At 34.8% G+C, this 288,358-nt stretch overlaps 1 protein-coding gene and 1 pseudogene across 3 annotated transcripts; both read left to right on the forward strand.

Moving 5' to 3' along the window:
- Positions 1-103,207: 103,207 nt before the first annotated feature.
- CDH10 (cadherin 10) lies at positions 103,208-226,781 on the forward strand. Of its 3 annotated transcripts, XM_042908194.1 has the most exons (12): positions 103,208-103,438; positions 163,843-164,137; positions 165,644-165,763; positions 166,187-166,354; positions 191,762-191,949; positions 193,675-193,928; positions 198,782-198,918; positions 211,240-211,371; positions 213,016-213,026; positions 217,566-217,665; positions 223,073-223,324; positions 226,291-226,781. In XM_042908194.1, the coding sequence occupies exons 1-12, from the start codon at positions 103,208-103,210 to the stop codon at positions 226,779-226,781; spliced, it is 2,379 nt and encodes a 792-aa protein (XP_042764128.1). The 3 variants fall into 3 exon arrangements, with proteins under 3 accessions (XP_042764128.1, XP_042764112.1, XP_042764121.1); XM_042908178.1 differs by lacking the exon at positions 213,016-213,026 and having other exon boundaries at positions 211,240-211,361; positions 217,557-217,665; XM_042908187.1 differs by lacking the exon at positions 213,016-213,026 and having other exon boundaries at positions 211,240-211,361; positions 217,557-217,665; positions 226,297-226,781.
- A 9,854-nt stretch (positions 226,782-236,635) lies between these two features.
- LOC122198648 lies at positions 236,636-254,661 on the forward strand (annotated as a pseudogene).
- The last annotated feature ends 33,697 nt before the right edge of the window (positions 254,662-288,358 follow it).

A 288,358-nucleotide genomic window follows, 5' to 3' on the forward strand; every position in this document is an offset into this window, starting at 1 on the left:
TCTATAGTTCATTTTCAATTCTTTTTTCCCCCTACTGTATACACGTTGACACCTCTTCCCCTGGAATACAAAAACCACTAGTCTTGTGAATGGGAAACTTAGAACATCTCACCCATTAGTTTCTCAGTATGAATCACGAGATTGTTTTTTAGGGGAAAAATGGCACATTTCAAGTACTGCTGTTACATAATTAGAGGTAATAGGGGAAAAACCCAAAGCATATACATATATAGGTATTTAAAATTCCATCCCTTGTGAATGCATGATTTATAAAAATAAGTGAGCATGCTATGTCTTGCAAACTTAAAAAAAAAGATAATCTGTCATCAGCTTACTCAAAAAAGAATCAAACTGTGGCAAAAATCAATTGCTCCCCAATATTTACTATGTGAAAACACATAGTTTAATAGCTCTTCATCCAATATGACAAATGTTATACTAAGATAAACTTTATAAAGAATAAACTTGAGAGGACTTAATTTAATAAATTTGTATAAATGCAGACACCCATGTAAGGATCAACACAATTAAGATGAAACACGTTTCCATCTCTCTACAAATTTCCTTTATGCTCACTTCAAACCAATCCCCATCCACTCATAACTAAATCCTATTCTTGTTTCTATCTCCACAGAATTAGTTTTTCTTATTCTTGAACTTCATATAAATTGAATCATAGAGTATGTATTATATTGTTTCTGACTTTTTATCATAATGTTTTGAGATTTGTCTGTATTTTGTGTTTTAAAGGTCCATTCCTTTCATTGCAAAATATTATTCCATTGTATAAATAAGGGATCATGAATGTATTCAATTAGTTCATCCATTACCCAGTTTAAGGATGTTTGAGCTGTCAGTTTTTGTCCCTTATTTTTCAAAAAGAAATTTAATATTTATTTATTTTTTAAGAGAGAGAGAGAGAGAGTATGAGCAGTGGAGGGGCAGATGGAAAGGGAGACACAGAATCTGAAGCAGGCTCCAGGTTCTGAGCTGTCAGTACAGAACCTGACACAGGGTTCGAACCCACAAACTGTGAGATCATGACCTGAGCCGAAGTTGGATGCTTAACTGACTAAGCCATCCAGGCGTCCCTGTCCATTTTTTTTTTTTTTTCAATATTGATTGAGAGAGAGAGAGAGAGAGAGAGAGAGAGAATTCCAAGGAGGCTCCACACTGTCAGTGCAGACCCTAATGTGGGGCTTATCTCTCAAACAGTGAGATCATGACCTGAGCCGAAATCAAGAGTCAGACGCTTAACCGACTGAGCCACCCAGGTGTACCAGTTCTTGTCCATTATTTTGTCCATTTATAGCACCTTAAGAAAGGTTTCTTAAGGCACTTTCTTAAGGCACTCATGAGAAAATTTTCTTTGGTGGGCCTAGGTGTTTATTTCACCTAGGTAAATGCCTAGGAGGACGCTTGCTGCATTATAAGGTAGGTGTATCTTTAGTAGGAGATATTGCCAAACCCTTTTCCACAGTACTTGTGCCATTTTACATTCTTGTCCACAGTGTTTGTGAGATTCAGTTGCTCCAATCCTTGTGAACATGTGGTGCATACAGTGTTTTTAATTTTACCCAGTTTATTAGGCATGAGGTAGTTTCATATGTATTTCTCTGATGACTCATGATGTTGAGTACTACTTACTCAGTTGCTTCTTTGCCTTTCATATAATTTCCTTTACAATTTTTAAGCAACTTTATGTTTTTATTATTGCTATTATTATTATTAATTTATAGGAAGTGTTTATAAATCCCAGATATAACTATCTGGCATACATATTCTTGTCTAACTTATTACTCATTTACTTAATTAAGTTTCAAGAAGCAGTGAAAATATTTTCTCAATAGGATTTTTATTTTAAAGTAATTTTAGATATACACAAAAATTGCAAAGACAGTACGAGAATCCCCATATACTCCACATCCAGTTTCCTTTATTAATAATATATGAGTGTAGTATATTTGTTATTGTTAATGGAACAATGTCAATACACTATTACTAACTGAAATTCATGCATTTTCAGATTTCCTTAGGTTTTCTCCCCCTAATATCCTTTCTCTGTTGCAGGATTCCATCCAGGATAACATATTACATGTAGTAGCTTTGTCTCCTCATGCTCCTCTTGCTTGTGACAGTTTCTTAAGTGTCTTTGGTGGCTTTAACTGTTTTAAGAAGTGCTGGGCAAGGATTTTGTGGAATGTCCCTCAAGTGGGATTTGTCCAGTATTTTTCTCATGATTACACTGAAGTTATGTATATTTGAGAGGAGGACCATGAAGAAAAAGTGCCATTTTCATCACATCCTTAGATATGTACTATCAACCTGACTTATTATTGAGGTTGACCTTGATGAATTGGTTGAGGAAATATTTGTCAGGTTTCTCCACTGTAAAAGTTATTCACACCCGTCCCCCAACTCATTCTTTAGTATATTATTTGGACGAGATTCATTAAACACAACCAAAACTTAAGGGGTGAAAAGTTAAGAGTGCCACTCTAAAGGCAATGTTTACATAAATGATTTGGAATTCTTTAGCACTGGAGATTTGGCTTCTCCCTCATTACTTATTGATTCAATAATTTATTTTTATCAATATGAACTCATGAACAAATGCTTAATACTTTGGGTTAAAATACAACAATACTAGGGTGCCTGGGTGGCTCAGGCTGTTAAGTGCCCGACTGGTGATTTTGGCTCAGGTTGTGATCTCACCATTGTGAGATCAAGTCCCGTGTTGGTTGTAGGTGGAGTTCTGCCCTGGGTGGGAAGCCTGCTTAATGATCTCTCTCTCCTTCTCCCTCTGCCCCTCCCACATGTCCTCTCTGTCTCTCTCAAATAATAATAATAATAATAATAATAATAATAATACAATAATACCTTTTGAATTTTTGTTGCTCAAAATGTTCTAGCTTTGGCTATTGGGAAATTTTTCATTTGGTCTCTGTATACTGTTAACATGGTATCTCTCTTTTTTTTTGATTGTATGTATATGTGTTTCTAATGTATTTATCTATAATTAATATAATTTATCTTTGGAATAGTTTTAGAGTTACAGAAAAATTGAGCAGAAAACAGACAGTTCTTATATTTCTCCTTTCCCCCTTACCAAGTTTCCCTTATCATTAACATTTTTCATTAGTGACATATATTGTTATAATTGATGAGTCAATCTTGATACGTTATTAACTAGAGCCCATAGCTTACAATACAGTTCATTTTCTGTGTTGTACATTCTATTGTTTTGACAATTGCATGATGTTATGTATCCACGATTACAGTTTCATACAGAAAGTTTTAATACCCTAAATATCCCCTGTGCTCCCACTATTTATCCCTCCCCCTGTTTTCTGAACCCCTGGCAAATTGTTCTCCTGTCTCTATAGTGTCATTTAGTTGATATGATACAGTATGTAGCCCTTTCAGATTGTCTTCAGTCAGCAACATGCATTTAATATTCTTCTATGTCTTTTGTGACTTGATAGCCCATTGCTTTTTATTATCAAATAACCTTCCATTGTATGGACATACCACAGTTTGTTTATCCATTCACTTATTAAAGATCATCCTGTTTTTTTTTCTAATTTGGGGCAATTATGTATAAACTTGTTACAAGATTTTATGCAGATTTTTGAATGGACATGTATTTTCAACTCATTTGGAAGATGAATAATTAGAAGAATGATTCCTGTGTCATATGTGAGGCATGTATTTAGCTTTGGAAGGAACTGCAAACTGCTTGTAAATAGCTGTTAACATTTTGCGTTCTGTCTGCAATGAATGAGAATTCCCGTTGCTCCATATTCATGACAGCATTTGGTGTTCAAAATGCTGAAGAAACCTGGTTCCCACAGTCTGTCAACAATATACTTATTTGCTCACTTACAGTATACTGTCCAGGTATCAGAATTATTTTTTGTTAATGTTTATTTTTGAGAGAGAGAGAGAGAGAGAGAGAGAGAACAGAAGGGGCAGAGAGAGGGAGACAGAGCATCCCAAGCAGCCAGACAGCAGAGAGCCCAATGTGGGGCTTGAACTCATGAACTGTGAGATCATGACCTGAGCCAAAGTCAGACACTTACCTGACTGAGCCATCTAGGTGTCCCAGGGTACCAGAATTATTAACCAATATCTCCATGTGAAACAACTTTATCAGCTAGAGTACAATCCTTATGTACAATCGTTTTTGCTTTTAGTCTTACAGAATCCACTAATTTCCAAAATTTTCAGTTCTTTTTTTCCTGACACCTTTGGGGAAGTGGTTTAATATATTTGTAATGCAACTGGTTGTTTGGTCACAGTCCAGATACAATTCTTAGATTCCCAGACCTCCTAAATGATGTTTTAAAATTTTCATACATGAGCATTTTACTTTTTGTGCTGCCATGTTCTTTGGGTTTTGATAAATGCATTATGCCCTGTACCTACCAGATCATACAGAATAGTTTCATTACTCTAAATTCCTTGTGTTTCACTTATTTAACTCAATTTCCTCTCCAAACTGCTAGAATCACCAATATTTTTACTATCTCTGTAATTTTCCTTGTTCAGAATGTCACATAAATGGAATCATAGAGGCTACAATGTAGTCTTTGAGCAGTGACTTCTTTACTTATCAATAGGCATTTAAGATTCATCCAAGTCTTTTTGTAGTTTAAAAGCTGAATTTTATTCACTAAATAATAGTCCATTCTAAGAAGGCACTACAGTGTGCTAGAAGAATGTGTATCCTGCTGTTGTCAGGTGGAATATTCTATAAATGTCAATTAAATCCAGTTGATAGATGGTGCTGTTGAGGTCAATTGTATCTTTACTGATGTTCTGTCTACTTTATCTATCAATTACCGGCAGAAAGCAGGTGAAGTCTGATTGTAAGAGTAGATTTCTTTATTTTTCTCTCAGTTCTATAAGTCTTGGCCATGTATATTTTGATGCTTTGTTGTTAGTTGTATATAGATGTTTAGGATTGTTCTATTATCTGGGAGAGTCACCCCTTTCTCAAACTATAATATCTAGTGTTACTTGAAATTAAAATAGCTATTCCAGGTATTTTTGTTTGTTTGTTTGTTTTGCTTGTTTTAGAGTTAACATGGTATATCTTTCTCTATCCCATTACTTTAACTTGTTTTTTATTTATTCATTTATTTATTTATTTATTTACTTATTTATATTTTTTTAACATTTATTTATTTTTGAGAGACAGAGTGAGACAGAGCACGAGTGGAGGAGGGGCAGAGAGAGAAGGAGACACAGAATCCAAAGCAGGCTCCAGGCTCTGAGCTGGAGCCCCACGAGGGGCTCCAACTCAGGGACCTCGAGATCATGACCTGAGCCAAAGTCAGTGAGCTTAACTGACTGAGCCACCCAGTCGTCCCACTTTTTTTTGTCTTTGTATTTGAAATAAGTTCCTTAAAGAAAACAAATTGTTGGTTCTTATTATTGTTTTACGCCCTTTCACAATCTGTCTTTTAATTGGTGTATTTAAATAATTCACAATTTATGTTTTTATTTTCTATGTATTTTTAGAGAGAGGGAGACCAGTGGAGGGATCAGAGACAGAGAGAGAGAGAGAGAGAGAATCCCAAGCAGGTTCCGGGCTGTCATTGTAGAGCCCAATGTGGGACTTGAACCCATAGACCATGAGACCATGACCTGAGCCAAACCAAGAGTCAGACGCTTAATTGACTGAGCCCCACAGGAGTCCCTAGATAATTCACATTTTAAATAATTATTGATATAATTGGTCTAAGATCTACCGTGTTGTAACTGTTTCCTATTCATTAGTTTTGTTCTTTGTCCCTCCTTCATTGTCTGTTTTCTCTGATTTTAGTTGGGACTGTTATGAAGTTTTATTATCTTCTCTTTTTGCACTAAGAAAAAAAAAGTGTTTGCCTTAAAGTTTCCAATATACATTTTTAATTAATCTAAGTCTACCTTCAACTAACACTATTCTGCTTTATATATAGTACAGGTACCTTATAACAGTGTTTTCTTAATTGCTTCCTCTAATCCCTTATGACATTGCTGCCATTAATTTCACACATTTTTGCTGTAACACCCAAAACTTTGTTACTATTATTCCTTTAAACAAACATTCATCTTTTACATGCAATGAAAATAAGAAAAATAAAAGATCTATTTTATCTTCATTTATTTCTTCCCTGACATTATCAAATTTACTGACTTACATTCTTGACTTGCCCCCTGAAGAACTTCTAACATTTCTTGCATGACTGTCTATACTCCATGAGTTCTACTGCATTTTGTTTGTCTGAGAAAATCTATTTCTCCTTCACTCTTGAATGGAAATTCTTGACATAGGATTCTAGGTTGGTATTTTTGTTTTTGTTTTTGCTTTTGTTTCCCTTGGTTTTTTGTTTAACGTTTATTTACTTTTGAGAGAAAGAGAGAGAGACAGAGGCGTGAGCAGAGGAGGGGCAGAGAGAGAGACACACACACACAGACTCCTAAGCAGGCTTCAGACTCTGAATGTCAGCACAGAGTCGGGCTGAAATTCACAGACCTCCAGATCATGACCTGAGCTGAGATCGGAAGCTTAACCCACTGAGCTACCCAGGTGCCCCTTGTTTGTTTTTCTAATAATTTAAGTATATTTGTTTTCTATCATGCTTGCATAGTTGCATAGTTTCTGATGAGAGGCCCATTGTAATTCTTACCTTTGTTCCTCTTTACCTATGGTTTTCTTTTTCTCTGACTTTCAAGATTTTCTCTTTGTCATTGGCTTTCTGCATTTTGAAAACCTAGGATATGTTTTTGTTTATGTTTCTGAATTTATTTTGGTTGATGTTCTCTGAGCTTCCTAAATCTGTACTTTGGTGTCTGTCTTTAATTTTAAAAAGTTGTTGACCATCAATACTTGGAATATTTCTTGTCATCCACTCTCTTTTTCCTCTTTTTAGTAAATCAATTACGCATTATACCTTTTAAAATTGTCGCACATATCTTGTATGCTCTCTAATATTCTTTTTTTTTCTCAATTTCTTTATCTTTTATTTCAGTTTAGGAAGTTTTGTTGACCTATCTCCAAGCTCACTGATTCTTTCATTGGCTATGTCTGGGCTACTGATGAGTCTGTCCCAAACATTCTTCAATCTGTTATAGTGTTTGTAATTTCGAGAATGTATGTCTGATTCTTTCTTAGTTTATATCTCTCAGCTGGTATTACCCATATTGAATGTTTCCTATTATTTCCATTAGAACCCTTAACATATTAATCATAGTTACTTTAAATTCCTTGTCTGCTAGGGGCGCCTGGGTGGCTCGGTCGGTTAAGCGTCCGACTTTGGCTCAGGTCATGATCTCATGGTCCGTGAGTTCGAGCCCCGCGTCGGGCTCTGTGCTGACAGCTCAGAGCCTGGAGCCTGTTTCAGATGCTGTGTCTCCCTCTCTCTCTGCTCCTCCCCTGTTCATGCTCTGTCTCTCTCTGTCTCAAAAATAAATAAACGTTAAAAACAAATTAAAAAAAAAATTCCTTGTCTGATAATTCCAACATCTGTGTCATATTCAAGTCTAGTTCTGATACTTGTTCTGTGTGTTCAGATTGTATTTTTTTTCTTGCCTTTTGGCATGCTTTCTAATATTTTTGGAAAGCCAGACATGTTCAAAGGGTTCTAGAACCTAAGGTAAATAGGCTTTTAGTGCAAGGATTTGTGGTATTCTGGCTAGGAGTTAGGCTGGGTTTAATGTTTGCTGAAGGTTTAGGTGCCAGAAGCTCCACATTCCTCTTGTGTTTTTGTTTGTTTGTTTATTTATTTGTTTTTGTGTGCCAGCTTCACATTGGGCTTCCCTCAGAGTGCTTGCTTTTGCTCTTATTTCCACTATGATGCATTATTGTTATGCTGGAGCCCTGCTGGTATCTGGGAAGAGAAGCGCTTTAAAATCTTATGACTATATTGCAGTCTTTTAGTGGGCCTCTGTCTCTGGGCTTTAATTTTCACAACTGTTTTTGTTTAAGTGGTATTGTCCCTTCCCCTTATCTGAAATAGGAAGCCTATGGGAGATGAAATTGGAGGAAATATCCTCTCCCTGGGATAAGGCTTTTGTGAAATATTGTTACCCTGGAGCGTAGGCCTTTGTAATGGAGAATGCTTTAGGTATATTTCACAATGATTCATCTTTTTCCACTGCCAGAGCCTTGAGGGCATCTTTGACTTTTTTGGAGATAAAGTTCACAAACTTGTGGAGCACCCCCACCCCCAAGGCCATACCTTCAAGAGTTTTTCGCTCTCAAGCGAGTCCACATTCAAACTCCAAAAAGTTTATCAAAATTACCTTTAAATGTTCTTCAAGTTTATGGTGCTTGTATCTATATTTTCCAGGTAAGCAAATCTCAGCTTTAAATCGCTGGATTCACCTTTCTTTCCAGATATCAGTGTGGATATGTTGCTTTGCAACCTCAGTTCTCTGATGGGGTCGAAAAAGTAATTTATTTTCAGTTTGTTAATTCAATTCTTGCTGTAAATACAGATATAATAACTTACAAGCTCTTTCCATATTGGGACTTAAACCCAAAGTCTGAATATTGTAAGTTTGATAAAATCAAATTTATAAATTTTTTTTCTAATATGCTTTGTTATTTTTTTTTCTGTCTCATATTTTCCCTTTTATTCTAAGAAATATTTATCCACCACAAGGTCAGGAAGATTCTTTCCTACATTTTCTTTGAGAAGTTTTATAGTTTTAACATTTATGTTTAGGATTGCCATCCATCTCAAATTAATCATTGTCTGTGGAATTAAGTAAGGATTTAGGAGCTTTTTCCCCTTACATTTATCTAGTTGATGCAGCACCATTTGTTGAAAAGACATTCACTGTGGCATAAGTCATGGAAATAAAATGTACAGCAGAGGGAATATAGTCAATGGTATTGTAATAGTGTTGTACGGTGACAGATGGTAGCTACACTTGTGAACACAGCACAACGTATAGACAAGTGGAATCACTATGTTGTACACCCGAAACTAATGTAGCAAATTGTGTTAACTATATTCAAATTATTTTTTTAAAGAAAAGACATTCATTCTGAATTTCTTGCACTTTGTTGAAAATCAATCGTCTATATAAATGCGAGCTATTTCTAGTCGCTTTCTTCTGTTTCATTGATCAAGTTTACGAAACTTGGGTCAATACTACAGTGTCTTATTACTGAATCTTTGTGTTTTAATGCTTGTATTAAAGAGTCATTTATTTTTAAAACAATTTAAAAGAAGCATAAGTATTATCATTTATATTTCCCCATATATTTACTTTTTGAGTGCCTTTCATTTCATTCTATAGATTCAAGTTCCTATTCCTATCTTGTGCAATTCCCCTTTTATTAGGAAGAATTTTCTTTAGCATTGCTTGTAGTGCAAGAATTTCTTCAATATTTCTTTTTTTTAATTGTTTTTATTTTGTGTTCTTTTCTGAATGATGTCTTCATTGGATATTGAATTCTGGAAGAACAGTTACTTTTTGTTTTGTTCTATCATGTACTGGTTTATTGATGATAAAATATATACTGTCTTTCCTATCATTGTTTACTGAATATAATGTGTTTTTAAGCTGATTTCAAGAATTTTTCTAGCTCTGATTTTCAGCAGTTTGCTCATATGGGCCTTTCTTCTTCCTATACATGTCTTTTGCTGATCTTAGATTTCTAATATAACATTTTGACCAAATTTGCAAGACTTTCAATAATTATTTTTTCAAATAAGTTTTTTCTTTCCCATTCTTTCTCTCTACTTATTATTTCAGTTAGGTATGTGCTAGTCTGGTTGATAATTCTCGCAACTCACTAAGGTTCTGTTTCTTTTTCTTTTATGTTTTTGGTTTGATTTTCTCTTTTTATTTCATACCGGATCTTCATTAAATTTTACATTCCTGAGTTGTGGGGCATATCCAGTCTGCTATTAAGTCCATGTAATTTTTTAATAAAATATCAGATATTATAGCTTTCATATAGAATTTTTATTTGATTCTTTAGTATAGTTTCTACTTCTTTTTGAGATAATCTGTTTGAATATTATGACCACATTTTTTGTTTAAGTTCATGTACTTAAGAATTTATAAACCTGCTAAGGGGCACCAGGCTGGCTTAGTTGAAAGAGCATGTGACTCTTGATCTTGGGTTTGTAAGTTTGAGCTTTGTATTTTTTTTTTTATTACTCCATAGCAAATTACCACACACGTAGCTGCTTAAAATAATAGCCATTCATTATTTCACAGTTTTCAAGGTCATTAATCTTGGTGCAGTCTGCTCATGTCTGCCAGATGTATAGGGTCCCACAAGGCCAAAATCAAGGTATCAGCTGGGCTGGGCGCTTATTCCATGGGTCTAGGAAATAATCAATTTCCAAGTTCATTCTTGTCTTTGGCAGATAAATTTATTTGTGGTTGGAGCACCAAACTAAGAACTGGCTTTCTAGCTTGTGGCCTAGGGCAACTTTCAGCTTGTAAAGAACTTCTTATATATTAGAAGCCATTTCAGGCTTTGCATTTGGCCTCCCCATCTTAAAAGGCAGCACTAGTGTTTCAAAATATTTTTTTGTTATCCAAATCAGCAGATAGAAGACTATATGTTTACTGATTTAAATGTTAATCCCATCCAAACATAGTTTCCAAGTTGTCAAGATTGTTCACCACAAGTAGTAACCTTAAATTTATCTGCTTAATCTCTTTTCCCATGTTGTCTGCATGATATGATCATTGTTATGATAGCTCATCATATTATAGTCCTAGGAATTAGGACATAGAATCTTGGTAGGCCATTTTAGAATTCTGCTTAACACATGTTCTAAAGTTCTTGTCTGTTCATTTTGACACCCATGTTAACTCAATTTCTATTTATGTTGACTGTTTTTTCTCTTTATCTTTGATCACATTTCCTGTTATTTCATGTCTAATCACTTTTTACCATAAACTGGATAGTGTATATTATGGTGTGTAGAGACTGAATTCTGTTATCTTCCTTGAAAATATATTTATCATTTTTTCTAGTATGAAATCTAATTATTGTCTGTCAACTTAAATTTATGGAAGTTTAGTGTCATGCTTTCTCTTCTCCAAGGACAACTTCTTTAGTCCTGCAATGTAGTCTAAATTTTAAGGTGTGGCAATTTTAAGTCTTAAATGATAAATCTGAAATGTTTGCTATGTCCCTGCCTATGTTTTGAGGCTCACACTTCATACTTTATTTCTTGTATAGCTCAGTAGCTTTAGTTTTCCAATAGTTATTTTCTGACAGGCTTCTTGAAGGCTGCCTTTCACATGTGCAAGTCAGGATTCATTCAAGGATTTAAAGGAACTTGTATGCGAATTGTAGAATTGCCTCTTTTGGGTGGCTCACTTCTTTACAGGGCTTCCTTCCTCAATGTCCAGCCAGTCTGGCAGCCAGAATTGTTCTAACAGCCTAAATAAATAAGACTGCATCTTTCTACTTGAATTCTAGTCAACTTATGCCCCACCAACTAAGGATTTCACTCAGATTAAAGCTTGAAAAGAATTTAACTTAGTATACTTCTTTAAAAGAAAAAAAAGTTTGCATACTTAAATTTCTACCTGATTTTCTTTCTTTGTGTTTGCCTTTTAGTGATTTTCTATTTCTTTTCTTCAAATAGTTAAGTTTTACTTGCTTATTCATTCAGTTAATTTTATATTTTGTCCATAGGTTATCATTCCTCTCTCTAAGGTGATTTGATTGATACCAGCTGATGCTGAGCTGTGTTGTTATTACTGAACTAGAATCTCCTATTGACATTTTACTGACAATGCTAGCACATATTTAGATGATTATGATAATAATAGTAATGATAACTCCTTAAATTGGTCCATAAATTTGGAAATTTATTTAATTTTATATGCAAACTATACATACACATAAACTTCCACATGTATTCATATGTACATACACAGACACACACACACATATATCTTTAGTAGAAATTGAATTTTATACAACTGCATTTGGAGGATGTATTCACATCATTATATGACATTTAATTTGCACTGTTCAAACTAAGCAGAGATGCTCCTTGCCTAATCATGTGTCCTATTCAAATTGTTTATTTCTCTAAGATCTAATTCAATTTCTATCTGCCAAATAAAGAATTCTTCAACAACCGTTAACACTCACTGATATTTAAAACATGATTTAGCACTACTTTTCATACTGACTTGGCTTTCTCACTTTTTGAGTCATATACATTACTCATGACACCTCAACTTGAAAGCAAAATTCTTCCAGATAAGTACAAAGTTACAGGCTATTTTTTAAGTGGTTCATAGTCGAATTGAAAGAACCTAAGATCTATATTCAAATAGAGGTAACTTGGAGCTCTGACCTAACACTTGGCTGTGTGACTTGACATATTTCTTAATTTTCTGGCCTCATCTTCTCCCTCGGAAAATTGTACTTGAGAGTGTTCTATAAATTGTTACATGGTCTATGTTATTCTTTTTCTAGAATCACATGTTAACATGTCAAATATACTTTGTTTTCTTCTTTTTGAATATAACTTATTGTCAAGTTAGCTAACATACAGGGTATACAGTGTGCTCTTGACTTCCAGGGTAGATTCCCGTGATTCATTGCCTACATACAACACCCAGTGCTCATCCCCACAAGTGCCCTCCTCAAGGCCCATCACCCAATTTACCCTCTCCCCTACCACCCCCATCAACCCTCAGTTTGTTCTCTGTATTTAAGAGTCTCTTATGGTTTGCCTCCTTCTCTGTTTGAAACTATTTTTCCCCTCCCCTTCCCCCTAGACATCTGTTAAGTTTCTCAATTTCCACATATGAGTGAAAACATATGATACCTGTCTTTCTCTGACTGACTTATTTCACTTAACATAATACCCTCCAGTTCCTTCCACATTATTGCGACATTGTGGCAGGATTTCATTCTTTCTCATTGCCAATATTTACCCAAATATACTTTGTTTTCAATAATCTTTGCTGATTGGATGATAATTGTAGACCCAGTGTGCTGCACACTAAAAACGAATTAGATCTGTGTGTTTCTGCCAATTGCAACAATTTCAACAAGCAAAACTGAACACTTTTTGATAAGAGTCCTGAATGATATATCCCTGATATAAACTATAAAGATTGCATAGCTATTTTGAATCATACAGAAGGTATCAAAGTGGATATACCATTATGGCTGAAAGTTTTCAATGTGAAATGAATAAGAGTGTGAGAAACAAAATTTCTAAAATTTAAAATTTGATTTGAAATAATACCGGGCTTTATCAGTTTTTGTGCTGTGCCTCAACTATTTGGATGAAATGTTTGTCTTTTAGTAAACAGATTAAGCACTGATAATTTTAGAAACTTTTTGGGGAGAATGGGGGAAGAAAACCAGGCCACTTTTATTTTCCCAAAAAATAATTATCACGCAAATCTTATTTTAAATTGTGAAATCTCTAATAACTATAATAATTAGATTGAAATAAGGGGAAAAAAATGAAATGGGTCTTTATTTAGGTTACCAAAATAAATAAGCTTATATATGATATGTTTTATCCCTAGATGCTGACTTACTCAACATCTGAAAAAGTGTGAAATAATTTGTACAAACACCATATTACAGTTAGCCTATGATTTAGATAAGAAGTTTAAGATAGTCAATTGATTTAGTTATGTTATTATAATATTCTTCTATATTTACCATAGCTCTCTATTCACTACAGCCATCTCATTGATGTATTTTTGATGAAAACAAATCTGTAAAAATTTGTAGGCTATGTCTTGGTAATTATGGAAAGATAAAACAGATTTTTCATAGTCATGTCTGTGCTTATTATAATGGGATAACGAAATTATGTTTTTTGGATTAGCGCATCTTTAATTCTGTGAGATTCTAATCAAACAGATTTATAAGCATTCAAAACAGAACTTCAGGTAGGTAAACTAGTTTTGATCAATGCAGTTTTAATTGCTGAAGAACTTGTAGGGGACAATTGAAAGGGTTACAACTAGTAATTTTAAGTTGTTAATATAGTAAGTTTTCTTTATTTTCTTTCTAAAGGAAAAGGTGTACTGAATATTAAAAATTGACTGGATGTTTTTAATTGTCTCTTTATCTTTTGTTCCCATTTTTTCTTTCCTCCAAGCTCAGAAACAGCTTAGTGGGTTTTGCTAAGGATGATGATGATGATAAACATGATTTTTAACAGGTAAGCTATTTGAAGAATGGTCTATTATGCTATATTATAGGTGGGGAGCTATATAAAGTTAAGGCCATTTTCCCTTTGCCATTGTTCACTGGGCAGTAGACTACTAAAGTTACATCTGAAAAAGAAAGAAGATAAAAAAATGTTGATGACATTATTAATAGAAAAAAAAGTTATAATTATTTAAACTTTATTATACATATGCTGACTTTTAACCTTTGGTTTTATAATACTGGTAATTTTCACCTTTTATGCATGATAAAAATGGCTTTACACATTTCCCTTCTATTTCCTTTAATTACCTCATTCTGAAGTATAAATTAACTTTTTTAATTCATAAAACAAAGCCAGTAAGTTGGCCTATTATGTTCCCCATTTTGCAGATGAGGAAGATGATTGCAGAAAAAATAAATGACTTTCCTAGCATCTCACAGCTAGTTGGTGGCAAAGCCAATATTTGGACTCTGGAATTTTGCATGCAGGATCCACATTTTAACCACTTCACTCTGATTTCTAAGAGCTAATGAGCCTTTCATAGAAAAGAGCTCCAAAAAGTGCAGACAGGAAGTTGAATGATGAAATGGCCAATATACAAGAACAAAAGCTGGTATATTTTAAAGCAGCAAAACGTAGTTTTGTATTGCATAGCACTTTATATACACTGTGCTCTTTTACATATTCTCTTCAGTCCCCTAAAAGTGTCATTGAGTTGGTGAACGATTGGCAGTTTTACATTTATAATTGACCAATAATGAAAATGTAAATGAGAGGAAAAATATAAGATGTTGTCAGATGGTGATCAATTTATAGTACAAATTTTCCCTGTAATGTTCTATAATTGAAACAATATTTGGAAGACATTATCTCAGATGAAATTTTTCCTGAAGGCACACATATGGAGCATTTTCCAAATTGCCTTTGTTAAAATTTTATTGAAAACAAATTATTTAAAATTTTTATTAATATTAACCCTTCCAAAAAATGAGTAGTACTTTTATGATGATAATAATATCGAGTACACAAGCAACTAGAAATAACACTATGCTTGAATATGGTCGGTTGTAAGAATGTGGTAGTGAACAAAAGTTTTACAAGAGTTTCTTTCATTCTTAACTCTGTGTGGGTTTTAAAAACTGAAACATAGGCAAAACAAACAAACAAACAAAAACAAACATTCCCAAGCCTATTGTTAGCTTGAGCTAACAATCTCCCACAGGTCTTCATTATAACTCCTTCCTTCATTCAGTACCAGAGATTAGAAACTTTTAGAACCAAGATTTAGATGAGGTTTCTCAGGAAAGCCGTGGAAATGAAGAAACTGGCATCAAAAATTCTTGGCTGCTTTCTAGTTTATACATGAAAAATAAAGGCCATTGGCCTCCTAAACTCTTCATTTGCTTTTGTTGTTTGTGTATTCGGTCTTGAAAAAAAAAAAAGATATTACCTTAAGCTAAAACTCAGTATTATTTTTGCTTCTTTATGGACTTATTATTCTGTGCTCTACTGTACTTTTTGTAGATAAGGAGATAAACATTTCTTTGGGGAGTTGAAACATACCCTGGACCAAAAGTAATAATATTTCAAAACTCTATTTCAGAGAAAATTATCATGATGAAAGCTTCTCTCTAGTCTACATTGACCCATGTGCCTTAACCTTTGTCAAATAAGTTACAGCCCACAGAGCTGCAGTAAGTCTACATAGGACATAAAAACTGGTTTTTCAATTGGTGAGGTCACAGTAAATCAAAACAAAACAGCTGAGGTCATTGGTTTGTTTTTCCCTGTCTCATTAATTCCATCCATCAGCCATAGGTTGGTACCCTAACCTTGGAGAGTGATCTTGAAAATGTGAATATTTATTTTCTTAAATTTGGGGAGAGGGGTAAGACAGTGTAAATGGAAATGTGCAAGTAGATCGTTAGTCTTTCATAAAAAAAAAAAAAAAAAAGATAAAACTATAAAGACTACAAAGGGGGTTGGTGAGCAGTATTACCCAAAGGACTCCACATGAAGGTGCATTATTTGCACAAACGGATGTTCTTCAATATTTAATCCTCTACTTCAAACATACAAGTCCAAGTTAACAAGTGCCTTTGTCCCCAAAGGACCTGTGATTCAGTGTGCTTCTAATTCTGTGACAGCATGCACAAGAATAAATAAATGCTTAAGTATTCATTTGTTTGACAGGTCTCAACTTTGCTAAAAATCAGCATGTTAATACTGAGCAAGGATTAATATTTTTTCTGACTCATTTTATTCAACTTTCAGACAATGATTTTGGAAAGGCTTACTTCCAAGGTTCCAACAAGACCTAAGATTTTATGATTTAGTGAGTTAATTAACAATCAACATGTTATAGAGGAGGTCACATTATGTCACCAACTAAACGTTAGAAGACAGGTAATCATGCAGGAATCAGAGAACACTGTTAAATATCACAATTTGATCTTTCTGAAATGTTTGTTAAAAGACATTAGAAAATTTGTCTTGAGTTAAAGTGATAGAGAAATACTAAGACATAAAGACTGGTTATTTAACTTAAAGCTAAACGATCTTGAACAAATGTATGGAATACATTAAAGTTAGTAACTTTGTGATTTAATTTGGTGAGAAAAAATAAGACATACAGAACAATCATTAATTAAATATCTGGAAAGCAAAACTGAGCATTTTTGTTTTGATATTAATAAATTTTATATGCCAGAAAGAAAATAACCCTGTTGATTAATGATGATTTTATTAACATGCATAAAGTTGTGGTTTCCCTTGCAAGCTATTGATCACACCTCACATTAATTTTTTTTAAAAACAATGAAGTTAACAGAAGCTATTCTGCATCAGTAATTTTTAGATGGTTTCAATAAATTAGGATAATTTAATACTATTATTTTCAAAATTCTGAATTTTGGAGAATGTACGTGTTTTATTGTGAAACAGAATGGGGCACTATTTTAACTTTAAATGATTTTTTTTTATATTTAGACATAAATTAGTGAGCAAATTTTATTATCATATGATCACTTCAGTATCTAGGCCATGGCTTAGTTGGTACTAATATTTATTATTAACTATTTACTATTTCATACAACATTCTGTTTTTTTAATCTATGTGGTGCTCTTTATACTATGTGCTTATAAGAGTTCACTCAGATGTGCATGCCTACGTGCCAGCATCAAAGGTCAATATTAACATAGTGGATCTTGTAGGAACACAAATTAACCTGCAGAGAGCTGAAATGGCCGAGCAGGAAAGAACATTTTTTTGTTTTAAGAATTTCAGATATTTGATGATAATCTACCAAATACATGATCAAATTATTTCATTACTTGCCATTAAACTTATTTTCTCAGTAGATGTTTTAATGGGGGTTTATGCTAATGCATAAATGTTTTAAAATACTCCTTTGCTAGAATGTAGTAAGAGATATACACATCTAAGTTGCATGAAACTAAATATTATTTTATGTGCAATTTTTAAATTTATGATAAATTAAATTCAATTTAAGTGTAGAGACTTCATATGAGTTTGGAAAGAGTTTATTATTGAGATCTACTTTCCAACAAGATGGCAGTTATTGTAAATGTATCAATTAAGTACAATTTATCTTTGACTTTATTCTGATTAATTCACTTTTCAGTTTAATTTTAAGCGTACAAACCTAGGCCTCCTCATTCCTAATACAATGTTCTTCTAAAATACAATGCTGTCATTTTTTAATTAATGAAAACAATAATAGTCATTTTTAATGTTTGAAACCTGTCACTTTAATAGGCCCAAAGTCCCCGTTCCCACTTAATATCACCTAGAAACCAATTGCCATTGCTAAGAAAATCAAAGAGCAGAACTTTATAATATTGAAATCTCATCTCAATGAATTTGTGTGTACCTTCAAAATATCATTCTTATTTAGATTCTCAAATTAGGTTTATCTAAAAAATCATTAACTCAAAATTGCTCAAGTGAAAAGTGTATAGTTTGCCAGATGGTTAGGAAGACAGGTAAGCAGAAATCACTGAAGATAGGAGCTACTCGTTGAGCAGCGCAGGAGGGGGGCATCAAGCATGAAAATGGTCTCTTCTAAACTATTATTCTGAAATTTTTCAGTCAACAAAAACAATAATAGTCATGCGTGATGCTAAAGGCAGGGTAAAAGATAAATTCAACATATGTTAAGTGTGGAAACGTAAGAAATGTTTAAAAGTCACAAATGGAATCCATTCTTTTGTGCCTTCTAGCTTTTAGAGACTGACCACATCCTTGGCTCATCCATCTTCAAAGTCAGTAATAGTGGGTCTTTCTCATGCCACCATCCCACTGGGTCTCTTCATTTGTTCCCATATCTCTCTTTGAGCTGAAAATGTTCTCTGCTTTTAAAGACTCATATGATTATGGGCTTGCCAGAATAATGCAGGATAAACTTTTCTTCTCAATATCCTTAACTTAAATATATTTGCAAAGTCTCTCTTACTGCGTAAGGCAATATATTCACAGGTTTCAAGGATTGGGGGGTGGATATCTTTGGGGGCCATTCTTCTACCAAAAACATACACTTCCTAAACTTGCTTTATTTTTACATATAGCACTTACCACCATCTGCAGTATTAAATGCTTGTTTATTTTCTTACTGGCTTTCTCTTAGTTGAATGCAAACTTTTTTGAGAACAAAGACTTTGTACATTTTCTTTACTAATGTATCCCCAAGTTCTAGAATAGTCCCTGGGATATGGGAGGCATTAAAGAAATATTTGTTAAATGAATAAATAAGTCAGGCGTATTTAATAACTAAAAGAGATATTTATGACCATGAATAGTAAACTTGATATTGAAATTAAGAAATATTGCTCAAGAAATTTGTGATTTCATTTGAATATAAGAATAGAATTTGCAGGTGTAATGAAATAATATATGTCATATGTTTTTATTATAGCAATCTGGTTGCAAATTAACACATCCCTGACGCCTATCCAAGGAGTGGTAGGTTAAGTAAATGAAAATGAAACAAATCCTATATTGAAAATTTATAACCAGATGACACTTTTATTCTTTAAGAAATACAAAGCACACAACAGCACATTGGCTGTTAAGCTAGATCACCTCCCAAAGATTCCAAAACGTATGCGACAGGGAGGGTCGCTGAAGCAAACAAATGAAGTCCAAACATTTGATACTGAGTAATGCATATCAATGTCTTCTAATGACATGATAATAACAATTGTTGTCAGACTTTAATTCCCTTAGGCTATGCTCATAAATCCATCCTGATTTTTATCATTTAATTTTTCATTATACTTTATTTTTGAGGAATTGCATATAAACAACATTTTATTTTTGAAAGATTGCATGCAATAAAAATCTACACATTCATTTTTATTGACTTCAAAAATGGGCATATGCCAAATTGCCTGCACTATGGACTATAAGCTAACAAGGCTGAAAGGCTAACAAGGCCCAGAGGCTAAAAGGTAATAATAACATGATAAGGATTTTCAAAAGTCTAATAATTCATATCTGCAATGTACTTCCCTTGATGATATCACACAAGCCATTTTTGTGTGAATGTATATTATGCTAAATTTAAATATACCTACCTATTGGGGCACCTGTGTGGCTCAGTCGGTTAAGTGTCTGACTCTTTGTTTCAGCTCAGGTTATGATCTCACAGTTCGTGAGTTCAAGAACCACATCAGGCTCTGTGTTGACAGTGCAGAGCCTGCTTGAGATTCTTTCTCTTCTCTCTCTGCCCTTCCCCGACTCATGCTGTCTCTGTTTCTTTTAAAACAAATAAACTATATATAGCCACCTATTACATGCAGTTCACAAAGCTGTATCAATACTGCTAATACACTAAGGATTTACATTTTCTGATCTGTATGTGCTTATCAATTGCATAAGCTTTTAGGTGGCTTTTATTCAGGTATAATTTTCTTCTTTAAGAAGAAAATAGAAAAGTTAATTAAATGACAAATTATACTGACCAGAGAGATAAAGACAGAGACCCTTAAGAATGTATGTAGAACTTTATTAGAATAGTGAATCATAAAGTCGTATATTAGCACAGTCCACTTTACCCTCCATCTGGCTTTTGGGTGGGGAAACAGCCCACTGTTGTGGTGACACCATCTATCCCAAGCCAGGTCCACAAGCCTCCAGTGGTGAGGCCAAACTTGGAGGCCTCCCTATCCTAGGGCTTTGATTTTAGTTCTCAGTTCTTTCCCACTTCTAAGTGCCTTCATATCCTCCTCAAGAGCCCTTCTCTCCCTGCTGCTGCCCTCCACCAACCCCAGTACAAGGTATAAGAAACTGAAAATATCTAAATTGATGAATATTGGAGTAAGCATGAATTTATTAAAAAAAATGTCACTCATGGAATTTAAGAAACAAAATGAATGAACATAGGGAAGGGAAGGACAAATCAAATAAGATAAAAATAGAGAGGGAGGCAAACCATAAGAGACTCAACTAACTGAGAACAAACTGTGGGTTGCTGGAGAGAGTTGTGGAGGGGATGGTCTAGATGGGTGATGGGCATCAGGGAGAGCACTTGTTGGAATGAACACTGGGTGTTCTACGTAAGTGATGAATCACCGAATTCTACTCCTGAAACCATTACTACACTCTGTGTTAACTAACTTGAATTTAAATAAAATCATGGAAGAAAAAAAACGTCAAATAGGACCGGAAGACTTACGATGGGAGACATGAGTGAGAGAGAAAGGCAGTTTAGGATTAAGATTGAAGAAGGAATTCTTTTTGATAAATAAAAATAATAATAATAATAATAAGGTTTAAACATACTTTTATGATTGCCATACTGTGAATATCATGTGTATATAAACAAATTTAAAAGTTTTAGGGTTATTATGTTAATTGATATAAGTGAACATTGAAAGTCACTGAGAGTTTTGCATCTTAAGTCTTTCCCACTGTTTAAAATTTTGTGTTTAGCACTTCTTATTTTGTTAAATGATGTTATATGGTTTTTCTTAAAAATTGATCATTTTCTTTTTACTTTGGAGGAAGTCTGTTTTACTGTACTAGAATGAAGGCCAATAACAAACATGAAGTTGATAAAGAACGCACTAAAAAATTTCCACTCCTGGAATAGTATTTACAGAACCAACTCAGGAATTTGATAAGTGATCATTCTTATGCTTTGATTTAATTTATTTCTTAAATTTAAATTTAATGTTTTAAATTAGGCAGTTATTAGTAATTTTAACAAATCATCTAAAGTTTGTGGATGATTGTGTATTTTTTTACAAAGACTTTTAATCCATTTGTATTAATTGAGTTAGGATAAGAAATGCAAAATGTTAAGCATTATATTATACATACCCTGAGACCTTGTATGTAGTTGAATATCTACTGTATCAATTAAATGATAAAATTTATGAAATGTAAATCTTTATCTAAAAATAACACTCCTCTAATCAAAGCAAATTTGTTTTGGCCTTTGGTTTAACCAAGCCTGAATGAGATATCTATATCTATATCTATATCTATATCTATATCTATATCTATATATCTATATCTATATCTATAGATATATATCTGAATCTCATTCAGGCCTTGGTTGAATCTCATTCAGGCCTCTCTCTCTCTCTCTCTCTCTCTCTCTCTCTCTATATATATATATATATATATATATATCTGAATCTCATTCAGGCCTTGGTTAAACCAAAGGCCAAAACAAATTTGCTTTGATTAGAGGAGTGTTATGTTTAGATAAAGATTTACATTTCATAAATTTCATCATATATATATATATATATATATATATATATACACACATACACACACACACACTCTCACTTAAAGGAGGATTCTCACGGAGGCTAGACAGACTTAACTTTTGGCTCATTGTAGTAGCTGAAGTATGTTTTGCTTCATGACCAGCAGCATGAGTAAGATAATGTTCTTAGGAAATTCCTCTGACCTCCTTACCAGCCCCTCATCCTACCCACCCCCTGAAGTTAGGTTAAGACCTTAAAAGCTACTATAGAATCAAGTGTGTTCCTTCAGTGCACTTACTGCAGTGAATAATAATATAATAATTTGTGAGATTAAATAATTATTCTTGTCTCCTGTTAGAGGGTGAGTTCTATGTGGTTAAGAACTAATTGAGCTGTTGATGACCATCACATCTCCAGGGCTAAGCAAAATGTGTGGTACATTGTGGCAGCTCAATCAGCAGCTGGAGAATGAAGAACTGAATACATGAATGAATGAAATTTTACCTACTGATTTCATTGAGGCTTTATGCCAATGCCTTGACACTAGAGATCAAATGTTACAGAGTCAAGCCCAGCTTAACATGAGTCAAGTACACTTTATTGTCCTTGTTTACTAATGACCGATTTATTGATGTGTTTGTCTGTTAAATGTCAACATTGATTACTGTTCAAACATTCATCTATGACAGGACCTTTTTAGTCCATGGGTGACATCATTCTGCATCAGCATTGTTAGCCGGTTACAAAGCAGATCAGCTACAAAATCAAGTGCCCCCATGCAAAATGAAACATGGAGCCCCTTGTTCAAAAATTGTAAGAAATTCAAGAATGTACCAGCAGTGCATTAAATCAAGAGCAGGCCCCTTCTTAAGCACAGAGTTGTGTGTGACCATGCAGGATTCATACCCATAAAGCAAGCACTGTCAGTAAGAAAAAAGATGTTTTTTGCTTTCCTGTAGGTTTGGAATCTGATTTTACGAAACTCTCCCCTTCCTGTTTCCTCTCATTTTTTTATTCCCCATTCCTCATCACTTCCAATAATGTCATCACATGAAGGATTACACAGGGAGGAGTGTAATCACAAGAGGCGCTGGGGTTAGGACAGACATTTGTATGCAGAGCAAGCTAGCACCACCATTAGAGATTGTAAGAAAGGAGTTCAGAACTCCTCCTCCTTCTGGTCTCTTGGCAACTGTGGTAGGACTTTGTTTAATCAACACACTGCTGGGATGAAGCATCATGGCCAGGAGTTTTCACTGCCATTCTTCTCCCAGCATGTTGACTGCAAAATGAAAACCCAAACTGACATTCATCAGAGTTGTAATATTATATTTTGAAATCTTGAGAGTAACTACTTCTGCATTCATAACACACGTGGCAAAAATCGCTTCTTTCTTCCCCTTCATTTACTTGCGTGTATACCTTGTCGTCATTTCTGTCTCTCTCATTAGATGGTTAAATCCTTATTTAGCCAGGACCGTGCCTATAGCTCTCCCCCTCAATTTCATAAATAGCATATGTTTTGCAGCGATTCTACATATTTAAGTGTGTGTGTTAAAAATAATGAGTGATTGCATAAACAATTCTCTTATTTGTAAACCATGAGTTTTAAGTCTGGGTTTCTTTCTTTTTCTAGATTATTTTAAAGCATCTGAAGCCCAGTGATCCTCAGACTTTTGCTCTCAGAATCACCTTAAGACATTTGAAAACACAGAATACTGACCACTCCCATAGTTTGGAACTGACCCTCTGATTCAGTACGTCTGAGAGCCTGCATTTGTAACAAAGTCCCTTGTGATGCTATCATTGTTGATTCAGAGACTGCATTTTGAGAACCATTGTTCCAGGCAGTAAAGAAAAAATTATTCAGTGGCATTTGCTAAAGCACAGTAAGGAAGACTTTGTTCAAGGAGGCCATTTTGATTGGTGCAGGGACCACTGCGTGGGAAAGAGGACTGGGTTCAACTCAGAACATAGCATTGGCAAGTGGGAATTTAGAGCCATGGAGCAGGTGGGGGTCAGTGCATGGAAAATTGCTAAGAAAACAACAGATGGGGGTGGGGGTTGGGGGGATTCCTGCTGAAGGCAGAAAACAGTGATCAGACATCATCAGGGATGGTGGAATATGAGGAACCTGATCAAAAATTGAGAATGATCAGATTTGTTCACAGCCCGTTATAGAAAAAGTGTGGTTCCTAAGCTTGGTGTCCTTCAGCTAGGATGTAGAGTCACCACATGTACTGCATCCACCTGAACTCATCTCAGACATTGTCCAAATGAGATGTGGGAGAAAAAGGAAATTGACATAAATATGACAGCCATGCTGTTTCCTATGCCTTTGGCTCTGACTTAGAAGTCTCATATTTTTTGCCAAGCATCCATGAAGCTGGCAAGCTAATCTGATAGCTTATAAGGAGGTTAAATAGCACAAAATTAAGTTATTGATAAATAATAAGGGAAAGAAAGGTGAAGGAGGAATGAAATGATATATATTTTTTTTAACATTTATTTATTTATTTTGAGAGAGAGGGAGAGGGAAAGAGAATCTGAGCAGGGGAGAGGTAGAGAGAGAGGGTGGGAGAGAATCCTAAGCAGGCTCCACGCTGTCAGCACAGAGCCCAACTTGAGGCTTGGTCCAAGAGATCCCCAAGACCATGACCTGAGTCGAAATCAAAAGTCAGATGCTTAACTGACTGAGCCCCCCAGCCCCCCCAGAAAGATATTTCAAAAACAAATAAAACAATATTTAACCTTTGTCTAATCTCTTTATAATAGATACTCAACTTATTTAAAAAATTGCCTTAGGGATGCCTGGGTGGCTCTGTCCGTTGAGCTTCCGACTTCAGCTCAGGTCATGATCTCGCGGTCTGTGAGTTCGAGCCCCGCGTCGGGATCTGCTGACAGTTCGGAGCCTGGAGCCTGTTTCAGATTCTGTGTCTCCCTCTCTCTGACCCTCCCCCGTTCATGCTCTGTTTCTCTCTGTCTCAAAAAGAAATAAACATTTTTAAACAAAATTAAAAAATTGCCTTAAAAAGATTCTTAAAAAGAATCCTTAGAAATGTTTTAGTGATGATATTAATTAAAATACTGCCTGTATCACTCAGACCTAGTCTTTCATTAACAATATAACTTAAAATAAAATATAAAATTAAAGACTATATTTTTGTTCATTAAGTGCAATTGCAGACAACATTAAACTTTTGATTTATTTTTGCCACTATTGTTTTTTTTTTTATTTGAAATACATTTCTTTCATTCACTTTCTTAGGCATAAACTGAAATCACAACCAGACAATGGAAAATTCAATCCTGATTACTTTCACTTCACCAATGTTTCAAAATTTAAAGTAGGCCACTAACCTTATTCGGGTATGGATACAGTCAGATTGAGTAAGAATTTACTTTTCAATCAAACATGAGAAGTATTCAATCTATTTTGTTTCTGTCTTGCTAAGAAGATGGGATTCAATTTATTTGTAAATCGTTTCATATGTAACCAAAAATTTTTATGTTAAAAATAGAAAGCAAAAAAAAAAAAAAAAAAAAAAAAATCAAGCAGTGTGATTCAGGTTTGATCTGATAAAATTAGGAGAAAACCAGCCCTGACTTTTACACCTAAAGTACACAGAACACCTGGCTCATAAAGGGAGGGGGCAGGAAGATCAAAATAAATTTAAGACCACATGTTCTTTCATTAACTCTTGATTGTTTTTCAAAATAATTACATTTTTTAAAAATATAACTGGCTATTTGATCCTTTAACTTTTCTCTGGTCAGTCTTCCCTCCCCTTGCTTCCAAGTAATGTGATCTAAGATATGCTGAAATACGATTAAAAAGTAACAGTAACAGAAGTTACTGTTATAAACAGGTTTCAGTGACAGTTTACTTGCAGATAACAGAAACCAGGTTAGGTGATGATGACGATGATGGCAGTGGTGGTGGTGATAATTGCATCTTGAATGTAGATGGGAGCCTACAACATGATCAGAAGGAGAAGGACTAGGTGATTGGCAAGTGTACTTCCTGCCCCAGAATCACACATCCCGGGCTGTGGTGCGAACAGCTGCCAACATGGCCTCAGGTGAGGGTGACTGCAAAACCATGCTTCCTCCATGGTGGCCAGATCAACGTCTCCCCCCCTTCCCTTTCTCCTTATTTGACTCAATTTCTAATTTAAGGATCATGAGGACATCTGAAAAACAGCATATGAATCACTCCCCACCCCCACCCTGAGCACTCACTGCCAGGGGAATGTAATTTTTAGTTTTCTAGACTCTACAGTCCATAAGGCAGACTGGAAGGAAATTAGGGAAAAAAAAAAAAGTGTCAAAATACTACGCAAAATTATTCTTCCTCCAATGTATTTGTGGAGAAGGAAGTGGTATAGACATTCTCTACATTCATCTCATAGCCATAGAGAGAGAATTAGGTTTGATTAATTTCCTGTTATAATGGAAACTCATATTATCTCTAATACTAGAGATTAAAAGGAACCCAGGGAAGGGTGGCTGAGAAGCTATTGATTTTAACAAGTATGTAGCTCTTTAGTAAGTGACACCTTAAAGATTGACACATTATTTAGCAACAGCATGACAACTTTTAGGCATATAATTCCACACGAAATAGAAGGTTATTTAATTGGTTTTAACCAAATTGAGTATTTTACATTTGCTGAAGGTGGTCAGCCTTCAGAAGATCCCATTATTATAATGACAGAATTCTCTTCAATTTTTTGAGTGTTTTATGATTATAGTAAGGCATCTTTTGTGCAACTTCTCATTTAGTTTTAAAAGTATAGAAATAGGGGTGCCTGGGTAGCTCAGTGGGTTTAAGCATCTGATTTCAGCTCAGGTCATGATCTCATGGTTTGTGAGTTCAAGTCCCACGTCAGGCTGTCAACACAGAGCCTGCTTCGAATCCTCTGTCCCCTTTCCTCTCTGCCCCTCCCTGGTTCATGCTCGCTCTCTCTCTCTCTCTCTCTCTCTCAAAAATAAACATTAAAAACCTTAAAAAATAAAAATAAAAAAACTAAAAGTATAGAAATAACTTGTTTCAAGTTTTTATCTGCTTTTATTTTCTTACAATGGACATGTGGCCTCTCCTTACAATGAGGGATACTTCTGAGGCACTAACTCATTGGTCCCATTCATACAGATTTTACTGTCTTTTCTTTTTCTTGGGCTTTTCATTGGGCTACCATTTCTTTAAATAATAATAATAATAATCATCTTTATTTATTTTTGAGAGAGACAAAGAGCAAGCGGGGGGTGGGGGAGGGGCAGAGAGACAGGGAGACACAGAATCCAAAGCAGGTTACAGGCTCCAGAGCTGTCAGCACAGAGCTCAAGGTGGGGCTCAACCCCACCAACCTTGAGATCATGACCTGGGCTGAAGCCGGATGCTTAACCAACTGAGCCACTCAGGTGCCCCTGTGGGTTACCATTTCTTAACGTTGGTGACTCTAAGGCAGTTTTACCTAACTCACACAACTAGTTTGCGTAATATTTCTACAGAAAACTCAAAAGAAATAGAAAGATTTGCAGAATCCTGTTAACCCATTTACAGAGTGAAAAAAAGAAGGAATTGAAAATTATATTGTTTAATAAAACAAAACTCCTTATTAGAGGTTTTAATTTTGAAGTAATGTTCTGTTTGTTCTGTATTTTAATTTTTATTACTAAAGCTTATGTTCAATAAGATAGCATATGAGTTGCTCTTTTAAAAGGAGGGTATCAAGGAAAATGGGATAAGTTTTAATACATTCATTTTTCAAATGCTCTCTCTCTTTCATATATCTGTATCTGTATTTCCTAAACTTTGGAATACATAGATGTTTATTATTTACTACACATATTGCCTGATCATAAAAGAAAATGCAGTAACAGGCAAGACCATTGTCTCATACTGTAAAGCTTTAAAATATTACAATCATTTTGCATGGGTGCCGTTCTCCAACACTACGATGAATTTCAATTTTAGACAAAAACAATTTTTTTCCTCTAAAAAGCTAGAAAACATATGCCAGCACTACTGCTATTTGTATCCAATTTTGTTATCTACTTCTCTAAAAGTATCAATGGCCTTGGCTGGGCAAATGGCTTTGCAGAATAAATACTATGTTCCCAAGTCTCTCTCACAACAAATTTGTGGTCAAGTATCTAGTTTCCAGCCAATGAAATCACAGAAGATTCTAAGGGAAGGGAGCATCCTTTTCTTCTTCATTTTATTTCTCTTTATAAAAAGCAGATGTGGGGGTGATCTCTCTTGGGTCATCTATATGAATTCAATTCCTTAATAACGGTTGAGCATGAAGACAATCTGAGTTTCTGATGACTACACAGAGCAGGGCAATGATACCAACTCAGAAATTTATGTAAGAGAAGAACAAACTTCTGTCTTGTTGAGAAACTATTATTTTAGGAATATATCGTCACATCATATATTTTCATGAATAAAATAGCATTTCACATCTGATTTCAGCCTTTGGTTATTTTTTAAATTGGACCCATTTAAATGTAATCCAAATAACTCATCACATATGCAGTCATTTATTCTAAAACTAACAACAAACAAGCATACAGAAAGAGGCCATCATGTGTGTGTTCATCATCCCTCCTGCACTTAACTAAAGACTGTATAACATACAAACAGTATGAGATTCTACAATTTCTCTTGACAACCAACTTTAATATGTCAATGGCAGTATTATATTGAAGACACACATGTATATTAATGTATATTAACAAATGCATTACAGGAAAAAAATTGGAGTACTTATTTTTACCTGACTGTAACGTTAAAGCATTCTGTTGAAAAAACTATGGGTAAGCAAGAGATCAGGTTGAGAATTCTAACTCGATTATCACACACATTACAATTTTCCAGAGTTTAGTGCCCTCGTATGTGACATCAAGATTCAAAAATCGTTTTCTGCTCTAAATATCATTTTGTTGAGCAGAAATATTTTCTATTTTTTTTAAAGCGTATCTGTGTATTTTGAGAGAGAGAGAGAGAGAGAGAGAGAGAGAGAGATGATGGGCAGGAGAGGGCAGAGAGAGAGAGAGAGGGAGAGAGAGAGAGAGAGAGAGAGAGAGAGAGAGAGAATCTCAAGCAGGCTCCAGTGCTGTCAGCTTGGAGGTCTAGGCTGGACTCAGACTCAAGAACCTTGAGATCATGACCTGATCTGAAATGAGAGTCAGACGCTTCACCGACTGAGCCACCTAGGTGCCCCAGAAATATTTGATATTTTAAAATAGAAAACTAGTTAGTAACATTGGTCATATAATAACATTTGGTATACTAAAACTTTTTTGCAATCTGAATTAACATCTCTTTCCCCCATTTTTCCTCCCAGATTAAATTTCTTTCCTTTCTCATTATGCTTACTGTATAAAGGACCTACTGATATTGCAATAATCAGATATGTGCCCAGGAGGTGGTATGACATTTCAGAAACAGTACTAAAGTGGAATTATAAATACATGTAATACATGTTATATACTTACATAAACATATTTATATAACTATTAAATATCAAGTCATTATAGTTTTAACTATATCACCACTTAGCTCTGTGACCTTAAGCAAGTCATTTAACATTTCTAAGAAGTATTGTCCAGTTTTATAAAAGTCATAGCTAGACAAGATTATCTCCACAATCCCTTCTCCAGCTGTAAAATCATTTTATAGTACATTATTATTTCATAGTATGTTTATAAAATTTATTTACTTTAAAAAGAAATCTATATGTAGCCAGAAAAATATAAAGGTGTCCATTATTTTATGGAGCTATACTGACATCCTTTGGTAAGGTTTTGGTCGAATACAAATTAATGTAGAGATAGATGAAAATAGAGAGATGGACAATCAGATGTTTGATAAATAAATAGAAACACCCAGATGTACTTACATCTGCCCCCACACACATTTGGGCATGAAATTCAAATTTCTAGGAAAAAAAGAAAAAAAAAAGATTGTGTTAAGTCCGAAGTCTAAACTTTTTAATAGTATTAACTGCATATTTGAATCATGAATAAAATATTTTATCTGTAAAATATAAAAAATGCAAAGCAGATATCAGATTAAGGAGACCAGACTGGCTCACGGACGTTCCAAAAACGATCAGCCAGGTTATGTTCTCCTATGACAAGAAGTAACAACAATAAGGTATTTGGAGAATCAAAGAAGAAAGTTCACTGCAAGCAAAATTAAATAAAAAGCATAAACCTCAACCCAAATCACTCTGGGAACGTATCAGATCTGGTTGCAACGTGATTTGGCACTCGGCTAAATACTTGTATTTCAGTAGTCTGGTGTAAGGGTGGTGCAGGAATATATATGTCAGAAGAAGTATCTATTCAAGAAGAATTGCAAGAAGCAGTCCTGTTCCTGAGATTGCGTGACGGACACAGCCGGATTAGATTGGGCTGATTACCTTAGCCTTGAAACAGAGAGTCTTTCTGCCCTGCGGGGGAGGGGAAGCCTTTCATCCACAGCTCTCGTCTTGGATGCGCCCTCCCCTCGCATTCACTTGCAAATCGCTGTGTGCTAGCAAAAGCCGGCACTTCCCCAGTCTCTAACCTTCCCATGGCGAGGACTGCCGCTCTATCAGCAGAACCTTTCTCTCCGCGTGAGGAAGGGCTTTTTTCCCCTCCTCTCCTTTTTCTCCCTTCCTCTTAATCAGAAGCACTGAATGAAAGCCAATCAGAGAGAGCTCGCCCCCGTTTTCTTCGGTTCCCTGCCGTCCAGAGTTGAAAGTAATGCTGAGAGAAAGCTTGAGTTAGATTGGAGTAGCATCAGTGATAGAAAATAACAGCCGAAAACAAACAAAAAGGAGACACAGTGACAATTTCTCCAGGGTTATTTTGGCTGGAACCAACTTCCGTTATCCAGAAGCTGCCAAAAAAAAAAAAAAAGGTAGGAAGACTTCATCTCTCCCACCTCCTCTTTTTTTTTTTCCCCCCTAACCCCCTTAAGGTCTTTTATTTTCTCTCCCTGGGGGTGGGGGTGGGGGTAATGTTTGTTTTTAAGTTGTATTTAGCAATTATTTCCAAATACTTATTTTAACACATGAAGAAATTAATAAGCATAAAACTCTATATATTAGATTCTAGAAACAACGGCTTTGAATATCTATGGAGGTAACGTAAAACTAGATTAAATTATATATTATGCTCAACAGTGGGTCATCATACTAGAGTTTGTGAATTCATTCACTCTGAACAAATGCTAAAAACAGATCACGGAGTGTAATTTGTCATGCTCATACTAGTTTGTCTTTATTTGAAAAATCAGTTGAAGAGATAACCTTGTTGCTGTGAACTCTCACATCATCTAACATTACTTTGCATTCCATACGAATGGATTCACTCTGCGCTTATTCGTAGTCATAGTTCATTGTACGTTCAGTATAAAGAGAAATGACAGGCAGTCGACAGATTCCTTGAAACTGTCAATGGTCACTAAGCATCTACATAAATAAAAGAGATTGGCATTCATCAGAAATAGAAGAGGCATAATTCCTACATGCACATTTCATATCTGAGTCAGAAGTGCAAGGGGAAAGATGAAGAAGGGAGACTAAATGCATGTAGTCAGCAGCATTTATTGTCTCTGCTGCAATAAAATCCATATTTTATGTGGTGTTAAATTAATGCAGCACGTTGCGAGTCTAAATGCATGGCCCCAACAAGTAACTATTGATAGCACTGTAAGTATGGGCAAAAGCAGTAGTCCGAAAGTGTTTTTATGTCACCACAATAGAAACCTACCATCTCCTCATGATTAAAAGGGGGTGGGGGGTACAGGTGCAATCAAAGACAAACATCATTTTGAAACTGCCCTATCATCTTTTGCTTCAAAAAAACAGAAATCTCTTTATAATAGTGGTTCTTCATCCCAGTAAAAGCTTCTGTTATCCAAAACTGCACATCCATTACTCTCAGCTGTTTGGAGATGCATTATTTCTTCTTCTTCTTCCTTCTTAAAGGCTCTATATTAAAAAATCATCTGTCCCTCTGATGCTGACAACAGTTATACTTCAATGCATATGTTGGTAGACTTTCTTCCTCCACACCATCCCCCTCCCTATCCTTCTTTAAAATGTAGCTACAAGAGCTTCTCTGTGGTGAATAACACTTGGCAAGAGTGTGCTCATTTTTTAGGTCTGGTATGGTGAGGATTTTTAATTAGTAGAACTTTCATGAAAACATTATGTCATTGACAAGAGCTCTAGGTTCATTTTTAGTTTAAGTGATGAAGAAAACAGGAAGAGGTTGTGTCAGAGAGAAATAGGTATATAAGTTGCATAGATCATGTACCTTGTCCCTAATGCTTGCAGTGTACGAAATGTGGCACAAATGTATTCAATGTGTAATGCATAAGTAGTTTATGGTGGGGGGAGATCGGGGAGTATACAAATATAAGCAGAATGTGTCTGTGTGTTTGGGACCCATCAAATACAAATCCATCCTGATGATAAAAACATAAAGAAATGCTTCCTTCGTTTCCTTTCACTTTTTTTTCTCCCCAGCTGTCTTTAAAGTATGAGTCGATGTCTGTTTTCAGGAAATCAGACACTTTTTTTTTTTTTTTTTTTTTTTGGTTTCAAATACTTGCTGCTAACAAATTGACTTTCCTGGTGAATGCATATGCCTTCCCTGACTCCAATCAAAGAATAGGATTCCATACAGTTATATGCTTTGGAAAAAACCAAGCAAGCAGGAAAATAAGAAAGCAACATATAATGTCTATGGCATCCACATATGTATGTATATGTAGGAGGCCAGTGGTTAAATCGCCTGGTACCTGATCAATACTTCAGATGTTATTCCTAGATGTTTATAAAAACTAGCTATTTGGTGATACCAGTACTGCACAGGTATTCGGTTTAATATCACACAGATTTTTACCACACTGAGATTTTCTTTAAAAAAGAAAAAGATGGAAAATTGATTTTCTATCTAGGGAGATGTACATTTCTGGCACATTATTAAGAAAGTAGTGTAATCTGAAAGGTGAATGGCTTTTTCTTGTTGAAAAAGAGTATATTTGAAACCGAAAGGTTAATTCCAAAATACGTGAACCCTGTCCAGACTCTAATATTCATTTCGTGATCTTCATATTTAATTTCCCATATAAACAAAAAAATCGAGGCAGATAATATATTATCTAGGGGATTTCTGGACATAGGACTTCTTTCCTATGTTTCTTAACCTACTTTGCAGCAAGTGATAACACTGTGTCCTCCTGGAATATGTCATTTTTATACCAAATCATTCCGCTAGGCTGCAGCACAGGAATATCATTAGCTCCAATGATGCTGATTCAGCAGCAAAGTGAGCCATATTTTTGTTAAGTGTTATTATCAGGAAGAGTGCTGCATAGTAAGCAATTAATACAAATCATGGATATAAACCCAACTGTCTCTAGTCTAGCCTTTGGGTTTGAAAACTATTAGCCACAGTATATTGTTATTTCTACTCCGCAAATTGCATTCTAATACTGTTACCACATTAGAAGTGCTTGTAAAATACTGAAATGAAGTAACAAAGTATAAGAAAAGAAATATAAACATTATTTGTACCAATCATAAGTAATTTTATGCAGATATTTGATCTCCAGATTTCAAGTCTATGTTTGAAAGCTCTACTTTTGATTAACCTAAAATATTATCTGATTAGGGTTTCAGGAAAGTCACTTTACTAACCATATTATATTTAGCAGTCCTGTTTGAAATAAACTGAAGTTAAAAGTCAAGTAGCAAGAATGGTGCCTTCATTCTTGTTAGGCTAATACTGAGAAATAGTGATATTGATAAGGCATTATACTAAGTATAATGGACCATACCCTGTTATGAATATTTTGAAAAAAAATCAGAGCCCAAAGAATATCATTATGAACACATATTTGAGAAATGAAAGTAAACATAGGGCAATATATTTTCCTTTTCTTGACACTTTATTCACATCAATGAGTTCACTGAAAAAAATTTATTTTGTCATAATTAAAATAATCTGAAATATACAGGTAGAAAGAAATGTCCCAAATTTAAACATTTTTAAATCTGCCCTCTCTCTCTCTCTCTCTTTTTTTTTTTTTTTTTTTCTGGTTAAAGCATTTGGATTATGTTCAGAGAGCACTAACATAACATTCCCTGCTTTTATCTCTAATAAGTTCAACACTCAAAATTACAGATTTTTTTTCACGCATGAAGAACGAGAAGATTTCAATCAACAAGGAGTGCCTGTTTTCTAAGATAACAATATCAGCTCACGGTCACCTCCCTTCTCTTCTTTGCTTTACAGCAGCTTCACTTCACTTGACATTTTAGTATGAGACTTGGAGCCCTTTCAAATCCAGTCATAGTGTCTTTCGTAAGGGTATCTAAAGCACGAGGCCATTTTTGCCTTTGCCATCACCTCCTTTGTCACTGCTCACTTCAACTAACTCAAGAGTCAAACCCTGTAAGAAAACATCTATCACATTAAGGTTGTAGATTGCTGGAAATGCATTATCCTTAATGTTATATGAACACTGATCAGTTAAATTATCTGACAGTTTTATAAAAACTGTTTCAAAAGAACTTTTGTTTAACTCTTTATTATCAATGCAACTTCTTGCAACAAAAAAGTAATTTGATTTTTTTTTAAAGAATAGAGATGCTTTATTTTCACAAATGTCTTTACATTTTTGTCCTATTTCTCTCTTGCAATGTATATGATGGTCTGTCCTCTGTATTGCTAAGAGATATTTGTTAAACATTACCACATGGGTGGTAGATTTAAAGAAAGCGGAAACTGGAAATTGAGTAAGAATGAATAAAATGAAATTACATGTCGCCTCATTTTAGGAAGTAAAATGTAGCATTCCTTAAAAATAGTGACTGCCTTTGGGAGTTGAAATACCTTCATATAACAATCCCTTGTAGTAGAGGAATGTAGTACAGAGTTTACCAGTAACATAAAGCACTTTACCAAACTATGTGATCTCAATATCCTCCCCACACCCCACCCCCTTCTTTTGGAAAGTGTCCTGGATTCTCCATACTCTACCTGATGCAAAAATATACAAAGTTAAATGACCTTTGACTTCAGGACAGAATTTAGCAATAGACTGTAAGGTATAATACAACATTCCTTCACAACAGGAAATTCATCATTAAATGACATGTCTAAACACTTCAGAGCCCTGATGATGCTCAGAAATTTTGTAGTGTGCACTCATTCTCTCTCTCTCATCGCACCTCCCTCCCTTTTTCCCTCTCTCTGTCCCTCTCTCTCCCTCCCTCCTTTGTCTCCTCCCTCACTTATGGCAGTTACAAAGGTCCTTGAATGAGTTTTCCATGTGCTTTTTAAAAATGTCACCCTATATGAAATAATATTTCTGTAAGTCTTGTGATTTTTATAGCCACTACCCTGTCATTTGCTATATTATACTTTTGATTTATTACATTGTACTTTGCATTATAGCATAAAGTCTATGACAGTTCAGTTGGCTGCTTCATGTCCCTTAAAATGAAAGCACTTCTTTTAGATATTATAACACCTAGGCTTTTAAGGAATTGAAATTGGCACCAATGTAGTTTACTGCACTAGCAAGGAAAGTATGGGAACTGCAGCATTTATTAACGAAATGACTTCTCCAAAGTATCAGAATGTAGAATGCATAGACATGAGTTATTATATTCAGTACATTGGTTTATTGATTGGGAATCTTTGTTGATTTACTGTAACAGAAAATATTGAAATAGTTGGGCAGTCCTGGTTTTAAAAATAAATTAAACATAAATTGCACTTTCCAGGAAGCGGTCTTTCATTAGACATGTTGATTCTTCTTTTTGCAAGACGCGAATATTACCAGTTTATAATATAAGGATGTAAACTGATATAAAATGAGCACATGTCTTTCATAGACACTGTAAAGAACTGTCATTGCTCCTTTTTGTTTTCAGTAGAAAATTTGGGAAACGTAAACCGTAATCATACTCAAGTTAAGCAGAATCTATGGAAATTAAAATTGTCAATAAACTCAATAAAGTAAATGTTTTAACTTGGATTATTCTGGTAATTCTCTGCAATGTTCATGTAGAATTTATACATAGAAGAATCAAAGTTGAAATTTTGCATAGTTATGTAAACGGACCAAAGGCAATCAATATGTTTGACTTGGCTATTGAGTACATTTTTTGCATAATGCTAATATAAGTTTTAAAAATGTGACTGGGCCTCCTTTTGTATATAACTTTGCTCCCAATAAAATCAAGTTATATCCACTCCATTTGAAAACCATGGTAACTTTTGGGATTTCTAAAAGTAAAGAATGTTTCCATAATTCTTGAATCAGACTTCACATTTAGATGAGGTTCCATAATATTTTCGGATAATTTGACTTACAAGCATCGGCTATAAATTAGTAGTCCTTTACTTAGGTAGATTTGAAAATATTTGTACTATCTGCAGGACTTTAATACTTTTGTGTCCACCATGTAAATCTTCTAAATGTGGAATATATTTATTATTTTATTTAAATTTTTGCTTAAAATAACTAAGATATTAATATTTTACTAGCTCTAACTCATTGGTTTAAATCTTCTGCTGATAAAATAAATAATAGGAATTACGTGTACTTTTAATACCAACAGCATAGTATTTTATTTGCTTTAGCAGATACGTAAAGGAAATAAACCATTGGAATAAAATAACATATATGTCAACTTATTCAATCAAATAAGCAAACATCAAGTACACAATGACTAACAATTAACCCTGGCAAGTATATATGTTTTTCCTTTCTTTCGTTTTTTTTCTTCTTTTGGGGCTTCTTCCTAAATCACGGTAAGTTGGGGTTTATTCCTGCTCTGTAGTCTCAAGCAGTATTTGGTTGCCAAAGTGACTTTTTGATGTTTACTCTCTAGGGTGTAAAACCCACCAACATGCACATTTATTCTGTCTACATCTAGCTACTTAAATTTGAGTACAGTAATCCCCCCTTATGTACAGTTTTGCTGTCAGTTACTCACAGCCAGGTGTTATTTGAAAACAGATGACCCTCCAGACATCACAAGGTCAGTCGTAGACTAACGCTATGTCACAGCGCCTATATCGTTCACTTCATTTCCTTTCATCATGTGGGCCTTTTATCACCTCATGTTATCATATGAAGAAGAATGAGTATGGATATTTTAAGAGGGAGAGAGAGACCACATTCATGTAACTTTTATTATAGTATTGTTATAATTGTCTCATTTTATTATTTGTTGTCAAATCTCTTAATGTGCCCATATAAATTAAAGTTTATCACAAAATGTATGTATAGGTAGAGTCATAGTTTGGTACTATCTGCAGTTCCCAGCATCCACTGGGGGTCTTGGAATGTATTCCCAGCAGATAAAGCGGGACTGGTATGAAAGCCTTTGCCTATGAATAAAAACCTATGGAAAGTCTTCATTTCTTGATCAACTCCTTCACCCAGGCTTCAGCTATTCTTTTGGAGATTTGTTCAACATTGCATCCTAAATACAGGCATGGACCTAGAGGCAATCTTCCATCTTTCTGCTTTTTCTTTATGTGTGTGTGTGTGTGTGTGTGTGTGTATGTGCGTGTCTCTGCGTGTATTCCTGCTGAATTGAAGAGTGGAGATTTTCTGTAGAATTTCTCTCCATGAAACAAAGGAGTTTTTTTTTTTTTTTCCTACTGGACATGATTTTTGGATGGATGAAAGTAAAAATATAATGAGAACTCTACATATTGTCTAAGAATCTCTTCTGTTCTAGCTACTATGCCTTTTAAAATACATGCCCTAATTTTTTTTAACATTTAATAACTAGATAGTTCTACATTTTAAAAATTAAATTTGTAAAACTTCACTATCTTGGGAATAGGCACAAATATTCTTTCCCATACTAAAAAAATAAATAAATGTTGGGAAATGAATAGCACTAAATTTAAGTTATAATAAATCATTTCTTTACTATTTTTTTTCTCAGAACTGGATTAGCCTCCATCATAGAATATGAAATCTGCACAAAGTGAGGGGACAACATGTTTTCTTTTTTAGGGCAAAGCCATGTGATTGTTACATGTACAATCTCTATTGAACATCCAACCCAGTGGAGAAACTAGAGAAATGATAACCATAATTTTGACTTCAGAGAAAAAAAACATTATTTCACTTCACTTGATATGTAGGGTCTAAATCAAACCCATTTCTGGGTAAGGCCAAGGTTAAAAAAAATGTGGAAAAGAAGAACCCTTACCTTTCTAGAAGCAAAGTGTGATGTCCCATATCAACCATTGTCCTCAAAAAACTCCTTATGGAAATTTTCAATTTTTAATAGTGGCAGCAGGCTAAGCACTATGATGATGCAAAATTCGCAATAATTAATTTAACCCCCTTTGGTTTTAGGTTATCATATTCTTTTACATGCGTTATATTTTTCACTTTTATTTTCCTTTATAAATTTAAATAATTTCCTGGAATGTAAACAATAACTCTTTCAATTTTCCCCCAGCTTCTAATTGATTTCATTTATTTTGGGGGAAGTTTCTATGAGCCAGTCCCTTCGTGCCTCATCTGGAGATATAAAGATGAATCCAAATATTGTAAACATTGTACTTGAGGAGAGGTGATTCTAATGTAAGATATTGACAACAAATACATTCACAGTAAATATTACATAAGTTATAATAGAAATCTTAGGTAGCTATGTTTTTTATTTTATTTTATTTTTTGAGAGAGAGCGAGCGAGCGCACAAGCAGGGGAGGGGTAGAGAGAGGGAGGCACAGAATCTGAAGCAGGCTCCAGGCTGGGAGCTGTCAGCATGGAGCCATATGCAGGGCTTGAACCCACCAATCTGAGCCAAAGTCGGACGCTTAACTGACTGAGCCACCTAGGCACCTCGGTAGTTATGTTTTCAATGTTTCAATTTTCATGGAAAAGCAGTGAATTAGATAACAGGATATCATTTAGTCAGTCACCTATTTCTCCACCTAACACAAAATCTTCAGTTTTGATTTTCTGTTATTTAAACTACTGAAGAAACCTTTCATATCTTGTTTCCTTCATTTATTCTTTCATTCCTCCATTTGGTATGTATTCTTAAAGTGCCTACTATAAGCCACATACTGCACGAGCATCCCAAGGTCCACACATGGAGAGAGAGAGAAAAACAAAACCAAACCTAACCTCTGCTACACCGAGGCATTAAATAAATAATCACATGATTTGTTATCATCACCCAGTTTGGGTAAGAAAGACGAGTACTAGGTACTTTTATAATGAATGACCTGGGGCTCTAATTCACATACTTTTTAAAAAAAATTATATTCTGGGGCACCTGGGTGGCTCAGTTGGTTAAGCATCTGATTTCGGCTCAGGTCATGATATTGTGGTTCGTGAGTTCGAGCCCTGCAAGGAGCTCTGTGATGACAGCTTGGAGCCTGGAGCCTACTTCTGATTCTCTCCTCCTCTCTCTGCCCCTCCTCTCTCTCTCTCTCTCTCTCAGAAATAAACAAACATTAACAAAATTAAAAATAAAATAAAATTTAAAAATATATTCAAAGCCACGTGACATCTTTCAGGAAATTGCCACAATGTGTTAGCAGATTAGTTCAAGATACATTTTCATGTAACCTCAGATTCATTCCGTGGCCTCCTGAAAGTGGGTTCTGAATTGGTGCTTCAGTTAGGGGCCACCATCTTGGTTGGAGTTCTATGTTATACTTCTCGTTTGCAATAGACAATTGTCACCTTATAGCATGGGCTTTAAATTTGAGACTAATATTCTCATCCCAGACATGAAGCCTAAATAACAAGTACGTATCTGAAGGCCACGTGGACCCCCAAATTCTATTGCTGAAAATTGTTGACAGAAGGTCTCACAAACCCATGAGTAATTAAAATATGCACTGGCATAGAAGCCATTGTGTTTGAAACTTGTTCACTCTGTGAAAAAGTTTCTCATACAATATTCTGTTCTTGTAAGGACACCCGATGAAGGTCATGTTTAATAGGGAGGCTACACAGTGATAAGTCTACATGCCAGAAGCACTGAGGTTCCTTTCTTGGAATGGTAAGATTGGCAAGGTTGCCTTTATTAGAATTTCTTTGATGGAGAAAAGTATGGACTGTGACACCAGGCTGTCTGGCTTCAAATCCTATGTCACTTACCATATATTTAATATTTAATATTCCTGATACTTTTTCATCTGTAAAATGAGGTTAATAATTACACTTACATAATAGTGCAATTATTATAATTTTTAAAACTTATAAATGTAAAATATAATACCTGAAAATAGCTGTTCTAGTGCTATATATTCTTGTTACCTTTTATTTTTATTGGTATTATTACTACTATATGTAAATTCATGTGATCTATGCTCTTTTTTTTAATAAATATTGAGTGTGCTTTATTTTAACCATAGCATACGAGTTGGACTACCACTTTAAAATTTTTGACAGTTTTAACTTGTATCCTATAATTGTAATTTTGTGCTTGAGTTGGAATGAAAAATCCTTGGTGTTTTAAGTCAGATTTTGTCACTAATTCTACTGATAACATCATATTTTTTTCCAATTATTTTTTGTTTGAAGTTTGAATCATATACTTTTCAAAGACACAGTTTATCTATTGCTGTAATTAGAAAGGGCTCATACAATCTACTATGGTATCTGGCAAGGGCTCAGTATATAACTGCTATAAATATATTCATTCCCTAATGATTGTGAAAATGTCAGTTGCATAAAGAGAGAATGTAACCTGAAAACTTAAATTACATTCTCAGAATCACACATAGTAATTGCATGATCTAGGGAATTGATGGACATGAATTTTGAAAATGATACAAGGACCCAAAAAGGGGACAGAGGAGGGAGAAAGCATTAGAAAGATAGAGACTTACTGTTGTGAGTTCCATAAGCCACATAAACTCACTCAGGTGAAACATGAACCATTTCTGAATACAGGCAGTAATGGTTCTTTTAACAGATTCTCCTTCTTGAGGTCAGAGTAATGAGAATTAGAACAAGAATGATGAACAGAGGCAGTGCATTACAGAAATAATCCCATTAAAGTTTGGATACCCATAAATCTCAAGAATAATTCTGCAGTCTGTATTACAAGCTGAAAGGTCAGTGGACTACTGCTTTCTTAGACTAGGTTCCAGAAACTGTCTGATGAAGACATAGGATCTGCTGCAAAATGTGAAAATTCTAACAGGTTTTATTTAGATAATTCTTTCTTTTCATCCTTCATATTTAAGGTGATATGAAGATCAATTTAAAATCGCTTTTTCTTCTTCTGGCTTGGGGCTGTATATGGTAATTTAAAAGGCATGTGGAATGAATTTTATGACTTACAAAAACAAACCAAAACATTGAGGTCATAAAACATACATTTCTGTGAGTCCATAAATATCTTTCTTTTTACAACTCCTTTTTTGAAATCCAGAATTATATCACAGTTTTCATATTTCAGTCTCATTTATAACCCAGGACTAATTAATGTACTTATTTTAGATGTTAACACATTGAAAGAATATACTTAGTAGTTTATTATCCATCCACATGGAAAGGTGAAATAAGTCATAATAGAGACCACTAAACCTAGCCAACAGATGTATTTTTGTGAACATAATAAAGATAATCCTCATTTTTGGTCATAGCTATATATTTATATGTATTATATATATATATTTACTATTTAATCAAATTCACTGTCTTCTTATGTCATCTTTACTAAATAAATGCTGTGATTATTTAATAACAGTCATTTCTCCTCCTGACTTCACTATAATATTTGGATAAATGTTTTCATCTTATGGATGATTAAGATGTCTGACTTAAAATATTCTCTTAATGTTATATGTTTTAGTTTAGTAGATATTCTCAAAGTGTGTACTTTTAGAAGGAAGCCTCTAAAGATTAAAAAAAAAAAAAAAACTAGGCATGCTTTCTCTTTAGTTTTGAAATTCTTTATGCTAGTGAGAAAGTTCATTAACTTGCAGGTATTTTCCTTTCATTTAGTTGGAAATCAATTGAGAATCAAATTGTGCAGAATTAGAGGAGAAATTAATTATCAAAACCTAAGCAAAAGAAATGTTGTTGAATAATTAATTATGCAGGCCAAGTAATCATTTCCCTTCAAAATCCTCCAAATTCTTTAAGGTTTTTAACCATTTGACATGTTGTTTTGAATATCTGCATTTTAAAATAATAGAAATTTTATTTCAAAACTTAATTTGAAGGTTAAAATGAGTTTATGTTTCTGAAGTATCTTCCCACTTAGTAAATTACTGCTAACATTCCTGGTAAAACTGTATTCACCTCTCAAGAAGTAAAATAACAACATACTGTGGTCTTTGGAGCCACCTTGTGGCCACATCATAGTACATTAAGGAATGCTCTCTGGTTTCAGATTCTTTTAAAAAAATCTTTTTTTAATGTTTATTTATTTTTGAGAGAGAGAGAGAAAGGTAGAATGAGTGGGGGAGGGGCAGAGAGAGAGATAGGGAGACACAGAATCTGAAACAGGCTCCAGGCTCTGAGCTGTCAGCACAGAGCCCGATGTGAGGCTCAAACACTGAATGGCAATATCATGATCTGAGCCAAAGTCTGAAGCTTCACAGACTGAGCCACCCAGGCGCCCCCAGATTATTTTCTAACTAATCATTACACCTGGAAGCATTGAAACCAATGAAAGAGGTCCCTGGCTAGTTTAGTAGGTAGAGCATGTGACTCTTGAATTCAGGGTTGTGGGTTCAAGCCCCTCCATTGGTTGTGGAGACTACTTTAAAAAAGTAAAATAGAAATATTTAAAAAAAATTTTTTTAACGTTTATTCATTTTTGAGAGACAGAGAGTGTGCAGGAGAGGGGCAGAGAGAGGGGGAGACACAGAATGTGAAGCAGGCTCCGGGCTCTGAGCTGTCAGCACAGAGCCTGACACAGGGCTCCAACTCATGGATGGTGAGATCATGACCTGAGCCGAAGTTGGACGTTTAACCGACTGAGCCACCCAGGCGCCCCTAAAATAGAAATATTAAAAGAAAAAAGAAACAAATATGAACATAAGGGCTATATAGTAGTACTAAAAATAGATCATTTTTACATTAATTCAATTTAATTTTTATATATCAGTGTGAGGTTGTAAAAATACCGTTTTGAAAAAATGTAAATAAAATATTTTAAACAACACTTTTGAGGAAATAAATAAGTTTTTAGATTTTTTTGAAGTTTCTTTATTTATTTTGAGAGAGAGAAAGAGAGAGAATCGCAACAGGCTATACACTGCCAGCACGTGGGGCTGGAACTCACGCACTGTGAGATCATGACCTAAACTGAAATCCCAAGTTGGTTGCTTAACCGAGGAGCCACGCAGATGCCCCAAAGTAAGATATAACTTCTAACTTAAACTGTATTTCACTGTGTCACTGCAAGTCAACTCTAATGACTCCTTAAATGTTTAACTTTCTCAAGCAACATTTCTTCCAGCATCCTCTGGTATATAGCACAAAGAAACCAGGGGCTGCATTATTGTTACTCTTGAGTTTTGTAAAACTTTAACATAACTATGTAGCCTGCATGAGAAAGCAAACAAATGATTGTGATTGTGTTTTTGAGCTGAGCTCATTGGAAGTTTAGGGCGACAATTTTTTTGCTTTCATTTCTCCATAAATATTAGAATAATTTATAGTTTGTGTGCAAACTTATAGGCATAAGATACCTATCCACAAAATGTGAATAGGTTTGTGTGCAAACCTTATAGGCATAAGGTACCTATCCACAAAATGTGAAACCTCTTTTACTAGGTTTTTTGTAACTTAACACACTTGCATGAGAGTACCCATAGTTACTGCTTCTCCTGTAATTTTAAAAGAAAATACCTGCACTTAAAAACAAAACAATACAATTATTTTCTAGAAGCCAGAAATAAGCACTTCTAGATTTTAAAATCTGGAACAGGCATTGATTGCTTATATGGTCTTACTCCTCATTGGTTACTTTATTCTCTACAGGTAAAAATGAAGCCGTTTGATTAAAAAACATTTTCTTCCCACATTGCCCGTAGCAAAAAATTTCTTTAATTCTTATTTCTATATCTAGAGCTGTATCTTTAGCTTTCTCTATTTCTATTTGCCTGTCTCTCTGGACACATTTATGTTATCATACTAAAGTAACACTGTTCATCATCATCATCATCTTCTTCATCAGCATCATCACCTGCATAAGACTTCAGTTCCAACATTGGACATGCGAAAGCTTAGTCACATTTACAGCCCACAATGTGAACAGGTCCTGAATTGTCTCTCTGGATCAATGAGATGATTAATTAAAAGAATAAAGCTCAAAGGGGACTGAAAACAAACGCATAAAATTACAAAATAATCTTATGAAGGTTTTCTCTGTTATGTGTTAAAGCCATAAGTTGTCCATATTTATTATTTTTTTAAACATGTTAATTTATTTTTGAGAGAGAGAGAGAGCACAAGCAGGGGAGGGGCAGAGAGAGGAAAAGAAGATCGGAAGCAGGCTCTGCACTGACAGCAGCAAGCCCGATGCTGGGCTCTAACTCATGAACCGTGAGATCATGGCGTGAGCCGAAGTCAAGTGCTCAACAGACTGAGCCACCCACGTGCCCCTAAGTTGTCCATCTTTATAAAGCAAATCATTTTCTGTCTCTATTTTGAACATGTCAGGTTGCCTCTTAATGTAAAACAAGTGGTCAGAGCATATCATTTCTCATGCACAGCCCAATAGTCTGACTGAAAACAAAGATTACTTTGCTTCCCATTAAGCTATGTTCCCTCTGTCAACGAAAGTGCTTCTATTCTAAGAGATATTACTATTGATTTGCTTTTATTCTTAAAAGACTGCTAGGTTTTTTTTTTTTTCTTTGCAGTGCTATACCCTGTATTATTTCAAATAAGCCTACAAAGCATTTATTATAATCCAAAATGGAGACATAAATTGAAATGTTGTGTTTAAGAGTTTAGAAATGTTTAAAATTTAGATAAAACCTTTGGATGATGTTATATTCACATTTTGTGCAATTGCTTTGGACAAAGTTTTTTTTTTTCAGAATGGATAGTAAATGGATAATCATAAATATAGAAAGAAAACATATAAAAACATCTCCCCTGGTGAGTAAAAACCAAGAAATACCCCAAACACTTTTAGCTAAAAATTTCTAGTTCCTTGTCAATTTTAGTCTAAAACATAGTATACCTACTTACCCAAGATAATTGGGTATTATCATTAATCATCATTCCTGAGACCATTTTTAAACTTTTTAAAATCATTTTTACTTAGGGCAAATGCATTGTTTGTAAATCTAACTCTCTCCACCCCAATATGATTATTTGATGAACCTTTTTAATTCTAACTCTATAAAAATTATAAAATTGATACTTTTCCTAATTCCCATGCAACAATACAGAAGAGGTTCTAATTGTATCTTTCCTTCTCAATTCAACCATATTTTTTAGAGTTTTATGAGGTTTGCTAGGAACCTGGGAAATAGTTATAGATAATTTAGTCCCTTCCTCAATGAGATGAAAATACGGTAGAAAAAAAGCAACATTTAAAGGTAAATACACTTATAGTTATTTAGTGTTTTGCTTGTAGGATGAATGAGGCTTTAGGGGAATGTGGATAAGGGAACATGGCAATTTAATCATAGAGGAGATGAAGGGGAATTTGAAAGATGTTATTTGATTATTGTTCATTACTTAATTTGTTATTGAAGGTGAAACTAATGAAACAAGAGACATGGCTATGTACACATCCAAAAATCCCCTAGGTGATCTTCTCTCTCCCTGCTCTAGTCCTTCCTAAAATATATTTTTCTTAATCCATTTTTCATGTAATTATTCATTTACTAATAGTCATTGATATTTCATTATGAAGAAGGCAGTAAATTAGATACCGAGATGTTATGGAAAATAAGTGATATTCAAACTTTCCAACCTTGAATGCCTTCTGGTATTTTCCAGGAGACAATCAAAACAAAAATTACAAATAATCTGATGCCTGCAAGGAACAGTATAAGCACAGGGTACTATGAAGTTAAAGATGAGGACATATGCCAATGTTAGAATCTAAGAAAGGCTTGCTTCAGAGATGAAACTAAAGCGAAACCCATAAAGCCATGTCGCTCATTAGCTTGCAAGTTTTCCTGCTTATCTCTGTTTTGACAGATGCTATCAAGTAGTGGTAAATTATTCTCACTCCAGAGTTGAGCGGGTGGATCAACATAGTTTTACTTCCCTCACCAAAGAGCTTGGAAATCTCTGCCAAGGATTTTAATCTAGCTAAGGCTGGGTTTCCTCATCTGGAAGATGGGATAATGATGGCTACTTCTTAAACCTGCTGAAAGGATTAAATGAAACTGTGCTTATAAAACACTTAGAGATTTGTTTTGCAATTATAAACTCCTAATAAATATTACCAGAGTTGTTACTGCTTGCTAGGTAAAATTCAAATTTTTTAACCTAATCTGATCTATTTCTTCTTTTAAATCATTGTAGCTCCTTCAGCATCCACCCACCCTGCCCACACCTAGTGATTTGCCTCAATACATACAAAGTGACCAGCTCTCAGTTCTAGGAGAATTCTCCTTGTTCTATGCATTATTTAATTATTATTATTTTGCATCTCCCCAGCTTTATTTATATTGGTCATTCTGCCTCCAGGTTCTGCTTACAAAACCTCTTACCATTCAGATAGGCTTCAAGTGTTGCTTTTACTTGAGATACTCTTTGATTCCCCTGCTAGACAGACTCCCTAGCTTTAGAAAGTCTTAACTCTTTATTTACACCTCTCTTTTACTATGGGTCATCATCTGTCTTGAATTATTTTTTTGTATATGCCTTGTTTCTTTTTTATATGTAATTACTTTCTTTTTCTTTTTTAATTTTTTGTGTGTTTATTTTTGAGGCACAGACCATGAACAGGGGAGGGCAGAGAGAGAGGAAGACACAGAATCTGAAGCAGGCTCTAGGCTCTGAGCTGTCAGCACAGAGCCCAACGCGGGGCTCAAACTCACAAACTCTGAGATCATGACCTGAGCCGAAGTCAGACGCTTAACCGACTGAGCCACCCAGGCCCCTGTAATTACTTTCTTAAATCCAGGATCGTTTTGATTTTTATCTACAACACCAATGCTTAGCTCCATAACTCCCACATAGTAGCAAATGTATGATAAGGAAACTCATGCATAAGTTGAACATATACTATGGATTATAATTTAAAGATAAACATACTACCATAGAGTAATTCAAAGATTAAGTCTTTGAGGACACAAACGGTGTTTCCTTTTCCAGTGGACGCTATTCACTATCTCTCCTTTAACAAAAGGCAATTTTCATTTTTAGAAGTATGAACCCTAAAGCAGTTTTTTTTTTCCCTCAAACTGATTAATTTATTATCTTATTCATTTAATATGCACAACTGACCCCACCCTAGACTTTTTGGAGCTATGGTATGGATTTACATATTTTAAATTTTTGTCAACATTTATTTATTTTTGAGAGACAGAGTGTGAGTGGGGGAGGGGCAGAGAGAGGGAGACACAGAATCTGAAGCAGGCTCCAGGCTCTGAATTGTCAGCACAGAGCCCTGCATGGGGCTCGAACTCATGGACCAAGAGATCATGACCTGAACTAAAGTCAGCACTTAACCTACTGAGCCACCCAGGTGCCCCTGGCCTTACATATTTTAAAATTCTTCCTGGATGATTTGAATATGCACACCAGAGAAATCATTATAACTAGAAAATACTGTGATGCGTTTATGTCTGGAGCCGTAAATTGATCACAAACCGGTTTTAAAAGGGAAAGTTTCATAAATACATTGAAAATAACTAGTATTTTTTCTTGAAAGTAACCACCATGAAGGAGACGTTACTTATTTTAAGATACACAAATTCTTATTTGATTCTTTTCTAATTGACTCTTGCTTTATAGTCATTTAACCACCTATTATGTACAGAGCTTTGTATTGTACACTGAGATAAGTATAATGGAAAAAGTAAGAGATGCAATATGTTACTGAGAAACAAAGTAGAACAGTCAGTACTTGGGGTATGATTAAGCACTCAAATGACTCTAAAGCAGTAGGTTTTAGGAATCATTAGTATAAGTTTAAAAGGTGAAATAATGGGGAAGATAGAATTGTTATTTTCCCTTTGCTTGGAGGATGTATACAATGTGTGCAAAGAGCAGCCAGTTCACCATTTTTATCACTAGGAGCAAAAACAGGAATGGACATGGAAGATTGGTTGGCCACTAAGGAACAAAGCTGTGTTTAATCTGAGAGTACTATATTTATGAAGAAACTTGCAAACAAATTACAGGGTTCAGACGTGATTAAAAAGTTCACAAGAGGTGTACTAATTTAAAGCTGTTAAAAAACATATATTCTTTGGGGCATCTGGGTGGCTCAATCAGTTGAGTGTCTGACTCTTGATATCAGCTCAGCTCATGATCCCAGGGTTGTAGGATTGAGCCCTGAGCTGGGCTCTGTGCCAAGTGTGGACCCTGCTTAATATTCTCTCTCTTTCTCCCTCTACCCCTCTTTCCTGCTCATGCACGTGTTCTTGCTCTTTCTCTCTCTAATATAAATAAGTAAGGAAATATTACTTTACCCTGAATTCATTGGAACAAATAAAATTAAAAAAAAATTAACCATGGGGTGTCTGGATGGCTCAGTTGGTTAAGCGGCCAGCTCTTGGTTTCTTCTCAGGTCATGAATTTACGGTTCCTGGGTGCAAGCCCTGTGTCAGGCTGTGTGCTGACAGCGCGAAGCCCGATCTGGATTCTCTGTCTCCTTCTCTGCCTGCCCCTCCTCCACTCGCGCTCTCTGTCTTTCTCGAAATAAACTTAAAAAAAATAATTGAGCATTATGCTTGACATTTTAAATGCCTCACATGGTGGTGGCACTAGAAAACCAAATGCTTCAAAGTGAACCAAAACTAATAGCCAGCCTGAAAGTGCTAATGGAATTATGCTAATAAATAGTATGCCTGCCTCTGCCCATTCTCTACCACCAGCAGTTTTCCTGTATGTGCCCTCAAACACTGGTGTGCCCTGAGTTACCATATCATGTCTGTGATTTTCCTCCACTCCATACGTCATTCCCAATGGCCTGGTTGCTCTCTGGTGTCTTCTACTACTGATGGAAGCATAGTTTTCTCTAGTCTGTGTTTGCTCATGGGATCTGGTGTTCCAAAGCTATTGAAACTACTGATGCCGACACTAGTGAGTTAGTACCTTTGATGTATCACACAGCCTTTCAAAACTTCTGCTTCAGTCGAGGCCCATTTGTGTGTGTGTATGTGTGTTTCTTAAGAAAACAACTTGTTCTTAATCTCATAGTCAGTTATTGGCAAAACACAAAGTAGAACTTATGTCTTAAAATTCCCATCCTTGTGTTGTTTCTACCATGCTATAAAAGTAGTAAAAGGTTTTCCTTGCTATAAAATGGAAAGTCGGGTAATACCAGTTGCATGAGTTTATTTTTTTATAATTAAATGAGGTAATACATGTAATATACTACTGTTGTATGATACACACTGCTTATTCTTTATATAATAATTAAAGCTGCCATAGTTCTTTCACTAATACTGATTATTTGTAGGAGATGCTAGATCTGTTATTAAAAAGTTTTAAAGCAAATGGCTAAATATTAATAAGCCTCATAATGGCAATAACTGTCATTTTTTGAGAATTTTCTAAGTGCCGGACACTGCTCAGAGTGATTTACATCTAGGGTTTTTCTTTATCATCATTAAAGAAGAATTTTTTTATGAATAATATTATTATCTCATTTTTGAAATGAGAGAACCAAGGCACAGAGAGGGTAGATAACTTTCACAAAGCACAAAGCGAGTACGTTTGAGAGCCAGAATGCAAACTCTAGTATGGCCCCTGCCCCTCTATTCTTACCATCTCCCCCCTGGTTACCTAAGCCATGTATGCGTTCCTGAAAGGAGAAAATACATGATCTACTTTTTTCTACTCCTGCTTTCCTTTTTGTAAAATTTCTATTTGCCAATGGCTATTTTTATTTGTTTCTTTTTCAGTGAGAACATTGGACTAAAAATAAGTGGGTTTTAGCATGTAATAGTACAGCAAATGTGCCATATTTTAAGCACTGTTTTATTAATATGTACAATTGAATTATCAAAATTTGTTCATAAATTGTGTCATGGCAAAGAGAAAACTTGCATTGTACATAGAACAAGTTTTACTAAAATATCTAACCTACAAAAGTAACCATAAATTCCTTATGGATATCATGTCATTCTCTTAACATTATATTGTAGTTTTTTTAATGCCTCCAGTTAGAGAAATAAGGCATATAATAATATTCTGAAGCATATGTAGGATATTTCTGTAGTAGACATAGAAAAATGGCCACAATGGTTGGCTCTGGGTATGAGGTAAGGGAATTGATGTGTTTACAGTTAGAAAACCATCTTCATTGTACCTTGTACATTAATCAATACATTGTACCTTATTAGAAAGTATTATGAATATGAACTAATTTTTCAAAACAATATTTAGTTTAAAAAGGCTTGTCAATCATCATAAAGCCTCCTGAGAATATGAGAAATGAAAGATTCCAAACTCTTAAATTGATCTTTAGAGCATAAATTAACTCATTCAATGTCTTTATATAAAGACAGGAAAAAAACTATTAAGTGAATGTACATATAAACATCATTTACTAAGCTTTAGTAAATTGAACAGATATTACCAAGAAAACTCTCAATAACGTTTTTTCCCATGTGGCTCTAACCTTAAGAGGAATTTTATATATTTTTTAAAATTAATTGTTAGCAAACCATGTTGAGATTATGATATAAACTAATGTTCTTCAAACTTGATTCAGGCTATATGAATTTTGAAAACTGTGAACTTTCATATGACAGTATGGATATATTTAATGTAATCATACACTTAAGGCAAAAAAAAAAAAAAAAAAACCCATCTTGTAACAAATTACTCTTGGGGCACCTGGGTGGCTCAGTCAGTTAAGCATCTGACTTCAGCTCAGGTCATGATCTTGCGGTCTGTGGGTTCGAGCCCCACATCAGGCTCTGTGCTGAAAGCTCAGAGCCTGGAACCTGCTTCAGATTCTGTGTCTCCCTCTCTCTGTTCCTCCCCTGCCTTCTCTCTCTCTCTGTCTCTCTGTCTCTCTGTCTCTCTCTCTCTGTCTCTCTCAAAAATAAATAAACATTAAAAAAATTACTCTTATGTTATTCCAGGACCCACTTTTCCATTGTGATCATTGTCACTGTTGAGCTTCTTTTAGGTTTCTAAAGAACAGAGGTAGAAATATTATATATCTAGTGGGTTTTTCCAAGTGAGCTTTAAATGATATTGTGATGAATTATCTGAATTAATTGAAAGTTTTGCCACATAGTGAAAAGTGAATCAAGAATTTACTTTGTTCTTTTTTTAATGTTGATTTATTTATTTTTGAGAAAGAGAGAAGACAGAGAGAGAACAAGAGAATACGAGTAGGGGAAACGCAGAGAGAAGGAGACAGAGAATTCCAAGCAGGCTCCATGCTGCCAGCACAGAATTCAGTGCCGGCCTGAATCCATGAACAATGAGATCATGACCTGAGCCAAAAATCAAGGGTCAGGTGACAAGAGAATACGAGTAGGGGAAGCGCAGAGAGAAGGAGACAGAGAATTCCAAGCAGGCTCCATGCTGCCAGCACAGAATTCAGTGCCGGCCTGAATCCATGAACAAGGAGATCATGACCTGAGCCAAAAATCAAGGGTCAGGTGCTTAGAGGCACCTGGGTTGCTCATTTGTTTAAGCATCCATCTTGGTTTTGGCTTAGGTCATGATCTCACCGTTCCTGAGATCAAGCTCCATGTCAGGCTCTGTGCTGACAGGACGGAGCCTGCTTGAGATTCTCTTTTGTGTTCTGTGTTCCTCCCACACTCAAATGTGCTCACATTTATGCTCTCTCTCTCCCTCTCTCAAAATAAACAAATAAACACTTAAAAAAGAGGTGGATGCTTAACCAACAAAGCCACCCAGGTGCCCCTACTTTGTTCTCTATGTATTAATCTCTAAATAATTTCCATTTTAATTCTCAGTGCCATATTCACACTCAACCAATTAGTTATTGTAAACCAAAATAATCCCTTGCATAGAATTAGTATGAATTTGAATACTATTAATTTTGTCAGTTTTGCTTGTAATTACTACTTTTGTGTTATAGTCTAAGTACAAATGTTTGTCATTTCACCAAAAAAATCTCATGCTTAATTTATACATGTTATAGTAACATTATTCTACAAGTTATTCACATCAATGTAGCAGTAGGAATTATGATAAGAGAACACAATTCAACCTAAAAGTTCACGAATAAATCTGAAATTATCTCTCAATATTTAGTTGTTGAGTGAGAGTAATATATCACGGTGATATTTTTTTTTTTTTTGCAGCTAAGATTAACATTTTAAAATGTGTTAGACCTCATGATATTAGAGATGTAACACCAAGAGACTAAGAGGCTTCAAAATAGAGCTTTCTGTGTCCCAAAACCTAGTGTGCATATCTGGTAGAAAAATAGCCTTTGGTATGTTTTCATATTTATGAATTTGTGAATATGTGTATTTGTATGCCTGTATATATATAAGTATATATTCCAGAATCAGACAGATCTTGCTGCTAAATGTAGAGATTTAATCCAAACATTCGGAGACGATGCAGCCTCAGAGAGAGTTCAGTATATCAAATCACATTTTCATAATGGTCCCATTTGGAAATTTTATCTTCACTGTGGGAAATTAATCCAGTCAACAGTAAACTATTGAGAATTAGTTAGGTGTAGAGCTCTGCTCCACATCAACTTTTACTGTTTAGCCCGTGTTGCCAAGACACGTGGTTCTTTAATTTTGGTGTGAAAATGTTCAAGCTCGATCACTTCAAGTATCACTAAAGACAAGAAGAGCCCTGTATGTACTTTGACAAAGATAAAAGCAGTTTTAATGGTATATTGGGCCACTTCCCTTAAATAGTCTAGAATTGATTTATTGTATGTTTTTTATCTAAACCTTTTATGAACCTATTATATTTTCAGTCCGTGTTACTTCCATAAGCACTCTATCTAATAAATAAAGTAGTTTGGCACTTCCCATTATTTGTCCTAAATTTATCTCTTTTAAACTTCAAAGGATGCCCTTAGACCTTGTGTAATTGAAGTTTGTGGATAGCTTGGCTTTCACACTACCAACCTTCTTCATGATTTAATAGATGTCAGAGTATCCAGATTGAAGATTCTAATCTTTAAGGTCTTCCTATACAAAGCTGCTCCATTTCTTTAACAATAGTTTAGTTGTCTCTCTGTGAGCATTTTCTAGCTTTGCTATATTTCTTTGAAGTAATGCAGTCAGCATTGTGTGAGAACCTTCAGGCAAGTGGATCATAGAAGTTCATAACACAAAGAGTGAGTATCTTAGAATAGGAGTTCCAGTCTCGCCCTTTCCACCAATCAAGGGATCTTTAACACATGCTTTTATACCTCTTGCGTTTATTTTGTTTCCACCAAAAATTGGGCATTTAGAAGCATTGACTTCTAAGTTCCTTTGTGATGTTAGAACCTCAGAAATGAAATTACCAAATTATTTTTAAAAAAGAAAAAAAATACTTTCGGATGTGGTTGACGAGGCCGGACTAACAATGAAATAATTTAGATTTCACCTTTGTGTAGTGATTGATACGGTAGCCACATAATTTGATATACTAACATGGAAACCTTCTCATACCCCCATGACCACTCTTTTCAGTCTCGTGTCACCTCATTATAGCTTTGTTTAAATGTCTCAGAAATGGTTATGTTTTCCTCCCTCTTCCTTTAGGTTGTTTACTCGCAATTCGATAAAATAATTTTCAGTAATAGTTGGTAACTTTATATTGATTCATTTATATATTGAATGAAGCAGCGGGACAAAAATCCATACATAAAAATCTATGACCTCATGGAATTTCAGGGTGGGGATCACACAATAAAAATCTAAATGACAAAAATATTTAATATGGCTGATGGTAATAAGTGCTATGGAGGAAACAATGCAGAGGAGGGTGTTACTGGTCTAAAAGTGGTTCCTTCCTCTCAACAGGATGCTGCTTCTTTGATGGCGGGGTTTTGGTCCCTCCTGTACCTTGGAGCACCTAGTGAGCTCTCTGAAAAACAGTTGTTGTGTGGGTATCTGGCGATGTCCTGTTTTTTTCCTTCAACCTGCTGTTCTACTGTGATCATGAAGAAATGTTATAGAAATGTATTTTGCAGGGAAAAAAAGAGAGAGAACTTTCATTTCTCACTAGATAAGGTACAGTTCAGAAAATGCAAAAAATAGTTTTGAGTGATACATTTTTCATTTTCATCACTGATACAGTTGACAGTTTTGTGAAGAGGGAAAAAAAGGCACATGCTGTGAGACAAATCCCTAAAAACATATATGCGGTTATTTAAAAGTACAGCTCACCCTTCACTTGCATTTGGAATTCAGCAATGCCTTCTGCTTACTTTGTTTTTGATAGCTTTCCTTTTCTGTAAGGTAAGAGATACTCTGACCAGAGGGTTGTTTGATTTCATAAATATTTTTGTTCACATGATGCTTAAATGCTATTGAAACAGCTCCTGCCAGATCTGTAAATCTCTCTGTTTGGGGTTTTCTTATTCTCTGTCGCTATCTTTGTATCAGTTTCCTTTCACGTAGCTTTGAGGTATTTGAAAGGAGAAGTTCTCTGATTGTTTAAATTATTTCTGATTTGAAAGAAATACTCTATTATAAGAATGCACGTTGCAGTGACATTCTCTTTTAAAATTTGTTATGCGATTTACAGGTTTTGGGCTGTCACTCACTACACATTTGTTCTCTTATATATTGTTATTACCTTTTATCCTTATCGCGTGTCATATTTTATATGCAGTCATTAGACACTTTCATGCTCAAGCGGTCATTAGCTGTGTGCTCTCCAGCTGTTCACGACTGTTAAATAAAACTAGTTCCCCCATCGGGAGCGTGCCTGACTGGCTTCCCTGCATCTGCAGGAACCGCTGGCATGGAGTTGGCTATGAATGAACATGAAGAGTCTGTCCTGATCCAGTAACTTCATTTCCCAATCCTGTATCTTCTTCCTGGGTGACACAGAGGAAAGGGGAAATAGTACTCATTTCTGGAAGAGCCATACCATTTTTCTTCTTCTTTTCCATATACTTGGCATTATGAGCACAGCACTCTTTGAAGCTACCTCACATTTTTATATGTCCTAGAAAGTGCCAGAACTAAGATCAAATATGCAAGTGCAAAGCTTTATTTAGTCTCAAAATCTTTTTTTTTTTTTTGAAATGGGAAGAATTGAATTGGTAGATTTCTATCTTTTTCATTTCTTTGAGTTTTACAAAATGGAATGATTCTAGGTAAAGCAATATTTAAAAAAATATGTGGATGTGGGTAAAATATAAATGTGACTTTAGAGGGTTCCCCGCCCCAACTACCTGCATTTTTATGTCTTTGTAATTACAATACATGAAGCAATGTTTGGTATCTCAGAAATATTGAGAGCTGCCATATTACCACCATGAATATATGCCTCCTCTGTCCTAGAAATTTTAAGTGCTGGGCGCCTGCAGAACAGTAAGACATCCTGTGTATCCAAAACTTTATATTAGCAGACTTAAAATACATCATGATCATCACTGTCAAAACTAACAGGGATTAAGAATGGTGATTCATTTTCTCATTAGAAGTAAGAGTGATTTGGCTAAACACATATCTGACTCTGCACACTCTCATCCATCCTAATGCATTCCAAATTTTCACAGCCTACCAGAATAGATCTTTTAATATCAACAGAGCTGAGTCTGTTATGGCTAGCTAGGAGAATGTCCCTTTTTCCCTCATGCTCCTATCTTCTTCTTCCTTGCAAATTCTCACAGCCCACACATGATGTATATGTGTGTGTGTGTGTGTGTGTGTGTGTGTATTATTCATCCACCAAGTGTACTCTTGCCTACAACATTCAAAAGCTGAAAAAAATTCACCACATTAAATGAATGTTTTGTTAAAAGTCAGCTGTGTCTTGTAGAATTGTACTGACGTTTTTTCTGGAGTCTTCATTCTAACTGAATTGAGTAGCCTTCACATGGATCTCCTTGTTTCCATGCTTGCTCCACCTCAAACTAATCTCAGCCCAGGTACGTGAGATCATGTCACTCTTGTGTGCAAATGCCTCATTTGGCCTAAAAGCCAAAGGCTTTGCAAGAACTGGCAAGGCCCCTCTATGGTCTGGTTCTCATTCTGTCTCCAAACACATCTCCTGCTTTCCCAGGGCTGACACACCACCTCTGCCCTTTTGGTTTCTAGCTGAGCATGTAACATTCTATTATGCCCCTGCATTGGGTGGAGCTTTTGAATTTTTATGTCCCTCTGGAAATGTTTTCATATATGCATATAAAATATGTATATATGCCACATACCTATTTTATACATGTCTATTTGATATATTTGATTTTTACACATGTGTATTTTACATACATATATCTATGTGTATATATATGAGGCCAGATTCACTCTTCTTTCCTTTGGGTCTTTACTCAAACACGACCCCTTCACAAACGCTTTCCCTGATATCCCTATTTAAAATAGAAATCCTAGGGGGTGCCTAGGTGGCTCCGTCGGTTAAGTGTCTATTATTTTCAGCTCAGGTCATGATTTCATGGTCATGAGATCGAGCCCCGCATCAGCTCCACATTGGGTGTAGAACCTGCTTAAGATTCTCTGTCTCTGTCTCTGTCTCTCTCAAAATGACTGACTGATGAAATAAATAAATAAAATGTAAAATAGAAATCCTTCAACACTTCCATTTTCCCAATTTTGGTGTTTCCTAAGAATTTCTCATATCCAACATACTATATATTTTACTTATTCCATTTGTTTATTGCTGGTATCCTCCCAATGAAATCAAGGTTCTTGATGACAGTGAATTTGCCTGTTTTGCTTCTGCTGTATGACTTATTTATTAGGTTTGTTGCTTTGTTTGAATACTTCCAATAAAAATGTAAGCTCAGTACTGGCCAAGAATATCATTTGATTTATTTAGCTGTGTCCTGTCAATTCATATGCATTGTTTGAATGTTTAAACAAGTGAATGAAATGGGGATTCTGTAGGGTTTCTAGATGGTGACCAATCCTGGAGATTGCAAGGAGACTTAGATCACTTCTTTGGTTTTCTTTCTCCCCACTGACGCTCTGACATCCTTCAGTATTGTGGGCAAGGGCAGTTGTGGACTCCCAGGTGTGGCTCCCCTGACCTGGCAGTTCTGTCTGTCCTTGAGTAGACAGCTGATGAAGGAGGTTTCTTCCTGAATTAAACTGCATCCCAGTATTTGCTGCATGTTGGCAGGTACACCCCAGTTTCAAACTTGAAAATATGAAGTTGGATGCTGAGAGGTCCAAATGTCTTGTATATTATGCTGACAGCTAGACCTTGATGATAAGATGAAACTAAAAAGAATTCTCCATAAACCTTCAAAAGTTAAAACAAACTGTCCAGAGCTAGTCAGTCAGCTAAATTGATTGCTGTTTTCTGGAATTTGTATATTTAGTCTGCACCTCTTCTGTCAACATTTTTTATGTCCAATATGAATACTGACTGGTACAGGCACGACTTACAAAACTGTGGCAATGAGAGGAGAAAAAAATCTGCTTCACCCCCTAAGTGTGGTCATATATAACTGGCCTATTCAGAGTTGATTCTCTAGAGTAATTTTAAACAATATATAAAGGTCAGGAAAGTACAACCTTGACAGGGATATGTTCTGTCCTTACCGCCCACCAAAAAAAATAGTTGGATTTATATGATTTTAAATCAAATGCAATGTTAATGTGCTGCTTCATTTTTAGAGAACTTCCTTTATTCAGAGGACAGATTTTGAGAACAAAAAGAACTCTATCACATTTTATATGTCTTATGCAAGTTTTTTTCTCATCTTAATTGATTCATAATGAAGCCTTGTTAATTTTAGACAAAATGAACAACTTTGCTTCTTAGTACTACTCTTTCTCAGTGTATTTGAGGTCTGATTGTTGAGGAAGGTTATTTACATCTTAAAAACAATATGGAGTCTTCTTTTAACTTATATAATTTTGTCAAAATGTCGTAAGTATAAACAATTAACTGCTTCATTTTGAGCTGTCTGACAAAGGAAACAAGGAAAAATCTATGTTCAGGAATATTAGAAAAACTTTTTTTTATGTTTACTGTGATAAAAAATGAATATGTTAACATCTGTGAGAGATTAGAGCTTTATGTCTGAGGTCGGTAAGGTAAAATTGAAAAGGAAGGAACTTACAGGTTTTTATTGAGAAGTGCTTAGGTTGATACATGTAAGTATACTGCGTTCATTTTAAGGCTAACAATGTTCCTTTTTTATGAACAAATCTCAATTATAACAAAAATCATTTTAAAAAAGCCCAGTATGGTACTATATAAGTAGAAACAATACAAAATTAAATTATATGTTAATTTTGGATATATAAATTTTGGCAAAAATAGAAAAAATATGCATGAAAGCACACACACTAATTTTATGGCAGTGTTATATTGGTAAAGGGAGAAGAAAGAGAAGAGCTGGGATGAAGCTTATTTTGATTTTTAAGAGAGACATCTGAAGCATATGCAATGCTTTTTGACATGTCTAAAGTCTGATTTTTGGTCATTTGATTTCTCTTGCAATATTTGTTATATTTTAAAATACAGGCATTAACATAAACATATTAAAATGTGTGGACAGGTAATATCAAATTGCATTTGTAGAACCTATTAACACTTTCTGCACTATTTTCAAACATTCCAGTTTGTATTTTACTTTCTTTTCATGCATACTGTTGAGAAGAAGAACAATGGCAGCCTCACCTTTTCCCAAAGCACTTATGGTTCCATATTCAAATACAGTAAAACCTTGAATTGCAAGTAACTTGTTCTGTGAGTGTTTTGCAAGATGAGCAAACATTGCTAATAAATTTTAACTTGATGAACAAGTGATGTCTTGCCATACAAGTAGTATGTGATGACGAACATCACATGATCAGAACTGAGCCAGTGGTTTTTCTCTTGCGCGCGCTTGCTGGGGGACTGTGGGGGGTTGTTTCCCATGTTCGGATGCTCGGTCTCAGGCCACGAGATGTGTGGCAGAAGTCAGTGGTCTTTTGGAACATTGGAAGGTGCCCGCAACTGGCACTAGTGTACTTTTTGTCACTTCAAAGCACCTGTGGACAGTCTTGCTTTTCCATAAAAGAGTGAATTTAGGAATGCTTTGCTTCATTCTAGGTCATTGGATAGGTTCCTTGTTAAAGTTGCACAAAAAGAAAAAGATTCCATTGAACCAGCAGGTAGCAGTGATTCGGTTAGTGATAGTACAAGTCCTGCTACGCAGTAACCCTCCCCTCTCCTGGCTCCCTCACACCAGCCACAAAGATTTTCAAAGGTAAGTGCAGGTTAATTTGTTTATTTTTCTTTATATGTTGTATTTTCTTTGTTATTTTGTATTATATTACCCTATTATAATCAGTTTTATATGAATATTTTTGGGTTGTGGAACAAATCATCTGAGTTCCCATTATTTCTTAGGGAAAAATTTGCCTCGATATACACGTGCTTTGGATTGTAAGCATCAAACATGTTTCCAGAACAAATTATGCTCGCAAACCAAGGTTTTACTGTATGTTATGTATATTATAAAATTTTATTTCAACATGAAGCATGACATAATTTGTTTCTATATGCCAATGAACATCCCATGTATCAATATACAATATTACCAATATGTAACCTTTATATTCTGAACGACTTTCTAATAAAATACTTTTTTTTTCCCTATTTAAAGACATAAAGGGAGAAATATTTATAATTTGTAAGGTCCTGGAAGATTTTCGTTTAGGAAGAATTTCTGATGCTTAAGAATATCAGTCTTTTTAGTGAATAGTTTTTGGGGGGATTAAGGGTTAAATTGGTAGTGGAAGATTATACCCTTTGTATTTAGTGAAATTTATTTCAATTTAACATTTTCAGTCTTTTTCTCTTTGGGTGTGGGAGGAAGGAAAGATCAAAATGGCTGTGAGTATATGTGAAAACTTCTCCAAGATGCTGTATGCTACACTCTTTTTTGTTTGTTTTTGTTTCTTTTTTTCTTAAGAAGGTAGTTTCTAATGTTCAGTGAGAAGGGTCAATCAATCCATAATCACTTATTGAGCTTATATTATGTCTTATATGTGTGAGGAGTGGTATGGAGGTAGATAAAAAGATAAATAAGAAACTATAATGAATTTATAAGCTAGATAGAAGTTTTAAAAGCATATATATATGTATATATACGTATATATACATATATATATGCTTTAGAAGCATATATATATGTATATATACGTATATATACATATATATATGCTTTAGAAGCATATATATATATATACATATATATATGTATGTGTGTGTATATACACACACATACATATATATATGCTCAGACCACAGCAGATTTAGAACTTTTTGAGGAGATTCATGAGGACATTATTTTATCATCATCAATATACCTACAAATCTAGTTAGGCACCTTTAAATTGGGATCTTGGTCATAGAGCCATATAGTTTTAGAATTGAGATCTGCTATAAGTTGCAGGCAGAGGTGATTAGATAAGGAAGGCATAGCCTTATGAAGAGTGTTAATGCCCTTGTAAGAGAGGTCCCAGGGAGCTCCCTTGACCTTTCACCAAGTTATGACAAAGCAAGAAAACAGCTACTTATGAATCAGGAGGCGGATTCCTTGCAGACATGGAATCTCCTGGCACCTTGATCTTGGACTTTCCAGCATCTAGAACTATGAAAAATAAATGTTTGTTATGTAAGCCACCCAGTCTATCACAATGGTAATTTTACACCATACCAGTCTATAGAGACCAAGGCAGGATCTTAGCAATCAGTGTGTCTCCATCCCCTATTTTATATACCATCATCAAAAATGTTATGTGATTTTTCTTATATCTCCTGCTACTGCTTCAACAGTAGGTCACAGCCCCCAATTCGTCAGTGTGCAATCTCAATGTTTGTTTGGTAGGAGTTTGTTCCCCTCCTCAACCATTTTATACAGATCATGAGGTGATTTATCGTATGTTCATTCAAGATCCCATCTCAGAAAAAAATGAACTATTATTATAAGCGTAATTTTGGATAATTTTGAGTTAAAATAATTTAACACGGGCATGGTGGCTATAATTTTCTGGTGTCTCGAAACTGCACTGTTTGGAATGTTACTGAAGGCTGATTAGTTATAAAGCAAAAGTTCAAACAGTTAAGGAGACAACTGTGGTGGAACATGCAAATTCTGTAAAGCTAGTTGCTGAGGGGTTTATTCCCGCTTACATTTTATATATTTTCAATATTTACTTCGTTTAAATGTCACACTGTTAAGATTCATATGATTATAATATTTTCTGCACAAATATTAAACGGGCAAGCATGAAACCCTTTTTCATTTCTGAACTTTATACTTTTATTGAAGTTCTAAATTTGTATTAACTATATCTTTTAAACACTGGCCTTAATTTTCTTCTGACATAGTGATTTCAAGGGAGTACTGGTTTCATCTAATGGAGAATGATTTAACTGTTTACACAAGTGATCCATTAACTGATGCTGACCACTTTATAAAATTATAGATGGAAAAAAAGTTATATGGTATAGCTATCTAAGTAATACTTAAGCACTATAACGCTTTAATCGAATGTTTATTCCTGAGCACGAAACTCAGTATCTATAGGAACATCTTCTTTAATTAGACTTCTTTCTCTTTTGTAGATGTTATTTTATATTGAAATCAAATGATATATTGAGAAGTATCTAGAGGCATTGCATAGTGTCAAAAATAAATTTCCTGTAGTCTTAATCATCCTCAATATGAATTTAAAAATGTTTTCTTGGCTTTTAAATTTTGAATTACTTGCAGACTTAAGAGCTTCTGTCAAAATATTACTTTTTATAATTGTTATTCTTGCTTGTTTTAGTATGTTCTATAGAATTGTTCAGTAATCTAGTAAAACAGTCAAGGTTGAAACTAACCCAAAACACGAGTTTATTTTTGAATTAGTAAGAGTACATACAATAGTGATATGAATTTCCTAATCCTTAAATATTTATGCAAGTGTTAACTTATGTCTTTAAATTTAAAGTGCATGAACACATAAAAGGTAACTCTAAGCACCCGTTTATACCTTTTAGCAAGATATAAATTAGGCCCTCTTTTATGAAATTGAATATAAATTATTTGTGAGCACCTCAATTTTAGAAAGAAAACATAGGCATAAATTATTTAACTTGAAGTACCCAGAATTGTATACTATCTCTATGAATGATATTAGTGAAGTTATAAACTATTCACTGGGTAAATTTGTGGTTTAGATTTAAGATTCGAATATTCAAAATTTCAAATTCTTATGCCTTTTTAAAAACTAATTTAAAACCTTCAAATAACAAATAAAATCTGTGATACAATATTAATAGGTAAGTGACTCCACTGATAAATTTTAAAACCCTCATGAAATGTCTTAGTGGTTCTAATGAATAAGATATTACCTGTAACAAAACTTGCCCTTAGAGAGTCAAGTTGTAAATTCTCAGGAAGTATAAACTGCACTGAAATGATCATTAAACATCTTTGCTGGAAATTTATTTAGAAATATCTCACATTTGCCAAGTGAGTATCATGATGTGTTTTTTTCACATTTTTTTCACATTTAATATGTTAAGATGGCCAGAATTCTTTTTCTTTAATAAAAAGTTGCTTTCTCATCAAGAAAAAATTAAACACCCATACTAGAAAAAATTTCATAAATAACATAATTATAACACATTATTCTGTCTAAAGCATTAACCTGACAAATACCATTTTATTTCCAGTTATACATCCACAGCTTGTCTCAGAAAGGGTGATTTTGTTTGCAAATTTTACTGAACTAACAGCCAGTGAATTTAGTTCTATCTCTAAAGTAATTTATTGGTTCAGTTAACTAGAAGACCACAGATATAGGAATTCTATGTTGTTTAAAAACTTGGGTCTTTCTGGCTCTATTTACTTTCATTCACAGTTTTGAATTCTTCCAGTAATAAGGCCCCTTATGGTTGCAAAAAAAATAGCCATAGGTGGTAAAGAGAGAACATGAGAGTGAGACAGATCTATCATAAAAATAACTGAAGAGAGCCTCTCAGAATTCTATCATTGGATCAGTCAGGAACAAGGGGCATGGGATTACTGGAACTTGTAAAGTTGGCTGTGGTTAAGTCTCTCCTTGAGGTACATGATGGGAGTGGAGTAAAAAAAAAAATCTGAATAAAAAATTAAATACTTAAGAAGAAGTAAAAACGAATGAAAGCTAGCTAGCTTTTGGAGATTTTCTTCTAGTTTCTGAGCATGTTCATTTCAATAATATGCCCAGAAACTGTGTACATTGATATTGGATAGGCTTGAGGTTTCACTGAGCTGATCATGAGATGAAATTAGATCAAAAGTCCATTTTAATACTTCATTTGTCCTCATTCTGGGTAGTGGATCAGAAAAATTTTTAGGTTCCTAAGTACTTTGATAAGCTTGAAAATTTTATCAACATTCTCAAAATGTCTAGCTATTTCTGTCTACCCAGTTCACAGTTAACCCAGAAAGTCTCATTTGGAAAATCTAGGTAGAAGCTATTTGTGCTGTTACCATGGTTATTATCTAGGTGTGGTCAAATAATCATTCTGAGTCTTTGAAGTGACTCAGTTCTGGAATTTGGCTGAAGAGACAAATCTCTGTTGTTGTTAGAGCATCCTTTTTCTGCCTCACCAACCGAAAGAATTCTCAGTTTCATAATTCTTGTAGACCTTGGAGTGCTATACATCTATTTCACTCCTAGAGACTGAATCATTTAGTCACTGAAAAATGCTCTCTTGTACCACTATTAATTACAGAAATTACATCTTGAATCTGATGGTCCATTGGCATTATTTACTCTCAACACTCAAGGGTCTCATCCATGCTGCCCATAGATATAGGGAGGCTTTTTTAACTGCAAAATCCGTTAATAGCATTTTTAGCTAACAGAGGACAATCTCTACAGGACTTTTGGAAGATGCTGATATGCTATAATCTATATTTCTTAATACCCACGTTAGAAAGCATTTTTCATTGTCTTTTAAGAGATGTAAGGAGTCAACTGAGTGAATTTCACATGATAAACCACTCTACCATTCTCATTTCCTTAATTAAATGAATCTTTTTTATATACAAAATAGCAAAGAGTTTTAGGCATCTCATAGTCTTCATTAAGTCCATATTTTAATTAGCTAATAAAGCAACAAAGCATACCCCATTATCATGTGCTGAGAATAACACAATAATTCTAAAGTTTATGGGAAGGGCAACCATGTTAGTAAATGTTGCATTATAAAATGTTCTGCAATCCTGGGTTTATTACTTTCAGAACTTAATCCTATATATATTTTCTAGATTTTTGCTAATACAAATCCAACAATTCTTGCAATGTTTTCATGATTAATCATGTCTTCTAAAATCTGAGTTTGTAATTATCTCTCTTGGGCACATTGGGTTCTGATTCTAAATTAGATTAGGAGGTAATTAAACGTGGTGGAAGATCAACATAATAAGAATAGTTTTGCCTTGTAAAGTGACTCTCTCAAAAGAGATCCTTACTGGATTTTAAGCAAAAGCAAAAAGGGCCTTATCGCACTTGGAAGGAAGGGTTGCTTTTGCTAACCATGATCAGGGATATTTGGGAGTTTGGGGCCACTGAGCCATCTGGATCCTATCACATTTCCCTACTCCAATATTCAGAATCTTACTTATTCTCAATTAATTCACTAGTTTTCATACTGTGGTAGTAATGAGACTGTGTAGACAACCAACTTACAATTTTATAATTGACAGGATCACATTTTTGAGTTTAGGGCTCTGCCTTAGGTCTACGGTTGTAGATGATAGAAGGTTATTTTATTAGTCATAAAATTCCCATGGTTTCTCTCTGTGCCTTGAGCCAAGATCAGAGCTTTGAGCTTGTTATTCTTCTTTAAGCTGTCAGTACAATTTGAAACAATCAACTCTTTTACAGTTCACACATTCCTCATGCTTTTTATATTGTTCTCTGGTAACAGCCACCTGATTCCTCAAAGCATTGTGCTCAGTGAGCACTTTACTCTAGGTTACCATAGGTCATGATTTAATTAGGTGTTTTGCTACTGCAGACCACGGGATGATAAAATTTCATCTGGAATTTTTTTAGAGCCATAAGCTATGCCAGGCCTGTTAACAGAGTCAACATTTCTTTTATTGCCCTGAGGTCCTGTTGGCTGTGACCACTTCTACCAATTTATGTATCATTTCAATTTGTGATGCATCAGGTTTGTGGAGTCAAACTCACATGTGGGTTTTCTAACTGCAAAAGGGGCTAAGAAATCTATTCTTTGGAATTCTTTCTTAGGATTCAGGAATTAAAAGGCAGGACATTCAATCAACATTGAAAAGGTATTTGAAATAGACTTGTCAGCAAAAATAGTGACAAATATATAATACAATGATTCTTATCTTTTGGGGAAGCATTACATATTCATTTTTTTACTCATTTTTTATGAGGGTCTCATTTTTTTAAATTAATTTGTCAAAGTACTTTGTCCCTTAGAGGTATTAAATCCTCTGTCCTATATATTGCATGTATTTTTCCAAATATTCACATTGTCCATCAAAATATATACATTTGTTATTATTATAGCTTTTACATTGACTGTATTTTTGCCTTATTTAATGTATTCAGTTTTTCTTTAAAGACTGTTTAAAAGGCCATGTCTATAATAGCAGTGTGATGTTTTTATAATTACCTTTCAATTCATTTTGATTTAGATTCCATCAGGAACCTAAGTTCTGTTTTGTTTTGGGGTTGTTGTTGTTTTGTTTTGTTTTGTTTTTGTTCTCAAAAAGTACCAAAAATATTTTTTCCTACTGATACGAAATTAATGTATATTTGAAACTATAGTCAAAGCTTATATTTGTCCACTATTTCTTTGATGTTATTATGTAAGCAAAACAAAGTGTTAGTAGTCCTCTTGCTCCTGGGGCTGCCTGTCAGCTGACCTAAACAAATTACATGGCCAAGATGGAGTGGGGATATAGGTGTCATTAACTCAACAAGGAGGCTCTCCTCTTTGGAGGTACATGGTAGAGACTACAGATACATTACCCTAACAGAAGGAGGAGATCAAGACTTAGAAGTGGTTGTTTAATTATTCCTTTGTAACATCTTGCATTAATTTGTGGCTGGATATCTCTCCAGTTTTTTGTTTCCTTCTGAGATTTGAAAAATATTAAATTATAACTTCGATTTTACATTTATACTTTAAGTCATTTGGAATTTATGTTGACATGCTATGAGTATCCAATTGTATTTTATTATTATTTTTTATTTTTTTTAACGTTTATTTATTTTTGAGACAGAGAGAGACAGAGCATGAACGGGGGAGGGGCAGAGAGAGAGGGAGACACAGAATCTGAAGCAGGCTCCAGGCTCTGAGCCATCAGCCCAGAGCCCGACGTGGGGCTCGAACTCACAGACCGCGAGATCTTGACCTGAGCTGAAGTCGGATGCCCAACCGACTGAGCCACCCAGGCGCCCCTCCAATTGTATTTTAAATAATCAATTAGTTTCATCGGTTAATTTAGCTGAATATATGTATTTTCATATTTTATTTTATTTATTTTTTTAGTGTTTATTTTTTTTTAATTTTTTAACATTTATTTATTCTTGAGACAGAGAGAGACAGAGCATGAATGGGGGAGGGTCAGAGAGAGAGGGAGACACAGAATCTGAAACAGGCTCCAGGCTCTGAAGTGTCAGCAGAGAGCCTGACGCAGGGCTCAAACTCAGGAACCATGAGATCATGACTTGAGTCAAAGTTGGACGCTTAACCCACTGAGCCACCCAGGCACCCCTTTTAGTGTTTATTTTTTGAGAGAGAGATAGAGTATGAGTGGAGGAGGGGCAGAGAGAGAGGGAGACACAGAATCTGAAAAAGGCTTTAGGCTCTGAGCTGTCCCCACAGAGCCCCACGCAGGGCTTGAACCCACAAACCGTGAGATCATGACCCGAGCCGATGTCGGACGCTTACCCAACTGAGCCACCCAGGCGCCCCATATTTTTCCATATTTTAAATTAGTACCAACTGTTCCTTTTCTAATGTGGGGCAGTAATGTACCTATTGAGAAATATCAAATAGCTAAGATCACTAAGTCATCGAAAATACCACGAATATTTTATTGTTATTATTGCCTCCAAACCAAAAATGAAGGTTTTCTTTCATAAACTGTTGAGTTAATGCATTCTACTGAAAACCAAGGTGAGGATAAAGATAGATGGTCAGACAGACTCTTAAGATAAAAACTCTAACAGATATATGCTGTATACTATTGCTTACAGAAAGCGACTTTTTGATCTTCTCTGAACCAATATTCTTGTCTCTACCATATCCCATAGTCCTCAATTGCCAATTTTTTCCAGCTTGTCTCTATGCCAATTATTACAGAATTTACTAAGCCATATCAATCACATACTTCAGTGTAAAGGAGCTTTTTTTTGATATTTTCCTGAGTTTTGGTTCAGTGTGACGCAGGAGAAAGCCTAAATGTATGCCTGAAGGTATATGTAATGTTTTAGGGAATTTGGTGTGACTGGGCTCTGGAGTTTTGGATTATTGGATTAGCTATGCTAGTATGAACCCTTGGAGAAATAATTTACCTGTCTGATGACATATGTAGATATTTTTTATAAATTACTGATTTGGATTAGATTAACTCTGAAGTCATTTTGCACTTCAAGCTTTTATGAAAATAGCTTAGAAAGGGGAAACAGAATGATATCCTGTAAAAAAAAAAAAAACAACTTGCATTCTATATTTGCATACAGATTAATTAGCAAACATATGCCCAACGCTTACCTCTTTTCAGGACTTCACTCAGCTCCTGATTTCAGTCTTCCTTTTCCTTTAAACTTGCACATTTTTTAGGGTTTGCTCTCAGTGCTTAATTAAGTTATTCATCTAAATATAAATATTAGAGGTGATGTTACAATTTTGTGGTTTTAACTGGGGACCCTTTTGCTGCTACTTCCCCGGGGAACATTTGGCAGTATCTGGAAACATTTTTGTCTGTCACCACTGAGCAGGGTGTCATTGCTACTGGTGTTGGGTGAATACAGGCCAGGGTTGCTGCTAATCATCCTACCTGGCACAAGATGGCCCCTCACAACAAAGAATTATCCAGTCCAAAATATCAGCAGTGCTTCTGTTCAAGAAAGTCTGATATAAATTCATCATAAATTCAACTTGATTTATTTGCAAGAGGCTGGATTTGCCATTCCTTTACAGTGCTAACCATGCAAAGATTTTTGACTAAAGGGATACGTGTTTTAAAGGGATGAGATAATTAAATTCGATGGAGTTATAATAATGAGAGATGTGTCTTTTTCTCAAATAACTATCTTGCTTGGATGTTCTTGAAAAAAAGAAGATATATTTATATAGATGGTAGAGGAAAAGTAACACATGCACTCTGAGGACCAGTATAATCTATGGTCATTCCAGAGCATGAACTTAGCTGACATGCAAACTGATAAACACAAGAATTTGGACTTAGTCCAGTGGTTTAATAGATATGAATTTGAGACTCCTACTTATCTAGAATCAATGAATGCATCTGAATGCCTACTAAAACATTCTGGAGAATAAATTTTATTTTGTTCCACATCTAAATTTTCACAGAACAGGAACAGTTGATTGTATGATACTTTTTTTTTAATATAGAGAGTATTAGTTATGTCCAGTTTCCAAAATAATTGCAATCTAGGAATAGCCCCTACTTTGTACTAACTTCATTCACATTTATCAATGCTACTATTTGTTTTATATCTACTTATTTAATACTTTCTTCCTTTTTGTTGTTTTTAGCTTTAAGAAATCCCAAAGTGTAGAAGCCATACTCAGTTATTTCCTAAAAATGTAAGAAATCTTGAAAAACACAATGCTAATTATAATCCAAATTTATTGCTTAAAAACCAATTCCTAATTCTCATTAACCTTGGGAAACACACACACACACACACACACACACGCACACACACACACACATGAATCCTTCTTTTAATGACTTACGTATGAACATTTAAGTATTACTTGGTCTTTGCCACAGAAAACTCAGATAACTGAAGTCTACTTTTTTCCCCACTAAACCTGGGTATCTCTTGAAAATTACTACACATAGACCTCTCTCTTCTTTTTAACCTGCTGAAAAGACTTAAACCCATGCAATGTCATGGAATATACATTTCCTTTCAAAAAAGCATAACAGATCAAATAATTTTGGATAACAGTGCATAAAAAGAGGATGATTCTTATTGAATAATTTAAAGCAACAGAAGGCATGCTAGCTTGAAAATGTGGAAAGATAAAATTACAAATGCTAGAGCCAAAATCATAACCTCTAATTGCCAACAGATTTGGGTAATAAACATATGCTATGGCTAATCATGGTAAGGACCACTTTATGCTTCAAGGCATAATTTCCAAAACACATGGCCTGCTCACCCTTCATCACTTTGTTGAATTACATATATGGATTACTTTATGGCATCATCAGAATAAAAAAAAAGTCAGTCTAATGGATAGGCTTGAAAATGAGAATCTGAACTGTACCTGGAAGTCAAGTGAAAGTTAGAGAGGTATGTTTTAAATTATTTGGAGCTTGATATTCGCTAGGAGATGCAAAATCCATGATAGGTACAGATTTTAGGTAAGCTCTCTAGTCTTAGAAAGACTTAAGTTATTCATTCATTCTTTGTTTCATTTGATTTGTGCTAACAGAATATTGACCTACAATGAGTTCAGTACTGCTCTGTGTTTGTGGCTGCAACAAAAAACAATAAATGCTAGTTTGCTGTACATGTAGAATATATTTTAGGAATAGATGACAGTTACACAATAGATAGAAATAGCAATAATATCACTGTGTGATACAATCTACAAAAGAAATGAGTGAGGTGAAGTGAATGAGAATGTCTTTGAGGCCAAATTTTGAGTAAGATTGTCAGAAATTTCTGAGGAGGTGATATTTGAGTTGAGACTTGAGAAATGTTAAAATGTGAAACATGCGGGATGTGAACAAAATGCTTTCCACACAGAAGGAGCAGCAGGTGTAAAGATCCTGATGCAGAAGCAGGCTTGAATGTGTTGGTGGAAATAAATGGAAGGAGAAGAAAACCAACCAAGAGAAATAGATGAGAGATGACTTAAGAAAATAGACAGGCACAGTATTATAATGCATTATGAGTAAAGGACAACCTGAGAAGATGTGGGGAAGAGGAATTTGGGAGTTTATATCAATGGATCTGAAGTTACAGTTATAGAAGATGAAAAAGTTTTAGAGATCTGTGCAGCATAGAGTTTATAGTTAACAATGCTGCATTACGCATTTACAAGTTTAAAAGGGTAAATCTCATGCTAAGTGTTTTTACCACCCCCCCCACACACACACACACAAAGACAAGGAATGCACAAAATCTTTTGGAGGTGGGAGACGTGCCTATTACCTTGTTTGCAGGGATGATATCACAGGTGTATGCATATATGCAAATTCATCAAAATGCATACATCAAATTGTGCATTTTTTGTATATAAAGTGTACCTCAATTTAATTTGAAAAGAAGAAAAAAGCATAGTCAAAAGTGTTTGTAAATGGACTGGTTCAGTGGCTACACTCGCTGGAGACATCAGAACACGTGAATGCCTCCAGGTGCTAAATTCCTGCAGTTGAAGATGGCATGATGGTTGAAGCCAAAGCCTGTATATCTTTGTCAGCTGCTATTCTAGGCAATAGAAAATAAGGGGACTACATTAAAAAAATAAGCCCTGTTCTCTTGGATGTGGCTGGTAAACAATGAGCAAGCAGGTGGCAAAATGAAGAATGAAAGCCGAGATAAATACGGATCTTGTGCTATGCCTCAGTTTAAATAGTGCCCGGAATTCATCCCCAAATATCAGTCTGGTTGGCACAGAGAATTACTGCAGACACCAGTAGCCTGATAGTTGTGCCTGGTTCTCTCTTTACTGTGTCTGAAAAACAAAACAAAACTAGCTTCATCAGATGGTGGCCTCAACAATGAGAAAGTTGTGAGAGGCAGTGGCAGAGAAAACATAGTGTGATGGATTCCTCACCCATTTCATTGGCTTCTGCAATGTCATGCTGGTTCCTTTACCAAATACTTAATTTATCAACCCTCTATTATTTATTTTTAAGTTCATTTATTTTGACAGAGAGAGGGAGAGAGCACAGGCGAGTGGGGGAGGGGCCGGAGAGAGAGGGAGATGGAGAATCTCAAGCAGGCTCTGAGCTGTCAGAGCAGAGCCCAATGCAGGGCTCAAACTCAAGAACCATGAGATCATGACCTGAGCCAAAGTTAAAAGTCGGATGCTTCACCAACTGAGCCACCCAGGCACCCCAACCCTCTGTCATTTAGAATTTTTAAAATTAGTGTGTACATCCTCAATTACACTGGGATCAGACACTATAGTTTCATGATCCTTATTTTTTCTGTTCCAAAGTTAAGTTGTCTAAATTCTATACCATATAATCAGGAGGAAGTGTGACTACCATTGAAAGGGTGCAAGCTAGAATTAATTTCTTGGAAGTAAAATATATTTTCCTATTTCTCTAAGGTTTTAGAAAGTGAATGTATTGCACATTGTATTATGCCAGATCGCATTATTCGAACATGCCTTGTATCTATACTTGTTTACATTTTCCTACTTCGTAAATTTCCATTGCTGTGATATGGCCTCTCCTTAGAACTCACAGTTTGTTCTATGAGTAGTGACTAATTATTTTGTTAATACTGTCAGATCCACTGTGTCTGTATTATAGCCACTTACTAATATCAACCACACAATAGAACCAGAAAATACCCTATCACAATTATAAGAATATGTTCCTTAGCTGTGTGATCTGACTTCAGCCATACTCTTCTAGAATGCATAGTTTCACGTCCAAGAGACCATCTGTTAGTTTTGGTGTTTAGGTATCCCTACAAATGAATAATTCCTCAGGTTTCAAGTTACATTTGTAATTTTTCTATTCATAAGCAAATGATTCACTCAACAAATATCTACTTAATGAGTAGTTGAGTCAAGGTGTTTTCAGTGGGGATGTGAGAGCAATTGACTCCCAGTTCAAAAAGGCCTTTCTGTAAAGTCTTTCTATTCAAAAAATAGCCTGAACCTTTCATATGTATTATGTATGGTATCTTTGTAAGGGACTGGTTCTTTAATTACCAATAAATTATGTGCCCCCAAATTAGTTTATGTAAAGCCTGAAACAATCGCCAGAATGTACTGTGTTGCAGCCCTGTCCCGATTCCTACTTACTGAGAATGTCTTCACAAGCTGCCTCAAATACTTCCAAGGACTTCCTTTCATTTTTATGCTAAACGAAAGCTGTATTTCATCTTATTTTTCAGTGAAGAGGATGCTTGCAAGCCAAAGAATACAGCAGAGAGTACAATGAAAACAATGAACAAAATTTTGAAAACTACTATATAGGAAAGTAAGAAGATACATAGAAAATAAAGATGATTTAATCTCTTTTTTTGCTAGGAAGGCTATAAAAGTGAATCGTACTGCTGTAAAAATGAGTCTTATCAACCACCTAGTTATTTACACCTGCTCATAGATATATTTACAGCAGAGAATACAAATGCATTGTTTTTCCTGAGTTTTTATTTTTAAGGTGATTTTACTCACCACAGCTATGGTCAAAATATGAAATAATGAACAGTTCAATGCTATACGCCTCTTTCCACACATTCTCTAGAGCTGATGAACACCTCAATTATTCATTTGCAATTTTAAGAACCAAATGCCTCCAGTTTAGATAGAATGACATAATGGAAAAATTACATTACACTCTTACATTTTTTTCTGTATGGAAGTGCTCTAGGATTATCTTAGATGATGACAATGATATCCAGTCAGTTCTTGCAGCCTGTCTCAAGAATAGTAGATGTGACCTACATCTCTAAGGGGTGTCTTCTCATGTCTACAAATAAGGTACTGCACGATCCTGATTCAATCACCCTTTTAGAAAGACTCAAAAATATAATGTAACGTTCCATCGGAAGTTGTCATAACCATATACATTTTTGATGACTAAGAAACTACCCTACATTTCCAAAGTTCAATTAGTGTCCTACCAATTTCGCTATATTGATTAAAAGGAATCACACCAGTAAATTTAAACAAATGAAAAAAAAATAACTTCTTAAACTACCATAAGAAACATGTGTACAAATTTGAGGCCCGTATATTTTCTTCAATGACTTCTGAATTTTTAAAAACCGTTGTATTTGTGAGCCTTGATTTTTGTTCCAATATTGCAGAACAATAACAAAAAAGTATTTAAAATGTATACCATTAACACATTTATAATTATTGTGGTTTATCAGTTGCATAAGCACTGTCATTTTATGTCAATAAGAGAATAAATCTCTTTTTAAATTTTTTTATGAATTTTTTAAATGTTTATTTTGAGAGAGAGAGTATAGGGAAGGGAAAGGCAGAGAGAGAGGGAGACACAGAATCCAAAGCAGGCTCTGGCTCTGAGCTGTTGGCCCAGGGCCTGATGCGGGGCTCAAAGTCACAAGCAGTGAGATCATGACCTGAACCTTAGGACACTAAACTAACATGCCATCCAGGCACCCCTAAACTTCTTTTAATTGAACTATGTCATTAACCGAAAGATGTTTTCTACATTCAAAGGTCGTACAATGTGAAAAAAAAATTCATCTTTGAATTGATGAGTTAAGGTCAGAGGAAATGGGGCATATAGAAAACAAATTATGCCTTTTGAAAGATTTTATTTTTGTGGTACCTTACTGCAATTGGAACCATATAAAATATGGCATTTATTGTGGTTCAGGAAACTATTCTTACTTCCAGTGGGCCTTTGGTCACTCTGTCCCTTTACTACATACATTTGTATGATCATAAGCACCTGATACTCTTTCTAGAAAATGTGATCCTTTTTAAAAATTAATTTGTTTGAATATAATATTAGTTATATATTAGCATGAAACAAATTGTCAGAAAATTTGGCTGCTTAGAACAAAATGCTTTTATTATATTACAGTGGTGGTGGGTCATGAATCCAGGCATGACTTAGCTGGATCCACTGCTTTAGGATCCTTCACAGGCTACAAAGATGCCACGAGAGGGACTGAATAGATGGTTGTTGGCAGAATTCAGTTCCTCACAGGTTGTGGGACAGAGGGCCTCAGTCCTTTGATGGCTCTTGGCCATGGGCCAGGCTCAGTTCCTCGTCACATCATCCTCTCCAACATGGCAGCTTTCTTGTGAGCACGTAAATAGAGAAGGCAATGGAGGGAGTCTGCTAGCAAGATGTAAGCCACAGTCTTTGGAATTAATATCTCTTCACCTTTCCTGTATCCTCTTGGTTAGAAGCAAGTGTCTAGGCCAGCTTGACATTCAAGAGAAAGGGATTACACATGATTGTGAATGCCAGGAGGAAGGAATCACTGGGGACCATCTTAGACGTTTGCCTACCACAATTAATGAAAACCTATGCTGAGAAATAGGAGACAGGAATTTTTAAATGTTTCTAGTGATTCTGTTTTATACTTTCTTCCATAACTATGTTTATTGCTATTTTACAAGGTATGAACAGTCTATTGTTAGAAAATCAGATAATAAAGAGGAAAGAAAGAGACTCTTCTAAAATCTTAGTCACTTACTAGCTATGTTGCCTGAGACATGTTATTCTTCAGACTTGTGTGATTTATCAATGAAGTGCGATTAATACTTTATATGATCTAGTTGTAGGTATCCTGTCAAGGAAAAATAATAGCTTACTTTTCAATAATTTATTGAGTGACTATATATACAAGGATCCACGTTAGGTCCTAGGGATTAAAAACAAAGTAGTTAGTCTGTTCCCAGAACAGTAAATAATCTGAAATGAGAAACAGTATTTAAACTATATAGAAACATGTCTGGCCCATAATAGTCACTCAGCCAATGCTGGCCCTTCAGAGGCTTTTTGTTCTTTTTAAATTTTCTCTTAATAAATGTTGGTTGTTGATCCTTCAGTGAGGGCAAAGGGGACAATTGCTAGAGTCTTAGGAAATCAGTAAAAGAGACAGCATCTCTATTTTCTTCAGCACACTTATCCGTTTACATTTCTACACCTCTTTATCATTTCCCACCTTTCTTCCCTACCCTAAATGCACAGAAGCCCAGGATCCCACAATCTTCTTGAGTACTTGGACTGAAGAAAATAAAATTAAGGATGACAAAATTGCCAGGAAGTATTTATTGATGCTAGTATGAAGATTTTACCAGAAATAAATCAATATATAATGTCTATATTCAGGGATCATAATTCCAGTTGGTAGAGCTATTTAACATTGCCATTCAGAGAAAATGTAATGTTTTATTCATAAGTTTTTTTTAAATAGAGGCCAAACATTCATATTTATAATATGAAAAAAATATTAATATTTAAATATCTACCTCTAAATTTAATCAACTGCAATTAGCATAGGGGAAGTAAAAATACAGATGACCCTAGTCAGCGCAATTTTTAAATGGACTATTTTTTAAATGTCTTGTATATTGAAATTAAGATTAAGGAATCCAATTTCTATTTAAGAAGTTATTTAATATGATGTTATTTTCTATAGCCCTACACAGGCATCTTAAGTATTTTTGCCTTATTTTTCCCATTTATATAATTAGAAATCTAATTCACAGCTTTTTAAGAATTAACAGCATTTGTGAAAGTACCTTGCTCAGTGGTTGGAATGTAATAATTGGTCATATATGAAATTTGATTTTCCAGAACTATCTCCAGATAAAATTAGATCCTACAAAGAAAGATCAGCTAGCTAAAAATGTCCAGTGTATGTGTATCAATATGGAATATTTCTGAGTCCAAGACCCCCTTAAAATATGCTAATGAATTTTTTTAGTGTTTATTTATTTTTGAGAGAGAGAGAGCAAGCAGGGGAGGAGCAGAGAGAGAAGGGGACAGAGGATCCAAAGCGGGCTCTGTATGAGTCACCCAGGCACCCTGATGCTGAGAACTTTTAATGGGTTCACTTCCCTGCTCTTCTGCTCCACACCACTGTCTTCCATTATAGTACCTACCAGATGTTATGGCCTGAATTCTGGACTGGTAGGGGAAGAGATGAACAGATATCTGACAGCTAGTGGTGTGATTAGTAATTCTGATGGGTACCTGATCATGGAGGCAAAGCCAGATGACCAGGGGAATTAGGAGATGGTCAGCAGTGGTGAGGATGACTGAAGCCAGCTGAGAAATGTGTGTATGGGGAAGAATCTAGTAGGGGAGATCAGAAAGCAGAACATTGTAGGGTTGCTCTCATAGTCTTGTGGTGGCAGTGCCTGATCTGGGATACCTGTTGGTCTCTGTTGCAAAATACCTAGTCCTTAGAAACTACACGGTAATTATTTGAAGGATGATCATTTTGGTAGATAACCCCAGAGTTGTGCTGGCGTCTGATGTAGTATGGTTGGCTTATGATTGTCTGGTAAGATCCTATCATAATCTTGGGGCTGAAATCTGTGGTCTCACTTCCTTGTCTTTTCTTAATCTCCCTTTTAATGTTTGTTCTGGTTCACGAATTACTTCCTCAGAACATGCTCGGTTGTATAGGGCTCTGTCAGGCTGCCTTCCCACTCACCCACCTAGGCACATTCATCAGCCATTTCTATCTACCACCCAGTCTGTGCCTCTAACTCTTCCTCCCCAGTCCTCAGCCACACCTTAAGGGTGTAGACTAGAGGCCTAGAAGAGGAAGAAATTATCAGGAGTCAGGAGCCTAACGTCTTTGACCACTTGCCATTCTGTTTGTTTTCCTGAGAGCGCTTCTTCAGAATTCGAAGTGATTTCCTCCTTTCCAGTGGAGTGAGAATTCTGCATTTTATCCTTAGTTCTCTCCATTCTGAGGTAAAGCTTTACAAGTTCAACAGTTACTGACTTTCAAGGCATTTATTCTACAGATATACTAAAGAAAATACAGTTGGAAACGCAGTGCTAAATAACACAACTTTATTCTATCCAAACCCTTGGAGCCTAACACCCAAAACTTCCAGCACAAAGAACGGTGTTAAAGTAATTGGGGTAGCATTTAGCAACATGTGTCATGAGGAATTCTTTAAATGCACAAACCTCAATAACTTTAAAAAAGCTGCATATTCAGTTCATATTGTTAATATCTCTTTTTTTCCTTTTGAACATTAGGCTTGTTTAAAAGAGTGTTGTACTTTAAATCCTGATTGTATTTTACAGTATCTGGTTTATACTAAGTGTTAAATAGCTGTTCATTGAATGAATTGATCAAGTGATGGGATAACAAAGATTTTAAATGTTTTTCACAAATATTGAGACCATGTGATGTGCACTAATACATTCTATTTTGAAATCTTTTGCTAAAATATTCAGATCATAAGTAAAAGAAGCCATTAAAGAACAACATATTGTGTTTACAGGTAGTAAGAAAAGTCAAGAAAGATGGCTCATTATGCTAACAGAATCCATTACTATTCTGTATCTTTTCTCATTACCACTGGTTTAAAATGGTATGATTTGCAATCTGTTTATTTGTAAGAATATGTCTATGTTATTAAAAAATACAAAATATTGTGTCACATACACTGTTTAGTGTACTTCCTCCTAATACTAACATTTCTTGTCAAGGATATTTCAGTAGCAAACTGAGGATTCCAAACATTGTCAGGGAGCTAAAATAGCCAGGTTGATGTTATCAAATAAAAACAAAATAAACCAAAAGAAGGCTTGTTTTAAATATAAAATCACCTTTACAAAAATATTGAGTTGATAATTTTTTATCGCAAGATAATCTTAATATTTAGGTCAGGCTGAGATATGCTGTTTAAAGTATTAATAAAACACTGTTATGAAAAGCATCATAGAGTATTTGCTTTTGCTTCAATATTAACAAAACTTCCATTTGTATGATCTCAGATGAAAAATTCTTCCTAGCTCTGTGAATGATTCATAATTCAATTCCTTTCAAGAAATTATTAATTTTATTTTTTTCGATATCATTTGGAAAGGTATAACTAATAGGCACCCCTAGAGAGCAAGATGTAAAATACAATATATGGAATTCTAACTCATAGCTCTTGAACTTCTCTGGGATTCACAAGAAAGTTTTAGAAAGCTTACATGTGAGTCATAAAAATATTATTCCTCATTTGTAATTTATGTTAGAAATTTGCATGTGAATAATGTGGGAACGGTAGAAGTCTGGTGGTATCTTTCATAACTTTCGTTCTTATTTATAATGCAACTCTGTCAAGTTTGTTTCCCTACTTGCCTTTCCCTAAAATGTGCCCTTCCCTATTTTTGTCCTGTTCCATCAAATACTTGTAAATCTAAATCCCTCTGAGCATAACTTCGCACCTTTGCATCTGTCTCTAAGGGAAAATGTAATCTTCCTTCCGTCATCTAATTAGCAGTGGGAGTCTCTGTGCTGTAGGCTCCATCATAGACACAAGTGTGATGTGCCAGTGCGCTGACATCAATGAACACTTTATTAAATTACACACCCCTCTACGCAGGAATGGGCTCAGAGCCCTAATATTTTATGCACTATTGCACTGGCTCCCTGTTTTCTGAAACTGTGAGTATAAGGCCAAGCTAGGGTTATAAAGTCTTGGTGAGATTATGTAGATATAAAAAAGATACATGGCACACTCTTATGTGTTAGGTTTAATGTTTATTTTTGAGAGAGAGAAACAGCGTAAGTGGGTGAGGGACAGAGAGAGCAGGAGACACAGAACTCAAAGCAAGCTACAGGCTCCAAGCTGTCAGCAGAGAGCCGGATGTGGAACTCGAACTCACGAACCGTGAGATCATGACCTGAGCTGAAGTCGGATGCTTAAGTGACTCAGCCACTCAGGCACCCCTTAGGTGTTAGGTTTAGTCTGTTTTAACAACTGATAACTAGCTAGAATTAAAGAATAACAGGAAGAAAGATGGGGCATATAATTTAGTGCCTCTTTTTCTTTGGACCACCGATGTCTCAGGAGAATAAAGCAGCCACTGATCTGAATAAAATTTCAAAATGATAAACCTTTCCTGGAATACTCCATCTTTAGATTTATAAATAGTATGTTGTAGTTAGTTTTCTGGAATGGATACTTATAAAAGTATACATTCTTAATGCTTTTAAAATTATTAAAATGTTTAATATATGATAAAGGTAAGTACAATGAAGCTAAATATCCTTTTTGAAAAATGAAATTTATCCTATTTAATAACCATCCTGACAGGTGCGAGGCGAAATCTCATTGTGGTTTTGATTTACATTTCCCTGATGATTAGTGATGTTGAACATCTTTTCATTACCTATTAGCCATCTGTACGAAGGTCTAATTTACATATAGTAAACTGATCCTTTTTAATGTAAAATTCTATGAATTTTGACAAATGTATACAGTTGTGTAAGTACCACCACAGAAAAGATAGAGAACATTTCCATCTCCCCAAAATGTTCCCTCATGTCACTTTGTGGTGATTAAGTCCCTGCAACCACTAATCTTTTGTGTTTTGAGTCTTTATACTTCTCTTTTTTCAAGAATGAAAAATTGAAAATATGACAAAAATGTCATATACATGGTTATGCACTATATATGATTTTAAGTCCACTCAGCATAATGCATTGGAAATTAATCCGTGTTGCTATATCAATAGTTCCTACTTTCCTAATGACAAGGAGCATGTCAGTGTATGGCTGCACCAAAATGTCTTTGTCCATCACACATTTGAGGACATTCAAGCTGTTTCCAGATTTTGATGATAAAGAATAATGAATAATCATTATTTAATCATTTACATATACTGTAGTTTTGTGTCAACAAGTATGTTTATTTCTCCTGAACAAATACCTAGAATGAGAATGTTAGATCAAATGATGAGTGCATGTGTAACATTTTAAGAAATCTCGTTTTTTTCTCTAAAGTGGCTATAGGCAGTCCCAGCCCCCAGCACAGGGCTCAGTAAGTGAATTATTGAATGAATGAATCTTTCCACAATGGTAAGGAGCCTGCAAGAAAGAGTGTTAGTGTAGAATTTGTATGTGGGCTCATCACACCCCACAGCTGTAATCTTGTCACTGGCACTGCTTGGGGTGTCTGAACTCTCCAGGGAAGTCCCTCTTTAAAGGTGGTATTGGGGGAGAGACTGGAAGGTGGCGGCGTAGGAGGACGCTGGGCTCACCTCGTCCTGCTGATCGCTTAGATTCCACCCACATCTGCCTAAATCACCCAGAAAACTGCCAGAAGACTAGCAGAATGGACTCTCTGGAGCCACGTGTAGACAAGAGGCCCACGGAAGAGGGTAGGAAGGGCGGAGAGGCAGTGCGCGCTACACAGACTGGCGGGAGGCAGCCAGGGCGGTGGAGGGGCAGCCTGCCCGGCAAGGCAGAGACCCCGAGTCTGGCTTGCAAAAACGGAGGGGCAGGACTACGTGAGTTCTGACAGCCAGCGGGACTCAACATCTGGAATGTTATAAGTCAACAGCTCTGCTCTCGGAGAGCGGAGAGCGGGAGGGTGAGAGGACACTGGGAGGGAGAGGTATTGAGCCCGGGAGGACAGAGCTCAGCTCGGTGGGGAACAAAGGTGCTGGGAAACACCATCTCCCTCCCCCATCCCCCAGCCGAAATCCCAAAGGGAGCCAGTTCCGGTCACCGTACTTGCTGCAAACATCCAACACTGTGCTTCTGTGGATCCATCCTTCCAACCGGTCTGCCTCCCTCCCAGTGCTGCAGGGCCCCTTCCACAGGGGAATACTGATGGCAAAGCAAGCAAAGCCTGCCCCTCAAGGCCCCTGTGCATCTTGTGGATCCACCCTGGCTAATTCACCCTTGGCCAGATCGCATCGAAGCAGCACCACAAGCCTGGCAGTATGCAAATAGCCCAGACAGGGGCTACACCACTTCACAGTGAGTCCTGCCTCTGGGAGAGGGGAAGATAGGTACACACCAGTCTGACTATGGCCCCAGCAGTGGGATGAGGGCAGACATAGGGCCTGACTGTGGCCCCGCCCACCAACACAAGTTACTCTGGACAGTATGGGGGAAGTGTCCTGCAGTTGGGAGCCACCCCAGGGACTACCCAAAATGACGAAATGGAAGAATTCTCCTCAAAATAAATTCCAGGAGGTAGCGAAAACTAACGAATTGATCAAAAACGATTTAAGCAATATAACAGAATAAGAATTTAGAATAATAGTCATAAAAGTAATTGCTGGGATTGAAAAAAGCATAGAGAACAGCAGAGAATCTATTGCTACAGAGATCAAGGGACTAAGAAATAGGAGCTAAAAAATGCTATAAATGAAGTGCACCATAAAATGGAGGCAGCCATAGCACGTATTGAAGAGTCAGAGGAGAGAATAGGTGAATTAGAAGATAAAATTATGGAAAAAGAGGAAGCTGAGAAAAAGAGATAAATCCAGGAGTATGAGGGAGAATTAGAGAACTAAGTGATGCAATCAAATGGAACAATATCCATATCATAGGAATTTCAGAAGAAGAATACAGAGAGAAAGGGGCTGAAGTTGTACTTGAACAAATCATACCTGAGAACTGCCCTGATCTGGGGAAGGAAAAAGGCATTGAAATCCAAGAGGCACAGAGAACTCCCTTCAGAAGTAACTTCAATAGATTTTCTGCATGACATATCATACTGAAATTGGCAAAATACAAGGATAAAGAGAAAATTCTGAAAGCAGCTAGGGATAAGCAGGCTCAAACTTATAAAGGGAGATGTATAAGACTAATGGCAGACCTATCTACTGAAACTTGGCAGGCCAGAAAGGAATGGCGGGAAATCTTCAATGTGATGAACAGAAAAAATATGCAGCTGAAATCCTTTATCCAGCAAGTCTGTCATTCAGAATAGAAGTAGAGATAAAGGTCTTCCCAAACAAAAACTGAAGGAATTCATCACCACTAAACCAGCCCTACAAGAAGTCCTAATGGGGATTCTGTGAGTGAAATGTTGCAAGGACCACAAAGCACCAAAGACATCACTACAAGTATGAAACCTACAGACATCACAGTGACTCTAAACCCATATCTTTCAATAATAACACTGAATGTAAATGGACTAAATGCTCCAAACAAAAGACATAGGGTATCAGAATGGATAAAGAAACAAGACCCATCAATTTGCTGTCTACAAGAGACTCATTTTAGACCTGAGGTCACCTTCGATTGAAAGTAAGGGGATGGAGAAGTATCTATCATGCTACTGGAAGTCAAAAGAAAGCTGGAGTAGCCATACTTATATCAGACAAACTAGACTTTAAATTAAAGACTGAAACAAGAGATGAAGAAGGGCATTATAAAAAAAATTACAGGGTCTATCCATCAGGAAGAGCTAACAATTATAAATGTCTATGCACTGAATACGGAGCCCCCAAATATATAAAACAATTACTCACAAACATAAGCAACCTTATTGACAAGAATGTGGTAATTGCAGGGGACTTTAATACCCCACTTAAAACAATGGATAGATCATCTAGACACAGGATCAAGAAAGAAACAAGGGCCCTGAATGATACATTGGATCAGATGGACTTGACAGATATATTTAGAACTCTGCATCCCAAAGCAACAGAATATACCTTCTTCTCGAGTGCACATGGAACATTCTTCAAGATAGATCACCTACTGGGTCACAAAACAGCCCTTCATAAGTATAAAATAATTGAGATCATACCATGCACACTTTCAGACCACAATGCTATGAAACTTGAAATCAACCACAGGAAAAAGTCTGGAAAACCTCCAAAAGCATGGAGGTTAAAGAAAACCCTACTAAAGAATGAATGGGCCAAACAGACAATTAGAGAAGAAATTTTAAAAAATATATGGAAACAAATGAAAATGAAAAGACAACAATCCAAACGCTTTGGGATGCAGCAAAGGCAGCCCTGAGAGGAAAATACATTGCAATCCAGGCATATCTCAAGAAACAAGCAAAATCCCAAATACAAAATGTAACAGCACACCTAAAGGAAATAGAAGCAGAACAGCAAAGACAGCCTAAATCCAGCAGAAGAAGAGAAATCATAAAGATCAGAGCAGAAATAAACAATATAGAATCTAAAAAAACTATAGAGCAGATCAATGAAACCAAAAGTTGTTATTTTGAAAAACAGAATTGATAAAAGTCTAGCCAGGCTTCTCAAAAAGAAAAGGGAGATGACCCAAATAGGTAAAATCATGAATGAAAAAGGAATTATTACAACCAATCCCTCAGAAGTACAAGCAATTATCAGGGAATATTATGAAAAATTATGTGCCAACAAACTGGACAACCTGGAAGAAATGGAAAAATTCCTAGGCACCCACACACTTTCAAAACTCAAACAGGAAGAAACAGAAAACTTGAACAGACCCCATAACCAGCAAAGAAATTAAATCAGTTATCAAAAATCTCCCAACAAATAAGAGTCCAAGACCAGATGGCTTCCCTGGGGAATGCTACCAGACATTTAAAGCAGAGATAATACCTATCCTTCTCAAGCTGTTCCAAAAAATAGAAAGGGAAGGAAAACTTCCAGACTCATTCTATGAAGCCAGCATTACTTTGATTCCTAAACCAGACAGAGACCCAGCAAAAAAAGAGAACTATAGGCCAATGTCCCTGATGAATATGGAAGCAAAAATTCTCAATAAGATACTAGCAAATCGAATTCAACAGCATATAAAAAGAATTATTCACCATGATCAAATGGGATTCATTCCTGGGCTGCAGGGCTGGTTCAACATTCGCAAGTCAATCAATGTGATACATCATATTAAAAAAATAGAAGATAAGAACCATATGATTTTGTCAATAGATGCAGAAAAAAACATTTGACAAAATTCAGCATGCTTTCTTAATAAAAACCCTCGAGAAAGTTGGGATAGAATGAACATACTTAAACATTATAAAAGCCATTTATGAAAAGCCCACAGGTAACATCATCCTCAATGGGGAAAAACTGAGAGCTTTTTCCTTGAGATCAGGAACACGACAGGGATGTCCACTCTCACCGCTGTTGTTTAACATAGAGTTGGAAGTTCCAGCATCAGCAATCAGACAACAAAAGGAAATCAAAGGCATCAAAATTGGCAAAGATGAAGTTAAGCTTTCACTTTTTGCAGATGACATGATATTATACATGGAAAATCCGATAGACTCCACCAGAAGTCTGCTAGTACTGATACATAAATTCAGCAAAGTCATAGGATACAAAATTAATGTACAGAAATCAGTTGCCTTCTTATACACTAATAATAAAGCAACAGAAAGACAAATAAAGAAACTGATCCCATTCACAATTACACCAAGAATCATAAAATTCCTAGGAATAAACCTAACCAAAGATGTAAGAGATCAGTATACTGAAAACTATAGAAAGCTTATGAAGGAAATTGAAGAAGATACAAAGAAATGGGAAAACATTCCCTGCTCATGGATTGGAAGAATAAATATTGTCAAAATGTCAATACTACCCAAAGCTATCTACACATTCAATGCAATCCCAATCAAAATTGCACCAGCATTCTTCTCGAAAGTAGAACAAGCAATCCTAAAATTCATATGGAACCACAAAAGGCCCCGAATAGCCAAAGTAATTTTGAAGAAGAAGACCAAAGCAGGAGGCATCACAATCCCAGACTTTAGCCTCTACTACAAAGCTGTCATCATCAAGACAGCATGGTATTGGCACAAAAACAGACACATAGCCAATGGAATAGAATAGAGACCCCAGAACTAGACCCACAAACGTATGGCCAACTCATCTTTGACAAAGCAGGAAAGAACATCTAATGGAAAAAAGACAGTCTCTTTAACAAATGGTGCTGGGAGAACTGGACAGCAACATGCAGAAGAATGAAACTAGACCACTTTCTTACACCATTCACAAAGATAAACTCAAAATGGATGAAGGACCTGAATGTGAGACAGGAAGCCATCAAAAACCTAGAGGAGAAAGCAGGAAGAAACCTCTCTGACCTCAGCCACAGCAATTTCTTACTCAACACATCTCCAAGGGCAAAGGAAATAAAAGCAAAAAATGAACTATTCGGACCTCATCAAGATAAAAAGCTTCCACACTGCAAAGGAAACAATCAACAAAACTAAAAGGAATGGGAAAAGATATTTGCAAATGACATATTGGACCAAGGGCTAGTATCCAAAATCTATAAAGAACTCACCAAACTCCACACTCGAAAAACAAATAACCCAGTGAAGAAATGGTCAGAAAACATGAATAGAAACTTCTCTAAAGAAGACATCCAGATGGCCACAGGCACATGAAAAGATGCTCAACGTCACTCCTCATCAGGGAAATACAAATCAAAACCATACTCAGATACGACCTCATGCCAGTCAGAGTGGCTAAAATGAACAAATCAGGAGACTATACATGCTGGAGAGGATGTGGAGAAATGGGAACCCTCTTGCACTGTTGGTGGGAATGCAAACTGGTGCAGCCACTCTGGAAAACAGTGTGGAGGTTCCTCAAAAAATTAAAAATAGATCTATCCTATGACCCAGTAATAGCTGCTAGGAATTTACGCAAGGGATACAGGAGTGCTGATGCATAGGGGCACTTGTACCCCAATATTTATGGCAGCACTTTCAACAATAGTCAAATTATGGAAAGAGCCTAAATGTCCATCAACTGATGTATGGATAAAGAAATTGTGGTTTATATACACAATGGAATACTACGTGGCAATGAGAAAGAATGAAATATTGCCTTTTGTAGCAACGTGGATGGAACTGGAGAGTGTTATGCTAAGTGAAATAAGTCTAACAGAGAAAGAAAGATACCATACGTTTTCACTCTTATGTGGATCCTGAGAAACTTAACAGAAGATCATGCGGGAGGGGAAGGAGGAAAAAAAAAAGTTAGAGATGAGGTGGGGAGCCAAACCATAAGAGACTCTTAAAAACTGAGAACAAACTGAGGGTTGATGGGGGGTGGATGGGGCAGGAGGGCGGGTGATGGGCTTTGAGGAGGGCACCTGCTGGGATGAGCACTGGGTGTTGTATGGAAACCAATTAGACAATAAATTTCATATTAAAAAATAAATAACGTGGCTATAATATGCAGCATTACCATCTGCAAAGTATAGAAGTTTGATTTACTTTGTATCCTTGCCAGCACCTGTTAATGTCTTTTGAAATTTTATTTTAGCTAGTTAATGTAGTGTAGTGGTCAACATTGTGGTTTTACTTTTCAAATTTTTATTAATGGTGACTGATGTTGAACATCTCTTTATGTCATTATTTGGCATATGTATGCTGTTGTAATTGTGGAGCCTGTGCACATTTTTAAGTGAGTTAATTATTGACTTTGGTATTTTTTAATGTATTATGGAAAATGTTTTATCACATATGTGTTTGCAATTATTTTCCCCAAGTTTATGAATTTTCTTTTCATTTTATGTTTCTTATAAAAGACATAATATATTTAATAAAATGTATCATTATCTATATTAAATATATAGTTATTACATATATATTTCTTTTGTCTCCATCATTTATGAAGAATTCTTCTTTTAAATGTCTTTTAAAAAAGCTTAATTGATTTGACATGTTTTTCCTTACTGAAATTGATATGTTATGCTTTAAATTTCCCTTTAAGCACTTTATTAGCGACATCCTACAAGTTTTGAAATATCCTGGCTTTTTAAATTTTATTAAGGTTAAAATCAACACAAGAAGAAACAACAGATGTTGGCAAGGGTGTGGAGAAAAGGGACCCCTCTTTCACTGTTGGTAGGAATGCAAACTGGTGCTGCCCATCTGGAAAAGAGTACGTAGGTTTTTAAAAGGTTAAAAATAGAACTACCCTATGATCCAGCAATTGCACACTAGATATTTAACCAAAGATTACAAAAGTACTAATTCAAGAGGATAACAAGTACCCTGGTGTTTGTAGTAACAGTGTCAACAATGCCCAAATTATGGAAATAGCTCGTGTCCATAGGCTGATAAATGGATTAGAAAGTGCAATGAAAAAGAATGAAGTCTTGCCATTCGTGATGATATGAATGGAGCTAGAGAGTATCACGCTAAGCAAAATAAGTCAGTCAGAAAAAGACAAATACTATATGATTTCACTCATAAATGGAATTTAAGAAACAAAACAAGCAAAGGGGAAACAAAAAAAGAGGGGCAAACCAGGAAACAGGTTCTTAACTATAGAGAACAAACTGATGGTTACTAGAGAGGAGATAGGTGGGAGGATGGGTGAAATGGGTGATGGGGAGTAAGGAGTGCATTTGTGATGAGCCCTGGGTGTTATATGGAATGTCGAATCACTAGAATGTTCACCTGAAACTAGTATTACACTGTATGTTAACTAACTGGAATTTAAATAAAAATTTAAAGTAAGATAAACTAAAATAAAAAATCTAATCTAATCCAATCTAATCTAATCTAATCTACTCTATTATGGTACTTCTTCTGTGACCCAGGTCTAAGAGTTTTTTAAATTTTTAAATATTTATGGATATTCAGGTTTTTCTCTCTCATTAGTTACTCATTTAAATCTGTTATAGTTAGAGAAATATGGTATAATTTGTCTTCTTAAATATACTATGACTCATGTTACTGCCCAGAATGTGGCCTTCTCACTGCATCTTATATGTGTGTTTGAAAAGAAAGTCTTTGCTGATATTATTGGGAGGGATGTTAAAGTTCACTGTTGTAATTGTGTAATTACTGATATTTTTTTATAAATCAGTTTATAAGCTTTTCAGTTTATCAGTTTATAAATTTTTGCGTAATCTATTTTGAAGTCTGTCTACACATTTATTATTGTTGCATTTTCTATGTGATTTGGCCCTTTTTCATTATATAGTTTCTTTTTCTCTGGTAATATTCCTTGTTCTGAAGTCTACGTTATCTGATGTTAATTTAGCCAGTCCATATTTTTTATAATTAGTGTTCTCATGGTAAATATTGTATATTCTTTTACATTCAACCTATCTCTATCTTACTATTCAAGATGAATTTATTTTATGTCACATGTAGTCAGTTCGTACTTTGTTACCATTCTGGTACAGGGCAAGTGAAGATACTAGGCTTCATAGTGTTTGGAAGTTTACTTATTTGATAATTAACTCTAAAAATATAATGAAATTTACTATAAGCTTACTATAGTTTTCATTATCAGTTTTAGTTATGGTGATAAATCTACCTAATCAAACTAAAAATCAAAATTAAAACTTTGTTCTTTACATTTATAGACTTTATTTATACTGACTTTAGCAAATGAAATACTATGTAAAGTCTACCAAAGCTATTTTTTTTAGTTTCCTGTATTGGTTTATTTCTTCCAATGGCACAATTTGTTTTCAATTGTGATTTTGCAATCACACTTTGCGGTTGCAAACTTAGAATGCACATTTGCACTACACAGCAGACATATACAATATTTGAGGGGATGGAATTGGAAAGGACCACTACGAGCCATATGATCTTAAATGATATTTTAGTTTTTGTGTATCTTGTCATATAGTTTTATCATCCTTTTCCCAATGCTGTGGAACTTTAAGATAAATTCAGTATTAGACGTATGAGTCCACTGCTGATATGTGTGTGCGTGTGTGTATATACCTGATATAAATGATATCTCTACTTATGCACAGTGCTGTGCTTCCCACCACTGTGTTCTCTGTTCGTATGGATATACCACAGGTGTTTTATCTCTTCCCTTGTAGTTGTCCTACTCCTATTTTAAGAATGGAAACCAGCTAGGTTTTAGAGTTTTAGCATCAAATGAAACTGCTATCATCCAAGATAAGTTATGGAAGCGATCAATGTGTTGTGCTTAAAAAGGTGAATATAAATGTTTACTAAAAGAAATCAGGAGAAATGTTGAATGAATACAGGAGTCTTCCATTTTAAGAAATTAGGACTGGAGGCATATGCCTTCTTTGTGACCCTTTATTCTCATTACATAACTGACCTACGAGAAAATAAAAGTGAGAAAACTCAATCTCCACTCAATTTCCTTTCTGTATGTCCCACTCACCTCCCCACCCCCAGGTATCTATGATTCTTTGTTGGTGGTGGTGGGAGGCAGGAAAATAAGGTAAAATGTCCTCAAATGGAAACGCAAGCTAGATAATACTTTCTTTGATTAACTCAGTCCATTAAAAACTATTCACACACAAGAATACAAACACACACACAAATGCACAAAGCAATAAAAACATGCCTTTTTCTAAGATGCAGAATGCATGTTTGGAGGAGTAATCAAAAAGTCAGGAAGTAACACCATGTAAAAAGAATGCCACGCAGAAAATCAGAAGGTGTCATGTACACAGGAAGGGGTTATATACAGAAGATATACCTAGTATCCAAGGGAGCTAGGAAATGCTGAACAGCATTCAGCTTGAAACAGTCGTTTGCAGTTAACTGAGGAGATGCCATTTTATAGATTATGTCTTAATGGTCCAGAATTTAGATGTACCACTTTGTTTCTGGCACTGATCTTGACTCACTTAATTCTTATTAAAATGATGCATCTTTGTGATTCTCATAGTGATTGTGACTGAATATGGGTCAAGTGTATAATTGTTTCAGGGACCAGTGAATAATCTCCTCTATTATCTGAAAGCTTATAAATTTCATTGCCTTCAGTAAGCGTAGATTTTTGTTATATGACTTTTTTTTTTTTTTTTTTTGGTATTACCCTGGATTTAAGCAGTAAATGATTCAGTAAAGCAGACTTATAAACTGTAATACTTTCTAATGGTTAAAAATAATTACAGATGTGTTTCTTCCATTGGTGTTTATACTACAAAAAAAGTCAGATATACATACATGAAAACCAAAACTTTTAAAAACAGGTGGTCATAGGGGCGCCTGGGTGGCTCAGTCGGTTAAGCGGCCGACTTCGGCTCAGGTCATGATCTCACGGTTCGTGAGTTCAAGCCCCGCGTCGGGCTCTGTGCTGACAGCTCAGAGCCTGGAGCCTGTTTCAGATTCTGTGTCTCTCTCTCTCTCTCTCTGACCCTCCCCCGTTCATGCTCTGTCTCTCTCTGTCTCAAAAATAAATAAACGTTAAAAAAAATTAAAAAAAAATAGGTGGTCATAAAACTTATCATGTGAAAGACTGAGAGCTGTATTTCTGTTGGAATTCCAAGAGGCATAGCAGGGAATTGAATGGTACTGATGAGGCCAGGAACAGGGTGTAAAGTTAGAGTAGGGGACAGAAACGACTAAATGTAGCCATACCTTTCAAGAAAAATTGTTAATTATTTGTATTAACTAATTTGCCATCAATTCCAACTTTCCTCCTAAAGGCATAATTCTTTAAAAAGAAGGATTGCTACTGAACCTTTGTTCTCAAAGGGACTCGAATAGCGACTTTATACTTAAAATTCAACATGACAATCATACGTTTTAAGTCCAAAGCATTCTGTGGACATTACATGTCCAAACACATTTTTGCTAACATTTTTAATAAATATTCTGTATCCGGAATGTGTATATGTCCACATGCTTTTGTGGTCTGTAATTCAGAACACTTCTGTGGTGTCAGATCTCCCCACTCCAGTGAGTTCATCTTTTCTGTGCTCAGCAAACTGGAAGCTAGCCAGGATGTCTTCTCGATAACAGTATTTCAGTGTAAGTTTTAATCATGATAACATCTATTCATTATTAAATTATGCAAGACATTTCAGAACGGTGCAAGGGAAATCGGATGACCTGAGTTGTATTTCTGGTTATGACATGAACTACTGGAGAGTGAGCACATCATATAACATTACTCTTGAAACTGTTTCCATCTCTGTCAGATTAAATTATGGGAGAAAAAATTTATTTCTGAAACTCAGTTCAAAAGTACTTGATACTGGGTGACTCAGTTGATTCACCGTCTGACTCTTTTTTTGTTTGAGGGGGTGCACAACTGGGGGAGGGGCAGCGAGGGGGACAGAGGATCTGAAGGCTATGTGCCGACAGGCTGACAGTAAGGAGCTGACGTGGGGCTCAGACTCATGAACCACGAGATCATGACCTGAGCCAAAGTCTGATGCTTAACCAACTGAGCCACTCAGGTACCCCAAGTGTCTGACTCTTGATTTCAGTTCAGGGCTCGTCTTGTGGCTCATGGGTTCGAGCCCCATGCTGGGGTCTGTGCTGACAGTAATACTATTTCTTTTTAAGTTTATTTATTTTATTTTGAGAGAGAGCATGCATGAGCAGGGGAGGGGCAGAGAGAGGGAGAGACAGAATCCCAAGAAGGCTCTGCACTGTCATTGCGGAGCCGGACATGGGGCTCTAACCCATATGTTCGTGCTAAGGCCAGGCACAATTTCTCCCTTAGGCACCATAGGCACAGAGCTTAGGGTCCCCCTTACTTTGGGGGAGGGGCCCATGGAAGTGTTTTTATTTCTTTTAAAATCAGAGACAAAAAGTAAACTTTTATATCAAAGACAATTCTTTAATATGTAATATTAATATATGTGTCCTTATATGAATGCCATTGTAAAATATGTTTGCTATTATGTTTTATCGAGGAAAAAGTCCTCAAGGGGCCCATGGAAGTCATAAGACCAACCTGGCTAAGATAGAGAAGGCTGTGGCTGAAGAATTAGATGGCTTGGACTCTGCATTATAACAGGCCTGGACCTAAGTTTAGGTTTGAGCTTAGACATCTTAAGAAATTATGTCATACAATCAAAATGAAATGATTCCATTTTATCATGCTCGTTTTTTTTTGTACATGAGCTTTGTACAGTTGTTTCCCTGTTTGTGACCCATTGCATATTCATGATCCGTCATTCCAATTCATGGAAAACAATTCCATCCCACTATGTTGCCAGAACTCAGTTTAACCACTGCACATGCTTGCATACAATATGCACAAGTGTTCACAAGATGACACTCTGTCTCCTCTTCCCTGTGTGTCATCTACGATATGATTTCCTGCAAAAAGATTTCTCAGAGCTTCCATGTTTGGATTCGGGGCTCTTTTCACCCATCAACACTGTTAATTCTTAGATAGTGAGAATCATTTCAGCTTTGTTCACATTTGACAGCCTCCACACAGTAGAATGTATGGCACACAGACAGTGCTCCATGAACGTTGCTGAGAGAACAATCCTGAACCTCAGTGACTGCATCGACGTAGTGAAAATTCTAAACACAGTCCATTGAAATGTGTGGGAAAAAAATACATCCACAAGCAAATATTGGTACACCTAGTGCATTGGGATGCTTATTATAATATAGCTTAATATTTTAAGTAGCTACAAAACTCACACTATGTCTTAGAGTGCATACTTAAGCATCGATACCTTTAAGACTTAAAAACATGAATAAATATTAGAAAATAAAGAAATAAACCTTTTATTGTCTTTTTGGTTCAGTTTGAAATATATGATGAAAATACTATTTAACATTGAGCCAAGCATTATGAAAAATAGAAAATAAATTACAATCTAGTCCCTTTCTGCCCCCAAGAAAATGAAATTTAACGCAACACTATTCCAATTTTATATTCCAGCTACAGATGCATAATTTAGGAGTTAATCCTTTTTTATGTAATGGGCCTCCATATAGAGATAAGATAGGCTATCTCCAAATGGGCTTTTTTAGTATTGTGCAAATATTGAAGCATAATTAGAATTAAAAGTTAGTGCTGATAAAAGTGTCTGCTTCTTTTATTTAAGCCTGACCATCTCATAAATGCATGCCAAAAAGATCTGTCTAATGATGACTGCGCTAATCCACATGTAATCCACTATATTTATAAATTAAGTATATCTTTATGACCGATAATATATTTCCACGTTTGTACCTTTGAATAATTTTACAAATTAATGTCATGTCTCTTTGTACTTTTAGGTTTACCAGCAAGAACACAGATTGCTGTATAGTAAATCCCGATTTAGTGCATATACTACACATTCACATAGTAGGACACTCTGAAGTGTGTTGTGATTGTTTGCACGCTATTTATTCGTACATGCACAGGTCTTCACATAAGTAACTTTGAAAGGAAATGATCTTTAAGGGGTTTTTCCTTCTAGCTATAGAAGTTTTTCCTTGATGTTCTTCCAAGAATGCATTAAATGAGGAATGACACCCTACCTTGGTAAGGAATTCCTAATAAAATTCTCAAGCTCTTTCTCCCCATCTCTTCATTCATTGCTTTTCAGAAGCAGTTTAAGCCCTGGATCAAAGACAATTGGGTACCAGATGGGTTTTATCCTAACATCTTTAAGTTACCCTGAGAGCATTCTTGCTACCAATTTCCACACAGTGAAATAAATCCTAGCTACAGTAGAATGAGACTTCCAGGAAGCAGCAGGTGTAATGTCACAGCTGTATTAGCACTGCTAACTTGATCGAGGATCACGTTACATCTGGGACTGTCACAGTCGCTACTGAAGTTACAAAGGCTGCTGAGAGTGAAGCAAAAACTCTTGGGTGCCATTCTTTAGCTTATTAATGGGAATCTTAGAGAAAATGGCCACACTAACTTATGTGTCTCACTCACCAATGCTTCTCTTTACTCCTGCCACATGCTTTATCGATCCACTGCACCCAGTTTTTGTGTGCTTTGTCTGTTTTTGCTAATTATCATGTTAAAATGTTAGCATGTGGCTTAGCTGGAGAAGTATATTACTGGTTTGCGTGCAGGTCACACTCTGGGGGAATAAAATTCATTTCAAAGGGCTTTGCTTAGAGGGAAATTTTAATCTGAGAAGAGTAACAAGGATTGGAGCTTCTTGGAATTCTGTCTGCATTTGTAACATTCCTAGCAATGTTTGATAACTTATCTGATACTTTGTGTTACGTATTTCATTTAAAAATCATATATTGATTTCCTATTTGACTGATGTTTTATGTGAGTTCTGTGATGTTGTATATAAACAGGATATGAGCATAAAACGGTACAAATGGTCGTTGATGCCATGTTGTACATTTTAGAAAAATAAATCGTTTCCTTTTCATTGAAATATTTTAGAATAATAATATTCAATTCCAAAAATATTTATTGAATATTTTGTGCAATCCATTTATGTGTAACTTTTGATTCAAGACATAAAACCATGCTTTAAACCTACAATCTAAACAGAGATACATATGCAAACACATACTTAAAATAGAGTGATAATGTTCAATTTAGAATTATATATTTCCTATGACATTAGAGCACAGTAGGTAATGTGTAATGAATGCTTGGAAAATAGGATTAAGCATATGGACTCATATTATTTGAGTCCTAAGTGTAGGGCTTTGATTCAGTTATTTCACATAGTGCTTTTTACCAGATGCATAAAATGGTATCAGATGCATAAAAAGGAAGTATTTAGTATGCGCTGGCTCACTTAAATTGTATAAACATACCTGAAAAATGTTCTTTTCTTTCTCAATGTTGAAATTTCATTAGGCTGTATTGGTGCTATAAACCTCTAAAGGATTAAAATTATTCATCCATAGAGCCTTGGATTGGGTCTTAATAATCTTCAGGATTTTCTATTGTTATAAATGGTAAAATTAAAGAAAATTTAGGAAAATGGTACATTAAAATCTCAACATAATCAGCTGACTGAAGAATGACTAATTCCTTTTATTAGCCAAGGATGGATTACAGCTCAATGGATCATCTGTGATGTGTAGAGACCTAATTAATTATTGAGATGAGTCAAAATGTCTATTATATTTTGTGATCTGCCATTCTTTGCTTACATATATAAATAAAATTAATATGTTTTAGAGAAAAATGGTTTTGATAAATATTTTAGAAGAATAATGAAACTCTGTGATTGTAAAAGTGAAATGAAATCCAAACATTTGAAAACGTAAATCTAAAGGAAAACAGAGTTTGTAGCATGATCAGAATAATTGCTGTAGTGTACTGACTTTAATCAAACAGATCTTTCAGATTAAAAAAAAAATTCTGGAATAAACTTGATTATTTGGAAATAATCATTATCTTCCCGCAATAATCACCTTATATTTTATTTTCCTGAAAGTGTAACAGGACACATACCTGAGCTGTGAGTCGTTAAACAAGGGAAAGTCATAAACACATTCTGAAGATGACTTAGGTTTAGAGAGTCCTTCGATTTTTCTATTCAAAGTGTGTAGGCCAGCCTCATTGGCCTTACAGGGGAGCTTGTTAGAAGTGAGGAGTATTGTGCCCCACCCAAACCCACTAAATGAGAACACTGACTTCTAACAGGAGCCCCAGGAGATGTAAATGTACATTAAGGTTTGCAAAACACTGGTCTAAAGGAATTACGGGAATGCAGAATGAATGCTCAGCGATGGTTCAATGATTCTTGTGATACTCATGTGAAATTATTTTTGAGATTAAAATACGTTACTGGGGTTTTGAAAGGGCTTCTTGAAAATAAATTTATTAACTGGAAATAAAATTATATAATTTCATTAATTTTTAGCATTTTCATGGCAAGAAATAGTTTAACTTTGGTCTCAGCCCATTTGAGTCCTTCTAATTATAGTTCCGTTTACAATGATATTTTCATATTCTAAACTTTAGCCTTTATTTTTCACCAGAAATAACCCAACCGATTCAGAAAGACTTTTTTAAAACATATTTTTTACTTAATAAAGAAATGTTGGAGTGCCTAGTTGGGCTCAATTGGTTAAGCATCTGACTTGATTTCAGCTCAGGTCATGATCTCATGGTTTTGGGGATCGGGCATCATGTCTCTCTCTCTCTCCCTCACTATCTGCCCCTCCCCCACTTGTATGTGAGTGCTCTCTCTCTCTCTCTCTCTCTCAAAAATGCATAAATAAACTTAAAAAAAAAGAAATGTTTACTCACACACCTATATATACACAGTAACAATTCACTAGTGAGGGAAATTCAATAAAGTATAAATACCTAGACAAGATTCAGAATTATGTATTAGTGAGGGAGTAGTTTATGTACATAAAAAGTTACATATCAGGCTTGAAACTAAATAACCAATCAGAAATAATGTAAAAAATATATATTTTTAAATATCACTTGGTTCCATGTTATTATCCTGGTAGTTAAATATATTTAAAATTTTTAATTGATTTGGGTCAGGGTGAAGTGGTTTTTGGAAAATTAATTTAGCTAATACCCCGCAGGATATATTTTAAGTAAAAAAAAATGAAGGTTAAGGAAACCTGTTAGTGTACATTTTTTGCATGAAATGATGACATAAAATAGTGTGTTGGTTCGCTTGCTCTCTGACTCTCTCAAAAAAAAAAAAACAAAAACATAAGGGTTCCTGGGTGGCTGAGTTGGTTAAGAGTCAACTCTTAATTTCGACTTAGGACTCGGGTCATGATCTCAAGGTTGTGAGACCCAGCCCTACATCAGGCTCCCTGCTGAGTGTGGAAACTGCTTAAGATTCTTTCTGTCCCTCTTCCCTTCCCCTGCTCACTTTCACTCTTTCTCTTTCTCTTTCATAAAAAAATAAATAAATAAATAAGTAAAATAGTGTGTTGTCACATACAATAGGAAGAAAAACAAAAAAAAGAGCTGACCACTATGAAGAAGAAAACAAAAACAAGGGTATATATTGACAGACTATGTTGGAGATGGGCTTGAATTAATGGAAGTGTCAAAGATGTTCCACATTTTGAGTTTAGTGAAAGAATATTTATTTGTGATATTTATAATGAAAGAGCAATATGTTGAAAAGTCTAAAACTGGGTTTCTAGCTGCATAGACCATACCCAGGAAGAATTTACATGGGACAAATTAACTGTTGGTTTGTTTCATACAATTCTCTATTTTTATTTTATGTGTGTGTTTATGAATTGTTTATTTTTTGCAGCATTTTTAGGTTTCCAAGAAATTTAAGAGGAAGGAACAGAGATTTCTAAAATACATAGCCTCTCCCATTAACATTGCTTACCAGAATGGTATATTTTCTTACCAAGGAATAACCTATATTGATGCATCACAATTGCTCAAAGTCCATAGTTTACCTTATGGTTCACTCTTGGTGTTATACATTCTATGGGTTTAGACAAATATATAAGGATGGATGTGTAAGGTTTTGGAGGATTCTACTGGTATATCTTCTTGATCAAAGACTCTTTTCTCAGCCATGTCCAGTCTACTAATGAGCCTAATCTTTTATGTGACAGTGTTCTTTATTTCTTGCATTTCTTTTTAGTTCTTTCTTAGGATTTCATCTCTTTACTTATGTTGCCCATCTGTTGTTAATATGCTATCTACCTAATTCATCAGAACACTTAATATATTGACCACAGTTACTTTAAATTCCAAGTCTGATCATTCCAACATTCCTGCCATGTCTGATTCTGATGCTTGCTGAGTCTCTCCAGTTTGTGTTGTTTTTTTTTTTTTTTTTTTTTTTTTTTTTGTCTTTTGGTATCCCTTGTAATTTTCTTCTTGATAGCTGGTTATATTGTACTGGAAATGGAACTGCTGTAAATGTTCCTGTAGTAATGGGATGTTTAAGTGTGGGGACGGGGGAAGTGTTCTATAGCCTCTGATTAGTAACTGTCTTTTAGTGAGCCTATGCCCCTATACTGTGAACTTCACAAGCATTCCTCATTTTTTTTTTCCCTCTGTAGGAGAAACCTGAAGGCTATATGGGATTGAATTCTGTATTTCCCTTCCCTCAGGTCAGTTAGGCTTTGATAATACTCCAAGTTAGGCTCTGGTTAACTAGTTTCCCTGAGGGCAGACCTTGTTAGGAACACAGTGTTCGGAGGCATTTCAAAATATTTCCTTCCCTGTTGAAAGCATATGGGGATTTTTATGACATTTTACTGTAGGAAACTGGTGAGTCCCCCATAGGTAAATCTCCAAGTATTGAGGAGCACCTCCCCAAACAGCATGGCTGGGTCTCCTGGAGTTTTTAATTTTGAGAGTTGTGTGCACTAAGCCTCCATTAATTTGTCAATTATAGTTCAGTTTTCCTCTACCATTACTGGTTCTAAGATGGTTTCTGCTCCTGAGTCTCTGCTGGTAAGTCTTGTTTCCTTCTATTCACATGTCTCTCTCTCCAATCTTGGGAACAGTAGTTTGCCCAGAGTCCTTCTGTCTCTTATGGATCCAAGAAGAATTGCTGGTTTTTTAATCTGTTCAAGTTTGTGTTGTGTTAGCTTGGAGTGGTAATTTCAAGCTCCTTACATGTGAAACCAAAAAATATCATTCTTTTTTATTGTTTAGTAACATAGCATTGTACAGATATACTCTAATTTGTTTATCCATTCACCTGTAACATTTGGCTTATTTCCAGGTTTTTTCTCTTATCCATAAACTTCTGTAAACATTCATATACAACGTTTAAATGAGCATATACTTTCATTCCTCTTTTATAAATACCTGGGAGCAGAAGACTGGATTATATTATAGATGTACTTTTACTGTTTTAAGCATCTACCAATCCTATTGCTACTGTAACAACTTACCACAAACCAAGTGACTTAAGACAACATAGATTTATGTTGCTGCATATCTAGAAGTCAAAGTCTAAAATCAAGGTGTCGAGGGGCCGTGTTCCATCTGGAAGCCACAGGGGAGAATCCACTGCTTTCCTTTTATAGTTTCTAAGCTTCCTGCATGCTGGCTGCTGCCCTCTTGCTCAGGGCACTCAGACCCCTTGCTTCTGTGATCTTATCTCTTACTATTGACTCTGATCCTCCTGCCTTCTTCCTACAAGGATCCTTATGATTACAATGATCCCACTTAAATAATCCAAAATACTCTCTTGAAATCTCTACAATCTTTCAATTAATAACATCTTCAAAGTCCCTTTTACATATTTACAGATTCCACAGGTACCAGGGATTAGAATGTGAATGTCTTTGAGGTGTCATTATTTCAGTCTACCACATTATCTTCCAAGGAGATTATATAATTTTACATTCCCATTAATAGTGTAGAATTGTTCTAGTTCCTCCACATTCTCACTAACACTCGTTAATAGTCACTTTATTTATTTATTTATTTATTTATTTATTTATTTATTTATTGAGAGAGTGTGTGAGCAAGCAGGGGAGGGGCAGTGGGAGAAAAAGAGAAAAAAGAGAGAGAGAATCTTAAGCAGCACTGAGATTCCACCTTAAGACATGAGATCATAACCTGAGCTGAAATCAAGAGTTGGACACTTAACCAAATAAGCCACCTATGTGCCCCAATAGTTAGTCATTTTAATTTGCGTATCTCAGATAACGAACAACGTTGGATACCTTTTCATGTACATTTTTGCTTTCTATAGGTAAAAATGTCGGTTCAAATACTTTCCCCATTTTTTATTGGACTTTATGCTTTTTGATTTTTGGATTTTGAGCATTCTTTGTATATTATAGATATGTCTATAACCAAATATAATATGATATTATATATTGTTGGCTTGTCTTTTTTTAAAATATATTTAAACATATTTTAATGATTTAAAATCATTATTAAGTAATGTATTTAACAGTGTTCAAGCTCATCAAGTTGTATAAATTAAACATGAACAGATTTTTGTATCTCAATCATATCTCAATAAAGTGGTTTAGAAATAAAAATAACAACAAAATATGAAAATATTAGGGTGATATTTGATAAAAAGTAAGCAAGATCTGTACACTGAAATCTCTAAAACATTACTGAGATGAACTCATTGATGTAGAGATATATAGGGTTTTTAGGTCAGAAGAGTCAATGTTGCTGTGATGGCCATTTTCCCCAAATTTATCTAAAGATTCAATGCAATCCCAGTCAAATCCTCACAGGCTTTTATATAGAAATTTCAAGGTAATTATAAAATTTAAATATAAAATGCAAATGTAGACATATATAGACACACATATGTAGACAAACTGATTTTTGACAAAAGCACAGAGGCAATACAGAGGAGAAAGAATGGACTTTTCAACAAATGGAGCTTGGGAAACTAGATATTCATATGCAAAACAAAGAACTTCAATTCATATCTCACACTATATACAAAACTTGATTCAAGTTGGATCATAGACCTAAGTGTTAGAACTAAGACAATAAACCTTTGAAAAGAAGACATGAGATGAATCTTCTTGATCTTAAGTTAGGCATAGATTTTAAGTTTATTTGAGAGAAAGAGAGAGAAAGAGAATGGGAGAAAGCACAAGGAGGCGAGAGACAGATGAAATATTGAACTAAGGTGAGATCAAGAGTCAGATGCTTAGCTGACTGAGCCACCCAGGTGTCCCCAAAGATTTTTAGATATGGGACCAAAAGCCCAATCAAATAAAGTAAAAAAAAATCATAAATCAAAATAATCAAAATTTAAAACTTTTGGGAGCACCTGGGTGGTTAAGCGTCAGACGTCAGCTCAGGTCATAATTTTGTGGTCTGTGAGTTTGAGCCCCACATCAGGCTCTGTGCTGACAGCTCAGAGCCTGGAGCCTGCTTGGGATTCTGTGTGTCCCTCTCTGCCCCTCCCCTGCTTGCTCTCTGACTCTTTCTCTCAAAAATAAATTAAAAAATCATTAAAAAAATTAAAACTTTTGCTTTTAAAAATTTTATTTAATCTTGTCATCATTTGAAATGGTTTATCAAATATTTAATTCATGTAAAATATATTTTTAACATATTTTAATTATTTTAAATCAGTATTAAATAATACATTGTACTATAGACCCTACAGGAAACTTATTAAATAATAGAAACCAGAAAAATGATGAAAAAAAAATTCCATGCGTATGTAGAGCTCCAATTATTTACTAGCAATTTTCACAGTTATCATCTCCACCTGCTTATTCCCCAAAATATTGATGCTTAAACTTTTAAAATTATAGATAGTTATAATTGCATTGAAAGTGATCGCCAATATATCTTATAGTTGCTGGAATATATTTTTAAAATGAAAAAAAGAGATGAAATGAGAATGTTGCTTCAGTAAGTGTTAAAGCTTTCACAGAAAGTAGATACAGTAAATTATACACACTGCCCTCTAATTTTTAGGAACAGTGAAAGTTTCTGGAAATATTATCTATTGTGCCCTGTTACATAAAAAGACAAACATTGGTTTGGTACATGTTCCTATTACTTAGAATCCAAACAATTTAAGTTTCTGTAATGTCAGTGCTTTGTAAGGTAAAATCATTGTATGTATCAGATAATTTCTATACTCCAAGTATAGCAATACATGATTTTTTAATACAGTTTACATCTGTCATTTTGAATGCTTCACATGCTGTAGAGAACTCCACTGTCATTTAATACACTCAAGGGAATACTGCTTCACCATTAATCTTATCTGTAAAACATGTTTGCATTAACTTTTAAATCTTCTTAATAAAAGAAAACCGAAAAGAATAAGCAGATTGCTAACAGATTATTGTGGATGAAAGCATAAATGTCAGTGTCAATGCTGCAGGACTTAGAATGCTTGCCATATTAGAGAAAAGGAACTCAATCCTTCGGTACCAAAACTACTTTTTTATAAGAAATGTTTTATCCTATTCTGAAATAAAATCCTTACCTAACAGGAAACAAACAAAGAACAATCTATAGAGAAGATTTTAAAATAAAAACAAGATTGTGAAGATTAACAGTAATATAAACAAAGAATAAAATAAAGTAATCATGATTTCAAAAGTGTATTTCCATACATAAGTGTTGGAGCATAACTACATAGAAAAAGGAATGGTACTCAGATTTTTTAATCAACTTACAATATATTCATTTATTCAATTAAAATGTTTATTGATCATCTGCTGTAAGAGTCTGTTATACAGTAGCAAAACAACCCATGGGATTACAGCAGGGAGACAGAATGCATCCCGAATAAAATAAAGCACTTATAGTATATGGGTATATATGGAATGTTAGGGGAGGATTCAAGAAAGACCTGAAGGAGGCAAGAAGTCTAACCAAGTGGACCTCTATGTGGAAAAACATTACAAATAGAAGGAAAAAGTAGAAAGTTCTAGTTTAGGAGAGGAGAATATGAAGTGTATTGCAAGGTGAAAGAAGAAGGACACTTTGGCTGGAAAGGAGTCAGTTTTAGGAGGTGACACGGGGGATTGGGGTAAAATATGAGGTCAGAGAAGTGACCAGTAGTCATGAAATCAAGTACAGAATTGTAGGTTTTTGTAAGGCATTGGGTTTTAATTAAAGTGAGAGGAGACTTCATGTGAGTTTTTTGTTCAGATAAGTGACATAATCTGATTTATATTTAATAGGGTTACCTGGGTTGAGGAAGCAAGCAGAGGGAGGGAGGTGGAGAGCAGCCTGGAATCTATGGCCCTCCCTAGTCAGGCTGGGGCAGTGTGGAGTTCTAGTCTCAGAACTTTTCTAGTGGGAGTACAGCTGACAATGTCATTCACTCCCTCTACACAGTAGTATGAATTATATTACAAATGGATCTACTTTAGTAGTGATTTTTTTCTACTTTAAGAGGGAAGAGAGAACCTTTCAGCCAAAGGCACTTCAAGTGTTTTATTTGTTCTTCTATTGCTTTTACCTTTGAGCAGAATTAAATTGGAAGAAACTGCTGCTGTTTAAAAACATTCAAATATCATTGCATCGCACAACAGATGCATGTTTTCTGTAGCTTTAAATAAATCAATATTTTGTTTTCAGTTTTTTAATTTATGTTGTTACTCTGAAAAAATTGATGTGCAAAATTAACTTCATCCCTACTCCATATAGGGATCATAATTCCTGAAAACTGTTATAATCACAAAAGAAAAAAGAAACAAAGCTTAATATGTCTCTTCCTTAAAATTTGTCTGAAAGACATTATTTACCATGATCTTTTCATAAATTGCTGACATGTTACTAGACAAGCAATATCTTCCAAAAGTAATCATTATTTTATAAAACAGCAGGAAAGTAGGTATTTTGTTTGCTACTAATCTTTATCAATTTCATATTTAAGGTAACAGGTAACATTCATAATGTTTTCAACTGACTTTTTTTTGTTTGTTTTTTTGTTTGAAGCTTTTGGAAACATGTCCAAAACATTGATGAGATGTTGGAAACCAGTTGAAACACAGTAAAATTCAACTCAATAAAATAGGACTGCTTTCTCTTCATCCACGTTGGAAATTTTCAAGAAGTGAACTATGACAATATACCAATTTTTGCTACTGTTTCTACTCTGGGTATGCCTGCCACATTTCTGTTCTCCAGAGATAATGTTCAGAAGGACTCCTGTACCCCAGCAAAGAATTTTAGGTGCACGTGTACCTAGGAGTGATGGCAAAATTCTGCATCGTCAAAAACGTGGGTGGATGTGGAATCAATTTTTCTTACTGGAGGAATACACAGGATCTGATTACCAATACGTGGGCAAGGTAAGTTTGCACTGAAATGGCAAATATTTACATTCTTTCTTTACATGTCTTAGGAAAATTTGAAGGTTATCAAGATCATCATTCTTATAAATTTTATTCTCTAAATATCCATAAAGCAATTTTTGTTTATGGAATAGAAATTATAATTTCAAAAACCACAGAATAAATAAATACAGCATGGTAAAGGTAGAAATTCACTTGATAGAATTAATTCTGTCCATTTCCTCATGGATTAAAGAAGTACTAAAATTACGCTTTTAGAATTTGTAGTCAGAAATCAATGATAGTGAGAAAACTATACGTCAATCTGGCTACTTGAAATGACTAGATAGATAGATAGATAGATAGATAGATACATATGCAATGGTTCCCATCGCTCTTGATTTTCGCAGGGAGGAAAAGACATTTAAAAGTAGTTTAATATTCTATAGAATGAGAAAGCAAATGTCATTAAAAATATGACCTAAGGCCAAAAAAAATAGCTTTTTTATAAGAAAACTTATTTCAGATATGAGTGTTATTTACTTTTCTTAAGTCTCACTGTGGGCACATTTATATAAAGGAAAAATACATAGAAAACAAGCAGGTAGAAGTGGTTTACTTATTGCGATATGTGGACAGAGACAAGTTTCTACTCTATTCACTTATAAAAGTGAGGAAAATTAGTTGTGGTTGGGAGTCGAATGAAAAGTAACAATGAATGCTTGTGTGAACTATCTTCTATTCATTTTGAGTGTTCTTTTTTGGCACTATCTGAATGTAGTAGAAGTTAGTGTCTTAAGAAAGGTTTTGTGTTAATAGGCATGGTTATTATTTTTATGGACAGTATAAAAATATATCAAAGAAGAAAGGGAAACACTAGCAAGATAAAAGTAAATATAATCACATGTTAATACATCCTATGTTAACACTATAAAGTTATGATAGATACATTACCGTGATGGAGAATTTTGCGTTAACCTAAACTTTAATAGCTTCATCCAAACAATTAAAATGCGCTAATAATTTTTAATCCTCTAAGAAAAACTATTTTTAAAAGTTATGTAAAGTATTTTTTCATTGATTTTAAAACACTTTGATATGTTTTTTCATGTTCCAATTATTTCAGTCATCTTTAAATGTCTGCCAGTATGGCATAGATGACATTAAAGGTTAAATGTTATATCAATTATAAGGAGAAGGAAAAGTGGCAGCAATCTGAGCAATATGACCAGAAAGCACACAGTAGCAGACTTATCACAGGTCACATCTGATTGGGTGTCCAAGATCAGTGGATTAAGGTACATTTTATGGTTGTTGTGATAGGCAACTTTTAGTTAATGAAAGCAACCACATGAAAATATAATAACAGAAATCTACACCAAAGAAACTATACGGTAAATAATTTTCTTTGGTTCTTCCTGAACAAAGAGCTTATTTGGGTTATTCGTCTGTATTTCATTGATTGAATTGACCTGAGTTGCACTGGATTGAATTCCCAGAATCATCTGGTCCTGCTCGGTTCTTTGGGGGAGGGGGGGGAACTAGTCTAGAATTTAAATCCCTATGGGTAATTAAAACTGGTAATACTTGTATATGCATCTTGATATACAAACCAAATTTTATTCTTATTTACTCTGCTTGAAAAAGGCAAGTCAGAAAACTCTTTAACAAGAACAAACATAAGGAATTTATGGGATGTGTCCACTAGTTCCTTTCTATATAATATGTGCTGAATTACTAGATCAACAGAAATTTATTATATTCTGTAGCAATAAGCTTACTTCTAATGCCCAGAGTATCTATTTTTTGGTTTATATTTCAGGACCACTTTGTAGTTTGAATCATTTATTCATGTCATGACCTGTGAAATAGCTATTTAAACATTTTCCTTTTCTATAGTATAGTACTTGCATTAATTACTTATTATTTATATTGCATTAATTACTTATACAATTAAAAACCTTATTTAGATATAAACAGATTTGCAGATGTCAAAAAGGCAATGTGCAATATAGAATATTTTAATAAACATATACTACGATGGATATAAAACATTTTAAATTCCCTAAATATTCTTTCTAAAAGTACTTACAGTAAATCTAATACATATTTATCCTTTCTTTCAGAAATTTCACTTCCAGTTTTTACTACCTTTAAAGTAGGAATGTAACATTGATGCTTAATGATGTATCTAGGTTGGTTTAGATATATTAGTAATACATGTTCTAATTACTTGACATATGGAAGATAATGATAGACACCCCATTGTAGTGGGAAATATTTGAGAAGCTCAGAATAAGAAAATGGAGAGAATTACACTGATAGGGTGAGGACAAGACTGAAAGCACATGCGTGAAGAGGGAATCTTTTTTTTTTTTTTTTTAATACTAAACAATTTGCCAACCAAATCCTATAAAGAATAGATTGGTATATAATTTCTCAGATAAAAGCCCATTACTGATTAAGGGAAACAGAGGGAAAAACCTATTGCTTATCATTGGGTAAAAGCTGAGGGAAGCTTAGGAAAATCATATAATTGTGGAGCCTCTGTAGCTCAGTGGGTTAAGCAACAGGCTCTTGGTTTTGGCTCAGGTCATGATCTCATGGTTTGTGGGTTCCAGCCCTGTGTCCGGCTGTGCATTGACAGTGTGGAGCCTGCTTGAGATTCTCTACTCCCTCTCTCTCTGCCCCTCCTCACTCCCACACTCTGTCTCCCTCTCAAAAATAAATAAATAAATAAATAAATAAATAAATGCACTTAAAAAAGAAGGAAAAACATGTAATCAATGATCAGAAGACTTAGGATATAACCTTGTTTCTACTACTATTTTTCTCATAGTGGTTAAATCAACCTACTTCTCTTAGCCTTCATTCCTTCATGTATGAAATCAAACTATGATTATGTGAATGGTTTAATTTATATATTCATGTTATGTAATTATATATGTTAGTTTTATCCACATTAATTTTAATATATTCATCTTACTATATATTCATTTTTAATTTAATAATATTTTGCATTATAAAGTATATGAGAATTTTAAAATCCATTTAGAAAAAAAAGAAGAAATAAACAGAGAGAAAGAAAGAGAAAAAGAGATAGATCAGTCGCCAAATTGTCATTGCCATGACTGTTATTAAGAAACCAAGCCAAGAGGTACTCGGGTGGCTCAGTTGCTTGAGCGTCTGACTCTAGATTTCGGCTCAGGTCATGATCCCAGAGTCGTGGGATTCAGCCCTGCATCAGTCTCCATACTGAGTTTGCTTAATATTCTCTCTCTCTCTCTCTCTCTGTCTCTCCCCACCCCTTCCCACCCCCGTCCTGGCTCTTTCTCTCTAAAATTAAACAAACAAACAAGAAACAACGAAGCCAGCCAATAATGAACTCACTCAAAGCATTTCTTTGTTCAGCTCTTGAGGATCAAAACACATTTTCCTCTAACCATTCAATCAAATACATCCTGAACCAAAATATAATTGTCGTTAAGTTATTTTTTTTTCTTTTCAGTGAGATAATAACAAAATTTGCCTTTAAGAAGTTTCCTTTATAGGATAACACCATGTCACCTCGCTTTAACTTCCATAGCAAGGGGTTTAAATTTGAACTTCAAGTAATCTACTTTTGTACTATGTTGCTTTCATTTTGCATCTTTCTATAGACATATTACATTTTTCCAATTTAAGATTTGAGAATCATTATAACTATAAACTATTTTTATTTAAGTATAACTTTTAATCACGGTTTCTTATTGCCTGATTCAATCACCCTGGACAAATAATTTCAAATATCTAGGTTCCAAATATTCAAACAATATACATAATGACATTAAACTAGATACTCTTATCTATACTACACTGTCTATTAATTAACATGAATTTAAACTATAAAAAACCTAGATACTCTTGAATTTACTTTAAGCTGTAACAGATAAACAGTGGTCAAAGAAATACTAATTTTATTTACTACAAAAATTTTGTATTCACTTTATATAATAATTACTCTCAAGTGGGGAAGAGCATGTTAAAATTAGACTTTTAATAAAAACCAGATACTGAGAAAAACCCCTAACACCCCAAAAAATTAATAACATATTTGGGTAATAATAACCTGATTTTGAGTGAGCATAGTAAGACAATTCACTCCAGGAAGTGAAAATATAATAATACTTTAAAAATAATTAGGGTAACTGTCTACATTTTTTGGTACAATAAAACCATCAGGTGGTGGCAGTAAAGGGGCTGCTACTGGGATCTAGTTGGCAGAATCCAAGTTTACTGCTAAACCCCGCAATGCATAGAACAGACCTCCATAAAATTTTCTAGTTCCAAACATCAAGTGTGCTAAGATCAAGAAATACTGTCCTAGTTTGCCAGTTTTTTTTTACATTTTCCTAAATAGCTCAATCTTTATTTTAGTTCTTTCTGGGTTCTTTCTTCTGAACCTGCTCCCATTTGTAATTTTATTTCTTCCTTCCAGAGTTGCCATTAGTATTCACTTTCTGAAACGGACTTCTCTTAAGATCTCCTCTCCTTCATGTCCTATCTAATCTTGAAGTCATGCATTTGGTTCCCGCCTCTTAATCATCCTTTTCTGTAGACTTATGGGCTCCACAAACCCCCTAAAAATGAAGTATGCATTCATTCTTTCAGTAAATATCTAGAAGACCCACTACTCAGATATTAATTACTCCTATTAAGTATATAGTAGAGAAAATATAATTTCTCTGCTCACGAAGTATCTGCCTTTAAGAGAAGGAGAAAATAATAATTAAAGCTAACAGGAAGTTATGGGACTCTTTTAATCTCTGATAGAGCACAGAACCCAAAAGCCACCAACAAAAAAATAAGTACCAACTATCCCCCTGTTCTATTTCTGCAGTAATTTTAAGTAAAGTGGAAATGAAATTTTGGGATTTGCATCACATAAATCAATGTTATTAAAAGTCAAGATTGGAGAGCCAAGGTATATGCTTTTATTTTTTACTTATCTGTATTTCTTTGGAGCTCTTTTGATGTACAATGCCTCATAAAAAGTGATCACTGTAAATTTCTAGAAGAAAGATCTTCCAAAAACTGAAAAAAACATGATCCATGAAAGAATAACCTAACCTTAAACAAAATTCCAGAAATACCAACTGTGCCCACCATATTAGACCAGGTTCCTTTCACCCTTAATAATGTAGGTACAATCAAGTCAAACCTGTTAACAGGGGAGAAAGAGTAGTTCTAGGATAGAGAACTATGTATCTATCTATCTAGGATAGAGAACTAGGATAGAGAGAGGAAGCTTCCCTGACCTCCCCACTGCAGTCTTCCAGGGGTGAACAGATCTGAGTCGAGCACGTGGAGAAAATGCTACATAAGAGTTCAGAAATTGCAAACATTTTAATGGATGTTAAATATTATCTTCAGAGAGTTGGATATTTTAACGACTGTAATAATACTGTTCTTGACACTAAAAATTCCGGGTTAATATTTCTTAAAAACAATCCAAATATGACCAAAAAAGACCTACATTAAACAAACAAACAAATGACAACAACAGAAAACCCTTTAACTGTTTAATATATAGAGATCTGATTTTAGTGGGCGGGGGCAGGCAGAGTGTTGGTATATGGTTATTTTCTATTTGAACCCTATTAATTGCAGCCACTAAAAGAATGAGGCATGAAACAAATAACACAGTAGACAATTTTGGATAGGAAAAGTCCTGGAAGAAAGTAAATGAGGATGATGTGACAGATATTGGCAGAGACTCCTTTAGATTAGGTGGTTCTAGACCTTCCTGATGAGGGGACATTTGGACTTTTGGATGGATCAGGACATTATTTATCTGATATGCAAAGATCACAAAATAAGACAAATCTGAATTAGAGTGCTTAAGATCTTCTTATACTAATCTTCAAGCAAGAGGTAATAAAAGCATTTTTAAATAGAAGCCTGGCCTGCGGAACATTGATAATGTTTTCCAGGCAGACCACCTCTTGGTTTTTAATTCTCAAAATGCATACAATATTTATATCTTTCAATACAATGATATTTCAGCCAGAAGTTATATAGGGAAAATATGCTTGCATCCTCAAAGCTCACTATATTTTAACAAAGCAATATTTAGGAAGGTAGTTGAGTTGCATTCCAGATGCATTTGCATTGAGGATGAAACTTCAAAACCAGGCATAGATGATTTGAAGATATCAAAGGCTGTCAAAAAGAATGTGTATCCAAGTTTTATAACAGAGAGAAGCCATACTAATTCATATTAACCTCAGGTGATCAGGTAACACGGATTTAAGCATTTTACATATTAACATTATAGCACGTTATTCATATTATACAGATTTTAGTGTACTTTGGTTACTAAATTTTAGAATTGGTTTTGAGCTTAGATGTAATGTGTGAGCATTATATTTTTTCTCATTTAAAATATTAGGAAATAGGGTCCCTTTTAGCATTTTCAAGAAAAACATCAAATGGTAAATGTTGCATGTTAAAAATAAATGACATTTATTTACAAGATAAATGGAATTAAGTATGGAATGCTCATATATAAATAACAACCACAATCATCTTTTTACTTACAAGTTTTACTGGTAGTAGTGATAACATGTTTTCTATAGTCTTCCATGAAGTTATTTGCATAACATGCTACCAAATATCAAGATTATTCATATAGGGGCGCCTGGGTGGCTCAGTTGGTTAAGCGTCCGACTTCGGCTCAGGTCATGATCTCACAGTTCAAGGGTCTGAGCCCCACATCGGGCTCTGTGCTGACAGCTCAGAGCCTGGAGCCTGCTTCAAATTCTGTGTTTCCCTCTCTCTCTGCTCCTTTCCTGCTCACACTGTCTCTCTCTCAAAAATAAACATTAAAAAAATTTAAAAAATTAAAAAATATTATTCATAAATACGTGTGACAACTTCATTTTATAACCTTCATGAAACAACTCTCACACACACACACACACACACACATACACACACCCCACCTAAACATATTTACCACACTCCACTGCCGATATTGTCCTTAAAGGATTTATGGAAAGTCTACCCTTTCATTCTCCCATTTTTTTCCCCTTGAGTTACTATCCCAGAGAGGCTGTGAATGTTGTCATCTTTTCTTTCCTACCACAGCCTGACTTTTGTATATTCCTGTTTCATGTTTACTAATTTATTAGCCCTTCCCCACAGAAACCTCTTCTCTTTTCCTGTTTCTTCAGTTAGCCACATAGCACCTCTTAAAATCTACCTCCCTATGTCACATCCCTTGAAGTTACTTTTATTGGAATATATTTTAGAAAAAAGATAATTATGGGTTTATTTTCTAAAGGTTTTTTTTCTGTGATTTTAGGCCAATGAATTCACAAAGACTAGTAATAGTTGGAAGTAGATAGAAGGGCATTCAAAATAATAATAGACTGATGACAATAAAAAATGATTAAATTTTTTTTTCTGTGCCAAATACGTTTTGGAAAACTTACTTATTATCTCAAAATATTCAAATTCAAATAAAAATTTAAAACTATAATTTAACCCATCATTTTTTCAAATATAAACTTTTAAGAAACATGATTACTTTATAATGAAGATTATGTGAAAATTGAGTAGATTTTTAACAAAAACTCGGGAGAAATCTCTGTAGATGAAAAATGTATTAAATCTCACATAAATTTGCTCAGCAGAAAGTATCTCAGCGTAATTTATCAGTAACAGGTGCATGTGTAATGGTCATGAAGCATGGGAAATTATTATTGTATTATGAATTTCTACTAAAGCCCTCTCATTTTCTTTCTTGGAGACAATACATAATTATATATTCAATTAAATTCTGTCCCCATTGTACTGAAGAATAATGTTCTCTTCAGGAAAGAAAATGAAAAAGTGGGATGTATGTTATTGTGTTTGCTCACCAATGTTTCACACTTGGTATATGTTCATATATTCAGATTCTCAGTTACCTTTTATGAAAGCATGAAAAGGAGTGAATACTTTAATAAATGTTCTGAAGTGAGTTCCTAAATATTCATAGTTAAATTTCTACATTTTTTAGTAAACAATATTATTTAACCTTAATATTTTATTAATATTATTATTACTATTGCCATTATTATTATTGCGATGCTAATTGGGTAACTGTTCCATGGCTTCTCATAATTGCAACTAAAAGCAAAAATAAAGAACAGTATGAACATGTAAGTTTCTATATAGATGGGCTAAATTTAGAGAAGGGAGCAGTAATTTTGTTGGAATATAGTTCTCTCCTTTGGTTCTCTCCTTAGAACCCTAATCCACAATAGGCAAAGGGCATTTTATGTAAATTTCAGATTCCCTCTTTCAGTAAAATTCTTTCACTTCTTTAACTTCACATTTAAAACTACACTGTATGTGTTTATGGATTACATAAAACTATTAAATTTAGAATTTTAAATTCAGATGTTAACTCTCAGTCCAGTACTAAAATTATTTTATGAAGTATGAAATTTTACAAAGTAAGAGCATATACTATTATAGACCTTTTTCTAAAGGAATATTTCCTATTTTGGTGGCTGTTTAGCTTAAATTCCATCAGTGAACTTCTCAGTTCAGTATTATGTCTTCCAAATACCCAAAAACACTCCAAGACCACTGAGTTTTGCAATTTTCCTTGACACCAATTTCGCCACAAACCTACATCAAATCTAGCAACAAATTTAGTTTGTACATATGTGTTCGACTATTCTGAGTCTAGCAGAACAGAAGGATAGAGTTGTGAATCATGAACAGACCCAGTTTCTGCATCCTTGATGTCTGAGTTTCTGAAGGGAAACAATAAATAGATAAAGCAAATATCAAGGACATGACTTTTGATTAAAAATCAAATAGCATACAAGTAGAGGCAGAGAACATCCAAGGAGAAGCGGGGTGGTGGGGTGGTGGGGAAGAAGGGCAAGACTAGGATTATTATAGAAGACAAGGGAGGGAAAAAAAACTTCAAAGAATAAGTGACTAATTTTGTTGTGTCATGCAAACTCAATCAAAAGACAGGCGTGACAATTTAAAAATCACTGTGGACCAAGGAGAGAGTTACTGTAATCATCTGAGGCAAATGGGAGTCAGTTAGTTTTGTGTTGGACAGTTTCTCAAAGGCATATTATCAATTAGACAAAATAAGTGGAGAATGAGTGATATTTTGAACTGATGAAGAGCTAGTGATAGGATATTATGATGTGGAAAAAGAGGATGTGAATGTGCAAAAACAGATGAGCTCTCTATCCTTATTAAAAATTAGAATTGAAAATATCTATCAAGGTGACAGTGAGCACCACACATAATCATAATCACTAAACAAAAAGAATACTGCCGTGTAAATCACCAAGAGAAGTAAAACAATTAAAAAAACAACACTTTTCTTGCTGCTAATACTTACACACTTCTGAAAGCAAAAAAAATTGATGTAAATATTATTACACATGGTTTTATGTGAGAATTAAATAAGATATAGTTTATAATAATCTGAAACACACTGATATATCCTGATAATGATAACTGTAAAATTTGATTTATTTATTATTACTTACAGTAACCTCATAAGATATTTTTATTATTATCTCTCATTTATAATTAAGAAAAATATGTCCTTATTGTATAAATAAGTGTTCTAAGGGCACAAATCAAGTAACTTGTAGAGCTGGAGTTCTAACCCAGAAGAGATGACTCCAGGGTATATAATAGCCAACATTACACCTCATTACACCATTATTAATAATGATATTCTTGTTGTTGTTAATATTCTGTATGTTACCTCACTGAAAACAATTATATTCTTATTTAAGAAGTATAATGATGGGGGCGCCTGGGTGGCTCAGTCGGTTGAGCGTCCGACTTCATCTCAAGTCAGGATCTCGCAGTTGACGAGTTCGAGCGCCATGTCAGGCTCTGTGCTGGCAGCTCAGAGCCTGGAGCCTACTTCAGATTCTGTGTCTCCCTCTCTTTCTGCCCCTCCCTCCCTTGCTCATGGTCTGTCTCTCTCTGTCTCAAAAATAAATAAACATTAAAAAAATATAATGATAAGTATATTAACTGTCTTTTCAGAATGATATCAATAGAAAACTAAAACTGCATGGGTAACAGGGATATTTCTATTACATCATAGAGGTGTCAAACTTATTTTGTTATGTGTTTATTATTTAATTTATATATGGAATTGATAATGCATTTACTTTGTATAAAATTTGAAGGGCAAAACAGAGTATGCAGTTAAAACTAAGACTCCCACCATGATCCTCAGGCCTTCCTAGTTCTCTTCCTAAGAAATAATTGCATTTACCAGGTGGTTTTTGGCAGTGGGTATATATTTCAAGAGACATTATGGAACTATATAACCACACATGTACGATTTGCTTTTACATAAATGGCGATGTACTTTATGCAATCTTATATAATGTCATTTTTTAACTTAAAAATATAATTTGAGAACTCTCAGTTTCAGTAAATAAGGATTTATTTAAAAATTTAGTTTCTGTATAGTTTCCTGTGGATATATCATAATTTGTTTATCATTTTCCTTTTGCAAGCAGTTATTAAAAATAATTTAATATAACATGAACTGTTATTTCACACACTGCTGGCATATCTTCAGGAATAAGATGAAAGGTGGAGATGCTGAAGCAGTCTTGAACGATTTTATACTTTAATTAGTATTGCTAAATGGTGGATGAGAGTGCTTCTTCACCATTTTATCATATCTCTATATCATCATCATCTTTTAATTCTCCCAGTCTTATGAATGAAAACATATTTCTGTTATTTTAAGTGATGATAAGCATTTCTTCATGTGCTTATTAAAGTGTTTTCCATTTCTTTAAATGAGTGTTTATATCCTTTACCAATTTTTATACTGGCAAGATAGGTTTTTTTACCCTTAACTTCCTATTAACTGACCTTTAAGTTTTTTTTTTTTTCAAATGTAATTCATACTGAAAGTTGAATAAAACATGTATATACACTTTAATGAATAAATATAAATCAATGGAAATGGAAAATTGCTAGCCTTATGAAACTTTCTCTGTGGGTATGTTAAAAACATTTCTCCTTTATGAAGGTGTCAATAGGCTTCATGTTGTGTTAATAATGCCTTGCTTTTCTTTATACTTTGAACTTGTATGTAGCCCTTGCTAAACAAGATACTATAGTTTTTTAATGTTTCTGAAATCAGGTATAATTATAGTTCATATATTATTTTGTGTCTTTTTTCCTTTGTTCAAATAGGTTTATAAAATTAACCCATTTTGTAAAGGATTTCTTTATATGAAGGTGTTTGGATTTAGTGAGATAATATTAATAATGAATATACAATAGTGTCCCTTCCCCTAGCTTTGGCTATTATTAATAATGCCCTTATGAACATCTAAATATGCATTCTGATACGTATGTATACTGAATAAGTTTAGAGTATATAATTAGGAGTAAAACTGCTGATATATATAGTGTGTGCCTAGCTTTAATTTTTCCAGAGAGTTCCATATTAGCTTCCTAAATGTTAACCAATACATATTCTCACTAGCAGTATATGAGAGTTCTGTTACTTTGGATACCCAACTTTGTTATTTAACACCCCCAACCCCCAGTCTGGTATTTTACTTAGCATTATCCTAATTAGCAGTGAGCTTTCATTTTTGTGAAAACATTTTTCGAGTATTTTACCAATTGTTTCTTTAGGTCGTCTTTTTTTTTTTTTTTTTTTTTTTCCTATTGATTGCTTCATCTCCAAATCCATAATAGTTATGGAGCAGGCACCTGTTATTTCACTAGTTCACATAACTTAACAACATATCCTATGTCATGAAGCTCATGTTTTTAGTAGGAAATTCAGGAAATTAAAAAGAAACATAATAAATATATTACTATTACAATATTTCAGAAGATGAGGAGAGCTATTAGAAAAGAAGAGATGGGGTGCCTGGGGTGCTCAGTCAGTTGAGTGTCCAACTCTTGATTTTTGGCTCAGGGCATGATCCCAGGGTCGTGGAACTAAGCCCCCAGTCAGGCTCTGTGCTAAGTGTAGAGCCTGCTTAAGATTCTCTCTCTCCTTCTGCCCCTCTCCTCCACTCTCTCTCTCACTCTCTCAAAAAAAAAAAAAAAAAAAAAAAAAAAAGGAAAAACAAGGGGAGGAATATTGGGAAATGAGACATAGAGGGTGGTGGTGGTCAGATATTTCCTCATTGATAAGGTGGTTTTTGAGCAAAGGATTTGGAGGAAGTTAAAGAGGTAACTGTATATACTGAATATATATACTGAATATATATATATATATATATATATATATATATATATATATATATACTGAAAACTCTCCAAATCAGGAAGTTCCTTGGAATATTCCAAGAAGAGCAAGGAAGTGAGTGTGGAAAAAAGGAATCAATAAACAGGTGGTAGAAGGGGAGGTCTGAGAGGTAACGGGATGCCCAGATCTCATAGAGAATAGTAGGCAGAATAGTGGCCCTCAAAGATATCCGCATCTTAATTCTCAGAATTTGTGGCTGAGTTGGTTAGGCACCAACTTCGGCTCAGGTCATGATCTCACCGCTGTGGGTTCGGGCCCCCAGTTGGGCTCTGTGCTGACATTTCAGAGCCTGCAGCCTGCTTCTGATTCTGTGTCTTCTGCTCTCTCTGCCCCTGCCCTGCTTGTACTCTGTCTCTCTCTCAAAGATGGATGGACATGAAAAAAAAATTAAGTTTATTTATTTATTTTGAGAGAGAGAGACAGAGCATGTGAGCAGGGGAGGGGCAGAGGGAGAGAGAGAGAAAACCAATCAGGCTCTGCACTGTCAGTCACTGTGGGACTCGAAACCACCCACCGAAAAACTGAAAGGTCATGAACTGAGCCTAACTCAACACCCTGACGGTTACCAACTGAACCACCCAGGCGCCCCAATGAATATGTTATTTTAAATAGTAAAACAAGACTGTGAAGCTGTAATGAAATAAAGGACCCTGAAATTGGAAGATTAGCCTGCTTTATTCAGGTGATCCCAATGTACCCACGTGGGACAGATGCAAGAGGGCCCAAATCAGTAAAGGGACATAACAGTGGAACTAGGGATTAGGATGATAAACTGTGAAGTGGAGGGAAGGGATGCAAGCCAATGAATGCAAACAGCCTCTGGAATCTGGAAACTGTGAGGACGTCCCTGAAGCCTCCAGTAAGAGAGGAGCACTGCTGACACCTGGATTTTATTCTGACTTCCAGAACTATAGAAAAATTAATTTGCAGTGTTTTGAGCCACTGGGTTTGTGGTAATTTGTTGCAGCAGCAATAGGGAACAGTATGTAGACAGGACCTCTTAAGTAGTCTGACTTGTACTCTGAGCAAAATAAGAGGTTCTGTAGAATTTTTGGCATAAGAGTGGCATTACATGAATTACGTTTTAAAAATCTCATTCTGGCTTCCGGCTTTAACGTCGATACAACATAAATTTCTGCAGTAGTACACATGGAGTGTTGGGGTTGTTGTGTATGACTCAAAAAATTTAGGGGCACCGGGGTGGCTCAGTTAAGCCTCCATCTCTAGATTTCAGCTCAGGTCATGATCTCGAGGTTCTTGAGATCCAGCTCTGTGCTGAGAGCATGGAGCCTGCTTGGAATTCTCTCTCTCCTTCTTTCTCTTCCCCTCCCCCCGCTCAAGGGCACATTCTCCTTCTCCCTCTCTCGCAATAAATAAACATTAAAAAGAAAAAATTGGCCCAAGCAACTGGAAAGATGGATTTGCTTTTATTCGGGACTGTAGGATATCAAGTAATTGAGTGTTCTGAGAGAAGAGGACACAGGGCCGGGTTCAGGGGCAGACGCATATTGAAACATGTGTGAGATAGACGAGGATATGGGGGGAGAGATGAAACACACGATGAATGAAATGGAACATAAACATTCCTTGAACTGCAAGGAACACTAAGAGCCTGGAGTGTCTTAGAATACAGGTAAAGAAAATGTTTGGAGAAGAGTGGATTAACTGTGCCAGACGCTGCTGGAAAGTCAAGTATGTTGGGACTTTTGAATACTAACTTTAGTTTCTCAGAGATTATAGGTGAACTTGATGCTCTGCTTTCAATGATACGGTCATCCAGAATTCTTATTACAGTGATTTAAAAAGGAATGAAGGGAGAGAAATTAGAGAAAGTACATGCCAGAAACTTTAGAGAGTCTTGCTATGGAAGGGAGTAATGTATGCAGCAGTATCTGGCAGAAGAGAATGTTGGTGGGATCAAGGGGAAAAAAAACACACACCTTTTTTTACTTGTCTTTCTGCACTGAAGAAAGCTCTGATGCAATACTGAATAGATGATTTGAGACAGAACATCTTTATTTTGCTCATGATTTTTTTAAAAAGAGTTCAACATTCTGTTATTAATCGTGAAGTTTCTTAGGGTTGTTTTAAAAAATATTTTTTATTATACTAAAAATGGCCTTTTCATCCTAATGTGCTCTGTTTTTAAATCATAAATGAATATGAAGTGTTATCAAATATATTTATGTATCTATGGAACTGTTTATTTTCCCATTGGTATGTTAGTCTAGGGATTGACTTAAATGATTTTTCTTGTTTGAACTAAACTTGTAGAGTTGAAAAAATTCATGTTTGGTAATGATATAATAGCTTTCTATTATTGTATTCCATTTGTTCTTACTTTGTTTAAAATTGTACTGTTATAAAATCATGTGTTTTTATCCAAGATATCACCCTGTGAAATTTCTTTAGGTCTATTCCTATCATATTTAGATATCAAAATTATGATAATCACATAAAATGAAATAGAAAATGTTACCAATTCATATAACCTTAAATAATTTGTGTGTGATTGAATTATTGCTTTCATGACTGTTAGCTAAATTCACTAAAAATTCACTAAAAATACCCTAGGATGCAGCAGTTTTATTGTAAGAAAACTTGGGCTGTTGACTTATTTTCTTTAACAGTCATAAGGGTACTCAGATTCTCTTTCCTTCTTAGTTTCTGTAAATTGCATTTTTTGCATCTATTAAATATTTCTTTGAAAGAAATGAAATGATAATGATAATAAAATAAAATAAAATGATAATGCAGAAAGGAGTCCCAAAAAGACTTTTTAAAATACACTATTTAACATTTATTTTATTTGAGAGTTTCTATTAACTCCACACCCAGTTTTCCTTATTATTAAGATTTTAAATTACTATAATATGTTTGTCACAAATAATGAATGGTATATATAGATAATTATTTTTTTAATTTTTTTAATGTTTTTTTTTTTTTTTTAATTTTGAGAGAGAGAGAGAAGAGAGAGAGAGAGAGCAGGAGAGGCAGAGAGAGAGGGAAACACAAAATCTAAAGCAGTCTCCAAGGTCTGAACTGTCAGCACAGAGCCCAACACGGGGCTCAAACCCATGAACCGTGAGATCGTGACCCGGGCCGAAGTCAGACACTTAACCCACTGAGCCACCCAGGAGCCCCTATGTTATTATTAATTACACTCTATACTTCATTAGGATTTCATTGTATCTTTCCTAATGACCATTTTCTCTTCCAGAATCCCAATAGGAGACGATCCTGCATTTAGCTGTCATATATTCTTATGCTCTTCTGACTGTGAAGGTTTCTTGTATTTCTTTTTGTTGATGACGTTGTACTAATCGGATATTTTGTAGAATGTCTGTTACTTGGACTATCCTGATATTTTTCTCAAGTGTAGATTGTGGTTATGGGCTTTGGGGATTTCGAGACCACGGAGGTAAAGTGTCATTCTCAGCATCATGTCACAGCCGGGGCACTTGCTTTCAGTATTACTTATCACTGATGATGTGAATGTTGATTTGAAATCTTCCTAAGATCTCCAGTGTAACATCACTTTCCATATTGTACTCTGGAAATGAGTCACTAAAGCACAGCCCACACTCAAGGGACAAACACTTATGTTCCAAATCCTTGAGACGTAGAATCTACAAAATTATTTGAAATTGTTCTGCGTGAGAAATGTGTCTCTTCTTTCTTGTTGTTTTATGTAATAGTTTATTTATAGTCGGACAGATATGTGGGTATTTATTTTTATGTATTTGATTACAAGCTAATGTTACTTAATTTGTTGCTTGAATTCATTCAGATTTGGCCACTGGGAGCTCTTTCAGATTGGCTCCTGTGCCCTTTGACATACCCCATCATTTTGTTTTTTGAGCACTTTTTTGTTTTCTAGTACCATAAGATATTCCAGGTTAATCTGTATTTTCTGCCCCAGCACTAAAACAAGATACTGTTCAAAGGGGACATTTTTTTTAAATATGAAAACAGTGAGAAGCTTTAATCTTCCAGAGTTTAAGTCAAATAATATCACAATCCCAAAAAAGCACATGGCTCTGACAACAAAAAGAAAAAAAAAATCAATGAATTAAGAGAAATTCTGAAAGGTGAAGGAAACTCTCATGAAAATTACATGTAATACACATCAGGAACAACTCAGTAATAGAAAAGTCATCCTCACTCTAACTTGTTATTGGAGCTACTGGATAACAACATAGGGAAATTAAATTCAATTATAACTAATATAATTGAAGAAATGGAGACGACAGGTCATCACAAAGAAAAGTGAAAATTGTCCTTAGAAACAAGAGAGATAATATCTTAGAAATGAAGTTGAAAATATAAGTAAAAATATTATTGGCAGATTAATACAAAACAGGTACATGTGAATGATAGCTCTATAATTTGATTGAAATGATCAGAAATCAATATTTTAAACAATATATAATAAATTACAAGTTTTTATATTTTCAACCCAATAATTCCAGTTTGTATAATTTAGAAAGCATTAATTCTACAAAAAAAATAAAAAAAATGTTTGTAGAAATATATTTGTAAAACAACAAATGGAAAATCCAAACTCCCAGCAACAGGATAATGAATAAGGAATTAAGATTTGTTAAAACAATGTAAAGTTTGCTCGAGTCTTAACAAATATGCAGACTATGAAAGCACATGGAAGTATCTTAAATTAATTCTTAGAAATGTAGCAAAGGACTGCTGTAAATTTGCAGACTGAGAATGAGAATACATTGAGGGTGAAGTTTATCTCTTTGTCTCAGGTCAGTTTGAATAACTATTAAAAATTTACTTGAAAATCGTCTCCTGTTTTACAATTACCCTTCATTCTGGTGGAGAGACTTTATTGGCAGAAGTTCAAAATGATTAATTTCGCTTCTAAGTTCTATATTGAGGTTTTCAAATTATTTACATTTAATATGATTATTGATATGTTTCGGTTTGAGTCTATCATCCTGCTCTTTGTTTTCGATCTGTACCATCTGGTTTTGTTGCCGTTTTCTCTTTTTAGACTTCCTTTTGAACAAATTGAATTTTTTCTAATTGTATATTATTACTTTTTGTTTCTGCTTATTAGCCGTAACTCTTCATTTTGTTGTCTTCATGCAGAGGTTGGTAAACTGTGGTTGGTGGGATAAATTGAACCAAATGGTAGTCTTTTAGCTCGTAACGTAATTTATACAAGTTTTTAAAGCTATGTTTTTTAAAAAAAGAGAGAGAAAGAAGAGGAAAAATATGGTGTAGATACTCTATGTGGTTTTCAAAGTTGAAAATATTTATTATCTGTCCCTTAACACACACACACAAAGTATGTTGATCTTGTGTCCATGTTTTCTTTAGGATACTAATGTAGAAAGTCCTTTTTTGCATGGTAGTATGGGACCATAAAAATGTCTGCAAGATGAAACCATGTAGTGTGATCTTAATAATCATTGAGGAAAATTACAACACTTCTATTACTTTAGAGTTGCTATATTTTTGTCAAAGCTTTAAAACATTCATCTAATATTTGATATAAATTTATAGGAAATGAAAAAAAAATATAAAGCTAATATTATTGAGTATGCTCTAATTTAAAAGATTAGAAATCCTGAGAATTAAAGTGTTGTGTTTCTTTATTTTAAGAAAAGGTAGCTTGAATAGTGCTTGCATTCTTGTCATCATAAACTTGATACACAGTGAGCATCTTTTTCAATGCCTTGACAAGTTCTCACACTCTTTTCTCCTTGTTGTAAAATATCTTCAAGAGTTTCTCTACTCTGCAAAGGGAACTAGAGGCTGGATTGTACAAGTATCACAGAATACATTACTGCTATTCATCTCCAACATGAATTATGCCATCTTTGTCTTTTATATTCCTTGTTTCTTTAGATTTACTTACATGTTTTGCTTTCTCTTCACTATTTCTTCTTACATCTCAGACATTCATTTAAGAATCAGTTGCCTTAATATTTATTAATATATACACCGGTGATGATATCTTCGGCTTTGTTTATCTGATGATATTTCTGGCCTTGCATTAAAAAGTCAATTTATGTGGGTATAGAATTTGAGAATGGCAACCACTTCAGGTAACATTTCTCTGCCTCCTGCATTATTAATGAATTGTTGCTGTTGAGAAATCAGCTGACAGTCGCTTCCCCTTTGAAGATAATAAGACTATTTTTATCTGACTGCTTTCAAGTTTTTATCTTAGAGTTCTCTGGTTTATTTGCACATTTTTATTTTATTTTATTTATTTTCATATTATTTTTATTTTTTTGACAGACAGAGAGGATACAAGTGAGCGAGGGGCAGAGAGAGAGAGAGAGAGAGAGAGAGAGAGAGAGAGGCAGGGAGAGAAAATCCCACAATGGACAGAGAGAGAGAGAAGCAGGGCTCACCTGAAGCAAGGCAGGAATTCACCTGGAGTGGGATCGAGCTCACTCAATACCTGACTCGAGCTCACAAACCATGAGATCTTGACCTCAGCTGAAGTCAGATGCTTAACCGACTGAGCCACACAGGCGCCCTACCTGCACAGTTTAACCTGGCTCAAGATATGGGTGAAGGTCAGCCTGTGGTCAGAGCCTCTCATCATCAGTTGTTTTTTCTTCACCTTTACTGTTTATGCATTGACTTTCCTTTATTCCTCAAGTTTGCTTAAGATAATTTTTCTTCGGTTCCATGATATGAGCATCTGCCTTTAAATGTTTAATTTTGGGTGTTAAATCTATAATTTTGGTCTTGAGTTGTATACCCAACATGGGCCACAAAACTGAAAAGTGAGTTTTCTCATATAGACATATTTTCATAGAAAAATAGCTTTGTGATCTGTTATTCTACTCACTGGTCTAGGTTTTTATTTTCCATTATACTTTGTTGCTGAATCGTGTCTCTTTTTAAAAATTTTTTTTTAATGTTTATTCATTCTTGAGAAGCAGAGAGACAGAGAATGAGTGGGGAAGGGGCAGAGAGAGAGAGGGAGACACAGAATCCGAAGCAGGCTGCAGGCTCTGAGCTGTCAGCACAGAGCCCGATGCGGGGCTCAAACCAGGATCTGTGAGATCATGACCTCAACCAAAGTTGGAGGCTTAACCAACTGAGCCACCTACGGGCCCTTCTTGTCTTGTATTTATTACTTTTATTAAAGTATTGTTTATATTCTCTCCAGCACTCTAAATTGTTTCAACCTAAGTTTTTACAAGCAACTTCTCTACTGTGTTTGAAAATGGTGTCTGGGGGCGCCTGGGTGGCTCAGTCGGTTAAACGTCCGACTTCGGCTCAGGTCACTATCTCGCGGTCCGTGAGTCGAGCCCCGTGTCGGGCTCTGGGCTGATGGCTCAGAGCCTGGAGCCTGCTTCACATTCTGTGTCTCCCTCTCTCTCTGCCCCTCCCCCGTTTCATGCTCTGTCTCTCTCTGTCTCAAAAATAAACTAAAAAAAAAAAAAAAAGTTAAAAAAAAAAAAGAAAAAGAAAATGGTGTCTCTGGGGCGCCTGGGTGGCTCAGTCGGTTGAGTTTCCGACTTCGGCTCAGGTCATGATCTCACAGTTCGTGGGTTCGAGCCCCGCATCAGGCTCTGTGCTGACCGCTTGCTCAGAGCCTGGAGCCTGCTTCAGATTCTGTGTCTCCTACTCTCTCTGCCCCTCCCCCATTCACGCTTTGTCTCACTCTGTTTCTCGAAAATAAATGTAAAAAAAAATTAAAAAAAAAAAAGTAATTGGTGTCTCTAAGAGTTTTAATGAGTTGCAATATATTTTTACCAGTGTATGTTGTATTTAGCCATTTGAATATATATCCCTACATAAGACTATTTGATTATTTTTGTGAAGTTAAAGTGTGTATTTCTTTTGTTGTGTGAATTTTCTCTCTGATTCTCTTCCTGGAAACAACTTCTTTTTTTCTTTTTTTTTTTTTTTCTCTTAACATCTTTTTATTCCACATCCAAGTAATTTAGCATTTATTTTCTTCAAACAAAGCCATTCTCTTACACAATTTCCTTATTTTAATGGTTCTGTTGTGATTAACACTAATACATTACAAACATCTATTTCAGACCACATTCAAATCTTGCCAGTAGTCCCAGTAAGCCCTTTATAACAAAATGATGCACCCACAGTTGTACATTGCATTTAGTTGTCATGCTTTTTTGCTTTCCTTCTATCTTCTGATATAGTTCTCAATCTTTCTTTGACCTCATGACCTTGACTTGACACTTTTGGAGATGACAGGCCAGGTCCTTTGTAAAATGTCCTTCAATTTGGGTTTGTCTGATGTTTTTTCATGACTACACTTAGGCATCTTTGGCAGGAAATCTCAAGCGATGCTGCTGTCATTGTATCCCGTCCTGTGGGGCAAGATTTCCATTTGGCTCATTTCCATGGGCCCATTTGGCCTCTTATGCTGGTGATAAGTATGATGATTAGATTAAAATGGCATCTCCACTGTAAAGTTACTCTTGTTATTCATTCCTTTTTGTATTTTAATTTTTTTAAGACTTTATTTTTAAGAGCAATTTCAGATTCACAGCCAAATCACAGATATTTCTTACATACCTCTGCCTTCACACATGCATAGTCTCCCCATTATCAGAATGGTATATATCTTACACTTGATGAACCTATGTCAGTACATTGTAATCACCCAAAGTTCAGAGCTTACCTTATAGTTTACTCGTGACATTGTACATCCTATGGGTTTGGACAATGTATGTAATAACGTGTATCGACTCTTACAGAATCAGAAGGACTATTTCATTGCTCTAAAAATCCCCTGTACTCCACCTATTTATTTCTCCCCATTCTCTAACACTGGTAACCAAGGATCTTTGTACCATAGTGTACCTCTTCAAATGCTATATAGTTGAAATAAAACAATATGTAGTTTTTCCAAATTGGCTTATTTTATTTAGTAATACGCATTTTAAGGTTTCTCCATGTCTTTTTATAGCTTTATAGTTCATTTTTTTTAGCACTGAATTATATTGCATTGTCTGAATGTTGCACAGTTGATTTATCCATTCATCTATGGAGGGACATTGTGGCTTATTCCAAGTTTTGGCGATTATAAAAAAAGCTACTGGAAATATCCTGAGTGGGTATTGGGTGGACATAAGTTCAACTTCTTTGGGTAAATACCAAGGAACACAACTGCTGGAATATGACAGGAAGAGCCTGTTGTAAGAAGCCACCAAATGGTCTTCCAAAGTGGCTCTAACATTTTGCATTCCCACCAACATGTATGAGAGTTCTTTTTGTTTCACATCCTTGGGTGTTGTCAGTGTTCTGGGTTTTGGCCATTCCAATAGATGCGTAGTGGTATCTCATTGCTATTTTAATTTGCATTTCCCTGATGACATATGATGTAGAGAATATTTTCATGTACTTATTTGCCATCTGTTTATCTTCTTTAGTGAGATGTCTTTTAAATTCTTTTTGGCCTTTTTTTTATTTAGGTTGTTTGTTTTCTTGTTGTTGAATTTTCATATTTCTCTGTATATTTTGGATACCAGGCCTTAATCAGATATGTCTATTTAATCTTTAATTCATTTTGCTTGCTTTTCTTGGTCAAGATTTCTCTTTTGTTTACTACATTAATAAAAAGTTCTATTCTCTTTTTGTTGCTTCCTCTGTTCCTTCCTTTTTGTTTCATTTTACTTTTCTCATTTTTCCTGAATTCTGTTTATATTTTAAATTTCTGTGTTATTGGAATATCTTCTATCAAGTCTTGTGTTGAGACTTGGACTTCTGTTATAGAGAAACACATTTTCTTGTGACAGTTTTTAACAATCCATGCCTGTTATCATGCGTGTTGGGCTTATCATTTTTATGTGGCTTAAAAAAACACTATTACATTACCTGCATTACTAGTAATGCAAACACTATTGCTAGTACCTGCATGATATTTGGTAATTCCATATAAATTGTTCTTACCTTGTAAAAAATATTCATGCCTATTTCATCATAATTTTCTGATGACCTTTTTTTCTGTGTGTATCTTTTGTTCCTGATTTTTTTGTTTTGTTTTGTCTTTGTTCCTTATTTTTCTTATTCTAGGATAATTCTATAGATTCTGAGCTGGTCCCTTTGAACTATCACTAAATATATATTTTTTCCGGTCCAGTTATTGTTATGAAATAAATGAAGCAGAGGCAAGAGTGCAAGGAATTCTCTGATTATGTGAATATGATGCGAGCTAGATCCAGATGTGGTGTGAGTCAGAGGCAAGGTTTTTGTTTGTTTGTTAGATTTTACTTCTTTGCAGCCAACTCATGTTGGTGGTCAAAATGTAGATTTCTCTTCTCTTTCACTCTCATATTAACATAACTTCCTGCAAACATGACTATTCTGTTTCATTCATTTTACCCTGTCTTGCATGTGTCAAAACAGAGCTTCTTTACTCTTGCCATCAACCCACATAGCCATTCCTTTTTTTGTAAATAAGAGGGTGTTGATTTTTTTTTTCTTGTCATGTAGTATCAAATATTTTGTCAAACTGAAGTCTACCAGTGTTTCCCTAGCTCCTCAGCTCCGGGCATCCTCTTTTGGTGTGTTTTCTCCTGCCATTAACGATTCACTGAATATCGCTAGCCTTAGGGTATCTATCACTTGGTTTCTTCAAAGATGGAGCTGGTGTTTTGCCTTCTAGATCTCCTCAATTCCTTTAGGTGTTTTGAAAAGGAAGAGGGAGACTTTCTCTACATATTGTTATTTTTTAACTAGAGTGGTAAGGCAAGTTTCAAAAACTCATTCTGGATGTGCAGAGAAGGGTTCACTCCATTCCTCCAGCTCTATCACTTGGGTCCTTTGAAGCTCCAAATGAATTTAAGTGCTGGCCCAGCCAGAGCTCTGGAATAGTATTGATTCCTCCATAGCATCCAGACAATGGGTTTTTTGTTTTGCTTTTTTGTTTTTCCTTAAGTCTGGTTTAGTAAAAATATGAATTTTTAAACCAGAAAAGTTTATATAAGTGTGAGTCTACCTTTTCCTAATACATACACTATATGTATTAGTGTCTTGTTTTCAGACTGGACATAGCAGCAGTGGTGTCGAGCCAGCACACGCCTTCTTGCAGAGCCCATTTTTAATGTTTCAGGATGTGTACGTGCCAGGTGATGCCACCGTGATAAATTCAAATTAAGTGTCATGTAGTATTACGCAACCAAAATTGGCAGGCACTGTAGACCAGGCCTCCTGACACTGAAAAGCTGGTTGTTGAAGATTTGCCAATTCACCTTTACATAGAAGCATTTTTTTCCCACAAAGATATCATTAGAACTGAATGTAATAATTAATGCAATACATTAAGTATGTTTTGTGGCATATTGTAAATACTCAGTACATGTTAGTAATCTCTTCCCCTTCTTGCCTTCCTGCTACTTTACCCTCACCACTGTCTTTAGTTCTCATGGAATTTCTTAATTGCTTTATTGTTCTTATACTGATGTTGACTCAGATTGAATAATAATGCTTTTCTGGCCTCTGACTTCATTTATTTTCCTGACACATAATTCCTCATATATTCCTTTCTCTGAGGCATTTTCTTTCTGCTGACCCCTGCAGGTTTTAGCATTAGTAAATCTCTTCTTAGTTTGTCTGTTTATTCTCTTGGTATAGTTAAACTGTTTCTATTATTTCTTACATCTTTCTAACTTCTTAAAATCTTTCCTTTTGTCTCTAGAATCTTCAAGGCTCATCATGAATCTCACTACTAAAATGCACTGAAGCATAAAAATTAATATATATATATATATATGTTACATGCATATATATATGTTACATGCATATATAGATATGTATATCCATGTTATCCATATATATATATGTATATATATATACAAATATATACACATCCATGTATGTGTATACACATCCATGTATGTATATACATACATCCACCACTAACTACCAAAGATGCTGATTATGGTGGATGCCACATAAAGTGAAAGAGGATTGGTTCTCCCTAAAAACTCTTAAATTGGATTTTTACTGATGCAAAATTCCATTTTGAGTAATACTCAGTTCTAAAAGAGGACTTGAGTTAATGGACCCTGTTTCTTTTCATTCTTCACATCAAATTCTGAAAGAAACTATCAGGAGCAAGTCCTCATTAAAATGGGTAATAAGCCAACAGGACTTCCAACGAGCAGCTACTAACATACTCTTCATCTTACATGCCAGTAAGCCTAGCCAGGTCATAATTTTCTTTGGAAAAAAGGAAATAATTTCAAAGCATTCACAAAAGTAAGCTTGTAAAATTGGTAAAAATTTAAATTGCCTCAAAGCACATTAAGTAAAAACTCTGAAGCACAAATACATTATGAGCAAAATTTTCTATATTTCTCTAGACAGTTTTAAATTTTGAGATTTGATTAGATAAAATGCAAGAGTATTTAAGTAGTATAAATTATTTGCAGGAGTCAGATAACAAGCCAAGTAGTATCTATTTTGAGGGTTGCATGATGTAGCCTTTTGGAATATGTATTAGGGAGTTCCTTGGCATGAACACTTGTGAAGGGAGATGTAAGAATTAGATCTGAACAGGGCACCTTTGTGGTGCATTTGGTTGACCATCTGACTCTTGATTTCAGTGTTAAGTCATGATCTCACAGTTTGTCAGATCAAATGCCATGTCACACTCTGTGCTGAGTATGGAGCCTGCTTGGAATTCTCTCTCTCCCTCTCTCTCTGCCCCTCTCCCCCCACTCGTGTTCTCTCCTTCTCTCAAAGTAACTAAGTAAATATTAGAAAAAAAGAATTAGAATTGAACTGAGAGTTGGTCACTGATACACGCCCCACAGCCTTAGCCCACCTCATGGGGTCTCAGGAGCTTAAATATTCTACCAGAATCTTCCTTCATTAAAGTGGAATGGCCATATCCTTATGCTGTTACCTCTATCAGATTCTGGATGTGGGTTTCCCTCAGAAATGGTGACCTGGGTTGGGTAGCTCTCTGAAGTTGAGACCATCCACAAAGGAGATTTCATACAGCTGGAACCACATTCTGTCCTTCATGGCAGAACTGGGGCTGGCAACTCAATGCACAGACCACAGAGCAATGTGTAACCCATATTGTTTTCAGTTAAAACAAAATTGAATAGAAATATTTTATCACTATTAAAATCATATGCGTAAGTTTCTACAAATTAATGTCTCTAAGAAAATAACAGATTCCTATGCAACAGAAAATTGGAACATTTTGAGAGAAAATTGTCAAGGAAAGCATACAGTTGCTCACACAAACAAACACGGAGGTGACAGTGTCTCCCAATGAAGAATTAAGATTTGGGGGAAAAAACACTACATATTTGAAATAAATTTATTAGGCCTACTAAATTTTTATAAAAGCAACAAATAATTTAAATTAGGAAAATGTATAGAGTCATTTTAAATATAAATGTGCACAAATACTTTAGAATGACATTAATGGTTCTAAGGAAAATCTGTTTTTGACAATAGAAATTATTTTGAGAATTTCTCCACAAGTGTTCAGAGGCATGGATGTGTTGCCTTTTAGCATATGTATAAAAAACATTGCACATCATGAATATTAAAATTAGTATGTTTGGGTGCCTGGTTGACTCAGCCGGTTAAGCATCTGACTTTGGCTCAGGTCATGATCTCACTGTTTATGATTTCGAGCCCTGCATCAGGCTGTTGTCAACACAGAGCCGGCTTCAGATCATGTCTCTCTTTCTCTGCCCTTCCCCCGCTCAAGCTCTCTCTCTTTGTCTCTCTGTCTCTCTCAAAAAGAAATAAACATTAAAAAAATTAGTCTGCTAATAAAGTTCCTAAAATTATTTATTTTATACATTCCCACCAGCAATGCAAAAGTATTTCAATTTCTCCACATCCTTGCTGAAACTTTCTTTTTCCTGGCATCCTTAATAGGCATCCTAATGGAGGGGTCTCATTGTGGTTTAGATTTGTAGGCCCCTCAGGACTAGTAATAGTGAGCATCTTTTCATGGGCTTATTGGCTATCTGTAGATCTTTGGAAAAATGAGTACCAAAAGCTATGTTCATCTTTTAATTGGAGTGTTTATTTAAAATTTTATTCATTTTAAATTATTTTTTAAGTGTTAACTGAGAATACATTCTCTATACCCAATATTCCTTTATAGAGGTAATATGTTCAATACATCAATGTTTTTCTCTTTGATCTCTATTCTGTATTTATTTCGTTTAATAATAAGCCTACATTAAAAAATGTTTTTAAGTTGCTTACACTAAAATCTAAAACTAAAAATTCATAGGTAAGGCAAACAGTAGCTATTTTTCTGGAGAGTAGATCACAAGATTTGTATTGAATACCATGCTCTGATTCTAATTTTCTTTATGATTATGGAGAAACATTTAATTCTTTGGGTTTCTGGTTTGACTATTACCAAAAATGGAGTATGTGGGTGAGACCAAATCTGAGATACCATTACATTCTATAATTCTATACTAACATAGCTGATAAAATAAAAACCAAAGGAAAGAAATGCACACATACAGAGTTAGAGAAAGGGGAGATACTGTTTGTGGCATAAACTTTCTCAATAAATCTCTTCAAGTAAGGTGTTTTCAAGTTTTTCTGCTATGAGTAGCCTATAGCAAATCACACTGTTTTGGTTTTGGTTTTGGTTTTTTTGCAAATCACACCACCTTAGCTGTAGTCTAATGAGTTTTGAAAAATGCATTTGCCTCTGCAATCACATGAAGTATAAAACATTTTCATCACCCTAGAAAGTTCTCTGTGTTCCTTCTCAGTTAGCAACAGTCAACCACTGTTCTGATTTATTCCAACAGAGATTAGTATTTCCTCATTTAGAATTTCATACGAATTCATAACAGGTACTCTTTTGTGTGTGTGTGTGTGTGTGTGTTTTTTTTTCTCAGAGCATTTTTTGGGGATTTTGTGTGCTATTGTATTTATCAGTGAATCATCCCTAGTTATTGGTGAGTGGTGTTTCATTGGATTAGCATACCAAAATTTGTTTATCTGGGTTCCAGTTGATGGGCATTTGGGACCTTTTGTGTACATCTATTTTTTGTTTTCCTTCCTTCCTTCCATCTTTCCTTTCCTTTCTTTCTCTCTTTCTTTCTTTCTTTCTTTCTTTCTTTCTTTCTTTCTTTCTTCCTATAAATGCATAGAAGTGAAATTTCTGGGTCATGAGCTAGGTGCATAGTAAATGAGAAAATTCTACTTTTCTGAAGGGGTTTTATGTACCATTTTATACTCTTACTACTAATATATGAGAGCTCCTGGATAAAATTGGCAGTTAATGTCTTAAAAATTGAGCCATTCCATAGAATGCATAGTGGTGGAACAACTTTGCATTTCCCTAATGACTGATGACATTGATGATCTTTAATATGACTTAATAAAATGGAAAATAGCCATTTTAGGTAAACCTTTATGCAGTATCTTTATGAATTTTGCCTAATATTTTATTGGGTTTCGGGACTTTTATAAATGACTCATAGGAGTTTTTTTTTTTTTTTTTTTTTTTTTAATATTGTGGATGTAGGTTCTTTATCAGATATATAGTTACTGCAAATGATTTTTTTTCTCCAATGAATGGGTTGGCCCATTCATTTTCTTTATGTTGAAGTAAAGGTTTTAATTTTAATAAAGTCCATTATATATATATTATATATTTAAATATCCTATATAATATTCTATATATATATTCTATATTCTATATTCTATATATTCTATATATATATTTTTTCCCTTTTATAGTTAGTGCTTACTGAGTACTTCCTCCCATCTAACAGATTTTTTGCTTACTGTAAGGTCATGAGGTTTTTCTTCTTCTATATTTGCTTCTGGAAAATTTATGGTTTTGTATTTTCTGTTTAGATTTGCATATATTTTTGTGTGTCATGTAATTTATGAATAAGAGGTTTTGTCGTTATTGTTGTTATTGTTCTTGCTGCTGTTGTTGTTGCTGTTGTTTTTCCATATAGAAAACCATTTGTTCTAGAAAAATTGGTGAAAATATTTTCCTGTTCTCATTGCAGTCCTGTCATGCCTTAGTCAAAAATCAGTTGACCTTATCATTGTAGTCTAATAATGAATGATCAATCCACTCCATTGATCTATTTGTATATCATTATGCCATTCTGATGTTGTCTTGCTTACTATAGCTTTAAAGTAGGTTTTGAAATCAAATAAGTGCACCAACTTTGATTTAATTTTAAGTATTTTTGACAATTCCATGTTACTTTCTTTTTTTATTTAATTTTTTGAATGTTTATTTTTGAGAGAGAGACAGAGAGAGACAGAGACAGAGAGACAGAGTGGGAGCAGGGGAGAGAAGAGAGAGGGGGAGACAGAGAATCTGAAGCAGGCTCCAGGCTCTGAGCTGTCAGCACAGAGCCCGATGTGGGACTCGAACTCATGGACCACAAAATCATGACCGGAGCCAAAGTCGGATGCCTAACCGACTAAGCCACCCAGGTGCCTCCCATGTTACTTTTATGTATATATGTATATATGTATATATGTGTATATATATACATATATGTATATATATACATATATATATATGTGTATATGTGTGTATATATATACATATATATATATCTTACCCTCATTTATATATATATATATATATATATATACACACACACATACATATATATATATATATATATATATATATATATCTTACCCTCACGAAAAAATATATTTAAAATATACTATTATTTGGATTTCATTGGATTTATAAATCAAGTTGTGTAGAATTCATATCTTACATTAATCTGCTTAGGGCTATCATAGCTAAATAGCATAGACTGTTGGCTTAGACAACAGAAATATATTTTCTCACTGTTCTGGAGGCTGAAAGTCCCAAATCAAGGTCCAGCAGATTTGGTTTCTGTTGAAAGCTCTCTTTTCCTGGCTTGCAGATACTTGCTTTCTCACTATGTTCTCACATGGCCATTCTTCAGGGTGTGCATCATGGAGGCAAGAAGAGTGAGCTCTCTTTTTGAGACACTAATTTTACAGGATCAGAGCCCCATACTTATGACATTATTTAAGCTTAATTACTCTTTGGAGGCCCCATTGCCAAGTACAGCCAAACTGGGTGCTTCAGCATATGAATTTGAAGGGGACATAAACATTCAGTCCAAAACACATCTTTACATTGAGTCTTCCAGTCTATTAACAAGTTATATTTTTCCATATATTTAGGACGTTTTTAATTATGTCAATAATGTTTTGCATATTTAAGTATAGAGATTTTAGATAGATACTGTTACAATTTCCCCTAAGTGTTTTATGTTCTTTAATGTTATTATAAAAGGTATGCAATTTTAGTCAATTTTCCAGGTGTATTTTGCCAGTATGTAAAAGTACAAGTTATTTTGTATTTGACGTTGTATACTGTGGCCTTGATTAGTGTATTTGGCACATCTAGCATTTAAAAAATAGATTGCTTAGGTTTTTCTACACAATTGGGTTGTCTGAGTAAAGATAATTTTACCTCCCATCTCTTTTCTCTTTTCCTTCTCTTCCATTCCCTTCGTGGACAATTCATTTAAATCTGAGACAGAGTAAACTAGACATTAACTCCCAGGATTGAAAAGGTCTTAGATGCACAGAATGATGTTTCAGAACCAAATCAGGGTAAGCAAGCATCCTTTCTTATGGCAGCCAGAAGTAGAATGTCAGAGGCTGTGCAAGGTAAGGAAACATATATAGGGAGTTGAACTGATGTGGGCAGACAGACTCAAAGATGAGTGAGGTGGGCATATGTACAGTGACCCAGCACGCACACCAGAGTAAGCAGGAGAAGATGCCATTTGTGCTCTGGACAGACCAGTATGAGGTATCAGCCTGGGCAAGGAGGTGCATTCTACTGAGAGAGAGGTGATGGTGGCAGATATGGGAGATTTGTTACAAGCAGAATTTATTAAGTAAGGATAAATATTAAGGATTACAGGGAATCTATAGATCAAGTTGGGAAGAACTAACATATAAACAACATTTCGGTCCATGAACATGGATAGATCTTGTATATATTGTGCTAGGTTTATGCCTAAGTATTTTATTTTGGGGGGTGCCGATGTAAATGGTATTATGTTTTTAGCTACTAATTCTACTTGTTTACTGATATTAATAGGAAAACAATTGACTTTTATATATTAACCTTATGTCTTGTAACTTCACTATAATTGCTTCTTGGTTCCATTTTTGTTGTTGTTGTTGATTCTTTCTAGTTTTCTATGTAGATAATCATGTTACCTGTGAACAAAGACAATTTTTCCCTCCCTAATCTGTATACTTTTATTTCCTTTTACCTTTCTTGTGTATTGAATTAGCTAGAAATTCCAGTATGATGCTGAAAAGGAACGGTGAATGGGATTATCCTTTCTAGGAGGAAAGCTTTGAGTTTTGTATTATAAATAAAATGTGACGTTAACTGTAGTTTTTTGTAGATATTCTTTTTTTTTATTTAAATTTTTTTTAACGTTTTTATTTATTTTTGAGACAGAGAGAGACAGAGCGTGAACAAGGGAGGGGCAGAGAGAGAGGGAGACACAGAATCCGAAACAGGCTCCAGGCTCTGAGCAGTCAGCACAGAGCCCGACGCAGGGCTCGAACTCACCAACCGTGAGATCATGACCTGAGCCGAAGTCGGACGCTTAACCGACCAAGCCAACCAGGCGCCCCTGTAGATATTCTTTAACAAGTTGAAAACATTTCCCCTCCTCCTTGTTTACTGAGAGTTTTTAACATGAATGGGTATTGGATTTGCCAAATGCTTTTGTCTATCTATTGATATAATTATGTGACATTTTTTATTTAATAAATTTTTGAATTTTAGATCAGCCTTACGTACCTGGGATGTACAGATTTCACTTGGTTGTGGTATATAATTCTTTTTATTCATTGTTTACTTGATTAATAATATTTTGTTGAGGGATATTACATCTATTTTTTTAAGTTTGTTTGTTTATTTATTTATTTATTTTGAGAGAGAGAATGAGAGAGAGAGAGAGAGAGAGAGAGAGAGAAGGAGAACAAGCAGTGGCAGGGCAGAGAGAAGGGCAGAGAAATAATCCCAACAGGCACCACTCTGTCAATGCAGAGCTCAATGCTGGCCTCAATCTCATGAACCAGGAGATCATGACATGAACCGAAATCAAGAGTTTGATGCCCAACCAACTGAGCGACCCAGATGCCCCTTACATCTATTTTTTTGAAATATGACCCCCATTTTTTTTATAATGCCTCTGTCTGGTTTTGGTGTTAAGGTAATACTGGTTTCATAGATGAACTACAAAGTATTGCCTCTGCTTCTGTCTTCTGAAAGAGATTGTAAAGAATTGGTGTAATTTCTACTTTAAATGGTTGGTAGAGCCATTTGAGCCAGATGGCTGAATCACCAAATCACAAAACTTTCCGCTCTGTAAAGTGATTAATTATTTAATTTCTTTAATATATATGTGCCTATTGAGATTCTCTTTTGCCTCTTGTGTGAGGTTTAACAGATTGTGTCTCTCAAGGAATTGATCCATTACATTTAGGTTATCAAATTTGTGGGCATGAAATTATTCATAGTATCCTTTAGTAAACTTTTTATGACCATGGGATTGGTATGATGTCCCCTCTTGATTTATGATATTAGTAATTTGTGTCGTTTGGTTCTTTTTCCTTAGCCTGGGTGGGAGCTTATGAATTTTATTGAAATTTGTCATAAAACCAGCTTTTTTTTGCATTGATTTTCTGTATTGACTTCTTGTTTTAAGTATCACTGACTTCTGCTTTTTCTCTTCTGTTTACTTTATAATTAATTTGCTCTTCTTTTTTTAAGTTCCTAAGGTAGAAAGTTAGATAATTGATTTTAGATATTTTTTTTCTTTTCTACTATATACTTTCAATGCTGTAAATTTCCAAGCTCTGCTTTCACTGCATCCCACACATTTTAATATGTTTTCATTTCCTTAAGTTTGCATTTTCATTTCATTAAGTTTATCATAATATTCTTATACATATGTGTTATTTAGAAGTAGGTTGTTTAATCTCCACATTTTTGGGAATATCCCAGTTATATTCCTATTATTGATTTCTAGTTTGATTCCAATGTGATCTGAGAACAAGCGTTGTATGATTCTATTCTATTAAAAATGTTAAATGTTTTTTTATGGCCCAAATTGTGGTTTATTTTGATGAATGTTCCATGTTAGCCTAAAGAGAATGTATATTCAGCTGTTGCTGGATAAAATATCTATAGATATCAGTTATATCCAGTTGATTGCTTGTGCTGTTGAGTTCACTTTGTCTTTACTGGTTTTCTGCCTGCTGATCCTGTCTGTTTCTGGTAGAGGGATATTGAAGTCTCTATGATAGTGGATTCATCTATTTCTCCTTGCAGTTCTATTAGTTTTTGCCTCATGTAGTCTGATGCTCTCTTGTTAGGCTCATACACATTATGAATCATTCTGTCTTCTAGGAGCACTGACACTTCTATCATTATGTAATGCCCTATTTTATCACTGATAACCACCATTGCTTTTAAGTCTGCTCTATCTGAAATTAATATGGCTACTCCTTTCTAATATTAACTAAAAGTGCTTTCTTTTGATTAGCTTAAGCATGGTATATTTTTCTGCATCCATTTACTTTTAATCTATATGTGTCCTTATATATAAAATTAGTGTCTTATAGACAACATATACCTAGGTTTTGTTTTCTGATCCACTGTGGCAGTCTCTGTCTTTTAATTGGCAGATTTAGACCATTTATGTTCAAACTGATTATTGATATTGATGGATTAATACTACCATATTACTTACTGTTTTCTATTTGCTGCCATTTTTCTGTGTTCCTATTTTAGTCTTCCACTCTTCTGACTTTTTCTGGTCTTAATTGAGCACTGTATATAATTCCATTTTCTGTCTTTTCTTAGCATATTAGTTATACTTCTTTTTTTTTTTTTTCTTTAGCGGTTGCCCTAAAGTTTGCAATATATACTTACAGCTAATCCAAGTTCACTTTCAAATAACACTGTACCAGGGGCACCTGGGTGGCCCAGTCAGTTAAGCATCTGACTACAGCTCAAGCCATGATCTCATGGTTTGTGATTTCAAGCCCCACATCGGGCTCTGTGCTGACAGCTCAGAGCCTGGAGCCTGCTTCGGATTCTGTCTCCCTCTCTGTCTGCCCCTCCCCCACTCACACTCTGTCTCTGTCTCTCAAAAATAAACATTGAAAACAAATTTTAAAAAGTAATATTGTATCACTTTCCAAATAATGAGATTTTTATAATAACAAAATAATTCTCTTTCTCTTATGCATCTTTTGTATAATCACTGTCATTCATTTTACTTATATATGAGCCCACATAAACATTTACATGAGTTATATGCAAAATCATAGACATTCAAATACATTATTGGTATTATTATTTTGAAAAAAATTTATCTATTAGATCAATTAAGAATAAGAAAAACAAAAAGTTTTTATTTTACCTTCACCCATTCCTTCTCCAGTGCTGTTGTTTACTTTATGTAGATCTGAGTTTCTATTTTCCTTTTTTCTAAAGATCTTCTTTAAACATTTCTTGCCAGTCAGGCAGGTCTACTGGCAACAAATTCCCTCAATTTTTGTTTGAGAATATCTTTATTTCTCCTTCACTTTTGAAGTGAATAATTTCAGGGTACAGAATTCTAGGTGGTAGTTTTGTGGGTTTTTTTTTTTTTCCTGTCAGCACTTTAAATATTCCCCTCCACCAACTTCTTTCTTGCATAATTTTTGAGGAGAAGCCGACATAATACTCATCTTTATTCCTCCATAGGTCAGATTCCTTCCTTTTTTGGTATTCCAATCAAACACATGTGACACCTTTTGTAGTTGCTTCACAGTCCTTGGATATTTTGTTCTGTTCCTTCCAATCTTTTCGTGTTTGCTTTCCAATTTTTGAGGATTCTGTTCGTATATACTGGCTCAGAGATTTTCTCCTCAGCCATGCGCAGTCTGCTAATGATCCCATCAGAGGCAACTTCAGTTTTGTGATATTTTTTGTTGTTGTTATCTCTAGCATTTCTTTTTGGTTCTTTCTTGGGATTTCTCTCTCTCTGCTTACATTGCCCATCTGTTCTTGCTTGCTGTCTACTTTCTTCATTAGATCCCTTAGCCTATTAATGATAGTTGTTCTAAATTCCCATTTTGATTATTCTAACATCTCTAATATGTCTAGTTCTGATGCCTGCTCTGTCTCTTCAAACTGTGCTTTTGTTTTTGTTTTTGTTTTTTTTCGCATTTGAGTATGCCTTGCATTTTTGTTTGTTTGTTTGTTTTCTTCATAGCTGGACATGATTCACTGGATACATAGTCCTTTGTTAACGTGATGATGAAGTGTGAGGGGAAGGGAAGCATTCTATAAGTGATCCTGTACCTCTGGACTTTGGACCTCACAAATGTTTCCCGGGTTTTTTCTCCCCCACTTCGGTCAGAATGGCTAGAATATCTTGGTGTTGAGTGATTATATTCTCCCAAGTGGACGGTTAGAGCTGACTGGAGTTGGGCATCTCCACTTCCCGGGACACTTAGATCCTGTTAATACCCCAATGACTTGGTCTCTTGTTAACTAGTTTCCCCTGCGGGCAGGCCTTATTAAGAAGAATGCAGTACATGGGCATATGTCAAAATGGTTCTTTTTCTTCTTCCTCTGCTGGGAGCCGGAGGGGATTTTTCTCAGATAATTACTGTGGAAACCTGCCGGAGCTCCTGGAGGAAAATCTCACAGTACTGTGAGAAACTCCCCCATAATTACGTCCTCTTGGTGTTTTAACTCAGAGTCGTCCTCACTGCACTTCCATCCACTCATCCATTACAGTTCCGGTGGCCACCCTGGCACAGGTTCCTTTGTTGGTTTCAGCTCATGAATCTCTGATTTATTAAGCGGATTCCCTGTGATTGCCCTTCTGTCTCCAATCTTGAGGGCAGTAGTTTGCCCTACCCTGTGTCTTACCCTCTCTTTGGGACCCAAGAAGAGCTGTTGATTCTTCAATCTTTTGAGCTTTCTTGTTAAAGTTAAGATTGAGGGAACTTCTAATATTTTCATAGGCTGAACTGGAAACAAGAAGTTTTTCTTATTTATATATTTATTTATTTATTTATTTATTTATATTTAAAAGCTTTTTGATGGGTGCCTGGTGGCTCAGTCGATTGAGCATCCAATTCGAGTTGGATTCAGGTCATGATCCCAGGGTCATGGAATTGAGCCCCAAGTTGAGGTCCACACTAAGCCAAGAGCCTGCTGGGATTTTCCATCTCTGTCCTTCGGCCCTTCCCCCCCCCCACTGTGCTGTCTCTCTCTCTCTCTCTCTCTAATAATAATAATTAAAAAAAAAGTTTTTGATTGTGAAATCAATACAAATTTATACCAAACACATATTTATGAAGTGAATAAGACATAATATGAAATTTATGTTAACCACCGTGATATTTCTGCTTTCAAATTCCATATATTCTGTTGCATTCATATTTTTACTATAGATATTCTATATAAATATTTTACCATACATATAATATTAGCATTACCTTTACATATAATATATATATGTATTTACATATGTATATGTGTATATATATATACACATATATATATACATACATATATGTATATACATATATATATATATTATATATATAGTACTTTTGAACATTAAATGATAAAAGTAATACTAGTTACCATTTATTGGGGCCATAGTGCATTCCAGTTATTGCTATTGCCACTTTAGATGCTAAAATTTACGCAATGCTTTGCGACCCAAGGATTCCTATTTCTATTTTACCAACCAGAAACTGAAGCTTAGAGGAGCTAGGTTAAAGCTACTTATTTAGCTAGTAAGTTATATAGCTGGGATCCAAATCTAAGACTATATTACCGAGAAACTTAGATTATTTAACTATAGTATATTAGTAAAATGTACAAAAAATCACAGAGAAAAATGCAACTTTATTTTTATGGGTAGGGTTTTTATCGAATACATAAATTTATCAGCCTGACATTTTCAACCTGAAATTACTTTACTCTTAAAATACAACTATTTATAGACGAAAGAATTCGGAGTTTCAACTCCAATGCACATCAGCAGTCAAGATTCCTTGAAAACATGATCTAATATCCTAGATTTCATAGTTTTGAAGGGAAAAATAACATCTCTTTATGCAAGTTGTAATTTTGAAAGTCAAAATTAGATAATGAATATGCAACCTTTGAAAAATCCATCACACCCCATCCAAATATCCAGTGTTAATACAATTTAGGGCACATCAGTGAAAAAAAACACAATAGTTTGTGACAAACAGGATATTTAATTCAGTGCAATTTTAATTATATAAATGAAAAGAAGAGTCTAAAGAAAATATTCAGAAATGGAAGTAGCAGCCTAAGTAAAAATTATATATTGGCCATGTGCTTCTTTCCCAGCATATTTTCCTAGTGGCCTGTTTAATATGCCAGAAACATCTAAGCCAAAGGAACTGTGTAGAATATTGCACAGAGATATACGCACACACAGAGAACTGGAATTAGTTCCAAATAAAACAGAATTTCTTTATTTTAATATAATCAGCAAAGGTAAAGAAAATCTTGCTTCTATTTCTTTTTTTTTTTTTCAAAGATTTTACTTTTAAGTAATCTCGGCACTCAGCGTGGGCCTCGAACTCACAACCCTGAGATCAAGAGTTGCAAGCTCCACCAACTGAGCCAATGAGGTGCCCTTAAGAAAATCTTGCTTTTAGCTGAGCGGCTGCAATCATGGGTTGCTAAAGTAAAATCGTCAAAAGATGTTAAGTTAAAGACACAAATGGTTAGATGGTCACAATTTGGAGATATAATAATGAAAACTGGTAAGTCACTTAAGAGCAATAATAGGAAAGTAACAAAATATTTTTAAAAATCACACTTTAAATCATGGAAAATACAATTTATTCTCTAGCCAAAAGTGATATTGCTACTGAAATCTGGCCTATAAAATAAACAGAATTTTTTTCCACTTTATCAGTTAAACAGTTCCCAAAGAAAAATTTTAATCTTGTTTTTTGAATAGTGCTTTTAACTAGATCACATTTCTCTCTTAGGAAATTTAGACTGTGTTCTCAAAGCATCATTTTGCAAGCAGATTTTTTTTTTAAATACAGCAATTATTGTTGTAAACTGTTTCATTGTCAAATATATCTGTTTCTGGTAATATGTTTACCACAGATTTTCTTTTATTACAATACACTATTTTTCTCTTCCTTGCCCATGATATGTTTTCAATTGACCAGAAACCTTTTGAATTTACCCTTCCAATAAACACGTTTCTCAAGATAGAGTATTGCAGTGTAAATCAGTCCAATAGTGAAATGTCTGAAAGAAGTGTTGATTGGATATTGATCTAGGGTCAATTTATGCATATTGTAACTATGCATTCATTGGTTAAAAAAAGTAATTCATTAAGAATGTTTCTTTTATGTGCCGAGATATACATTTGTATACACAGATTTGTAACTAAAAAATGTCACAACCAAATAATAAATTTCAACAGATGTCTATTCATTACTAAAATTGGCTGTGATATACAACTTGGCTAACCTGAGTTTTTGTAGGATGATTTGCTTGAAGAGTAAAATAACCAACCACAGCCTATTTTCTTTATCTGTTTATTTCTACTAACAAGGGGAAAATGATTCCTATGATACCTATTTCCTAACAATACGTTTATTTGTTATTTGCTAATAAAGCAAAGTAGGGAATCAAGTGAATGTTTTTATGAGAATAATTGTCCTACCAAAGGGATAAATTAAAACAAATAATTTACACCATGCAGTAGTCCCCACCAGCCCTCTGCCCCACTAAGCCACCCTAAGTAAAATGCTTGTTAAAAAGGATAAGGTTCAAAAAAAATCACTAAAAAAATAAAAAAATAAAATCAGGACACTGAATTAGATAGGACCAGGCACATGAGAAAAGATACCAGATCTTAAAACACATTAATGTAAAATAGTCCCATAACTAACGTGATATATATTACATTTCATATTAGCAGGTCACAGCAGTGTAAAAACGAAGGCTTCTCCAATATTGAACCCAGATTCTAACATTGTGTACATATTTGTAATTGTGTATTGAACCAAACTTCTATAAATTATAATAATTTGGATACCCTTACTTATAGTATTTGATTTTTTTCCTTCTCTGTTCCTTCTCCTCTTTGGATTTCTAGGCTGATATATTCATTTCTTGACTTTGACTGTTTTGTTTGTTCAGTCTGAAAGGCATAATCTGAGAAAGGGCATGAATTTTAGTATCTCTTAAAATATATACTAACTCCATTTGAGGACTGAATACTGTTCAATATAAAGTGTGGTCATCTAAAATTAAAAAAATGTAGTTTTCTAAATTAGTTCTCCAAATTAATTATGATCTTTAAGATTTTCATCCAAATAAACTTTATTAGTTACTTAATTTCTTATAATTATTCTGTCATAGTGACTTTTCTTGCTAAACATACATAATAGTTTGGAAGAATATTTGAAACTATGAATGTTCTGGAAAATTTGGAATCCTGATCATAGCTTATAATGAAGTACTATATAAATATAATTATCTAAATTCTGTATGTAATCTCTGTATAACCAAATGTTCTGAGATGATAAAATATACTAGCATTGTATTAACCTAGGTAAGTTACAGAAAATGCTCCAAAACACAGTAATTTTCAACGTTACTTACTGAAAGTCTTACAGATTTTCAACACTTAAATGGTCTTTGTTTTCAAATATACTTATTTTATTATTCTCAATTTAAAGAATACAGTCTTTTCCCCAAGCTTATTTTGTTTAATATTACATAAAATTATAATAGGCACAAAAAGTACTTTTATACTTTGCATCTTTTCAAATAACTTGTATTCTGGGGTGGTTAAACATTTTAAGCAAAATATAAGTTTTCTGTCATAATTTCTCAAAGGAGTTAAAAACAATTAAATTCAGTTCTTGCTTGAGAAAACTGATATGCATCATTAGTTACATCTTTAATCCATTCCATTAATCTTATTTTGTTTGGTGACTATACCAATTTTTAAATAATTGTTAAATTCAGCAGGGAGAATTTTGAAATATCATCAGTTGCTTGCAGAACCTGAAGTAGTTATTTGTTCTTTTGGATGGAGATACCTCCGGCAACCTCAGGTCTTCTTCTTCCTTTCTTTTTTTTTTTTTTAAACTGACTAGAAATTCATCTCATATTCTTTTCCCTTGACTAATGACTAAAGGATTCAAGCAAACAACTTCGTTGAATATGTAAATTAAGCTATGAAATGTTAATGGTGTGTTATCTTTATTTTTATGTGGAGAGGATCACAATTGAACTTAAGCATGAAATTATATGGAAATATATTGAACCCTTTTTTTTCAGCCAGCAATCAGTTCTATTTTGCTAAAAACAGAAGAGATACAAATAAATGAGAACACGGTGGGATATAAGGATGAGTATCTAGGAATATCAAAATAGAAAAAATATCAAGACTTTCAGTTGGTAACAAAATCTAATTATAAGTAATGCCAAAAAAAACAAACAAACAAAAAAAAAAAAACCAGAAAATTTCTACCTAAAAAATGTTCAGGAAGTTTTCAGGGCTAGAGAGCATCTATACTGAGGTGTAGAAAGTAATTGCAAAATAAAACAGTGACAGATTTTAATAACCCCACTTTTATCTGTATTCACAGTTGTAGGATATAGTACTAACAACAGAAAGCCATCTACTCCCCTCACCACATCACCACCACACTTACACACTAAAATTTTTCATAGAATTTAGGCACAGGAAATGAGGTGGTTTAAGCAAACTTGAAAAGAATACCTTAAAACATAGTTTATGGTTACAATTTTTATAAAAACACATGAAAAACTTTTGAGATTAAAATTTATTAACTTGGCTTTAAATCATTTCATATATGAGAGTATATGTAAAAATATTTTTATGAACAACTCTAGAACAGAAGTGAATGTGTAATCATCAGTGTGTAACACAAGAATAAATTCTACTCAGTTACTTTCCACTATATATGCTGCCATATAAACTATCATACATTGTTCACTATTATAGACCAGTGGGCTGCTTTTTAATAAAGGTGTATTAACTATTTTATTAAATTTTATTAATATTTTACATCTATTCTTTGTAATTTTCTAGTCATTAAGTTAAAAAAATCATCCAAGAAATTACTATTTAATGGCTAGTTCGATCAAAAATTTTGTTTAATCATTAGAGGTGAAAGAACCTTTAATAGATTTTTCAGTAAGGATGGAGCCTGACTTAGGGATTTTATTTAAACCTTATGCAGAAGGCTTGTTGAGCTAATCCCAGAAAATAACTACATTTTATAGACTTTATTTATTTTAAGTTTTTATTTTAATTCAACTTAGTTAACTTACAGTGTTATGTTAGTTTCAGGCATACAATGTAAGAATTCAATACTTCATACATCATCCTAGGCTCATCACAGCAAGTGCACTCCTTAATCCCCATGACCTATTTCACGAATCCCCCCACCTACCACCAGTTTGTTGTCTATAGTTAAGAATCTGTTTGCGGTTTGCCTGTGTTGCACTACTAGGTATTTACCCAAAGAATGCAAAAGTATTAATTCAAAGGGATACAGGTACCCCAATGTTTATAGCAGCAATATCTACAACAACCAAACTATAGGAACAGCCCAATTGTCCATTGACTAATGATGAATGGATAAAGAAAAAGTGGTATTTATACAATGGACTATTACTCAGCCATAAAAGGAAATAAAATTTTGCCATTTACAGCAACATGGATGGAGCTAAATAGTATTATGCCAAGCAACATAAGCCAGAGAAAGACAAATACCATATGATTTCACTCGTATGTGGAATTTAAGAAACAAAACAAACAAGCAAAGAGGAACATTTTATAGATTTTTAAATGTGCTAGAAATCTGAACATTCTATACAGCAAAAAAATTAAAGTTAACACAACCTTGACAACCTGTTATATTTTATTATATTATATATTGTATTATATTAATATTTAATGAATGCATTGTTTTATTTAATAATGTAACTTAAACCACACTTATTTGTAGAGCATTTAGAGCAAATACTTTCAATTTGATCCAATACAATTGCACTGTTTCAAAAAAAAATAATGTTTACTTATTTTTGAGAGAGAGAAAGAGAGAGAGAGAGTACAAATGGGACAGAGAGGGAGGGAGACACAGAATCCTAAACAGGCTCCAGGCTCCGAGCTGTCAGCACAGAGCCTGACGCAGGGCTTGAACCCACAAACTGTGAGATCATGACCTGAGCCAAACCCACAAACCTTGAGATCATGACCTGAGCCAAAATCAGGCACTTAATCGACTCTGAGCCATCCAGGTGTCCCCTCTTTTTTACAGGTAGTTTTCCTTCAACTTGGCAATCTACTCACTCTTGGTTATTTCCTTTCCCACCTGAAAAAGAAGAAAATGAAATGATATGCCCACATTACAAACAGAGAGAATGGAAGAGATTTCAACTGAAAAAAAATTATGAAGATTTTATGGGCCGCTAAAAGTGGAAGGGTCACATTGATAGCTACACCAATCACCAGAACAGAAGTAAACATGCAATAAGAGTGGTAGAGAAGAAAGCTGAGATGGAAGTGTTACTTTCAACCTTAATTTGGACTCAGGGATTATTTAAATTGCTCCTCAACAGTTAGAGGCATGGATTGGCTTTTCCTTCCTACTGCCCCACTTCCCACCTCTACTAACAGCATGAGCAAAACATTCAATCAGATATCTTCCTAGCAGTGGTTATGGCTCTCAAATTGGGTATTACTAACTACTAATAACCAATATGTGTGCCTGGTAGTGGAGGTGGGAGCTTCACTTCATGTTTCCCATCTGCACGGTTTATTTTGAAGTTCTTAATCCCGATAGACATATTCTATCCTTGTTGGAAGACAACTTTTCATACATCTGTTACATTTCTTCACTTCTAGATATTAACAGCCAATTTGCTTAGATTAATTTACATTACAGAACAGTACAAATAGAAAATAGCTCCCTCCCCAGTGGTATTTCAGAATAGTAGATAAAAAAAACTCTCTCTCTCTCTTTCTCTGTCTCCCCAGTAAGGATTTGCTTAGTCCAGGGAAATAAGTATAATACTAGAGATTCCTTTAGGATTTCCTGGGTTCAGTGTCTTTCAGCTATAGCATAGACCCACTGTATGATTCTGCATCATCCCCTTAGGACTTGGGGAGTAAGGGAAACCAGTACAAACATTAAGTTTAGGCAGCCTGCTTTGCTTAGAGTAATACAGTGGCTAAATCTGTTGGGCTTGGTTGTCTTTAGCAGCCAAATCTACAGAAGCATGGCAAGCCAACCTACCAGCTGCTACCAAGCCCTGCTTAGGAACTGCTTGGCTGCTTGATGATACTGTTTGGGCTGTGTGTTGTCCTCATGCTCATCTAACGGTCAGGCTTTTAAGGAAGGAGAAAAGTCATTTAAGCCTCTAATGAACCTTTTACACAAATGTAAAAGAATAACAAACTCTCACTAACACTTTAGGAAATCCTGTAGCACAAAAAAAAAAAAAAAAAAAAAAAGACCCTCATTTAATAAATAGAGCATCAATCTCTGAGGAAACAAGAGATAAGTCAAAGAACAATAAAGAACTTTAGAATAATTAAATTGTATTTTCTAAGAGAATGGAAAAATGTAAGACATTTTTATAAAAAGGATCATTTGAAACAATTTTATTTCAAATAATAAAGCAAATTTTAAAAGGGGCGATATGGATAAAGCAGTCAAGAATAAATCCAGAAGGTCTAGTAAGCTATTACAAATCTAGAAAAAGAGGAAGAGGTAAAGGAGAGAGAGGGAAAACACACACACACACACACACACACACACACACACACACAGAGAGAGAGAGAGAGAGAGAGAGAGAATGAGAACAAAGATCAGAAAATGCAGACATAATAAAATATTAAACAACATATGTATCACCCAAAGCTGATGTCAGACACCAGTGATTAAATCAAAGGGACTCCTTAAAGAATTAAAATGAAGTTATTTAATTTCTAGAACTATTATCACAAGATTTCAAAACCAAAAGGACAAGATCTTTGGATTAAGTATACCCAGAATATCTTTTTATTTTTTTACTACAATTAAATAAAAATCACATTCTGACTACACTTTTCAACAGAAAAATTGGATGGTAGAGTAACATGGCACAATTTATAAAATTTTCTGAGGAAAAAAATTTGTGGGCCATGACACAAAAGGAATTTGAGGGAATTAGAGAATATGTACAGAAAAACTAATAAAACAATTTCTACAGCTATGTAATATTACCATACATTAATATAAAATGCAATGTTCATATATAGAATTGCATATATGTTACACTAAAAAAATGAAAGAGTGCTCTCTGGTTAGCCATTGCTGCCTAGCACCACAAAATGTAATGACTTGTCACAACAACAATGATCTTATTTGCCATAGTTCCTGTCTCTGTCTGTCGGTCTGTCTCTTTCTCTCTGTCTCTGCACTTCTCCCTGTGGTCTCTCCATGCATAGTTGGGATTCCTTAAAGCCCGATAGCTTCTCAACAGCTAGATTGCTTATACAGTGGCTCAGGGCTGTAGTCCAAGTGTTACACAGAAGACTGTAACTTTTTCACTTTTTTCCCCACTTTTTCTGACACAGCCGAGAAAATTATGCAGCTCACCTTAGCTACATTCTGTTTGTTACAAGGGAAAAGGAATTAGGTTACATCTCTTGATAGGGATTCCAAAGAGGAGTATGGAGCTATTCTTCTTGAATATCAGAAGGGGATAGGGTAGAAATAATGTTGCAGTCATGTGTAGGAATGTTATGTGCTACATGTATATGATTTTAAGAAGTGAATTCAAATAGAAAAAAGACTTGTCTTTGGAATGTAAAGATATGATATCAAATATAAAAATCTCAACAGACAACATGGAAAATAATATTAGGAACATAACCTAGAAAGTAAAGCAATAAGCTTAGAGATGGAAAATCAGAGCTAAGTGACAATAAAATTAAAATGAAAAACAGTGCAGACCAATATCTGAATAATAAGAGTTCCAGAACAGGGAAAATGGTGGAGAGGGGATATCAATGAAAATTTTATTAGACTGTCCCAGAACAGAGATAGCAGAATGAAAGCACTTGGTTACAATGCTGAAATCTTGAAAGAAATGTACAAACGCCAATGAACAATACCATTCATTTTCAGAAATCTAGACAAACAGAAGATTTTTTAAGTTTCCAGAGAAAAATAAATCCCTGGATCTTATACAAAGATCAGACATCAGAAACACTTCAGATTTCTGAACAGCAATTCTACTAAGAAGAAGATGATGGAGTAGTGTAGTTCAGATTCTCAGGAAAAATAATATCCAGCTTTGACTTCTTTGCCCAATGAGAAAATACATGTACATCCAGTATTTTGGATGTCACCTCAAAATTGAAGAGTAACAACAACAACAAGAAAGAAAGAAAGAAAGAAACATACCGGAGATTGGAGAGGCAAAGGATTCTGGTTAAGAAAGATCAGAGGATAGCAGCTATAAAGTCTGAATCTCAACGAGTTCCTTTTGGAACGTGGTAGGGGCTCTGGGAGTTTGTCTTCTGAAAGATTAAAATTGTTTTAGCCTCAGCAGCTTGAGAGGAAATTCACACAGTTGTGGAAGAGTTTGTGGTTGAAAAAGGAAGAGATAGAGAGAGAGAGAGGGAGAAAACTAAGGATTTAGGCAAATACTATTTGTGAGGAAAAGAAACTACCAATGGTAACAAAGATAATATGTTCAAAAGTAAAATTAATCATTGTGGGCTGGATAAATAGACCTCAAATCAACTCTGTTTTAAGAGTTCACCTTAATTATATTAACAAAGAAAGTTTGAAACTAATGCATGTACAAATACTAACAAAAGTAAAGAATGATTTGCAATATGATAACAGGAAAAAGAACGGCTAAAATATAGTGAGATGATTCTATCAGTTTATAGAAAAACTCACAAGAAAATTATGAAGTAGGGTTCAGTGGAAAACTTACATTGATTATAATTGATTGATTTTGATCTGCATGTATAATGAATTTTCTTCATATTACTATAATTCAAAATACCATTTTTGCACACTAGAAGCAACTATACTAATTAAAAAAGTATGTAAAATGATCCTACTTGATAGCACAGTCTCTAGAAACCTAAAACAAAATCTAATGAATTCAGATGGTAAAATTGAGCTAAATATCAAAACCAAATGCAAAATTATCTTGAAGGGGATTAATATGTCCTTAATGTATGGAAATAAAAACAATATTTGAGAAAAGGAAGTGGTCTTACGTTTAAGATTATACTCTCTCCAATTTAACCTATAAATTGCAATCCCAGTAAAATACTTAGCAAGGTTCTTTTGTTCTTTGTTTTGTATTTTTACTAGAAGCAACATGCTAATGCAAAAAATACATATGGTGAAGACCAATAATTGAAAGATAATTTTTTTAATATGGTTAATAAAGGTACTTATTTATTTTTTTATTTTTTTTAATTTTTTTAACGTTTATTTATTTTTGAGATAGAGACAGACAGAGCATGAATGGGGGAGGGTCAGAGAGAGAGAGGGAGACACAGAACCTGAAACAGGCTCCAGGCTCTGCACTGTCAGCACAGAGCCCGACGCGGGGCTCGAACTCACGGACGTGAGATCATGACCTGGACCGAAGTCGGACGCTCAACCGACTGAGCCACCCAGGCGCCCCAAAGGGTACTTATTTAAACACCTATCAATCATGAAGCTCCGGAAATTGAATGTGTTTTAGTATTTATACTATAATGGTGCCAATAGTCAAATGGAACAAAACAGAAGGTTCTAAAAACACTTGTGATTATGTAGAAAAGGAAACGTTTTCAGAGAAGCATCAGCTTTATTGGTCTTTTGTGCTTAGAAAAGTGGGGGCTTGGACAGCTGAGGAGGGTTCTGTGGTCTCTTCCCCAGTCACTGCTGGTGGAGGGCTTAAGCGGGGTCCCAAACCAAGCCAGCCAGCTCTCTCGCGATTTTCAAGAGCAGGTGTGAGACCTCCACTAGCAACGATGGCGGGAGTTCTGAGAGTCCATCGTCCCAGGTCCTGAAACAGCAGAGACCACGGGTCGCCCAGGGTGGACTGCAAGAGAGAGCTGGCTAGGTGCTGCTTTGGCAGAGGGAGGGGCGTCTTGTCCGGCCTCTGGAACTGTTCTGAGATTGAGGCCGGGCCTAGCCCCTCATCAGCCCATCACTGGGCCTGCCCCTTGTCCGTAGGTGGGCAAGATCCTTGTCCCGGGCTCCCCAGCTCCGCCTCGTGGTCCTTGCCGCCCCACGGTCCAGGAGAATGCGGCAGCCAAGGACTCGAGTGAGCCCCGCACTGGCCAGCGTGGCCTGACTGCGTCCAGCTGGGCGTTTGGGGAGGGTTACTGAGGTTGTACTTCACCGGGAAGGTAAGCAGCACCCCCATGCAGTTGTGCAGCATGAGGAGCTGGAGATGAGGACCACCAGGGGCCAAAAAGGCAGAGCCAAGGTCTTCAGTTGGAAGGCATTGGCCCTTAGCATCTTGATATCCAGCATGTCCTGGGCGATGCTCTGCTTATTGGAGCAATGGTCAAAAATAAATTTATTTTATTTTATTTTTTTTTAATTTTTTTTCAACGTTTTTTATTTATTTTTGGGACAGAGAGAGACAGAGCATGAACGGGGGAGGGGCAGAGAGAGAGGGAGACACAGAATCGGAAACAGGCTCCAGGCTCCGAGCCATCAGCCCAGAGCCTGACGCGGGGCTCGAACTCACTGACCGCGAGATCGTGACCTGGCTGAAGTCGGACGCTTAACCGACTGTGCCACCCAGGCGCCCCTGGTCAAAAATAAATTTAAAAAAAATGCCTGTGGTTACATAGAATAGGTGACAGAGTTGGAATGAAAATCAATGGTTTAACCATATCTATTGTAAATCCTTAAGAAAAAAAGGTCTGTTGCTAATACCACACACACACACACACACACACACACACACGCACAGCATTCAAATGATAGCAGTGAGCTAACTGTCCAAAGAAAAGCTTTAAAAATATTAAAAGTGAAGAGACTATCCGAGGCCATATATATGACTTTGATTTAGGAAAATATTTTTTGAGTAAAAGATAAAAAGAAATTACCATAGAAGGGACGACTGATAAATTTGACATTAAAATTAAACATTTTCTGGGACAAAAGAAACTATTATCAATGTTAAAAGAAACAGACATGAAGAAGACATTTGTGATGGCATAAGAACAAATTACTAATATTCAGATATATACAGAATTTCTTGCAAATTAAGAAGAATATGACAAACAGTGGGAGAAACATGCAGGACAAAAGATAAGGATGCACAAGAGATAAACTGAAAGGCCTATAAAACTTAAGTGAGGAGGTGTATCTCATTCAAAGTGACAGCAAGTGCCGAAGACTGAGGTAGAAATATTTTCAACACGTTCAAGAAATAGGGAGGTCAGTATGAGTTCAAGTGGTTAAAGGGAGAATGGAAAGAGATGAGATCAACGTTGACAGGCGAGGGCTACATCACTGGGAATGTTGTAAATTAGGGTGAGTTAGTGTTGTAAATGGGACGGGAAGCCATTGCTCAATTTTGAGCCCAGTAGTGGTGATGTGTCAATTGGCATTTTTAAATAATCACTGGCTAGTGAGTGGAGAGTGGGAACCACAAAATGATGGAAATGGAGGTGGCACACTGTGTGGAACACTCACCACAGATGATGCTGATTTTTGCTGGGATGGCAGCAGTGGAGGCAGCGAGAAGCAATTGGAAATATATTTTGAAGTCAGAAAGGATTTGCTTATGGAATAAACGGGTAGTGTTAGAAGGAAAATCAATGACCCTCTAGGTTTTTAGTCTGAAAAACTGGCTTGATTATTATGAAGTTTACTAAACTGAGAGGAGTTGCTTTGTGGGGAGGGTGGAAATGAAGCATTTTGTTTAGGACGAGCACTATTACTCAAATTGTAAGTATATAATATATGGAAGAAAAAGATTCTTCAGAGTGCTGACATGGGTAAGGATGTAAGGAAAGGAGTGAAGGGACAGAGGAGGCTTCATTTGTATGAATTATGTTGTATTTTCATGATTGTTTTGCTTAAAGCAAAAAGGATCTGACATCAATTTGGCAAACTATTGATGTTGATGGAATCCTGGTACTCAGTTGTTTGGTTTATTATTCTCTATGTTTTTCTTCATATCCCATTATGGTGGCATCCATTTTGGGGGGGCGGATTATAGGCAGATTTATAATCCTGGAATTGATGGTGCATGAAGGGGTCAAGATGCTAGGTGGGAAGACAGTGAAGATAAATTATGCTAACTTTGCATTGACATATGATAATCATGCAGAAAAAAATGTGCATATCAGAACTTCACATTTCAGTGTATTGCACAAACCAGTTTAAATGTACAATACTTTATTTTTTTAATATTTTTTCCATATTTATTTATTTTTGAGAGAAAGAGAGAGTGTGAGTGGGGGAGGAGCAAAGAGAGAGACACACAAACAGAATCTGAAGCAGGCTCCAGGCTCTGAGCTGGTAGCACAGAGCCCGATGTGGGGCCAGAACCCATGAACTGTGAGATCATGACCTGAGCCAAAGTTGGATGCTTAAGTGATTGAGCCACCCAGGTGCCCCTAAATTTAGAATACATTAAACTTCTATCCCCTCTTCTTTTTTTCTATGATGTTATTGTCATGTACTTTATTTCTACACATCCAAAGACATTACTATTATTTCTTTGTATATATTCAGTAATCATTTTTATATTTATTACATAATTAGAGTTCTGGTTCTTTCATTCTCTTCAGAAACTTTATTTGAGATTATTTTCTTCCATCTTGAAAACACTAGTTTCATGTTCCATTTACTGAATGTTCACTGGGGTAAATACCCTTTGTTTTTGTCTGAAATCATACTTATTTTACTTTCCTCTGTGAAGCCTGTTTTTAAGCACAGTGTAGAATTCTAGGTTGCTATTTTCTGTTACTGCTTGAAGATGTCATGTCATTGTATTTTGGCATCCATCATTTCTATTGAGAAAACAACAATCAGGATTAAAACTTGTTGCTTTGAAGTTCCTGCATCTTTTTTTCCCTAAATACTTTTCTAGTTTTCTCTATATGTCTTCATTTAAAAATGTGACTATAATGGGATTCGTTTGCTTTTACTTTTATTTGTCCTTCTGGAGCTTCTCAGATCTTATTGTATCTGTTGGTTGATATCTTATACCAGTTTTAAAAAATTCTTCCCCATTTTCCCTTCAGATATAATTTGTGCTGCATTCTCTCTTTTCTCTCTTTCTGGGAATCCAATTTCATGTGTGTTGCAACTTTTGATTTGATTTCACAAGCATCCAATGATCTTATCTATTTTTTCTCATATATTTTCTCTCTGCATTTCAGTTGCTATATACCTAACTTCAAGTTGGCAACCTATTTTTACTTTCTGAAAGACTAATCTTGTGTTTTACTATACGCAATCTGCTGTAAAAACTTTCTATTGATTTATGAAAGCCAGACATTGTATTTTTCATTTTAGAACGCTCTTTTGATTATTTTTATTTCCATTTTTACCTGTTTTTTCCATTTTTCCTTACATTTTCAAATATACATTATTACTTTTTGATTTTTTTCCCTTAAATACAATATGTTTATTATCTGCCATCTCCTGTTATTCTGTTTTTATTGTATAAGTCACATGATCTTACCTTTTTGCATGTATAGTAACTTTTTATTCTTATCACATATCATGTATAAAGAACTTAAAACCCCCAGAATGGGTCAGTTTTCACTAGAAAGTCTTCTTCATTTATTGGGTTATTTGGTCACCATGGATGATCATTAATTTTATGTATCAACTTGACTAAAACATGGTGCTCATTTATTTGGTCAGACACTAGTCTAGATGCTTCTATGAAAGTATTTTTAATGTAATTAATATTTATAATCCACAAGCTGTAATTAAATCAAACTATTCTTCATAATGTGGGCAGGCTTCATGCAACCAGCTAAAGGCCTTAAGAGTAAAAACCGAAGCTTTTAAGAGACACTTAAAACTGTAATATAGAAACCTTGCCCGAGTTTCTAGACTGTTGGCCTGACCCAACATTACAACATCAATTGTTACTTCATTTCTGAGGTTTCTTTCTTTCACTACCAATTTCAGACTTTTTAGCTTTCACAATCTCATTAGCCAATTCCTTATCATTCTCTCTCTAGATGGATAGATAGAAAGAAGGAGATATATGGATATAGATTTCCTATTGGTTCTGTTTCTTTGGAGAACCCTAACTAATACATTACCACAATTCAATCAGGGATTGAGGAAGATAAGGGTAAGAAGCCATTTAGTAAGACTATGTTTACCACTGCTTATTCCTTTTCTGAGAGGGTGAACAATTCAAATAAGAGTGTTTCCTGACTCCTCTGCCCCCAAATTCTATAGTTCTACTCTTCAAAAATTAATCATTTTCTTGAAGCTGCTTCACCCATTGACAGAAATCTCCAGGAGAGAATGAGTGGGGTGTTTTGCCGCTTCAGCTTTGCACGAAGAACAATGCATGTCCTGCTTTATTTCTCCCCATTTGTCAAGGGATCAAGCCTGTACTTATAGCCCTTAGAGGCACTGAGAATAACTGTATGTCCCTAAATAAAAAAATATCCCTGCATTCCCTCAGATTCAATTTGACATTCCCTGGAAGGGTTTCAAAGTTCACCTATTTGCCATTGTTTTTCCATTTGAGTCTGAGAACATCAAGTCTCTAGGAATGTGGACAATTCTATTCTGGCTTTCAGAGGCTTTTAGCCTGGACCTTTAGCCATCTACAGACCTATAATTCAACAAATGTCTTATGAGAAGGCATTTGAGGACCTTCATTTCTCTAATATTTTCACTCTGTCACCATGTGAGCTCTAAAACCTCTCCTGTTTTCTTCTTACCCTCTTTTGACAGTCACAGATTTTTGCCTCCAAACCTAGCCCAGAACAGGCACATGCCCAGAACAGGCACATGCCCAAAACAGGCACATCCCCACAGGGAAAAAGAGCTTCCAGTCCCCAGTTCATTTTTTTTACCATTCTCTCCTCCCAAGTTTTAGTCCATTCAGTTCTTGTTGTTCACACAGCAATTTGGCCTTGGCAATACGTTTTCTTTGTCATCTATGGTTGTTCTAGATTTTGTCAGTGGGAATGTTGTACAGTTATTATTGCCTAGCTACCTTATCCTACTTTTAAGTTAAATTACAGATGTTTACAATGACTTACCTTACAGTTTCAGAGACAAATTTGGATTTGCATTTCTATCCCTAGGTCTTCACTGAAAAATTTAAATTTGTCCCCTGGTAATCTATGTATGTATATTTCACTGATGCAACCTTATAGTTAAATGGAATTTGTACTAACTTACAGACCCCATCTTTTTCAATATAAAGAATAGTATTTTCTTTACACACCCTTATAATGTAGACTTTTCATTATGGACTTCTAACTTCATTTCACTCCATTCAGAATATTCATCCTTGCTAAGAAAGTACTACAAAATGAACTCTCTATGCCTCATATCTGTGGCATTTGATGTTGATATTGATTTATTTCCTTCCGCAGGTAAATAACTGTGTATTATGTACTGTGAAATGTTGAATCCAAAAGAATGGAAACTTGGGTCTTATCCTCAAAGGAAATATATTTGTAGTTCCATAAGGACTTATAAAAATAATAGTTCAAAATTAATACAGATGCTATGAAATTTTATACACGCAAACACACACACACACACACACACACGCACACACACACACACACTATAATTGGGCACCAAGAAAGAGAGGGTAATTCAGCCTTACAAAGGAGTTTGAAATGACTATGGATTTTCAGGGTGGATTAATTAGTGTAGTGGGGAAGGAGACAAGTTATAGAGGCATGATATTGTCTGGGAACTAAGTTTCCTCATTTAATGAAGATGTAACAGTCTCTCAGTCAAATGAGCAAACCCTTTTTTGAAGAGAACATCTATCTTGATTTCTCAGTTCCTTTTTGTGTGTGTGGGAAAACACAGAAAGCTGACCAAGAATAGGAGTTTTTAACCTAAAGGTCTGTGGCCATATTTCTGAGGCTATTTGCACTCTTGGATACTGTGTATATATAACATTGTTTTTTTGTATTTTACACACACACACACACACACACACACACTTACTTATGTAATTTCTTTTATAGGATAGCATTCATAGCCTTTTTTTGATTCTTATTTAAGCCCATGCCTCAAAATATCCAATGCATGTGAAGATCCAAACCCCTTTTCATTTTTCTTGACCAGAGCCCCTAGAGACGGCAGGCAGCTCCCTGGTCCTTCTCCTCTGGGCTCCCAATCATGTACTTGTTACTCTCTACTTTCAAGATGAAAGCACCTTTACAAGTCTGAGGAACCCAACAGCTTCAAATACTGCCTGCACAGCAAAATCTCCAAAACTTTGAAATCCTAAAATACCACACTTAAAATTCTCATCACTTTCTTCAATTTACAGTAGATCAATCCAGTTCAGAAAATACTTATTTAAATAAATTCCTTCAAGGCATAGCTATCCTTTAGCCCTTTCCTACCTTTCCCATCTCCTATTGTCAGCCTTTGTTGGTGAAAAGGAAGGAGGAAGGGTTCTCAGCTGCCCATGTAACCCATGCATAAGTGACCATCGGTTTTAATTCTTTTCACCTTATTGATTAGAAATGAAAATCTCTTGGTTTTAATCATTTTGCATTAACTTAACAATTTAGACATGTGTTTACAAAAATCCTGTATTATAAATCCAAGATGCTTAAGAAGACTTCTCCAAGTGGTGGGGAGGAATGAGGTATAAAATGTTGATTTCATTTTCACACCACAAGGGACTACTTTACATAATTAGGTGATTTTCATAACTATAACAAGGAAAATGTCAGGCTTCTAAAAGAATATGAACCTCCTCTAAAATATTTCCCCAATAACTCTCTTTGGAAAAGATAAACTGGGGGACCAGGGTGGCTCAGTTGTTTGAGCATCTGACTCTTGGTTTTGGCTTAGGTCATGATCTCACAGTTCCTGAGTTCAAGTCCCGCATCTACTGTCTCCCTCTCTCTTTGCCCCTCACCCACTTGTTCTCTATTTCTCTGTTTCTCTCAAAATAAATGAACATTTTTACTTAAAAAAAGAAAGAATAAACTAATACGTCAAACAGAATGTGACTACGGTTTATTATACATATCATTTAAGTTCTTGAAGCAACTAATGTTCTGTAAAGGTGTCTATGGAAAACTTAACTGAATCCCTTCAGTGTCATCTTGGTATCTTTACAGTACTAGCAAAGGAATGTACCCAAGTTAAAACACTTTAAGATGTGGGTTAGCTATAGTTCTAGCAGGAGAGGTCATGTCTTCTTGAATTTTATATCACTTTCTGCAAAGAAAGCTAACCTGTTGCAGGGCCTTGAGTAATTTCTAATGGCTTCAAAGAGTGCACCCAGAACTATAAGATGATTCCAGATTAGACTCCCCACTCAGGATAGTCCATAATCAAAAACAAATCAAAAACAAAACAAAAACAAAACAAAACAAAACAAATAAACAAACAAACCCACACAACTTTCAACAGGCTGAACTCTTGGAAGACCAAATGAGAAAAGGAACCCTTAGTTATTGAATCCAGACTCTACCAGAGTTTTTCCTCTTGAAGGACATTCTCTAGAGAACCAATATGGAAAATAAACCACTAATTTTGTTTTTTTTTTACAGACCCTAAGCTATGCAGACATCATTATCCATCCATCATTTAATCCTCTATACTTGCCTCTGGTCCAAGAATGAGATTGTTCAAAACAGTATTAACTAATATAAATCATATATTTGGTGTATTTTTAAATTATAATTGTTTTTATAATCCATTTCATTGATAAGCTTTAATTTCTCCTCTCCATTTCTATTTTTGAAGGAAAAATTGTTTCATTGGGATTAGTAAAAATTGGCCATATTTTTCCTACATCACAAATATTAAAATAATGCCCAGTTTTACTCTGTAAACCCCACATAATCCAAATAAGATTTGTCACTCCTCTTCCCTTTTTTTACCCATTCTCAACAAAATGAGTAACTATGTATTTATTTCTGACCATATTGTATTTACTTGCTTTAACATGCTTTTGGCTGTTTTCTGATGCTAGCCCATCTTTACTACGACTATTTTTTTTGATGCAAATTTGAAGTATTTGATCCAATGTCTTATTTTCCATTTGATACTATACTACTCATGAGAACAATTAAAGCAAAATGCTAATAATGTTACTACCAGAATAGCACAACGAAATTGCCACATCCTGTATTTTTTTTAAAAAAAAATATAGAATATATTAGCTGCTTGAAGGACTAACAGGCATAAAATTATCACTATTCATTAGAAAATATATTCAATAACTTCTGATACTTTTAAGTTAATGCACACACACACGAAAAATTGTTAAACTCATATAACAAACGTTACAGTCCTATAAATTCATCAAAATGTATCCTTCAAAGAACTAGTCTAACTGATATAAATATAATTCTAATATAATTTTACAAAGAAGATTCAAATTTTCTCTACTATGTTTTTTCAGTTTTTGAAATAGAACCAAATACCAACAATTACCAGTATCCAAAAAGGTATCAATATTCGGAATGAGAAAGAATCTCACATAGCAATATACATTTCCCTTATCTGGCAGGAATCATAGCTTTCCTGGCAGTGGTGACAGATACGGTTTTTTTACTTTTTAAAACTTACTCTTCATTTTCCTCCAGACAAGGGTGAAACTATAGGTAAAAACCTTTTATCAGTTATTCTTTTGGTAATAAATTACTTACATTCCCTGAACTATATAGACACTTTGATTATTTTTTTTATTTCTTTATTTAATGTGAGGAACTGAAAAATAAAAATGAACATAGTAAGAGATAAAGATTCCGTGAACATAGCACCTAACCAAAAGTGTAATCTTAATTTAACTTCTGTGTCATAAAGAAAATAACTGATCATATCTCAGTTTCTTCCTCTTAAAAAAAAAAAAATGACCTTAAACTAGATAAGCTACAAGGCCCCTTTTAGCTTACAGACTGTTTTAGACAAATATCTTAAGATGAAGCTTTACATGAAATATTAAAAAATTATCACAGACCTGCCACATTTAAAATGAACAGGCTTGGGGCGCCTGGGTGGCTCAGTCGGTTAAGCGTCCGACTTCAGCTCAGGTCACGATCTCACGGTCCGTGAGTTCGAGCCCCGCGTCGGGCTCTGGGCTGATGGCCCAGAGCCTGGAGCCTGCTTCTGATTCTGTGTCTCCCTCTCTCTCTGCCCCTCCCCCGTTCATGCTCTGTCTCTCTGTGTCTCAAAAATAAATAAACGTTAAGAAAAAAAAATTAAAAAAAAATAATAAAATAAAATGAACAGGTTTTCAGTAAATAATTTTTGGTTAAAATATTTCTTTAAAATCAATGGATTGCTTAGTTTTAATTACTAAGCTACTCAATACAAGCAAATGGGTTATATAATTAACTGCATCTAAACAGAAAAGTTAAATAATAGGAGAATGACTTTTAAATGTGCAACACAGTAGCAGTTGATCAAGTTTCATTAATTGTCATGTATCGTGCCACGTCCTTTATCTGCTTGTGAATTTACAAGGAACACAGCAGGTTGTGAATTTTTAATAGGCTTTCCTCAAGGAAAGAAAAGGTCAGCATTAACATAAAATTCTTCTTAAAGATTTGTGGCACAAATGTTTCACACAGGAGAACAGGTGTTACAGAGGAACTAAAGCCACAATAATCTGACATTCTTTCTATGTTTAAAGAAAACTTAATGTTTCACATAATAAAATAACACAAGGTCAAATCAATACAAAAGTTATTTCAGAGTTAAGTTACTTGGCACATGATCCGTAATCCTATTTCTCAGTAACAAAAACCACTAATTTTGTTCAATTAAATATTTGATCCAAGTATTGATACCTAACATCCAAATAAAAAAAGGGAAGAGTAATGAGAAAGCTATCATTGTCAGGACTAACTAATCCTGGTCTGATTTTTATTTAGTAAATGAGTTGTAGTCTGAAATAGAATTTTATTCCACACAAGAAATAAGAAACAGAGACATTATGCCAGGGAAAGGGTGGGGAAAATATACAAAAGAAGAGGTAATTGGAATAAAAAAGAGAAATTTAAGAGAAGAGAGGGCACTTAAGCAGGATGATATAATTAAAGAATTTTGTCCACTGGTCTGTTCTGTAACTGCTAAGGAATCAGTAACAACAACATACCTGTTGTAAGTTAACTCTTGTCTCTCAAGGGTTTCAAACCAGCGTTTCAATCACTCAGGTTTCGGGAAGTCTAGAAATGTATCTCTCTGCCTTATAGTAAATATTTGTTGTAGTTTCTTTACTGGTCCAGTTGCCAAATATGTTTGGTTAAATAATATTTTGGTAAACATAGGCCAATTTTAAGCCCCCAAATATGATCATTTTGGCCCTTTATTCTAATGTCAACATTCCTTAAAAAAGAAGATACTTTGCAGAACCTGGGTGGCTCAGTTGGCTTAGCACCGACTTTGGCTCAGGTCATGATCTCACAGTTCGTGGGTTCAAGCCATGCGTCAGGCTCTGTGCTGATAGCTCAGAACCTGGAGCCTGCTTTGGATTCTGTGTCTCTCTCTTTGTCCCTCCCCTGTTCGCACTCTGTCCCTGAAAAATGAATAAACTTAAAAAATTTTTGAAGAAAAGATACTTTTTTTAATGCAATCTCTCTAATGGTTTAAGAGAAAATGCATTGTAAACCTGGCTTCTTAAGACCAAAACTTATAAATGCATAGGTCTGATTTTTTTCTGTTAAATATGAGAAAATTAGAAATCCTTTTCATTCTGATTCTCCAAATCACTGTCCAGCTTCTAACCCTCATCTCTTTGATCTCATTCTACCATGTTAGATTTCCTAATCCAATGGAAACTCCCACAGTATGTGATCCAATTCCAGGATTTATGTTCTCTTTCTGTAGTGTAAGTTAAGGTAAAAATCCTGCTGTGATTCATATTCTAAAACTGAACTTCAGAATAACTAAGAGATCCCCATTCTAGCATTTTCTTTTGCATGTCTAACTGATTAGAATGACAGAACTGGTGTTAATGATTCCCATCTTGTTGTATATCCTTTCCCACTCCGAATCTACATTCTATATTCATCTAGTGTTCTGTACACTTTGTAAAATGCAAAAAAAAAAAAAAAAAATCCAAGTTTATACCTCTAGTCATTCTTTGGTAGTTTAGGTGTTAGATGCTGTAGGAAATCCACACACAGCAGTGGGCCTGTGAATTTCTCTTACACACAGCATTTGGATTTTCCATAGCAATAGAATGGAATCATTGATTTACTTTTAGAAGTACTTGATTCCTATGAGAGTAAACACATATTCCTCAATTAAAATTGTTGAATGGATAGGCAGTAAAAATCACAACTGTTTACCACAAATCACAAAGTTATCTGAACAAATGATTGATATCATAATCTTTTCTTGAATTCTTTCGATTCCCAGGCAGAATAAGAACCATGCAATGCTTGTGTGCTGTGTGGAAAATTGCCACTGTTGCACATTCATGTCATTGGAAAGTTTCTTGGAAGCTATGTGTGTTTTCAGTTACTAAAAAGCATCAATCTTGCAACTTATTGAGAGTGGTTCCCTGGACAACACAGTCATATGTTACTTCTGAGGGCTTTTTAGTTAAAAGCAGACATTTCTTGAGTTTTTCAACCTTACCTTATTGTTTGTGAATAGCTAAAAAGCAGTAAAAAAATATTTGTCATCTGGCTTCTCTCTTTCTTTAAAGTACATATCCATTTGGGTTTCTTTCCCGATATATATATAATAATGAGTTATTTGTCCAGGAATCAGAAAAAATGACTTTGATCCAAATTTGATGGCTAAAGGCTAATTACTAAAAACCATTAACTAAAGAGAAGACTGCCTTTATTTATTTATTTATTTATTTATTTATTTATTTATTATTTAGAGAACGAGCACTTGAGAGTGGGGGAGGGGCAGAGAGAGAGGGAGAGAGAAAATCCCAAGCAGGCTCCATGCTGTCAACGTAGAGCCACACATGGGGCTCGACCTCAGGAGATTATGACCTGAGCTGAAATCAAGAGCTGGACACTGAACTGACCAGGCACACATGCGCCCCAAGAGCAGACTGCTTTTGTAGACCCAATAATACCAGTAATACAATATATTATCTGTATGTGTGTGTTTTAAAACATATATTTAACCTAACAGTTTTATGTTCATGTAAAAATGTTGTCACAGCCAAGTCATTGACATAAGCTCCGAAAAAGAAGAAAAAAGCCTTTCAAATAATATAAGCCTGCTTTAAATAGAAAATAATCAGTTTAATATTTCTACATGAAATTAGATGAAAATGTCTGTTGATGTAAATAAATATCAAACATTATTTAGATAAACATCTAACTAATTTTTGCGTAATTGAAAGATATTGTCTTCAGTTTTTAATTTTTAGGCTGCACATCAGTGTGTCTATTCTACCTTACGACTACATTTTATATGAATACTTAAAAAAATGTTTGTGATGATTCCTAAATTATAATAAATGCCTTCTAGAAGTTTAGAAAATCTGCGCATTGTTTTCATATTTCTTATCTGCTGAAAGAACAAAATAAAAATTGTAAACATAATCTCTTATTGCAAATAATCCAACTGTGAGCCCAGCATAGAAACTGCTTATTGGTTGGGTGGTTCAATTAAAGAAAAACTTATAATCCTTGTGTTGTACAAAGCCATGCTTGGTCCCTCCTACATGTTAGCCCAGGATGCAGGGTAAGAATTCCATGGAGAGCAGGGGATATTCACATCTAGAGCCTGCACATCTATTCCCAGGTAATACTCAAGGTACTTGGGACCCATTATTTCCTGCCCAGACATCCCTGAGCTTGCTTCTAGGTCCAGAGAAGCTCTCTCCTCCATGTCAGTCACCCAAAGACCAGACTTACCAACTGTTATATGCATCCCTAACCTCTGGGGGCAGTCCTAGGGAGTATCTGTTAAAATACAATATAGATGGAATTTGCCCACGAAAACCTGGAATCCTAGGTAGCATTTACACTGGGATGGGTTGTGCACTGGGCTGAGATGCCCACATGAATGCCTGCAAAGCTCTTTGACGTGAGTGGATTCTGGATGATTAATGTTGTGGGCATAGGCAAAGAAACAGACTTGCTTAGCATTGTCTTGTTCCTGCACAAAACTTGTTTGAGGTTTTTAGGAAGATACATTTGGCAAGGTAGGAGACTATATAAGACATATATGATTGTAGAATTTATTAACTTGGTTTATAATATTAGAATACATAAATATCTATTTGTACTCTTTTTCTGAGTTTCAAAAATAGCTGTGGGCAGTCTCTCTCTCTCTCTTTTTGTATGAACCAAAAAATAATGCATAGTGCTTCTAACATAGGAGCTATACCTCGTACACCTTTGCCTTTCTTACAGTTAAGCTATCACTAATTCTCCAATGGAAATGCAATAACTAATAGTAAGTTTATAAGAATTTCCTAAATAATAGGAGAATAAGAGAATTTTCCGCTCAAGAAAGAAATGCGAGAAGAAATGTTTACAGAAGCATATCAAGACCAACGACATAGCTTTGTCAGGATTTAATTGCCTATGAAAATGGTTATTTGCAAAGCAAAGTAAAGGGGGGAACTGTGTTTGGTTTATTTTTATTACTTTTTCCCATTTAAAGTAAAAATCACACTGGTATCTGAAAGGCTAGCCTTGCTGTTTAAGATACACAGGTGAGTGTGTTCATACTTATTCAAGTCACATTTCAAGAACTAAGATAACTGACCCCATTATTCAGTGATGGGACATGAGAGACTGTTTGAATTCTTTCAGCATTATGTACTTTTAGGCATTATCATGGATATGCTCTTTTTTATTTCCCTTAGCTTCATTCAGACCAAGATAAAGGAGACGGATCACTCAAATATATTTTATCTGGAGATGGAGCAGGTACTCTTTTTATTATTGATGAAAAAACAGGTGACATTCATGCCACAAGAAGAATTGATAGGGAAGAAAAAGCCTTTTATACTCTGCGTGCACAAGCTATTAACAGAAGAACTTTGAGACCAGTAGAACCAGAATCTGAGTTTGTGATCAAAATCCATGATATCAATGACAATGAGCCAACGTTCCCAGAAGAAATTTATACAGCGAGTGTTCCGGAAATGTCTGTTGTAGGTAAGTTCATTTATAGGAGTTATCGTGGTATGTAAAAAGTATACAAAATAATTACCAGAAATTTTTAAAATGCTATGATCAATTAATTGACATTTTTGAGTCCCTCCTAACAGTACTTATTTAATTTCCTCATGTCGGAAATGAGTTAGAAAAAAAAAGATGAATCATTTTTTACATGCCATGGATTTGTAAATCTTTGCAAATAAGTAGATATTTCCTTTAAAAACCAATGAAAATATCATTAAAATTTAGTAGAAAATTATGAAAATATAATATCTTTGTCACATGGATTTGTATAACAGCTAGGTAAAATTCTGACCCCAAATATATTATAAGCACATTTAGATAAATATAGATGTAATATAGTCTTCATATACATTCTTTAGGTATAATTTGCCTAAAGACTTTGTCTGGTTTATCTAAATGATACAAAAGGTGAAAATGATTAGATTATCTAATTCATATTATTTTAAAACATATTTTTCTTATAAGCATAATCCTGCTGATATAAATCTCTTATTCAAACAAACTAGTGGAAATCCACAATCACATACTGATATACAAATACAGATTTAGGCTGTAGAATCTGTAAGATGGAAGGCATGAAAAAGCTAGAAGTATAACACTCAAGATAATGGAACTTTCTTTTTCAATGGAAATAAACAGAAGTTGTTATTTGTAAGCAAAGAAAGTTAAGATTGCCTTATTTTTTTTATTAAATAGAGAATGACAAAAAACAAACATCAGGAAACAAAGGTAACATTTTTTTGGAGATAGATATTTAGATTTGGTAGAATAAATTTATTCCTCAAGCATGAGAGAAGTCATATAAGCCAATGCAATAATTCTGATTCTTTTCTTTTAAGTTACAATGGCACATTTTCAACTCTGCATTTCTCAAAAGCATTGTTCTGGGATTATTATTTGATATTTACTTCACTAAACCCCGAGGACTTTGGCAATTGCTTTATGATAAAGCTCTTTTTTTTATATCTTGAACTTTATTAAATAGCTTTTAATAGTTCATGGAACTTGGGATCCTCTTGGATTGTTTCTAAATTTAGAATTTAATCTATTCATAAAATTGTATTCTAGAGCAGATGTTAATTATTTTTATAGTCAATTAGTGGAGAGGAGGAAAGAAGAGCACACTTACTCCTTTGTGATCGGATATGCCCTTTACATGAAACAAATCTATTATGTGAAAATGAATTTTAATATCAAACCTCATCATATGTAAAGTAACTGCATTTATTATAGTCTGATACATTGTAGCATTATCTACAGGTGCATAAAAATATACCTGTTGGCTAATTAAATATGTAACTGAATTCAGAGTTTTCCTGTAATAACACTATATGTATGATTTTCATGTCAATTATATAGAAATGTTTCTTTAAGAGGTCATTATTAAAGCCAACAATCATTCAAGTCTTCCATGAAAACCAGTGCTTTTGCTCCTCCTTCTGGTGCTGTGCAGAACTAAGCTGAATTTGGATACTTCAGGTACTTCCGTGGTGCAAGTCACAGCTACAGATGCGGATGATCCTTCCTATGGGAACAGCGCCAGAGTTATTTACAGCATACTTCAAGGGCAGCCATATTTCTCTGTGGAGCCTGAAACAGGTCAGGAATCGTGAATCAGTTGTTACTTTAAGTCATTAGGATCTTTTCAAGTAGAAAAAAGGTGGGAACGATAAGACAAGCATTAACATTACTGCTTACAGAAGAGGGATGATATCACACTTAAAGACTTGAGAATTTAAGTGAAATGATTGAGTGAGCTAACGGAAAGAGACCTGGCTTTATGTTTTTTGCATATGGGTTTAGGTCGCTATATAGTCAATATGGTATTCTTTAGGTAACAGAAAAACCGCACAAATTGTAAAATATTTCCACTGAATCACTTTCATGATTTCTAGATAATTAATAACAAAAATATATTCTGTCTTTCAAAAAACCCTAGATGTATAATATGTGGTCTTAATCAACTAATATTTGAAACTTTAATGAGGATAACAAAAGTTTTTTTTTTTTTTTTTCTTCCAGGTATCATCAGGACTGCTTTACCAAACATGAACAGAGAAAACAGGGAGCAGTACCAAGTGGTAATCCAGGCCAAAGATATGGGCGGCCAGATGGGAGGCTTATCAGGGACCACAACGGTGAACATCACACTGACAGATGTAAATGACAACCCACCTCGCTTCCCCCAGAGTAAGCTGCCTTTAATGGTCTTTCCACATGGCAAAAGCTTTAGACTAAAAAGAGAAAAGATATGGAAAAGGTAGTTGTCAATCATTTAATTTTAAAAACATTGAAAATGTGCTACAAAAGTGAAGAAAAAAAAAAAAAAAAAAGGTCCGTATGCTGATGCATTCACTGTTACTGAAATGTAAAAAAAATATATTTTGGGGGCGCCTGGGTGGCGCAGTCGGTTAAGCATCCGACTTCAGCCAGGTCACGATCTCGCGGTCCGTGAGTTCGAGCCCCGCGTCAGGCTCTGGGCTGATGGCTCGGAGCCTGGAGCCTGTTTCAGATTCTGTGTCTCCCTCTCTCTCTCTGCCCCTCCCCCGTTCATGCTCTGTCTCTCTCTGTCCCAAAAATAAATAAAAAACGTTGAAAAAAAAAATTTAAAAAAAAATATATTTTGGATATATTTCATTTAGAAATAGGGATCTATGGATGATCACAGAACCTGTCCATAAATATGCTCTGCATCCATGACTACAATCCAAGAACTATTTCTTTCAGTTCGCAAAAAGAAATGATGTTTTATTGGAAAACAAAGTCATACTTCTACAATGAATGTGTTTACTTCCACCTAGAATTTAATAAGAAGGATCTTAACTTGAGGGTAACATTTTTCAATAAAATATCTAATTTGTCATATTATGAGGACTTAGAAAGGGCTACATAGCCAGAACATAACAAACTATTCAGACTTACATTTAATATCGCTGTGTCAGACTTACAGTTACTCTCTCTGTGTTTGGAATGGTAATCATTCTAAAACATTTTGTATTCCTGACCTATTTAGTTATAAAACACTAAATCTATTTAGTGATAATGTCATGTATTTGGATCTATTTTTGTTATAAAATGAACTCTTCAAGTTCTCAAAATAGATCAAGAATAGGTTAAGAACCGTTAGCTTCTGACCATATAACACATGCATTTATTCATGTGTTATACACATGAATCCCTTTTTTATACAAATTTGTATAGACATGCAATTAGAGTGGGTGATGTTAGATCTGAATGGGCAGCCCAAGTATCAGCCAATTTCCTGCTCATTGGAAAAATCCTGTACTTTAAGATGGAATTTTATGTTGTTAGAAATGTGGCATAAAATGCAGGTTGTAGTATCTTTGTCATTATTTTTTAGCATTTTTTGTGTGTTCACTTCTAAGTTGATCTCCCAATTCTAGTTTGATTTTTGGCTTACATACTTTTGGGAGAAATTATTAAAATGTAGTTTTTTGTGATATTTATATTTTTACACTAAAGACTATAATGCAGAAGGAATCATGATCTAAGAATTTGTTGCATTATTTTGACTGTTTCAAAGAAATTTACCTCTTTTCCATGTTATTTTTATCTAACTTTGATGAGTAAAAATAGTGTATGATTTGAATTGATTTGTCTAAAATCTTGTGTGTAGAAAAATTATAACATTCACATAGAATATTTTTTGAGCACAGTAATCACTTGTTTATTATTCATGATGATTCTTTTGCTAAATATTAAGGAATGTCCCCATTAGGTCTGCCATTGTGGTGTTTGGCTCCAAACAGAGAAAAGGGTATTTCTTTATGCTCTTTTCAAACAGTCAGACTACAGCTCCAATTACCTGTAGCATCAGCAGGAGAAAGGAAAATAATAATCCCTATTATTTCTTCTCAAACAAATCTGAACACATGCTTAGTGGCATTAAAATTCAAATCTCACATTTTGTAGATATTTCTGACCACCTCTTAACCTGAACTTGTTACCAGGAGAATTAACATGCAAATCCAGTAGAATAAACCATAACTAATTACTCACATTATCCACGGGAGGCAAAAATATTCCTTTAAAAAAGTATTTTTTAAGTCAATAATAAATGACCACTAAGAGGACTATTATATTTTAAATGCTCAGGAACATATATACACATGTCAAATATGCAGTTCATTTAAAAATGATAATCCGATAAAGGAAATTAGTAGATTCTAATTAAGCACAAAAATCAGATATTTGAAAGATAATAATGTCCAATGAAAATTCATTTTATTATTTTTTCATCTACTATGATACCTTTATTAATTCATTTGATAATTTTTTCCTTTGCTTTTGTTGAGTCAGAATTTATGATTGGCATCTGACAGATACATTACACAAGCCCTGATATAATTATAATAGTAGTGATGATGATGATGATGATGATGATGAAATATTGATAATAAAAAGAAGCAGCAACATAACACATTTTCTGAATAACATGTTTTTTGGACACTGTACCAAGTTATTGATTGACCTATTGTTATTTGATCACAATATCTCATTTAGGTCAATATTACGATCCCCATTTTACAAATGAGAAAACAAAAGTTCTAGATGTTAAGACCAAACTCCAAGTAATGCAGAGTAGGGTTGCAACCCATGTCCAAATCCAGATGTATAGCACAACACATTTAGAGGAATTGTAGAGCACCTTGTATCTTGCCTCATTATTTTTTAATTATAGCTAGAAACATAATTTGTGGATTTTTATTTTCCCAATTATATTTTCTGCGATGAATATTTGCAACCATATCTTACTATTGGGAACATTCAGTCATGGCAATTAGAATACCACTTGATAACCTCAGTCATCTAATATCCAGAAAACTAGTTTTTAATTTCCAATATCATTTCATTAAATAGCTAAGATTTGGAGACAGTTCCATAGTTTATGAAGTCTTTCATCTGTGGCATAGCATTGAGAACTCAGAACTAACCTATGTAGATCCCTTGTTAGTATTATTATACTCAATGCATGGAAAAAGTAAAGGAGATTCAGAGTGGCAATGATAAAGACAACAAACCAATGCTGCCTAATTGAAATATAATGCAAACCAAAATTGTGCGCCACGTACGTAATTATAATTTTTATCAGCCATCTAAAAAAGTTAAAAGAAACAGGAGAATATATTTTAACCATATATTTTCTTTAGCCTAATAGTGTCCTTTAGATATGTCAATATAAAACTTAATTCAGGTATTTTATATTCTTTGTTACCATAATTCTTTGGAATACCCACTTAGATAATGTATTTTCCAGTTGCGTCAAGTCTCAATTCAGACTAACCGTATTTCCACTCGATCACTGCATGGAGTGATTCTGCATGAGTCCCAGCGCTGTCTTCCTCACTTAGTAGCTTTTTCATGTTGGTCAGTTAAACCAACCCTTCTGTTTTTCAGTGACAACGAATAAACTTGGATAGCAGTGCGTACTCCATGGTAGAGTGTAAGACTAAATAATTCAACACCTATGAAACACTTGACCCAGTGGCTGGCACTAGCGTATTTATGTGTTAAGTAATGTTGATTTGTTCAAGTGCTGCTCTATTACTATTATTAGTCAATATTATAAAAGTGGCCTCAGAACTTAAACTTGCATGCAGATGGGCTGATCCAAATTCCGTATTTCCCGATATGGTCCATCTGTGAAAGATAAAACTCTCAGTCATTTGGAAGGGACAGTGAAAGATGAAAACTCAGATGTCCTGCTTCATTGTTTAGCTTATTTTATTGTGTGGATCTATAACAGTCATTCCCCATCAGGGACAATTTTGCCACCCCAGAGAACATTTGGCAATGTTTTGAGACATTTTTGCTTGTCTCAGCTGGTGGCTTCTACCAGCATCTATTGGGTAGAAGATAGGAATGCTCTAAACATCCTTACAATTCATATGACAGAGAATAATTTGGCCCCAAATGCCAACGGTGCTGCAGTTAGGAAACTTTGATGTGTTATATGAGGATCTGTTCAAGTGAAATAATAAATTTATTTATCTGACAATATTTATTGAAAACACACCGTGTGGCGCCTGGGTGGCTCAGTTGTTTAAGCGGCCAACTTTTGATTTTGGCGCAGGTCATGATCTCACAGTTGTGAGATGGAGCCCCCACCTCAGAGCCTTCTCGGGATTCTCTCTCTCACCTTCTCTCTCTGCCCCTGCCCCACTTGCGCATGCACATGCTCATGTGCTCTCTCCCTCAAAGTAAATAAACATTAAAAAAAAATGCTTGTACCAAACACTATTTTAGAAATTAGACCTATGAATGTTGTCAACAAAGGGTCCTGGTTTTTATCCCTATGACCTTTCATTACAGTAGGTGAGGTCATAACTTATCAGACATAAGTAAAAATATATATATGCAAGGCGTTGAGTCAGTCATGGATAAAAAGAGGAACATGTGTGTGCCAAAGGGAAGAGTAGGGGAAGATCTCATTCGGGAGGGGATATTTTATCCAAACATGGCAAGATGAAATAAACTTAGCCATATAAAGAGATGTGAAAATCCCCCAAGCAGAGTTAACACCATGTGTGAGACCCTGAGATTGGAAATTGAGTGATTATGTCAAGAACCAAAGATGGTGTATCCGGATCATACCAAACAGGAATAGGTTGGTGGGAGATTAGATTAAAAAGCTCTACACTCCCAGGAGCACTGACAATAGCAAATTTTTATTGGTATTAACAAACATATAACTGTGTTCCTGACCTACGTTATCATCACGGTCCTGTGCTTTTAGAAGTATACAGGTAGGTGAACATTAATATAATATGGGTGCCCAGCTTAGTGTGATTCTAAAAGAGAGGCAATGGATTAGAAGGTTAGGGGGCACCTGAAAACTGAGTTCTAAAAGTATTTTCTGCTCTTTTGCTCTAGATACTAACTTGTATTTTTCAGTCTCAAAAAGATACTCTATTGAATTTGTTCACAATCCTGCGTTATATAAAGTGACATAATTTTTAAAATAATAAGGGAAACAAATCTATTGCTTACCTTTCACTGACAGGTACTATGTTTGTACCTAAGCGTATGAACATTAATGTCTTGATTCTTGATTATGAGTCATATATTGTCTAGCAATAGAGAGAATATTTCAATAGGAAATCATGTGTAATGAAGGAACTATGCACAGAATGCAAGGGGCATACAGAATAGTAGCACTTATCCAAATTGGGGGGAGGGGTGAAGGTATGAGTACATCATTTACCGTGGAAGCTTTTTGGGGGAATTTATCTCTTGATCTAAGTCTTTTCTTAAAACTACTGTATGTCATAAAGATAGAAAAAGATGAAGAGTTCACAAAGCTGGGAATTAGCAAAATCTAATTTATGAAAGGGCATATTCTGTGCAGGAAAAACAAATGATAAAGGGCATGCTTCAAAGTGGTGATGAAGATTCTTTGGTGATAAAAATGATAGATGCTTTTTTTTAAATATATATTTTTGATGTTTATTTATTTTTGAGAGAGAGAGAGAGACAGACAGACAGACAGAGAGACAGAGTGTGAGTGGGGTAGGGGCAGAGAGAGAGAGGGAGACACAGAATCCAAAGCAGGCTCCAGGCTTCGAGCTGTCAGCACAGAGCCCAGCGTGGGGCTCGAACTCACCAACTGTGAGATCATGACCTGAGCCAAAGTTGGACGATTAACCGACTGAGCCACCCAGGCACCCCTGAAATAATAGATGCTTTTAATGTTTGCTTTTCTGTAGCTTCTATTTTTATATGTTTTTGTAACTTGATAATGCCAAAACAAAACAGAATAACAATGGAAAGGACAAAAGTGACAATTACTTCCAAAAAGTCCAATTAAATCAGCACTGGATAGCAGCTATTGGAATTTACATAATGGGAGTAATTGCAGATGATCTTTCCCAATTGGTTTTCATTGAAATTATTTTGTAAGAAGCTGGAGGATATTAAGTTGAGGAATAAAAGAAGAACAGGAAGAAGACTGAAAAAATAATGCCTGTACTTTAAGAAGTAAGATGAATAAGAAAATAAAATAGACAAACAATATAGTAGTTAGAAAGAAATCTTGAATTAAGTGTGGTTTAGTAGGTAATTTCTTAAAGTCTCCTATGGCCCAGTCACAAAGTGGGAATTAGGCCACAATGGCCAACAAAGGACCTGAGCTCCTAGTTGAAGATGCAGACAATAAAGTGATAGCTACAGGAACATAATGTGATGTCTGGTTGTGTGGTAAGTGTTGTGAAGAACATGAAGCAGGTAAGGGGCTAGATAATGGCAGGGGTGCTATTTTAGGGAGGATGAGTAGGGGAGGCTTTTCTAAGGAGACCTGAGTAATTTTAGGAACTGAAAATGCATACAATTAGACAATTTAGCTTCCCTAATCATAGGTCTTACATATACAATACTTAGAGGGTTAACAGTTAATAAATAAGGTCAGGGGCCCACAGGTGGCTCAGTCAGTTGAGCATCTGACTCTTGATTTAGGCCAAGGTCATGATCCCAGGGTCATGGGATCGAGCCCCATGTCGGGCTCTGTGCTGAGCATGGAGCGTGCTTCTCTCTCTTCCCCTCCCTCTACTCCTCTCCGCTGCTCATGCTCTCAATCTCTGTCTCTAAAATAAAAGTAAATAATTTAAAAAATGATAAAAATAAATAAATAAATACAGTCACATATGTAAAATGTCTTCAATAGTAACTGCAATATATAATAAGTTCTTGATAAAACTCAATTTCCTCCTCTTCCCTTTTCTTTCTTCATGAGTGTATCTAATGTTTCTGATCTCATTCCTTTCCTGTCTTTGATGTTGTGCTGCTGTTCTTTGTGGCCAACCAAAGATTAAATAGAAGTGCCTTAAGCCTGGAGAGACCTGTAACCTCAGTGGCCAGAACAAAATGAATGTGCGTACCTCATACAAACGAATGAATACTTTCATGAATGAGGACTCCAGAGCCTGTTTTTCTGCTCTCCAACCAGTCAGATGCTCAGTGGTCCTTGTATGGTGCTGTTTCATTGTGCTAACCCAGAACATATAACACTTCCTCACCTGAAATCTAAGCTCCTGGTATCCTGCTTGAATACTTTAGTCTTTTTCATTCCGTATCCTTTTTTCTTTCCCTAAAATAAGAAAAACAAAATAGACTCCATGGAAAAGGTCTATTAAAAATATTAAATTACTGCAACTTGATCTCTGTGGGATTTGGAAAAATCAACTGGGACAATAAGATTTATGTCCAATGACTTTAAAAAAAAATCTCTGGGAAAATGTTATAATAACTGATTTTCATCCTGACCAGAGTAAATGATTAAGAAATATCTGATCTGCAGAACCCAGTGTCTTTGCCTTGATATAGCAGAGAATGTTATATCATAAGACTATCAAATCCATTAAAAACAAAAATAAAACAAAACAAAATAAACATCTAGAAAGTAGGTTCAGGATTAGGGAAAAAGCATTTACAAAAGCACTTATGCAGATGGTTAGGGTCTCAGCCAGCCAGCTGGTGCTGGGGACTTGGATCTAGTTCTTGAATGGGACAGTAGTTCACTAGAACTCAAGAAGAAGGAAGGCAGCTAAACCTCTGAAACCCTGGCAAAAACTCCAAACCACAAATGAGACAAGTCTAGGGCACAGCTCAAGACCACAGCTCTTTATTCACATTTAGCTGCTTTCCCACACATCCTATCACAGACAACAAAAGACAGAGAGAGTAGATTATTTTCGCATCTCCTAACTGTAGGTGTGAGCTCCTGAGAAAACCAGCTCTCATGGAACCATGCCTCTAGTCTACTTAACATTGAGTCACAGACATGTTTGCACCAAGCTTAGGTGGACAAGTGGGAGTCAGGAACCAGTAACTAGTACATTTATGCAATGTTGAATGAGCTGAAATTCTATGAAGGGGAAAAATTTATAAAATGCAAACAAATTGGGTGATAGTTTTATTTGTATTTATTCTTCATTCTCTTAAGTTTTAGGGCATTATGTGTGTAGATAATGATCAAATCTATGAGAATTTGATATGATGTTTATTATGTCAGTTTCCAGATCTATCCCAAGTACACTCAAAAGAGTGAATTTATATTTGTTCACTATATTTTTTTGCCATGAATTATTAAGGACAGTAACAAAAATCAGTTCATTGGGTTGTTAGTTCTGAAAATTGACACAGAATTTCTCCCTTATAGGAAAGTTTTTTATTAAGATAAATAATAGGTAATAAGACACTTTCAGTGTACAAATAAACTTAATAAGACTCTAATTTTCTGAATGTTTTAATACCATCTCTTTATATTCTCTCAAATTGTATCTAAAGATTATACACAACTATAGCCAATTGAGAAATAATAGCAAACAATTCTAGAATCACTCAGAGCCCTAAAAAGATATCATATGTATATTTATGTATTTTATCTAAATGACCTAGATTGGACACTGACTGACTTTAGTTAGCCCATTAAATTACATAAATATGGGTTATCCAGTTTGCCTAAATTTCAAAAAAGCAGTATAAAAATAATAGTAATAAGCACAGTGTTATAGCATGTACTGAGAACTATAAAATACAAAAAAAAACTCATTAAGTCTTCACAATATCTATATAACATTATAACATAATTGCCTCCTCCTTTTTATTAGTTAAAAAAACAGATATGTGTAAACTTAAGTTACTTGTACAAAGTTCTATAACTGGGAAATAAATTAAAGTCAGATTGGGGATCAAGGTTCTTTGGCTCAAAAATCTACACTTCTAACCACTACACCAAGAAAGAAATTGGTACATGAAAGACTCTCTTCTTTATCTTCCCTGGATCATTTTGCTTTTCATTAATTCCATAATTCACTACTTGTATGTAGATTATACAGATAACTTTAGATAAGGTATACTAAATTCTTGAAATGTCTATGCATTTGCTACAAATAGGGAAATGAAACCTTTATAGGTTGGTGCTTTTGCAATTCCCAGGGACCAAACATGAGTGGCTGTTTTGTTTTGTTTTGTTTTGTTTTTTTGGTGGGATCCTTATACTCCTTGGACAGATAAATAAACAGGTTTGCATCAGACAAGGTCTTTCAAGGAAATGTCTCTATGATATACGTAGGGATTTAAGACCTGTATATTCAGTGAGCTGTGAGACTACCGTAATCCCTGCCTGGTACAAGAGAGATTTGATTTAATAAGTGCTGATTTTTCCTTTGTAAATAGAGTCAACCTCTTCTCTACTGGGGATTCTAAGGTAATGTAGGCCTCAGGCTGATCTGCATATTTTAAAATTATCAAGCACATTTCAACTAGAGCACATTTCAACTAGAGCAACAGTCAGGTATGTCCCAAGGAAGATGCTTTAGCCTGAGAAAGAAGGAATGAAATTTAAAATATCTCTTTTTCCCTTTTTCATTGTCTAGGGAAAAAAAATACCTTTATATTCCTTAGAACTGTTCTATAATTTTTATTGGTTAGAGATAACTATGATTTTTACTGTGACCACCAAAATATTTGTAGGATTCTTCCCTATGGTTCCAATGTCTACAGTTTATAATAATTACAAAGAAATGGTGTTGTAAAAGCATTCCTTGATTTATAAAATGTTGAATGAAGTCATACAGTGTGGGCAGGAACTATGCTAGTAAATAATAATAAATTAATAAAGAGAGATACAAGATACAGGATACATCCACAAATGGTTTGTATTTTGAAGGGTATAGACACAAACTTTCCCTTTCCTGTGTCCTCTCTCTCTCTCTCTCTCTCACGCACACACACACACACTTTATAGTTTATCTCACACCCCATGTCTTCTTTACTTCTTTTCTTGCTTGTTTTTGCACATAGATATAGGTTATGTGTATGTACGGATGTGTAGTTATAAGTATACATACTCATATATGTATGCACACACATATGTATGTTGACATGCATGTTCCATACCCACCTATAATTGGAGAATGGTGCAATAACATCCATACTATAATTACCAATTGAAGTCTAAAACATCAAATGATAAACTCTTCAGATGTAAGTGGATCAGGAAAGAGAAAATTATATAAGAGTTCTCCAGGTAGGAAAACAAAGGAAATGAGTTCTGTTTGGTATGGCTGGACCTCAGGGTTTGCAGCAGGGATTATGAGACAAGAAGGAAAATGTATAGGCATTGTTAACATCAGGGAAAGGGATGGATATAAAACTAAAATGCCATATAGATTATGCAAAGGAATAATTATGCTAATTATTCTGGCAGCAATGAAGCACACTGCTTGGATCACAAGAGCAACAGTTGATGAGAGTCTGGACCAATGCTGAGGAGAGGAGGAATTTGAGACACATTTAAGTGGGTGATCCAATGGACTTGGTCATCATGTCGACAAAAGTTTTGAAGGAGAAAGGAGAGAGCAAAAGAAAAAGCTGTTTTATAGCTTTTTACCAGAAGACATTGTTTGAAGAGAGAGACAGGGATTTCAGCTTGATTTGAAGATTTTGAATTGAGTTCAGATATCTAGGAGTAGTGAAAAAATATGTTGATCCGAGGTACACACATGACATATAAGTGAAAACAGACATGTATGATCTCAGCCAGGCTAAATGTTTAGAGGGACATAACTGGGGAAATGCACAATACTGCAAATCTGATGAAAGATATAAATTCCTCAGAGGAGTAGTGTGCATGGAAATTATACAGAAATCCACTTGAAACTCCCCAGTTATTCCACGGAGAGTTGCCTTCGACTAAACCATTTGGCATTTTGAAAAAATGGGATTCAAAGTTCCTTTGTATCCTTCAGAGCAAAGTTGAATAATACCCCCGGATGAGTATAGATATAAATACTTAGATACAAACTAGCTGTGTAAATGTTTGGCTGTTACAGAGGTTCTAGTATGCCTATTCAGGGACACATTGCAAACATAGGGGCCACCTAATACAATGTTAATATGCTTATGAATGACTAGTTTAAGGTTATCTTAACTTCTCCATGTCCTATGTATAATTTTGTTTCTATACATTGCAATTGTGTGCATTGCATTGATGCCAAACCTCGGAGATGATCTCAAAGATACGTATCCAGATGGATTTCCAAGTCCCCGGGAATCAATGGGCAGCTTTTCTTAAAGCTTTGTCCTGTAACTTTCCTCAATGAACAGGAAACTAAGACATCATGCAGCATCTTGTTTTGCTCTAATTTAACTTCAATGCCCAAAGCTAAGCTGGTGATCACGTCTCCAGTGCTCACAAATTTAGGTTTCTGTCTTTCCTCTGGTGACAGTCTTCAGTTCCAGAGCCTCATTCCTTTGTCAGTCTCTGGTGTGACTTTCATCTCTCCTCTCCTTTCTCCTAAATGCCCATTTAGCGTTGCATAATTTCCTTAACCACTGTGCAGTTTTCTCCAAGGAGCTTTATCTCGTTTTTAATTTCTTCCTGTTAAGCTCATTAAAAAACATCTTTTAAACATTATACAATGGAATGGTTTATAAACGTGCATAATTGTGTCGTTTTTCTTAAAGCAAGTGTTTGAGATTATTATGCAGCGTAGAGATGTTACAATAAGATTACACACAAAGCAAATAAAAAAAATTAAACTAATGTTAAATTATTTTGTTGATACATATATGTGGTGCTTTTTTTCTTTTTTTCATCACAGTGTTAGAAATGCTGAGAGTTCTTACGTAAATGTGAATAGCAACAAGGGCAGGGAACAAAGAAAAAAGACAAATTCTATCTCTTTGAGCCTTACTGTTTTTTATCAACAAAACAAAACTGCAACTATTTCCTGCCAAGCTCAAAACCTGAGTTTGCCCTTGCTGCCGTCCCACTGGTGTTCTGGCATCTCTTTTGTTGTTTCTGAGGATGTCATCTTGTCACATCTCTTACTTGGCTTATCTTATGTCTTTCCTCCAGAGTCTCCTACATTGAGCTGTCAACTGTTTCTAATTCTAGTACACAAATCTGCAGCGTTTTTAATATTCAAGTGCAAAGGTCCTATTGATCAAAATTTTGGTAAAACAGTGACCTGGAATGTTTAATCTGAATCTTATAAAATCAGAAATACATCAAAATTGGGTGAAATCTTTAATAATGAAAATTCAGATGTAATGTGAGGTTGTCAATAATGGTCTCCAAGTGCACTTCCCATACCTTTTGCCCAGTCCTTACAAAGTCTCTGCAATATTATCTTTTAGATTTGTACTTCTAACCACGACTTTCCATATATGAGACACAAATGGCAATTTCCCCTTGCATTCATGCCTTTGTGCTTAAGTCGATAACCAAACTAAGAACATACTCCAGGAAGAAACATTTATCTGCCCTAAACATTAAAAGAGAAGCAAATGATTCAATCTGACACCTGGGAATGAGTTTAAAACAACTATAAATTGGAATTGATAGGAAAGCGTACCACGTAATTAAAGCTCCATCAACTGTAAGAGTAAAAATAAGGAGCATGCAAATAGATGTCTTTAAGGAAAAATGAAATGTTAGATGGGTGATAGGAGCTACTGTGCTTTTGTCAACGGACGCGTAACAATCTGCCTCCTTCCGATGTCTCTCTTGCTCCCAACCCCTACGTGATAAACACCCTTGCAGACTCCTAATGAAAATAATTTCAGTTTGTTTGACAAACTAGGATACTTGTGTTCAGCAGAATACTCTTGGAAAGGAATTATAAAATAGGAATGAGTAGTTCTTTCACACGTTTAAAATATAGAAATGCAGTCTATTAACTTTGAAATAGACCCAGTGAATCTTCTCCCTAAATAAGTTTCTGCACATAAACATAATTCCAGAGAAAGTATTGTCAAATTGTAAATGTTGGGCACTGAATAACTAGTTCTTGAACAAATTAATTACTAGAGCTGCCATAGAATTAAAAACAATCATGACTGCGTATATTGTATGTGTGTATATATCATACTATTTGAATTATTTAATAGAGAGCTAAATCTATACTATTTTGATGAATGGGCTCCATCTTAATTGTGGCTTTTCTGGAAAGTATGAGACACCTTGAACATACTTTTATTAACATTTCAGGGGTAAATAAGTATATGTATGTGCCTGTATGTACACACATATTCCCAACTCACCTACTATATGTGTTTGTGTTGTGTGTGTGTGCGTATGTCCCTTACAACAAACTACTGTGGAATAGAACTGAGATATACATACTAATTTAGTCTTATTATAATATGAACCAATGGAACATGGTCACTTCCTGTTTAAGTCTCAGAAGGTACTGAAAATTAATGTTTACTCTCCTCAAAAGGAAATAAATTTTGCAATGGAGATAGTCCCTTCACCAACCAAAAAATAAAATGAAGTGATAAATAATTTTGGATTCTTGACCAGAACTATAATGACAAGTTTAAAGCAGGCAGATTTTCAGAATCTAAGCATGTGCCTAAAAATACAACCAATCTCAAAAATGTCCAAGCTAAAAATAAAAAGTGGGAGAACAGATTTCCAGAGGCAATATTCAGTGAAATCTGTGTGACAGTAAAACTAATGAAACAATAAAACGTTTTATTCTTTTGTTCTGTCTGTCTGTTAAAAGAAGACCCATGATTAGGAAACCTTTTACCAGAACCTGATAATCCCTAATATCATCAAGAAAATTTTCTACTTAAGGTTTTAAAAAATATTTTGCATCGAAGTATTAAGTTTATATATTTTTTTTAAAAAGGAAAATAAGCCACCTCTTCCATTCTTCCTCACCTGTAGCTCTAATCCTCACAGAAAACAACTTCAAACTGTAACTTTTTCAGTTCATCTAGGTTAAGCTACAATTCTTTAAGCAATATCTTATTATTTGTTGAAATATTTTTATATCTCACCTTTGACTTCCTTTCATGATTAGTGAAAATGGAACGCAGTAACATCTCAATCCATTCTCCCCTAGATGTAATTATATCAGTTTTTTCCCCGTTGCACTATCCATTATCTTAGCAAATTTAAGTAATGTGATTAGGTTTACTTTATCCACTATTGCCAATCTCTCTCTGTCTTTCTATCCCAACAGCATTTTCACAGAATCACTACATATATATACATATATATATATATGTATTTTTTTAATTGTCTAAAAAAAAAAAAAAAAACCCTGCAAGTTTCAAAAGGAGCTTATCAAAATACTATGCTATGAACTATGTAAAATGTTGACCATTGTGCCACCTTTTTAAAAATTTTTGTTTATTTATTTATTTAGACACAGCAGGTGGGGGAAGGGCAGAGAGAGATGGAGAGAGAGAATATCCCAAGCAGGTTCCGCACTGTCATGGGGTTCGAACTCATAAACTGTGAGATCATGACCTGAGCCAAAAACCGAGTCAGACGCTTAACTGACTGAGCACCCAGGCGCCCCTGGGCCAAAATATTTAACAGAGCATATTCTGGCTCTCAAATGTTTCTAAGACAAAGCCAGGCATTTTATTTCCCATGCAATAATTTCAGCTATTGAATATGAGCGATCCTCTTTACCAAAGTTGTATTTTTCCAAGATATTACAGCTTTGAGCTTTTCACGTGCTCCGTGTACAGCTGCTCAAAACTCGTTCGCGAGCAGCCCCATAGCACTTAGCTTCATTTTGGCAGCGTTCGGGGTTGCACACCTAAAGCCCTCTTATTCCCCTCCCAGCATGGGCTGGCTAATCTCTACAGCTCAGGAAATCCTGCCATCCCAGACTTTCCTTTTTTACTTCCGTACTTTGGATAGAAAACTGTCTACATCTCATGTATTCCCATATCTTGATTTAGCACCTTATTTTCCTGGAATACATTCTTCATAGGTTCTTTCAAAAAGCCCAAAGGGAGAGAAATTTGCTGAGTCTAAAACTATCTTTATTGGGTTATCACATTTGATTAATATGCTGGCTGGGTTGAAAATAATTTCATCATCAAATTTTGATGACATTGTTCAATATTTTGCTAGGATCAGGGGCTACCTTGAAAGGTCCATTGACATTTTAATCCATGTCTTTTTTTTTTTTTTCAACCACACAGTTGCATATGAGTTTTCAATTGCATATACTTCCTTCCATTTATCCTCTAGCCCTCAAATTCCCACATTGGATAATCATAATCTTCAGTTTAACCCATCCATTATTTTTTAACTTCAACTATTATATTGTAAATATCTACTGTATTTGGCTCTTTATCAAAAATGCCCAGGCACTTTTTATAGTTATTTTCTGGTGAGATTTTTATGACCACTTTTACTTCTTAAAGCATATTGAATATATTTTAAAATATTTTTTATGTGATGGCTCCACACTCTTTTGTTGATCTAGCTCCAAGGTTCTATTTGTTTCATTTTTATTTGCTTTTGGAATTTTTTATATCAGTGTTTTGTTTTCCTGGGATACTCATGTGTCCTTGTATTGTTATATGTATTATTGTTATTGTATATTATATATTTATATTAATTTATAAGTATTTTTATATTAATATCGCATAAATACAATAATATATAATTAATATTTATATAATATATAGCATATATTATGTATTATATTGTTATAGATAATATATAATATATGAATCCCAAATATATATAATGATATGAAATAATATATAAATATATTACACATAATATATGATTATAATAATGTATAATGTATACACTATATAATATATAAATCTCAAATATATATTTGAACTTTGTGAGACATGTTATTGAATCCTAACTACCAACACTTATTTTTTTTTAACTTTTTTGAAATTTTTGAGAGCGAGAGAGACAGAGCATGAGCAGGGGAGGGGCAGCGAGAGAGAAGGAGACACAGAATCTGAAGCAGGCTCCAGACTCAGCTGTCAGCACAGAGCCTGATGCAGGGCTCAAACCCACAGTGATATTAGGACCTAAGACAAAGTCGGTCACTTAACCCACTGAGCCACCCAGGTCCCCAGTACCAACAGTTTTAAGTGATGCTTTGTTGTGTATATGAGTTTGCTTGTTTGCTTTAAATTTTCATGTATGTTATAATAACTACAAGAGAATATAAGTAGTACCACTTTGAATCATTACAAGGACTTTAAAAATAGTTTTCATTTATATGCATGATCCTCAAATTTTGTTATTTAATATATATATTCATATATACATATATAGATAATTTATAAGTATACATAGAGCATTTACATATCCATAAAAATATATTATTGATTTTTATTGTTTATAGCTTATAAAAATAATATCACACTGTATATAATTTTCTGATACATTCCTATTTCCATTTATTATTATGTATTTAAGATTCATATATATTTTTTTCACATAACTATAGCTCACAGTTTTCACTTTTGAATTTTGTTTGCATGCATATTATGTAACAAGTTTATTATTCTCATGCTGTTTGACATTTGGGTTCTCTTCCTTTTTGTTTCCTTTCTTTTTTTCATTTTACAAATAGTGTTTCTATATGACATTTCTGCAACTATTCTCATATGCCTTGCTGGGCTTTGTTTATGCTACCATTTAAGTTTGCATTATATATTCCCACGTGTTTCCTGTTATGGGTTGAATTGTGTCCTCTAAAACATATATTTTTAAGTGTTAAACCTCAGTATGTCAGAATATGACCTTATGTAAAAGTAGCGTCTTTACAGAGGTAATCAAGTTACAAGGAGGTCTTTTAGGGTTAGGGCTTTAATCCAATATGACTGGTGTCCTTATAATAAGGGGCAATTTGGACATAGAGACAAACATTCACAAAGGGAAGACAAGGTGAACACCCAGGGAGAAGATGTCCATGTAGCTGGAATGATGTCCTTACAAGTCAAGGAACACAAAGGATTTTGGGCAAGGCCCAGAAGCTAGAAGAGGAAAAGAAGGATTCTCCCGTACAGTGATCAGGAAAAGCATGGCCTGCCAGATATTTAGATCTCAGACTTCTAGGCTCCAGAACTGTAAGCAAATTTCTGTGGTTTTGACACTTTGTTAAAGCAGCCCTAGCTAATTAGTACATTTCCCAAAACCATGGTGCCAAAATTAACACCCATCAGCTCTGCGTAATAGTTCCCATTACACCACATACTTTGAATACTTGGTTTTGTCAGATTTAATTTTTGTCGATTTAGTAGGTATAAAATGGTATCACATCATGGCCTTAATTTGCATTTGCTTGATTAAAATCCAACATATTTCTGTTTATTTACCTTTCTTGTTTCCTCTACTGTAAACTGTTCACCATTCATATTCTTGACCAATTTTTCTGGTAGCTTATGTGTCTTTTCTTATGGATTTTAGACATACTATGTTTTTCAAAGTGAAATTATTCTCTTCTCTTTATTTGTAACATGTTTCACTTTCTCTATATTGTCTGTTATTTAGAGAAGTTATTAATTAGAGCATAGATTGATTCATCAACCTTTTATGTTATGCATTGTTAATCGTTTGTCCTATTTTAGAAATCTTTCCCTTGCTAAAGATTGCTAAAATATTGGCCTACATTTACTTGTAAATTAAAGTTTTAGAAACAACTTGTGTGTGTAGTGTGTGTGTGTGAGCTGAGGATTGTTGCAGATAACCAAAAAGACACTGACTCAGAATTTTTAACTAAAGTTTTTGCATATGGAAAGGAAATTGAAGAGGGACCTTTGCAGGATAAAGTTGAAAATTGGAAATAACCACATCTCTGTGTAACCTCCCTCCCATGTAACTTAAAGCTGTCTTTGGCAATAAAATAATTTGGTTAATATATAGATATGCCTTAGTATTTTGTAGTTCAATAATTATTCTGAAACATGAAGGAAAAGGGGAGGAAACTTACGATGTTAATTCAAAGAAGTCATAAGGCAGAGATACCTGTAATACTCTGACAGAGCTGAATTAACCTTCATTAGGAAATTTCAAAAGCTTATTTATAAAGATTGTTGACAATCTATTCCATTAAAATATTAAAGAACTATTTGTTTCCTAAGAATGTATATGCATATAAGTACATACAAATACATATGGATATATATACACACGTATATGTATTTATATACGTATGTACTTATATGTATGTGTGTTTCTATCTCACCAGGCATTTGATATGTTGTTCTATATCTTGTGGCACTTACTCCATCATTTTCCTTCTTTTGTGACTTTATGAGTCAAATATTTACAACTGTATTTTTATTTAGCCATAATATATCTTTCCAGGGCTGGTAATGTCTCTCGCTCTTGTAAAAAGCGCTTGAAAAAGAAAGGTATGGCAAGAGGCAGTGAAGAAGAAGGATCCCCCCAGGTAGCATAATTTCAGTGGTTTTCTTATCCATACACAGATTCTCCCTGGAGTAACTGTAGACTGACTTGTAATCCTTTACCTTTGTGTTGATGGATGCTACAGTGTCATCTTTCTCTTCTAGCGGTTAAAACTGCTTATGTCTGTAAAAAATATAGTTCTTCAGGATCTTATGAACACACACTAGGAATGTAAAATGTTGTCAAAGGTGGTTTGTTTTTAGGTCACTTTTTCCTGCAAAACACTAATCCTAGTTAATTGTGGAGACAATTTGTTGTTGCATAACCCATCTGTGGATTACGTGGAGTTTGCTAGATGTCCTTCTTGCTTGAAGAGGCCATAAAAATAATGCTCAATTTTGTAGAGATGGTAAATATCCTCAGGCCAAAAGGGGATTTCAGTTTTCTACTTACTTTTGTAGGTTCTCATTTTCTGTCAACTTGGTGCTTGTCCTTTTTTAATACCTTCAAGTGTATATTTCTATCTCAATTTATGATCCACAAATATTGTTTTCCAGTTAAACCGAATTATCTAGCTTCATTGCCAGAAGCCTGTTTTAATGTCTTTCAGTCAACTAAATTATTATTGTATTATTAATGATCACGTTTTCAAAATGATGGACAGTAGAAATAAGTTGATTTTTGTGTTTTTCTATGATCCCATTAATCTTTGATATCTCACTTAATTTCAGTCTGAAGAATTCCTGATCTCACTTTCCATTCCTGTGACTTACAACACCAAATCTCCAAGAAAATTTAGTTTATATTATGGAAAACACTTGTGACCAGTGTTTGGCATTAGGGTTGTGTTTCATGCTAGTGGAATAAAATTCTACGCCTTTTCAGAGACAATGATTAAAATAAAAACGTACAATTAGTTTATAAGTGTGAATTTATACATAAAAATTTGTGTAATCAGTTTTAATATTATGGTGTTTCTATGAAATATTTTTATTCTGTTATAGCACAGGATTTTCTTTTAGGCTTTAAAAACTTTAAAAACACTAATATTATAAACTTAGAGCACTCTAAATTCATTTTGAAGGATACAGATATTTTATTTTTAAAACAAATATCAGGGGCGCCTGGGTGGCTCAGTCGGTTGAGCGTCTGACTTCAGCTTAGGTCATGATCTCACTGCTTGTGGGTTCGAGCCCCACGTTGGGCTCTGTGCTGACAGCTCAGAGCCTGGAGCGTGTTTCTGATTCTTTGTCCTGCTGTCTGTCTTCCCCTCCCTTGCTCATGCTCTGACTCTCTCTCTCTCTCCCTCTCTCAAGAAGAAATAAAACATTAAAAAAAATTTAAAAAAAAATATCAGTTAACAAGTTAAAAAAACAATAAATTCCTGTTATGTATATCTTTTTATCAAAGGTATAATTAGATTTCTTATTTTAAAGGCAAGTAGTTCCTTTTCTCCTGGCTTTTGTGACACATTTACACATTATGAAATAAGAGTTATTTCATTTATTATAAGTTTTGAATACCTCATTATATTTAAAATTATGGTTCTATCTCCATTAAAGAAACTAGGACTGAGGCACCTGGGTGGCTCAGTTGATTGAGCTCCAATTTCAGCTCAGGTCATGATTGCACAGCTTGTGAGTTCAAGCCCCACATCCGGCTCAGTGCTGACAGCTGGGACCCTGGACCTTGCTTCTGATTCTGTGTCTTCCTCTCTCTCGGTCCCTCCCCCACTCATGCTCTATCTTTCTCTCTCTCAAAAATGAGTAAACATTAATTTTTTTTTTAAAGTAAAAGAAATTAGGACTTACTTTGAGACATGGCTCATTTAAGGCTTGGTCAGGGAAACATAAGATGAACCTGTAACATTTTGTGATGCCAGAAATTAAGGAAGCACTCAAAAAAAAAAAATAATAATAATAGTGCAGGCACCTGGCTGGCTCAGTCAGTAGAACATGCAATTCTTGATCTTGGGGTCGTGAGTTCAAGCCCCATGTTGGGTGTAGAGATTACTTAAATAAGTAAAACATTTTTAAAAGGTGGCAGAGGCATGTTGAAAGTCATCATGAACAACCTAAAGGAGCACCCACTGACGAAACCTGTAAGAATTGGTGCAAAAGAATACCTAGGATATTATTGGATTATAATGCATACTATAAAATACGTGTCCTGGAGTCTATGCTGATAAAAATAGACAATAACAGAAATACATGGGGAGAAAGAGCAGCTTTTCCTTTCAGAAGAATTCCAAATAATAAATATGGAAATAATGAAGAAAATAGAAAATCACCATTAGAAAATCACAGTATTGGGGCGCTTGGGTGGCTCTGATGGTTAAGGGTCTGACTCTTGATTTTAGCTCAGGTCATGAGTTCATGGTTGTGAGATAGAGTCCCATCTTGGGCTCTGCACTGGGCATGGAGCCTGCTTAAGATTCTCTCTCCCTCTCCCTCTGCCCCTCCTCTGCTCTCTCTCTCTCTCTCTCTCTCAAAAGCAAACAAACAATCAAATAAATGAATAAGAAAATCACAGTAGTAAGTATTACAGGTAAGATCACTCATCAATGTTAAAATTAGTGGGCAGATTTTTGAGGAGAAACAGAATATTTGCATAATCTTTAAGTATATCTCCCAAAACATGCATTAATTGTTTTAAAAATTACTGATTAGTAATGGAGGAGACTGTTAGAAATACCTTCTTAACCAAGGGATCAAGACATATTGACATCGCATGCCTCCTTTTATATGCTATGCTGAGAACAGATCACTTCTGTGTTCTGTTAACAACTATGCAAAACCTCAATGAAATCACGAAAAAATATAAGACAGACCGAGATTGGAAGACATTTTACGGAGTAACCAGTTTTTTAAAGTGTCAAGGTCACAAAGACAAGGAAAGACTGACACGGATTGGAGAGAGTAAGAAAACATGACCACTAAATGCAAAGTAGGATCTCTGCAAAGACTTTAATAGACAAGCTGGTGAAATCCAAAGTCTGGAGTTAGTTAATAGTAAAGTGATTAAAATAACATTTCTCAAAAACTAAACTTAATGTAAATGATGGTGAATTAAACATTAAAAATGAACTTGCTAAACATTATATGACTAGGTGTGGTGGATCTTGACTTTTAACCCACACTGTATAACCATTGGACTCTTATCTGGTGTTAGTATCAGGGTTATATTGTTCTTATAATGAGTTGCGAAAGAATCCTCATTTTTCTTTTCTCCAAAAGACTTTACATAAGAACAGAAAATAAAGAATTTTCTGTTTTGTGAATGTTCCTTAAAAATATTTGACCTGTTGGGGCACCTGGGTGGCTCAGTCAGTTGAGCATCTGACTCTTGATTTCGGCTTAGGTCATGATATCATGATTTGAGAGATCAAGCCCCACGTCAGGTTCTATGCTGACAATGTAGAGCCTGTGTGGGATTCTCTCTCTCCCTCTCTCTGTCCCTCTCACTCCCCTCTTTCAAAATAAATTAAAAACAATTAGAAAAATATTTTAAAAAAGAATAAAAAATATTTGAGCTGTTAGTATTTAAGAGGATAGATCATTTTAAATATTATATCATATATTAAATCATATTTTAAATCATATTTTATTTTCTCTTTAGTAGCTTTTGTACATTTTTAATTATCTTTAGGAATTTACCTAAATATTTAATTTTATTGACATGTAAGTGTTCATAATATTCTCTAAATTTCTAAATCACTACATTATCTGTAGTTGCATTTCTTTAAAATAATTCTTAATACTTTTTGCCCTATCTCCTCTTTTCATGAACCATTTTGCCTTATACATTTATTTCGTGGATCTTTTAAAACAACTAACTTTGGGCACTTTTATTCTCTTTTTTCTACACTAGTTTTCAATGATATTACTTCCTGTTTTTATCTTAACCTTATTACCTTATTTTTCTTTGATGGCTTTTTCTTTGATGGCCTTATTACCTTATTTTTCTTTGATGACCTTATTATTACCTTATTTTTCTTTGATGGCTATTATGTCTTTCTTTTCTAAGTTCTTGTGTTTAATGCTTAGCTCATTAATTTCATATTGTCTTTCTTTGTATTAAAACACACAGAGTTCTAAATTACCTTCTCTAGGGGCACCTGGGTGGCTCAGTCAGTTAAGTGTCCACCATTTGATTCCGGCTCAGGTCAAGATCTCATGATTCATAAGACTGAACCATGTCTGACTCTGCCCTGAGTGTGGAGCCTGCTTGGGATTCTCACTCTCCCTCTCTCTCTGCCCCTCCCCTGCACACACTCTCTCTCATTCAAAATAAATAAATAAACATAAAAAAAATTACCTTCTCTAAGTAGAATCATTTTCTCTGTACCATGTTTCAATTTCTTTTCACTGATTTTTCAATTATTTTTAGGTCTCTCTATTTGTATCTTATTTGAACCATCAGTTACATAGGAATTGTTTTCAATTATCTTTTAAATTTTCAAGAATATGAGTATTTGGGAGTTTTCTTTTTTTGTATTAACTTCTGTCTTAATTATAGGATGGTCAGATAACTTAATTGATACAGATTTATTAAAATTTATTCAAACATGTCTAATAATTTAATTCTTGATCAATTGGGATTCAGTGCTTCATGCCAGCTTAAAAAAATCTGTATTCTCTAGATGGTATGTGCAGGTTTCACATACATATCAATCAAGTCATTCATATTATTTTTATTTATTTTGTAAAATATTCCATGTATTCCCTATTCTTGGTCTGGTTAACTGATCATTAATTGAAAACAGCATTAATGTGGCTACACTTCACATATACTGTAGATCTGAGAATAGATAATCACGATACCGAAGATTTTAACAGCAAGTGTCTTTTAAAGACATTATAAACTAAATGATGAAATTTTAAAAAATATCCTAATGTCAATAATAAGTGCTTTCAGTAGAACAGTGATATTATTTTTGTGTTTTAGAAAAGCTGCTTCTGCTACAGTGTAATAAATCAACTTACTGAGATGCTGCTTCTATAAAATTTAATATTTTAAAGGAAGTTGTAGCAGTAAATAGATTAGAGTCAGTGATGTCTGTGATAGAAAGATTGTGAAATAGATATTTTTCAAAAGAACAGTTAGAGGTTTCCTGGCAAAGAGTTGTGTGGAAAATCGAAGTAAGAAAAGCATACTGGATAAGTCTAAACCTGAAAGAGACCAGTGCTGTGGAGAGTATTAATTAAGAGAAAGGATGACAAGACAGAGAAGCAAATTTATGGAGAGCCAGCTTATGTATGTTTTATTTTAAGTTCAATGGGACCAATCAAAGAATTTTGAAGCTCTGAGTAATTATCAATAGGGTTATTGTTTTCATAAATAAAAGCTTGAAACACACACAAAAGAACATTATTGTTTTCAAAAGGATAACATGACTACAGTGTATAATAGCATCTGAGATTTTATTGAATTTAGTCAAGTAAAGGAGCTTGTAGACAAGTTAGGAAGTTTCTCATTTATCTAATACACAAATAAGTATATAGTGGCCGCTGCATTCAAAGAAAGAGCGTGAAAAAATAGTGGTGGAAAAATACAAAGTCCCTGTTTCGCATTACGTCTTCATGGTACATAAAAATAAATAAGTAAATGATACAATGATTAGCTGTTGCAAGTACTATGAAGAATGGGTGTAGTGTTTCCGATAAGGCTATTTTCAATAAGGTTATTGGTGAAAGCTTCTGAGGGAGTCACAGTTGAGCAATCATCCGAAGGAAGTGAGTGAGGGCCATCTGAATACTCAGGGACAGGAAATTTGAGAAGAAACAGCAAAGGTAAAGAGTGCCAGAAGGACAGTAGCCAAGGAATGAGTTGAGAGTTGCTTTCAATAGTGTTACCAAAAATAGATGCAGAGAAAAATGTAAAAGAAAAATTAAAAACTACAAAATATAAAAAAAGAACAGGCTGAAACTCACTGGGGAGTGGCAGAAGCAGAGTCCTGGGAAATGACTTCCCAAACGGAGCAGATAGAAGTCCCTGTGTTAGGGCTGCCGTAATAAGGCACCATAGATTGGGTGGCTTAAACAACAGAAATTTGTTTTCTCACAGATTTGGAAGCTGAAAGTCCAAGATTGAGGTTAAAGATCAGCAGGGTTGGTTTCTTCTGAGGCCTCTGCTTGGCTTCTAGATGGCTGTCTTCTCTGTGTCTTCACATGGTCTCCGCTCTGTGCCTGTGACCAGATCTCCTCTTCTTGGAAGGACACCAGCCATATGGGATTAGAGCCCACCCTAATGATCCCATTTAGCCTTAACTACCTCTTTAAAGACCCTGTCTCCTTAATACAGTTACATTCTATGGTACTGAATGGGGGGTTCAGGTTTCAATATATGAATTTTGAGGAGCACAGCCCCCAAACACTCACTGTAACACTGTAACAGTGCCATTTTCTCAGATTTGATAAATTGCATTGTGATTAGAAGAGAGTAGTGGGGGAAGAATTTATGTGAAGGAGATAGCATGTGAAAAACGGAGAGAGAGATGTAGGACATTAACTTTTGACAAGAAAACTTTGTAAAGTCCAATTTGGTGCAAAACTTTCATACAAGTGTCTAAAGGAAAAATACACTGGGAAAGAATATACTCAGGTAAGAGCATGACTGGCTTAGAGGCCTGGGCTTTATTATATACATGAAGGAGAATTACTTAAGGTTTATGAGCATGAAGGTGCTATAATCAGAAGAGGGCTTCAGGTCAATTAGTCTGTCAGTAATATATAATTTATGATCACAAATTTATGAGATTTATGTTTATGCACATAAATCTCATCAGCAGTAGAAGTTGTTCCCACTGGAACCACATCTAGATGTGCCAGAGGCTTAGATAAATTCTTGTTTTGCTCTGGAATAGAGGGAATTTGTCAGAATTGAGTGTTTCACATTGACACTGTGAAGGGCCACAGACTATTCTTTGTTTCTCCTGTCACAAATTTCTAGAGATAGGATTCCTCCCCACTAAAGCTGATTTCATGGAATTTTGTAATGTTCTGTCCTTCAGCTGAAAGAAACTAAGGTTAGTTAACTAAATAAAACCAAGAGGAAACAATTAAATATAAATATTCACTGTGTATTCTGAGACTTGTTGTGATTTTATAAACACACACAGGTACGTATCTGCACTCAAAGCTGATCTCTAGTTATCTGTGCAAATGCAAAAAAAGACAATGTGCTTATTTTTAAAACGGAGTTCTTAACATGATTAAAGGATAGTACTCACTGTTTGTTATATGCATAGACACAAGCCCCCTAAATTCCTCTTTTTCCATTCCTAGACCTTAATCCATACTATGTGTCTTCAACTTTTTAATCAGTTAACATATGATGTAGAGTTTAAGACTTATAATGAAAAATCTCTTTCATATATATATATATATATATATATATATTTTTTTTTTTTTTTTTTTTTTTTTTTTTTCCAGACACCATCCACCTTCGAGTTCTTGAGTCCTCGCCAGTTGGCACAGCCATTGGAAGTGTAAAAGCAACTGATGCAGACACTGGGAAAAATGCAGAAGTAGAATACCGAATTATTGATGGTGACGGGACTGATATGTTTGACATCATAACTGAGAAGGACACACAGGAAGGCATTATAATGGTGAAAAAGGTGCCCATAATCACTATAAATAAGCATCTTCCCATTTAGCAAATAAGGCTTTCGTTATGTGCCATCCGCTCATGCATTGTCCATGAAGAGATGCCACTCTCGTGGCCAAATGTAATTTATATCATGCACAAACATGAGAGACAAGAGCCAAAGATCTCCTTGGGCGTTTTGACCAAATGCTCTTGTTGACTGAAACGTGAGACCTGAGTTTTTACAAACTTTAAAAGGCAAATTAATATATGTATGACTGTATTTTTGAGCCATGTTAATAAAAGCCCCCCATAATAACATTGTTTTCTTTTAGAAAAAGCAGTTAATAGCTAATAATGGCAACATATCATCACAGTTGGAGGCACAGAAAGTAGCATGCCGTCTATCCAGATGTATGAAGCAATAATTAGAGCTGCTAATAAAAAAGACACAGCATATTTTCAAAGATAATTTAATTGTTCACATTTTCCCTTCTGCTACATAAATTAAACTTTTCTGCTAACATATGCTCAGTGATTCAGTTTAAAGGTAACTAGGTTTTTCATTGTAGCGTCAGTATGATCATTATAAGAAAAAAATTAAGGCCCCGTGACAGATCCCAGTGAAATGTCCTGAAAACTCTATTTCATTAAGTAACCACTGAAGAACTGAGGAATCAAAACTATCCAGAGATTCTGTTGCAAAGGCCAAGGTACACAACGAAATGTTTTTAAATGGACAGTGACCAGGAAAGGAGGAAGCAGCTTCTTTGTTGTTTTTCATGACTGGCAAGTAATAATAATGCAAATAGAATTTACTGCTTATCAGATAAAAACAGGAAGGTTGAAGGAATCTCAAACCACAATGTCTTTTTTCTGTTTACAAAACATACCAAGGGAGGAGCTTGATTTCACACTCGTTACAGTTAAACTACATCAATATTTAAGTCAGTTTTTTTTTTTGTTTATGCATAATATAACCTAATTACTAATTTGCTATCAGAATTTTTCTCTCTTCTCTTTACTCCTGGTTTTCCTGATCTTCAATGTTTCATAAAACTATTGAAAATTGTGTATTAGTCTTCAAAATTACATAAGGTTTATGTAGTATCATGAGCCCATTAAATGAATGGAAATATCATGACATACATGTAAAAAGAACTAAATTTTTTACTTGCAGACATTTAACAGTAATGCGCACACATGCACACATGAACACAGACACAATCTACCAGCCATTTAAAAAAAAATGTAATGTTTATTTCTTTTTGAGAGAGACAGAGACAGAGCTTGAGTGGGGGAGGGGCAGAGAGAGGGAGACACAGAATCTGAAGCAAGCTCTAGGCTCTGAGCTGTCAGTACAGAGCCTGAGGCAGGGCTCAAACTCACGGACTGTGAGATCATGACCTGAGCTGAAGTTGGACGCCCAGCCGACCGAGCCACCGGGCGCCCCTCAGCCCATTTTTTGTAATGAGTCACCACATTATAACATAGGTTTTAATGTTCTTTTCAATATTTCCAATATTTAAAATCTAATTTTCCTATGTTCTGAAGTATTACACATTGAATGCATAAAAAGTAATAATCGAACCTTATCTGATATGTAAAGGTATATTATTCATTTTATTACTTTTAATTATTTTCAGTTAATAAACAACTTGACAAAATTCAACCAGGCTTTGAAAATCACACTGTAACTTGAAAGGAACATATAATCCAATTTCCCTCATTCTAATTTGATGATTTACTTACACAGCCACTTGACTACGAGAGCCGAAGACTTTACACTCTGAAGGTTGAAGCAGAAAATACCCATGTGGATCCACGTTTTTATTACCTGGGACCATTTAAAGATACAACGATTGTGAAAATCTCCGTAGAAGATGTGGATGAACCTCCTGTTTTTAGCAGATCCTCCTACCTGTTTGAAGTTCATGAGGATATCGAAGTGGGCACGATCATTGGTACTGTAATGGCAAGGGACCCAGATTCCGCTTCTAGCCCCATTAGGTAATTATGCCCATGTTGCCGATGAAAGAAAGGGAATTGAAATAAATGTAGAGAGTAAGAAATTCTATTTATAGCATTTAATGCATTGAAATATGAGTCTGTCTGTAAGTTGTACATCAATCTGAGGAGCACAAGTGTTTAAAGTAAATTGTCTCTGAATGTTTTGGGGCATGGAGTGCACAGCTTTATAATTTTCTCCACTTCAAATCATGCCTTTTAGCCTAAAACCTAGCTTGTATCATCTGCCTGTATCTTTTAAGGTATTTGTTCTTCTGATCCCAGTACAGATAAAGGACACTGTGTCAGCTGTGCTATTACAATGTAACTGAATCACTTTGTGCTTTCAGTTATTAAATGATATGAGACGTTGAGAGTTGTAACAGTTAAAAAGAATATGATTCCAACAATGTTACAAACTCCCATGTACTCCTACCATCAAAGAAGGGAAGGTTTTTGTTTGTTTTTGTTTTGGCTGTTTCAAAAAATATTTGTAAAGAAAATAGAGCATTCCAGAAAGATCAGAGTAATTTAATTTCACTTTTTATTTTTGCTTTGCTTTCTTATGGCAGCCCAAAAACACATGAAATATGATAAACACATACAAATGAGAAAGGCTCAAAGTTGTTATTGATTTTGTTCTATCATTTTAAAAAGAAGTACGGATATCTATATATAATATTTACCAACAAAATGGCCATTTTAAACCATTAGTATATCATGTGTTTTGTATTTCACTCTTTTCCCTAATTCTCAACAGGTTAATTGTGCCTCCCCCTTGCTCCACATGGACTAGTCAAGTAAGAGTTTAAATGATGATTACACAATTTCCAAGCACACTCTTCTTTGATTCCAAAGTATACAACAGCAGAATAGAAAAAAATCTTGTATGCCATGTGCCTCTAACTCAACTCAAACTTAAAACTGCTACAGGTTCTGCCATACCTTCAAGTGAAGACATATTATATATAATATATATAGTAAGGAACTTGAAATAATATATTATATATATATAATATGTCTTCATATATATAACATATATAATATGTGTATATTTATACATATATATATTAGTGCTTGATTTACATAACTTTATCTAAATATTTTTGTTTTATTTTCATGTTTTTTTTTAATTCTAGTGTAGCTAAAATGCGGTGTTATATTAGTTTCAGGTGTACAATATAGTGATTCAACACTTCCATACCTTACTCAGTTCTCATCAAGATAAGTGTACTCTTAATCCCTTTCACCTATTTCACCCATCACCCACTCCCCCCACCAACTCCCCTCTGGTGACCATCTGTTCTCTAGTTTTTTGGTTTTTCTCTCTCTCTTTCCTTTTTTTCCCCTTTGTTCATTTCTTTTGTCTCTTAAATTACACATATGAGTGAAATCATATGGTATTTGTCTTTCTCTGACTGACTTACTTCACTTAACATTATACTCTCTAGATCCATCCATGTGGTTTCAAATTACCAAAATATTTTCTTCCATTCACATACAGCATCACAAATCACATACATGGCAATCATGTACAGCTCTTATCTGCCAGCATGAATTCCCCATAATTGCCTCTTCCCCAATCCATTTGTCTTCATTGAAATGGATCCATTCTTGGATATTTTTAACTTTGAAGGCTTTATATAGCCAATACACATACTTAATTTTACCTATTAAATACTGTCCAAGCATTTTCTTGGCCTAGCTCTTCATTGACTTTAACAGGCTGTGTTCTGTGTTCCTGGTTTCCAAGTGGCCTTTTTCAAAAGAAATATATTATGTCTAAGGAGAATTCAATTTAAATCCAGGGGTGTTAAGTGTCAATGTAAAATATTATCCAGACAATGAAATAGATTTTGCATCCTCTTATAGATTGATGGTTATTATATGTCAAAATATGTCCGTGGATTTTTGAAACAAAAATAAAATATATAATCAGAATGCAAGTCTAAGAAACGACTCCATTTATGTCAATCATTGCAATACAATTAATGATGTTATTGCTTATTAATGACAAAGTCTATGTCATAAAGGTTGTTGTATAATTGAATCAATGCTAACTTGATATAGAAAATTCAACTTAATATTTTGAGATATTAATCTTGATAGACCATTTAGTTTAAAAATATATATATGTGGGGCGCCTGGGTGGCTCAGTCGGTTAAGCGTCCGACTTCGGCTCAGGTCATGATCTCGCGGTCCGTGAGTTCGAGCCCCGCATGAGGCTCTGTGCTGACAGCTCAGAGCCTGGAGCCTGTTTCAGATTCTGTGTCTCCCTCTCTCTGACCCTCCCCCGTTCATGCTCTGTCTCTCTCTGTCTCAAAAATAAATAAACGTTAAAAAAAAAATTAAAAAATAAATAAATAAATAAAAATAAAAATATATATGTGTAATCAGAAATATAATAGTTTTACTAATGCAATGTATTTATGGAATAGATAGGACTGGGGACATTTTAAATTGTTTATGTCATATAGTGTAGATGTTAATATAATAATCAAAGGGCTTTACTTAAATGTTTGTTCTGGAAATGATTTTAAAAAATAAAATGAAAATTAGCACACAAAATTTGCCAATAGAGAATCAGAAAATATAATTATGTCATGTTTGAAAAAGGACCAAGATCTCTCTGTATCTTTAACATAATCTTACATAATTCCTAAATTTTTAATTATTTTTAAAACCAAATTATAAGAAGTAAGATGAAACACACATAAAATTATATGACATGGACAATAATGCTTAATTTTGATCTACATATTGCAACTTCACGGCATATTTCTACAGAAATAAGAAAACTTATTTGCCAGAACGTCAAAGAAATCAGTTGTTCTTTTTCTCATTTAACAAATACTTGTGGATCCCCGTATCAGATATGAACATATTTCTCAAGGAGTTCTCAGTCTGTTAGGGAGGAAGATTCAGTAAGAGAAATAATATTCATTGAGTGTCTACTCTGTCAAGAACAATGCCTGATTTTGTCATCTTTGATTTCCTGTTTGAGATGTAACTCACATGCTGATGTTGCAGGGAATTCCAAATACAACGTGGTAAGTGGCAGAGATGGGTAGTATAGGCACTTTTGTATGGGAGGTATGTTGAGTCTTTTAGAGTAAAAGAACTTTGTCAACTTGAGACAGAATTCATGATTTTTCCAGATATAGAGATTCAGTGTTTTACAAATTAATGTGTGACTGGGAAGACATGTTGTTTGCATGCAAAACTGAATTCACATTTTGATAATAGAGAGGGCTAGAGCTTATTGAGGAGATTTGTTAATTATTGTCCTGTTCCATTTAGAACTGATTTAAGATAAAAATCTAAAGTAAGCAATCCTCAAAAGTAAAATCACATTAGCTGTATTGACAAGATATGTCATTCCTCTAATGCAGTTTATTCAAAACCCAGCATAAGGATTATAAATTTAAATGGATTTTTGGAAATATTATACAAGTTTGGAACATCAAAAGAGAAAATAGTTTTATGGCACTTTAAAAATCATTTTGTATTATCACTCACAAAACACCACTTAAAAATAATGTTTCATAAAAATATTAAAATAAATGACAGCTGTGGCTTAGGAAAAGAAATGCCAAAACTGAATGTTACTTTAGGACTTGTTACCTTTATTTTGCTTTGTTTTTTTAACACGGAGCATTAAATATAACTTGAGGATTATGCTGGCTAACTCAGGCACTATAAAGCATGTGTAAGCCACTAGCATTGTGAACCGGCAGGAACCAATGAGGGGTATAGCTAGCTTAAATCTTGCCTGACAATCCCCCAAATAATGGGATTTATGCCAACTATATCAACCTGATTGATAAACCTGGCAGTAGGCTTTAGAATGAATCCCAACACAATGCCTTTAATCAATTTGCAGCATAGTTGGTTTTTTATACATATACTAAGACTTTATTTGGTACAAATGTGTGAAAACTCCTTTCCCAAAATTTTCTGTTTTTTTAAACACCTCTTGTCAAAATATATGCATTTTTTTAATGATACATGTGGTTAACAAGCTCAAGCTTCATGGGTATCATACCATGAAGTTACTGAATATCATCCTAAATTGGTAATCTATTATTTTTAAAAATTTTTTAATGTTTATTTATTTTTGAGAGGGAAAGAGACAGAGCATGAGTGGGGGAGGGGCAGAGAAAGAGGGAGACACAGAATCCAAAGCAGGCTCCAGGCTCTGAGCTGTCAGCACAGAGCCTGATACGGGGCTCAAACCCATAAACCACAAGATCATGACCTGAGCTGAAGTCAGATGCTTAACCAACTGAGCCACCCAGGTGTTATGATAACCTACTCTTTTAATGAAAATAATATTGTCTCCAATTTCATCACTAAGAAAAAGACTATGCTTCTGGGAATGTTCTTTCTTTCTTTCTTTCTTTCTTTCTTTCTTTCTTTCTTTCTTTCTCTTTCTTTTTTGTTTTTGCATTAGATCCTTATGGTAATTCCCTAACAGAATTCGCAGCTTCTGGCTAAAGTCAACTGGTATTGTAACCACCTATAATCCCAACTATCTTGTAGAAAAAGTACTTCACGTTCCGTTGAATATGGCAATAGGTAGTGATTTAATAACACAAATATTCAGAAGACCAGCGTTTGAATGTGGAACAAAGTGGCAGCTCCTGCCTCCGGAAGAAGAGGGAGGTGGAGATGGGTGTGTGTGCGCACGCACCAATGCACACAGGTGTATGTGAGATAAATCAATGAAACAGTCTTTGTTCTACATCAGTACTATGTACTTGTATGAACTTATGTTACTGTGTGTTCGCATTACAACATTTTCTCCTACAAACCGATAATACTGCCATGTATTTTTCTTTGCTTTTTTTGTTCAGATTTTCCTTGGATCGCCATACTGACCTTGACAGGATCTTTAACATACATTCTGGAAATGGATCCCTTTATACTTCAAAGCCACTTGACCGTGAACTATCTCAATGGCACAATCTAACTGTTATAGCTGCTGAAATCAGTAAGATGACATTTGTGTATATAATATTTAACATATAGTTTTAGGTTTTATTTTATTTTAAAAATAATTCCTTCTGAGGCTGGGTGGCTCAGTTGGTTAAGCGTCCGACTTCAGCTCAGGTCATGATCTCACAGTTTGTGGGTTTGAGCCCCACATCCAGCTCTGTGCTGACAGCTTGGAGCCTGGAGTCTGCTTCAGATTCTGTGTCTCCCTCTCTCTCTACCCCTCCCCCACTAATTCTCTCTTTCTCTCTCTCTCTCTCTCTCAAAAATAAATAAACATCGAAAAAATAATTCCCTCTCATTATATGCATGAATTGTAATTTTAGTCTGTTTTTAAAAGGCTTCTTAACACCTTTAATTCTTTTCAATAATTTATATATATATACTGAGGCATCGCTACAGGTATCCCAAATCAACATTTAATATTGACTAATAAAAATTATCTAGAATTGGACACCAAATATATCCTCTTTGGGGGAGAAATAAATGCATTAAAAATTTATTGCATGGACACTGTAAATTAAAATCGATGCTAAACATTGGGTGTGTACCATTTAAAAAAATTTTTTTCAGTGTTTAGTTATTTTTGAGACAGAGAGAGAGAGAAAGAGAGAGCATGAGCAGGGGAGGGGCAGAGAGAGAGGGAGGCACAGAATCCGAAGTAGGCTCCAGGCTCTGAACCATCAGCACAGAGCCTGAAATGGAACTTGAACCCATGAATCGTGAGATCATGACCTGAGCCAAAGTCGGAAGCTTAACCAACTTAGCCACCCAGGCACCCCAGGTGTGTATCATTTAACAACATACATGTAGGTAGGTATTATTATTACTTCCTTCTTACAGATGAGGAGACCAAGATATTGATAATAATAGCTAACATTAAGCACTCTGTGCCAGGTATTATTCTAAAAATTTTATATTAATTTTCTCCTACTCATATTTTTATTGACTTTATGTATCAGAGAAGGAACTAAGGCTTCAAAGGTTTTGGAAACTTGCCAAAGTCCTAATACCAGAAGTAGTAAAACTAAGATTTAAAACTAGTCATTCTGTTTCTAGATCCAGTATTTAATTCTATACCTAATTTACAAAATTTCATCCCAGTAATAACAGGGAGAGCCAGGATTCAAAATCATATCTGTATCTAATTGCAAAGGTTCTTGCCCATTCAAATGACTTGCTACACAATTTTCAGAGCCCATTATAAAATAAAAGTGTCAGATCTGTTGTTAAAAATAATTAGGAGGGGCGCCTGGGTGGCTCAGTCGGTTAAGCGTCCGACTTCGGCTCAGGTCACAATCTCTCGGTCCGTGAGTTCCAGCCCCGAGTTGGGCTCTGTGCTGATGGCTCAGAGCCTGGAGCCTGTTTCAGATTCTGTGTCTCCCTCTCTCTCTGCCCCTCCCCCGTTCATGCTCTGTCTCTCTCTGTCTCAAAAATAAATAAACGTTAAAAAAAATTTTAAAAAAATGATTAAGATGTTTAACATGTCAACAACAGAGCCTTAAAATAAGTGTGGGGCCCTTCTTGAGTAAGGCCCTGTACAATTGCATATGAAGCCAGCTTTGTCCACTCAAGCAAACTTATTCGTGGTTTCTAATTCCTGTAATGTGATTTACATGGATAAAGCAACTCTTTAACTGTTTTAAAAAGAAGCATTAATTAGTTACTGAATCATGGGGAAAAACTAAGCCTATAAATTCCAAATCTGAAATACGAGGCTGAATCCACAAACACATATCACAGTGAAGTTATTTGAAGCCACCATTCCAGGATTTGGAAGGCAGAGCCTTGGGGCCAAATTGGCAAAAGTCTCAGAAGGACGGAACTAGGCTGGACAGATCATTAACAATGAATTCAATCAAGATAAAATAGTAGACTTAGCTTTGTCCTTAAATCTGGCTCTGAAATACAGATTAACTCCACCATCCAAATGACCCAGTTTTTTCTGTATTGTGATATAAATAGCTGTGCCTTTTAAGGCTAACCGAATTTTTATTTTTTTTATTTTATTTTTTTTTTTTTTAGTTTTTATGTTCAGGAAAGCTTTTACTTCCATTACCTATCTCCATATTACCATGTTGTCATGTGTCTGACAGGGTCCAATCTGATCATTCCAGAATCATGATTGTTTGTGCTCTCTCCTTGACTCAAGATCCTAATTCAAGCCTAACGAGTTAGGAATTGCATTTTCCATTTCAGATACTTTGAGAAATTTAACTTCTAAAGCTAGTTGAAATAATTACGATTCTGTAAAAAGCAAAGCCAATTATGTTCTTCTTTTTAAGAACTAAGCCTATTTTTTGCCCTTAAGTGAAATCAATTTATGGAGTAGCTGCTGGAAATGCCTACCTGCCAAGCCACAAGCAGTCAGGGGCCCATTATGCTGTTCTGGCTATTAAAGGAATAAGGGAGAGAGGGAAACAGCATATATAGGAAATTGTTTTTCCTAGATTTTAAGCACTGGGTTTGTGGTAAGTGTGCATTACACCAAGCCCTAAGCAGGACAGAATGATGTTTAAATGGACTTCTTACCAATGCGATTTCAGGCCCTGCCTCTAACAGTTTAATTCTACATCCCACAGCAGTGTAGCACATCATATGGCAAGCACTGCTCCAGGTAATTATTTAGTGCGCTATACCGTGAAAAAACTTCCCTTTTTCTTCTTCAAAAAACATTTTTAAACGCCATTTGGAGAATAAAAACCCTAAAATTAAGGTCACACTTGGATTGTAGAAATCTGTTGTAGACACTAATGAGTTCCTCTGCCCACATCTGAAAATTTGGCTATAATCATCGCGATACCTTCTGAGAACAGGAGAGCGAAGTTCATGAGCAAAGAACTCCATTTTCTATACGTGGTTCCTTGACAGTGGAAATTCTTGCCCTAAGCAGGTAGAAAAGATACATCTTTCTAAAGCCTCGGATTTCTAGATAACAATCTAAGCTTTCCTTTTCTTGGGTATGGAAAAGCCTGTTGAATACATAGGAATGCTCTCACATTTTAAGATCCTTTATTGCTGATACATTGCTGCTACAGTGGAGTGCGCCTGGATGACTCAGAGAGAGACCCAGGTGGTAAACATATGCCAGCTACCATTCTGTATGATGACTCTTGGAATGCTTTATGTTTTTATTTGTACATCAGCTGCAACATCTATCTGTAAAAAGATTAGTGTAAGCACTGTTGTTTGAATAGGTGACTCTGGGCCTGATGCTTTATAAGCACATTTATCCCTGTGGATTTAGCTTTTGATTTGAAGAGACTGGAATTGTTTGTAAAGAAGCTGGAGAATCTTCATATGGTGTCAGGCAAAGGACTAACAATGCAATTGTTTAGATCTGAAACTTTTCTGTCTCTCTTGGCTTCTGCAGGATAGTTAGAAAGTGAATTGCTACCAGCAAGAGTTATTTTTATGTCAGGACTCTATATTGAAAGAAAATATTTTGCTTATGTCTACTATTTAAGTATATGAAAAAGAACATACTAGAAAATATGGAAGAATCATCCCTTCCCACTACTCCTCATAGCAACAAATAACTCTAGGTAGATTGAGGATTATTTGCAGGTGAACACTTTGTAGGTGAACTCTGGCTATTTGCAAATTGTTTAGGACTAAGGGAGGTAGGAAAAGAGTGGAATGGACTGTTCTTTTTTATCTCGTCTCTCCACTTCTCCCCACACATGGTCCTCTTCAGACCTGTATGAACTGTGGGAAAACTAGTTAACACATTTTTATTGTGTGAGTGCTTTGTGTGGAGTAACATAGCATAAGCTCTCAAGAAATGTAAGAAAATGAAAAAGGTATGATGGTGATAATAAAGATGATCTTAATAATAATAATCAACATGTATTGAGCAATTAACCAACAAAGTAATCCTTTTTTTTTGGATAGTTTTCATGCATTAACTCCATAGATTAGAAGTTCTATTTTGATTTATACTGAGTAAATTGAGGCATTAAAGAGATGGAGTAAATTGGCCAAAGTCACACAGTGAGTAAGTGGTGAATCTGGGAATCAAAGCAGCTGTGTTCCCAGGGTCTGAACTCTATAACCACCTGACACACAAGAAGTGAACAGTAGGTAGCAATACATTAGTAAATATGAGATCAGAACCTGAGAATGGAATATATATGGTTTAAAAAGTGTAAGACTGGAAAAGAGTGTTAAAGAGAGGATGCCTTTTAAATTTCCCTCAAGAAAAGGAAGGCAGATAAACACACTTCAAATAGATTTAGAACTCTGTTTGCTTCCTTCATATGACTTTAACCTTGTAAACGTTCCTGCTGAGTAATCAGTTCTTAAGCATTATTTTTAAAAGTGCTGATTTCATTATTTTAGTAACATCATAATTACATGGAGAGAAAGGGGAAGAAATAAATTCTTTTGAATAGTAATATACACCCTATCTGGATATGACAATAATTTTTACTCTTGTATTTGAAAATCATTGAGATAAATAGAAAGTCAGATAAATTTCACAAAGGTAAATAATACTATCCATAAACCCTGTGGGTAAAAGGCCACTTAATAACATCGCTATTGTCCCTCACCTCATATGTTATTTTTGTTTTGCTTTGTTTTTATTTGTTATTTATTATTCTTATTATTATCATTACTATTAGTTTTAAATTTACATCGAAGTTAATTAACATACAGTGTAATAATGATTTCAGAATAGAATTTAGCGATGCATCACTTACATGTAACACCAGTACTCATCCCAACAAGCATCCTCCTTAATGCACATCACCCATTTAGCCCATCCCCCACCCAACACCCTGCCATCAACCCTCAGTTTGTTCTCTGTATTTAAGAGTCTCTTACGGTTTGTCTTTCTGTTTTTATAGTATTTTGCTTCTTTTCCCTTATTTCATCTGGTTTGTATCTTAAATTCCACATATGAGTAAAGTCATATGATATTTGTCTTTTTCTGACTTATTTTGCTAAGCATAATACACCCTAGTTTCATTCACGTTGTTACAAATGGTAACATTCCATTCTTTTTGATGGGTGAGTAATATTCCATTGTTTACATATACCATCTCTTTATTCATTCATCAGTCGATTGACATTTGGGAGTTTTTCATACTTTGGCTATTGTCGATATTGCTGCTATAAACATTGGGCTGTGTGCCCCTTCGAAACAGCACACCTGTATCCCTTGGATAGATGCCTAGTAGTGCAATTGCTGAGTCATAGGGTAGTTCTATTTTTGGTTTTTTGAGGAACCTCCATACTGTTTTCCAGAGTGGCTGCACCAGCTTGCATTCCCACCAGCAGTGCACAAGAGATCCTCTTTCTCTGCATCCTTGCCAACATCTGTTGTTGCCTGAGTTGTTAATGTTAGCCATTCTGACAGGTGTGAGGTGGTATCTCATTGTGGTTTTGGTTTGTATTTCACTGATGTTCAGTGATGTTGAGCATTTTTTTTCATGTGTCTGTTAGCTATCTGGATGTTTTTTTCTTTGGAAAAGTATCTATTCATGCCTTTTACCCATTTCTTCACTGGATTATTTGTTTTTGGGTTTTTCAGTTTTATAAGTTCGTTAAAGATTTTGGACACTAACCCTCTATTTGGTATGTCATTTGCAAATATCTTCTCCCATCCTGTCAGTTGCCTTTTAGTTTTGCTGATTGTTTCATTTGCTATGCAGAAGTTTTTTATCTTGATGAGGTCCAATAGTTCATTTTTGCTTTTGTTTCCTTTGCCTCTGAAGATATCCAATAAGAAGTTCCTGCAGCCAAGGTCAAAAAGGTTGTTGCCTGTTTTCTCCTTTAGGATGTTAATGGCTTCCTGTCTTATGTTTAGGTCTTTCATCCATTTTGAGTTTATTTCTGTGTATGGTTAAAGAAATTGGTCTAGGTTCATTTTTCTACGTTTCCATCCAGTTTTCCCAACACCATTTGCTGAAGAGACAGTCTTTTTTCCATTGGATATTCTTTCATTAATTGGCCATATATTTGTGGGTCCATTTCTGGGTTCTCTATTATGTTCCATTGATTGGTGTATCTGTTTTTGTGCCAGTACCCTATTGTCTGGATGAATATTGCTTTGTAATATAGCTTGAATTCCAGAATTGTGATGCCTCCAGCTTTGTTTTGTTTTGTTTTGTTTTGTTTTGGTTTTGGTTTTTGTTTTTTGTTTGTTTGTGGTTTTTTTTGTTTGCATTATTTTGGCTATTCGGGGTCTTTTCTATTGCCATACAAATTTTAAGATAGTTCTAGCTCTTTGAAGAATGTTGGTGTTATTTTGATAGGGATTTCATTGAATATGTAGTTTGCTTTTGGTAGTATTGGCATTTTAACAATATTTGTTCTTCCAATCCATGAGCATGGAATGTTTTTCCATTTTTTTGTGTGTCTTCTTCAATTTCTTTCATAAACTTTCTATAATTTTCAGTATAGTGTCAGTGTATAGATTTTTCACCTCTTGGTTAGTTTTATTCCTAGGTATTTTATGGTTTTGGGTGTAATTGTAAATGGGATCGATTCTTTGATTTCTCTTTCTGCTGCTATATTGTTGGTGAATAGAATTCAACTGATGTCTATACGTTGATTTTATAGCCTGTGACTTTGCTGAATTCATGGATCAGTTCTAGCAGTTTTTTGGTAGAGTCTTTTGAGTTTTTCACATAGAGTATCATGTCATCTGCAAAGAGTGAAAATTTGACTTCTTTCTTGCCAGTTTGGATGCCTTTTATTTCTTTGTGTTGTCTGATTGCTGAGGTGAGGACTTCCAACACTATATTGAATAACAGAGGTGAGAGTGGATATCCTTGTTGTGTTCCTGGACTTATGGGGAAAGCTCTCAGTTTTTCCCCATTGAGGATGATATTAGCAGTGGGTCTTTTGTATATGGCTTTTGTGATATTGAGTTGTGATCTTTCTATCCCTACTTTCTTGATGATTTTTATCAAAAAAAAGATGCTGTATTTTGTCAAATGCTTTCTCTGCATCTGTTGATAAGATCATGTGGTTCTTATCCTTTCTTTTATTAATGTGATGTATGACATTTGTTGACTTGCAGATATTGAACCAGCCCTGCATCCCAGGAATAAATCCCACTTGATCGTGGTAAATAATCCTTTTAATGTATTGTTGGATCCAGTTTGCTAGTATCTTGTTGTTTTGCATCCATGTTAATAAAGGAAATTGGCCTGTAGTTCTTTTCAGTGGGGTCTTTGTCTGGTTTTGGTATCAAGGTAATGCTGGCCTCATAGAATTTTTTGGAAGTTTTCTTTCCATTTCTATTTTTTGGAACAGCTTCAAAAAATAGGTGTTAAGTCTTTTTTAAATGTTTGGTAGAATTCCCCTGGAGAGCTATCCAGCCTTGGACTCTTGATTCTGGGAGATTTTTGATTACTGATTCAATTTCTTTACTGGTTATAGGTCTGTTCAAATTTTCTATTTCTTCCTGTTTCATTTTTGGTAGTTTGTATGTTTTTAGGAATTTGTCCATTTCTTCTAGATTGCCCAATTTGTTCTCATATAATTGCTCATAATATTCTTTTATTATTGTTTGTATTTCTGCAATGTTGGTTGTGATCTCTCCTCTTTCATTAATGATTTTATTGATTTGGGTCCTTTTACTTTTTGATCAAACTGGCTAGGGGTTTATTAATTTTGTTAATTCTTTCAAAGAACAAGCTCCTGGTTTCATTGATCTGTTCTACTGTTTTGTTTTTGTTTTTTGTTTTTGTTTTTAATTTCAATATCATTGATGTCTGCTCTAATCTTTATTTTTTCCCTTTTTATGCTGGTTTTGGGCTTTATTTGCTGTTCTTTTTCCAGTTCTTTTAGGTATAAGATTAGGTTGTGTATCTGAGACCTTTCTTATTTCTTTAGGAAGGCCTGGATTGCTATATACTTCCCTCTTATGAACACCTTTCGTGCATCCCAGAGGTTTAGGGCTGTTGTGTTTTCATTTTCATTGGTTTTCGTGTACTTTTTAATTTCCTCTTTAACTTCTTGGTTAACCCATTTATTCTTTAGTAGAATGTTCTTTAGTCTCCAAGTATTTGTTGTCTTTCCAGATTTTTTTCTTGTGTTGATTTCGACTTTTATAGCATTGTGGTCTGAAAATATGCACCATATGATCTCGATATTTTCATACTTGTTGAGGGCTGATTTGTGTACCAGTGTGTGATCTATTCTGGAGAATGTTCCATGTGTACTCAAGAAGAATGTGTATTCTGCTGCTTTGGTATGAAATGTTCTGAATATATCTGTTAAGGCCATCTGGTCCACTGTGTCATTCAAAGTCATTGTTTCCTTGTTGATTTTCTGTTTACATGATTTGTCCATTGCTGCAAGTGGGGTGTTGAAGTCCCCTACTATTATGGTATTATTATCAATGAATTTCTGTATGTTTGTGATTAATTGATTTATATATTTTCCACGTTGGGGGCATAAATGTTTACAATTGTAAGATCTTGGTAGATAGATCCCTTAATTATGATATAATGCCCTTCTTTATCTCTTGTTACAGTATTTTAAAAGCTAATTTGTTTTCCATAAATAAGTATGGCTACTCAAGCTTTCTTTTGGTGACCATTGGCATGAGAGATGATTCTCCTTCCCCTTACCTACAATCTTCAGGTGTCTTTAGGTCTATAATACGTCTCTTGTAAGCAGCATATAGGTTGGTCTTGCTTTCTCATCCATTCTGATACCCTGTGTTTTTTGATTGAAGCTGTTAGCCCATTGACATTTAGAGTGGCTACTGAAAGATATGAACTTAGTGCCATTATGTTGCCTGTAATTGGAGTTTCTGGTGATGTTCTCTGGTCCTTTATAGTCTTTGTTGCTTTTGATCTTTTTTTGTTTTGTTTCATCTCTTCTCTCAGAGAGTCACCCTTAAAATTTCTTGCAGGGCTGGTTTAGTAGTCATGAACTCTTAGTTTTTGTTTGTCTGGGAAACTCTTTATCTCTTCTTCTATTTTGAATGACAGCCTTAGTGGATAAAGAATTCTTGGCTGCATATTTTTCAGATTTAGCACGTTGGATATATCCTGCCCCCCCTTTCTGGCTTGCTAAGTTTCTGTGGATAGATCTGCTGCAACCCTGATGTGTCTTCCCTTATACATTAAAGGATTTTGTTCCCTTGCTGCTTTCATAATTCTTTCTTTGTTTGCACATTTTGTGAATTTGACTATGATATGCCTTGCTGATGGTCAGTTTTTGTTTAATCTAATGGTAATTCTTGGTGCTTCTTGGATTTTGATGTCTGTGTCCTTCCCAAGATTAGGAACTTTTTCTGCTATAATTTTCTCACATAAGCCTTCTGTCCTTTTTTCTCTCTCTTCATCTTCTAGGACTCCTAAGATTTGTATATTATTCCTTTTTAATGCGTCACAGAGTTCTCTAAGTCTTGTATTGTGCTCTTTTGACTTTGTTTCCCTCTTTTTGTTTCTGCTTCATTATTCTCCATAATTTTATCGTCTATGCGTCTGATTCACTGCTCTGCTTCGTCCATTCTTATCATCATGGCATCAACTCAAGATTGCATGTTGGATATAGTATTTTAATTTTGTCCTGACTAGTTACTTCTTTTATCTCTGCAGAAAGGGAAACTATGTTTTTTTTCAACCCTAGCTAGTATTCTTACTATCATGGTTCTAAATTCTAGTTCACACATTTTGCTTATATCTGTGTTTCTTAAGCCCCTGGCTGTCATTCCTTTCTGTTCTTTCTCTTGGGGTGAATTCCTTCGTTTTGTCATTATGGAGGAAGAAAAAGAATTAATAAAATAAAAATTTTAAATTAAAAAAATTATAAACAAAACAGAAAAATTAAATAAAGGTAACTAGATCATAGATGTGTTTTGGTCTGCTTGTTGAAAGAAGCTTGGTAGAATAGAGAAAAAAGTAGAGAAAAGATAGAAAAGAAAAAAAAAATTAAGAAAAGTTTTAAAGATTAAACAATATTTGTATAATAAAATATAACAAAATGAAATAAATAATAAAATAGAATTTTAAAACTACAAAAAATAGTAAAAATAATGAAAATAATAAAAAAATATTCTTGCAAAAGAGAAAATAAAAATAATTTTGTGTCTTTCTGTAACGAAGAAAAAGAAAAGAAAAAAAAACACAATTTCAAGAAAGACAGAAGCAAAAAAAACAACAAAAGAAAAACAAAACAACAACGAATAAATAAATGAACCAGCAAACAGAATGAAACCCAAATGAAGTTAACACTCAGTGTCCCCTAGAACTTGAGCTATGAAGCACTCTATATAGTCCATACACGAAGCAAGCAGAGAGACTTGTGCTGGTTGTCTAGGGGATGTGCTTGGAGGATGCATTTGTTTGGGGCTTGGTGTAATGGCTCCATTCTCCACTATGTGGAGCTACTTAGTTTACTGGGTTGGATGCGCCTGCGTATGCATGTGCAGGAGAGGTGGAAATGGCCTCACCCAGCTTCCTAGTCTGTGGCATAGGAACTTCATGCTCTCATGAAGCCCCTCCTTTGTCTCAGGGCTCCTTCCACTCCTTGCCTCTACCCTGTCCATGTCCAAGCCTCAGCCTGCCAGGCAGCACCTCCCTTCAGAGTTTTATCTCAGGTGGGGCTGTGTTTCAAAACCCCTCTCTGCAGAGACCCCTGTGACTTGGGCCCATGCCAACTCTCTGGGAAAGGGTCTTGCTGAGCAACAACCGGGTGCCTGCTTGCCCCAGAAAATGATTGTGTAATTACACAGTGACGCTTCTCCCCCGTGGCACATGAACCCCTCAGACCTCGCTGCCTGCTCCTGGGTATTGTCACTACTTCCTCCCCAGAGCACCAACAGGCACTAAGCACCAGAATTTCAGACTCTGTGCTCCACTGTTTATATAATCCTAATGGTGTTGAAATCCTTTCCTTTCTCCCTGTCAATGGTTTTGGGGAACAGAATTCTTGTTCAGTCCCCTGTGAGTGTTTTCACTCTTTCTTTCTCTCTCTCTCCAGCAACTTTTGGGGGAGTGCTTTTCTTGCATGATCCCGATTTACTGCACTCTCCCCCTTTCTCTATCCTCTATCTGAAAAAAAAAAAAAAAAAAACAGCTCCCTACCCTCTGTGGCTTCTCTCTCTCCCACTTCACCCCTCCACATTCCTGAATTCTGAATTCTGCTGAATTCTGTGGCTCAGGTTACGCAGATTGTGGTGTTAATCCTCATATCAATTTCCTAGGTGTGCAAAATGGTTTGGTGCTGATCTAGGTGCATTTCAGGGACATGACAAGCTGAGGGTTTCCATCCTCCTCCACTATCTTTCTTAGACCCCTGCTTTCCTTTGTTTTTAGCTATTTACTTCCTTTGTTCTTTTATACTGATCTTCAGTTTGACTTTGCTGAAGTCCACATAGAAGTTCAACTATATCCAAAGACTAAGATTTTGACATCACAAAGGTTGATAAATAGAACCTGAATTTAAGATGTCAAATCACTCTTAGATATCAGTACACATTCCTAGAAAATCCCATTGTTGAGATAATGGAATTATGATTAATACAAGATTGTTACTCCATGCTACGTTGTTACCTCATGTCTGTAAATAGACATTAATATTTTAAAATTCCACTTACAAATTAAGACAATTTTAATGCATATTTTTATGTGAAAACTTTGATGCTGTTGATTTTTAAATTTGTAGGAAAAAAAACAAAACATTATTATTCTACTATATATTACTACCAAACTAACTTTATTTTACAAAATTCAGCCTGGATTGTTGAAGTTGTACCAGTAACAATTAATGAAAAATTCAAATGCTTATATTTTACTGTAAATTTCCATCCAACTTGTAAAATTAGTAGCTGTATATTAAAATTTCCAAAAGAAGAATTGAGAGTCGCTATTGGAATACATTTTAGTGATTAAAGTAGTCAGGAGGGTAAGTTGTAATATAAAAACTACTCATTACGAGCTTATGACTATGGGCTAGTTAATAATTTATTTAAAATTATTTCTTCAACCAAAAACTTGCTGAAGCTTAATATAATACTGTATGATAAAGATTTAATAACTATTTGTTCTTATTTTACATATTTTGGACAGTCAGGACACAAATACAATATGAACTCATTTACACTGGATTTTGCTTTTGAAAAGATTTTCCAAAATAATAGTAGTACTCTTGAGGCCAATAATAACTGAATTTATGACTACTTAATTAGGCTCTGTAGTGATTTTCTTTATTGCATTTGCTCATTATGTTAGTAAAATGAACACGATGCTTATTTTTATGTGAGCACTTAATATCCACAAGATGCCTGTATAAATTAAATCTGGTGCACAAATGTGTCTTCCTAAACAAATTTTTCCTTTCCCTTTTCTAGACAATCCCAAAGAGATGACTCGTGTGGCTGTTTTTGTCAGAATTTTGGATGTTAATGACAATGCCCCACAATTTGCAGTGTTCTATGACACTTTTGTATGTGAAAACGCCAGACCAGGGCAGGTGAGCAACCATAGGACTTAAAAGCTTTGGAATATTTTAGTGGCTTCTTAAATATTTTCTTTTCCTAATCTTAAGAAGAATGAGTAAACAGAGATAAAAACAATCATATAAGTACCAGCAATATAATTTTTTTAAAGGTTGATGTTGGGGTGCCCGGTGCCTGGATGGCTCAGTCAGTTAAATGTCTGACTCTTAATTTCTGCTCAGGTCATGATCTCATGGTCATGAGATCAAGTCCCTCATTGGGCTCTGTTCTGGACATGGATGCTGCTCAAGATTCGCTCTCCCTCTCCTTGTGCCTCTCCCCTGGTTATGCTTCACCTCTCTCTCTCTCTCTCTCTCAAAAAAAAAAGCTGATGTTTTTAGAATTAAAAAATGGTCTGAATGACAATATAGTGAGTTTCATATTTCTTTTGTGCAGTTAAAAAGAAAATATAAGACATTATTGTTGCCACAACAGTTAAGGTGTAAGAAGAAATAGCTTTCACTTGTTAAACTTTCAAGCACAAAAAACAGGGAGAAAAAAAAAACTGCTCTTTCTTTAGATGAATACTGTAACTGCTAGAGAAATGGGAGATGGAAGTTAGAAAAAACACAGACAGATACATGGGATCAGCTAGACAGTGCATCAATATTCCAATGAATGCAAATGATTTGAAAGCAGACTGTAGGATTCACTCCTTAGATTTATACTTGTATTTCATCATTATAGCAACACTTAGAGTGCTTAATGACTTAGTTTTTGTCCTTTAAAACATTCTTTATACATCAGCTTTGTTTATAACTCTTTAAGTCTTTTCCTCAGTGGACTCATTTTGTTGTTTGCAAAACTCCAGTGTATATGGCTGAAAGAAATGCTCTTAATTGGTTTGAGTGCTATCTTCACAGAAGGAAGCTGCATGTTATAAATAATAATTGGGAATCAAATGTGTTTTATTAAAGGAAGAGGACCCATCCCAAAACTGTATTATGTTTTGACATCATTTGATGCTCTTTATAAACATCAATGTCATTGTTACATTTTTATGCAAATTACATTGTGGAATAACACAAATTCTTCCTTCTGAAGATTCTAACAGGAATTCAATAGCCTGTCTATTGTTTGAAATGGCAAAATTGCTGCAATTGGATTCATTTTTTATTTGAAAATGTTATGGAAATGTTTAATTTGGAATATTTAAATGACAAAGCTACTTCCGACCTACTTCTTAATGAAACAATGTTTGCCCTGAAAATACTATTCCAAATAGTCCTCTGCTTGGCAGGCTCAGCATGATATAAGTTGAAGGCTTTTCTCTAAAGAGATAAATTACCCACTTTGCAACTGCCTTATGCATTGCTTTCTCTATGGTTATTCTATTTGATTTTCAAGAGATATCTTTTCAGAGCATTTGAATCATTTTAAATACTGATTTCCAAATGTATTCAAAATATACAAAATAAGGGATTATTTTTTTTTCTTTATGCCTCTTTTTAAAAAAATATATCTGGTTTAGTAACTTTATATTTTTTGGACTTTAAAAACCACTTGGCGTATTGAAGGAAAATAATAACATAGAAGAAAATTTTAATTTAAAAAGTAACCTATTTTGACCAACTTGATAGGAATAACATGATTAATAATTTTTGTCTAATTATCTGAATGTGCAATAACTTCCCATAGTAGTTATTATTTTTAATGTTTATTAATTTGTTTTGAGAGAGAGAGAATGAGAGAGAGTATGAGCAGGGAAGGGGCAGAGAGCAAGAGAGAGAAGAGAATCCCAAGCACACTCCACACTGTCAGCAAGGAGTCAGATGTGCGACTTAAACCCATGAACCATGAGATCACAACCTAAGCAGAAATCAAGAGTCAGAGGCTTAACCAACTGAGCCACCCAAGTGTCCCCATAGTAGTTATTTTTAATAAGATCAGTTTGTTAAATATCATTTTGGTCTCACAGGCTGAAAAATGTTTCTTAAACCAAATACTTATGTACTCAATGATGGAATTCTAGGTTACAGCATCCTAGGAGGTAAAACTAAGGTTTGGAAAAGTCCTTAACTGAAACTTCCTTGAAATTTATTTGTTAACTCTGCCTTCCTTCCTTCTGGGAAGTAGGAGCTTCTCAGGGCTTCTGGGTGTGATTTAGTTGTTTATAGAGGATTTCAAACAAACTAATTCTCTGAATTAAGTGCCGAATAAAAGTAGCACTTTGAACAGCAGTATAGGAAATGATTCCATTTATTTGATGCGTGGACAAAACGAGAAGACAGAGATAAAGTTAACTACCATCTCCTCCTCCTTTTCTGCTTATTCCCTGATCTAAGGGTAGGAGACTTTCCCCCTTGGAAAAGATGGAGCTTACAATTGATGTAGCATTAACAGTTCCTTCTTGTGCCTGAACTAGGCTACTTGAGTCTTCATCTTTTCCATCACAGAAAGAGTCTCTTGGGAAAGGAGAGGAAAGAAGACCGGCTGTTTCATTTCTCATTGATTTTCAGTCAATAAAATATATTTTAATAATTTTAATCATTATGGGAAGGGAATACAATTTCTGTCTCACAGATTTCCCAGAGTCTCCCCAGGGAGGAGTGCTACTTGTATTCACCCACAGATAGTATCTGAGCTCCAGGCTTTTATCAAACCCCAAATATCCCACTACATATCTCCATGGCACAGTGTTTAGTTACTTACCAGCTACTGAAAAGGGTACTTTTTACCAGAACAAAGGTAATTTTTGCATCAATGGAAACTACTACTCTAACCACTGGCAATGCTAATGATCACTGAAACACCTTCTTGCTGAATTGAGATTGTTTTAGAATAGCCTAGTAAAAATACAAACCAATTATGTTACAGCTCAAGAGATACAATGTAAATGACTTATCAGTGTCTGTTCTTCATATGCTGAAAATGAATACTAGACAACACCAGTGTTTTTGTTTTTGTTTTCCATAATGTGGCAACCTATTGTGTTGGAAGTGATCTAAAATGAATTTGTCAAATTCAAAAATGAATTTGTCTCTAGCAGGAATAAAATAGTGAGTACTTATACAGAGAGATAGGGGATATCTCCTTCTTGTTGCCAACTTATGATTTCTATTGCAAATCAACTCAAATGTATAATATATATATACATAGTATATATTATATAATATAATATATTTATATTTATATTGTATTATTTAATATATTATATATTATATTTATATATTATATGCATATAATGTACATATATGATATGTATATGATATGTATATTATATTTTATGATATATAATATATATTATGTATATATATTATAATATATTATATATATTATTATATTATAATATATATTATGTATATATATTATAAATATTATTATATTATAATATATATTATGTATATATATTATAATATATATCATAATATATAATATGTATGTGTATGTGTGTATATATATATATATATATATATATATATATGCCCATATGTATATGGTACATATGCCAAAACAAATAAGCACACATATACCAAAACAAAATACAGTTGATTCTTGAACAGCATAGGGGTTGGTTACTTTCTTTATAACATTTAAAGAAAATATACCAGTGAATCACTAATTTTAAAATCAATGATGCTATCATGTTTTATTCAAACAACATATTTTAATTAAGAATTTTTGCATAAGGGGCGCATGGGTGGCTTAGTCAGTTAAGTGTCCAACTCTTGGTATCAGCCCATGTCTTGATCTCACAGTTCGTGAGATTGAGCCCCATGTTGGGCTCTGCACGGACAGTGAGGAGCCTGCTTGGTGTTCTCTCTCTCCCTCTCTCTCTCTGTGCCCCTCCCCCATTCTCTCTCTCTCTCTCTCTCTCTCTCTCTCTCTCAAAATAAATAAATAACTGCTAAAAAAATTAAAGAAAAGAAATTTTGTGTAAGGAGACCTGGGTGGCTCAGTCGTTTAAGTGTCTGACTCTTGATTCCTGCTCAGATCATGATCTCATGGTTGGGCTCTGAGCGGAGCATGGAGCCCACTTGCGACTCTCTTGCTTCCTCTCTCTGCGCCCTTCCTCTGCTCACGAGTACATGTGAGAGCATGAATGTATATGCTCTCTCCCAAAATAAATGAATAAACATTAAAAAAAGGAATTTTTGTGTAAACCATTATAATTTCTTATATGTAAAGATGTGACCATTTTGTTCTCTGTAGTGTATTATTTTGATTTGTAAAAATAAACTGAAATTATAATTTTTAATCATAACTGAAAATGTATATTTATTATGAAACATTATAGTTTTTATTTTAAAAGGCCTACTTTTAAAGTTTTAGCTCGGGGCGCCTGGGTGGCGCAGTCGGTTAAGCTCCGACTTCAGCCAGGTCACGATCTCGCGGTCCGTGAGTTCGAGCCCCGCGTCAGGTTATGGGCTGATGGCTCGGAGCCTGGAGCCTGTTTCCGATTCTGTGTCTCCCTCTCTCTCTGCCCCTCCCCCGTTCATGCTCTGTCTCTCTCTGTCCCAAAAATAAATAAAAAACGTTGAAAAAAAAAATTAAAAAAAAAAATAAATAAAGTTTTAGCTCTACTTTTAAGTTTCTATCATTTTGTCTGTATGTGTGCCAACATATTAATCTTAATGATTTGTATAAACATAAAAATTATACTTAGTCTACTATCTTTCTTGATGTTATTTCATTTGTCATTTTTCCCCTCAACTTATTCTTATAAATCACTATTTAAAAGTATAATCTTTTAGACTGCCTGACAAATAAGAGTCATTCAAGAAATGTTTTTATAACTGAATTGATACCTCTTAAAGGGTATTAATTAATTCTTGTATAAACATCTTTCTCTTTAATTCCTTCACATATGTACCATTTTTAGTTGTGTATTGGATGGCTAAGCCATTAGCAATAAATCTTTGATTTCTAGTCAATCTTAAATTACCACTAAAGTTTCATTAAATAGTTATGTTTCATTTTAAAATATATTTTAAAATTATTCGAAGTTTAAATTATTTTTTTGGCTGCTTATTCTTAGATAATAAACATTTATCTTTGATCAAATTATATTTCTTTTATCATTTAGAAGGAAGTGGTTAAGGTTGTAAATAAATAGGGAGTACATAAAATTTATCACATTTTTATTTTTATAAGGTAATCTAGAAGAGACTAATTCAATACAGAAGAGTTAAAATAATTTATTTTTCATAATTACTTGATATAATGTTTTAAATTTGAAATCTCTTTTTAAATAAAAATCAGTAGCAAATATTTTGATCAAATATAGACACAATGTTAAAATGAGTCAATTTATTAAAGTATATTCCTTTTAGTTAAGCATAAATTTGACCATTTATATAAACATCAATATACAAGTTAACTTCTGAAGCTCTCTTGCAAATTAAGATATGCAAAAATATATATAAAATGTTATACATATAAATTAAAGACAAAATGGGTATATATGCAAATATTACATAGCTATATGTTATATATATATTTAATGATATTAAACATATATGGTCAAAGCACTGATCTGATTACAGTATAAGGTGTTACATTTTCTTGTTACCATATAGCATCTTATATTGTCTCTTATCCTTAAATAAGTCAGAGATGATCTTTATAAAATAACCATTTCCCATAGTATGCATATATTGAATTAAAAATATGTAATATTATTTACAGTACAGATGAAGTGAGCCATTACTGCTAAAGTAGACCATAATGTTTAAGTCCTTCATTTAAAAAGTTTTGCATAATATTATCTATATAATCTCTACTTTCTTTGAATAATTTTCACTTTACTTTTTTTTTGATAAGGAGAAAAGCCATAATCACAATAGTTTTCTGAATTTTTCCTACATTAGATAAACTCTTCCAGATCAATGTTTAAAGATGTGTGAAATAACCTACTCATTTCAAATGCTAAATTAATAAGGATGCAAAGAATATAATATTACCAGTTTTTATTTTGAAGAAATGGATAACATATAGGAGAAATTGAGAAGGAGGGACAGAAAGAAGCACGGAGGGAAGTAGAGAGACGAGGACTCTATTAAAATTAAAGTAATAACAAAAAAAAAAAGATGGAATAAGCCAAAGATACATGCACAAGGAAAAAAAAACAACTGCCTTTAAATTTAGACAAAATTGGATGTTAAAAATTACATATTGTTAAGCATATACCCATATAATTTGATAAATATGCATTTTTCTCTTTTCTCCAGCTAATACAGACTATAAGCGCAGTAGACAAAGACGACCCTTTAGGTGGACAGAAATTTTTCTTCAGTTTAGCTGCTGTCAATCCCAACTTCACAGTACAGGATAATGAAGGTAAATTTTAGAACACGGTCATTATGATTTAAGGTGACATTTACAACTTTTCCCCAAAGTAGCAATTAACATGTATGGTGTATTAATTTATTGATCTGTGTTACAAAATGTTTTCATAAGGTATTTAATCAGATTAATTTCTTGACAGAGTTCATTTTCTCAAAATCTCAAAAAAAATAGTAAATTATTTGAAAGAAATCTCTACATGAGTACTAATGAAAAGATTGGATCTTGAAAACATTAGAAAGGCTGGAAATAATCAGACACATGGGGTAGAGAAATGAATGACTCAGTGAGACCCTTGTGCAAATTTCAATGATACTTAGCAGCAACAGATTCACCAAAGCCAAGAAGGCATGGAATATGGGTCAGAAGAAAGAGAAGTAACCATATTAGCCTGTGAGGGTTTAAGTGCAAAAGCAGTTGCAAGGACAAGATATACTATTCTTTTGTGTAATATGTAAATATTACGATGTCTCTGTGATCAAAAATACTGAAATTACATTTCTTGCATTCCCAAAAAGAGCAAAAACAGATTTTCATAGGAAAAAATATGAAAATAGTTACTATTTTTAAAAAGTTGAACAGCTTTATTCTTTGAAAAATATATGTGGTAATTATCTTAGTCCAAAAGTGTGTAGAGCTTAACCCCCCCCCCGCCCCGTAATAAGTATATGTTAAACTAACAATATCAGGTGATCTTTCCAAAATGGCATACATATTTTAGAGTAAGTGTAAATATGGTTATTCTTAAAATAAATGTAATAACTACCTTACTACCTTGGCATATTTGGAAATACCTTCATAACGATGTAGCTACACTGGTAGAGGCAGATGGCTATATCACCTCTAGGTGGCTTTCAGAATATCAGAAAGAAGTTGAAGATAATGGATAGTTTTACATTAACCCAATTTTTATTTGAAATATTTGATATGGTAGAAAGTGCACAAATCAGTTGAAGAGAGGGCACCCACTGGTAACATCTGTTTACTAAATTGGAGTTTCTGAAATGTCTGTTTTGTATCCCTCTGAACGTCTAAAATAATTGTGATGGGAAAAATTAGCCTAGGGTTGGCAGATAAGACACAAAATGTCCACTTTCATCTGCATATCAGTAAAACAACACCCATTATTTTATTTGCTGAATCTGGCATCCTATATATGGAACGTAGACTGGACATCCCTAATACTGAACTGGCAACATCATTCATCTTTCTAAGCGTGTTTTAATTTATGTTCCTGTTAAACCAAGCCCTGGCTCCCAATAAACCACCTCTCAATTTTGAAAAGTATTAGAGACTTGAAATAGTGTTACCTTATCACAACATTTCACAGTTACTAGGTAAGCACCTTTAGGCTAATCTTAATTCAGTTCTCACAAGTAGTGGCATCTTCCTATATTTGGGAGAGTTCCTGATCTTATATGAGTTACTCAGAGCAAGCGTTGAAGCCTTATAAATATACATCTGAACATGTCACTATATAGAACACCACTAAAGTCAGATGGAATATAGGATATAATCCTGCATAAAGTCACTAATTTGTTATCGTGCATTTTGAAAGAAATTCTATTGAGAAATGGAATTGCTCTTCTTGAGAAAATACCCTTGTGTTTATCTATATGTTCAGCTTAAAAAACTTTATGGTATAAGTTTTTAAAATTTAATTTCTTGCTTCTGTGATAACACACTTGGAGCTTTTAATTGTTAAGATTCCCTTACTTTCCACTAACATAGATTGAAAGCATAATTATATGATGACTTTTTGAATATTTAATAAAATGGTTTGAATAGAATGGCTAGTTTAGGGCAAAATGACATTTTGTTCTGCAATATAATAAAACTATTGTAGATAAAATTAACATTTAGAAACTTTGGAAAAGTTAAAAAAGGGAAAGGCAAGAAGATCTAAATATAACCATACACTAACACCTGTTGTTTTTTGTGTTGTTGATTTTAGCCATTCTGACAGGTGTGAGGTAGTATCTCACTGTAGTTTTAATTTTTATTTTCTGATGATCAGTGATATTGAGCATATTTTCATGTGTCTGTTTGCCATATGTATGTCTTTTTTGTAAAAAATGCCCATTCTTGTGCCCATTTTTTAATTAGATTATTTGTTTTTTTGGTGTTGAGTTTTGTAAGTTCTTTCTAGATTTTGGATACTAACCCCTTATCAGGTATGTCATTTGCAGATATATTTTCCAGTTCTGTAGGTTGCCTTTTAGTTTTGTTGATTGTTTCCTTCGCTGTGTAGGAGCTTTATCTTTTGATGAAGTGCCAATAGTCTATTTTTGCTTTTGTTTCTTTTGCCTCAGGAGACATGTCTAGTCAGAAGTTGCTATGGCTGATATCAAAGAGGTTACTACTACCTGTGTTCTCTTCTAGGATTTTTGTGGTTTCAGATCACACATTTAGGTCATTCAGTCTTTAATCCATTTGGAATTTATTTTTGGGTTTGGTGTAAGAAAGTGGTCCAGTTTCATTCTTTTGCATGATGTCATCCAGTTTTCCCAACACCATTTGTTGAAAAGACGGTCTTTTCCCCACTGGTTCTTTCCTGCTTTGTCAAAGATTAACTAACCATGTAGTTGTGGGCTCATTTCTGGGTTTTCTGTTTTGTTCTGTCGATCCATATGTGTCTATTTTTGTGCCAGTACCATACTGTTTTTATCACTACAACTTTGTAATGTAAGTTGAAGTCTGGAATTGTGATGCCTCCAGCTTTGGTGTTTTCTTTCAAGGTGGCTTTAGCTATTTAGGGTCTGTTGTGGCTTCATACACATTTTAGGATTGTTCTTCTAGCTCTGTGGAAAATACTGTTGGTATTTTGATAGGGATTGCATCAAATGTGTAGATCGTTCTGGGTAATATAGAGATTTTAACAATATTTGTTCTTCTAATCCATGAGCGTGGAATGTTTTTCCATTTCTTTGTGTTCACTTCCATTTCTTTCATCAGTGTTTTATAGTTTTCAGAGGATGGGTCTTTCACCTCTTTGGTTAGGTTTGTTCCTAGGTATCTTATTGATTTTGGTGCTATTGTGAATGGGATTGATTCTTTAATTTCTCTTTCTGCTGCTTCGTTATTGGTGTATAGAAATACAACAGATTTCTGTCCATTGATTTTGTATCTTGTGACTTTACTGACTTCATGTGTCACTTCTAACAATTTTTTGGTGGAGTCTTTTGGGTTTTCTATATGGAGTATCATGTCAGGTACGAATAGTGAGGGTTTTACTTCTTCCTTGTGGATTCGGATGGCTTTTATTTCTTTTTGTTGTCTGATTGCTGTGCCAAGGACTTCCAGTACTATGTTACACAACAATGGTGAGAGTGGACATCCCTGTCTCATTCCTGACCATGGAGGAAAAGCTCTCAATTTTTCCCCGTTAAGAATGATATTAATTGTGGGTTTTTCATATAGGGCCTTTATTATTTTCAGGTATGTTCTTTCTAAACTTACTTTGTTGAGGCTTTTGTCATGAACGAGTGTTGGCAATGATGTGGAGAAAGGGGAACCCTCTTACAGGATTGGTGGGAATGCAAACTGGTCCAGCCACTCTGGAAAACAGTATGGAGTTTCATCAAGAAGTTAAAAATAGAAGTACCCACGGTACAGAACTTTTACTACTATGTATTTACCCAAAGAATACAAAAATACTATTTCAAAAGGATGCATCCTAGTGTTTATAGCAGCATTATCTCCAATAGCCAAATTATGGAAACAGCCCAATCTCCTCTGACTGATCAATGGATAAAGATGAAGTGGTGTATGTATATATATAATGGAATATTACTCAGCCACAAAAAAAAAAAAAGAATGAAGTGTTGCATGGGTGGAGCTAAGCTAAATAAATCAATCAGAGAAAGACAAATACCATGTGATGTCACTCATATGTGGAATTTAAGATACAAAACAAAAGAACAAAGGGGGAAAAAAGAGATAGAGAGAGACAAACCAAGAAATACGTACTTACACTTAACTATAGAAAAGAAACTGATAATTGCCAGAGGAGAGATGGGGGTGGGGGGGTGAAATAGGTGATGGGATTAAGAAATGCCCTTGTTGGGATGAACACTTAGTGTTGTATGGAAGTGTTGAGGCACTATATTGCATACCTGAAATTAATACTACACTTTATGTTGACTAACTGAAATTTAAATAAAAACTTAAAAAAAGAAAAACATATATATCCATATGCCTATAAATACTAATTTTAGTGTAGGTTTGAGACTGGAAGAATTATATCCTAATACTTCTTGGAAGAAAAGTCAGATTTGCAAAATTATCAGGGTCACATTTTTTATTTTATTTTTTTAATTTGCAGGTGTACATCTTCTATTTTGCTAATCTCCTTTCCTAGCTTATGCAGTTAACCGATGTAGTAGAAATAACTTCTTACTAATAATTTAGGAAATGACAGTTTTATAGTCAACCACTATACCTGCAATAAATTATCACCGTTCTTTTTCTGTCCTACACGATTTGAGAAATTGGCTAACTCACTCCCTTCCCTGCGTTAGCATTTTACACAAGCTTATGGGATCGGCTAAATAAGACTAAGTGCATTGGATAAACGGAATAGAAAATTATCATGCAAGTATGTAATGATTTTATTGAAAAAATACTGATTATAGAAGGCAAGGATAAATCTTTGTTTATTAACGGTACCACCTCCATTTAAGGATACTGGCTGAGTTACCAGATAAAGAAAATTTCAGCAGCAATATACTGGGTAGTAGAATGCTAGTGTTTATTCAATCCTTACATTTCTCTGTGCCTCTGTTAGGCACCCCACATCAGCTGTCTTCCACCAGTACTTTGGGTTATATGTTATATTCATTTTAATGGGGGGAAATTAAAGTTCAGAAATATAAATAACTTGCTCACTGTTGTTCATATATTGGGACTCTTGAAGGGTTTGGAGTACATTGTTGATTTTAAGAGCGCAACTACACTTAACATTTGCCCATTCACATTTTTCTTCATGAAATTAGATTAGTGTGTGCTCTGTGTGTGTGTGTTTGTACGTAAATATACATGAATTTATAAATAAAAAAACATTTACTATGATTTTTTTTCTTCGTACGCATATGTATGTTTTCTGAAAATTCTGAAAACCAATATGCTATCATCCTTGCAATCCTTCTCATAAAAACTTGCCATTTTAAAAGCATTATCTGAAAATTAGTTGGAAATCTAATAAATAAGCATAGTATCAGATACCTCCAGCTATCTAATCTATCTTATCTTTTAGTTACACTGCATACACTTTATAGGAAAACTGACAGTAACTTTATAATTTACATGAACATCTTTTTACTTATATGTCAAACCATCAATGATCAAGATGAGAGAAAGGTACTATCCCAAGCCATTTTTAATATTTTCAAATTTATTTTAGATAATACTGCCAGAATTTTAACCAGAAAAAATGGATTCAATAGACATGAAATAAGTACCTATCTCTTGCCCGTGGTGATATCAGACAACGATTACCCAATTCAGAGCAGCACAGGCACGCTGACCATCCGAGTGTGTGCTTGTGACAGCCAAGGCAACATGCAGTCCTGCAGCGCTGAAGCTCTGCTCCTCCCCGCGGGTCTCAGCACTGGGGCCCTCATCGCCATTCTCCTCTGCATCATTATTCTGTTGGGTAAGAAACGTGTGTGAAAATATGATTATTTTTACATTGTATATTTGTAAATCAGAAATTCTGTTATCAAAATAAGTCTTCCGGGCGCCTGGGTGGCTCAGTCCTTAAGCATCAGACTTTGGCTCAGGTCATGAGTTCGAGTCCCACATTGGGTGAGCAGAACCCCCTCTTTGTGTGAGCCCTGTTTCTCTCTCTCTCTCTCTCTCTCTCTCTCTCTCTCTCTCTCCCTTGCTCACTTTCACCTTGTCTCTTTCAAAAAAAACCCAAAACTTTAATTTTAAATAAATAAATAAATAAATAAATAAAATATCTCCTCCCAAATTAACTCCAATATTTAAGACAGACATAGGTTAACCATAGGATATTGTTAAATTAAAATATTTTATCTGGTCAGATAGTTATTACATTTTTTTTAAATAAGACCGAAAGTTAGAGCTATTCGAAACATTTTTCAAAATCATACAATTTCTGAGTGGCTCAACGAAGGCAAGACCCTTTGCTGTTAGTTGTAGATAGATTTTTAGTAAATCTAAAGTTTATTTCCAGTTTTTTTGTTCGTATTATGGCTGGATGGAGGTCTCACTATCTTACCTTTTCATTGAAATAATGTTGAAATAAGCCTTTACCTGGTTCATTTTCCCTACAATAATACTTGATTTTATAACCTAGAGCAAATTGCTTTTTAACTGCCTTTGAATGAAAAATCTGATTAAGTTTACTCTCCAGTTGCATTATCTTAAAACTATTGTGCATATTCCTATGACCCTAATCAAAAAACATTGTATCTGACATTTTAAGAAGCAGTAAAATGAACTTGGATTTTGGATCCAATCTTAGTAAGTTTCATTATCCTCATTATTAGAACATTTTTTACTGGGTAGGGTCGTTTGGTTGATAATAAGTAATCTAAGGTTCAAAATCTTCACATCACAAGTTTATGTGCGTGCATGAATATATGAATTTAAGCAAAATAAAATGTCACATTTTCTCAAAGACTTGAAGAATAAACTTTTTTTTTTTTCCACTTAATGCTGGCCTATTTATTTTTTAACCACTTTGAAGGTCAAGAATACTTATCAATGGATTAAAACTTTATTTTGTGTTGCATTAAAAAAGTCCCTTGTTTGCCCTTTCACACAAGCTTGAAGGCAAGCAGCCTGACAGTCCTGTGTTAATAAAGAGAAAACAAAACAAAACTTCACATAATAATATAATTCTCTTAGTTCAGGCTGCTGTAACAATACCATAAACTGGATGGCTTGAACCACACACATTTATTTCTCATAGTTTTGGAGGCTGGAAAGTCCAAAATCAAGGCACTGGCAGGTTCCAAATTTGGGGAGGGCATACTTCCTAGTTGAAGACGGCCATCTTCAATTGTATCCGCACGTGGCAGACAGTAATCATCTGTTTGTTGCTTTTTATAAAAGCACTAAGCACTATTTCAATTCATGAGGGCCCCACTTAATGACTTAATTACCTCCTAAAGACCCCACTTCCAAATACCATCACCTTGGGGATTTAGGCTTTAGCATGAATTTTGAGAGGACATATTCCATTCATAATGATAATAAATTCCATCTCCTATAAGTGTATATTCTAAAGAATTTAAATAAATATAGATATTTCACTGTACATATATCTGGTAAAAGATTTTCTCTCTCTTTTCTTATCTAATTGAATTCACTTCTGTTTCCCCAAGTCATCATTTTAAAGGATCATCTCCAAAATGTTTGTGGATACTGAATGAGGGTGGGAAAAGTCATACAACCAGAGGGAATCTGAGATTAATATTCTTCCATCTTTTATGCTATTGCATTATGGTTAGTAAAATTATTGTCTTATTATTATTTGTAACTTGTCAGGGAAGTAGGGAAATGTCCTTTTTGAGTGATACACGTTTCTTTTTTTATTTTTTTTAATGTTCTTATTTATTTTTTGAGACAGAGAGAGACAGAGCATGAGCAGGGGAGGGACAGAGAGAGAGAGGGAGACACAGAATCGGAAGCAGGCTCCAGGCTCCGAGCTGTCAGCACAGAGCCCAATGCATGGCTTGAACTCACGAACTGCCAGATAGTGACCTGAGCCAAAGTCGGATGCTCAACCACCTGAGCCACCCAGGTGCCCTGAGTGATACACGTTTCTATCTGTACATCTACAATTGTTTAAGATGTATCTAGCTAAGGTTCACACATAGTTTCTGTAGGTAATTCAGTGTAGAAGCTGGAATTCACTCTTTGCCATCTTGTGGTCCTACAACTTATTTTTGGTCTCACATAAATACATACTTTCATGTAATACCTCAAAGATTGCTAAACCAAGAGTGTCTAATCAGGAGGTCACTTCCCCTCCACTAATTAAGACACTGTAAGAAAAAAAAAATGCAAGAAAAAAAATCTTTTTCTTTTAACAATGTAACAAAAAGAAATCTATGTAAATCCATCAGCAAAGCTATTTAACCCAAACCAATACCTCCATATCTTGCAAACAATGCTGCCTTTTTAATATTGTATAAGGATGTGAAAACTATGGGCATGTTTTTGTCCTTAACTGTTTTATTTGAAGCTGAATTCAATGTCTGTCTATTTTTTATGTAACACCTTATGTCACTATTCAATGCAAAATAGAAATAATGTCTGTACAATCAGGAGCTAACTTTAAACAGATCTTAGGAAAAAAAAAATAGGCAAAATATCTCACTGTATTTGAGAAATATCCCAGATGGCTTTAAAAATAAATCGCAAACACTGCACTTAAACCACCCTTCCTGGCCAAACCTCAACAATCTCTTCTCCCTTCCCCCCACCCCCCCACCCCCCAAAGGGATGGAAGGACAAAATTAATCTGAAATTCTAGCCTGTCCCCGAAAACCTAAGTAACTTAAGCTCCTTTCCAGTGCTTCCACTCGTCATTTATATAGTGCTTTTAGATGGACCGCTAATGAATCTTCTTTTCTTTTTTTCAAGTTATAGTAGTACTGTTTGCAGCTCTGAAAAGACAGCGAAAAAAGGAGCCTCTGATCTTGTCTAAAGAGGACATCAGAGACAACATCGTGAGCTATAACGACGAGGGTGGCGGAGAGGAGGACACCCAGGCCTTTGATATCGGCACCCTGAGGAATCCTGCAGCGATCGAGGAGAAGAAGCTTCGGCGAGACATCATCCCGGAGACGTTATTCATACCGCGCAGGACTCCCACGGCCCCGGATAACACAGACGTCCGCGATTTCATTAACGAAAGGCTGAAAGAGCATGATCTCGACCCCACCGCGCCCCCCTACGACTCCCTGGCAACCTACGCCTACGAAGGGAACGATTCCATCGCGGAGTCTCTGAGCTCCTTAGAATCGGGGACCACTGACGGAGACCAAAACTACGATTACCTCCGAGAGTGGGGCCCCCGGTTTAACAAGCTGGCCGAAATGTACGGTGGCGGGGACAGTGACAAAGACTCTTAACCTAGGCTATCGATTCCGTTCCAACAAGAGGAGGTAACTGGACGGGCACCGTCCCCCCCTTCACAATATTTGATATTCAGGAGAGTTTTCCTGCCACTCAGCACAATTTTTTCCCATTTACTTCTTAATTTGTTCATTAATTCCATTAATTCTTTCCTGTAGGATGTCTCATGGAAAATATGCGAAATTTTATTTAATCACTTCCAAGAGCCAAAGCTATGGAAATTCAGTGTTGTCCATCTTAGAAATAAAAGATAATTTCAGAAACACGAACAGGATAGGAACCTCACAAGCCGCTTCTGTTAGATACACGTCCTGCCCTTGCAAATGAAGCTTTTATAAAAAATAAAAAAATAAAAAAAAAGGTGAAGAAAAACATTTAAGGTATATCCTGTTCTGTACATTAAATTAAAAAAAAAAAAAAAAGTACATGTGGTGTTAGTAGGTGTGATATGCAACCTGGTATACAAACGTTTGTGCAATTTCATTTCATCAAATTCTATCTGCTAATGTTTTATATTTATATTTTTGTATTTATTTTTAAAAAAAATAAACAAGTTTTTACAACTACTTTGTCTCCAGCTTCATTTCTTTTCCTAGGAAGAAGAAGTTTCTTCATGGACTGTCTTGGTACAAAAGTCCACTGAATGCAGGTAAGGGCACAAAGTCATTATTGTTACTTTGAGACATCTAAACAAGTTAATAGGATATAGGTATGAATTGTTTTTCCAGTGAGTTTTGTTATGCTCTGATACGTGAAAAACTTGTCAAATTAAAAGTAATAGTCATGTACCATTAAGCCGATTTAAAAACATGGCTGTCTTTATGCTAAATATCCCCAGACATCAGCAATACAGTCATTTCATTTTGTTCATATTCATTAAAATAATATCTGAAAGAATATAACTTTTTTTATTTTTGTATGACATTTGTTCTTTGAGTTTTACAGGTAAGAATAGTTGAGACAGATTTCGTACTGAAATAATCCTTTAATGGAAAATATACTTGCTTCCCATGGTGACTTTGAAAATGCTTAGTTATGATAGTAATAATGCTGAATATTCCATTAAGATACAGCATCGTGATTATGTCAAGTTTTCAAAAAGGCATTATAGATTTATTTGTAATTAAGTCTGTTTTTCTGTCAATGAATGATTCAATAGAAAGGAAAAAAAAAATACTGGCAGTTAATTATCTGGTGTCCCTGAGATTCACAAAAGCCAACTGCCACCAACTGCTCTCTTGTCTCTCAAGCTCCAAATATGATTTATTTATAAATGGAGCTCTCTGTTGGGCCTACACTAGGAAGGCGCATTCCCTGCTGAGGAAATCATAAACAATACCAAAGATTTGTGTGCTTTCCAATTAGTGAAAATGCTATGCTTTTGGAGTGAGAGTACAATATTGACATATCCTTAGTGCAGAATTATTTATTTCAGTCTTCTTGGATGATATTTCCCCCCCAACTTCCAGGCTGAAAAAGCATACATTTCACTGACTACAGACAGTTTGTGTGGTAATATAATTGTGAATGAAAAACAACCTATGTGGTCTAGTTAAAATTAGTCACATTACAAGGCTGATACATCAGATCATAGTAAAACCTAACTTGGTTCACTTATTGTATTTCAAGATGCCATGCATATACCCAGAAGGCTGACTAAAAAGGACAGAGTTTATTTATTTATTTATTTTTAATTTTTTTTTAAATGTTTATTCGTACTTTGAGAGACAGAGCATAAGTGGGGGAGGGGCAGAGACAGAGAGGGAGACACAGGATCCGAAGCAGGCTCCAGGCTCCAGGCTCCGAGCTGTCAGCACAGAGCCCGACACGGGGCTCGAACTCACAGACTGTGAGATCATGACCTGAGCTGAAGTTGAACGCTTAACCAGACTGAGCCACCTAGGTGCCCTAAAAAGGACAAAGTTTAAAAGGGAAAATAAATGAAATAAAACAAAAACTAAACAGAAGGAAAAGAAAATCCTGAATGTCCTAGGATCATTCATTCAAATAAAATCAACAAAAATTGGAAAAATTAGAAGAAAGTATATTTTACAAACATTTCACAATAATTATGATTAAAAACATAATATTCATTTGGTTGAAAATTAGTTTATAAATTTCCAGCATTAACTATTTTTATTAATATTGGATATCAGTAATTGGAATTCTTGATCTGAATATTTTTAATTATCCTCATCAGATAATTTCAAACTGACATTAACTTGCTCTGTCACTTTTTTTTTATCATCCAATTTTAATAAATTTAAGAATTGTAGCAGTGATCTCTAGTATCATCCAAATCAGGTTTCCAAAATTATCGTTAAGGAGATTGATCAGCCGGGTTTTCTGCCTATATCCTATGTTGTACAGAAATCATTTTTCAGAGTTCTGAAGCAGTCCTTGGTAACAGATATCCTATTATTTTTTGATAATGAAGGTTACGTGTTAAATTTCTTGGAGATCCTGAAATGAAAAAGTACCCCTATAATGCCCTGCTCAGACTCTCTCAGTAGTCTCCCTTACATGATGCTCTGTTAAGGAATGCCCAATACATAGGTTATTATATGTCTAAGTTTTTGTTTTTATATTGCAAATGGGGAAAATGTCTCTCAGTATCATGATATTGATTACATCAGATAACTGTGGGTTTTTCATTTATTCATCCATTTATTTTTTCATTCATCAAATATTTTGAGCATCTATTATAAAAACCAAAAGGTGTTCTAGACCCTAGGGAAGTGATAATAAATTATACATGATTTTTGTATATGTGTATAATCCCTCTATTACTGAAAATGCAAAAAATGGTAAAATAGTTATCAAAATACTCAGTATTTATAATAAAATACTTAACTTCCACTGTGATTAACTTTTTTAAACACAGAGAAAAATTATTCTGCCATCCTTTATCATGCTTGAAATATTCGGATAAGTGAAATAAAATGATTTATAACCTTTAGTCATTAGAAATGGCGATTAAGTCAATCAATTCTCAATTGATTTTATTTTCAACAAAATATCAAAGAAAGTTTATGCAATGATAAATTAATACTCTTAGGCTGAGTGTCTATATAGTCAGGTAGATATGTCACACAGTGAAAAGAGTTCCAGTGATTCCTTGGGAGACTTAAACATATAAATTATGAACAATTAGATGTCTAAGATAGTCTCAAAAATTTTAAACCCCTCAGATTTCAGATTGAGAATTACGAGTATCTGGTTCATTGACTAACACATCTACCTAAGTGTCTGTATATGTCTTCATTATGCCTTCACCAGCTACACCCCCCTTTGCTGGCCTTTGTTGCCTGGCTTAGGCTGACCATAGGCTGCAGCTCCCCTGCCCTGTGGACTTGCGCCTGGGCGGGCACCCGTAGGGGGCGCTGCAGGAAGGCCTGGCCAAGCTCCCTGGTGGCCATAAATGGAAATCTCGCTGACTCAGATCTGCCCGAAGTGTAGCCTGTTCCAACTGAGTTTGAAATACAGCCAACCTTTGGTCTCCTTTTATCATCTGGTCGGCTGGCGGGACTCCCCCGTTGCTTTGAAAGAGTGCAGTGAGGAGTTCAGAACTTCCACTTGGTGACCAGGTTATCCTGCAGGATGTGAATAGTGTGAGGCAGCAGCTAGTCGCATGGGCTGTCTTTCCCCTTTTACGCCAATGATATGCTCAAACCCAAGACTTTGCAGTCGTTTTGGACCCTGCTGTTTCTTGTAAAGCCCACATCCGAGAAGGTGGTTTCACTTCATTTGTAAAACATACACGGGATCCCACCACTTCTCTCCATTTCCATCATTCTACCCTAAACCAACACACCTTTTCTCAATTACTAGGAGCAATTAACTTCCTCACTGGTCTCTCTGTTGCTACCTTGCCCCACTTACACTCTGCTGTCAGCATTGAGGTCTAAGAAATATTTTCAAAATCCCATTTGGAGGTTCCCCGGTTCTAAACACTACTCTTTTCATTTTAGTCAGAGTAGAAAGCAAAATCCTCATTTTATCCTTAAAGCCTTTGCAAAGAACATTCTCCCATTTATTTCCTGTGCCGCAGCAGCTGACCCTTTGTTGTTGCTGGCATTCCTGAGTTCACGCTGACCATTCTCTCTTCCCCAGCTTGCGTCCCTACCTTGTCCAAATTCTTTAGTAAATGCTAGTTTTAAATTGAGGCCTTACTCTGTCCAACCTACTTGAAAGTTATAGTATTTCCCTAGACTGTCCTCATTGCTCTGATACTGCATACGTTTTCTCTCTAACACTACTAACTTTGCTACATGACGTAATTGTTTACTAAGATTATTTTCTGTCTCTCTCAAATAGAATGTAAAATTCATGAGAGCATGGATTTTGTGTTTTGTTCTTTGTGATGCCCAATAAACAGAACTATATCTGTTTAGGTGCTCAATAAACATTTGTTGGAAGAATTAATAAATATTGTACTATTGGATTTATCACATATTATACTTAATTTTAAACATGTATATGTATATATATATATATATATACATATACATATATATGTATATATATATACATATACATATTATTTGCATATGATATTTCTGCCTCCTTCTTTAAACAGTGAACTACTCAAAGTTATAGGAGGAGTCTCAGTGACTCTTTTATTCATTTACTGGAAAGCTTTTTCCTTCCAGACTGGTACTATCCTGGGCCATCATTTTAAACGTAAATGTTAATTAGCCAATGATTATTTTGGGTAATTGCTTTAGGAAATTAGAGATATATCTTAAAAGACACACAGACCTGAGAAAGTCAAAACATTTTAGATGAAGTAACATTGCAAATGTGTTTGGAACATTAGCGAAGTACCAAAAATTAGGATAGTGGGAATTGACATAAAATGAAATAAGTGCTAGAAGCACAGATGACTCCTTTTCCAGGATTTGGTCTGCTGTGACTGGGGTCTGAGTCATGATTTGAGGGACCTTAATAGTGCTGTGAAAAGGCCAAATAACGGGACTGTTGATCAGGGAAGGTTTTGAGAAAGATTATAATGAAAAAGAATGTTGAAGGAAAACTGCCATTTTCTTGCCCAAAGGCACTAGGGTTCAATATTTGAATTTGTTTACTTCTTGTATTTTTATTTGTTTACTTCCTATAGGCCATAACTACTGGGCATAAAGAGATTTTTATTTTATTGATTGCTTGTAGTAAATTTCACTTGTTGCAATTGCCAGAAATATACCAAGTTACTGTTATGCAAAGAGGATAGCCTTCAAACTTACCTAAATAGAGATTCTAGAGACAACCTTGAATCAAGAACCCACAACAAAACCAAAGAAATGAGCCAAGGAATTGATGTGAATGAGCAAAGATGCTTGCATTGATAGTTAATTTTTTTAAGTATATGTATACACATACTTTTTTATGTAGCAACCAAAACCAAATCCAGCAAAACAATATATATTAACATATGTTAATATGTTAATATATATATAATTTCTTTGTCCACTCATTTATTATACATGTTATAACTTACATCCAATTCCTCTGATAATCTCACTATTTCTTTAAGACTATAAATACAATATTTACCTCTATGCTGAATTAGCTATTTCCTTTTCAGGTATGGAAATCAACTAAGCAAGACAGCAGGGTAAAAAAGGCACTTTTCATAATTCTAATTAGTAGGAGCAAAAACAAACAAAAAAAGGCAAATAAATATAATTTGTTCAACCTTATTTTCTACTATTATTATAAATGGGATTATTTTAAACTAGGCATAAAGTAGCACACTGAGTCATCTTGATTAAATTAAAGGATTTGTATAAGAAAGGATTAACGATTTATAAGAGCATAATAAAAGACAGGTAGCCAGTTTGTGAAAACTCTTTTCCAGCTGTGGAATTATCCTGAATTTGGAACATGACATTTGCAACTCCACAGGAAGGATAGCACAGCGACGTCATCCCCAAATTATCTGAATAAACCTCCTCCACAATGTGAAATATTTAGAAGCATTCCTAAGGTTCTTGCCATGATCTTTGCCTCTCTCTTTTCACAATCAAGAGGATTTCAAATGAGTTTTTAAACCAATGTGTGAAATCCATGCCATTGTGTTACAGTTTATATTTATTTCCATTATCCCCACTACAAATATAGCCTAAAATAAGTCTTTTCTAAATAGCTTTGTTAAGGCTGATACATCTTTGAAGAAAAAAAAAAAACAAAACACAAAAAACAGCCAGACTTAGTGACTGATTCTACTTCTGGCACATTCTACTTTTCTTTTAGAAGAGCAGGACTTTAACATTGCAAGTTATTTGTTTGAAATTATTATTTATTTTTTCCAGTTTTCTTGGGATATAATTGACCTATAATATTGTATAAGCTTAAGTTATACAATGTAATGATTTCATATATATATATATATATCATATATTTATGTGAGATATATATGTCTATATATGTATGTATATACATCTTAACTGCATAAATTTCATGCTCTGTTTCTTCAAAGAATAAAATTTTATTATAGGCAGAATTTGATTCTGCATTTATAATAATTCTGAGCATAGAAAATACTCATTCAAAAGGGTGCAGGTACTTCAGAAGCTCCAACATATGGAACATTCTCTTGGCAGATCCATATAATTTAGATTAAAGCAACTCCTTGATTTTTAGGTTTCATTTGGCTAAACACTTAAATCTGATAAAATGCTAGTTCTGAGCAGCGCAAGCAACACCTAAGTAGGTACTATACAAATACTTGTTGAGTGATTGATTAATCTTGGCATTCTAATACTTTGTTTTCTAATTTTGGCACCGTGGAAAATGTCAGGTTCCATGCCTTCCCTACCCTCAACCAAAAAGGCAACATGTTTCATTCATATTTGAAAAAGCATATTCTAGAAATGTCACAGTAACCTTTTCAGATGACAGTCTCTGCCTAGGAATTCTTGACAGCAGCTATGCACAATTATGCCAACTATATATTGAAACGTTCTTACATCATCTTCCCAAAAGTGATAGCCTGAGCACACAGCATTTAGATTAACTGGATGGAAGGAAACCCAAACTTGCACTCTTTTACAAAGTTTATTTTTGAGACAGGAATGGAAAAAAGTGAAATTCAATTTTTGGTTTATATATGGGCAAAGTGAATCATATTTAAAGATATTTAGAAGTAATCATATCATGTCTCAGTCTCCCTACCTGTGAAGCTAAAATCTCAGTGCATTTACTAACATTGAATATTGAGAACAATTAATTTTGTATCTTGATACATTTGTTAATATACATTTTAAAATTTTGTTGAAAAGTAGGAAAAACAAGGATGAACACAAAGGTTATTCTCCAAATCATCTAAAATATAATGATGCATTTTTTGAATGGTGAATTAATAATGATAAATTAAGTACATAAAATGCCAACGATTAGCAATATCTTTAGGGGGTGACTGGGTGGCTCAGTCAGATAAGCGTCCAACTCTTGCTTTCAGCTCAAGTCATGATATCACAGTTCATGAGATCAAGCCTCTTATTGGGCTTTGTGCTGACAGCACTGAGCCTACTTGGGATTCTCTCTCTCTCTTTCTATCTCTGTCCTTCCCGTATTCTCTCTCTCTCCCAAATACATAAAATAAACTTAGGAAAAAAAAACAATGATATCTTTAATGTGTGTGCTTGGAAAACTTACTCATAGAACCATAAGTGTTCTATTTACCATAATAGTAATGACTAAGATTATAGAAATGATGATGATGATGATGATAGTAATTAACATTTATGTGTCTATTAATATGTCAAGAATTATTCAAAGTGTCTAACATATGCTGACACATTTAACTGTCACAATGACTATAAGATAATTACTAATAGTGTCTCCATTTTACATATGAGAAAAATACATAAAATCGTGCAAGTTTCTACTCTTTTTACATAGTGGAGCTGGGGACACAAGTGACTCAGCTCTAAGTTAGTACTCTTAAACCCAAGCCTATTATTGGTGAATATAAAATAATCAATCCTGATATGTTAGGGTAGTAATGATAGGGAGATTTCTTTCAGTAGTGTTGTTATGGGGAATGAACTTTTTAATAAATAAAAGTAGTAGTTTTTAACCACACACATTTGGCCTGAGCTTCACTACTGATAGTGGGCCATATATTGTCTGGGCCAATAAAATCTGTATGATCATGATCTCCAAGCAACTTGGTAGGGCTTTGTCCCCTTGGGCTCTCTGATATAAGAGAGTCATGTTGTACAATACACCCTCAATCGTGTGGTCAGTGTGTGGGAAAATTAAAATGTTGAGGGGAGCGTTTATTTGGTAGGTGGATGTGAATGATGTCCTCTCTAATGTCAAAGGTGTTAAGGTTCCCTGTACGTACTAACAAGGGAGTCCTTAGAGGAGACTGGAAGTAGGGTGGGGGAGGGGTTGAAAATCTGAAGACCAAAAATTAAGCTATATTAGAGTTTGGGGTAAAATATCTGTCCATTTGGGGGATCATTTATCATTTAAAAGCTTAAGGAGCATATGTTTGAGTAGACTTTATGCCTCTCTGTAAGTCCAGCTGCTTGGGGCTAGTAAGCTAGATGGAAATTCCATGAGATTCCAAGTTCTATAGCCCATGATGGAACAGCTTGGGAAATGAAATGAGAACCTTAAACTGAATCTATAACATCTGGTGGGCCTGAGAAGATGAACACATACCTGATTAAGAAGGAGTTTACATGACGGGAAGCAGGATTTCTGGAGGAAGTGATCCAGGAATCCCGTGAAAGTATCAATGATGGTAGCTGCATACCAACCAGCCACCCTGGAGGGTGCAGTGGTTCAAAAACATCAATTTGCTTTCTTGACTAGGGTCTGTAGTGCAGCAGCACGTTTCCCCACTTGGGAGCCTTCCAGATTTTGGGGGGGAACAAAAATGGGCAATTATTTACCACCACATTCGCTAGAGCCAGAGTGAAGGGGGATCTGCACCTCTATGCCCAGTCAGAGAGTTCCGTTACTCCCATATTGCCTGATGTAATAAGGGTCCACTCTTCTAATAGGTGTATCCCCTCTGGGGGGAACAGTAGTATCTGGATTTGTGACTGACTCTCTAGGAGGTGGCTCATGTGGGGCCTTGGAACTAGCACGCAATTCGGATAAGGAGTTTGCAATGTTCTTACAATGTGCTTCTGGTGCTTGCTGGCACGTGTGCACAAACACCCGGGATCACAACCGGCCCTATGAGTTGGCTGTATCTTGAGAGACTTCCCTTGAATCATGACATTATCGTTTTGTCATTGTCCAGACCAACTTGTGAGCCCACTGGCTACCACCCGGGGATCAGTAAAAAATGTGTTCTTTGGAATTTTATTTTTAGGGCTTGTTGCAGAGCCAAGCTCGCTGCCACCGATTCAGTCAGTTTTGTCAGATGGGCCAAGCCAGGAGGAGGCATCCTCAACTAGGGACATGCCACTAGCAGGACAAAATGATGCAGTCTGCCAGCAGGCTACATCGTGCAGGATGGTGGCACTGCTCTTGTTGAAGAATACTGACTCCCTTTCCACGTCAGCCAGTTGGCCTCCAGTTCTCCTGACTGCTAGAGGGGCCCCTTGTGGGAATACCCACCTCAATGTCAGTGGGCAAGAGGCTGAGCATGGGAGATGCTACATCCTCCTATTATCTAGAAAAGCCCTTGACACCAAATTAACTCTTTCCCGATGGCACCCCATTCCTTTTTAACAGTGAGACCTCAGTAGCCATGCTGAGGCTATTGGTTTGCATCCCTGACCCAAGGCGGTTGGGGACTTGTGTGAAGCAGTATGAACTGTGAGACTGATAGTGCCTCTGTCTGTAAAGAGTCCAGTGGGCTGTCAAACTTTGTTGTTTGAGTGATATGTACCTGGCTGCTATCTGGAGAAGGCGTTTCATCCAGAACCTCGTGGGCAACCAGATAGAACCATGTTTAGTCCCCATGAGGTGGAGTCACACCTGTGGCTCAACTCAGAAGTCTGAGCCCCGAGGGAGTCAAGGCAGGGCCTGCTGTAAGGCTTGCGCGGCCAGCTGCAAGGAAGTTTATTGAGGTTCTCACCAATGGAAAGACACTGATTTGCAACTAAAACCACAAGTAGACTTTAAAAAAAATGTTTATTAATTTATTTTGAGAGAGAGAGAGAACACAGGGGAGGGGCAGAGAGAGAATCACAAGCAGATTCTGCGCTGTCAGCACAGAGTCCAACGTGGGGCTTGAACTCAGGAGTGTTGAGATTATGACCGAAGCAGAAACCAAGAGTTGGATGATCAACCAACTGAGCCACCCAGGCACCCCAAGAGCATGAGTAGACTTAGGTGGAATGAGAAAATGTGTAATGTATTGCTTCTCAAAAGTGAAGAGATCTAACATGTGCTGTGCCCACCGCAAAGCTTGTGAGTTGATATTTTACAAGGAGGAGAACTTTGACGCCCTCAGGTGAATGCTAACCCCTTGAGGTCAGCTAACTTCAGTGGCTGCTCCTTTGATCTTACGCAGGACAGAGGCCCATCCTCTCTATTATAAATAGTGTTAGCAGCTGTAAGTCTGGGAGAGCATCCTCAGAAATCCCACAGAGTGGAATGTCTCCAGAAGCTAGCTTGACTTGAAGTCAGATTTTCCTCCCCAGCATGTCCCAATTGACCTCCCTGGAATTGGGGAGGCAAGATTTTAGGACTGGCCCCTAGGCCTTGAGAATGTAGAACTGGAACTTTGGCACATTGTTCTGCTGTCACACTGAGGAGTACCTACTCCTTCCATGGGCATTATAGATTTAGTAAGAAGCTTTATAACTTCCTCATAAGTTCTAGGGGAGCTGGCACTAGGTGTTTCAGCCATTTGTATTCAGCTATTAGACCTTGTGACACCAGGGATGGGACCTGTGATATTCATGCGGTCGGGATATGAGGTATGACAGCAAGGTATGCAGTGAGAGAGAGACCATGTGCCCCAGCCACTCTCGCCTTTGTCAGGGGCCCTGCCTTCCTGAGTAGTGAGGGTGTCCCAACCATACTGGTTAGAACTCAGAGTCTTGGTGGAGTTCCCAAACACAATGGCCAGGGAAGGGGAATCTCCCTCTCTGTCTTCTAAGAGCTCTGCCTGGCACCTTTTCACAGTAGCCCACGCTTGGGCTGGGGTTGGCATTCTCATGTCCTGGCATTAACTAGTGCACCAGGACCCTGCAAAAATCTTAGTCAATTCTCATAACAGACAGCAGCTGGGTTTGTGCTTAGAGTCAGGAAATATACCCAAGACCTAACAATGTTTTGGGAATTTTACTCCACAAGGTGTTAATAGGTGGAAAGCACATTCTTGGCCCCTCTAACTGGCTCCAATGATCACTACTCTGAGATTCAGGAGGATTCTTGTGCCGTTTTTCAGAACTTGTATTTGGGGATGAGAGTACAATGTAAAACCCTGCACAGTTGGTGCAAAGCAGCCAAAAATAGCACAACTGAAGGCCAGCAAGCACTGGATCCTTCTCATATAGAATTACCCACCTGGGAGCATCAGTCAGAAAACCATTTGCATCTGAAAGGCATTCTCTGGGGTCTATAGCAAATGTGACTCAATCTGCCCAGTTCTGTTGGTGAAACCAATCATTGTGACTTTGTTAAATTAGCATTTGTTGAGTAAAGTGTCCAATGGTGAGTCAGGGAACAACAAGGGAAAGTGAAATAAAGTTCAATTTACGGGTCCTGCAGGAGGTACACATTACACCTTGAGGGCCCATAAAAGGGTAAGAGAGGGTATAGGCAGGAGTGGCGCAGTACCTGGGGCACAGGCTTTTATCAGGGTCCACAGGGGAAGTGCTTTGTGGTTCCTGGTCTAAGGCCAGATTGGTCAATTTAGATTGAAGGAGTCAGGTCTTAGTAAGTTTATTAGATGTCCAGTACATGTTGACACAGAAAGGGAAGACCCTGGGAGGACGGAAAAATATTTATCACAAGGTAGTTGGGGGAGTCATATCAGGAACTTGCATGCACTTGTGCCTTATGGGAGAGGCTAATGTCGGTTCAAGTCCCCTGCAGACTGCTTGGTCACACAAACTGGTTGCCAAGGCAGCAGTATTATGGAGTAGTTTAAACTCTCAACAATGGAAGTCCTTGAATTCTCATCTCTTCTGTTTCAGGTCACTACACAATCCTTAGCCTGCAATTGTCTGTCGTGATTTGCAAGCATTCCGAATATGGTGCTTAATGGGAGGTAGATCTGGAAAAAGAAGAAGGAAGACACTGACATACTTTGCTTTACATATTGCTGGTAGCTAATTATCCATATGAGCTCCAGAACTGTCCCATTCTTACTCTGCCATATGGCATCGGCTGTGCTTGCTTGTCTTAGTGAGCCAACAGTAGGGTAAGATGCCTCTTGTCAACTTGCAAAGAAACAACAATACAGGTAATATCATTTCTCCAGCCGGTTCTGTCATAATGTGTGCCCTCTTGTCTTCTCCCACACAAGGGCAGTGGCTGCTCCAGTGTTGGGCTCTATTCCTTCCATTCCTCCCACATAGGCTTCTCATATATTCTCACAAAGTTATCAGCATTCAGTGGTATTATTAACGCCAGTTCCATCAATCTCACATTCTGTCATGGGAGCTGATATGTGTTTTTCCTTTGGTCAAAGCTTGCTCGTTGGCTTAAGTCTTTCTTAACATTCTACCATCTTATATCTTGGTTCATAGTGTCTCAATTATTTTAAAAAAGTGTATTTGAAATTATAGGGAAAGAACAAGATTAAAGGAAACGTTAGTTAATACTTGCTCTTTTGTTTTTTGCCGATGGAGAGAAAAAAGAAGCAAAGGCATATTTACTTACCAAGGTTTTAAGTGTGTTTTTGATTTAGACTGTAATTATTTAGAATATTTAGGACAAGGAAGAAAAAAAACCCACATTATTCTGTTATAATAAAGAGAAAGAAACTCCTTGCTTTTTTGAAAATAATAATGTACAAACCAAATTTATCTCCTTAAAATAATCTGCATGAATCACCAACATATTAAAAATAAGCTTTACCTAGGTGTGGAGAAATAATGACTATAATATATAAATATATAAACATGCTTTTTAAGATGTAGTTGAATATATTGATATTCACATAAACTTTTCAACATGTGGTTGAATGAAGAAGATCAGGCTTTAAAATGTACTAAAATATATATTGAATTCTCTTGTTCATTTTTAACTATCTTTTTAACATTTACTGATGTATTCTGGGAGACATATTACCTATGTTACATATACACACACACCTGTATATATGTAGACACTTTCATACCAAAATATATATATATATATATATATATATATGCATATCCTCTTATATTGCTGTTATGTGTATACATATAAAACTGTTTTATAACTACTTGTAATTATATATTTATATAATTATATAGATATCATAATGTGGTTTTATATATAATAATTCCTTATCACAGTTTTTTGGTATAGATCAGTAGTCACGAATTAAAATATCTTGCTTTCAGGTGGACTGTTTTCTTTTTTAATAAGGTGTGTTCTACGTATAGGACTTTGGGAGGGGGGCTCGCCAAATATGTGAAATATGTAATCTTCACCCCAGTTAACCTGTAGAACATTTTCATCACTGCTGTATACTTATCAGGTCATATGCCAGTGAATCCATACTCCCCAGTCCTCCAGTACAAAACACATTTCTGACTTCTGTCACCATTACTTAGTTCTGCCTGTCTAGAGTTTAATATAAATGGAATCGTGCAATATGTATCATCTTGTGAGTGGCCTCTTTCCCTTACCACAAAATTTTGAAATTCATTCCTGTCACTGCATGCATCAGTTGGTCCATTTTATTACTAGATATGAACTGCATGAATGCCTCAGTTTCTTTACCCATTAATGGATAAAGACATTACTGGATATTAATGTCATTTTTCCCTTTTGATTACAATGAATGAAGCTTTTATGAATATTCTCTTGGGAGTAACTTCTGAGTCATATATTTAGTGGGTTGGAATTGATAGGTCATACACAGTAAAGGTCTTGTTTATAAGAAACTGCCGAACTATGTTCTGAAGTGACTGTAACATCTTATAGTCCCAGAAGAAATGTATCTGAAATTCAACAGCACCCATACTCACTAACATTTGATAATATCAGGCTTTAATATTAGTCATGAAAGTGAAGTACTTTTTCGTGGTGGTTTTAATTTGCATCCCTCATGAGCACCCTTTCATGGGATTCAGAAGTCTCTTGCACATTTTATAAACTGTAGTCCTTATTATTGAATTGTTAGATATATGCATACATATACACACATGCAAACACAGATATAGATAATTCTGGATACAAGTTTTGACAACCTCACATCTATTTAGTTTTCTGCCAATTTTTGGATTACCTTTTCATTTTATTAGTATGTATTTTGAGGAGTAGAAATGTATAAATTTTATAAAGTCTAGTTTATCCATGATTTATTCCATATTTAATAATCTTAGTATTTTTAAAAGAAATCTTGACCTACTTAGAGGTTGCAAAGATATCATCCTAAGTTTACTTCTGAAGCTTTATAGTTTGAACTCTTATATTCAGTTCAATTATCCTTTTCAATTTAATTTTTATCAATCATTTGAGGTAGGGACATTGATTCATTTCCCCTCATGCACATTTTCAGTTGTTTTAGAACATTTATTGAAGAGAAAAGCCTTTCCCCAGTTAATTACCATGGTGCTTGAATTAAAATTTAATTGATTACATCTGTTTATGTCTATTTCTGGACTCTCTATGATGTTCTATTGATCTATTTGCCCACCACTGCATTTTCCTAATTATTTATACTAACTATGGTATTAAAATTAAGTAGTGTAAGTCTTCTGTTTTGGTCCTCTGCATTTGTGTGTCCATTTTAAAATCAATTTATCAATTTCTATAAGAAAGCCTCTTGGATTATTTACAGGGATGGACCTTGAATTTGTATATTATTTTTGAGAGGACTTGTGTATTAACAGTATTTACATTGTGTATTAACAGTATTTAAATCCTTTAAATTTATGACATAAACTATCTCTCCATTTATCTAGACCTTCTTTAATTTCTCTCTGCTCTATTTTAAAATTTTCATTCTAGTGGGCTTACCGTTATTATATATACATATATATGAATTTTAAAAATTATTGTGAATGGTGGTGTTTTTAAATGGTAATTTCCAATAGTTTACTAGTATACTAAAATATAATCAAGTCATTCAGATTGATTTGAACCCTATGATCTTGCTAAATTCATTTATTAGTAATCTTAGAGCTTTTCCTGATTAACTAGTATTTTATATAAAAACAATCATGTTTTCTGCAAAACAAATTTTTTTTTCTTCTGTTCTTGTCAGAACTAATTTTTTTCTTTCCTTTTTGCATTGGCTAAGAACTCCAGCACAATACTGAATAGTAGTGAGAGCAGACAGACATCCTTGCTTTGTTCTCAATCAGCTTAATTTGTAGTCTGTTTACTAAGTATTATGTTAGCTATAGATTTTTCATGGAATATTTTATCATGTTAAAGATGTTTACTTCTATAACTAAGTCACTGAAGGTGTTTATTATGACTCGTTTTTAGATTTTGTTAAATGCCTTTTCTACATCTATTAAGATGATCATATCGATTTTATTCTTTATTCTCTTAATGAGGTAAGTTACACCGATTGATTTTGAGTGTTGAACACATTATTCTAAGTTATTTACAGTTATCAACTCATTAAATCCTCATACCATCTCAGTGAAAGAGGTACTGTTAATTTACCCAAGGTCACTGAGATAATAATTTGTAAAAATAAGATTTGACACTGTAAATTTCACACCTGAATCTATGCTGTAACCACTACTGTATTTAACAATCTTTTCTAATCAGTCAAATGCATACCATCATTTTTTACTCTCATAGAAAATACATACAATTCAAATCTATATTACAATAAATTTGTGTAAGCATTCTGAAATTTCAAATGATGCAACAGCTCTTTCTAAAATCTCCTCTAGGTTTGAGTATTTGGGGACTCTCTAGGCCCTCCTCTATTACCTCTTAAGCAAGAAAAAACAAATGTTTCGTCTTGGCAGATATCCTTGTTTCTGTCAGTGTCACTTGGTGTAATGACGAGGAAAACAATAATATTTAAAGACTCGCTGTCAGTTTGGCAAGCATTTAAACATGTGAATACATTTTTAAAATTTAATGATGATAATTTTTTCAATGTGAAAAGTTAAAAATTGTAACAAGTTAGCCCTCCTGAACACTTTCACTGAATTTTTTAGTTCCTCGGGCCAGTTATCTACTGCAGTATGTGAACTCATTTTTTTCTTTTCGATAATAGTAATGTCAAAAATTGCACAAGATTAGAAAAAGTATATATAAAATTGAAACAAATAACTACATTTGTATTTACATACTAGATGAAATAATGTTTTAAGTTCTTCTTATATTAATCTTAACCATTAAGGGATATTAACTGCATTAAAATGCAGTAATTTTAATTGTTTTTAAAGTATAGTTACAAGATATTTATTTCTGTAATAAATGATACTTGACTTTCTGTAGGATGCTATTTCAAAGTATAATAATATGCATTATTTTATTTGATCTCTAATTATTCCTATAACTGGTAGATTCTGTTTCATACTTATTATACTAACCATATTTCAAAGGCACTGCCTTCTACTGATTTTGAAGTTTTATTCCCCTACAGATTCCTTTTCCCAAGTAATTTTTATCAATCCTTAATCCTTAACGATGAATTGCAAATCAACTGATTCTTGGACATCACTACGTGCTGGTCTCAACTCCTTAAGAATTTTGTTCAAAGGTCATGGTTTCAAAGACGGGATAAAACTGTGACCAGTCCCCTCCTCCAGTCAAATTCCCGACCCCTGATGATTTCTGCCATCTCTGCAGCTGTTTCTAACAGGAAGCACCCTGTGTGAGGGCACTGTGCTGTTGTTCCCAGTCTGCCAAATACTGCTTCAGTGTTGAGGGTAGGAAGTCTCTCTTCCCATGTGGTGCTCAGACAGGCCCTTTGTGCCAAAATAGATCAGGGCCCCCACATGAGAAACTCTAAGCAACCTATAATTTAATTCATTTGTATGCAGCCATAGACTAGTGTGGCTGAGTCCAGAAAGAAGATGTAAGTGAACTATAATATATATTCCATAAAACATGCTTTCCTCAATTACTCAGGTGTGGTATTTGGCATGAGTTACCATCATATACCATAACCTTTCTCAGGTAAGTTGACCCTTACAAGGACATTTGCCCTCTTTTCCTAGATTTCGTTTCATTTGGGATCTATTTAATATATGCTTAAAAAAATAAGTTTTCTGGTAGAATAGAGAAAAAAATGCCTAGTTTTATATGCAGATTGTGAGAATTTCATTAAAAAAAATATAACTGGGCTCCATTTAAATAGTGTATAAGAGTCCTCCTAGCAAGCAAAAGTGGTAAAAGCCTGATCCAAAATGGCATCGCTACTTTAGAAGACATTTTGGTCTTTCCTTATAAAATAAATTTACTTTTACCATCCTGAAATCATGCACTGGGTATTGATCCAAGTGTGCTGAAACATATGTCCATACAAAAACCCCAAATTGCCAAAACTTGTAAACAAGTAAGATGTCCTTCAGTAGATGGATGTATAAGTAAGTATGGCTCAGCACTAAAAAGAAATGAACCATCATGTCATGAAAAAACACAGACAATCTCTAAATGCACACTACTAAGGGAAAGAAGCCAATGTGAAAAGGCTGCATAACATATGATTCCAACTATATGACATTCTGGAGAAGACAAAACGATGGAGGTGTATAAAGGTCAGTGGATGCCAGGGATTGCGATAGAAAGGAAAGGCTGAATAGGTGGACAACAGAGGACTTTTTGTGTGGTCAAAGTATTCTGTATGACACTATAATGGTGAATACTTGTCATTAGACCTTTGTCACAACCCATAGAATGTACAAAACCAGGAGTTGACTCAATGTAATCTAAGGATCTGGGGCAATTATGATGTGCCAGTGTAGTGTTATTGATTATAACAAATGTCCCATTCTAGTCAGGGGGTACAGATAGTGGGGAGAGGCTGTCCTGTGTGGGACAGAAGGGTAAATGGGAATTCTGTACTCCACTCAATTTTGTTGTAAACTTAAAACTTCTTTAAAAAATAAAGTCTATTTCTTTAAAGTGCTAAAGCCATTTCAGCCAGAGAAGGTATCTTATCTGAATCAAATACACATTAAGTGGTGGCTCAGCATGTGAGGTGTCTGATAGACCAAACTCTCAGCAGTACCGTATCATCACTGGAAATGTAACAAGGTAGAGACAATGGATTTTGCTAGTATTTTGTAGAATGAAATACTACACATACTAGGTTAAATCACATAACATTGGCAAAATCTGACATTTTTGACCAAGAAAACACTATTAATTTTATATGGCTCAATCTGACACTGGAAAGTTAACTCTGATTTGTATTTTCTACTGGAGGGTGAAGCACCAATGCGATTTCTTAGGTAGGTGCTGAATAAGAAGAGTCAAAAAAAGGGTGTGTCCAGTGGACTGTTATATGTTTTTCTGAGGAAGTTTGTTGTTGTTGTTGTTTTTGTTGTTGTTGTCTTTTCTTCAAGAAGTGTATGAGAAACCTAAAGACAGGATGAAATACTTAGAAAACAAGAGGGAAGGTGAGTTTTAGTAATGGTACCAAGAGTCCACTTGCTCAACATTTAGTATCCATAATCAATATGTATTGAAGAAATATCTGGAGACTATCTTTCTGAAGAAGCATCCATGTGTGTACACTAGTGTGATTAGATGTTTCAGTTGAGATCTATGCAAAATCAAGGATTTAGAAAGAGATTTAGAAAGGATTTAGAAAGATTCATTGGAAAATGAGATCAGATTTGCATTTTATGAAAAAAATTATCTGTTGTGAAATAAATCCATTATGGGGCACATTAAACAAGGCTATGACCACCAAAATGAATACAATGGGCCAGTCAGGAAACAGTAGATGTATAAACAAACAGTGGTAGTGAAAAATAGACAGTGAAGGAAAATTTGAAAACATTTAATATAAAGTATTAGAAGAAAAAAAAAACAGTTACAACAAACAGATTATGAAAACCTTACTGGATAGTTTAAATGGAGGAAATAGGATTAAAGAGGAAATGAAGACTAAAGTTTTGTGTAGGGAGAGTGAGGGAATATTGCCATTCCCTGAGGAAAGGAAACAAAGAAATAAACACATTTTCAAATAACGACATCTTTATTAAAGCAACAAATTATGTAAAAAAAAGAGTACAGTGTTCAGGGTATTGAAAGATAAATATGGGTTTACAACATGAACAAGAGGTAAAACACTGGAAAAAAATAATAAAGTGAGAAATATATATACTCTGTCTGTCACTTAACATTCAATGAAAGGTAGTTCACAGGTAAGAATAAACCTATAGATGTCTAACAAAACAACAAAAAATGACGTCATTTTACAGAAATACTGAAGGGAGTTCTAACATTTGGAACATAGACATGTTCACATCTCAAACCTGAAGAAACCATGACCCAGAGCATGTACAGCATATAATTACTGCAAAAGTAGGAGTGGCATTAGAGTGTGCCAAGCTAAGTCAATGCTCGTAAGATGGAGCGATGGCCTTGGAAACATTTGTTGTCAAGGTTACTAATGGCGGAGATACATTTGGAATGGCTAGACCATTTGAGTTCTTCCCATTTTGCTCAGAACTCACTGTAGTGGTACTTGATCTAGAGCTGGAGCAGTGTCATTCCTGAGAATGAAGAGATTAGAGAAATGTTCTTAGAAGCTAATTATGCCCAGAAGGGGATGAACAGTTCATATCCAGAGGACATGACCTTGGCACATACTTCTCAGTAGGAGCAGTACATGCTGTCCATCTTGTATAACATCTAGGAACAGACTACAGCAAATTAGAACTAGAATAGGATTTCCAAGTATTACTACTACGACTACTGCTGCTACTATTAATAATAATGATAGTGATTAAACAAAAGTCACCCAATATTAGAAAAAAAAAACCTTTATAATGAGACTAAAGCAACAAAGTAAAATGATACAATTAAACAAGAAACATGAGAAACAGAAGATTTTAGAAAAGATATAATAAAGAATCTTCAAAGATATGTATTTGGATATTACCTATCTAAAAAAGATTCAACCTATGAATTTGTAGATTAAATTTTTATTTTAGAATCATGTAAATTATGATTATAGCATATCGTCTGTTTAAACTATTTGTCTTCTTTTAAAGCAGACATTTGTAAAATCCTTTTATAAAGTAGTTGCCTTTACTTTATAGTTTTTTGAAGCCTCTTTTCAGTTAGAAACATGTCTAAGCATTTTGAAAATAATGTGCATTGCATAAGGAAGAAATGGACCTCTTTTGGAATATAATATCAAGACATCCAATAAATCTTGAATTTGAACTTTTATTTTCTTTTAAGACTGCATATCTTTAGTTAAAATGAACAAAATCTTATAGCTCTTGCCACAGAGTTTTTAATGTGAAGTTGTCCAAAGGTGTAAGAATGGAATTAAGTTTTATATTGGCACCTAAATTCTGTCTTTATTGACTGAGAATATAAAGTCCACATTCCAGCTTGCATGTGCATTCCAACTTGATTATATTAATTTCTCTCTTGCTACGTGTAAGTTTCTTGAGAATAGGTACCATTTTTTAATTTAAGTTTTCTTCACAGAAATTGTATAAAGGACCTTTGTATAGTAGACATTCCAACAATGTCTTATGAATAAATAGAAAAATATATTGTTTACAAACTTCCTTAAAATATTTTCTGGGTGAACAATACAACATCTTCTACAAATGAGTCTTTAAGAGAGTAATTACAACATTACTGTGTTAATTTGTTACACAAAACCAATTTTTTAAAGAAATAGTGTTCTAATCCCATCAACTGTAAAACCAGTGCCAATTGGAAAGTGTTCAGGAAGCAGGCCACTTCAACATTTTCAAAGAGAAAATAGCAGAAAATTTCTTCTTTCTCACACTACTCTTTCTCGTCTTAATTCTTTCCACATATGTGAAGATATCAAGGAAGGTTTTTTTCTTTTCTTTTTTTTTTTTCTTTTTCTTTTTTTTTTTTTGTTGTTAATTACTAGGAGATTGTCTGACACCTAGTGGGCACTCAGTAAATGTTTGTTGAATTATTACAAGAAAGAAAGTTGAGAAATACAAGAGAGAAAGAAATGAGGGCAACATCATTATGTAAAGCATCTTAAAATGCCTTAAACTATAGATGTGATAGGGAGAAAGGGCTGGCATCTTAGAAACTTCCTGGAGGCACTCTTTGAGAACACTCTAGAGGCTAAAACAAATCTGAATTTTTAAAACTAAGAGAAGATTCAGAATAAGACACACTAATCCAAATATGCACATTCATTTTAAGACTAGGATACATTTATAGAAAAAATATATATTTAGGATTGAATAAAATAACCTCATTATAATTTGTGATTTATCCACATAACTTAATGATTCAATATAATAAAGAAAATGTAAAGTTTTGATTGAACAGAATATATTTTATATTTCACAGACTGTTATTGAGTTAGTAATTCTATGTTTATTTAGAGGCTTAAAATTAAGAATATTTACACTACACAAAGAATTAGTAAAAGAATAGTGAATAAAGAAGTTAACATTTCACCTAGAACACATTAGGTAAGGGTAACTAGAACAATAAAGTTCTAACATTAGAATATGCTGTATTTAAAAATATCCTTGGGGTGCCTGGGTGGCTCAGTCGGTTAAGCGTCCGACTTCGGCTCAGGTCATGATCTCACGGTCCGTGAGTTCGAGCCCGCGTCAGGCTCTGTGCTGACAGCTCAGAGCCTGGAGCCTGCTTCAGATTCTGTGTCTCCCTCTCTCTCTGACCCTCCCCCGTTCATGCTCTGTCTCTCTCTGTCTCAAAAATAAATAAACATGAAAAAAAAAATTAAAAAAAAAATATCCTTTTAGGGGTGCCTGGGTGGCTCAGTCGGTTAAGCTGTGACTGGATCTTAGCTGAGGTCATGACCTCATGGTTCATAGGTTCATTCGAGCCCCACATTGGGCTCTGAGCTTCCAGCCTGGAGCCTGCTTGGAATTCTCTCTCCCTCTCTCGGCCCCATCCTCACTCGTGCTCTCTCTCTTTCTCAAAATAAATAAAGAAACTTAAAAAAATTAAAAAATAAAAAAATCCTTTTATCTACGAATGTATATTTTCTATGCTTCTTTAAAGTTGAGGGTTATAAATAAAGTCATCTGTGCATTTCCATTATTTACTACAATGGAATGATTATTTTTTACAAAAGTTAGTGAGCATTCTATTTCCCTTTCTGGAATGTTATATGCTAGTATTACTCAAATTTAAGGTCTTTATAAAAGATAATCCTATGTATTTACCCCTTGTGCTGCTCAAAGTTGCTGCTAATCCATTGATTTTTTGGCCTGAAAACCATATACAGATGCAAAAATGAATCACAAAGTGACTCTAACTGAGAAAAGAGATGTTGTGGTCAGTCATTCATGTGTGCACCAGGTATGTGAACTGCCAAGCACAATTTCACTGGACACCTATGTGCCCCTAAAAGAATCTGACCTGTTTGTGATATGTCCAATGCTGCAAAGACAGACAGAATTTCAGGGCCTTGAAAGTGAATACATACTTTGGAAAAAAATCAGAATATAACATATAAATCCACACCTGTTCTTCCTTCCAAATAAATTAATATTCATTACAGTTTGAGCAGAGTATGTACTTCTAAAGTTACTATAATTAACTAAATTTTAGTTAATACAATTTGAACAATTTTTGATTATAAAATTTTAAGTTGTAGTACAATGTTATATAACTACATCAAAATATTAGAGAGCCACCTTATTTTCCTGAATTAAAAAATAAATAAAGTATTATATTTATTATTTTATTTTATTATTTATTTTAATTCAGGAAAATAATTCCTGGGCTAGATGCCAAAAAAAAAAAAAAAAAAGAAAAGTACAAAAGACTAGTTTGTTTGCCCATTTCGGTATGAAAGGAAATTAATATATAGATATAGGAATGATATATAATTTGGGGTCAGCATTGAGACAGACCAAACAGAGATATGAATGAGCTCAGGGACAACATTTTACTTTATAGTTATAGTTACACATTATATGACAGTCAACCTATTATCTCATACTTATGCTGACTATTTAAAAGGATCCATAAGTACATCGCAATATTTTATACTCCTGATCAACCATATGCATACTTATATTAATAGAATGAGGAGGCCAATATTTATTCATTCAGTGGTGGCTTATTGTCCAGTGCTGAGGACCAAGCACTCTGTGAGCTGCTAAGCTGGGTCAGACATGGGTCCCCATCTCCAGGAGGTTGCTGTGGAGTGTGACAGCACTAACAAAGCTGTGCCCTATAAAGGCACAAGGAAAGATGACTAAGTGTGCCTGGAAACTCAGAAGACTTCACAAGGAAGACACTAGTCTATCTCAAACTTGAAGGAGGAGTTGGGTGCTGTGTGTGGATAAATGTGGAAAGACATTTCACGCAGCAGAGATGATATTTGGAAAGGAAGGAGGCCAAGGAACAATGCTTTTTTTTTCCATCCAAGATTTTTTTTTTTTTTTTTTTTTCACTCAGGGAGGTAACAGGTTGATCTTCGCAGGACTCAAACTTACCTGATTCAAAACAGACCATTTCTTCATCCCCACCATCGACCCTTTTTGGAATCACTGTACCAGTCACTTAATCATTAAAAATAAACCACAGGAAATAATTTTACTCTCCTTCTGCTTCCTCATTTCCCGCACATAGTCATAGTTTTCACATGGATCCCTTCTTTCCCATATCTACTCCTATTAGGACATGGGACAGCTGATGGGTGACACATTCTGAATATGAAGTCATATAACCAGGGGTTTGAATGCCAGTTCCAGCTTCAACTATCACTACATCTCCGACATGTTATCCACTACATGTTATACCACTACATCTTCACATGTTATCACCTGAGTGTGCTAAACCTTGGTTTCATTAGCCCTATTGCGACGGTTCATCTTATGTGTCGCCTTGGCAAGGCTATGTGCTCAGTTGTTTGGTCAAACACCAGCCTGGATATTTCTGTGAAGTTACACATATTTTTAGATATGATTAACATTCACAATCAGTAGATACTGAGTAAAGCCTATTATCCTCCATAATGTGAAGGCTGACCAGTTAAAGGCTTTAGGAGCAAAAATTGAGGTTTCTGGAAGGAGAAGGAATTCTGCCAGAAGATTGTAACATAGAAATTCTGTCTGCGTTTCTAGCCTGCCACCTACCCTGCAGATTTTAGAGTTTCTAGCCCCCACAATCACGGGAGTTAATTCCTTAAAATAAGTTTCTCTCTACCTCTTTGCCTCCCTGTCTGTATCTCTGTCCTCTGTTTGTCTCTTTTTATCTCTCTCTCTCTCTCTCTCTCTTTCTCTGTGTGTGTGTGTGTGTGTGTGTGTCTAAAATATTGGTTCTGTTTATCTGGTATGGGGTACAAAATTATTTTAGATAATATTTTTGTTTTATTATCAGTATTATTATTCTGTTTTATTCTGTAGACAGAATGGATGAAATACTCCATAAAGAGATTTCCTAGCCTGCAGTGTTTTCCCCTACCACTGAGTTCTCTCCACAGCTGCTGGAATGATCTTCCTATGGAATGAAGCCCTACTAATCATAGTAGCAATAAGAATAATAACAGTATTGATAGTTGAAATTTGAGTACAACTCAGCACTATGTTCACCACATAAATTTTATTATTTTATTTAAACCTGAAAAACCCATAAATGGTACATACGTGTGTACATATTCGTCCACACATTTCAAATATGAAAACCAGGACTTACAGCTATCGAGTAATTTGTCCAAGGTGAAGCAGCTGTTAGGGTGTGGAAGGAGAATGTAAGTCACATTCTGCCTTGTCCCATCACCCACCATTTAACCATACTTCATTCGGTGTCCCTTTCAAATTTAACATTTAGAAGTTCCCCCCCCTGCCCCCGCCCAGCTAAGCCACCTGCCCCATACATACCCTTCCTTTTCTTCAAATAATATTTTTCTCCCTCTGCTTGAAAAATCCATGAACATTAAGATATCTGGGGTTTTTTTTTTGGTGCCTTTCCCCTATTTCCTACCATACATCTGGCAAACTGTTCCAAATACTGTAGGACTCTGATTAAAAGCAGCTTTTTCTGGGAAAGCTTCCCCAACAGCCAATCTACCTGAAGATGGGGTGTGTCTTCCTCTTCCTCTGTGTTACCAAAGTGACACACATGTACCTCTGTTATAGTATTTCTTATATTCTACCTTGGCTATTTTCACCTACTCCTTTAGAATCTGTAATACATAAAGTCAATACAAGGACGTGACCTATTTAGTTTTCTATTCAATTACCTACCTGAGTATCGGACACTTAGAATGCATAGTTGAGACATGAATGCACAAATGAAGTAAGTTTGGGAACAGATGAGGTAAAAGAAAAAAAAAAAAAGTCTTGCTTTTTTAAATGCCAGCAATGTAGTGATTAAAATTAAATTTTAATAAATTATTTTGAGTATATAGGCTAAGAATGTTGATAATAAGAATTATGTTAGGCAATGTGAAATACAATATAATTTCTTAATTTAATTACATCTGAAGGGTTTTATATCTTCCTGAATTTACAGATTTTGAAAAATAAAAAAAAAAAGAACTATTTAATGACTTAAATTGATTAGATATTCTGGAACTTTGGAAATCCACAGGATAAGTATACAAATTTCTACTTAGCTTTGTATCTTTGACCCAGGAGTCAAAAAGGAAAAAAAATGAAAATTTCTAACTTCAGGCAAAAATAAGCATCCCACTAATTATTATGAGTCAATTATATTACATAAGCATGAAATTCTGATAGCAATGAACTACATTATGCATGCCTAATGATTCCAAAAATGGAAATGGATTTGCACAAATACAAGGACTCTATAGCAGTTATAAAAGAAAATACAAAAATAGATTGCTATCAAACAGAACATCAGCATGTAAAGTGTGACAACTGACTACCTCTTCATGTGGTACAAATTAAAAATCTCTTACATGTGAAAAAACACAAGGATGTTTTAGTATGAATGCACATAGTGATTTGAGATTATTCAGGCAAATAAACTTCTAATTTCCTTTTAACTCCAAGTGATTAGTTAAAACATAAATGCATGGAACAACTAATAATAAAGGAAAGTTCTCTGAGGTGTTGTCAAGAGTGTGCTTCTTTTCTTTAAGTTTTAATTTAAAAAAAATCCCAGATTCAGTCTCTGAAATTTTGCTTTCGTCCCTTGTTAGGCTTAAGGACATACCATGTCCTGAATATGTCTCAGTTTTCTCATCTGTAATATGAAGATGAGAATAATTCTTTTCAGATCTCACAGAGCTGACATAAATGTCGAATATATTAATCCCTATGAAAGTACTTTGAAATGATAAAATACAATGTTGACATTGCTATTATCAACATTTATATTTCTATGATTTTTGACCAAAAGAGATGTGAAATGACCCCAGAGCATAAAGTATAAGGGATGGGGAAATCAAGCAGATAAAATCATTTAGTGACTGTTCCTGGAAAATGTGTTTCTAAACCTGGATCTACAAGTATAATCCATGCTAAATTTTTAGACTAGTACTGTAGAAAGTATACTTGGGGGGAATTTTTTTTTTTTTTAAGTTGAGTAAGTCGCTTTCTGCCCCTGGACACTGCTGAGGAAGCATCATTAAAGTCTCCCCTCCCACCACCCTCATATCTAGGTCTGTCTCCCAAAGGGCCTGAACAGCTGTGGAAGCTTTTCATCGGAGGTTTGAGCTTTGAAACAACTGATGAGAATCTGAGGAGCCATTTTGGGCAATGGGGAATGCTTACAGATTGTGTGGGGATGAGAGAGCCAAACACCAAACTCTACAGAGGCTTAGGGTCAGTCACGTATGCCCCTGTGGAGGGGGTGGATGCAGCCATGAATGCAAGGCCATGCAAAGTGGATGGAAGAGGTGTGGAACCAAAGAGAAGAGAATAATTTCAAGAGAAGATTCTCAAAGACCTCATGCCCACTTAACTGTGAAAAATATTTGTGTTGGTGGCATTAAAGAAGACACTGAAGAACACGTCTAAGAGACTATTTTGAACACTATGGGAAAATTGAAGTGATTGAAATCATGACTGACCAAGGCAGTGGCAAAAGGAGAAGCTTGTCTTTTGTAATATTTGATGACCATGACTCTGTAGACAAGACTGTCATTCAGAAATACCATCCTACGAATGGCCACGACTGTGAAGTAAGGAGAGCTCTATCTGAGCAAGAGATGGCTAGTGTTTCATGCAGCCAAAGAGGTCCAAGTGGTTCTGGAAACTTTAGTGGTGGTCGTGGAGGTGGTTTTGGTGGGAATGACAACTTTGGTCATGAAGGAAACTTCAGTGGGCGAGGTGTCTTTGGTGGCAGTTGGGGTGGTGGTAGAAATGGTGGCATTGGGAATGGCTACAATGAATTTGGTAATGATGGAAGCAACTTCGGAGGTGGTGGAAGCTATAATGATTTTGGCAACTGCAACATTCAGTCTTCAAATTTTGGACTCATGAAAGGAGGAAATTTGGAGGCAGAAGTTCTGACCGTTATGGTGGTGGAGGCCACTACTCTGCCAAACCATGAAACCAAGGTGGCTATGGCTATTTCAGCAGCAGCAGTAGCTATGGCAGTGTCAGAAGGTTTTAATTACTGCCAGGAAACAAAGCTTAGCAGGAGAGGAGAGCCAGAGAAGTGACAGGGAAGCTGCAGGTTACAACAGATTTGTGAACTCAGACAGGCACAGTGGTGGCAGGGCCTAGCTGCTACAAAGACATGTTTTAGACAATACTCATGTGTATGGGCAAAAAACACGAGGACTGTATTTGTGACTAATTGTATAACAGGTTATTTTAGTTTCTGTTCTGTGGAAAGTGTAAAGCATTCCAACAAAGGGTTTTAATGAATTTTTTTTCGCACCCATGCTGTTGATTGCTAAATGTAATCATCTGATTATGATGCTGAATAAATGTTTTTTTGTTTTTTTTTTTTTTTTTTTTTTTTTTAATGTGCTGTGTAAAGTTAGTCCACTCTAAAGCCATCTTGGTGAACTACACCAACAGTATGAAGTTAGGATTCCTTCAGGGTGATGCCAGGTTCCAGCTGACATGTATTTGCAACCCGCTTGGGCACAGAAGCCATTGTCTCCACAAACATTGGTGTGGTTGAACTGACAGTTAATGTGTTGTGACCTAGAGTTCACCATTAAAAGGGTCACCCAAGCAAAGTCCTGGAATTTATTTGGTTGTTAATATGATTGTTGGCATATCCTATGCAATATGTCTAAATTGAATTTATGGTATCAGATAAAGCTATAGCTTGGATTAAAGCTTGTGTATCATCCATTATTATGTGTTATGAATAAATGATTTAATATTCTTTTAAAAAAAATAAAGAAGAGTAAGTCATGAACTTCTCAGATTGGCTGATGTAGTCCAATAATAACTAAAGGACTGCATAAAGCTAAGGTGAAACTGAAGCAGTTCATTTTCAAGGCATCTGATAAGGGAGTAAGACTCAGAGACAGAGTGCAAGCCATGAGTGTTGGAGAAAGTCAAGGTCTAAATTCAAGCCTTCTTACCAACTTCAGACACAAGAGCTGGGATTGAGTTTGAGGTCTCAGATGATTCCTGAATAAAGCTGGAGAATGAAAGCACTAAGAAGTAGTTTTTCCTGACATTTTCATTCAGGTTTTTAAAGCACAGACCTATTTATTGAAGGTGAAGAAATAAAGAACTATTTCCTTCAAGTAATCTGTCCATTTCTCCACACTTTTTTTTCATATGCAAGTGATTCTTAAAAATAATCCAGTGGCCTTTGGGAGGCATACGGTTTGGAGTATGTGGGGTAGTGGCTTCTCTTGTACCATTGTATGACTGCCATTGTACCACCCACCCTGGGCATCTGGGAGGAGAAAGACTTGACCTTCATCTGTATGATCTGAAGAAACAGGATGCTATGCACTAAATTGCATCCCCCAACCAAATTCATATGCTAAAGTCCTAGCCTCTCTCCCCCCAAACACACAATATGATGGTATTTGGAGATGGGGCCTTTGGGAGGTAATCAGGTTTAGACAGTCAAGCGTCCTCATGATGGGATTAGTGTCCTTAAAGAAGAGACCAGAGGGCTTGCTCTCTCAAGCTCTCAGCCATGTGAGGACAAAGGTGGTCATCTGCAGGGCAAGAAGAGGCTGTCACCAGAGCAGAGAAGACTGGTACCCTCATCTTGGACCTCTGGCCACTAGAACAGTGAGAAATAAATGTCTGTTGCTTAAGCCACTCAGTCTACAGTATTTTGTTATAGCAGCCCAAGCTGAAACACAGGAAATTCACTGAAATAATCCTGGACTGGATCTAACATTCAGAATCTTTAGAGTAGCATGCCTGACCGGAGATCGTAACAACAGAGATCTAATCACTGGTCTCTTTTCCTTAAGGTTATTGTAAGTAGCCGCGTCCCTCTCTCTCTCTTTTTTTTTTTTTTTTTCAAATTTTTACTTAAGTTCTAATTAGTTAACACTATGGTAAAATTGACTATAGATGTACAATTCAGTGATCCATCACTTACATAAACATCCAGTGCTCATTACAAGTGCCCTTCTTGATGCGCCATCACCCATCTAGCCCATCCCCACCCACCTCCCTACAGCAAAAAAAAAAAAAAAAAAAAAAAAAAAAAAGAAGAAGAAGCAAATCATAAGAGACTCTTAACTATAGAGAACAAACTGAGGGTTCATGGAAGAAGTGTCACTTTTAATTGGCTTATTCAACTACAGTTCTTCCTCATCACAAACAAGATTCTTCGTATGAACTTAAATAGTTGGCTAAGTAAAGCAAAATAGGAACAAAAGTAGAATGTTTAAAATGGATGTTTGGCTACAGAATAAGAGTCTACATTTTTGTCTTTATTTCATTCAGCAGTTCGTGGAATATATCATCATGAGATGAAGGAAAAGCTTATGTAAATATTTATTCATTGTGGCAATATTTTTTTAGAGAGAATGTTGTAAATAACAATGGTGTTATGAGAAAACAAAATTATTTACTAATTTTATAAAAGACTTTTCAAGTGCTGTATTATACCACTACTAAATCATATTATGGGAAAACTGCGTGAAAAGCAACACATAAATGTATACATGTACATACATAAATGAGCATACACATGTATTATAAATTAAGGACAACCATAAAATACCAAACTTCTATCTCTAGATATTTCTGGGGAGGATAATTTGTGTGACTTTTTAAAAAATTCCTTCTGGTTTCAAAAGCTTGACAATAAGCATCTGGTACTTCATAATAAAAAAAAAAGTTATTCTTATAAATAAAGTTATGTGGGCAGAGGCATTCCATGAGCATGATGTATATCAAAAGGAAAGCCAGTCTCATTTGATGTTCATGGTAAAGAATTCTGGTAATACATAAATATTGGAATACTATACATTGCTTATAGTTATATCCAATTGGTACACATGTAATTCAATGTTGGCAGTATCCTACTTAACAAATGCTACAATAGGAAAACTTAGGTTATTTCTATTACTATTAAAAAAAACTGATCAGAATTTAAGAATTGCCTAATTTTTCTTTCACCGATAGTCTCAGTTTAGTGATTGCAAAATAAGACATGAATAGCTATATTTAAGCAAAATTTAAAATAATGCTAAGCTTGGGGCACCTGGGTGGCTCAGTTGGTTGAACATCTGACTCTTGATTTCAGCTCAGATCATGATCCCAGGGTTGTGGGATGGAGCCCTGCGTTGGGCTCCAGTACTGAGCATGGAGCCTGCTCAGGATTCTGTCTCTCCCTCTCCCCTTTCCCTCACTCACACACTCTCTCTCTCTCTCTCTCACTCTCTCTCTCTCTCAAAAAATACAATACAATAAAATAAAATACAATAAAATAATGCTAAGCTCTTAATTGCATTATAGAAACCCAAATGTGCACATTATGTTAACGGTGGTAAATATTAAGATAAGAGAATTATGTAGTGATTGAGATTGGAGAGGGGATGAGGGACAAAGTGATTTCTCCAACCTTCAGGACTCAGCCTAAACTTCCTTCCCTAATCTTCTAAAAACAGGTACATACTCCTATAGAACCCCTAGCACATTTTATTGCATGTGATTATTTTACTATTACACTAATTGTTAATCCACTATAGTGTAAACTGTAAAAAGAAAAGGATCTTGTCTCTATTGTCTAGATTGTATGCTCAATATGTGGCACAATATCTGACAAATTAGAAGTAATGAATCAATATTTTGAAGTTAATTGTTTTTTTTTTAATGTTTATTTATTTTTTGAAGAGAGAGAGAAAGCATGAGCAAGGGGGTGGGGGCACAGAGAGAAAGGGAGACAGAGAATCCCAAGGAGGCTCCAAGCTGTCAGTGCAGAGCCCAATGTGGGTCTCAAACCCCCGAACTGAACCATTAGGTCATAACCTGAGCTGAAATCAAATGGCAGATGCTTAACTGATTGAGCCACCCACATATTCCTGAAGTTAATTATTAAGGGAGAATAAGCGGCTAAGCAAAAATTGAGAAGGGGAAGAATAGGAATATTTAAAAGAAAAAAAACAAGATTATTGACATTACTTTTAAATCGAATTACTGACTAATGAGTTGGGCTGTTTTATTTTTCTACTTTGTCTTTGATTTATCTAAAGCAGTATCTTTGTTTTGTGTAGATGAAAATCTACAAAATCATGTTGAATGAGAAGAAAGTACAAGATCTAATATCTTGTAAATTCATTATTTAGCAATACAGAAGTGAATTCACCCACAATTATATTAATACTTATTTTCAGAAGTTGGAACACAAAATACTTTTGTATTCAACTCTCCTGATGAGAGCCAAGAGAACAAAGATCAAGACAACATAAGGATCAATTAACTACTGATAGAAAAAAACAAATAAAACCCCACACACTTATACTAACAAGAGTGGTAAATGGGACTTACTGAATATGATAGAGAATTATTTAAAGGGTAAAAAATAGGATTATTCATTTTGGGGGCTGTTGAGTATTATACATACTTTGTATAGTTTGGATATTAACCATTTATCAAATAAGTTATGTGCAAATATCTTATCCCTTTGCATAGATTGTATTTTAGTTTTGTTTATTGTTTCCTTCGTTATGCAGAAATTTTTATTTTGATGAAGTCTCAACAGTTTGTTTGCTTTTTCTCTCCCTTACCACAGGAGACATATCTAGAAAGAAGTTTCTATGGTTGATGTCAAAGAGATTAATGCCTATGCTGTCCTCTAAAATTTTTTATGGTTTTGGGTCTCAATTTAGGTCTTTCATTCATTTTGAATTTATTTTTGTGTATGGTATAAGAAAGTGGTGCAGTTTCTTTTGCATGTTGCCATCCAGCTTCCCCAACTTCATTTGTTGAAGAGACTGTCTTTTCCCATTGGATATTATTTTCAGCTTTTTCAAAGATTAATTGACCATATAGTTGTGGGTTTATTTCATGATTTTCTATTCTGTTCTATTGATCTATGTGTCTATTTTTGTGCCAGTATCCTACTGTTTTGATTGCTACAGCTTTGTAGTATAAATTGAAGCCCAGAATTGTAATACCTCCAGCTTGCTTTTCTTTTTTAAGGTTGCTTTGTCTATTTCAGGTCTTTTGTGGTTCCATAGAAATTTTAAGATTATGTGTTAAAGCTCTGCTAAAACTGCTGGTGTTATTTTGGTAGGAACTGCATTAAATGTGTAAATTGTTTTGAGTAGTATAGACATTTTACCAATATTTCTTCTTCCAATCCATTAGCATGGAATGTTTTTCCATTTCTTTGTGTCCTCTTCCATTTCTTTCATCAGTGTTTTACAGTTGTCAGAGTATATGTCTTTTACCTCTTTGGTTAGGTTTATTCCTAGGTATCTTATTGCTTTTGGTGCTGTTGTGAATGGGATCGGTTCCTTAATTTCTCTTTCTGTTGCTTCGTTATTGGTGTATAGAAATTCAACAGATGTCTATACGTTGATTTTGTAACCTCCAACTTCACTGAATTTGTTTATCAGGTCTAGCAGTGTTTTGGTAGAGTCTTTTGGGTTTCCTATATAGAGTATCATGCCAATGAAAATAGTGCAAGTTTTACTTCTTCTTTATGGATTTGGATGCCTTTTATTTCTTTTTGTTGTCTGATCTCTGTAGCTAGGATTTCCAGTACTATGTTAAATAACAGTGGTGGGAGTGGACTTCCCTGTCTTGCTTCTGATCATAGAAGAAAAGCTCTCAGTTTTTCCCCATTGAGGATGATATTATCTGTTGAGTTTTCGACACGACCTTTAGCAGTATGTTCCCTCTAGACCTTTGTTGAAGATTTTTATCATGATAAAAATCAAATGATAAAAGTCAAATGCTTTTTCTGCATCTATTGACATGGTTCTTATCCTTTTTTTTATTATTAATGTGGCATATCAGGTTGATTGATTTGTGAATATTGAACCACTCTTACACCCAGGAGTAAATCCCATTTGATTGTCGTGAATGATTCTTTTAATGCTTTGTTGGATTCAGTTTGCTAGCATTTTATTGAGAATTTTTGCATCCATGTTCATCAGGGATACTGGCCTGTAGTTCTCTTTATCTGGTTTTGGTATTAGGGTAATTCTAGCCCCATAGAATGAATGTGAAAGTTTTCCTTTCTTTCATATTTTTTGGGATAGTTTGAGAAGAATAGGTATTAACTATTCTTTAAATGTTATGCAGAATTTGCCTGTGAAGTCATTTGTCTCCAGACTTTCGTTTATTGGGATATTTTTAAATACTGTTTCAATTTCTTTGCTGATTATTGGTCTGCTTAAGTTTTCTATTTCTTCCTGTTTCAGTTTTGAGAGTTTATATGTTTCTAGAAATTGATTCAAATTTTCCAGGTTGTCCAATTTGTTGGCATATGGTTTTTCATAATATTCTCTTATGATTGTTTGCATTTCTGTGGTGTTTGATTGTTAATTCTGCTCTCTTATTTGTGATTTTATTTATTTGAGTCCTTTCTGCTTTCTTTTTCATAAGTCTGGCTAGAGGTTTATCAATTAAAAAATGAGCAGAGGACATGAATAGATATTTTTCCAAAGAAGAAGACATACAGATGGCCAACAGACACATGAAAAGATGATCAACATCGCTCATCACCAAGGAAATACAAACCAAAATTAAAATGAGATATCACCTTTCACCTGTCATAGTGGCAAAAATCAGCAGCAAAAGAAACAACAAGTGTTGGCAAGGATGTGAAATGGAAACCCTCCTGCACTTTTGGTGGGGATGCAAACTGGTACAGCCACTCTGGAAAACCATATGGAGGTTCCTCAAAAAGTTAAAAATAGGGGTACCTGGATGGTTCAGTCGCTGAAGCACTGGATTCTAGGTATCAGCTCAGGTCATGATTTCATGGTCGTGAGATCAAGCCCTGTGTTGGGCTCCGGGCTGAGTGTGGAAACTCCTTGGGATTTTCTCTGTCCCTCTCTCTCTGCCCCTCTCCACCTCAAAAATAAATAAATAGAAATTTTTTAAAAAGTTAAAAATAGAATTGCCCTATGATCCAGCAACTGTACTACCAGGTGTTTACACAAATACAAAAATACTAATTCAAAGGGATGTGTTTACCCCAATGTTTATAGCAGCATTGTCTACAATATCCAAATATGGAAATAGCCCAAATATCCATCAACTGATGAATGGATAAAGAAGAAGTGAGTATATGTATAATGGAATATTAGCCACAAAGAAGAATGAAATATTGCCATTTGCAGCAACATGAATGGAGCTAGAGAGTATTATACTAAGCAAAATAAGTCAGAGAAAGACAAATACTAAATGATTTCATTCATATGTGGAATTTAAAAAACAAAACAAATGAGCACAGGGGTAAAAAAGAGAGAGGCAAGCAAGAAGCGGCCTCTCAACTATAGAGAAGAAACTGGTGGTTACCAGAAGGGAGGTGGGTCGGGGACTGGGTTAAATAGATGATGGAGAATTAAAGAGGGCACTTGTTGTGATGGGCACCAGGTGTTTCATGAACGTGTTTCAATCACTAAACTGTAGACCTGAAACTAATATTACACTGTATGCTAATTAATTAGAATTCTATAAATACTTAAAAATTAAGGGCAAAAAATACTTGTACCAAATGTAAAATAAATGAAGTACTAGAAATTCTTCATAAGAACCCATTAAGAAATACAAAGCACATACTTTTCTTTTTCTAATTGTACAGTCAATTTAAAAACCAATGAGTAGTATATTGTTCATAAAATGTAGACCATGGTGGTGAGAAACTTGAAACCAGAGGAACTTTCATTTCAATTAGTCATGAGCTGCCTGAGAAGTCTTGCTTGATTGGAACGATGGCTTTGTCTCCCTTTAGGTCTGTACTGTTAGGGAACAGGAATTACTGTCTAAGATGCTGCACACTGTGCCAGTTCCAATACACCAAGAGCAGAGCGGCTGTAAATTTCAGGAAATCTATTCTCTGGCACCGTGGGGAAAAGTTACAATAAGGCTGATGAAGGTTAAACAGACCATATATTTTAGTTCAGGCTACAAATCTATAGTAAGCTCAAGCCAATAAAAACAGGTAATGTCTCCAATTGAAAAGAAAAAAAAATACAAAAGCCTGTTTAGGGTTATTGTAGAAGATAAAATCTTTTAAAAAAAGTGATGGAATCTTGGCTTAATGAGAATTTATTTTCTTTTGCATTTATTGTATCTGGATCCATTTATTATGTGTAAATTTTTTAACATTTCTGTTTGTCTACCTGTAACTGTGTTTTATTTAAAACATTTTTTTTTTGGTGTTTGTTTATTTTAGAGACAGAGAGACAGAGCACAAGCTGGGGAGGGGCAGAGAGAGTAGGAGACTCTGAAGAAGGCTGCAGGCTCTGAGCTGTCAGCACAGAGCCCGACGTGGGGCTTGAACCCACGAACCATGAGATCATGACCTGAGCTGAAGTTGGATACTTAACCCACTGAGCCACCCAGGCGCCCCACTGTGTTTTATTTTTTTAAGGAAAATAAAGACCCTTTGAAAAATGATTGAGCTTAGTGCTTTCTTGGTTTACAACATCTATACCAGTAGTTTACATGTAGTGGTCACAAGATACCTCAATGGTGATAAATGGCATCTATTGAAAAAATATGATTACTAAATTAAATGAAAGGTCAACAGTGCAGAAGAAACCTCCCTCTGATATTCTGGCAATGGAGAAGAAGCAGTAGCACTTACGAAAAAAAAAAAGCATATGATAGAAAGCTGCTACAGAGAAGATACTGATCACCATTTAGTGTTAATTAATTGATACATGTAATGTTAGAGAGGGACTATCTTTCCTATTCTATTCAATTCATATTGTTATTCAGGATGTCAGCTCAACTTCTATTTTCTCTTAGTTGATTCTCAAATATTTCGATTTATATTTGTTTTCGAACACAATCCTCCAAGGTACTTTTGACATGTTTTGTGATAGCTTTTGTTCCCAACTCTATTTTCAAGGATTTTTGTATAGCATAAAACCTTGAAAGACAGAATCATGTCTCCCATTGAGGACAGGAGGTGGGTATGTTTCCTGATGAGCCTGATAAAAATGATATCTCCATCTGGGGCAAAGTTTGGTCACGTTTGCTAAGAAGACTCTCAAAAACGAAAATAACAACAACAACAACAAAAAATGATTTTCTTCAGCTTGGACTTCCTCCACTCTTGCAAAAATCCACTATATGTGCAGTGTACAATTGGGCCCGCTTCCGGATTGCCTCGGTGGATCTTGGCAGGCCAGTGGAAACCAATACAAATATAGAATCATGCTGTCTACTGTTAGTGAATAGTATAGCTCTTTATTTGTGGCCCAAGAGTCTCAGGTCCTCTGCCAGAATCTGTGGAACTGTGGTAGATTAACTTCACAGTTCTCTACACTTGTAACGGTGTATTCTTTTTGTGATTATTCATTTAGAAAAAGGGCAAAAGGAGAGCACATACAGAGTTTTTTTATGACCTGAAACCCAATGATAAAAGGCAGAAGAAATAGTCTCTTGAATGTGACCAGAAAATGTTTATTTTAAATATTTCAAAATTTTCCCTTTGAGAAAGAAAAGTGTATTTATTCATTCATTTATTTATTTAAATTTATTTTGTTTTTCAATAACTAGTTACTTTGGATAAAAGACCTAATCAAAATATCTACTTTTTATGGGATGATGTTTGTCAATGGCCAAAGATGAATAGACTTCTGTTTTTGTAATAAGGTGAGTAATGTTCTTTACTATGGGAAAACTACACTAAAAGTAAATTGTGATCATTTGCAGGGATTGCTACAGACCCCACTGTTTCAGATGACATCTTAAGATAAAAATTTCCCACTTATTTCCCCATTTTAAGCAACTGGGGAAAAGTTCCCAGCGTTGGTCAAAACCACTGTTAAGTAGTCATCATGAACGTCTCCTTTGTCCCTAGTCACATTCATCATGAAGGTGAATGTCCAGATCATGGAAGCTTCCTGCTCTGCAGAAACTCATAACCATTTGGTTTGATGTTAGTTTATTTCCTTCTTTAGACACTGCACACAGCAAAAAAATTCCAACCCCTTCATTGTTTCAGAACCTGGTATTGAGTGGTCACTCCTATTGCCATATTTTTGGGGGTTGGGGAAAATTCCTCAAGATGGTTCTGTATCTAATAAACATTAGATATGCTAAAATATTGCATCAATGTTTCTGACTATTTCTTCTGTCTCTTCTTTCTTCTGGCCTCTTTTATTCTGTTAAAAGATACCAAAGACATTTTATACTGAAAGGGTCATATGTACAATTAAAATTTGTAAATTCTCTTGCAAAGTCTAAATTCACAGTGGTTTCTGATGAGCAGCAGCTTATGTTGTGTTATATATTGTAGCCAGTAGAACCTAGTGATTTTTTTTAATGTATCACATTTTCTTGCCTACTCTTGTGTATGTATAGTGTGATTTATATTGAGTGGACCTAGAACACTATGTATATTTATGATCAAGGTTCCCCTTCTTGATTATTTCTCATAATTAATCAATAAAATGATTGTTCTATAATTCATCTTTATACGTTAATCTTATTTCAGCCCATAATCAAATAAATCTCCTATTTACCAAAATACAAATATATGAGACAGCCAACAACTCATTTTTGTACAGTGAAGCTAAGTAAAGATTCTGTGACAGAATTTTCAACTCTTTTTAACTCATCTTGAGTATTTAAATTTGTTTCTGAACCTTAAATATATTTCTTTCCTCTCCAACCAAAATGAGATAAATGTCAGCTTTTGGATTTGATTTAAATTTACACCAACCTCTTTCATCTCAAATGCACACATCTCATCTGTGACTGCTTATCACTGAGATGACTGAAGGCAATTGCTTTAAGTGCCTAACTCAATATATCTACATCCATCTGTAGAACTTCAGTGCCACACTCGTATATATCACCATGCTCCATGCTTCTGTGATTCTTTCTATGGAGAATATAAGTCTCATGAGTTGAGCACTTGGCATTTGTCTTGAATCACTGTGTTAACCTAACCCCACCGCCTTTCTCTTACAAGACTGGATGAAGAAATTATAGTCAAGTGTGAAAACTGAAGACTCAGGAAAAGAATAAAGAAGTATTGAATATCTGTTTCATGAATGAAAGCTAATATGCACTTTTGAAGAAAAAATAACATTTGGGCAGTTGATTCCCTTAGCTATTAAAATATTTTTTTTTTGGTCTGCTAATCGCCTTTCTTGTTCCTCAACCACAGCAGACCCAATATAATTTGTACATTTAACTTTTATCTATTAAAATATAAAATGGCAAGAATGAACAAAATAATGACCAACGTTCTCTTAGAATAGGATCAATTTTAATGTGTGAAATTTAAATATGAATGTCAAAAACAGTTTTCACTTTAACAGTATTATGGATTAACATTGCCACAGTAATCTGGAAGTCTGGAAGTTTGTTTTTGGTTTTTTTGTTTGTTTGTTTTTGTCTAAGGTAACCATATCAAATTTAAACTTGTCAAATTCCTCCCTATACACAGAAATTTTACAACACTTTGAGTGGTCTGCAGAGTAAATATAGATTCTGATTCAGACTAGAAATAAGCAAAAAAATATTTAAAATGTTTTTATCTCATTTCCTCAATAAATTCCAGTAATCCTCTATGAAAATATTGCCTAATAGCCTAAAAATACTGAACAAAATAATGTGCTTATACAACATTATTATTTGTTGTTTTAACAAGAATTGGATTAGCTTAATATCCGCTGAAGCAAACCAAATACTAATTTCAAAGTTGGAGAGTATTTTCATAAATTTCATCCTTTGAAATTATTTTTATATGACTAAATTGAGTGTAAACATAGGTCACTAAATTTCCAGGTAAGATAACATTTACTGTTATGTTACATGCTGAACTATTTCCAGACATGATTTGTTACCATACTATCATTAAGTGATATCCTGGTACTGGTCTTAGTTAAACATAGCAATATTTTTACCTTCAGGTTGCAGGACCAGGATACATTGGCAGTTGCATGAGGGGAGGAGGGAAATCCAGTGACTCTGCCTGTACAAGCATGGAGGCAGTTGAGAAACCTCCCTCCAGCACCCCACTCCTTGAACTCAGGAGAGGCCAACGTACAGGACTTTAGTTCTGGGGATTAGAGTGGATCTGCAAGTGCCCACCAGAATTGGGGATGGCAACTTCAATTCACAAGCAGTGAACTCGCTTCTCTATTTCTTTCTTTCAGCTGTGCACTGTTTTCATCAGTAAAATGCACAGTAGTTATTCTCAGGTCACATGTTTTGATAAGACTCTGCTTCTTAGCCTTCAGTTAGTTGACCTGCAACAGCTCTAAAGGAAATGGAAATTCATTTTCCCTGTTACTTTGTAAACGATTTGTCATTTACTATATATATATATATATATATATATATATATATAATATTACATTATATACAATAGTGTATTTTATACACACACATACATAGCTACACATTCCTTTACTAAAGAAAATACTATGGCAAGGGTGAAAAATAGATACAAAGAGCCATAATACAAAGCAGTGTGTAATCAGAATCAGTAGTTACAAAGTGGATGCAAATAAAAGTTGGAAGTGTCCTTGAGGCATTTGGTAGGGACTCAGTTTTGGCCTGGGATGGAACTGAGCTAGCATTCTAGGGAGAGGAAAACAGGAGAAGCAGAATGCTTGGGCAGGAAAACGTACAGCACCTTATAGGATTATAGAGAAATCTGGTGTTAATGGAGAACAATTTACATTTATATTAGTTCTCAAAGGTGGAAGCTCTCGAAAGCCCTGCCGAGAAATCAAGATGTTATCCTAAGGGAGGAAGGGGGAGCTTAGGAAAGGTTCTGAGCAGAACCATGATTTAAGTAGAACTATATCTTAGGAAGTAGTGTTTGTGATGAACTGAAGAGAATAATGAAGACTAGAGGAGATACAGAAACTATAGCAGGTGTCCAGGTAAGAAAGGAAGAGGCATCTGAAAACAAAACTTTTTAGAAAATGCAGAGGAAAGGATGCTTTGAGAGGGCACTGACTTCTTTAAAGTTTGCTTTGAGTGAAAGAAGCTACCAGAAACATATACTGATTTTAAATCAATGTGTGCATAAAAACAATACTTCAAAATTATAAAGCATTATAAAGCATTAATTGATATAACTAAAAAAAAATCCTAATCTATAATAATAACAGGGACACTAATTCTCACTAACTTGTAGATCCAGCAGGCAAAAATAATCAGTAATAATATAGATTTGCACAATGCAGCTAATAAACTTGAACTACATTTCAGGTGTAAAACATTGTGCCCAACATCAACAGAATGTACATTATTTTCATGTGAAAATGAAATATCTCCTCAAATTGACCAGATGGTAGATGATTATACATTTTTTTTGAGATTCAATATATTTCAAAGTTTTAAAATCACTTCGGATGTTCTGTAATCACTGTCGATTTAATAATTAGTAGATATTTTCTGTTTTAAAATAAAGTGTTGAATCAAAGAAAAAAATCACAAAAGAAATTGAAAATAATTTGAACTGCCTGGTCATAAAGAAATGATAAAGGATGCAGGCCAAGTAAAGTAGTGTTTAACTAGAAGCTTATAGCCATAAATGTGTATATTAAAAAGGAAGAAAGACTAAAAACCAATGATTTAACATTCTTTTATAAAAGTAGAAATAATCAAACTCAAAGCAGAAATAATCAAAAATAAAAATAATCAAATAAGCAACAACAAAAACCAGGCATACGGTCGAGAAAAATCAAAACAAAAATTCCATTCTTCGAAAAGATTAAAAAACTCAGTAAGTCTCACATACTACTGTTGGCAAAATCTGCTAAAGCTGAGCCTATTAATTCACCAATTCTAATTCTATGCTTATATGACATCCCCCAAACAAATGTAAACACATGTTCACCAAAAGACTTGAATCTAAATATTCATAGGAGTCTGTTCTTAATATCTCCAATCTGGAAATTGACAATTGTCCATCAACTACAGGGTGGATAAGTAAACTGTACTGTATTCATATATCTTCCAGAACTGCACAATAATTTAGATGGATCTCACCAATATAATGTTGAACAAACAACCCTGAACACAAAGGTATGCATCATGCATCATTCCACTTATCTGAAGTTGAAAAGCCACACAAAACTAAACTCTATTGTTTAAGGAAGAATATAAACCTCAATGAGCTGGAGATTAACCCTGAGGAGGAAGCCAAGGGGATTCCCTGGGAGACTGGTAATGTTGTGTCTAAGTGCTGGTTATAATGGTAGGTTCACTTTGTGAAACTTTTACATGGGCACTTTTCTGTAGACATTTTATAATTTAATACATTTAGTGAAAACATATAAATCAATCACATTTAATGTAGTATTTGTGTATAAACTCCACGGTGGTCAAATATAGTATTCATGTTCAGTTGAAAGCCATAGTATTAAATTTTCTAAATATGCCTGTTTTGTCTTCTGAAGTTGGAGATATTGCCTCCAGAATAAAAGCAAACACAACATTTAAAAGTGACATAATATGATGATCCTAATATGCAGTCATATGATAGAGCACAGTTCTTTATTAGATAAGCATGGCAAAGATTCTTTTGTGCTAAAACAAACCCAAGTATGAAAGGTAATTTGGTGTAGATAAGATATTGGGCAAAAAAATGAGAGAAAATACTAACACTTTTAAAATAGTTTATTTCTTTTTTTTTTTTTTTTCCAATGTTTTTTTTTTTTATTTTTTTATTTTTGGGACAGAGAGAGACAGAGCATGAAAGGGGGAGGGGCAGAGAGAGAGGGAGACACAGAATCGGAAACAGGCTCCAGGCTCTGAGCCATCAGCCCAGAGCCCGACGCGGGGCTCGAACTCACGGACCGCGAGATCGTGACCTGGCTGAAGTCGGAGGCTTAACCGACTGCGCCACCCAGGCGCCCCTAAAATAGTTTATTTCAAAAAGGTAGCACTTTTATGTTTGAAATCCTTTAAATCTTTTTTAATGTTTACTCATTTTTGAGAGACAGAAAGAGAGACAGACCACGAGTCAGGGAGGGGCAGAGAGAGAGAGGGAGACACAGAATCTGAAGAAATCTCCAGACTCTGAACTGTCAGCACAGCCTGTCGCAGGGCTGGAACCCATGAACCCCTAGATCACGACCTGAGCTGAAGTCAGACACTCCAACTGAGCCACCAGATGCCCCTATGTTTGCAATGGGACACATACCATCAAATGATGTTTATTAAATATTTTTTAGTGCTGCTGGATTTAACATGCTAAAATTTAATTTAGTGAAATATTATTTGAGGGCATATATTTATATCATCTGTGTGAGATAAATGAAAACTCCAAAGATAAAAATGGTACTTCTTTAAAACAAGAGAGACCAACACATGGCCCTTGATATGAAACTTTTCCATGCCAGTCCAACCAACTAGATAAAACCCCACAAGAACCATAAAAGCTGCTTCCTGAACTTATATGGAGAAGTAAGCAGTATGAACAATGGAAACCATGAAAACGCACTGCTCAACTCTCATGTTATAGGATTCTAAATGACTGCTGATCCTCTGTTTCCACAACTATGGACCATGGCAACATTTCCTGTAGACCGCCATGACCAAGAATGGCAAATGCATTAAGGTCAGTCTTTTACAAAGAGAAGCAAGATAAGGTTTTTTGTTTGTTTGGTTTGTTGTTTTTTTTTAGGTTTTGTGTGTGTGTATGTGTGTGTGTGTGTGTGTGTTAAGTTTATTTATTTATTTTTAAAGAGAGAGAGAGCCAGTTGGGGGGGGAGGGCAGAAAGAGATGGAGAGAGACAATACCAAGCAGGCTCCATGCTGTCAGCATAGGGGCTCAATCCCACGAACTGTGAGATAATGACCTGAGCCAAAGTCAAGAGTAGGACTCTTAACTGACCAAGCCACCCAAGTGCTCCAGAGAAGCAGGATCACTTTCATGGACAACCTTGGCAGGGGGCTACTAGTTCATCTGTGTTTGCCTATCAGTCTTACCCAAAAGAAAAGTACATTTTCCTACCTTTATGACAGGGGATACTTTTACAAGTTGAAGCAAGGTGTCTATGGAGGTTGGGTATCTTTCCCTGCTCAGACTAAGAGGCACTTTAGCTTCCTTCAGGATTACACTTCAAAGGGATGGCCCTCAAGTCCATGAGAAAGATAGTCTAGGATTGTAAAAGAGGCAAGAGACTATTAAAAATATTTACAACTCAAAGGAGCAAGCAAAGAAATTACAAAGACATATTTTCTAAAGTGAATGCTCTAAGAAAAAGGAGAGAAGGGGCCTTTGTTTTTAGGCCATTTGAATTCTCTAAGGGCCATGGCTGTCTATAGGAAATGTGACCATGGCCTGAACATAATTGTGACGACAGAAGGGGACCAGGTACCTAGAGGCCGGTCTAAAGTTTAGCTGAAGGGAATGTAAGGGCATCTTGGACATGTCTCCACTTCCTGCTCCCCCTCTCATCTCTTATGTAGGTACATCCCATTTTCAATTCTCTTCTCAGTGGACCCAAACTAACACAACATACTATGTATCTCTCTAATGAAATAAACTATGTAGCTTACTTAAAATAATATCTGCCATGCACAATATGAGAGTATCAGAGGGTGTGCTGACACATAAATGGCTTGTTTGAATAAAAACACTGGCTCCAGACTGGCACAGTTAATGCTCCAGGGCATGAGCTTATTGAACACAGGGTACTAGATTTCAGTTCTCCTATAGTCCCTTTTTCTTGGATCCCTTGGTTAGAACAAAAGTCATTAGTTTTGACTATTACTATTATCTGCATTGCCACTATTCCACACCACTGTCTTATATTGTCAATTGCAGTGGTCTTGCAACTTCATTCTTCTTATTTTTTGAGTGGAAATACACACACACACACACACACACACACACACACTCTACATGCACAGAAACATAGTCTTTTAAAAAAGTCACTGTATGTATTCCCTTAAAGTTTTAGTAGGATTTAAACAAAGGTGATTCTAAAGATAAATATTGTATTTACCATAAAAAGCATATGTTCAACTAGGTATATACTCTATTGATTATGTATTACCATGTAAGTAATATAGTCATGAAAAATTATAACTTCTCTCAATATTTGTATGATTTTGTAGATTTTATTTTTAAGAACTTCATTTAACCCACTATGATAGGAATGATGACTTACATTAACTGCTAAACCTTTAGTTAATCACTGGCATGCTTTCAATTATTTGAATATATTGGGCATGAATAATTAATTTCTTCAGTTCTCATTTTAATATTTTTCATTATTGAGTCTGCAGAATTTCCCCACCTTCACCCACAACATACCACACACACACACACACACACACACACACACACACACCAGCAAAGCCATTTCTAGCATACTTTTTTTTTTTTTTTTTTTTTTCCCTCTCTCGCTGTTTTATGTAGTCTTACGGGAAACTTGAAAGGAACTCATTTTATTTCGGACCTATAAACCAGTAACTAGCCTTAAAGTCTCACATATGTCGTCTCATTTAATCCTGCCAACACACTGTGCGGTTGGCATTACCATTCATATTGGTAAAGGGATTCAAAGTTAAATTTGGGAAGAAAAAACTTACTCAGGTTCTCAATTAGAAAATTGTAGAACCAGGAATTAAGTTCAGCCTGTCTGACTTCAAAGGCCATGGCTTTCCATTCTATGACCTATCTCCTTTTTCATTATACTATTAAAGTCGTCAACCAATGAATGCATATAAACTTAGTAGTATATATTAGAGTGACATGTTTATATATTTTATTAGCATTAAAATAAGCTAATGGGTATTGCCATATTACTGAGATATATATTGCATAGACTTAATGGTTATTGCAATATTAATAAGATATGAAAGAGAATTTTTGTGGTGGTGATTGCAATTTCAAGAAGATGTATGGGGAAGTTTATAGGCTACAAAAAATAAACATGCTGAAGGAAAACACTGTCATAATGCATATTCTAAGAGTAGCACAGCTTGAATGGTTATGGATTACAAAAGTAATTCCACTGGAAAGTTTTAATGTCTGTTAAATGTAAAGTTAAAATGATATAGGGAAGGCACACTTAAATGATCTCCCTGTCTTCAGGCTCCCCCTGCTTCAGTCCATCTACTAGAATTGTCTCCTTCCTAACATACAATTTTGATTTCATTAAATAAGTTTTTCCAAGTTATATCAGTTTCATTTCTGTCAACATTGACAGGAGAATAAAGGCCATTTCTGTAAACTGGGTTAATAAGCCATTCATGACCTGACTCTCGCCTACATTTCTCCTGTTCAATCCTACATTGTTTCTGTTTTGAACAAATTTGATTTACTAACTGTGCATAAACCCTAGTTACATATTCTCTTCTCCTAAATTGTCAATCGTAGTCCATCCATAAAAAGTTCTTCTGTGTGCTTTTAAGCCATTCAAATTACCAACTTGCTAACATCCTATTCCAGGTTTATCTCACCAATATACTTATGTTACAAATATTTTCCAAGTACTATTTGAAGTAGTGCTTTTTTAGTACACATTTTAATTGTGTATTCCTTAGATATAGAAACAATTGACTTTTCTACAATAAATATATGTGGGACTCTTTGGTTATATTTTATGGTTTGCAGATTGTATCCAACATGCTGACAACATAATCTGCAAAGAGATCAGCTTTGGTTATTTCTTAATAATCCTTAGGCGTGCCATTAGGGTACACAGGCATACCTTGTTAATTTTTTTTAAGTTTTTAATGTTATTTTATTTTTGATAGAGACAGAGTGTGAGCAGAGAGGAGCAGAAAGAGAGGGAGTCAGAATCCGAAGCAGGCTCCAGGCTCTGAGCTGTCAGCACAGAGCCCAGCGGGGGGACTCAAACGCACAAACCACGAGATCGTGACCTGCGCTGAAGTCGGATGCTTAACCAACTGAGCCACCCATGTGCCCCTGACATACCTCATTTTATTCTGCCTTGAGATATTATATATATATTTTTAGCTTGTTTGTTTATACTGAGAGAGAGAGAGAAAGCAGAGGAGGGGCAGACAGGGGGAGAGAGAGAATCCCAAGCAGACTCTGCACTGTCAGTGAAGAGTCCAATATGGGGCTCGAAATGGTGAACTGTGAAATCATGACCTGAGCCAAAATCAAGACTTGGATGCTCAACCAACTGAGCCACACAGGTGCCCTGAGAGAAAACATTGTTTAAACTGAAGGATTGTGGCAACTCTGTGCACGGCAAGTCCATTGGCACCATTTTTCAAAAGCTTTTGCTCACTTCATGTCTCTGAGTCCCCTTTCGGTAACTTTCTCAATATTCTAAATTTGTTCATTATTATTTAATTTATCATGGTGATCTGTGATCAATGGTTACAACTCCCTGAAAGCTCAGAAGATGGTTAGTATTTTTAGCAAGGAAGTATTTTTAAAGTAAGGTACGTACATTGCTTTCATAGACATAACACTATTATACACTTAGTAGACTACGGTATAGTGTAAACATAACTTTTACATTCACTGGGAAACCAAAAAAATTCATTTGACTCACTCTATTGAGGTACTCACTTTATGGCAGTGGTCGGGAATTGAGCGGCAGTTTGAGCTAAGCCTCTACTTGTGTATGGGTGGGAGGGATTGAAAGGAGGGGCTGGCAGAGGTGGTGGCCTGGGGTTATCTGCCTGCAAGGTCAGGGTGTTCAGCACAGTGGCAAAAGGAGTGATGGAGAGGGCACCTGAACAGTGGTGTTGATTATTCTAAAACGTGAAGAGCTTACAAATGTCCACCATTAACTGTGGCTGCTGCAAGGTTTGGTAGATTCTCCTTATTAAGGTAATTAATTTCCTTTCTGTTCCTAGCTAAGAAGATACTTTAAAACATGATTGAATGTGTTTAATGACATGTCTATGTATTTTAAAATGATCTTAAGTTATTTTTTCTAGTGGCCTGTGATGTGGTAATTTACATTACTGGCTTGTTTAGTGCTAAATTGCTCTTGCATTTTGGCAAATAAATACAATAAGATCATGTTTGCTTTTTAAACTATTGTTAATTTACTTAAGCCTTGCCTATTAAGGGGCACCTGTGTGGCTCAGTTGGTTGAGCATCCAAGTCTTGATTTTGGCTCAGGTCATGATCCCAGAGTTGTGGGATCCAGCCCCACTTCAGGCTCCACACTGAATGTGGAACCTGCTTAAAATTCTCTCTCTTTTTCTCTCTCTCTCTCCCTCTTTCTTTCTCTCCCTTCCCTTCTCCCTGCTTGTGTGCTCTCTCTCTCTTTCTAAAAAGAAAAAAAAGACTTTTGTATCAGAATTTGTAAGTGAGATTAAATTATTTTCCTTTCTCATTCCTGTTCCAATCTAGTTTATTGATACAATAACAACACTCTTGATGCCTAATAAGGCATTTTAAAGTAATTCAATAGAATACCATTAGACTGAAATGGCTCTGTCTAGGTTGCCTACATAAGTACCAAAACATAAGCCAGCATCAATTCACACAAATCTGAGAAAATGAAATTTAAGGACAGCTAATCACAAACAGCCAAATCAGCATTTCCAAATAAGGCATATATATAGTATATATATAATATAATATAATATAATATAATATAATATAATATATATAATATAATATGATATTAGATATTATATATGTATATACTATATAGTATATATAATATTAATATAATATATATTATATAATATCTATATATTAATATAATATAATATAATATAATATAATATAATATAATATATATGTATATATACACCATACATATATATGCCATATATAAATACTATATATAATATATAATATATAATATATAATATATATTATATTATATCATATCATATCATATCATATATAACACTATATATATATATATATATATATATATATATATATACATACATACACATATATACCTTATTTGGAAAAAATGATTTAGAAAAGCTTTTATACACACACGCACACACACACACACACACACACATATATATATATATGCCTTATATATATACTTATATATATATATAAGTATATAGTGTATATATATAGTATATACATAGTATATATGGTGTATACTATATAATATATAATATAATATATACTATATAATACTATATAATATATACTATGTACTATATAATATATTATATACATAGTATATATAGTATATACTATATACTATAATATATTATATACTATATATGCTATATACCATATACTATATAATATAATATATAGTATATACTATATATATGCCTTATTTGGAAAAGCTGATTTGGCTGTTTGTGATTAGCTGTCCTTAAATTTCAAATATACAAACATATGTATATATATATATATATACATATATATATATATATATATATGCCATGTCTTCTCTATGAAAGCCTTCCCCTACCTTCTGTTTGTTGAGTGCTTCTCACCAATGTTTGGTCCTGCCTCATTGGAATTAATGTTTGTTCAAATAAATTATTGGAAATGTAATGTGCTTCAGTTTATCTCTTAACAGACTTTTGCTTTAAAGTCATTTTTTCTTAATGATTTTATAACAATGACAATTTTCCTTTACTTGAATATTCTTACTATAATATTTTTAAAATATGTCTACCTTTTTTGTGGCAATTTAGACCATTCTATTAATTGTAATTTTCAATATATTAAGACTAATTTTCACCGTCATAATTTGGGTGTTCCTTTATTCAATCTTATGCTTTTTTTTTTCTGATATCCTTGGACTTTCCATGCTTCTTATTTCCTTACCTATCCACACACTGGTTTTAAAATTTATACATTGTTATTTTTTTCCTTAAAATGATACTTTTGAAATTTTTTCATGTATCCTAGACTCTAACAAATTTTAAAAATAACATGTACAATTTTAAAATTATCTGCTTGGGGCAGCGCAGATTTGGATATAATACAACTGGTAACCATTTTTCTTTCCTCAGCAATTCCTAAGACACTATATTAATGTTTCAATAACTTGCTCTACATATTGATATGTCGGTATCTAATTGCTTTAAAGACTTCTCATTGTATTTAGTCACCTGCAGTTTTCCTAAAATATGCTGACATGCAGATTTATCCTACTTAAAACTTCTGCCCTTTGAATCTGAGAAGTCATTTATTTAATCAAATTATTCCTTTTCCTTCTCTCCATTCCTTCCATGATAATTCCTAATAGGCATGATAAACTGCCTCCTGGTTCATTATATTCCCTTTTATATGTTTCCCTTCTATCTGTCTATAATATATAACACAACTTCAGGTCCTACTTTTCCAGCCAAATTGAATCTTCTGGTTAAAATTCAATAAGCTTCTATGATTCAAACTCAGTAACACTCTTAAAGATCCCATTTAAATAATTTTAAAATAATCTTGTCTCTCTGCATTTTTATATGTTTGAACTTCCTATATGTTAAACTAATTTCATTATTTTAAATCAATTAAGTTGTCTTACTTAAAAGTCTATTAAACATTTCTATAATCTTTAGTTCTTGGGAGTTTACTTCTTTTACTAATATATCACTCATGAGATATTTTATTTATTTCCTTTAGCCTACATATTAATACCTTGTCAATATCATATACAGTACAAATCACTTCTTTCAAAATGTAAATCATTGTGCAAGCCCTCTGTTTAGTACTATTACTTTTGATATTGATATTGTTAACTTTGGATGCTGTTTATAAAAGTTCTTTCTTATTTACAAACACATTTTTTTCCAATGCTTTTTGAATTTTTCTATTTGTGATTAGCTCTCTAGTTTTTATTAATTTTTGTATATGCAAAATATAAACCTAAATTAACTTTCTTATATCTGGAAGTCATTACCCACCATCAAGTTTTGAATAGCTAATACTGACCTCACAGATTTGAAATATCAAATTTAAAATATAATCAATATCCATATGTGGGAAAAAAAGGGATAACACAGCATGAGCTGCTGGCTTTCTACCAAAAATGGGGATGCTTCTTCAAAAGTGAGAAGAGAGAGAGAAGTATGTGGATCTGGAAAACTGTCATAAAAAGTCTGTGTGAAAATCCTTTAGAAATAGAAGACATTTAAGAAAAAATGTCATCAGGATATAGTGTGTGTCTTTGGGGTGTTATCAGAAAAGGGTAATAGTCAATGGGAAATCTTTCAATGCGCTGCGACACTTTGTTTAAATCTTAGACTGTTTTATTGCCACAGTCTCATTTGTAATCTATTTTGTATTTTGCTATGTTAATGAAATACTGCAGTGATAATATCAATAGATTCAGAAAAACATTTTGATAAATTTCCCTTTTAATATGTGGTTTTTTAAAGAAAACACAATCCATATGATGGAATAAAAAGGAACATTCTAAACTTATGATGTCTATATTATGTGCAGTTAAAGCAACCATTAAAATTTGTGGAGTTACTGGGGCGCCTGGGTGGCTCAGTCGGTTGAGCGTCCGTCTTCAGCTCAGGTCACGATCTCGCGGTCCGTGAGTTCGAGCCCCGCGACAGGCTCTGGGCTGGTGGCCCAGAGCCTGGAGCCTGTTTCCGATTCTGTGTCTCCCTCTCTCTCTGCCCCTCCCCCGTTCATGCTCTGTCTCTCTCTGTCTCAAAAATAAATAAATGTTAAAAAAAAATTTGTGGAGTGACTAAAATGCACTTCTTTTAAAGTAGGAGGAAGAATTTATAAAACCATGTCTGTCATTACTGCTATTGTTCAAACAATATTTGAGCCTTGAAAATATTTTTAAACAAGAAATAATGCTGCAAGAAAATTCTATGAATATGTTAAGGTGAGAAAAAATTAAGTTTTTTTTTATTATTTGCAGATTTCATCAACCACATTAAAAAATCTACCATTCCCAAAAGTTATTTTATGGATATTGACAAACTGTTTCTAAAGTTTATATGGAGAAGCAAAAGAGCTAAAAGAACCAATACAATATTGAAGGAGAATAAAATAGGACAGATGCTACTTAACTTCAAAATTCACTCTAAAGCTACAGTAATCAAGAAACATTGTAGGGGTGAAAGAATAGACAAATAGATCAGTAGAATAGAATACAGAACCCAGAAATAGACCTCTATAAATATAGTCAACTAATTTTTTGATGATGTAGCTAGCAAAGGGAATACAATGGAACAAAGATAGTCTCTTAAACAAGTGGTGTTAGAATAACTGAACATTCATATGCAAAAAAAAAGAATCTAAAAGAATCTAGACAGACCTTAGATGATCCACAAATTAACTCAGAATGGATCACAGACCTGTGATGCCTTTTTAGATACAATATCAAAGGCACCATCTACAAAAGAAATGATTGATAAGTTGGACTTTATTTTTTTGATAAGTTGGACTTTATTAAAATTGTAAAAGTCTGCTCTGTGAAAATAACAGTATCAACAAAATGAGCAGACAAGCCACAGACTAGGAGAAATTATTTGTAAGAGACACATTTGATAAGAGAGTGTTATCCAAACTATACAAAGAACATTTAAAAATCATCAATATGAAAACAAGGTGATTAAAAAATTGGCTAAGGATTTCAACAGTCATCTCATCAAAGTAGATATACAGGTGGCAAATAAGTACGTGAAGAGATGCTCCACAGTATATCTCATCAGGGAAATGCAAATTAAAAAAATGAGAAACCACTGCACACCTATTCAAATACAGAACACTGACAACATGAAATCTGGTGATGAGGTGAACAACAGGAACTCTCATATTTTGCTGGTAGGAATGCAAAAGAGCACAGCCACTCTGGAAAACTGGTGGTTTCTTGTAAAATGTTGAGCATTTTACAAGAGTTGAGCATTCATGCTTCTCACTATGTACCCAAAGGAAGTGAAAATTTATGTCCATACAAAAACCTGCACATACATGTGTGTAGCAGCTTTATTCATAATTTCCCATACTTGGAAGCAACCAATATATGCTTTAGTAGGTGAATGGATAGGTAAATTGCAGCACACCTAGACAATGGAATATTATTTAGTGCAAAAAAGAAATGAGCTATTAAGCCACAGAAAGACTTGGAAGGGCTTTATGTATATCACTAAGTGAAAGAAGCCAGTCTGAAAAGCATGTATGTTATATACTTCCAACTATATATGACATTCTGGAAAAGGCAAAACTAAGAAAAAAAAAATAAAAAAAAATAAAAAAATAAAACTGGTTACCAGTTTTAGAGGCACGAGGAATGATTAGGCAGAGCACAGAGGACACTGAGGGCAGTGAAATCAGTCTGTATGGTATTATAATAATGGGTGTATGTCCTTATACATATATCGAAGCCTGTAGAATGTACAATAGCAAAATTAAACCTAATGTTCTTTGTGTTATTATAATGTGTCAGTGGTAAAAACAATGCATGGTAAAAAATAAGAAAACATATGTCAATAAGCAATATAAAGAAGATCTGAATAAAAAATAGAGAGGTAAATCAGATAATTGTTTCTTTTTTTTGATGAATTTTTAAATATTTATTTATTTTTGAGAGAGAGAGACAGCTTGTGAGTAGGGGAGGGGAGAGACAAAGGGAGACACAGAATCTGAAGCAGGCTCCAGGCTCTGAGCTGTCAGCACAGAGTCCAACACGGGGTTCGAATTCAGGAAAGCGGGATCATGACCTCAGCTGAAGTTGGACTCTCAACTGACTGAGCCACCTAGGTGCCCCAGATCATTGTTTCTTAAGAGCAAAGAAGTATAAATCAACTTAGCAAGTGTATGTATTTTTATTTTAATTTTTAAAATAAAAATTATTTTTATTTTAAAATTTTTTAAATACAAATATTTTATTTTTTATTTTAATTCCATAGTTTATAGTTAACATACAGTGCTATGTTAGTTTCAGGTATACAATTAAGTGATTCAATAATTCTTTATATTGCTTAGTGCTCATCATGATAAGTATGCTCTTTAATCTCTATCACCTATTTTACCATCCCCCTACCCACCTCCCCTCTGGTAACCATCAGTTTGTTCTCCATAGTTAAGAGTCTGTTTCTTGGTTTGTCTCTCTCTTTTTTTTTTTTTTCCCTATGCTCATTTGTTTTGTATCTGAAATTCCACATAAGAGTGAAATCATATGGTATTTGTCTCTCTCTATTGAGTTATTTTGCTTAGCATAATACTTTCTAGCTCCATCCACATCATTGCTAATGGCAAGATTTTATTCTTTTTCATGGCTGAGTAATATTCTATTGTGTATATATGCCACTTCCTCTTTATCCATTCATTAGTCAATGGACATTTGTGCCGTTTCCATAATATGGATGTTGTAGATAATGTTGATATAAACTTTGGGGTATATAAATCCTTTGAATTAATACTTTTGTATTGTTTGGGTAAATACCTAGCAGTGTAATTGCTAGATTGTAGAGTAGTTCTATTTTTAACTCTTTGAGGAATCTCTATAGTGTTTTCCAGAGTGACTGTACCAGTTTGCATTCCCACCAACAGTGAAGAAGTGCTCCCATTTCTTCACATCTTTGCCAACACGTGTTGTTTCTTGTGTTACTGATTTTAGCCATTCTGACAGATATGAGATGATCTGATTGTAGTTTTGATTTGTATTTCCATGATGATGACTGATCTTGATCATCTTTTCATGTGTCTGTTAACCATTTGTGTGTCTTTTTTGGAAAAATGTCCATTCATGTGTTCTGTACACTTTTTGATTCAAAAATAATAATAATTATTATTATTATTTTGGTGTTGAGTGTATCAGGTTTTTTTTTAAAATAGATTTTGGATACTAACCCTTTATCAGATATGTTATTTGAAAATATAAGCTTTTTATTTTGATGTAGTCCCAATAGTTTATTTTTGCTTTTATTTCCTTTGCAGGATATAACAGGCTTGCAGCAATACAACAGGATCCTTGTAGAGATTGAGCAGTTTTCTCTCATCCAGGGTGCAATGCAATTTTATAATTTTAGAAGTGTAAATGTCAATTACATTTCATTATGTTTTTTTAAATTATTTTTAGTAAGGAAAGAGATTTATATAGACTTATTTATACAGTCTTATTTCATAATGTGTTGTGTCTAGGAAATAAATATTCAGTAAAGACTTATAATGGGATAGATTAAAGACTTAATTTTTTAAAAAATGGGAATAATTTTTACATGTGATCATCACATAAAATTATCTATATTTTTATATTTATATGCACTTGTGTATGTGACCTTTTCCTTATGTCCTCCTCTCTTCCAAAGCTGTCAACTATATGTGACAACTATATTTTTATATGTGGACCAACAACATAGATACACATGTTTACATCTACATATCTAGAGATACCTGAATGTACATAAACATGCATATGCATATGTAGATGCATCATTAATACAAAATCTACATTTTCAAATCTTTTTTTGGCGACTGAAGTAAGAAAGTAAAATAAGTAAAGCAAAGATAAGTAAAATGACCAGTCGACTATGAAACAGTCTAATATAATAACATAATTCATCAAATTGATTGCTGTTCAATTAAAAAAGCCATCACTTTAAGCAGTTTGTCTCATTAAATTATCACTAAACTGTCCAATATGTTTATTTCAATTTGTTCATTTGAACAATGTTAAATGGATGTTTTCTAAAATTCAGGAAAATTGGAAACCAGGGTTTAATTATCATTATGACAAAGTAAAAGACATTAGTTTTATAATTGGCAAAATATCTTTTGCACTATACTGAAATAAAGTTCCATGTTACAGATTGTGAAGCATGCCATTTGAAAATTCCTGAAAAATAACACAAACATCAATAAACCAAATGCAAAAATGCCAAATCATATCAACAAGCAAACATGGTATACATAAGTGAAATATTTTAGAGTGATGGCAGTACATTTAATTTCAAATGTTTCTGGTTCATACATAAAATAATGGAAAGTAAAAATATATATAGTATCTAAATATAGAGCATATCTTTGATAATTCACACAACACATTTTCCATATTTTTCTTTCAAGTAATAACACAAACTAAAGAGAAAGCCTCACTGAGAACTGAACGAGGATACACAACATTTTCCTTCTCCCCTACATTGCATCTGTTTATCCCCACACTGCTCTCAAATAAGAGATTCAGGAATTCAAGAACTTTCCCCCGATTTTGGCTCAGAAACAGGCTGTCAGGATGAAAGAGGGTCAGGTTTTAGCAAAACAGGCACTGTACTTGAAGATTAGCCATTAGCTCCAGATCCATGCCAACAATAGCAGCTGGCTTTTAAAAGTCTCACATGCTCACTTCATTTCTGTTCATTGATTTCTCTAAAATGAGTGAGGAAGGATAAATGACAAGGATAGGAGGGCACAAGTATCTTCGTGTTGTTTTCACTAAATTGGAGTCAACAGATTTAATTGTTTTTGTCATGCAATGATCAATAAACTTAAATACAGCAGTGAACATTTTGGATCACATCTCAGAAACGTTAGACAACAAACTGCATTTATCATGCACTATATGTATGTATGTATGTGCATATGTATTATGTGTATATGTGCATGCATGTTTACATACATGCACAAGCATGTATCATAAGGAGTTACAATAATTTGGAAAAACAGAGATACTATATTAAGTGCATAATGTATAGCCCATCTTGAATATACACCAAGATTATATAGCTTAACTATATGCACAGATACTTAAAGATAGTTATAACTGGCTGTCAGGTGTGACTTTAATGCCCTGTATATTTCTGTGTGTGCGTGTGTGTGTGTGTGTGTGTGTTTAAGCACTGAGAAATTAGGTGCATCCACTAAGGTTATCTCTCTATTCCCCTTATTCCTTATTCATCATAATATTCTTTATCATTCACTCAGTGGGTCAGCAGTAATGGCTTATAGTAGGTAAAGATCCATTTATTTTACACAATATGACAGCCAATACATTCAAATAAAAATTATGTGTCTTAGAGTACCATCAGGATGTTTAAAGAGATTAAAAAACGTTAAGGAGATTTAAAAATTCTTGATTTTTTAGGAGTGGCACAATGATTAGAAATCTTTACTTTCGGAAATAAAATTTAGGTTCACATTGTGATGGACTGTGAGGTGAAGGAGGGTTTGCGTTGAGATGTATCTCCCGGGGTGCCTAAGTGGCTCAGTTGGTTAAAGGTTTGACTCTCAATTTCAGCTCAAGTCATTGTCTCATGGTTCATGAATTCGAGCCCCATATCCACCCCCACCTCGAGCTCTGCACTGACAGTGTGGAGCCTGCTTGGGATTCTCTCTCTTCCTCTCTCTCTGCCAGTTCCCCAATCACGCTTTCTCTCTCAAAAATAAACTTTAAAAAGAAAGAAAGATAAAAGAGATGTATCTCTCAAGGGTTTAAAACTTAGGCATAAAAAAAATGGGAGTTTGGAAAGAGCTTTTGACTATTAAGAGCATTCTAGCAATGATCACTGTCCAAAGCAGATGGAAGGACTTGGGACAGAGAATTGTAGTGGTACTTAAGAACATGGCTGGGGACTGTCCAGGGGCTTCGGAAGCACCTCCGTAGCTGAACATGTTCAGAGCACAGTCTATTAAAAATACGTAGCATGTGGGGCACCTGCGTGGCTCAGTCAGTTGAGACTCAGACTTTGACTCAGGTCATGATCTCACCGTTCATGAGTTCCAGCCCCATGTCAGGCTCTGTGGTGACAGCTCCGAGTTTGGAACCTGCTTCAGATTCTGTGTCTCCCTCTCTCTCTGCCCTTCCCTCGCTCTGTCTCTCTCTCTCTCTCTCTCTCTCTCAAAATTAAACATTAAAAACATTGAGGAAAATATGTATGTCATTTCTAAAATGGGAAGATTTATGAAAGTGGAGAGTTCACTAATTTTTTTTAAATTGCCCAAACTCACTTTTTCCCATTTCCCTTTTACTTAGTGATGTTTGATATTATACTTCCAAATGATATGATTTAATTTGCCATAAAAATTACTCCAAATGGTAATGTGTTGTCTTAAGAAGCAGAAGACGTGGAAATTCAAGAAGATATCTACAGTGTTTTTAAGAAATCTGTGAGTTGAATAAATTTTGAAATCATTAAAAATAAAGTGAGAAAAATTCCTCCTCTCACAGGATTTATCATTATGGAAACATCTGGCATTTGGAATACAGATATTAAAATAAAATTCATGATATTTTACAATATCATTCACAATGTATAATTGATCTTTTTTAGCAGATTTTTAAAATTAGTCATTCTTTTTTTGCTTTCCAAACATGTATTTTATATGACCCAATCATTTTATATTACATTAAAAATATACTAAGAAGAAAATTATACTATGTTTTTATTTATTTTTTAATTTTTTAATGTTTGTTTATTTTTGAGAGAGAGAGAGACCTAGTATGTGCGGGGGAGGGGCAGAGAGAGAGGGAGACAGAATCCAAAGCAAGTTCCAGGCTGAGCTGTCAGCAGAGAGACCCACGTGGGGATCGAACTTACCCACTGGGAGATCATGACCTGAGCCGCAGGCGAAGGCCCAACTGACTGAGCCACTCTGGCGCCCTTATACTATACGTTTTAAAGAAAATTAAAAGTAACTTCACAGAATAAGGAAATTAGTTGGGAAAAATTAAAATATGCATCATATGCTAAGGAGAAAAATACAATAAAACCCAAAATATATGTCATATTCTAAGGAGAGAAACACAATATGCAAAATAACTCCACCCGATAAAACCTTATTTCTTCTTTCTCACAGAAGCAGCTGTGTGGCTGTCATATAACTGTGCTGTTTGAAAGACAAAATGCATAATTAGTGGTCATTAAGACACTAAGGTTACTTTCTGCATGTGTCAGTCTTCTCCATGTGCCCCATGCAAGAGATTTCTTGACTAACAGCAAGAACAGAAATGCTATATTTGAGGGCCATGAAAGACTGTGTCCAATCATAATTTAGAGTGGATTTACTTCAAAGTTCTTAATTACAGGTCACTTCCGCGGTGCGACAGATGGTAGAATGGTAAAGTGGATAACAAGACAGAAAGACAGGTTGCAGAGATGCTGAGGGAATTTCTTCTAAGACCGTGTCGGTCTGGGCATTTTAGCGACATTGGGACTCCCGGGGCGAGATCATGGGTGGAGTCAGTGCTGATCTGAAATCATTTAAAGAATTGATAATTGCCTTCAGTGAAACAGTCAGCTCTTTTAATTATCACCTTGAAAGAGCATACTAACAGTACATCGAATTGTTTTGTGAAAACAAAAGAATATTCCTCCTGGCCTTCAAATGTTTATTTAGGAATAAGCAAGTTAAATTATATGTCTAGTGAACCAAAAATAAGCAAATAAAGCAACATACTTGGAAAAATCAATTTTTGTTAGGAAGGTTTTCAAGACATCCACAAATCCCAACATGTTTTTAAAAAAATTTTGTAGAAAAATGCCTCATAGATCTCTTTTAAATCCCCCTCTGTGGGCATGACTAACTTCGGAGATAAAAGGAAGAGGATAGAGGCTGGGATGTTCCGCTAACCTTGAACAGGGAAGAACAGTGTCTCCACGGGGAACTGGCTATGGCTCATTTTAAAGGGCAAGAATTGGGTGGAAAGCTGCCTGGAGCAAAAGCAGTGCCAGCAACGAGAGCAAAAACACAAGACACTCCTGTTGGGATCAGTCAATAAATACTTATTCTATGGGTATTTTCATAAATCTCACATTTTTCTTACTTGCTGTAGCGAATTAGAGTTACATATGCTAACCGTGCCTAAATCTTTGAAAACAAACCATTTCCTGGCATGATTTAGGAACTTTGATGCTCCAAACTCCACAAGAATAGCACTACACATTTCAGCACAGCAGTATTGCATGAACACAAACTTAGAGATTGTGTAGTAATTTTGTGTTGTAGAAATAAGGATCTTGACCCTTTGACATGTCCACTTTTATTTAAAACTGTGACTCTCCTTTCAAAACAATGAGTGGTATTTTTTTTTTTTTTACGATAACAATAATAATAACAACAAAGTGTGTTCACAAGTTCATAATAAAAGTAATCAAGAATTATTTGGATATTATATTCCTAAAGGTGATGTGATTAGTTATAGAGAGTAAGCAAATTAGATGGACTAAATCAATAGCTTTACAAGGACAGGAAAAAATATCTCCATTTTCTACTCTAGACATACATTAAATTAATTTTGAAATAAACAATAGCATTATTGTATTTTCATTCTTGAGTAATAGTCACTTAAGAAAAATACAGGTAAAAGGATGGGAAAACATTTCCCTTTATTTATTTAGGAAGAAATATTGCCTATTCCTTGTGGTTTATTGCTAACACCTGCTATATAGGATATTTAAGGACTTAGTAAGGACCAATCAAAGGGCTAAAAAAAGTACCTTGGCAAACTACAGTGCAAATGATCTTTTAAACACAATATAATAATTTCTTTAATATTCAAATTTAAAATAATGCAAATTTCACTGAATATATTAGAATATGGCTAACTTGAAGCAGCATCCTAACATTATTACCTTGGAAAAGTTCAAGAAATTAATAGAGATTTATATATAATTTTGCATGTATCTCACAGTTTCTATTTTATTAAGATATTATAAAATTTCTAATAAGTTAAAAGCATCTAATAATATAAATGCAGAACTTTTGAAAGAGAATCACTAATCACTTCTCAAAATTAAAGTTAAAATTTTAATAGATAATATTTCCTTATTAGTTTATTGATCTACCTAGAAAATCTCTATTACAGAAAAATGTCATATAAAGCCATAGAAATAACAACCTATAGTTGTTATTGTAGCCCAGGAGAGACATTCAACTGGTCTGCACTGGTTAAGATCCATTTTAAGAGTCTCTATTCTGATTGGCCTGTATTTATTGGATAGTTATTAAATATTATGAATATCTCTGCTGAATTTGAATGTTACCTTGAAATGGTAGAGATGTTTTCATCTGCATTTTACGTTGAATTCAAATGTGTAGCCTTCCATGTCCTGCTAATGCAAGAAGATACATACCAGGACTGTGAATGAATTTTTGCTATGATCTTTTAAGGGCACAATTCTCTTTACCACATAAGGAGATGAAACTAACACAAGCTTGTTCAGAAAGGCATTCCCTGTTTTATGTCATAGAGGTCTCTGAGTTATTCTAGGTCTATAAGAAGGCATGAGTAAAAACACCGTATTTGAAGTTAGAACAGCACTTCCTTCTAGTTGGATAGTTTTCTTTCTACCCAGAGAAAAGTTTCAGTGTCAATAAAGCTCACCAAGGTTTTCTTCAAGAAGTAGCTTACACATTCCCCACAACTTGGGGAAATATTTGGCTGAGATATTGTAATTGTAAGTCATCACCCTTGACAAAACAATTTAATTTGCATAATTCCAGAGTATTCATTCTCTTTACTCTTATAACAATTTAGTAGTATCTCGGGAAGGGGGGGGTGGCATAGATGCTTGGTTGGTTCTCCAGCAAAAAAGTTTGAGGCCAAGGATATCCAAATTTCTTTGATTAGCTGAGTTAGTTTCTGTTGAGTTTTTAAATAATAAAGAGCATCAAGTATTATGGGCTGAATTGTATTCCCTCAAAAAAATATGTTGAAGCCCTATCTAACTACCTCTCAGAATGTGATTTTATTTTGAAATAGGGTCATTACAGATGTAACTGGCTAAGATGATTACCCGAATAAGGTGGGCCCCTAATCCAACAAGGTTAGCGTCTTATAAGAAGATGGCCGAGTGAAGTAAGAGAAACACTGGGAGTATGTCCTGTGATAATAAATTCAGAGATTTAAGTTATACAGCTACAAGGAATACCAAATGTTGCTAGCAAATCCCCAGAAGCTAGAAAAGACAAAGGAGTCCCTACAGATTTCAGA

This window comes from Panthera leo, chromosome A1 (genome assembly GCF_018350215.1).
Source record: "Panthera leo isolate Ple1 chromosome A1, P.leo_Ple1_pat1.1, whole genome shotgun sequence".
In the NCBI taxonomy this organism is placed as follows: Eukaryota; Metazoa; Chordata; class Mammalia; order Carnivora; family Felidae; genus Panthera; species Panthera leo.

Bases quoted from the DNA above. Each gene is read 5' to 3' on its own strand.
- CDH10 (XM_042908194.1), top strand. From the start codon at position 103,208: ATGACAATATACCAATTTTTGCTACTGTTTCTACTCTGGGTATGCCTG. The intron at 103,439-163,842 runs GTAAGTTTGCAC...TATTTCCCTTAG, and splicing joins ATTACCAATACGTGGGCAAG to CTTCATTCAGACCAAGATAA. The intron at 193,929-198,781 runs GTAATTATGCCC...TTTTTTGTTCAG, and splicing joins TCCGCTTCTAGCCCCATTAG to ATTTTCCTTGGATCGCCATA.